Source organism: Chaetodon trifascialis, chromosome 19, assembly GCF_039877785.1.
Source record: "Chaetodon trifascialis isolate fChaTrf1 chromosome 19, fChaTrf1.hap1, whole genome shotgun sequence".
Classification (NCBI taxonomy): Eukaryota; Metazoa; Chordata; class Actinopteri; order Chaetodontiformes; family Chaetodontidae; genus Chaetodon; species Chaetodon trifascialis.
The window spans coordinates 9227811-9485000 of NC_092074.1; the positions used below are offsets into that span (position 1 = coordinate 9227811).

Sequence of the window (257190 nt, forward strand, 5' to 3'; positions counted from 1 at the left end):
ATCTTATTAGACCCTGGGAACAGAATCTGCAATCTCCTCATAACCTTTACACCAAATTCTACTTTGGCAAATGATGTGGAAGTAAAATTGAATAAACACAAACATCATTAAGAGTTCATGTGTTTCAGTTAAACAACCCTTTGGTTAGACTCTCATTTCCTTAATGGCTTTGCAGCTGTATTTCACCCCTGTGTTCAGTCACAAATCACTGGCAACCAACATGGCTTCTTTTGACTTTTTTTTTTTTCCAGAGATAAGTGAGAATATGACTTTGCCTTGATAGGATTTATTTGCCTTATACGGCAAGGCTGCACCCCTTCAAGCCCAACTCATTAGGGAGTATGTTTTGGGGAAGGGGGGAGAAGTGAAGGTCACTGGAGGTTAATTCCAATCGCAGTGCCTCCTTGAAGGAGCATGACAGCATGTCTCCTCTGCTCACAGATTGGATGAGTTCTTAGTGATCAGGCTGGCCTGATTACAACGTGTGGAGGACTGAGTCTCTCAATCACACACACACATTTTCCACCTCCTCCTACATATGTATTGTGTTCGTTATTTAGGGGATTAGCACTGTGTGTGCACATTTGTTTATTCTATGTTAAGTTTATTCAGGATAATAATGGTCATAACTGCTAAAGCATTTGCGGTATTATGTCTGCCACAGCAAAGGCATCTCCAATAAACCAAATTCTAAACCTAATTTGGATGTTTTGACAGTTTCACTGTTTTATATAATTTATTGTTAGATGTCTGGCAGGGTTGATGTGATTGTGCTGCCCTTGTTCTTGCTATTGTTTTTATTGTTTTCATCAGCTCAAGCTGCCGTTTTATGACTTATCAAAGTGCTACACCTTGATCTTGAGGGAAGCAAGGAGAGCAAAGGGGAAGAATGAAAGAAAATCATAAGAGATGTGGGAGACAAAAGAATGACCACAGAGTGGTGAAGACATAACAGCAAAGAAAGAAATAAAGTATGTGAAAAGGAGAGAAAGACTGTAAGACAGAGTGAAAAATAAGAATGAAAGGAAGAAAAAAGAAAACAAAGGCAGGCGAGAAAGAGTGAGATGTGGGCCATTCATAAGCAGACTTCTCCAAGCGATCTTGGGCCAGCACACCTGCTACTATTCACTTCAGAGGAAATAGACACTCTGTGGAAGAGAGGCTCTTGGCCTCGGGACAAAACCGCTGCAGCGCCAAATTAGAAACAGGAAGGACTGTGGGTAAGGCTCAGATTAAAAACGCACTCCCCACATGGACTCAATATACTGCAGCCCTGATCCCGCTCTGGAAACCCAAAACCCAACAGCACTATTTTATGTCCCAGTCAACAGAACGCCCGCAGTTTGCACAGTGACAGTACAGAGATTCAGTCCAATGTCAACCCCTGAATGTTGGTAAACTGAGGCCCTCTAAATGCTGCCCATTATAATGAGTACAAGACATTTCTAAGTATACTTTATCAATTTCCGCAGTTAAAACTGTGGATACTTAATAATAGTGCATCACAACTGCATTTTCACCAAGACTGCTTTGTTCTGAACACTTGATGGTATACTTCATGTGATTCCAGTCATGATGAAACTATTTGGATGTGGCAGCACGCAGAATGATGCTCACAGGCTCAAACAGGGGCTGCACATTTATTGAAAAGCTGTGAAATATTGAAATATCACTTCAGATTCACAATCGCTATTTCGCTAATGTCTGTGTCCATCTTACATGGGAATTCAGTGTCCTCGCACATCAAGCTGAACAGGGTAATAAACCAGTCGAATGGATCTGGATGTTGTTCCTGCCGGACATTTAAGATCGTATGAATTGTGAACTTGATAAGCGACGAATCAGCTGGATCTCCAGGATCAGGTTCCAAAATGAGTGCATGTACAGCAGGTTCAGTCATATTCTGTACAGTTTAAACTGTGTTCCCCAGAATTGGGAAAAGATGGTTAAGTATACCTACAAGGAAGGGAAGTCTCTTGCAGCAGTCCGACATCATCGTCATCTCACACCTTCCCTCAACAGCACCAGTTATCGTAAGCACCTGATCGAGGCTTAGAGAAATGAGTGTCCATTGATGCTGATTGTAGGAGCCTAAATGCACGTCTTTGATTTTTGGTTAAAAAAAGGGTTAATAAATAATTGAAGTTAAGTTAAGAACAACTAAAATACGTGGTAATATAAGTTAATTGGTTTAGAAGGGATTAAAAGGCCTATTTACAGGTAGTTTCAGTTCAGTTGTATGATAATGTAATTAGTTTATGATTAAAAATGCATTTTGATGGTTTAAAATGGATGAAAATGTCATTTATGTAATATTTGTATTGGATGGGAGCATATAGGAATTTGGTTTTTTGAGGTGCTGTACACCTTTAATTACTTTGAATGAGGCTCCCGTGAGGTCAGTCAGTCATTGAATCGGGCGAGGTGAGAGTGGAGCCATACGGTTTTTTGACCTCTCTAAGTCTAACTCTTAACTCTTCCTCACTTTACCTCGTTGTCAATGTTTTTGGATGTGATGGATGCTTAATGCACGGTTTTTATATTTTTCTGTATCACCCTTTCTTTGTTTTGCAAAAGTAAATTGTTTAAACTTTTACGAGCGGTCCTGTGGATTTTATTTCGTTGGTGTGGATGATAACGAGGGGATTGACGAGAGTGTCAGACCAGGCTCCATTGTGTGGAAACCTACACTGATTAAGACTTAAACAAGCGTCATGAGCGTGCCGTGGATGGTATACCTGGTCAGCCTTTGGCATAGTGCATCCTTGTGGTGTGTTGTCACGGGGGCAGTGCTCTTTGCAGTCTTGTTCTTGGGCTTCTAAAAAACTCCTGTGACTGAGCAGATGCTTTCGACTAAATCATGGAATGATTCGCTATTTTTCTGGGCTCATCACAGCTGCTGCCTTGCATCTTTCCAAAAAAGAAAAGGTCATTGATGTTCACTCTGTCTCTCAGACTTCAGCGCATACACAACTGTCGGGCAATTCATTTGCTCTCGACATTCTGGAATAACCAACTCGAAGATTCCCGCAAGCCCTGTGCCAAATTCTAACTGAATTGCTTCAGCTGATTGTCTGTCTGACTGTCTCTCGCCGTCCTGCAGGGATGTTAATCAGATGTGTGGCTTGGAAGAGACTGTCCATGCAATGGTAACTTTTGCTGCTTCTGCCAACAGGCGCATCAGCCTTGACGAGGCTTCTGAGTCGTCTTTCAACCCAGTTACTTTAACAGCACCATCCAGAGTTCAGCTGCTAGGTAGTCCAACAAGAGCATGAATGTATTCACGTTGGTAAAGGGAAATAAGATAGCTGTGGTGACGCTGCACATTTATTGATAGCTGTAGATTCAGATTCACAATCACCATTTTGCTGTCTTCGTCCATCTGACACGGAAATTCACGTTTATCTGGTGAAATCATGCGAGATTCCCGTTTTCCCCAATGCAGACATGATGTTCACTTTGCAATACACTGCTGGTGATTTACTGGTACAACCGTTACAAAATGAGCAATAAAAAAATAAAACATTCTCCTAAAAATTTCAAATAATTAAAACAATAGAAACACATAGAAAACTATAGAGTCTTATAGTAAATACAGTCAATGAATTTAGTCAATAGATAGAAACTGACATTGTGCCACATGGATGTCAGAGAAAACCACATTGGGCCTGAGTCTACCTTTTCTCTCACACTGGCCTCTTTCTGGTCTACACCATCTATCAGCACCAGAACCAGATGAATGTGACGCACACTCACACACCAGAAGGGAGGACACAGCGCTGAGTTTCCCACAGATGACCATTAGAGCAACTAATGTTGTCAACAGGCAGCTAGGAAGAACTAATGATCCATAACACGCTATAAAGGGGTGAAACTAGCAAGAGGTCTGTGACTGTACCAGAAAAGGAAATGAATATTGATATATGTCTGCTGCCTTCCTCTCGTGACCCTTGACCTCTACCGGGTTTCTCCTCTGCTGACGGGAGCTGTAAGGCATTTCCTGCCCATTCACGTACGTACACATCTGAGGGAGAAAAGAGAGGAAAAAAAGAGAAAAGGTTGGTTAGTAAAAAAAAAAGCACATCACTTCTTACGGCCCAGGATAAGGGAAAAAAGTATGCACTCATTCTCATACAATATTTCCATTTACTCATGGGCCTGTCCAAGTAGTGTGTTCCCCTCAATCTATCATTTTCACTGCGGTCACTGATGGTAAAAAGGCCTACTGTAATTATTCCTACAGATATTGAGGACATCTAGAGGTTGTTTCTCCTCACTGGAAAACAGAAGTACTCCTTTCTCATAAAGGTCAAGTTTTCATTACGTGTAGCTCAGTCAGGACTCACAGAGGGATTCTTGTGAGTAATTGAATGCACAGAAACAAGGAGGAAACAAATGCACGCATTTGTATCTTAGAGAAGAAGGAAGCAAAGGAGAAAGACATCACAATAATCCAGTTTTGGGACTGAGTCCATGTTCCATCTACCGCTGTCCTCTTCCTCCCCTGTCTGTTTGATGTGCCTCTCTACTCGAAGTTGCCTCACGGAAGAGGTCATCACTAAAGCAAGCAATGAAGGGCCGCATTCACCACAGGTCCAGTGATTGATGTCTGAGCCAGGCATGCTGATGGATGTACACGCGTAAACACACACGCATGCATACGCGCATTATGCCAGACGGGGAGTGTGCTCAGAAGTGCGACTCCAAGAGGAAAACCTGCCATGACATCACCCAGGGGAGTGCAGGTGCAGGGCCGGGACAGGAAGTGAGTCACAGGAAGCTTGGTGAGGCAGACTTTGCCATGCCACTGACAGGCTGTGGGAGAGAGGGGTGAAGGAGTGTGAGTTACACCTCGTAGCTGAGCTGGCTGGGGCCCTCAGGTTGTGGACCTGCTCTTTACATAAACAGGCTTCTCTCATCTCCCTGTGCAATCAGGTTGATGAAGCCTCCTTTCAGAATAACAGGTTTTGACGGGTATGGAAAATTATTTTCACCATGTGCCACCATACAAGTAGCGTTACAAAAACAATACATGGTATTTTCCCTTTTAACAGCTACATGATTTTCTGCATTTCATCAATCACTTCGTTGGACAGTGTTGGCATTTGCACATATGTCATGTGATCAGCTGGTTCTAATGGTGCGTAGAGAATATTGTTGTGTATTATTATAACTTTTGTGTTTATTTTATACAATTCTAACTAACAGGGCATATTATATGAAGCAGAAATATGAATACAACACAGCACATGCTCGGGGGCTAGAGATTGTATGAACCAGTTGGACAATTTTCAAAATAAGTATTTCATCTGAATATTTTCCAGCCTGCATTGCTCCAGCACAGAGATGTGTGACAGATGTACTGTATGGATGGATGGATGGATTGAGGAGATGGTGTGTGTGTCCTTGACAATGGCAGTCCAGTGGTTGATACACAGCTTATTACGCTAATGAAAAAAGTGTGGGGAATGGATTTGTCCCATACCACCCAGGCAAGGAGAGCCTGTTTCCCCCTAGTGCACTGCATCTGGAAGCAGCCTCCTGGTAATCTGCTCTAAGCACAAAAGGTTCAACACCAGCTTGTTCTCATAGACCACCAAGTGAGGCCCCGAACTCCACAACAGGTCTCCTTTCATAGCTGGGTCTCAACTGATGCTTGGTGGACTGGGTTCCAGGCCTGGAGCTCCTCAAGGTGCCAAATTGACACTCTGCAGCTCATGACAGTGATATTAGTGTTAGCATTCTGTAATCTTAAACGGTGGAGACGTGTATGGTGGTCATAAAGAAGTCAGACTTTCCTCCTATCTCCCCCTGCAACAGGGGGAGATAGGAGGCTTTGTAGTATCACTCAGACATTGTTGCAGATAGGTTATTGCCATCTACTGGTTAAGGACAAACACAAGGTCATGTAAACTCATTAGATTCTAACTTTATCTGGCCTACAACGAAACACGTATGGAGACTACAGACATTTTTTTTATTAACTTATTGTAAAGAAAAATATATTTATTAAGGTAAATTATGGAGACCGTGGTCATCGATTTAAAGAGAAATATGCAGTGTGTTGATGACCACTGGTGATATGAAGAGAGAGAGACAGATTGTTTGATATAAGTGTATATGAGAGTGTGTGTTCTGTTTTACAGTGTAGCTGTTTTGGCATTATTCACTGTTAGCTTTCACCAGCTATCTGTCATCAGACAGATGAGTTTGGAGCTTTCTTTTTATTGCCAGCTCCGAATGAGAACATCGCTGATTTGAAGTTGTATGCGTGGTAATGCACGAGATTTACTGTGCCTGAGATTGACATTTATTTAACAGGCATGCTGGGGGATGTCATGTAGCTCCCTTTGATTGATCTCTTCACTTCCTGCTACAAAGATGGAGGCCGCTCCCGTAACCACACAGCCCCTTTCAAGCTCGGGGTGTAGGAGACGCCCTTCGGCAAGGTTCCAGGATCAGTCGGGTTCACCCTTCCCCCCAAACCTAACTGTAACCATCAGAGGAGTAAACACGACACTGACCTTAGATCAGTGTCTAGAGGCAAATCCATCCTCAAGCCCATATGTGGTCCATATGGAACTTCTTCCTGTATCCTCTGTGGAAAGTGTAAGGTACGCATCCTGAGGTCTGTGCCTATTTTATCACAGAATAGCAGTTATAAATAAATAAAAGGAAAATGAATTATGTTATCAATTTACTCAAATCCTACAGTATTTTCCCTCCCCCTATTCCATCATATTTACTGTCATCAAAACAGTGACAGAGAGCAGGACAGGGAGGGGATCGCACACTGTGTCCAGGTATCACAAGAAATGTGTGAGTTGTTCACAGTCCTTGGATGAGAGATGAACAGCTCTGATGTTGCAAGGTCATTTCTCCTGCTGCGGCCCCCCGTTGGCTATCGATAAAAACTGTCTGGTTTAAGGTCTTGTCCATCCTCTAAGGTTTCATTGCCTTGTTCTCGAGAGTATCATAATGGCAGACAGGCTTTTAACTCTGTACTATAGCTTAACTGCAAGACTATTCTGCTGTGAGTATAAAGCTATATAATGGTCTCTTCCACTGAGTCCCAGCCAGAGGTAATGATTTCCGCATGTCACTCCAGGCCAACTCCACTGTGATTGCATGGATGATTAGCTCTTACAGTAATGGTAGTAGCAGAACATATTTCAGGAGCAAGTTAGCATTAGTTTTTTAGCAACGTTGCTGTCATTTCCTGCTTGCCTTTTGCAAAGTGAATGTACAAACACGTTCGATAAGTCCCAGCTAGCGCATTTGTGGCACGTGCTCACTGATACGCTTTAATCCATATGTGCTCGGACGTGCCAGTATGTGCATGTGAGGGAATGAAAGGCTAAGATTGTATATATGTAAAGGCACTATCATCCGTGCAGTCACTCTGGAAAAGTAATTTCCATATTTGCTCTGCTCCTGAATCTGTGGACGCCCGTCTGTTTGATGTGTTCAGAGCTGCAGCACAGATGCCACAGTCTTAGCTATGCTGGACGTCATCTCACTGGCTGTTCTCAGAATACAGAAAAAAAAAACACCATGTGCACCACCTCTAAAATTAGTGTGTGCAGCACATGAAGGAGAAAAGATCCGAAGTTAGAAAAGACTCTCAGTGGCCACTGTCCCTCTTCGCTCCTCTACATTTTCATGTCTGACCTTGGTACAAAGCCAGTCAAGATCTCCCATAGTGACTGAGCCCTCTGTTTCATCAAAGATACACGGCACGCCACATACTTTCCAATTCTGGGCCGGCCAGAAATCTGGAAATCTGATTTTATAACCCTTATGATTTGGGTTGTTTAGAGCTGCAGATAGTTTTGGTGTGGTTTGCTGTGCACCAAACAAAACGAATGAGCCCTGCCACGCTAGTAGGTCCCAGCATCCAGTGTTATGCTCATCAGTTGTGCGGCTGCTCAGTTGTGTGTTTGTGCGTAAACAAAGACAGCGAAGGACACCTTTAACAGATTTACCAGATGTTCATGGAGAAGGAAGGGGAAAATCTGTTTTCAGAGAGTGACTTTGCAGAGGTCTGTGTAGCAGGTGAAGAGAATCTTGCCAAGAACACATATCTCACAGTTGTGCTTTTATAACTAAATCATGCAATACACAGTCAGACGCAGACTAAATTTTTAGCTCATCATCAATTCTTTCATGCCATAGATGGTTTTAGCAGGATAAAAAAAAATGGATTCTGAAATGCAAACATGGTCCCAGTCCAAGCCAGCGACTGACCACACTTGAAGTTGTGAGTCTGTGATGAGTCGGTAATGGCAGAGATAATAGGTCCTTATTACTTTGACCCGTGACCCCTGTTCTTAGTGAGAAGTTTAGCAGTGGTCCCCAAGGAGCTGTGTGATACTAAAATAAGAAGCCCCAGAAGTTGGCGAAACAGTGGCCAACTCACAGTTCAACTGGAACCCAACTCAGCTGGGATGAGGTGCAGGAGGGGAGTTTCAGCAGCGTTACCCATGTGTCACCCACTCTGGGAGCAGTATTTCCACCCAACCCAATGAAAGCTTTATGGACTTGAACTATAAAGGCAAACCACTAAATCTAACACTTTTTTAACACAAAATTTCCCCAAAACTTTTTTTTGGGGGGAGGCGGGGGGGTTGAGGCTTTTAGTGTTGATTTTTATCAAATGGTCATTAAGCGTGCCAGCAAAGTGACTTCCTCCTGAAGTCCATTAAAATTGCGCTGCTACTGGCAGAGGTATGCGCAGCCCATGTGCAGGGTTGCGGTATGGTGCGTTCCACGGAGGAGAAATGGACACCAGATGGGACCGAGGGGGGTGGAGATGCAAGGTAGAATAAAATAACACATGCAGAAGATTGAAACAGATATGTGGAAGGAAGGGGAGGAGGTGTGTGTGTGTGTGTGTGTGTGTGTGTGTGTGTGTGTGTGTGTGTGTGTGTGTGTGTGTGTGTGTGTGTGCCTTTAGGGAGGGTATAAAATAATTGAATAGTTGCATCATCTAGAGTAGACGGGTGCTATACACCCTTGGAGGATAAGAATAGGTAAACAGATATGATCTGAGGCACATGAAAAAACTGTGACATTTCAGTGTTTTTACTACCCGTGAATGAAGTCTCACGGCTCCTTCTAAATGTTTTGATTTACATCTCCTATATAAGTAACAAGCGTATCTTTGTTCAATGCACATTTGTTTTTGAAGAGAAAAAGCCCACCAGGAAACCCTTGAATAGATGATTGAAAAAACAACCACGTTGGTTTTCCATGCAAGCGTATGCATGTGTCTGAGATTGAAAACCAACATTCCACGGTCCCAATGTGCACTCACATAAAAAACATTCTATTTAGAGCATTTTGAGCTGCCTTGTGATCCCTCCAAACCCTTTCTAATGCAAACACAGCAGAAAACGCAGTCAGTCAAACTCCGCAAAAACTCTCCCTCTCTGTTTCTCTTCTCCCTCTCATTATCTGATCTGCTATTGTGGCTACACTATAAATTTTCATCTGTGTCTTTCTGCAGCAGTTTTAGCCTCTTCAGTTTGCTCTAGATATTACGTTGTTTCCATCAAAAACATTGCATTATGGAGATATTGACTCAGGTGTTCAGGCTTCAAACTGTCTTACAGCAACATACGATCTGTTTGGTTTTCACCAGCCAGCCGTCCCCACTGTCTAAGTGAATAAAACATGACTCTTAAGCTGTTTTTGGTGTCAGTGTTCAGGTATTGTTTATGTTGCAGTTCATTATCTGCTGCAGCTGAGTAGTTTTCTGAAACATTCCTGTGCCGAAACACATCACAGCCTTATGACTCAGAGACGACAAAGAAAGGCAGCCAAACTCTGAAGTGGGGAAGAATCTGTCTGAGCATGTGCAGTATGTGGACAGGTGCAGGTGTGTGTTTGTTTGTCTTTATTAATTAAAGTGCCAGTGGGCTGTTTTTTGCTGATAGCTCGCTGGTGTGTATAGTTTGCAATCTTTCAGTCTCACTTGGAAGACCTTGCACCCTGTGAGACCTTCCTCCAAAGTCCTGCAGGTCCACACCCCCCCCCCCCCCCCCCCCCCACACACACACACATTAATGTTCAGAAAAAACATAGGAGCTAGCTTCTAAACGAGCCTTCCCAGAGATCTTTGCAGTGACATGTAATGCATGAAAACATGCTCTGCTGTTTTTCTAATCCTCCCGTGGGAGTCTATCACATTTGTAGGCTTGTAACTTGTCACTCCCGTCCTGTGACCCTGCACCCTACTGCAGTTCATTACACCAGCAGCACCCTGACCCGGCTCTGTCACTTTCCCCTCACTGCTTCTGTTGTTGTTGGTTTCCAATTACATTTACCAAGAGTTCAATGCTTGGTTTGCAATCAGTGTAGTATGAGCTTTTTGTCATATGTTATATTTTCATAGCTAATTTCTGTCAGATTTGAAGCTCTGTTATTCATCCCAGCCACACACGTTGGCCCCTGACATGGATACATCAACAATGGCTGGTTCACTGTAATTGATCCTTGAAAAGTGGAGCGACCACATTTTTTCACGATAAATACACATTATTTATTTACAAATAAAGTGGTTATAATAGAAATAAATACAAAATAAAAATCTGAGCATTATACTTCATGTGGTATTGCACCCATTTCGAAATGTACATCAGAAATACATTTTCAAAACCAGTAAAGGAATATTCCTCTGATTAAAATATTTATTTTTCCCAACTTTACGTAGACATAAATATATTCATATATAGTTTTTTTTCTTCTTCCACAATAGCTCTGTTTTGTCTTTCTCTCATATAAATAAACGTCTTCATTGGGAAACCGGGTGTCCATAATAACCTCTAATGTCTCTTTCAGTCTCTCTTGCCCATTCTCTCTTTCTATCCATACCGCTGTCAGTTTCTCACCGGCAGCCGCATCCCTCCACCACCATATCCTGGTAGTTTTTCAGGATGACCTTCTCGTATTCATCCAGGTAGAGCAGGGAGATGGGGCTGAGGTCAGTGGGCACACAACAGGCTCTGGGGATGTTCGAGTTGACTGAGTTGACCAGCGTCTGCACAATGGCATGATTGGTAGAATTGAGGTGGTCTGCTAGGGGGAACGGACATTCCCCATGGCAGTAAAATGCGTGGTAGCCAGGGGGTGCCACTATCCACTCGTTCCACCCCACGTCACTGAAGTCCACATACAGGGCATGCCTCTTGCAGCTGGCCTTGTGCTGGTGCTTCCTGCGTTGTTTGCGGAGTGCCGCCTGACGTTTTTCCCGTGTGTGCAGCACTGAGTCCCCACGGCCGTCATGGCCATACGTCACCAGCAGAGGCCGAGCCTGGGGCCACGAGTCCTGGTCCTGGTGCAGGGACCGGCTCATTCTGACATGCCTACTACGTCTCTTGGCATGCTCGCCATCCATCTCCCCTTCCTCTGGATGAAGCACCTCCACCATGAACCCATGGTTGTGGCCATTCCCAGAGGTCCACTGAGATACAGCGGGGCTGACGTCAAAGCTCTCCCAGCGGCTCAAAGAGTCCTGCACTAGCCGAGTGTCCAGCAGACGTGCCAGAGGTTCCCTACCTTGATCGGCAGGAACTCCAAATATCTCATAAATGTTGATGCGATGGAAGCCACCAGCAGGAGCACCGTCAATGGCGCTGCTGTTTCTGGAGCTGTTGTTGGGGGTTGCAGCTCCCATGACCTGATCCCTGTAGATACGAAGCTCTGCAGAGGTGATGAGTTCCTCATCAGGGATGGAAGTGAGGTTGAAGTAGAACTCTTGGGTAGTTTTGCCTTTCAGCCTGGCCAGGGCCTCCATAGACTCTACAAGGAATAGCACAGTGACAAACATAGCGTAAGAGGACTGGGGTTGGGAGAGTTTATCCATCGTACAAAAATGAGAAATTACTTTCTGATCAAAACCTAGCTGGCTTCATGGGTCCAGTGGGAGCATGGAAACACTGGCCAAGTATGCTTTCTCACATTCTCTCTCTTGCACACACACACATGCCCAACTTGCAGCCTTCTTTCTGTGCAGCCAGCCAAACTGCCACGTGGTTACATTCAGTGGGTGTTGGCCATTGTCACACAGGCATAACACACACACACACAACACATCAACACTCTGCAAGACTGTATGAGTCAGTGTAATAGGCAAATTATCATGGTGATGTAATACCGTAATTAGTGTCATGCTCATAAATTTACCTGGTTAAATGTCAGAGGATGAAAGCATTGCGCTTCCATCTATTGATAAGATCAAACATGCTAGTCAGGCTGCCTTTGAAGGCACATTTGCCCTATGAGGATTTCCCCATAGTGCACATGAAAACGTCGCACCATATATTTAAATATGATCAAAGATGAGTATGAACAAAAGAGCAATATGGAAATCAATATGAAACTGAAGACATAAAAGCTAACATAAATGCCAACTGCTGCATTAACCTTTACAGAGCTCACTAACTCTGAAATATCACTTGTAAAAGTTGCAATGTGAAAGATAATAATTCTTTCTAAAAGTCATTACCAACAGAAGACATAGGATACTATTAGTATCCAAACTGTGGAGAGAATCTGTTGACCACAAATGGAAAGCTGAGTATACAATGTTTGATATTTTATTATTAATTTGTGCCCAGAGTTCTCCGCCTGGAGATGCTATCCTCTCTGAAAGTGCATTCAAAACATCTATGATTATTGTTCTGAATGCATATGAAAGTCATATGTGTGTATACATCCCCCTCTATAATATACAGTAAATGACAGAAATCTTAGTAAAAGGTGCAATTTTCTTGAAGGCAGGCCCACTTTGAACTCTTACTTTATGAACTTCATAGCTGATGTATAGACGTGTGTTTTAATCTGTTTGGTGTGGTAAAATCAACACAAACTTTGAACTCTGTGCTGTTTCAAAGGAGGCATTTAGGAAATTCCACCATCTCATCCTAAACCTCCCTCCAGAAGCACAAAGACCTCAATTAGGCCTATCACTCCTCATTTGATGTGGGAAAGCCCCCTGTCTCCCATTCCCTCTCCTCTGTCCCCAATCCCTGTCTTTCTTTCTTTCCTCAGCTCCCAAATCCTCTGCTCCCTCTGTTCTCTTAGCCCCAAATCCTCTCTCCTCTCTTTTTTCCTTCTCTGTCACTCCTTTTCTGTTTCTTTCCGCAGCAGCGTTCTCACTCTCTCCGTCTGTCTCTCCTCCAGGAACGGCTGTGTGAACAAGTTGGGGCTTGTCAAAAACGTGTGAACCACAGATATGAGTGTATCAACATTCCTAATTTCTTTTTGCGCTGCATGCCAAAACAAAAGATAAAGGCTAATGTTGGGCCATTCATCACCGTCCTGTCTGTGGCAGCCACTTCCTGTGTAACAGTGGAAATGTTCTATTTGGCATGGAAAATTATTATTTTTGAAAACTGATAGCAGTGAAACCAATTATCTTAGAGAAATTAATATCAGCGGGCAGATGTGATGAATGATTAGAGCTGTTTGCTTTGATGTGCTGCACTTACATCTGTAGATACATGCTTATTATATGGACGAGCCATCAATTGCACGTCCGCTGACATGGGAAGACTAACAACCCTGCAGCTCCATTTGTACGGGATGAAAGAACCAGGGGAGCATATGTAAACACAGTCTGAACACATTCGTAATGGCCAGTGGTGTCAAGGTGTGTGCTGGCCGGGTGCAGAGGTTTCCAGTAGTGGGCAGGGAGCAGTCACTCAGCCCGGCTGCCCGGGCCAGGCTTGTTTGTAGTGTGTCAGTGTAGCCACTGGGTGTCATTGCACTAGGCCTCTGGAGAGCACCCAAGCAACCACTCAACCACCCCTCTGACTCACCCCTGATGGAAACTTCCCCACTCAAACACTCAGGACTCTGTATAAGGACTCTGTAGAGCCCCTATGGACTCAGTAACTTGTATGTTGTATTAACTGGAACATGGGCCGTAGGAAATTGAATGCTAGATACAGAGTTGCTATAAGTTTGAAATGAAAAGCTATGTTTTTAACCAGACATAAATCATTTTAATATCACGACCAAGTGCACCACTTTGCTGCTGGGCAGTTAAACTTGATATATAAATAAAGCATCAGTTATGTTTGAATTCCACCTGTTAGACTGTTTAAGACCTTTTAAAATAACCGTCAGTGTTTGACTGAACGAATGCACTCTATCTACGACCCATGGACCTTAGTCATCTGAGCAGCACATGTTGCCTTGGAAGTAAAATGAAATGAAATTGAAACGCTGAATTCAATAATCAGCGCGTAGCCATCATATAAAATAAGTCAGCAATTATGGTGTTATTGGAACGTGCGTAATGGCGCACAGCGCGGAGAGAGGGGTGATTTGGAAAGAATAAGGCGCGCAGCCCCTCCTCCCCCCTCTACCAAAGACTAATTTCAGTCCTGTTAAAAATGACTCAGAATTCAGTCTGACACGGTGACTTTGTCATAATGCGTGTTAGCATAATGTCATGTCGTGTGTTATTGAAGTAACAGGCTGATGACTATCACCTGCGCACAGGCACACCGCCCTTATCCTGCTCCTGTGGTGCGTGTCTGGAAAAACTGTTTTCAGAGCCCACGCAAACACCATCAATTATTAAGAAACAAATTACCCCAGGGATACCACCGCCCCTTGATGTTTTTGAAGCATGTGACAGCTGCGCCGGGGGAATGTTTGGTTAAAGGTTGCATCACTACATGTACGAGAGTTCATTTAATTGTGCATGAGATGCTGGTTTGTAATCGTGTCAGTGAGTTTGAAGCAATCCCAAACGCATTAAAGAGTTACAAATAACTTGGACGCGTGTCACCTGTAAATGACTAACGCTCCATAAAGCAGTGAAGACTCTGAAGTTCAGTCTTGACGATGTGAGTCATGTTTAAATATAGGTTTGGATTGTCTGAGAGAGCCGAGGAGCTCTCCGGCTGACAGGTAAAGGTATGTCACTAATACATACCTTCATGGTGAAAGCTTCTAATCGTGTTGGCCTTGCTGGCGGCTCTCTCTGCGTGTTTCCCCATGCTCTTGGGTCGTTTAGTGCTGTGGTCTCCGTTTGCTGAGTGCATGCGGTAAAGGTCCACCATGTACTGCGGCACCACGGCTTCCTTGCTCGGGGTCGGCCTGCGCCTCAGTCCAAACATATTGAGAAGCCGAAGCTCAAACTCTTTGAGGAAGCTCTCCGACTGCTGTGGGGTTTGCTTCCCGGATTCGCTGTATTTCCTCCGGCCGACCTCGGGGATAAGTCCCGTAGCACCTTCCAGCAACACCTGAGCGAGCAGCAGTACCATGAGAGAGCGGACCACGGCGACCATGATCAGTCAGTCCCTGTGGAGAAAGTTGGTTTCTGTCAATACACTGGCGCTGAGGTATTGACATGAGGTAGACGCAGCAGGGGCTTCACTGCAGCATTCCCCAAACTGTGTGTGATCCCCCCATACAGTAGGAATGATTGAAGGAGAGCAGGTTAAAAAGGGAAGACACCTCTTCACTTTGAAGTAGAACAAAAAAAGGGGGGGTGGCGGTGAACGACCCCGCAGGCAATATAGCGCGTCTAACTGAAAAAGATTGATCTTAACATGAACAAAAACATGAAAATATCAAGGTGAGGAAGTTAAGAGAAGAAAAAAAAAAAGAGGGAACGGCGCGGCAGACAAATCAAAGAAAGCTGCAGACATAAAGTCTCCAATTAGAAGAGATAAGAATGTTTAGTGAAGTGATATGAAAAGAGATGCGAGTCTGCATTGCCCGAAAGATCACAAGAGGCATGAAAGACTGTCAGCAGAGAAGAGTTCGAGTGCACAGCAGCAGGAGAGGCAGTCAGCCGCTGCTACAAGCGTCTATTTGCACAGGCTTTGACGGTCATGTATAATCATAAGGGATAGAGTTACTTCAAGAGGCTCGCAGGTGTTAGATCTGACGTGCGTACCACAGCCAGATGTAGCTCCAGACAAGACATCAAAACATCAAAAACTAAATATCATGTGAGCAGCACAACCTCGGAAGAAACAACTTTTAACTGCATTTGTCTTTTCGCAGCGTTTTCCCCGAGGTTCAAAATGGGAACGCTTTAACTTTTACGCACACACCCTGTAAGCCTATACAGTGGGAGAGCTGTCGATTTCCAGTTGGAAAGTAAACGTTCCCTCATGAATAAAGTTAATTTATGCCTGTTGACCGTAGTAAGATCGGGTCTTTGTAAATACAGTTAAATAAATACAGTTTAACAAAGTCCATCAGTCTTACTTTACCTGACGAGGAAGCGCTGTGTCCGGTCGTCGTTCCACCTTTGGGCTCCGATAAATTCCACATTAATTCGTGATTATTCCACGCTGCTTTTCCTCGGGGGACCAAAGATAGCCCATGCCCTTCGCCGATCGCCTCTCGCACATATTCTCCCCAGCTGCAGTTCGGGTTAGGTCTTGGTCAGCACGGGGAGAGGAAAAAAAAAAAGTTAAGTCTATGAGGAAGCGGGATCGCGTAGGCAGGACCGATCTAAGTATAAAGCATCTTGGTTGAACATCTTCAAAAGAGAACAGAGTTCGCCGAGACACAAGTTGAGCGGAGCTGGCTGGAGGGGAGATAAGCGCACGCAAGTGTCGCTCCTTGGACCTTGTTGCTTCGGGCTGGGGAGCGCTTCGCCTCTGCTCTGTGCGCCGCAGCGTAGTGGTTGAATTGATTGGTGCCTTCTCTTCCCCCAGCGACTCTTTTTGTCGTACAGTGATGTCACCAAGGGGCTGTCAATCATTTGTCCGCTAAAAAGCGCCTCCTGCGGACCTCTAACCCGCAGGCTCCAAACTTTTTCATGTCTAAGGATGTCAAATTAACACACATTAGAGCCACGGACCCCCGTTTGATAAGATTTGGTTACAGGGACCCCCCCGCAGGAAGATTTGGTGTTGTGATGTGTCAGTAGAGTGAAAAGTATTAGTATAGTCGCCTTTACACAATCACCCATTTGAAGAAATTATTGCTAATTTACATCAGAAAAAACATTATGGTGACCTCCTTTGCCCCCAGTGCCCCCTTCCCTTCCAGAATATTTGAGAACCATCAACATGTAAATTAAATTAAAAAAAAAAAAAAAATCTTTCCTTATTACAAACAACTCTTTCTGTTGCATCTTTACATATCCTGGAAATTCACACTGTAAAAATAGCTTTAAAGTCAACAGTTCAAACCATACTGTTGCTTAGTTGTTTGTTTTTCGGGTGCATTTTCCATACATAGGAATAGCAATCGACTGTTTGCTTAATGTTTCTGAATAACATAAAAATGGCTTGTTGCACTCCCTGCGTGGTGTAACATTTCCGTGAATGCGACCGCACGGAGCAGACAACGTGTCACCTGCCGCTGTGTCATAAATAGATAATTGATCAAGGTGTTAATAGCTGGATCACACAGGTTTAGCATTTGGATTAAGGTTAATAGATAATGGCACGGCAGTATGTTGCTTTTGTGGTTTTAAAGGATTAGACCCTGCAGAGGGACTATCACATTCTCCTACTGAACTTCACTGTGTGTGTGTGTGTGTGTGTGTGTGTGTGTGTGTGTGTGTGTGTGTGTGTGTGTGTGTGTGTGTGTGTGTGTGTGGTGTTCAGAGGGGGCTTGTACGTGTGTGTCTGACACCAGATGTTATTTCGACATGCTTCTTCCTGGATTAATCTTTTATTTTCATTCCAATTCACGCCTGTTTATCGATATATCAGAGGCATGCATTGCTTCCTCATATCTACCATACCACGTGAGAGCCAAGCCAGAGAGGCGTCCCATTAATTAACCAAACTTTACAGCAAATCATGTCTTAAAAGAGGCTGCTTTGGTCTGATATAACATATGCATATCTTCTTTTTCTTACTGTATGCCAAACATTATTGATTTATTTTGAAAGGCTTTGGAGATTACAAGCTATATTTGTACAGTACGTGCTCTCAGCAGCACACTGAGTGAAACTTTGCTGCATTGTTTCCAGCCTGTGGGGTGTAGTCAACAGCAGTAATGCTTGGGTCATCTCCATAAGAAAAGCCCCCATTGATTCCCTCTAGTGACTTCCATTTGGTGATGATGGTGGGGCTGGCGGCTGTGTTTTGGCCAAAGCACCGGCCCTGTTTTCTTTGGAGAGATGGCAATAGATTAAATCCCACAGAGATCACAAGATATCTTTGTCTCCTTCCAGGACAATAACATTTTATGAGGGATAATCCCAGATCATCCACTTAGCAATTAAAATGTAGTGAGGCCCGTGGGTGCATGCCGTTACCTGAGTGGCAGCGTGCACAGTTTCTTGGCCTTCCCCTCACTGGATCCAAGCATTTTTTGATTTTAGATTTTTTTTTGCTGGTGAATATCTTACTGTTATTTTGCCTTCCAGGTTGTTTTTGCCTATTTAATTACCAGAATCACACGACTTGCAATGACATGTTTTTTTCAGTCCAGTACTTCCCAATGAAGTAATCCCAGCCCAGTTCATTCATTCATTCATTTTTTCCTCCATTCATTCATAAAGTCAGGGTATGGGAGAACATGTTAATTCATTCATACTGCTTAGATTTGCTCTATTGTCTTGTTAATCTGTTGGCAGTGATAGTTGGGTCGCTGCTGTTGCCAAAACGCCACTTGGTGAAGCGAGCGCTCTAAAACCCAAACCCAGGTAAAAGCTGCTCGGCATTTAGATGCTTTAGATTGGGGGATAAGGCCTCACACAGTAAGCCTTGAGTATCTTTAATTACCCGAGTGAGAGGATTAAAAAGAGAGGGCTTTATCTGATGTTTTCTCCCTCTTTTTCCTTCTGTAAGTGTGTGTGGTTTGTACGAGTGGCCATGTGAAGGTGTGTGTTTTGAGTGCATGTACATGCGCAGATTGTATTTGCTTTGGCGCAGCTTGTGTCAGGCCAGCGCTGAGGAATGTGTCTAGCCAGGGCCGCTGAGGGACTTGATCAGTGATGTCCAGAGTGGTTTGAGAAGATCACGCGGCTCTGATATTGTATATATCATTGTTTTGAGCCAGAGAGATCATGCTTATCTAATCGCTGCTTCTGATCCAATTACATGCTGATTGAAAGCGAAGCATCACAGAGAGAAACTCTGGCAGTTGGAGAGGGCAGGTAGAGATAATGTATCTGAAACACAAATGAACGACCGGCTGAGGAGGGCCCTGAGAGGTTAAACTGTGACTCAGCCAGACAGTGTTAACCCAGCACGACCACCACCATCACTGGCGTCATTATTTCCTTCCAGCAGGCATTTGTTTGTTCGTGATAGCGGTAAATAGCACAAAACTCAAGGTCAGGACAGATGCACTCACATGGATCTTCCCTGTTCTTTAACACCGCACAGCCATCCGGCCCATTAGGACGGTGGTTTACAAACTTTTTGCTGGCAGTATTTCTAGATCTTCTACTCTCTGGACCAACAGCTTATAGGAAGGGGAAACATTATTCAAGCCAAAATGCAGTTTTGTCAAAACAAGCGCATATGCTGTGCAGGGGTTCCCACACTTAAACTTGAGCTCAATTCCGTAATATTTCTTGAAGTATATACTCAGTTTTTATGGCAGAACAGCAGTTTTTTACAGATCCTGTCACTATGAAAATGTCTTTACCATAGAGGACCTTAAAGAAGTAAGCTTCCTTTAAAAGTAACATTTAACTTTTTGAAGTTTTCGAAAATATAAATCACTGTTAATGTTTTGTTTTTGTGAGGTAAAATGCTCTTTAAATACGTAGGATCCCTAATTCTTAATTATTTTTCACAATCTGAGCACAGCGAAGAAATCAGGCAGTTAGGAACTAGTAGCATTTTGAATCTTAACAATACAATACAGTAGGTGTTTGTCTTTGGCCCGGAGCCCATCATTAAGTTTCAGTTTTGGTCCTCCAAGGGAAAAAGTTCGGGCACCCCTGCATTAGAGTATCTGTGCATCCTATCGTTTAGCTATAGACTGTTGTTATCGGCTTAAACTGGAGTTCGTGGAAATCCTTTTGTCCCAGTGTAAGGACCAATACGACCAGTCTGATCCGACCCCTGAGGCCTTCAGTCTGCGCTTAGGAGCAACACATCTCTCCATCTCTGCTTGCTGTTGGACTCTCTGTTTTTCTTTATTTCATGTTCTGACCTTTGTCATCATAACTTATTACCCCTCTTTGACAAGCAGAAGAAAATTTACGTCTAAAATTCAGCCTAGGTTTTGTGTTATGAAACACAACAATCCTCACCTGCGTATTATATATTTGTCTTATCATTTGAAAGTCAGATGCCTTCGCTGGTATGTTCCATTCATCCTTCACCTTTGGGGAAATCATCTTCACTAACCAAAAGAATAATACACAGTAAACCGCCATCATGTACTTTGCTTCAGCTAATAGATGTATCTTTTTCTTGTAAGGAAACCCCCTTAAGGGAGAACAATGTGTAATACATAACACTTATAACAAAAATATAATGAATCTATTCAAGGGGAAATATTTGAGGTTATTCAAGGGAGATTAGGATAGAATGTGTTCTGTTGTTTTAAATCCTGAGGAAGAGAAGAAGACATGGTTTATTGTCCTCCTGTACATGCTCATTTCTTTGCATGCCACAGTATGTGTGGTGCGTGTGTGTGTCTGTGTATGCATGTTGTGCTGGACGTGGATGCCGCGGCCTTCTCTTGTCATCACGTACATTCCAGGAGTCAGGGGGCAGACGAAGCCCTGAGATGACACTGCAGATCCAACTATTAGCCTTTCACCTGCTGTTAACAGCAACTTGGCTAGACACAGGGCCTGCATTCCTCCGCTTTGAGCCAGATGTAGCCTTAACACACGGTAACACACCTACAAGAAGATTATCTTCAGAGATGTAGCTTGAAACCAGGGAACAGTTTGTTGCTGCGATTCACCTCTAATTCATGCTTGAGCAAAGCTGTCTTTTTAATTTGGAAACCAGTAAAAACTTCATCAATCCACATGTGTTTGACAGCAGAAGCACGACTGCTGGGCTATGCCGAGCATGTGCACATGGTGCATGAAAGAGATTGTGGGGAAACGGGACACATTTCTTATAGGATGGTCCCGAAATGGAAACCCACCAAGGTCAGAGATGGCCAACTAGAAAGCCAGAGTCAATATTTATGGATACTGAACATGTGGCACACTTCTCTATCCACTAATTTGTGCAACAAGTCCTCCTCCAGATTATATGGCATCTCAGAGATCACAAAAAGGGCTCCAAACCTTGCTTACATGTTTCAGATATTGAGAAGCGAGTTGAGGTTGGTCACCGACTCGAAGCTGTGCGTAATTTGGCAAATTGGCTCACTGTTTATTTGTTTGTGTTTTAATTTCCTGCGTAAATAGGGGACACTTTGATCAGGCAGTGAGGGCTGCTCCTTTATCCAGATCTGCACTTTGTAATTATCAGCATCATTGGTGTAGATATCGCTGTAATTAGCATATTGTGACTAAAATGACTTTTGGTCGGCTTTTATTAAAACCAAACAGGCAGAATTCCACATTTGGATCTGAAATCCTCTTTGACTTGTCTCATATCTGAAAAAAATGCACGCAATGGCTTTTATTTCTGAGACGTGTCTTTTGAAGTCAAAACCATCTCGTTGTTGCTTGTTCTTACACATACTGAACAAAGGGAAGTCTGACGCCTGGTGCGCTGACTATATAACAGTGATAACACCGCACAGCTATAAAATCAGCACACCAGTGTACGGACCTCACACTTTAACAACTTACAATAGGAATCATATAAACACATGCTTCATTTAGTGAACTAGTTGGGATGAGAGGCAGCTACTTCCATTTTAGAGAGAAGGGAGACATAAATACAGGGATCTGCCCTTTGAATGCAGCTCCACTCATAAAGACACCATGCGTCACTCAATTATACGTCTGCATGATTAGAAGCCTGGGCTACATAAACAGCCAGCGTCAAGATTTACATTTTACCGCTTAAGCACAAGCAGCTGTTTACAGGCCAAGGAAGGAAGGCAAACACTTAGCAAGTATCTATACATGAGAGGGGATCGGGAGCTCACACATCTCCAGCAAAGATGGTTTCAATTAACAGTTGTTTATGTAGATCTAATGCAATACTTGCGGGAATAGTTGATTTTCTTTCTGTGCTCTCAATGCTACCGCTTCTGAGCTTTAAACATGTTAATATGTGTATGCATCTGTGTTAAACAGTGTCGCGGGCGAAAATGAAGCTTTTTTCCATGCAATTGCAGGTCCTTTAAAACCTCCAGGAAGCCAAAAAGACAAATAGAAACATCCTGATAGAAGTGCTGTGACCTTCACAAGCAAACACACACTGACAGCGTTTTCAATCACTCGCCGGATAAGATGAAAGCGCGACGCTCCTCGTGCGCTCCGTCTGCAGTGTCAAGCCATAAGAAATAACATGATAATGTTCTTCAACCTTTTCAACGACACACGATGAGATTAGACCATCGCGTGACGTAAGAAATTCCTTGAATCTGGAGGATTTATCACGCGCGAGATACTGAGAAGGTTAGACAGATCATACCATATCAGCCAGAGCAAGGTCAGTATATAGGACTGTTCAGAAGGGTATTAAACACCAAAATCTCCTGTCTGTGTTCACGTTATGACTGCTCAGACGTGTGTTCAATGCAAGAATCATGAATATTGGGTTCCCATTTCACTGCCCAGCTACCATCAGTCACTATACGTATGACACACGTCTTTCCAAGGTGCCATTTGTACCAAACAAATGTGCAATTTCACATGTATGGCTAAAATAAACTGACTAAACCGTGACATAATGTTGTGCGCTGCTGACAATGCCAACCACACTCACCACACTCTGCAGCTTTCCTCAGCTTCAGGGAGCGTTTTAGCATCTTTCAGCTAGTTGTTTTGAGTTTACAACCAACAACGACTTCTATGAAAAAGCTCTGACAAACCCAGTGTACCCATCACTGCTAAATAACAGAAAAGAGGTGGTGGAGAACAAAACGGAGCTAAAAGAGAGTGCCTGTTGGATTTATGTTTGTCAGCACGACTCCAAAACTATGCTAATGCTGTTCCAAAACTGCTGCTGGATGTGTAAATGAGCTACTGTTTGCTAACCATGCTCCGCCATTATTTCAGTGTGTTCCTTATCACACACAGTACCAAAATGCAGCTGGCACAAAGAAATGTAACAACCACCAAACGCTCACAAAAATGATGTTGAACAGAAACCACCGTGTTCTGAACAGACGCATTATGAACACTAACAAAAAGTCACATTCAGAACTAAAACACTTATCAAACTGCTCAGTCCAGCACGAGGCATGATGGGAGCTGTTGCGCCATTTGGACGATGTTGTGTGTCCCTCCACACAGCACGGCGGGAGGCAGGAAATTTGCATGAAGGCAACACAAACAAACATGGACGATAAAGCATTATTCACTGAATTTTCTCCGCGATACGTGTTGTTATCTGCTCATATCACACAGCCCTGCTTAAAAGCTGATACGATGTCAGAGTTGTTTTTGTTACGCGTTTAAGCTGCCCCCAAGTGGCCAAAAAAAATCAGTTCTGCGGATCTGACGGTGAGATGACAGAAACGGGCTGTTGTTCGAAGCTAAGCTACACTAGTGGTGCTAGCAACCTTATAATAGCAGAAAATTACGTGTAATCACATGTTTGCTGTGCTGCTGCTAATGTCTTAGCCCTTAGCTAAATGGGTCACCTCTGAGATAGAACACAGAGTAATTGTAATCCATATTTGCGGTTGGCAAATAAAACTTTTTCCTCTTTAAATCAATTATAATTTTTTTCTTTCCCTTCATTTAAACACGTACACGCTGCGCATTGCCGCTGTGGTGAAAAAAAAAAAAGTCTGCAGCATCTTTATACAGCTGGAGCAGAATGCAGATACTGGCTTTCACATGGTTGAAGTTAGTCCGGAACAAAGCCATTTCATTGTCACATCTCATTATCACGGTGTCGTTGCTGAGCCTGATCCCAGCCATACAGCCTGGAGGGAGCAGAGCAGGAGGCTAGTAGGCTATAGGGAGGACCTGATTGTACTCTGGCATCCACAGAATGACATTATAGCTGTGTGGTTTCATGATAATAATAATCTTCAGAGCAGCTGTATAAACATTTAACTGACATCCACTCCCTGGGCATGCAGTATGTATCTTTAACTTCTACTAGGGCCAGTCTGATGCAACTATTCATATCTCCGCCCATCTCCTCCCCCCCATCCCCCCCACCTCTGTCTGCTTGAGATACATGATCCATGTTAGTATTTGCTGTAAATGTCAATGGAAAATGAATGTTCACATCACATTAAGCTTTCAGCGTTTGAAAGGAAAGCACATCGTGTTACAAGAACATACTCGGCGGGATGATTTACTGTGCGGACCCGCGCAGAGCTGCGACAGTTGTCTTGTTTCATTCACTTTGAAAAACTGGGAAACCGTTTTCAAAAATTTGGGACTCAACAGAGGCCAATAAATTTAGACAAACCCTTGCTCTGGCCCCTCACAATGTAGCCTATTTCCTGGTAACATTTGTCTTAATTCGTGGCAGTTTGTGTAAATATTTATGTCACTAAACTAACTGTTCTGTATACAGTAAGCCCCCCAATCTTCCCTGGAATGTGATTTAATTGGCGGTTTCCTCTGTTTATCCTGTTTCATACGGTTATGGGCGAGCTTACTGTAATGAATAATCAGGTAGATAAAATGTGGCCTTAAATTAAATGTCCTCCTTAAAGGAAATCAAATGAAGGTTAATACCCGTTTCATGCCCCCTGTCTGTAATTCACATTCTCTCATCACATGCCAGATTACCATTATGTGTCATTTGTAATACAATAAACAGACTCCAGATGGCTTGGATTCTCTTGAATATACACAGAGCAACAGAAGCTATGGGGAGAGCTGCTGTATTTTACTGTGTAGTCACTTTGCCTCAGACAGCTGAACATGCTGAAAAGCAAGACAAGGAAATGAGGACAACGATTAAAAAAGGTTCAAGGATTGAAGATTATTATGTGCTTTGTCAGTCACAGTGAGACCAGATGACTAAGCTTGAGTTTTTTTTCTGCACTGTTCTTCCTTGATGTTTAAAATTGCCAGGCCTGCAGTGTCGTGAGCTTTATCAAAGTAGTTTCCTTGTTCCTCACACACCTTCGGCATTGTGCAATGGAGCAGGCAACGTAAACGAAAGGCAAGATGAGAGTTTCTGATCTCCCAATTCATCTTGGCTCCCGCCTTGTCATTGCACGCTGCGCTTTTTATATCCATAGCTTGGAGTTTTGCCACAGCACCACAAACAGACGTGTGTGAAGGCTGGTTCCTTTCCAAAACACACTCAAAACATATGCATGACATATGAGATGTCAGCTGCAGACTTACCTAAACACCTCTGTTATGGTGGCCATCTCACATCCGACAGTGATTTATCTGTGATTATTTGGCCTCTCTGCATTTGGGGCAGGGGACGAGGAAAAGACCACTCGTTTGGTTTATGCACGGATCATCGAGGAACACTGGGCCTCTTGTTAGTACGTCGAATTTTACCCCAGAATGAAACATTCTGTTTTCCTAACCTGGTTAAGTAATCACATTACCTAAGACTCCATAAAGTGGAACAAACAGTAGCATATAACCCTGACTTCTTTTTATGTGCCATGAGTGACAGATTGGCTTTCATCAAAGAGCCAACCAAAGAAGTTATATAGTCATTTTGCTATGCTAAGAGTACTAAATTGATCCTCATATGTAGAACATCTGGTGAAAAGCAATTTCCACCCAAGTGTTTTAGTATTTCCTCCTAATTAATTTCACATGTACATGACAAGAGCGAACGGCCTCCCAGAACCAAGGCACAAAAGCCAGCTTTGTTTCCCCGTTAGAAAAGTCATCTGTGGTTCCTTCTTAAAAACTCACCGATGCTTTCACGCTCAAAATCAGCATTTTGGGGAGTAAAGTCTCATCTCATGCCTCAGTGGCACGGGGGGCTAAGGGTTTACGTTTACATTTGGTCAATTGGTGACTCGTGGAGCAACCGGAGCGTGTCAGGCAGAGTTGCACGAAACAGTCGAGGGCGAGAGGGATCAGGCACAGAGCCTGTGCAGGAATGAGTGAAAAGTAAGTGCTAAGCCACCAATCCAAGCCATAATGAAGGAGTGTGTGTTAAAATGCAGAGTATTAGAGGCAGTTCTTGGATCTGTGCATGAAATTCTTGAAATTGCCTGTCTTGACTCACAGCACCTTTAAGTAACAGTTACATGTCGAAGCAGTGGACGAAGAAATCCCCCTTAAAATCACTTTTCAATTGATCTCCCGGATAGGCATCAGCTTTCCACGCAGAATTGTCAAATACAACAGCATTTCTTGCAGATGATCTTGAAGTAGATTAGCCACTAATGTCTCGCCGTGCTGTATATAACAACTGTCTGAGAGACAGGCGTCTCAGCTTGTGAAGGTGATGCTGTGAGACACAACACTTCTTGTTATTACTTGTCCAGATGACAAGTCAAAAGAGCTCCTAGGGCACTGGTGTCGACAGATGAAAAGTTGGCTCGATCAGATTAATCATTAAAGTGAGAGATATGAGCATACCGCGGTATTGTTTTTAACACGATCTCGATGCCGCTCAATCTGAGACGTCTGTTTGGATAGGGCGTCTGGGACCACCTGGATGAATCTAACTTTTGTTTGTCAAAACCGCACATTTCTCACCTGAAAGGTGAGAGAGTCAGAGAGTCTGCTTTTCATCTCCCCAAGCTCTTCATCTTGAGAGGAGATGTGATGCATGGCTACAGAAGAAACAACTGTCCAGCGGTAGCTAGCGGAGGTCTTGTCTCTACATAGGTGAACATGCATGGGCGGTATTTACCCACACAGATGCAGAGGTGAGATACAAGCAGGTGTTTACAGGAATGTTTGAAGTTAAAGGGAGATGGTGCGTTCTGATTAGAGCCCAGAGTAAGTCGGACACTGTAGGTGTTTCTGCTTACACAGAATCAAGAATCCTCATCCCTCCTTATCTTTTCATTTCTTCTTCCCATCTGCTGTGTGTTTTGATGGCTAAGCTTGACTTTCAACTCAATTTGGCACCGGGGAAGCATGACATATTGCCATTCCAAACATATTCTTACTTTTTTTATATAGTATCAGTGACAGCGAAATAGCTGCTGTTTGCCTCCTGGGAAAGAATCCATCACGCTAATCTCCCGGTTCATAGCTGTATTTCTGTATCTGTGTAGGATAACACACTTTCAAGGATTTGTATTATTCCGAAAGATCGCCATTACCTCGTCTTTTTCGTGAAGTTCAGCTGCTGCGCCGAGCGCTGCGCTGGCCGCAGTGAAGAAGCCCTCCTTTCTACTGCAGCTTCAAAGCATTTTTCCCTGGGCGGCAGAGTTACAGGTTCTTTGTGGCATGGGTTATTTGTCAGAGGGTTTTGGAGAGTGACTTGTTTCACTCTGTTCTCTGAAAAAGGCCCGTGCGTGAGTGCTCGAGCAGTCTAAAGTTACAGCTATGAGCCCCAGTATTACAACCCGATGACTGACAGGAAAAATGGGGTGAGCTTTTCTGCTGGGCTCTAACAAAAACACCAATAAGAAGGAGAGGGAAACAACAGATTAGACTACTGATCTCAATCTGCTCTCCTTTGGTTATTGGGAAATAATAGCTCTGAAAAGGAAGTCATTTAAAAGGGCCTTTAATCAATTCTCCTTTGACGAGCAAGCAGCATGAAAGGCTGGAGTGAGAGGGAGAGCGTGCTCCTATAGCCTGAGCGTTTCGGTGTGGGGGAAGTACGGCAGAGACGGGCTCTAATTTGTGTTCTCATGGTGTCCAGGCATCTCCAAAGCACTTGATCACCACCACAGCAGGCCTTGATGCCATGTGTGAGTGTAAATGCTTCCAAGGCTCCCTGGTGGTAAAATCGCATTGCCAAAATGACCACCAACTCTAAATGAAACACTACCCCCTCTTTAAAAGGTCCCATTCAAAACCCAGTGGTTTTTTTAAAAGGCGCATAAGGTAGCAATTTCCCTCAAATATGGCGTAGCCCAATAACTGCTGAAGTAACTGACACCATGTCAGGGCGAATGAAAGAATTTTTTTCACAATATGTACGAATCGTTGGCTAAATCTAACAACGTAGAAATGGTGGTAAGGAAGGCTTTAATCGAATGCGACTTCAGGAGTTGCGCTGTTCTACATTCTTGCCATCACTGTAATTCTTTACCTCCTTTTTGTTTTACAGTCACAGCCAGAGCAGAAAGGACTGAGGACTGACTGAGTACTTTGTTCATTCCAAAGCATGCACAAATCTGTTTCAAGTTCAAGAGAGGAGGAACCCTTTAATTTAAACCCTAAAAATGAAGTCATTCATTCCCTGCTAAACTGCACTGTGACCCATGAGGTTAGGTAAACAAGTGTCCCTTGCATTACTGTCAAAAAGACCCAGCCCCTCGCTCTGCCGTGATGTGAACTCCCACTCTCCTGTAACAGTTGCAGGAGGGGAAACTGGAGGGATTGGGATTTTATTTTTATTATTATTTTTTTTTTTATGACGGAGGGAAAGTCGGTACCTGAGGCTGTTCTCAGGAAGGTGCCCTACAAGGAAAAACGCTGTCTTCTTCCAAAGCAGAAAACTGAGGGAGGGAGGACAGGCCACAATGCGCTGAGCCCAGCAGGCCTGCTCAGATCTATTACCAGCTCCAGCTCCAGCATGGGCTGGAATGTGAGGAATCCTACTGGGCTGGGGTTCTAGTGCAGGGGTCCAAACCTCACATCGCTGCTCACACTGATTTTCCCTTGACTTTTACTATTGTACTTGGATAGGTGGTTGTAATACAGCACAAACTGTTACTGTGCAGTAATTGTTCTGGAGTATCGGCACAAAACTGCACTGATACTTCCTGAACATCGGAAAAAGGCACGTGGATTTTGAAGATTTCAATACAAGAGATTGAGATTAAGTACAAATCAAACAAAGCATCTGTTTATTTAAAAGCATGAATGAACAACAGCAGCTTTGGCATGAGCAGGAATTATACCCTGGATATCGCTAATGTGACACTAATTGCTTCTTAGTCTGTCAAGTTGCAACAGAGAGAAGAGACAGAAAGACAGCGGATGAGAGAAAAGGGGGAGAGAGAGAGTACCGGGTGCTGACTGAGGGCAGTAATGACTGCCAATGGAATGCCTACACCCATAATCCTCTCTGTCACCGCTGACAGATCCTCTTGACCTCTGAACTCCTGATGTAAGGAAGGAAAAAAAGGAAGTCACAACTTAATAAAATTACCTGGTGGTTAGCGCTTGTTTCGGTCCGCCAGTTGTCTTTGCATGATGGACTGTTTGCATAAGTGAAACATGTTAGTGGCAATCTCTCGGTGTTCAATTCGAGAAGCTCTGAGGTAGAGTTTAACCTCCTGCTGTTTTGGATACGCCCTTTGATTGTTGCTCTGCGCACTCCAACGCGTGAGGTCAAAGGGCGAGGATTTTGTAACAATAGCAGTGAGTGTGTACGCTGAGATACAGTACATGGAGGTGCTATTTCACATATTCTATCAGTCTGAATCCAGAGAGTCATTTCTTCTCTCACATGGGCACTGCAGCGGTTTCCTGTGGTTCGCCTGGCTAATCACTCACACATTACACAAGTATCTGACAGTGAATGTATGTGTGTGTGTGTGTGTGTGTGTGTGTGTTGGAGGCACACTGCGATCTATATTTCAGCAGGCGGGCTTGGTCTGAAGACACGGGCCAAAGCTGTCAAAAGTTTGTCATCGATTCTCTCTGCCTTGTCATCAGTCTTATCTGATCGCACTGTGTTGCTCGCTCCATGTTTTCCTCCCTCATGGCTAATGCAAACCCAGAATCTTTGTGCTCGGGAAGTTCAGGGGAGGGCCTCCAGAGGGCCTCTTGAACAATTTGTGGGTTTCTGTGTAGTGGATGTATATATACATATATTTCCCCCTGAGCTCTGTGCAACTTGTAGTCATTTAATATGATATAATGCTTTGTCTGTCATATTTGCCACTTCAAATTTGTCCTTTTTTGCTATCTTGATCATTTTGAAATATATTTTACAATAGAAAAAAGTCAAAGTACACTACAGGATAGATGTTGTCCTTTACATAGACTATCATCCTTTTACTGATCGATGTCAGGTGAAACTATTTTCAACTTTTAGACTAGCAGCATTTAGAAGGATTACCTTCCCAACACCCTCACTTGAAGTGGGATACAACTTATTTTCTTCTTCATTGTGCAAACCAGCAGCAACTCCCATCTGCTGCCATGTTACATGCTCGCACACTGCAGCGTGTGCGTTGATTGTTCAGGAAGGCCGTGTCTTTATCCGTCCTTTATGGTCATTCTACAGATCACATACAACTATAGGATGATACTGTTGTGCACAGTGCTGTGTGTAAGCGTGTCATCATCATGTTTCTGGCTCCGCTCTCTTCTTCTTCCTGAGGCTGCTGCACTGACAATTCGTTTGACAAACATGCAATCACCGTAGTTACAGACAGCCCCTTTAGTTAGGGTAGAGCGCAGTGTGAATTATGGTCGAGATGGAAACCTTTGAATTATGGGTAAGCTCTGAAGTGCCTCTCGTCCAGGGAAAGAAGAAGAGGAGGAGGAGGAGGAGGGATCTTTACAGACTTATGCCACAGAAGAGTGCTGACAGAGGCCTGGCTCGGCAAACTGCAGCAGAACCAGAACAACAAGAGGCTAACCCAAACACGGACCAGCAGAACCGGAGAAACCCAGCTCGGGCAGGGTCAGACGGTGCATCTCACCACGGAACAGTGAGGGAGGTTGACGGCGCGTAACCTCTCACCAGCCGGTCCGCCATTTGCTCAAGCCAGCTCTGCGAACACACGCTTGGAAAACAGCATTGCAGGCATTCCTGCCTAATTGTACATTTGTCCTCTTTCAAAGGGAAGAAGTGTTAGGCCAGATACAAAGAATCTTGGGATAGGGCGATAGGGCCAGCATCCGTCCCTTGCCTCCTGAGGGCTATTTAAAGGTACAGTAGGCTGTATTTTCCGCCGCACAGTGAGGCACCCACCCTTCCGCCTGGCTCCATATTGGAACCAGATGCTGCTGGATGCGAGGCCCCACTAATTTAAGTGGACAGGGCAGATGGAAGCGACTCGCCCTGCATGCATACCACCCCCTGTTGGCTTTCATGTGATGAAAAATCTCTGCAGTATGGCGGGGGAGGTCCACTCAGTGATACACACATGCACCACGCACACACACGTTCATACGGCGTGAACACACACTGACATACACACATACTTTTGTACTTTCAGTAACTGTTGTACACAACCACAGAGAAACATAGCAACACAACAAACACACACATGCACTCTGGAGGATATGCTGGGACTTATTCAGTTAGAGAAAAATGGATTATTCACCATGTAATAGCAGTGTAATCCCAAAAATAATGTTGACGAGACCGAGCTGCACTCCTTCCAAATGTCTATATTGACGGAATCACGGTCTGCGGCGTTGTTGAAAGCACACAAAAAAAGATACATTTTAGCGCAAAATCAGTTTTCTCAACCCGAAAAAATGTTAAGGTAATGTAAAAACAACATCGACTCACTGAGAGCAAAGTTTTGACAGTCTCAGAAAGTATGTGATATTGTTGGCACGCATGATACAAGTTGTTTGGCAGCTTTCTCCATAAAATTTATATTAAATTCCATTCAAAATCTGAATGTATCCAGAAAATTTGATGCAAGCCTCAATAGAAAAACACCACCCACTAACTTACTTACAAAAATGTCTCTTTCTTGTTTGTATTCCAAACATTCAGCAAGTGCTGAAGTCTCTCCTCTCAGCCGTGTATTACGCCGAATATCCCCACTAGTTAGAGGAGACGGACTAAAGCCCTGTCAGCAAACGCTCATCACCTGGTAGGAAGACACTGATGCGGCGCTAAGCCTGCAACCCTATCCCGCCATAAATTACAACAGCACCTAGCAACCGCAAGAACTATTGTATCATTCCACGCTGTGTGTAAGTGTCTGTGTTTGTGTGTGCGAGTGCGCGTGTGGTGTGAGTGCATGCGTATACGTACGTGTATGTCTGCATAAGAAATAGCCCTCCATAGTGTGTCCTTTGTCTGCTGAGGTGACAGGTAATTGAGTCAAAGAGGATGGAGGAATTATGGCTGGGAAGCAATTTGAAACGTTGCAAGGCTTTAGAGCCAAACCCTCACTGGTGGTTAATTGCTGTGTGACACACATTCAGTCCTTTTTGCTGCGTGAAAGGAAAATGTAGTGCTTATATATGTATATGAATGCAGTTTTCAAATATGCTCTTTTTATAATACACAAGCATATTTTTTCTTTATAAATATGAGATTATTCTCATATAAAATGACCAAACTGGGATTGAAACATTTGAAGAGACTTAACAGTTGAACCTTTGGATTCTCTCTGCTCTTCACTGTTGTATATGATGCAGAGCTAACTATGCATTAAGTGCCTTCGCCCTGAGAGTCGCTTGCACTCCGTTGTCTCATCCCTTGGGATCATCTGGTGAATGTACACTAACTGTGAGGAGAAAATGTGCAGATTGGACAGGAAATTTCCTCTTTGATAGCGTTTGTTTGTTTAGCTGGACTCGGTTGACCTGTGTTGACCTGTCTCCTCACGCTCAGCAGTCTGCAGCCAGAGCGCTGCCTTGCACCCGCAGCCATCCGCCGACAAAACAAAATTTACTACAGTGCTTTATTACACACAAATGAAAGCATTGTCCAAACTGTTCCTCCTCCGTGTCGCTGACTGTGCTGCGTGCATGCATCGCATAGACTGATATTCAGAGGGAGTGGAAATCTGCTGCATACTCCAATCTCAGGAAATTCATTGATATTGATTATATATCGCTGATCCCTCAAGTGCCCTCAAACCAGTGCTATACTTGAATTTAGCCTCTTCATATTTGACTTATTTCCAGGATTTGGACATACATCATATCAACATTGCACACTGTTAGAACTGCCATTCACCCACAGTGATCTGTTGGTCTTGGTGATCCTCGCTCGCTCTTCGGGGCATTATGGTTTTTGACAGCTCCGCTCAGCACGTATTTGATAAACATGTGTTAGGAATCCCCCCTCCAGATGCACGGTAAACATGCCTGATCTTTGCGGAATTATGTGTGATTATCTGAACAGAATTCCTGCCCGAGCCCAACGCTGAAAAAATCAAGTCGGTGACTCATTCAGAATTTACGCGCTGTGGCCCCTGAACCCCTGCGCTAAGGATAAGGCCACCTTTCGACCAAGAAATCCGAGCACAGCGACGACACACACACACATATATGCATACATGCATTAAGGAACACACACAAACACAGAGGGGTTAAGGGGCTGCTTTGTTATCATGGAGGTGCCCTGTGGCTGTGATTAAGCGTTGTTTTCACTATCCCCCTGGTGTCCTAAAGCTTAGCTAGATGTCACAGCTATGGCAGGAATGCTCGAGCACAGAGGCCAAGAAGGGGTCACAGCTAGGATGTAAACATCAACATTTTCTTTCTTGAAAGGATTTAGGCCCACTTGAAGGGAAAAAGCCCGACCACAGCACAAAGCCTGATCCCTAGCTCCGCACCTGGCCTTAGGCACAGACCTATGACCAGCTTACCTCCACTTAATCCTCCATTTAAAACCATTTGCGGGGCACAAAACTGACCTTAGATCAGCATCTTAGTGCAGCCTGGGCTTAGTCAGCACTGGGTTGTTGCTGCGTGTAGGGATTGGGAGAAGGGCTTTAGCTTCAGATTGCTATCAGAGCAGACAGTTTAACGCCCTCTCTGGAACTGTGCCATAGTGGGCCACGGACAATAGACCCTTTGTGCATTGCTGATTGGCAGATCTACTCATAACAAACACACTAAATGGTAAAGTCACAGGGGGAGGTATAGGGGTCTTATAAATCCTGCTTTTCATTTAGGCACAATGATGCCTTATGCTTTGTCTAAAGATGTCAGTATTGAAATGACAGTTGGGCATTGTGTAACTTACGGATGATTAGGGGAATGCCATACAGGCAAGCTATGACTCTGAAAACAATAAATGGCTGAGGAGACATAAAACATGTTTCTCTCTATTTTATTTCCATCCAGAAGAGAGCCCACTTCTCTCTTCCAGCTGTGCGTAGATGGTTTGAATTAGCCCCACCGTCTCCCAAGAGTATGAGCTGTAATGATGCAAATTTAGGGCCTTTCTGACAAGACCTTGACACTTGATATGTTGGTCAACTCCCCGTTCCATGTTGGTTTTACCAATCCATAAATATTGAGTCCGCAGGGACTGACGGAAAGAAAAGAAAAAAGGAAGACTGAAAAAAAAGACAAGAAAGAAGGATTGGGTTAAATTGCCAGACTCTGTTCCGCTGTGGTGTTACAGACCTGCAGCCCCATCTACTGTTGCACCAGACAATAGAGGCGAAAGATGCCTAGAGGCAGACAAATATCTGGGGTGAGCATGTCTCTTAACCAAAGCAATGCCCAGCTGGGAGGGAAGTGGTCAAAGGGAATGGCAATTGATTTTGGCCAGACATTTCTGTCTTGTTTGTCATGTGTTGTTACTGGTCATAACTGCTCTATAAAAACTAGATTTCAGTAGCTACATCTCTCTTTCTCTTTCTCTCCCTCATTTTCTTAGTCTCTCCCTCAAACATGTGACCGTGGTTATGCTAACACAGCATGGGATGTGAACCATTTTTAGGTTGCGGCCACAACCGTGGCATCTGCAACCCTTCCACTGGCCTCATCTGGAAGTTGCAAAATCCAGATTTGTGTGGCAGAGGATGGACATATTTGAGCAAATATTAAGAGAAGCAGAAGTTTTCTTTGCACACCTAACGTCTGATATTTCGTGACAACTGCAGCGAGTGTGTACTTAGTTTCTCTGCTTGCAAGCACAATTATGTAATTAAAACAACGACATGACAACTGCTGCCAAAAAGACTAGCCTGGAGGCTAACAGTGTGGGCACCCTGCATTACTCCATATCTGCATAGGCGTGAACTGAACAATTACTAGTATTTGTCAGCGGTTTCAAGTGCCAGTGTTTTCCTTCTCTGATCATTCTGACATGAGGGTAATGAGTTCTTTCTGACAGAGTGAAACTGGCCCAGCTGCAGCTCTGCAGGTGAATGATGTCTTCTGCTTCCTGGCTGTGAAAGGGCTCTGTGTGGTCCAGGTTTCTTTACATCATACCAAAAGGTGCGCGGATTGGGAACCTGTCATCCATGTTGCCATTTGATATTCAAGAGTACTTGATTGTTGACATTACCAACTGACCTTTTTTTGTTTTTGGTACTGTGCGTGTGTGTTCATGTATAGAAGTATGTGTGTGTAAAGCTTCTGTAGAGGTGTATAGTATCCACAGCTGTGAGGTAACTGCGCCTATAATCTGTCTCACCAGAACTGTGTAACCTGAGTTAGAGTGAGGTTAAGGGTCAGTTATTGAACTTGAATTACACTGGGAGAGGCCTCCCTCGGCCCCTCACCACCCCTCTCAGCCACCCTGTGGGGTTTGTTTGTTTTCTCTCCCAGTCTCTCCCAGAGCTTACCCAGTCCTCTGTAATGAGTATTTAATACACACCCTCAGACATGTTTACACTGCATGTAACAGCACTGGCTGTGTGATCTTGCGACACACTCAGACATGTGCGTCAAAGTATACGCTTGTGCATGTGTGTGCGCGTCGCTGTGTGTGCGTGTGTATGTATACATGCATGCATGCGTGTTCCCTTTCATTCCAACTCCCACCTTCTATTTTCCTCATTTCTGGAGTCTGTAGCCCGAGGGGAAGAACACCTGCCAGTTTTTTTCCCTCTTCAATCTCAGATAAGACAATAGAAGTAGTAGAGGTGTTCGGTTACACACAGAAACAGAGCAAGGAATGAGACATATTAAAGCCTCCCGTGTCTCGCCCACAAGGTCGCTGCAACTCTCCAGGTGTGAATAATGTCAAAAAAACACATTTTTGTGTCAGTAGAGTCGGGCTGGGGAGCAAAAGAGCTTCATCGTTTTGCTTTAAACTCATAATTTGACCTGAACCACAGGCCCTGGGCCCCCTCTGCAAGCTGTTAAGTTTTTAACATATCGTTTTTCACTGCACATGTTCCGTGTTATGTTAGTTACCAGGAATTTGGATTGAATGGACAATGAAGTTCCTGAACCTTGAGAGAAGGATTATTTGTAATCGTAAGCAGAGGAGAGCCACCAGGGAAACGTAAAGTTATGCCACAGCACTCTCTGTTGGTGAACCTGAAGCATTGTCCCATTAGAAAGCTTGAAAGTCCCAATATGGCTTTGGTCTTTTTATAGGCAAGAAACCACATCCCTGGTGTCTTTGAAGAGCTCGTATTCACTAAGTAGTAGTTAGGCCTGCCAGTACTTACTCACTATTTTATAAGTATGAGTGGTGGAGGAACTCTTTGAACTGAACCCATTTAGAATCCCAAGGCTGATGGTTTCATAATACAGAAGTAAATAGACTATAGTCACATAATTAGCAGGGATGTCCATGAATTACTGTTGAGGGTTTTCCCTTGCACAGGTGGTTAATGGTCGTAGGACTTAATTCCTGTTCCTGTAGTTGGTACCCTATGTACAGTATGTTGACTGTGCACGCATTCACACACAGCTATACACACACATCAGAATCTTCATCGTGACACACACTGACTGTGCGCAGCAGAGGCTGCACTGTCCAGTTAATGTCAGGACTCTCAAACCACACCAGAGGAAACAATTCATTTTGACCAATAAAACTTTTCAATTATAGTTCAATTATAACCACTTAACTGAATTTAGCAGTGTCCAGGATTATAAAACATATGGCTGACACGCAAGACATTTTACGAGGTTTCTGGTATGTTGTTCCAGTTTTCATGTGAGTGTGGGAGATGTTTTTTATGGCTATACTGTTTGATCAGCACTGTGTCTTTCATCATAATTATGAATAGGGGATGGTTAGTCATGACAATCCATTTTTAAATAAGGCTCTGGCATGGTCAGTGACATCTGTGAGTGTATTTGGCCATCGTGGGCAGGTTTGTATATCACTGTGCAGGAATGCTTTATGCTGCACGGTGGCGCAGCAGGTAGTGCGTGTGCCTCACAGCAAGAAGGTCGCAGGTTCGATTCCCGGGTTGGGCCTTTCTGTGTGAAGTTTGCATGTTCTTCCCGTGCATGCGTGGGTTCTCTCCGGGCACTCCAGCTTCCTCCCACAGACCAAAAACATTCTCATTAGGTTGATTGGTGACTCTAAATTGCCCCTAGGTGTGAGTGTGAGTGTGAATGGTTGTGTGTATGTGCCCTGCGATCGGCTGGTGACCGGTCCAGGGTGTACCCCGCCTTCCGCCCGTTGACAGCCGAGATAGGCTCCAGCCCCCCCGCGACCCTGAAAGGGATAAGCGGCATGGAAAATGGATGGATGGATGGATGGAATGCTTTATGGCAATACATAGTAATTTAAATTTGGATCAATGTGATAAAGTAACCTGATTTTTATTTAATGGATTAGATAAAAGTAGACATTTCTGTCAGGTTATTTTGCTTACAAAGAGTTTTGTTACTGATTTTCCATAAGATTTTGTGTATTGCAAAATATCCAAATATGGCTATATATCTAATCCTTTTCTAGTTTCAATTTAGTGTCTGTTATACAGTTTTGTCTGTGATGGAGGCTTTCCTGCTTCAAATTTCAAATATGTTTGTGCTCTTTGTATAAATTAAGAAGGAATATAAGTTATTACTACGATAATAGAGTATTGGAGCAATGAAATATATTGAAAGAAATTACATCAACATATATGTTAACATTCTGTTTTTGTAATCTTGATAAGCTACATACTTATTCATTGGACTGAAACACAGAAGACCACAGCTCTCTATTGTGTCCTGTGGTCAGCCATCCTTCTGATCTGGTCTAGAGTAAGCGCTCTTTTTTCTTGTTAACCCTGGATGTACTGCAGGAACATTGAGGCTGGGTCTTCCTCATTGTTGCTTCCTGTGTGGAGGTTGCAGCAGTGCACATAATCCTGCAGCAGACAGAGAAAGGCCAGTTCCCTGTGTTCCAGCTCAGGACCTGTCACATATCACTGTTATTACAGTGTGAAGCAGTACTTATCAGGATCAGGCATGTCTGGTGTATTTTATCCTCTTGGGGGGGCTCAGTAATCATGTGGAGGACAAAACACAAAACATTCTGCTCCCTATTTTCACCATTTCACCACTTACCAACAATAGTTAGTAAGACAATTAAATTATTGAATGAGTAACAAGCACACAAGTAACAACAAGCTAGTAGAAGATGTCCACTGTTAAATCAGGTTGTTCTCCCAGCTGCGAGAACTGCTCCTGTGGAAAAGCTGTTTGGCAGCTTTCTTGGTGGTAAGAGTGAAGTACTTTCTTTGTTTTATAGCTGTTCTTTGCAGCTTTTTGTTGTCTTCCTCTCTCTTTCCACACAACCAAGCTGAAAGTTCCTGTCCTTCCACAAGCGCGAGGTGTCGACAGGCCTGCCAGATGCAAAGGACGGACCTCTGGATGAAAGAAAGGTCAATCCAGCCGCCGCACCAAAATGAGGAGGACGGACAAAAAAGCCCAGTGCAAGATGCTGCCTGTGATGTCGACAACCCAGCCAGACGCAAAGGTCAGGCCTCGTGGTTCAAAAGGGTCGATCCGTCGTCCCCACCGACATGAGGAACGGGTCCAAGTGCAAGATGCTACCTGGGCTGTCACCAGCTGGCGACCTTGGGAATCACTGGTCCTGCCAGATGTGAGGTGAACTTGTGAACCCATCAGTGGAGAAAAGGGTCGCTGCAGTCATTCTGCCAGAAGTTCTTGATAGCTGTGTTGTGGAAGCGATGAAGGGCAAATACGGACTCTATTATTGCTTTGTTTCCAGGAGGGTTGTCAGCCTATCCATTGAACAGTCAACCTGAGTCGCTCTCATCAGACCACCTCAGCCTCTTAGAAGTAGCCTCCTCTCTTTCTTCCCTGCGTCTCCTTGTGGCAGAGCTGAGGTTTAGACGTTGAGGGAGATTCAGGTCATCTAAAACTGACCTCCTCGAAAGAATGCTCTGGGGAGAGTGGGCCAATGATCTCAACAGAACCAATGCCATCAGTTTTCTCAATCTCATCCTTGTCCTCCTCAGGTAGGCAGTGCAGGTACATGACAATGAGCTCCTTCAAGATCAGTGTGAGGGTCCATGATCAGGGTCAGGAAAAGCAGGAGCAGCATAAGGATAAGTGTAAGGAACAGGATGTGGAGCAGCAAAAGGAACAGCCCTGGGAGCAGGATAGTAAACGGGAAAAGACCTCGTTGATGCTCTATCTCATGGTGTGGTGGTGGGAACTGCTGGAGCGACGGAGAGGGAGGCGTTTTCCTCAACATTAGTATTCAAGTCTTTCTCTCTCTCATTGCCTGAATCATTTCTGTTTGGTCAGTCATCCCTAGTAAGACCATATTCCCTCTCTACTTCTTTATTACCTGAGGGTCAACCTGAGCCCCCTGAAGCTCATCAAGCATCATCCAACCCACATCAATCAACCTCTTCCTCCTCTATCTGGTCATCAGGGGTCACCGGGAGGCCTTTCAGCATCAGGTTGTTTATTATTCACAGGCCAAAAGGAGCCACCTGAGGAAGAAAAAAATGTCACATTCTGCACTAAAGTAGAATTAAAGCCTAATTGATCATTTTCGGCCATGTACATTTCAAGTCAACACAGTTTTTCTGCATCAAGTTCAATTTTTTAAATAGAAAATAATGAACAGAAATGTCTGCAGACAGTAAATGCGAACCAGTGCATGTTTCAATCAACAGTGCCAACATATGATCCCAGAGAACATGACACCTGCTTCAAGGTGCATTTCTGCTTTTTATTGAGTCAGCTTGTCTTGTCTGATCCTCGTGTTCCCCGTGGGGCTTTTATTTGCCTCTGGGAGGATACAGAGGAGCCCAGGGGCCCCCAGAGGCTTCACTGTGGGGCAATTGTTGTGTGCCAGTTTGACTCACTTGTAAAGTTGTTAGTATGGGAATGTATGCTACTAAAGTACAATATTAGCTGACATGATTCTACATGCTTTCAACTGGGTGCTGCTTTATAACCTGTCATAAAGAGGGATCATGTGTAAAAATGAAGTTTTAAGACTTTTATTACTTGAGTTGAGAGAGCATGATGCATATTTTTAAATGAATGCTTAGAGTTTGAGAGTTCCTTTGTTTTGTTTGTGCCCGAAGGTGTCCCAGCTGGTTAATCTTCCTGGTAGAGTGGAGGCATGAAACACTGAGTGGCTTTGTCTACAGTAGAAGACACAGATACCGCAGTGTCAACATGTGCAAAGTATATGTCTCCACCAGCTTTCAGCTGTCTCTTTTTCCTTATTTGCCACCCTCTCCACTGCAGCCGAGGGGATTTTACAAAATTTTGGCTTTTTAATTAAATTTCTGACATTTCCACTCAGGTTTTTATGCTGGAATTGAAAACATGCACAAAAATAATTGGATGGAAAAGATTTAGGCAGTGCATAGAAAAAATGGTCATGTTGGCCTCGGGTGGCTGTGACACAAGCTCAGTGACAGGAAGCTTGAACTTATACAGTGAACCACTGCAAACTGAGACTAAACGGATGAACACTGAGAGCCGTCTGTGCAGACCTGAGCTTGAGATGAGGTCAAACCTACAGAGGATAAACCTTTTTGGTTGTTGTAGCAACATGGTCGTACCTCTGGTGCCTCCATCAGGCCAAACTTTACTCTTTTTTTTTCTTGTTTTTCCACCGACTGCTATCGATGGAAGTAATGTTTTTTTCTACATTTTTCATCCTTAAAATATTTAATGTGGGTAACGATCATTACGTCCTCACATGGCTGCCGGCATGACTATAGACTTTAGTTTTATTACATGTGTGGAGGAAGAATCATCTTTGATAGTAGTAATATAATAGTATATAGTAGTTTTATTAAACAAAACTGTCAATTGGGATTTACAAAACAAACAAGAGCAGAATCAATATTTGAAATGAATCATAAATCACTTATAGGTATATATAAATTTCTAAATTTCCTCCTCGATCAGTGGTGGAAAGTAACTAAGTACATTTATTCAAGTACTATACTCAAGTACAGTTTTGGGATACTTGTACCTTACTTCAGTATTTCCATTTTCTGCTATTTTTGTACCACTCCAGTGCAAATATTGTACTTTTTACTCAACTATATTTATTTAATAACTTACCAGTTACTTTGAAAATTTACTTTTGGTGCTTTATGTATGTTTTCATGCTAATACTTTTGTTCTTTTAGTAAAAACTGAAATGCATGCTGTTTTTTCAACACTGTGGTTTTGCTACTTTTACCAAATCATAAGATCTGAGTACTTCCTCCACCTCTGGAGTCAACCTGTGAGAAAAAAAACAAAAAAAAAACAAAACATTTCCCCATAAACTGCAGTGGCAGCAGGGATCCAGGAGATGCTGCTCATGTGTTGCTTTTATAGTTTGTGGGTCTGTTTGAGTTCATGGAGAGGACAATGCTGGCATCAACTTAAACAGACCCTTTGCCTTTCCCAGAGGCCTTGTTTATACATACGTATACTGTGGTCCTCAATGTCACATCTGAAAGGCTAACTGATTCCAAAACAAGTATTCATGTCCTAAAATCATCTCAAACTGATTTGACGATGTGGTTGATAGAGATTTTTTTTATTTTTTTTTAATTTTGCAACCATTCAGACCCAGCAGGCTCGCTGGCAGAACAACACTGTATTGTTGTCACGTAGAGCTCTGCTGGCTTTGAAGTCTGAAGTTAGAAAGAAATCAACTTAGATCTACTCACGTTAGTAACGGTCAGTTATTTCGAACTTTGACAGCTCAGGTTATTTCATCACACATTTAGTTAAAACGGGTTTTACATACCCTGTAAACACCGAGCTGCTCTTGGTGTCTAAAGGTGAATGATACAAGAAAAATTCAAAGCTTGCTCTTGAAGGTGAAAGATCAGAAAGGCACGCCGGTTAGATGAGAACGCTGAATGTGCAGCTCAGAAGAGGTCTTGAGTTAATGTTGATATTGAAAGCTCCAGCAGGCAGTCGTTTGAGAACACCTGTCCCTCATCACGTGCACGCAGAAACACTGACACACTGCTGTTCACTCTTTCTTGTCATGGCGTATGAAGACAAGCACACATCTCACCTCCTCACCAGCGCCAGTGTAAGGGCCTGTCGAGGGGTAGTCTGTATGTGTATACGCTGTACATACGGCAGGTTCTGCCACCTTAATTGGCTGAAGGTGAAGGGCAAAGTCAGTGCAGCACGTTGGATATTCAGTGTGCCATCAAACAGATCTTTAACGCTACAGAGCCCCGGGTCTGGTCTTGAATACCAAAAAGTTGCAGGTCCTTCATCAGAAAGAAGCCAGCCAACCATCCTCTCTTCAGTAAAAGTGGACGTGATTAACCTTGAACCTGAAATTCACACTTTTCGCTCAGGAAATATTCTCCCCTCAAATGTAGAAGTCAGCTCAGAGATCTACCATCGTCTGACAGATGTGCAGTTTCCACCAGAAACATCTCAGCCATGACAACGCAGCACCAGCTGGACAGGCCACCACATCTGTCTGATAATCTCGGAGGAAAACCTCTGCCCTCGGACGGATGAAGGTCCCTCATTTTCTGAATGATTTTTTTTTTTTTTTGCAACATATGCTGAAGACATATGTTGCACTCAACACCTGAGCAGCGCAGGACGACCGGCTGGACAAAGAGGACATCTGCCCCGGGCATTTCTTTGTCATAATTTGATGAATGACAAATTCTGTCTGCAGCTCCTGGGCTCGGCTGGTGTTCCAGCGGAGGAATGCTTGTTGATTTCTGGGACCATGTGTTGGAGGAACATGTGTCTCAGCGAGGGACCACAGCTCATTGCCCTCTTACACGTTAATCCGGCCCTGCAATAGAGGAAGTCAGTTTACGAAGCAGCTTCTTTTGGAAATGAAATAAATCTCTACCACTGTCTACTTGTCCTCTTCCAGGTGACAAGTACTGCTTCCAAAAGATGAGATTGATCCCCTCCACCAACTAGGCTGCTGCTGTCACTTGTCCAAGAACACAGTAATACACAAACTGTGATGTGTGTGTAGTTTTGCGTCTTCTGACAGAGGCGCACTGTGCTCATTTAATAAAAGCCTTCTTAATTCTAATCTCTCCCTCAAATCTTCCTGACACGTCACTGATTGGATTTTCATTGGCAAATTCCACATTTTATTTGTTCCAGCGAGGACGGGAGAGGAAGACACACTCCACCGACGACTTGGATGAATTCGTTTTAAAGGCTCGGTGTGTCTCTGAATGAAGGTGAGGGGAAAGCGCTTTCATATACTGACAATCCAATTATATCTCCTTACTGTAGGCCTTTGTCTTTCATGTGGGAGTGCTGTGGCTGATTTTAGAGCTAGTTGGAACCTCCAGGCTGATAGGAAGACGGATGACGGATACCAAAGTCTGAGGCATGCAGGATAACAATGACTCATTCGTGGTATAAAAACATTTGAGTCTCCGCATCGGTATGAGGGTATTTTGTACATTTGTTGTTCTTGCTTAAATAAGTGCTTCTGCTTTGGAATTCTTTGAATTTGAAGGATAATTTTTTTCTCTCTTGCCTTTGTGTCTACCCTCTTTCTCTCGCTCTCTCTCACACACACACACACACACACACACACTTGTACCCTTCTCTCGCTTTCCTGAGCTGTCACCCAACTATGACTCTACTCAGGGCCTGGTCCCCAAACTGTCACTGTTAATCAATCATTAATGACAGGAGGCAAACTCAAACAAACTGCTGTTACGACTGACATGAAAAGTGCCAGTCAGGTTTGACTAGTTTGACGTGTCTGACGGTCAGGGCCGGCCAGTGACTGACCACAGAGAGACACAGAGGGAACGCTGCTCGGAGGACTCCAACAGCCTGTGGTCCCTTTTTGGAAATGGCAGAAAATAAACAGTGTGGGTGGTACAAAGCCCAGAGGGGGTCTATGTTTTATTTAATAAGAAAGTCAATTTTGAAAAAAGTCCTAAAGGCGGTGATGCACTCTTGGCTCCCAGAACTTTGAGGAAGTTTAGTCATGAAGAAGTAACAAGGCCCACAGCCACATATGAGCACGGAAATAGAAATCAGTGTCCGCTCCCGCTGATGGACCGATTTCTTAAATTAAAGTAGCACCTATTAGCCTCCACGCAGATATGAATATACTTCTGATGAGGATGGATAGATTAGATTAACATGATGCAGGAACAGAGCCAGGATTTGAGAAATGCTGAGGCTTTTTCCATGTCTTTTTTTTTCTTTTTACCATTCGACTGTTCTTATTCCAAAGCTTTCACAGAAATGCCGACAAAAGGGTGACGAGGTCAGAGTCAAGGCACCAATATGACCTCTGTACATCACCTCTACACTCACACAACAATGCGAGCTGGCTGAAGGAAATCTGTATGTATTATTTCAATCATGAGGCCCCCCAAACTGTCTAATTTCAAAATGTGGAGTCTAAGAAGAAGAAATAATATCTTGCAGTGTACGTCACAGCTTACATGTGAGGGTGTAGCAAACACAAAATTCTATTGTTCATCTGCCAAGGACAAAAATAATAGCTTGCAAACAGAATGCATAAATAATAATTTACCAAACCAGCTTTAGTCAAACACCACTGTTGCGTGCACCTGCTGTGGGGAAATCGCCACTCCTCTCAGCTTCTTATCTGCTCAAACCTTGGGGCCACTTACTGCCATCCTTTTTTTTGTCTCGGACGCACGGCGGCGCTAGATCACTTCAAGCATATCGATCCTGTCCCCGCACTGACTTGGACAGCAACTCATTTAGACCCCCTCCTCCCCCCTCTCTCTCTTCCTCCTCCTCCTCCTCCTCGTCTTCGCTTTAGCTGCATGTCGCTCAGTCAGCCAGTCAGTCAGTTAGTGGCCCTGGTCCGCTGCGTCTGCGTCCGCCTCCACAGCTCTCCAAAGCCGAGACGCGCCACCGCCGCCGTCAATGCGGGCATGACATACTGGCAGCAGTAGTGGGCTTCCGACAGCCTGCTTTTAAGCAGATTACAAACGGAGAGAGGAAGAGAAATAAGAGTAGAAGCGAGTGAAGTGACTCATTTCTAGCCCTGTCGTGCGTCGAGAAGAGTAGATGAGTCAATGGCAGGGGCACAGCCTGGAGTTCATGCGCTGCAGCTCAAGCCGGTGTCCGTTCCCGAGAGCCTAAGAAAGGGCAACAAATTTATGAAATGGGATGATGTAAGTAAATGCGAGATTTCTGCACGCTTTGTTTGCATGCACATACGTACCACCGGGCAGCACTGCGCGATCTATGGGCTACTCATGCAACAGTAGTAGCCAATGGATTGAATTGTCAGAGACCGCACTGCCTGCCTGTGCCTTGTCTATAGTGTCTACTGACATGCGCTTTGTTTACATTTCACAGTTTACAGTGTGTGTGTGGGGTGCTCGCGTGTCTGCCCGTGCTCGTGTGTGAGAACGCGTGCGCTGCCCCTTAAATCACATTAAAGATTTGAATTAAGGTCGCCCCTCCTCCCGCTTCACTGGAAACGTTTATCAATTAACTTCAGATGAATAAGAGTATCGTGGTTCAGCACGCGGCTCGCAGCGTCACCACCGGGCGGGGGTTGAATAACGATTGGCTTTTATTTGTTCTGTTGTTGTCATTCGTGCATAGGAGTGCAGCTATAGTGAAATGACCTTGATTGAAATTGATTGCACGCTGCTGTTGAGTAGTCGGCGATAACATAACAGTAGTAGCCTTTAAAACAGAGCGCTATGGCGCACTGCACCTACCCCAAACAACTCACCATCACATCCTCCTGATGATGGAGAGGATGAACATACAGCTGCTGCGCTTCACATTCAGTTTCAACTCACTGACCTTATTGCACTTAATTGGTTATTCCGGCTCCTACGCTGTCACCGTAATAGCTCTGTGTATCGTGAAAGGGGCTTTCTCTGATATTCATTTGACACTTTTCCGCAGCCTGTCTCATTTGTATGATGGCACGCATTCCTCTTGCTTCTCCAAACCTCTTTATTGTGTGAGCATTTGAATATGAGCATTGTGGTGATTCTGGGAAATGGAAAATGTGGCCACCTGGAACTGTTGTTCGCCGAGTTAACTGTGCACTTAGTGTCCTGTGCGAAAGCATTGACGAAAGAAGAATCAGTAATCATCAAAGCTCACATTGTATGCACATCATGTGTGTGGATAAGCACAGGCATTCAGGTGTCGGTACTGTATTGTGCTGTTATTTTGGTTTTAATATGAGTGTTATTGTGGAACTGAATGACATCGTTGTAACAGATACACTGTGAAATAATCATATTCACTGAGTTCAGGTGATTCAAGCACAGCGCAGATGGCATCGGTGGAGTGTCACCAGAGTGTGAATGTGGTCAGTACAGATGGCACAGAGGACATTATGCACGCTTGCAAACCTACCATTCTGTCAATCATCAGTCTTGTTTTTAAATAAGGGTGCTCGAGCATTTCTTTAACTTGTAATTACTAATGAGCGCTCACCCTTTCAGCTGTCTGCTTGGTATGTTGTGGGAGGGGGGTGTGCGAGGTGTGCGTCTGTTTCCCCGAACAGCCGTGTTTGTGTACTGTAGTTAGTTCATGTGGGCCTATCTCCAGAACCAAATGCCCGCCAGGCCTTTCCTGTGAAAACACACACCCGCGAAGGCTGATGTGCTCAGATACTTTCTCTGTTTCCTTTCCCGTGCACTCCTTCCTTCCTCTTTCCTCTCTGTATCATTCATGGAAAGAATCACAGAGGAACACAGTCGCCGCCTGAGAGAGAGAAAAGCTATAATAGATTGTCATTGAGGAAGGATTTCATTAAATCATTTTCTTCTTATCATGGCCTCGGATGTTGGGCTCCACTCTTAACAAGAAACTGTCCAAGCTATTTCAATTTGTATGTGTATGAGCAGAAGGGATTTTTTTATTTCTTGTCGTTTCAGTGAAAATTGCAGATTTTGTCTCACTGTAAAAAGGTGTAAAGACTTGTTCAGTGTTTAAGGAGGGCCATGAGGTTTCAGGAGCAGACTTCCGCACAGCAGTCCTTGGTGGTTGGCTGTTGAAAAAGAACAGGAGAGCAACGGAAACCTCCAGAAATGTTTGTGAATCCTCGAAAGTCTCAGACCTCCCCAACCTCCCACGCACACGCACCTTGTATTTTTGTTGCCGCCGCTTGCAGACAACCGCCTGCTGCAGCGGCTCGTGAAACGCCTCGTCGTCGTTTAAAACACTGCCTGGATTGTGTTATTGTGTGCCGGTCAGCACCAAGGGCTGTCATAATGCTGCTTTCTGTTAATAGAGAGTGGAGGACAGGCAGGCATCCAAAGCCTCTAGGAAAGTGACCCTCCGTCTTAAAGATCACTGACAGCGGCTGGCAAATATATGAAAGATTATGCGGGGTGCTTGTAAACAGAGGTTTTTAAAGCTTACGTTGGTATCAGGCCCTTTTGGCCTCGTGCGTGTGTTGACTAAGATATGATCAGGCTCCACGGGGGAGCCTAAAATCCCTTAAAAGTAGTAGAATATGTCCTTAGCATGCAGGACGGAAATATGCTGAGCTCATATCTCCTCTCTAACACTCGCAGGTGATGGTACAAACTCTTCACTGAAAGAAATGGCCACATCCCGCCTGGGATTGGTTCCCTCAGTGCGTTTGTACTTTTGGAAGTCAGCCAGTAATCTCATCTTCATTCAGCAAAAAAGCAAGCTTCTAATGTCTTCCCATTAATGACAAATCCTTGAAATAGTGAAATGACAATAAAAAGCTACAGCTGCAGCACTCCGGAGGTTGTAATCTCAGCAAATCGCTCTCAGCTCTAATCCGCCATGTTGTAACTTCTGTTTTTCCATAAATGCGCAGACCCATGAGGAAAATCTTTGCAAAGAGTCCGTAATGGCTTAATGTGTTTGTAGCGGTGGCCGTGGAGAGTTGGGACATTAAGAAAGAAGCTGGTGAAAATGACTGCTCTCACATCTGGAGCCACCTTCTTCCTTTGTCTCTGACATCACAGACGATCCATCAGCAGCCTCATCTCGCCCGCTGAGTGGATTCTTGTCTCACTTTGTTTGCAGCATAACCAACTTGCTGTAAAATTATTGATCCAACTCATTAGCTTCTTGTGAAGTTTTCCGGGAGTAACACAGGCCTCGGTGGAGGACGGGAAAGGGATATTAATCTGCGTAAAAGCTAAACTGGAGAGATTGGATTATGGATTGTAACCCAAGTCGAGATCAGAGATACAGGGCTGCAGTTGGTGTGAGATGTCTAAGAACTACGAACATGAGGCTTTTATCCTGCCCTCAGGCAGTAAGTACTGTGTGTGTGTGTGTGTGTGTGTGTGTGTGTGTGTGTGTGTGTGTGTGTGTGTGTGTGTGTGCGTGTGTGCTACAGTGGTATGAGCTGCATCCTTTGTCATCCAGCCAAGCCCTCAGAGATTGTGCAATCATGTGAACAGAACCAAAACGATTCCTTTTGAGCCCCTAATAGATTTCACGGGAATGGTGGGTTGCCATAGCAAACGTCACCACTGCAAATGCTTCTGATGCGGCGTCGAGCGAGTCTGTCATTTGCTTTCCGCTCGCTTACCCTCTTTCTTCCTTTCTTTCTCTCTCGCTCGCTCTGTCTGTTTTTTTTTTCAATTTCTCCATCATAAAGGGGTGGATTTCAGTATTGGCCCATAATGGAGCAGGTGGGCCAGGTTCCATAGACTGTGATTGTCTTATTTAGACAGTATGAAATGATTTCAGAGTACTAATAGTCATCTGCACCTCCACACAGACTCTGTCTACCAGCACCCAGCTCAACCCTTTCATGACATCCTACACTGCAGGCCGCATAGGGTCGCGCCCAAGTATGACAAGCATCTAGCAGATGCAGACCATTAGCTCTGTCTCCGAGTGCTGTGATAGGGACATCATTAGAAGCCTCATGAAGACACTTTGAAGATTTCCTTGCTCTGTGCAGCGAATGCTGTTCCCATCTCTCTGATCTCAAAGCCATGGCTGATTGAGAAGGACAATATGCTACTGTTCGGCTGAACCATGGCCACTGTGGACACAAAGCAAAGGCTCTTTCTTTTTATAGACGCATCCAATAATATCTGGCGTTGCCATGTATGCCTCAGGGTCAAACTATGTGTGTGTGTGTGTGTGTGTGTGTGAGGCTTGGAGCCGTCTGTTTGTAGGAACTGTGGGAAAGCATTTGTCTGTTACAAGGGGGGGAAAATGGAAACATCAGTGGTGAAACAACACGCAGGTAGCGATTGCAGCCGCGTCAAGTCAACAAAACCGCACTCCGGGCTTGCCGGTCATTCGTGGTGATGCCAGGTCACGGTGGGGAAAGTACCCTAGAAGGAAAGGATTGTGCTCATGCTTACTACACAAACAGCACTTTTAATGTCATTGCAGCTTCTGGTATGCGTGTGGTTTAACAAAAACTAGGCTTTGATCCAGAGACATAAATGAATTGGTTTACCAGGAGTGTATTCTGCCATACGCACAAAAGCACGCGCTCATGTAAAAACGCAAACACACACATTGACTCCAGATGTCTTTTTCTTTGTTTTCCTCCAGGACTCTACCACTGTGACACCGGTGACTCTCACAGTCGACCCTAAAGGTTACTTCCTGTATTGGACTGACCAGAACAAGGTGAGACACTCAAGTGCTTTGGTCATGCGGAGCTTTGAATCTCATAAAGTGCTCTTGAAACTCTTTTTGCTTTTACATTTTTAGGATGTAGTCGGATCGAAGATGAAATTCAAATGAGGGAGCCCAAATTTAAAGCTTATTAAGCAGCGCTGCACACAGATTTATACTCCTTTGAGCCCACATTCATTTAAAGTTTTCACATTAGCAGTAATCCCTCTTTGAAGCAAACGTTAGCATCAAGTTATCACAATGCTATGAAGCACATGATACAAGCTGTTCCACTTGCACTGGGTGGCCAATGAAGCGCCAGGACTAACATTTTTGCTGTTCACCCCGTGCGTTATTCCCAGAGCCCTCTGCGCCTGGAGCCCTTCATGTGCCAACGCAGTCATCTCATTGAAACGAGTGAAGAAGGTTGCGGTTTTTCCACAGTGCCAGTGCTGCTCTGAATGCTCTTAGTGAGCAGGGAAGAAAATAGAGCCCAGACTAAATATAAGTACAAGAAGCTTCGGTGTCCACTGGCTTGTTCACACTCTGGTGCTTAGCGAGGGGAAAGCGCCAAAGCACTTTCTGTTCTGTCGTTGCCGTATAGTGAATGTGAAACTTTCCTACCTTTCTGGTTTTGTTTGGCATGAATCAGAACAGCAGAAGACTCAACTGAGCGTGCATCTGCGGACGCTGCGGAAAAATTAGAATAGGCCTTTGTGTTTACAGACTTCATACAGTATAATCTTACCTCTCAATGTGGGCCAGCTGCTGGAGAATAGGTTTTTATGATATTTGAACTGTGTGGCTGTGGAATGGTACAGCGCTTCAGGCTTGAGAAGCTGATATATGACCACAGCATTGGTCCACGCATTTCACAGACAGCTGCTCGGAGCTATCCATCTTGTCGTGCACTGCTGTCATTGCACGAGCCGGCGCTCACTTACGGCCATTAGAATTCAGCGGTGGGTCCTGTTTGGCGTTCCGGTTGTAATGATTATCAAGGTACGACTACAATTGTTAAATGAGGATCAGACGCTCTCGGAGAAGTTGCAAATTGCCTGAATTGAACTAATACAACCCTGATTAAAAGTGCATTTTCCAACGGTGCGATGCCTTAGCAGTCAGTCAGGGACCGACTGAAGCCAGTTAAAGAGCGATGACAGAAATCTGAACTGCTGCACCTGCAGTGCTTAACTTGACACCTGTGAGAATATTCCATAGTGCATTGTGTTTTTTTTTTCTCCTCCCCAGTTATGGCAAAGACTTTCATAATAACCAGGAACAAGGTTGTGAAATGTTAGATACGAGACGCTATCAGAGTCAATAACCTTGTGGAGCATGTGACTTCCTCTCCATTTGACCTTGAAAGCGTGTACATAATTCACAGAGGCTGATCCAGTTTAGTCAAGTTGTTGTTTGCTCTGTTTTTTTTTTATTACTTAGTGCCTCAGTAGAAGTCTGCCTATCAGCACCTCTACAAGTCCAATCCACCACCAGACGACTCAACAGGCATAATGCGTTCCTGTTCTATTTGTGTGTACAACTGTATCAGCAAAGGCCGTCGGAGGTAGACTAATTAATAGCTACCATTGATTTTATGTTTGCCTAGATGAGGGTATTTCACTGCAGCCACACCAGAGCAGAGGCAGGAGTGCTGGCCAGGGTTTTACCTCTGTGCACACACCTTGATACACAAACATGCACATATATGTGTCATTTATGAGTGTCCCACTTCCCCCGTGTGTTAGCGGAGAAAGGATCCTCTGATGCTGGTACCCGGCTGTAAATTAATGCACTGTAAAAGAGGGGGTGTCTTCAGGCCACAAGTACAGTTCTACTAAACAAACAATGAGGAAATACTTCCCTTTCTGCAAAGAGAGAAGAGACAGAAGAACAGAGGACTGCTTTTAATATCTGGCTGGCTTGTGCGTGTGGAAAGGTGTGTTTTCTTGGTCAGTGATTACAAGCACTGATTCTCCAATAAGAGAATTGAGAGAGGCTCCTTGGCATCAATTTTTCATTGTTTCCTGTGTCTTTGTCATGAGGCGAGGATTTTGAATGATGAGGCTTTTGTGTGGGTGCGTTTACTTGTATGGGTGCCTGTTCTGTCTCTCAGTATTGAGAGCAGTCCTGCTGCACGCGTAATAACTCAAATTGATACCGAGCACAGCCCGGACAAAACTCTATTAGGGCATAAAGAAAGGCAGCCGCTGTATTCCCGAGCGCCACCGCCGTGTGTTTGTATGTGTTTATAAAGACGTCTCGTCTCATGTTTTTGCTCATTCACGATGGCATCGCACATCTGTTCACCAGACCGATTTAAACAAGCCGCGATGCTGTGTCCAGTTGTTATGTGTGTGTTTGTGAGAGACCCGGCCTGATGGCCCGCAGAGTAAAAGCATTCCTCAGATTCTTCAGAAGCACAGCAGAACTGTACTCAGTGTGCCCGCTGCGCTCACTTTCAAACACACATTGTCACTGATGGACACACTTTCTACTATTTACTCTCCCTATTTATGCTGTTTTCAGTTTTTAGTCCAGGCCTTGAACCAATTTAACACCACAAAAGTTTCATTTTATACCTAAGATGTTTTTCCTCTTTTGAAAGGAAAACATTTTAGATTCAATTAAAAGGCTTAGATTTTTCTTAAAATGATTCATCAACTCATGCTGTGCGAAATACCATTTTGAGGTTATTATAGCGTGTGTCTGAGGTGTATGCTCGAGTCACAGGAATCTGATTATTTAAGGCTTGACTTTACAAAATCAGAAATGACTCGCAGCCCCACCTTGACTTGAACACCAATGACTTCTGACTCCACTTGGATTTCAGTTGTTTGACTTGGACATCTTTGCCAAGGTTCCAAATTATGATGCATGCAAGCAAATCAACTCTTCATTTTCCTGTCACCAAAGGCTGTTTGAATCAATCTGACAGTAGTCAGTTACAGGCAGGGAGAGGCGTCTCTGGCAGTGCACAGCAGCAGACATACAAAACACAATACCTTGGATGATGACATTGAAATATAAAGACTGCTGTGGCAGCAGCATTCAAATTTTGAAATTTGAGGCCAAACAAACAGCGGTAACGTTAGTATTCTATGGCCAGAACAGCTGAAGCTCCACTGTTGGCAGAAATCGAATTTCATATGCATGATTATGTTTTCATTAGTTTCTAATCACCTGAAAATAAGAATAGTTGTGTTTTGTCACGAAACCCGAGTTCTCAACAAGATCAGCATGGTGATGTGATTTTTCCATCCAAGATTTGGTAAATATTCTATTTTTTTATCCTTAAACAATCGTCAATGTCCAGCATGAGCAATCTGTCATTGCTGGATGGCCAGCAGTAGAATTAGCTTAACATTGCTAATTTCATCATGACTTGTTTCGAGCTTGAAAAACAAACTTTAGGACGTGGGACTTGAAACTTAAGTGCAGTGACTGTGTACAGTTCGTTGTGTGTGTGTATGTGTGTGTGAGACAGGCATAGGGGAAGGGTGATAGAAGGACATTGCTGTTAAGCCGAGGTTTGGCTTTTCCATCTAGTCATGAGATCTTAACGCCAGAGTCTGATCCAGCAGTGGATTTCAGCCGTGCTTTAAGGTCAGAAAGGCAAAGTTTCGTTTTGACAGCAGCAAAAGCTCAACGTCAAATCTGTTTAGGTGTGATGCTCTTTGCCTTTTCTTTGGCTTGCCTTCTAGTTGATGACTCAAGACTCGAGGACTCCTCTGGATTCATCTCAACGCCTTTGTTCTAGTCACAGTAACCCGTGCTGACAATACAGCCTCAACTTCAAAACCATAGCATTCTGGTGAAGACCTGCCAGAACTTTAAAAACACTTTTATTGATCCTCGATTGACTCCGTCAGATTAATCGAGGTGACTTAACGATGACAGCGGCTCACAGGATGAGCTCAGACGCCGCGGATCCAGAGATCAGCTTAATTTGATTTTTCGCTTCTCCTCCCTCCTCAGCTGGCGGATGCTTGCCAAAACAGGAGTTTGAACAATGGGACTCTTGTTGAAGATAGTTAATACGGCCTGATATAGTTGAAAGGTATTACGCAATCTCTCCTTTTCCCCTGTGCAGAGAAACAGGTGCGGGCTGTGTGGATTCGGCTGTGACGTGCGCTCTGTCTCCGTTTCTGCTCGCCGCTGTATTTTTAAACGGGGCACTGCAATGTAAACTGTGCAGCCATAACTCTCCCGTGTTTGTATGTGTTTGGTTCGGAGTCCATTTGGCTGGCTTTTTATGTTTCTGCACGCTGTCTCCTTCACCTTTAAAGAGCCGCTCGCTCACACACGCACGCACAATGTACAAACACTTTCACAGATGGGGAAAGAATGAGCTGATAACAACAGCGGCGATGATGGTGACGCCGCCGACGGTGACGAGGCTTTTTAGAATAATGACCGTGTGGCCACGACAACATCAGTAACAATAACATCAGTATTAAAGCGGACCTCCATGTAAATTCATACCACGCAGTGACCTTATGTCAACATATTCGCAGCCTACAATGGAAATACATGAACAGAAGTGTCATAAATAACTACAGCGTCCAAGAGTATCACTGGAAATCAGCAAAGGTTAGTCACACATTTATCTGAGCTATTAGATAATGACTCTCTTCAGAAGGCAGGCCGGTGACGTGCTTTCTCTTCCCTTGCAGGAGAAGTGGAGCAGGAAACTTGAATATACTTGTAGCTTCCTTGTTCATAGTTTTGTTCACACTTCCTTTTGTATCTTCTATTCACAAAGAATTTGCTTAGCAATGAGGTGGAAATAACCAAAATAATCATCAGCAGTGTGCCTCCCATTTATTTACCACAATCCATTATTGTAATGGCATTAGTCACCGTTTTCCACCCTGTACCCTCCACCCAGCCTCCATCCTTCCATTGGTTGACTGCTTTACATATAGGAGTTACTGTGCCCTGGTAACCACAGATCCGCCTGAGGTATTTAGACCCAGCTCATTTGACCACAGTTACATGCACGCACCTCTGTGTCACGCTTCATGGCACGAACTCACATGCATCAACATACCTACCTTAACACGCCCCCGTACAGTCACACATGTAGGCAGCGACACACGCGCACACACGCCAACATTCCTGTGATGTCCAACCAGGAACAGGTGCGTCGTTAGTGGGTTAAAAATAATTTTTTGCTCCCGTTGGTTGAGCCTGCTTTCAATGGGAGGGGCTGTTCAGCACTGAGAGGTGGACTGACTCAGTCAAATTAACAGCCTTTTGGTTTAGTTGCTATGGTTGCCATGCGACAGCACACACCTTGGAAATGTCACATTCTCTTTCAGCCCCCGCTCATATTCTGGAGAATGTTGCCGCTTTGATGCTCAGATCATTGTTTCTGTGCATGCATTGGTTTGCTCGTGCGTGTGTGTGTGTGTGCATGTGTGTGTTCTGAGCAGGCTGTGTTATAACAAAAGGTTAAACGCTTTCTCTCAGGAGATTCATGTTTCAGCAGCGTGCCGGTTTCAGGACATCCACTGGACAAGCACTCAGCATATGGCACTGAATGATGCGCAGAGGTGAAAGACAGTTCACTCCAGGCCAAAACCAGACTCTCACACTGGGCAGCTGGTGTGTGTGGGACATTTCTGAATGAGCCTCAAACTGACCTGATCTAGAGCATGAGGAAATCTGTTTTTGTGCTCATGTTAAAGCTAGTGCACACACTTGATGCACAGACACACACTTCTCTCCGCTCTGTCATAGCACAGTTCACACATCTGTTTCCCCCAATGCAGCAATTTTCAGTGATTACCGAAGCGGCTGCTCCTCCACCTCCGTCAGCGCTATGTGGTGGTGAGAGATGAGGCATAAATCTGCAGCCAATCTACTGAAAGTGAATTGTGACCCCTGCCAAGTTCTAACCTGGCACACAGAGGTCCTTTTTCACCTGTACCTGTAGTGAGAGAAACAGCGATAGAGGGAGACGGATGGAAAAACAGAAGAAGAAGAGGATGATGATCATCACGGTGAAGAAAATGACTTATGTCCCTTTGTTGGCTGTTGTATGGTATCAGTTCATTTACATAATGAGTCACTTCCATGCCACATTAGCATTTTGGTGACTTTTAGGAGAATGGACCTCAGCTGATGTAAAATTGCCACACCAGTGTTAAAAATAGCCGGCTCAGCCCCCCCCCCCACGCACTGTATGTGACTTAGCAGTAATGATGAAGTCTGTCATTGATAAACCATGCAGAGATATTTTTTAAAAGTCCAGAAAATTGCAGAATTTGTGACTTTTTCCTGCTTTTAGTGCAACGATATTATTACCGTGGATGTTAATTATGTTTCACTTTGTGTGCAGTTCATTAATCTTCTGCGGCTCTCTTTTCTTCCACATGGCCCAGCCCTTCAATCGACTGCTTTCATAATTATACCTTTCCATTCCCGACTATCAATTAGACATAACTGTTAAGCTATGATTTAGCTGCTGGCCAGTGAGACCCACCCTTGTCTAAGTATGCTATTAATGATAGCCAACGCATGAAGGTGAAAATGGCAGCACGGTATTGAATCATGCTCTGTATCAGATTGCGGGAGTTTGGTCATGGGTCATCAGAAAAATGATGAGACTGCAGGTATTGGTTCTTTTTAGAGAAACACAATCTTATAGCACATAACAGCTGACTCAGTCGAGATCTGTGCTGAAGTCACATAAAATGGCAAAGTCTTGTGGCTGCAAAGGCAGCTGTCTGGCTGCATCCAAATCAAAACGCAAAGTCAGCAGTCACAGCGAGTTGAAAGACTTCTGGTGATCTCTGGTTCAGATATAATTTCTAAATATTGGTGTGGTTTCCATTTTGCAAGCATTCTGACCTGAGGAAGATCCAAGTGGGAGCAAAATGTATCATGTAAAGTAACCGTAGTTAGCTAGCTTAGCTCTTTTTAGCACATTGCTCAACTTGCTGAAAGACTGGACTCACTGAGTGACTGACAGGTGCAGCACAGCTGATTGTCATTTTGATGGATTAATTATCTGTGCTAAAAATCTACTTGTCATACCACATGAGATTTCTATTGTGTTCAAGTCTTCAAACTAGATTTCAATAACTAAACAGGAAAAATGATAATTACAGCCCTGAATAACGCTGATGGTCGCTGCCACACGTTACTGCTTCCTAAAATACTGACATCTAGGTTCTCTGTCGGTCAACACTGAGCTCACAGCAAAAGGGCAGGACAGGGTTGTTGGTTTCAGCCTTAGATGTCGCTGTACGGAATCTTTATAGATGTTTTTTATTGGTTCTCAATAGGCGAACAGACATTGCTGTCACCGTTGTCACTGCAGCACTTAAATATTACGACAGTCAAGCCTGCCACTCGGTGCCATGTTATTTGGGAACAGCAAATGGTCCCTGCAATGAAAATATAAAACTTTCGGTTTTTATTAGGTGACTTGAACAACAGCCTGGCTCAGATCACCCACCCTAAAACAAGAGAATGTAAACTGTCGACCTCTCTGCTAAGCAGGGCACGACTGTAAGGTAGAGAAAAACCCTGGGGTGTGTATGTGTGGATCTGGCGCTGCAGAGTGAATCAACCTTTATCAGAGCTGAGCGTCAAAAGCAGAAAAGAAGTGTTAAAAGAAGAAAAGCGCTGCCAAACTCTTTTGGATTAGCAGTTCCTCTGTGACTTCAGAAGGCTTTGTTTGCGCTTGAGTTAGCCCTGTTTTTCTCTTTGAATTCCGATTAGGACCTCTTTTCCACTGCGCTGTGCTGGTTTACAGGCAGACAAATACATGCTCAGGCAGCCCAGCGCGTGCACACACACACACACACACACAGAGCAACACTGAGGAGGAGGAGGGACATGGTTCTGTTCATTTCCTCTCCTGAATGACTTGAGTCCCTTCACAAAACTTGGAGCCGCGTATCCGGAAAGAGAGCTTTTTGTCCGTTTAGAGCCTTTTGGCTGATTACAGGCTCCGTTGGTGCCAACACTGTTCAGTGTGAATCTCAGTGCCTCTGCTGAGTTTGCCAGGATAACAGAGGTGACTTAGGGATGGCAGCAGCTCTGACTGGGCGGCTTAGACACCCTGGATTCAGGATATAAGCTTGATCAATCGCATTGCTTCTGGATGATGTTGATGATGCAGCAGCAACTGAAGGATAACAGTTACAGCCGGCAGTCAGTGATAATAGTGGTTGGACAAAGCAACAAAAATGCCTAAGAATGTAGTGCAATCTTATACATATATACGCTACAATAAGCACTTCCTTTGTGAGACTGTGTTAAGAGAGTGTTGGTTTACACTGTTTTGCATTGGAGCTTATTATATGATGTTTCTTTTATTTCGTCCACCCGCTGTACTCCTTCAGCGTCGCAGCCAACGCCTCTAAACAAAATGTTGACTTTGATTACTCAGACTGATGTTTAAAGGATAACTCTGGCGTAATTGTACTGTTATCCTATCACTGTTATTACTGCCCATGACGAGTAACGCTGTTCTATAATCAGAAGCTAAAGCCGTCTGCTCCACAGCACGCACGCCTTACCGCCACAAGTCATAGACTAAGAGCGTGTTTTTAAAAATTCATTATAAACAGCTCGCGCTAAGGCTGAATAATTAATCAAAACGTTATTGAAATCACAATGTGGTCAAGTGCAATATCCAAATCGTAGGAGCTGCAGTTTTTTTTTTTTTTTTGATCAAGGAAAAATGTGTCGCAGCGGATGGTTATAGAAGACGCATTGTGGTGCATCATTTCAGTGAAAATGAAAAAGCTAAATTGACCATGCTGACTTAAATTGTACCTCATATCGCCATCATAACATCTGTCAAAATAATCGCATTGTGGTTTTTTTTGCCATGTCCTTCAGGTCTAGCTCACACATACATTCTGCTTCATAATGTGTATGATATATTTTTCTGCCATGACTTTTGTGTGTCTTCCCCTCTCACAGATTTTAAAGAAGAGTAAAAAAATCATTTTTAAAACAAACATTTCAAGGCAGTAATGTCCTGCTCAAATGCACAAAATCGATATTCATCTCAATATTGGCACATATCGGCCCGATCAAGGGCGCTCTGTCTGTCTGACTGACTGGCTGTTTCAAGTATGACAGCAGAGTGAAGAGGATGATTAAGCTTCTCATTGTCTCGCGGGTCCAGGTATTTATAACATTTATGCTGGCCTATTTCTGGGCTGCTTATTCAAAAACGATGTCTACTGATCGCTTTCATCTGACACAGTTCACACAGAATGCGGCTTGACATTGAGCGCTCTGTGTTTGTGTGACGGAGGCGTTACACACAGTCGCGGAAGCAGAAAGCGGAGTGGGAAAGGAAGAGTGAATGAAGGAAGAGCGGGACTTACCTTGGCTGAGCATGACTCAAATAATTACACCGCGTTTCCCTTCAGCTGCCTTGTTCCATTCACTTGAACAACAACAAGAAAAAGCTGTCTTATTCCGAGCGTAAGAAATGTCAGGATGTCTTTCCGGTGTCAAAGAAAGGGCTTAATGAAATTTTGATGTGGATCACTGAGATGTATGGTTAACAGTGATGCCGGTAAATTGACTTTATCTCGACTCAGTAGACTGCAATCAGCTGAAAGGCCCGCTGCTCTCTCACTCTCCCTGTTTCTGTCAGTCCCTGTCTCGCTGCACTCTGTCATTACTGTCTTTGGACATGCTGATTACCTCTTCATTATTACCTCCCTGGTTCTCATATTTGTTTTGGAGCAATAATAAGCTGCAGTGCTTATTATTAATGGTATGAAATAGGCAACCCCTTTTTCGGAACGAAATTGCTGTGCATTAAAGTGGCGTTCTCAAAGGTTTTTGATTGGTAACAGCAAACGTGGTTTAATACCACAAAATTCTGAGGACAGCATAGAAACTATTGTTGTTTTGACAAAGAAATCAGGCAATTATCGGTCATTTTCCATCATTCAACCATAATGTGATTTCATGCTGCACACGGCACGAGTCTGTGGACAGCAGGGCACAGAGAAAGGAGCTGGTTACCTCGCTGAGTCGCCTGGCAGCTCTTCATCCAATAGCTCGGTGTGGCTGCTCCTTCTCGTTCCATTACACCCTGCAATATTTCAGAGTGATCCGCTTTCAAAACATGACTGTTGTCTTGTTTTGGAGACACACTTTGGTGCAGTGGTCAGTGCTGACCTCATCGCAAATGCACTGTTGCATTTCCTGTGACGACTTCATAATAAGTCAACTCATGTTTTGCCAGTTAAATGCTTTCATGTGAAGTTTTAGCAGCAGGAAATGCAGCATCCTGTCATGTCAGTTGGCCATAGATAGAGACTTAACATACATTTATTTAAATGAAAATCTTCGAGATCAGTACTTTAATATTAACTGCATCAGCCAGATTCCTTGCTCTGATGCCTCCATATAGTCCAAACACTAAGTTACATTTTCCTCCTACACATGTGGGAGTAATTTGATCACAGCAGGTAAATAAGCTGAGTCAAACGTGAACCTTGAACATTTAAACCTTTCTCCTGAAATGTCAGCGGTGAGGCTCTGTAGCTTATCGGACCCCAGGCAGCAGCAGCTTTTGCTGAAGTGTGGACTTGTCAGTCTGACACAGCCATGATTTGAATAGATTTAAATGTGCAGCGGAGGCCAGGCTGCTGTTGTAGCTGTCAGTTAGATATTTGCATGGCTGCGACAGAACGGAGCTGTTGGTTGAGCTCTGCATCACAACACAGCTGAATCAGTCAGTGTCAGCTTGTTTATGCTTGTCCCCCACCCCCACCCCCCACCCGCTCTGCACCAGTCGGGCAGTGCCACCAGGCTGAAGCAGTAAAGACTGCATGTCGTGAACAAGAGTCAGAAAAAATCAGTCCGATTATGACGAATCACCATGACCATTCACTTCTTCTTTGCCTTTAATGTCTTATATTGGGTGAACTTCCCAGTGATTCCAGTGTTTTTGTTGCTGGTCGTTGTATGCGTCAAACAAACTAGGTCATATGATGTGTCTTCTGAACACGTGTGAAGGCAAAAGTGTTTAGACTTGTTTTAAAATAAAAAGCCTGATGTCACAGAGAGGAGCAAGACGCTATGAATTATACAAATGGTACCAAAGCGCAGACTCTGAACTTCATGATGTTACATTCATTCTAGACTTGCGTCTTTCATATCTCTGCACACAATCACTGTGAGGGGTGGGTATCAGTGTTGAAAGTCCAGACTCATGTAACATATGTAGTGAAGGAATTAAATAAAAGGTTTTAAGTCACATGTCACTTGACATGTATGTAGGGCTGGGCGATATGGCTGAAAACTCTATTGCGATATAAGTGTTTTATATTGGTCGATATCGATAATTATTGATATTTTTTATGACCTATTTAAAATAAGGACCAGGAGAACAATACATTCAATTTAAACATTTTTATTTTAAATTGAACCTTCCTCTGATTATAATCCCCTCAGCTATCAAGGCAGAAAGGAAAGGAAATGTCAACACAACCATGGAAAACACTCAAATAATAAATGTAAAAAAAAGTGTAAAAATGTAAACAGAGAGAAACCTGAGAACTTTTTTTCTGCAGGTTTAGTGCAGAAAGTTCACAAGCTGATTCACCTTCTGCTGAATAAAATATTTTCAGATATGTGCAGTGTTTTGGAAACATAGCAGAAACTGAGGTAGACTTGACATCTGTAACATACAAACATACAGACAAACTAACATGATAGACAGCACAGTAAGATTGACTGAACTATAAAACCAGCCTTGACATATGAATAACTTTAGTCACTCTTCTTACTCTAAACATACATGAACTATTCAATTATATTTTTATTGCAAGTGTTTTTGGGTTTTTTTTAAAGTATGTGTAAGAGATGTTTGTAACCTGGCTTCTCCTCAGTGCTCAGTGAAGCATGTCTTTAGCTATATGATATGCTGCTGCCTCCGTTATGTCTTCGTGCCTTTTAGATGATTTGTCATCAGGCACTGAAGCAGATACCTCTGCATGGTGGTCAGCTGCTTGTGCGGTGGTGTTACCGGTCTTGGTGGGGACGACAGTCTTGCATAAGTTACAGACCACGTTGGTCTGACTATGGTCCGACTTATAAAATCCCCAAAAAAATGCCATACTGGTGAGCTGACTTTCCCTGTTTTATCGACAATTTCTTCGCTCGCTGCAGCACTCACTTTCTATTTCTCATCTCACTCCTCGCGGAGCATCAACCACGAGACAACGAGATGGCGCAACCGAACTTGATAATGTTACATGATTGGCGTGTCAGCATGTCTCTCACACTGATAAGCGATTACTCCCTACGTTGCTCGGTTACCTGAGAGCGAGGGCCTTTGTTCATGCAACCAACCTCGCTTCGCAACTTCAGGTTTAATTCCGACGAAGGAAAAAAAAAATTATCGAATGTTTTATTGAACGCATTTTTTATTGATATTGATGATGCGTCTATCGCGAGACATATCGCTATCGTTTTATCGCCCAGCCCTGCATGTATGAATATTTTCCAGTGAGAAACATGCTTTTTGTGCCACATAGGTTATTGTTTTGTGAGCTCACAGTGACCTTGATCTTTGACCTCTGACCACCAAATTATAATCAGTTCACCAATGAGCACAAGTGAAAGTTTGTGCTAAATTTGAAGAAGTTCCCTCATGGGGTTCCAGAGATAATGCGTTCACGAGAATAGGACGGACGGCCCGACGGACAGCCTGATTGCATTCCTCTTCCAGCCGCTGCTGCTGCAGCATGAGGCCATAAAAATTGCCAGACAAGGCAATTAAAAACACTGCAGGCTTTTTATTTAATCGGGAAAGGTACGGCTTGTGTTTAATTATCCTTCGTGTTTTTATTTTGCTTTTTTTGCCAGATGATTTGACCCTTGTGGCTTAAAAAAAAAAAGGCAATTTGTGAATGAATGATTTTTTCTCTTACCCCTGATTAACAACACTGTGAACGATTTTGCTTGACTCACCAGAGCATTTCTTAATGACATGATGACTAGGCATTGAGTGCTATGGTGGCTGTCAATAGAATGTGTCGATCAGTGGTGAGCTGTGGTTCCTATATCGCCGTAGGATGACCTCACATTTTATTTGTAGGGGTCAGAAATCAGAGGTTACAGTCGGACACAGCAGTTTATGGATCTCTGGTAACTGTTCCTCTGAGTAAGACAGAGTGCTGTTATCACAGGTCAGAAGGGATTAATGAAATTTCTCAGCCATTGATTTGCTCTATTAGTTTTAATTATGCGAAATCGATTAGAGAGGAAAATTTATAGCTGAGACATTTTAAACGCCGACACTTCCAGTAAACTGACATTTAAAATTTGCGAGGACTGTTTTATGAGTCAACAGATAGACAGACAGACTCTCTTTCTTTTTTCATCCTCCATCCCCTTCCTTCCACTTCAAACGCTCCAAACCCAGCCCAGTTGCCATGACAATCCAATCCATGCAGCTTGTTTTCTGATGCTGCAAAGTACTCAAAAACCCCCCTGCTGCTGTGATTTGACTGCCATCGCTGTACCAGGCCAGGTGGCTGCTTTCCTCAGGGAGCCCTTTCAAATAAAGGCATTCAGCCAAAAGACTTTGAAGTCCCACTGTAGACAAGCTCTCAATGAGAGAACACACTTCCTTCCTGTTTCAGCCCAGGCTTTGGCGGGGAAGCTTAGAGGGAGCACAGCCTCATGTTGCTCATCACTTTTGTTGCAGTGTTAACGCTGCGAAAAATAACGATAATTCACAAGCCAGTCAGTCCGACTCATTTAAGTTTTAAATTTGAGGGACTGGAATGAAATGTTCAAATTGTGGGACCAAATTGGCGTCACTGAAAGCTCGTCAGCCGGTGGCAAAGGACCGGCCTGGACCGATCGTGCTCGACCATTGGTTTAAACATTCACGCTCAAAATCACACCGACTAGTAATTTAGAGTTTCCAGTTCAGATGACTTTTCACTGGGAGAAAATCAGGCGAATGAGCTATCAGAGAATAATCCAAACCTCATATAGAGTGGCTGAGAGCTGAACCCTGGAACTTCTTGCTGTAGTGTGCAAAAGTGCTCAATGCTCAACAACACTGCTGCCCTAGATTAGATAATTAATAATTCTCAGTGAACAGTAGACCTTTCTATGTTATGTACATACAGCATGCTGTGCCTCATTCTTAACTTTTATCTGAGGTTTTCATGTCGAGTTTTGATTCAAAGGCTTGAATACGCTTCTCTGTTGTGGAGCAGTTTAGGTTCCCTTAAATTCGAAGTCTTTGACTGTGCAGCGCAGGTTAAAAGTTCACCCGGTAATGAAGTTCCCCCATTCTGTTTCTCTTCTCTTTCATCTACGCTGTCACTGCGAACTCAAAGATGAGAACTGAAATTAAAAGAATAGTGAAGTCAGAATGGCACGTCTTCAATTATTCCTTTCTCCTCTGGAGAGTGGTGTAAAATCAGCAAAAGGCAAAGTTAGCTTTGATTGCAAACTAACAATCATTCTTTGTTATTTAAGAGAGCCAAGGCGACGTGTTTCTGCTCTTGCACGCCAACATTAGTGAAATGGCTCTTTGTCAACTGCCGACAGTGGGAAGGTTGATGTGCACGATTCAAGAAGTCATTAACAAATAAGACAAAGGAGCAGAATATCCCATTAAGAACAACGATGCTTCAGATAGAACTGATGAGTGGCTGAAGGCGCTTTTCTTTTTGGCATTAATGCTTCAGTCATGAACAGAAGATGTTAGAAATGAGAGAAATGAAATGTTAAGATGAACACAAACGCAGCATGTTGGGCAGACCTCCAGGGAATCAGCGTTATCGAGACGCCTTGCTTTCGTCATGCTACTTTCTTGCCAAGTCCAGAAACTGGAAGGCCTGCATGTTATCAGCGTGTAGATTGTTGAGCGCTCAACAGGATTATCAGTTTCCTGTTCAGGAATGCAGAAAGAGACTTCAAGCGGCCCGCGAGTTTCAGCGCACTCATAAAAAAAAATCACATGATGCAACAGGAAACATGACAGGTTTCACGGCACATTTCATAACTGTCTGTCATGTGTATTCATTACATACACAGATCATTTATTAACCCTGTGAATATATAAAGAGCTGTCATTTGCCCCTCTTCCGCCCTCCTCTGCCTCCCTCTTCCCCTGCCTCTCTAATGTTTCCAGCCGGTTTTTCCATATTCACTGAAAGGCCTCGGTAAATTTTATTTAATTCATTTTGCTGGAGGAATCAGGGCAGTAGATGGCTTACACTCAAGTCCCATTTGCTAATAAGGCAATTACAGACATTTTAGCTTTCGAACAATTTCCAGTCCTTCCTGCACATAAACGAACGGCCAATTGCTCAAATGGGCGACTGGTAAGACGAGGTTTTTAAAACTCCATTTCCAAGGGAAGGATGAAGAACGGTCAGTGGGATAGTAAGTACAGATAATCACTGAGAGCAAAGAGTATGTTTTTTTCCATCAACCGGTCTTGTTAATCATTAACAAGCATGTTAGGAAGGGCTGCATATCTGGTGTTCACTCTCAGGAGCCCTGAATGCCACTTGTCTTGTATTTAGACAGCTCTCTGACACATTTTGCTTTGTGTTATTGCTTTTATGCACACTAATCGTAATAATTACATTAGATTTGATGTTTCAGGGGGTCATAGTTCCCACCAGCCAGGGGTTTCTTGGTTTTTAATGCCACCCTGCTGCTTTTCATTGCAAGATGAATTCCTTTGTACTCTCTTGCGATTGTCCAGCTGCTGTCTCTCCGTCTATGAAAGCTTCTGAACATGTCTTCGACACACACACATACAAACTGAATAAGAGCTTAAAATGAAATCTGTTGTTAAAACCAAACAAAGTGCAAGAAAAGACACTCTCACAACATGCTTTACTGGGGCATTTTGTCCTTTATCACAGTGTTATATGTGTCTTACTTTGCAGACAGGACCTGTCACCTCAATGTTTTTTGACCTGTTAAAAAGATGGTTTTCCACCATGCCATCACTTTGTTGTCCATCCCCGAATTTCCCTCAGACTCCCCCTCTTCCTCTCGCTGTTCCATTTCCACTTGAGCAACTAAGTGTGTCACAAATGTGGGTCACTCGCCTTTCTTTCCCCACTAAACTCAATTCAATTTGGTGGAATGATAAGAAGGTATCAAATTTAAACTGCTTGCAGGTGCTCTGGGGCAAGACAAGAAGTGCAGCAGTCTTCCATACTTAAAATACCAGCTCCTCTCCGAGAGCCTTCCTCGAGAGAGTTACATGACAGGATGGAGAGGAACAACACCACCGTCCATTAGAGGAGAGGAAGAGAGCGACATGGAGAATTAGTTTTCATCAGTACATTAGCGGACGAGCTGAAGCCAGAGTGGCAGTGAAAAGCTTTACGCTGATTTTCCCCACCGTCCCATTGTGCTCTGCTGACGCTCATATTGTCTTTGCATCTGTAGCAGATGCTTTTAAGACCTGTGGAGGAACGCACATAATTCCCTGTGGTTGCTTTGACTTTTGGTTATCCATACTCTGGTGTGATGAGACCAAAGTCAATCTCTTTGGATCTGATGGCATCCAAAACGTGTGGTGTCGCTAGGGGGAGGATGAGAAGTTCATGTCCCTATAGTGAAGTATGGCAGTGGTTATCATGAATTTGGAGATGTGCTTTCAAATTGGGAGAGAAGATGCTTCCCTCTGTGCACACACAGGGTCACCCGACGCTCTTTGACCCTAAACGTTCTTCCAGGGCCACTGCTTCCTTTTTAAGGAAGAACAAGGTGCAGTGACCTAGCATGCATGGGCAATTTTGACAAGCTCAGGTCATCCTCCAAGAGTGGAGCATTTTAGACGGCACAATATTTCATGAACTTGTACGCTCAGTGTACAGAAGGATCAGTGCAGAACTTGATCCTCTTCAAGCCTCTTCCACTGAGACATGTTAGCTGCGTGCTTTTCCTGAATCCGTTAATATTCTGATGACGGTCTGGAGGCTTTGGAGGGCCAGATGCGGCCTGTGGACCACCAGTTGCCATTCCCTGGCTGATTTGTGTGTTGTGTTCTGGATGCAGTGCCGTGCGGTGACGCGGCTTAACTGACCACAGTTTGACTGACAGTGGAAGCAGAGATGTTTGGGTCAGTCAGTTGGCAGTCATCTCCTCTGGGAGATGAAGGCAGCCTGTGCTACTGTGGATCACATTAACAGAGACACTTGCATGAAAAAAGCTGTGTCCCAGCACTGGTAGTTCTTGTTAAATGTTTTGTTCTTATGTCTGGTGGATTTAATTACCTTATTTCACTCTGAATGCCTTCTGTTGCCAACATAAGAAGAGACTCAGGCCTTACCTGAATTCCAATGAACTCAGCCTGCTCCACTCGTTGGGTAGTCAGGGCCAGTCTGCTCCGATCCTCTTCTCTTTCCTCCAGTCGTGCACTGAGCACATTGGTTGCAGTTCATTTAGGTCAGAAAATAGACACAGACAGGAACTAAACAAAATTACTGGGGGGGTGAGCGTTGTTAGTAATTGTCCATTACAGCAGCACGTCACTTTCATGTGTCTGTCTCTCCTCTCCGCACTAGGTAAGCCCTGTTGAGGCTTGGCAACCAATAAAAAAAACTAAAAACAACTGACAACCAATGCAATTCATTTTCTTGCATCGCTTCATTTTTGATAACAATCAGAAACATGAAATTTTGAAAGTTAAAGTATGTATGTGTCAGCCTCTATGTAAGCTGGCCGTCTGGATTTTTAATGGTGGAGCAGCTGCTAACAGCACAGTGTCGTGTAACTTAAGTTTTTTAAATTATAACTTTCACAATGACTGTATTTCCAGTATGTAACAGATTTTACAGGAGATTTGTGACACATTTCTCCGTAAGAGCTGGTTAAAAATAGAATCCTTTACATACATTATAGTGTCATTTTGAAGGCGTACAAGTCGGATAACTGCTGCAGCAGCAATGGCCCCATGTTTTCTTGTGCCTACAACCCAGATTAGTTTGTCATGATATGTTAGTATGAGCATAGTTGCGATACAGAAATGCTAAAGTTCGTTCGATTTTTTTTTTTTTTTTTTGGCACTCACACCAATTGCCTGCTCTCTGTTCTCCCTCATCCTCCTCCCACTGTATTTAGTGTTTATCTGATTTGATCACACTGCTGTACTTGGAGAGAGAGAAGTGTGGAGGGAGGAGGAAGTATAACCAGAGAGTGTTTAAAGAAGGATCGTTGGGAAGAGGCGACCCAGACACAGAAAGGGAGAGCTTTGCCTGCAGAAAGAAGAGAAAAATGCATTTCTGTTCACCGTCCGCTTTGTCCTGACTTCAAAGGGCCCGTGGATTGCACTTCGGAGGTGTCTAAATGAGGTGATGTGAAAGATGAGAGCCAGGGCTGCACTGTATCTGCCACTGGCAGTGATTCTCAAAGGACTTCAGTGGAGAGCCCCGGCTCAAACACACACAGGTGATCACTTTCAGCCCAGTGACTTCGATGCAGAGATGTGGTGTGGGTGAATGTACCTTTCAGCCATGGCTTGAATGCCAAGAATTTAATTTGTAACATCACCTGCAAAGACACAATGAGTACATTTCCAGAAAGAAGATCTTGCAGAGATACCCAGAGGAAACAGTGTTTTTCTAATTGGATATAGCTTGTTAGCTTATAGGTGTATGTACTTCAGTGTTTGTGTCTTGTCTGGCCTTTAATGACCTTATTTCATCCTTTCTGGGGATTTTGCGCGTGTCTTTACGTGTTCTCATGCATTCCTGCATGTGTGCAAGTCTGTGTGTGTCACCAGGCCTCAGAAAGGATGTCAGATGTTCCACAGCAGCAGGTAAGAGCCGTCCACAGTGTGCCTGAAGGAAGCCACACAGATAGAGGAGCAGACTTAAACGGTGTGACGGAGCGAGGAAAGAAGACAGAGGAAGGGATGGGAGGTGGTATGTTAGCATATGTGTGTGTGTGTGTGTGTGTGTGTTGGTGGGGGATCAGACAAGATGTGACCTGTCATCCATCGACACGAGAACTGCTGTCAAGATGCAAGAAGACGGGAGGGAAGCATGGAGGGAGCGGGGACGAGGAGGGACGGAGGAGGCAGATATCCAGGGAGAGGAGAGGTGAGACAGAGAGGCACATGTCCAAGACAGCAGAGACAGAGATGGACAAGAGAGGACAGAGTAAGCAAACCGGGGGGGGGGGGGCAAGTAAATCCACCCAGAAGCATAACAAAGGCAGAGTGAGAGAGAACAGCAGAGGATGATGGACAGATGAGGAAAGCGGCTCTGCTTTTTCTGTCATCCCACTCGGTTCTGCTATCTATCAGAGAGGAGCACACTCCCTCCAGTATCACTCACTGCACTCCATCCGTCACTGTGCGGGCGAGTGTGTGTCTGCGCGCGTGACCAAGATTTGATTGGTCTAGCACCCCCCCCAAGGAATATGGTGACCAGCGCGAGCTAAAGAGCCCGTCACATCATCGCTCTCAGCCGTCGAGTGTTGACTGAGCACAGAAGACGCTGCGGATTGATGATAGAGAGGAGCTGGAGTTTGCGTGTGTGTATGCACAAGTGTGTGTGTTTCTGCTTATAGAGTTGGGTTTGTGTGTATCACCTGACGTGTGTGCAAGCACAAATGCGCGCGCTGATGTATAGAACAAAGCTTCCTGCAGCCTTTATCTCAGCATTGGTTGTTTTGCGGAGCGTGTCGGCTGCTGATAGCCGCTATCAGCCACAGCCATGCTGCTCCGTCGCCCAGCCTCAGTGTTTTTCTTCCCACCTAGCCATTCCCCCCTCACTCCCTCCTTGCCACCTTTCCTTCTTTCTTCCCTCATTCCCTCTGACCCCTAATCCCTGTGTCTGCTCCCCATTTGTCTGACTACGCTCCCAATTCAACCCGATCGCCAAGGTCACATATTCACAACTTAACTCATATTTATGTGACTCAGCTCTGCATCTTGCCTGCTCCTTGACAATGGTGATATAGTGGTATTGTAGTAGCTGCAAATCCAGCAAGATAAATCCTCATTGTACTTCTAGACCTGCGTGGTGAATAAACTTCTTTGGAGTGTAATCCTGATTCTGACGTGACAGATAAATTAAAGATCCCTTGAGATGTGAGTAAATCCTACACCCTGAAAGAGAATCTGTCCACAATCTCTCCAGCGTACTACTCAGTACATTAGCTACTATGGCGTTGGAGGAAGTCTGTACCTGCACTTTAAATTCCCGCATTAAGTCCGTCAAAACTTGGCTCAGCAATCCATGTTGTAATTGGTGTTTAAGAGGATAGACATGGCAACCAGCAACCAGTGCAATTTTACAGTAAAGTCATGAGACATGACTTCAAGGTTGCAACAGGGGAAGGTATATATTTAGTGATTAAGGGACCAATATAAGGAGTATTTACAGTATTCACTATGCAGGGTGACAGGCTGCACATGGACGATGCCTTTAGCTTGACAGCATTGGTTCAAAACACAAAAGAGCTAAATAATCGCTCTGGATATCCAAAAAGGGTTGCACCAAAACTAAGGAATGAATTCCATAATTCTGCAGAATCTACTATAGTAATAGGAGTGGATACATGAACAGCCCACTCAGCTGCACATAGAAATTACTTTTATGACTTACACTCGAAGGCTTATGCGAGTTTAGAGTCGATATTACAGATCTAGATTCCTTTTGTAAAAGCCATTCAGTTGGAGGGAGAATACGCAGCTGCAGTGGAGTAAATGCTCTTTCAGTTCATTTCATTCACACCGTAAAGGGAATTGTCCTTTGTTGGTCGCTTGTGATCGAGCGTTGATTTGTTTGAAGATTTTATTTCAGTTTTTTGATGATACAGAGGGAGAAAACTGGGGGGGGGGGGGCTAGAGACATGGAGCAGTGTGGATGGATGAAAAACAGAGTGAATTAGTGGCTCAGTTTAAATAGGCCCTCAGGCTGCCTTGCGGCAATGCCAGACTCTTCAATTTGGCTCAAGGCCTTTGTCGCATGCCGTACCTCATTTCTCTCGCACTTTTGCTGTCACTCTCTATTTCATACTGCCTAATAAAACATTTAATCCACAGAAAGTATTTAAAACGGAATATGGCCTCCTGTGCTCTGGACACATGCATACGTGCTGAAATGAGTATGCATTTTCCTCCTACACAGATGCTCTCTCCTCTTTAGTCTGACTGTTCACAGCTCTCTCTCCATGTCTGTCTCTGTCTCTCTCTCTCTCAATCTCTCTTTAGTCAGCCACTTCAGGTGAGGAGGTTTTTTGACTGTGGAGCTGTTAGAGTCGCTCTATAGGAACCCCAGAGTGGAACAGCAGAGTGGATGTGACTCTCCACCAAGTTCAAGCACAGCTCTCCATGCACCATTTTCCCTTGTAACAGTACATGTTTCCTGGCATCCGAGTGTCGCTGGAGGGCCACTTTCAGGGAGAGGCACAACACCTGTGTGGTTTTAGTGTGTTTTGTTCCACATAAGTATTAGCTCTGGTTGTGATTAGGGAATCACATCCGTGCCCCGAATCCTATGACCCTAAGTTAGTGGGCTCTTGAATGCTCTTATGCATAGAGAATGCAGCAGTGTCATTTGTTGTGCAATAGTCTCATGTAGCTTTGCACGACATAAAATCCCAAATTTTTCATCTACTTCATCTTTTTGTCAAGTTTTACATTGAGTATCCTGCCCCATAATGTCAGTGAATTAACCACTGTATGACTCATTCTTAAGAGGCAGACAAAGGGGAGGATTTGGCATCTCAGCGCCGTTTATTTGGCAGGAAACCCAAAGTACGTCAGTGACTGCAACAGCCAGTGTACCACAGAGCCTGCCTATTAAGTACATTTACATACGGCGGCAACAGACACACATACCGACATGGCACGCAGCAGAGGGGATTTTCCTGTAACAACAAAACCAGCTGAGCAGGTGTTGCAGTGTGAAGTGTGGAGAAAATGTTAAGTCTGGCTTTGTGAGATGGCACAAAAAGCAACATGAAAAAACTGTTTCCCGCATCCAACCTACTACTACAGTTATTTAACACTTAAACAAGGCTTAATGTTGATACATATATTAAATATGCCAGCAGTGGTCCACCGGGTGGGGCTATGATAGATGCTACTAGCTTAATTAGCCACAGAACGTGCTAAATTCAACAGGCTAACCGGCCAAATAAACAGTAAGTAATGCAACATAAAAATGACGGTATTGCTAAATCCATGTTTGCAGTTGTATCAATTCATTTTTGAGCTTTACTCTAAAGTACAAAACAGCAAACCTCTATTGTGCATGAGCTGAGGCCCTCCCAAAGCTCCCAAAGAGTCCTGGGATGCATAATGAGCTAATTTGGTCTATGAGGTGGCATGAAGGAGAAGGGGCCTCCCTGACATGTTATACCAGTATAGTCTGTCTTTGTGTAGCCTGTCAGCAGTCATGTAAGCAAACCACATCTGACTGGCCAGCAACCTGATATGGACATGCAGGGTTGTTGATGAAAAATGACACAATGGAACTAACCATTAAATGGTTGTTAGTAGATTAATGATCTGTTTAATCTCTTTTGTTTTGCTTTCTCGCTATTCAAATAAATAAAACTATTGTACTGTTGAACATTACTATTACTGCTATTACAGAGCACTCCTTGAAATCCTGTCCTTCCCGAATGAAAGCATGAATGTGCTGGCCCCGGTACTATAGACAGAACAGCCTTGTCTCAAACATCTCACCCTTCATTGGCTCTGTGTGTATTCACCTCTCCCTCCTTCCTGTCCTCACTTTCTTCGCTCCTTGTCTCCGTTGCTCAGCAGAGGCCCCCGAGCCCTGTGGAGTGCACATCCATTTTGAACCCCAGGGCTGTCAAGCCCGCTGTTGGTAAATGAGCAAGCTAACCTGTGGCTTTCAGTCTCCCCACTTGCATTTATCCTTTTCTCCATCTCCACCACCCATTCCACATTTCCGTAACACTCTCCCCCTTTTTTTCTCACACCGGCAACAGAACTCTCAGAAAAACCAACCAACCTGGCCAGAAACTGCAAGCCCTGTTGTAGATACTCTGTAAAGACTGTTTTATTCAAAGCACCTTGTAACGGATTTTTCCCAGATAGCCTCAAGTCAAATTTTGTGTATCACATTTCATACACTGGTGAACTCAGTGTTCTCTTTGAATTAAAGGGTAACAAAGAGCGCTCTAATACGAGAGCAGTGCATATACATTAGATGTAATTAGTGCATGAAGCAGATGCACTTTTGACTCCCAGATAAATGATAGATTTCCTGCAAAGTTTCACGCAAACACCCCGCTCCTTTCTTGCCACTTGGAAAGGGAATGGGTTTAATTTCAAGAGGAAGGCAGCATGTTGCAGATGTTGCCTGAACAGGGGCTCGACATTAGAGATAGACACAGAAAACAAAGCCCAGGGCCAGCGCATGTTAAACATGTTCATTAATTTCTGTAGTTTCTCTCCTGCTGGCCCCGCTTGCTTCCCGGACGTGCCGTGGATCTCAATAGGCTTTGGATCCCTGCTTGCTGTTTTGATGCCCTGAGAGAGGGAGAGGAAATGAAGAGATAAAGAACATATGTCATAGGAAATAAAGGAGAGAAGTTATGGCTGGCCTGCTAGACAGAAGGAAAGTATGTTAATGAGCTAACTCTGCAGTGTCTGCAATTATAAGTCCAAGTCAACATTAATAAAATGTCATTGGCATTAACTTTTATTTACATCTGCACAATGAGTAAGCCTCTGCACACTGTAGAAAGTGCTGACACGGCTCTTTGGGTGTTGCGGTAATGCCTGCACATCTCAGTTGCCAACTGCGGGAGCAGCTTATCACCCATACAGACAGTTTGCTTTACCTTGAATCCGTCTACAGGTTAACACTTAACCAATGACGCTAGACCAGTTTGAACTGTGTTAACTGTGCGTGGCTAGAGGGCACAAAAAAGGACCCCATCACCGAGCAGCTTCCTGAAGCCCCGCTGTTCCACGAGGCCCTCATGCAGAGCTCCAGCTCTCTAAAGAGACTTCAAAGGAAGGCATTTGCAGACCTGATGTAGGCGTTAACCTTTGACTCAGAGGCTCTCTCTGTGCAAACAGAGACAGTCTAATTGATGCTACGCACTGCAGAAAAGGAATAACTTGTCCTTGTGGATCACAGCCATAGAATAGAGTGCTTTAATTTCCGCTTCTGATTTGGAGACAGACACTAGCTGCACATCTGCTGTAGCAAAGTGGCCCCAATTTTTTAAGACCTACAGTTAAAAAATAGTTTGCATCTACTAACACTTCTGTATATGGCTTCAAAAAGTGCTGATTTGAATGAAATAATGAATAAAGTAAGTACATTATAGGTGACAAAAACAGCATTAAAACAAGTAGCATACGTTAAATTGTTTTTTATAAATTTAAAAAAAAGTATTTGGGGACCACTCAGGTAGGTATGGATTTGTAGATAAGGAGGAGGAGGAGGAATGGCTGGGTGCAATTTTCTACAAACCTCATGGCCTTGAGATGGTCAGATACCGGCATCTCGGCTCCAGATTGAGTCAAGCCCCTGTCGCTCCTTGTCTCCCCAGATAATGCTGAGTGGACACACAGTTCACTCTGGTTAATTTTCCACCTCATGTCCTGGCTCCCTCTCAGAGAGATGGAGAGAGCGATAATCCAGACCGATAAAGGCATGCAGCGACTGAAGGGAGGTAGCAGGGGCCCTCTGTATGAATGTGTATTTACTGCTAACCACATTACCGGCCGTTTAAAGGACAATAGGCTCGCTAATAAGCATGAAATATTTGATTGACGGATTGGTGGACACAGGAATAGCAGACAGATGAGTTGACATATCTGTGACCTGTGTCCACTTACAGGTGGACACTGAAATTGTAATCTACATCGTAAGAAGGTTTCCCCATGCATATTTCTTCATGATGTCTATGCTTAAGCGCTCTTATTAGCAGCCATGACAGCATGTCTGGCATTGTTTTCACCTTGTGAGTCTGTGTGTGTGCATCACAATGGTATGATGTGAAATATTGGAGCTGTAAGATGGAACTAGAAGCCCTGATGTAGCTTCCCACGCCGCCGTATCAATAATGAATCAACAGTGGAGCCGAGGTTTCCGTTCACTTGAAATACCGTTCGAGGGAGCTGTGCTTCATTTTTTTGGTTCAGTCATAATGTTGATATTCATGCTGATTTCAAGGCTGTCTTCATAACGGTGCCATGTTGCGTCTCTTTGCCAGTTGACTGCCACTCACAGAGCTGACTCCAGCCAAGCTGTGGCAAGCAGAACAGTGCGAATGTGTGCAGTCTTTTGCATCCAGCCAGTTGATTTTTCCTTGCCAGCCAGTGGTGTTTTGCAACTGAGGATACTGTCTGTCATGAAACACAGCCTGCGCCGTGTTTTTTTTTTTTTTGTCTGTTTGTTTGTTTCTGGCATGGCACACCATGATTTTATGAGGAAATTCTCCACAACCTATTTTTTGTGCCAGTGAGGTGCTTCATTTGTCCTAATTTTGTGCACAACACTACAAGGACGCTTTAGCGGGGCAATGTGTCGTTAAGGTTGCATCTATCTGCACTGAATGACTCCCACATGGCATCGAGTATTGAGGCTAATGTGTGCCCCTAAACGCTCACAGTTGTTCACGCACAAACACACAAGCCGTTGAGCCACAGGTGGAAGCTTCGGAAATTGAACTGTTTCCCTTCGCCTTGGATCCCAAACAGCACCCATGGGCATAGAATGTATTTGTGTCCTAAACTGTGTTTGAAGCCTTTGAATTTTCACTGGGTTGGCATTGATACTGATTAAGCCGTGCTTTTTCTCTACAGGATACAGACCTGCTGGACATAGCGTACATAAAAGATGCCAGAAATGGAAAGTGCACCAAAACACCAAAGGTAAGCCAAACTAATCTGACTTTGCTTGCCCAGCCCAGATGGTTGGATATATATAGGAGCATTTCCATTTTTACAACATGCTTCCAGGGCCATACTAAATTAATGAACACTTCTATCATGCTAACCTCTGCAATGGTTGGAACTGTCCCTCCTTGGTGTGGCGATGTCACATTGCAGTGATGATGATGCTACTCGCAGCTGGTTTTCCAAACTTGGGTCCGTCGGTCTTCCAAGTGCAGTTGTCCTTGTAGGTCATCTAATTCAGCATTTTTCAAGCTAATGGTTCTTGAGATTTGCCTTTTTCCTCACTGTGAGCGCCACAAACTAACTTAGGCACACTGGCTTTCCTTTCACTTCAACAAAGAAATAATCATTTGTCCGTTTCTCTTGGAAAGCGCAACATTCCACATCTGCTTTTCTTTTCTCGACAGTCTCCGCGATGCATGTCATCATGACACATAACCGCTTCGTGTGTGTTGTGCTCAGGGACCACCCGGAAGCCTGGTCTGGTCTACTGTTTTATGTTATTTTCTTTTATGGCAGAAAAAAATTGCTTTCTAGAGAATTTTTTTATTTTAGTATTCATGAATTGGCTGACAGGCTGAATCAAACGGTCTCATGGGCCGCCTACGGCCTAGAGGCCGGATGCTCCACACCCCCGGTCTATGCAATATCACCTATTGAATAAGGAACAATAGTTTTGGTATTGTTCCTGTTTTTGTCGGTTGAGGCTCTGGGAACACGATGAGCAATGCACTGAAAGGACAGAGGAGGGCATTTTTTGGGCGGTGATATGCTTTGTAAATGTTTGTGTTTATTTTTTGCACAGACATGAAAGTCGTGAGTGGGTGTGAGCCTAACCATGACTCAGACACCGTCTGCATCCATCCAGCCAAGAACTTTTCTGTGGATAGGACTGAAAATGGTTCAGGTGGTTGTACTGATTGACAGCTTACCAACAGTACATGCAGACATGGGTGTAGCTGTTTGCATGGGAGATGTAATTGTCTCCTTATATGATCTTTAGAACTTCATATTTTGCACTGAAGTGACTTTTGATTGATATTTGTGTGCAGCTGTCACTTTATGGACGCTGTTGCACAATTCATCTGCACATATTTAGTCTAGTGTTAGGCAGTGACGTGAAGTTAAAAGCGAGGAAGCGAGATCAAATAAGGCTCAGCGTTGACAAACATGATTTGAATTCCAGCCTCACAGGAACAGTGCATGCATGGTTTCCCAGCAAAGCGTGCAAGTCCAGGGTATTCAAATTGTAATTTCACAGCTAATTTAAATGCTGTTGATTGTGAGTGACGAGAGAAGAATTTGTAGACACATTTTTGAAAATCTGGCGCACAGTAACTGTCAAGGAATTTGGCTCACTCTGGCGTGATTATAAAGCCAAATTCAGTTCTCGCTGTTAATTTCCCACTTACCAGCCGATATGTAGAACAATAACCTGCATTATCATCCACTTTCTTAATATATATCCCTTACATTGTGACTCAGTTTCATGTATCTTTTGGGTCTAGTCAGTCTTGTGATGAGCTGTTGTTTCATAGCAGTGGAAGTCTTCATCGTTTTGACTCAGTGCAGCAGGAGAAGCGAGTGGGGGTCGTGCACTGCTGCTCTGTCTGGGGAGTGAGTAATGACGGAATGAGTACAATAACACAGAGAGGATTCATGCATTTCTAAACAGCTTACAGAGTGATGCTACCCAGGGAGGAAACATGACCACGTGACAGGTAAGATGGTCGAAGCATTGGAAATCCATTACTGCGAGATGGAGCGGTGATGCACCCTGGGCACTGTAATGGGAGCACCAGTGAGACATGGTGTCTGAAGAGTTGATGAGATGGGGGGGGGGGGGGGGGGGAAGGAAAGCAGAGAGGGGAGAGGGAAAAAGCATGGGGATTTTATTTTATATAAGGTCTTCTGGAGGCGAGAGGAAAGATGAGAGCAAAGGCGGAAGGACATAGAGATGATGTGAGGTCAAAGGAAGATGTCAGGCAAGAAGCACAGATAATACCAGACAGCGGTTGCTGTGAGTGAACGGCGCTTTTCATGGCTTGCTTCTCAAGCATTTCTTCTTCACGCCTCTTAAGGATCTTGTCAGAATTGTTGGAGATATTGCAAGGATGTCTGCGCTGAACTTCTACTTGAAAGAAATGCATAAACGCTGCAAGATTTTTTTTTTTCCAGTCAGACACAAAGCTAGCTGAAAATGATGGTGTTGGTTGAAAGTCACAATAAATTCATTTATGTTATGGTGGGACTGAGTACCATCCAGCATATGTGGTTAAAAATACACTGTAATGCCTGTCAAAGGACTTGAATCATCCTTGAAATTCATGAAAGTGGTCAATACATTACTGGTCCGTCTGCTCTCACTCAAGAGCTCCCTTAGCAGCATACATCCATTCATGCAAATTGCAGGAAACCATAACACTTACCGAGATGAGACGAGATGTTGTACTCGTGGTGACATGTCTGCAGAAAGCTTCAGAAGTGCCTTCATTGTGCTACTTGAGAGTCCTGCGTCGAATATTGTCAAACTCAGATACAATCACTCTCAACAGACTGGCTCGAAATGGGCTCCAGATGGAGAGGCTGGTCTGGCTCACCTCCTCTCTGCTCTCGTTTTCTACTAGAGCTGAGCTCAAGTTTCTTCATATTGTCTTTGAGCAGCGTTGGAATTTCTGTCTGAACGTCACCACGATTTGGAACATGCTGCTGTGTTTGTCAGCCTGTCGCTCTGTGCGGGCGGCTTGTCTGGCCTCTGATGAACTTCTGCCCTCCTGCCCACGGACTCCAGCTACTCAGCTGTGATTCATACGTTTTCATTATGAAGACACACACACACACACACACACACACACACACACACACACACACACACACACACACACACACACACACACACACACATACACACAAAGAAAAATATATCTGATAGAGAGGAGCGCTCACTATCATTTGTACCTTGCATACACTTACAACTATAGAGACAAATCCCACACGGGAGCCCAGGCGGACTTGTGCTGACTAGAATAACAAAGCAGGACAGTGGCGGTGTCCTTTGTTCCACCATGCTCAGGATGATGATGCTAATTAGCATGTGTCTACCACATCATCATTCAGACTGATTAGATTGGCTGCTCGTCAGAATGACAAGAGGTAACCTTTCGTTTGATGGGTGGCTCCAGAAATAAAGCGCACACCCTTAGGTCTGGTGAGCAAAGCTCAGCTCTAATAATTATCCACTCCATGTACCCACAAATAGCTGGAGGACACGGAGAGCCGAACATGAAGCTAACAAAGCATCTCTAAATCTGCATGCTTTTTTTTTTCTAGCTATCATGGTGTATTGCAACTGTCATGGCAAGGAGGAAGTGGGTGTCTGATGTTTCATGGATGTGGGACTTCCATTGATATTTGGTTGCCACCTCAATACCATCTTTTATTTATTTATTCAAGCCTATTTCTAACTGAATAAAACCTCGATGGACCTTATCCAAACTCACTTCCCTGGATGCAGAAAAAAGGCATTATTTACCTGCCTTTTCATATGTTTGTTTGAAAAACATATGTGCTTTGCAGTTGGGGAAAATGAGAATTGTAGATAAAATCAGAGGACTTGGCCCAGGCTGGTATAGGTTCATGCTTTTAAATAAGTTTCTTGTTTTACACATGTTAAAGCCCCTGGTCAGGCCCCGCTGTTCCAAACCATCCATTCATATTGTCTCTTTATTGAATCAGCAGATTAGCTTGTTCCTGCACAGCATGTTCCCTCTCCTCTGCACCAGCCGAACGGCTAAAGCCAATCACATCTGTGACCTCTTGTGTGCACTTTGCCATATAACCAACATCTACAATACTGTGTTCATATACTGCTTCGCTCTGCCCCCTCGTACACTTTGAGGGCATATTGTGCAGCCGTCCCTCTGCTTTCTGGAAGTGTCCTTCTGACTGAATTGTTCTTTCTTAGCAGAACTGGCAAGAAGAAAATGTAATCAGCATCTCACCATGCTTCTTACAGTAGGTGTCTGACAGACAAAATTACATGCTTTCTCTCCATCACTTCGACGACTGAACAGATACTGCATCTGTCTGTGAAGTGTCCTACTTGGGCTCCTGTGTAATTCAGGTTTGTAATACACATTTTGAAACCTTGATGATTTAGCTATACCTGTATGGAGGTAAGACATCAAGGACAGGGGGTGTTACGCTATGGGAGGGCAGAATGTGCGGACAGAATGTGGTCTGATCATTCAGATATCCTTATCGTACCCCAGCTGAAGTCTGCCATGTGCTGGGCTTATTTCGCTGCGTGTGTTAAACAAGCCGCAGGGATCATGTAACATCCCATGATACACACATGATCAGACTGAGGCACTGCTCACTGAGTGTCTGTATCGACTCTCACACGCAGGCAGAGGAGTGGAGGTTTGTGCTAAAATAAAAGGATCACCATGAAATAATCACAATCACCTGAGAAGGAAGGATAGTTTACAAAGGTGGTCCGTCTGGACCGATGCAGCCACTGTTATCAGCAGAGAAACACATGGAAATCACTTAAAAGCCCAAAATAAAGCTGAAAACAACCATAATCATGCTGTTAAAGCATGCAGTTAAAATACCAAAGGGATGATGTGGCTAATTTTAAAAGATGGGCATTTAAAAAAAACAAAACAAGGTTTCTCTTTTGGCTCTCTTTGCTCCATGTCTTGATAGTGAATAGACACAGGGATGAATGGACTGAGATCGGCAGCAGAATCAAGGCTCCGATGCTCATTTCCTCCAGAGCTATTTGTTCCTTCAGACTTTTATTGTGAGATGAGAGGAAGTGGCCGCCAGCTCTGTTACAGTCTGAGCTCGCAGCAGAGCGGACTGCTGCTAAATGCAGAGCAGCTTGTGTGTCCCCAGCAGTGTAACAGGATCTGGGAGAGGCCAGCAGACCATTATCACCACCGCTCAGTCTGGCCAACAAAGTCGGCTAAAGCTCCATCTCCCACAGCAGTTAGCGCTAAACAGCTCCTCCGAGTACACAGCAAGCGACTGCAGGGTTCAGATCTGCCCTTATCCTGCATATTCAAAGCAGCTGTGTTATGAGAGTTTTTTAAGGCAGTGATTACACACTGTAGTTTAATATTCTTGCAGGGAATATGAAACAGGGAACACAAGTCCTGGCATTTGTTCTTGGAGATGTGGAGCGATGCCTTACCAAATCCTTTTTCTTTCTTTCTCATTTTCTCTACCAAAACTCACTACACAACAGACGCTTAATATTATAACACTAAAGCTTGAACAAATATGGAAAGGAATGAATATTAAGATGTTCTTTTCTGTAAATACAAAGTGACACTTTTGTGAACCTCCCCTCCACACTGTGTTTTCTGATGCTCTGGCTCTTGCAGCAGCAGTGTTTATTTCCATCAGCTGTGCAGCCTGGTGCGTATCGATGAAGGACGGGGTCACAGTATGTGCTCCACCTGCAGCAATCACAACCCTTCAAAGCTATTGATGTGAGAGTGGACAAGGCCTCGTGTCTGACCCCGGACACGGCTACACATGATAAATTGAACAGCTGAGAAAGCATGCAAACATTAGTTCAGTGACACTGTATAGTGTGCTCGGTAAACTGTGAGCTGTAACCTGCACTGTATACTGTCAATAGAAGTGCCTCCAGCAAGATATACGACCCCTGATGACATGTGAAGCTGGACAGAACAGTCGCTTTCTTTCTGGTTTGCATTTCAGCCGCAGGGGAGATTCCCTAGACGCAGCAATAGTTTGAACTTAAGTTTAAAATCACCAAATAAGAGCTGTGATCAGTATTCAAGTGCATCCGACTACGTCTGCTGGTGGTGGCATATTGTACATTGTGATGCCCAACATTTATAGCAAGTTCACTTGAGCCGTGCGTATGTGGAGTGTGATGATATCCGTGCTGTGTAGAGGTGTTATTTTCAACATGTTTCAATGATGCAATGATGCGTGCATGAGCCTGGGCTGCAGACAGTGACATATATCCAAACAATCATCTCACCCACATCCCAGAGAGACCAATCACAATTCAAACCCTGGTCTCACCTGCTGCACAGCAACGCGCTCTCCTGTAGTCAAAGAGAAATAATAGTTGATCCCCGCTTACAGGCTGATATGCAGGGATCAGTGCTAACCTATGAGATTTAGTCAGATGGATGTTGGCAGTACACCCTGCTCTCACTGATAGACTGTAGATTAGTGTCACATGACAGTGTGTTGAAATAGCGGACTTGAAACCATTAGTGTTTTGCAGCGTATTCATGATCAAATTCATAAGAATGACAATTTTGCAAAGGAGCTCTGATGGTTGGAGTAATGAGCAGCTGAATGTAAAGGGAAACTTTAAGAGGACAATCAATGATAATGAGTCTCTAAGAAGGCTTTTGTTAGATAGACTGACAGAGAGAGAGTGTGTGTGCTCAAGAGACAGAGTAAGAAATAGAGAGATTGGAAGTATAAAGTGTAACTGGTTTTGGTGATAACACAGAGATGAAACTTGCTTAATGGTTGATTGATTGGAAGTGTTGGTCAGACATTTTATAGACCAAATGATAAATAATCATAAATTAATTGCCCATTCACCTCGAACGCTTATCTTGGTATTATTACTCAGAATCTAGAGAAATGGAACTCAAAGCTGTGAGGGGCCAGCGTTTTTTTTTTTTGTTTTTTTTTTTAACACTTTGTCTGTACGTCATGCTAATGAATAGAAGAAGAAGAAGAAATGCCTTTATTAGTCACAATCACACACACGACATGTGGAGTTAGGGGGGGAAACTGCACACGCCATGCATTTGTGAGGGCTGCCAGCCGACCGGCGCCCGGGGACCAGTTCCTTGTGGTCAGCATTGGTCAGGTGGTGATCTTCTTGCGTGTTTTTAGTGGGGGTATTTTTATGGAGGACACCCCAGGTGAGCACGGGGAGAACATGCAAACTCCACACATAAAGGCCCCTTTCCTCAAGCAGCAGACACTGAAGGCATGGTGGAGGACACGCCACCAGCGCCCACAGCGGGGTTCGAACCGGGACCTTCTAGCTGTGAGGCGACAGTGTTACCACCTGTGCCACCGTGCCACCAATAAGGGTGGGTATCCTCTGAGAGCTTGCCTAAAATGTCTGAAATTAAACATAAATTTGTAAAACTTTGAATTAAAGTAAAGCTGATTACAGATCTGACCTGACATCGGTGCCAGCTTTCAGTAATTTGCAGTCGGACTGGAGCTAATAATTGTTTTCATTACTGAGTAATCTGCCCATATTTATCTCAATTAGTTGCTGGTTGTGTATTAATTATTAAAAATATAATTATCACAGAGTTCAAAGAGCTTTCGAAAAGGTTTTTCATTTTTTTGCTATGTTGCTACAAGAAATGACTTTGATGAATGACCGTGGAAGAGAAAGGAGCTCTGTCAGAATGCTCATACAGCACAATTATTGAATGGGGGGGGGCAGGGTTTGTTTGTGTTGAGTGTGAATGAAAGTGTGGTGTGTCCTTCCTCCCCAGCAGGCTCTGCTCAGACATTTTAAGTGCACAGAGGCATGAACCTGTCTGTCAGTGACACAGTCTGGAGAGAGAACTCCTCTTAAGTCCAATTTTAGACATGATCCACACACGCGTACACACAAGCACAAGCACACACCCACCATGGCAGTTTGTGGTATGGTGGTCCCCTAACTAAACATGCCATCACTCTGTCCGAGCATACACCATCCCCTCCCATGTTGGACTCCCTCTTCTACGCCAGTCCGACCCTCTCAATAAGACAGTCAATTCAGTCAATATGTCAATGCCAATATGTGAAAAAGAGATTGGATACCAACAGCGTTGCTCCTCACTGCTGTTTTCATCAAGGGGCTTTGACTCAGGGCAAATGGCAGCTGGGAGTAAGAGGTGATTAAAGTAAATGGGAATATGGACTCATCGATTTTTATAATATAAAGTGCAGCCCCATTTGTCATCAGTCGAAGACAAGCAATTGATCACCGTCACGCATCGATGTAGCAGCAGCAGCAGGGAATGAGAAAGGGTCAGGGTAAAGAAAACGTAGCAAAGAAAAGGTTAGCATAATGGACCCTGATGGGTTTGGGCTTGATTCCTCAGTCAATTACTTAGGTGATCCACGCACACAGATGAATTCCCCCGGTGTGAAGCAGGCCATCTCATTACCGCTCTCAGAGAAATCGAATGTGATGCTCTCCCTCTCTCTCTCTTTGGACTACCTCAGAAGCTGTCTCCTGTTCCCAGCTAACATGAGACCGAGCTGCGGGGCCAGAATAAATGGGGAAAAAGAATGACTGAACAGATGAAACAGAGACCGCAATGATGAACAGAGTGGCCTGTGTCAGCGCTGAGGGAGAGTTACCCAAGTGGGTCCAGAGATGACTATCTTGGTGAAAAAGCCAGAAGGAGCACAATGGTGCACCTGTGCAGGTAAAGCCTCAGCTGGAATGTCTCAAACAAGAGATTTCTATTCTCAATTTGTCTATATTCTTAGTTTCTTTGCGTTATTTTAGCTCGACTGTGCAAAGAACGACAGAGAGAACAAGGGATGTGAGTTTGGTTGTCTGCTTTATGGATCGGCTTAAACAGATAAGACTCATTTTTCAGCCTAAGCTTCGCAAACAAGCCATAACATCCAATAATATAAGACATTCACAGTGTTGTATTTGTGTCTCAGTTTTCCCTGTTATTGAATTTAGCGAAGTCATCTCTGCGAGCTGCAGTTTGTATCAGAGAAATTCAAACAAACAAGACTATTGGTTAGATGCAATCAAAAGTCTCATCAATATACGAAAGCAAGTCACGCACACAGTAACAGCAGGAGGAGACAAAAAAAAAAGCAGCAGATGCATGACAAATCGGTTCCATAATGTGATGTAAAATAACCCAGAGCCATCTAAAAAGTGACAACAAAAAAAAAGCTAATGAAATAAAAATGACATCACGACGGAGCAACCGGCTGCTTCAGTGTCCTGGATTTCTAAAATGACTGAAAATGATCAATGTGGAAACAGAGAAATAGCTGAAATGTGGGCTTGTGATGACCCCTTTCCTTTAGTCACTGTGCTGGTGTCAGTCTATTCCAGTGGAACTTGGCACACGCCTCCAAGTCACTTGATGCCCGCAGTGAAATCAGATGTGACATTTTGTTAACCCTGCAAAGGTCGTCCCAGTGGAAGTGGAGCTGATCAAATAAAAACCAGTCGAGCCGAGAGCGGAGCTGCTGCCAGCAGAAAGTCAGCATTTTAGTTGTTGAGGAAAAATTGATGTTAACACAGACACCCATTTATCTTTCATTTTAGTTGCTGCACACAGGGGAAAGTCAGTCCACACTTACTGTCCGGGTAGATAGATGTAGCCTACCCCCACATCCCTGTCAGATGACCTCAAGTACCCTTTCATCAACACCACGCGTCATACTCCATGTGTTCATTTTAAATTATTTCTAAGATGAAACACTACAAAAGTGGGTGTTGTTATTGTAGAAAATAATAAATAAAATTCGTACATTTGGATTTCAGTTTTTCATATTACTTGAGCTACTCCACCGTCCTTCCATGCTTGGCGACTACTAAAGTCACTTGATTGGGAATCACTGTTGCAGAGTGTAGCAGCCACAAATCCCAACAGTAACTCGTTAAGCCTGCTGCTGACAGGTGACTAACTGTACAATCAGTGGCTCATAGCTGTCCCACTATCGATTGATCTCGGTCTCCATTTAGCTGTTCTTCCATGTGGGATAATTAGGGGGCCAGTGTCAATATATTAAACCAGCAGCTCTTTTCCAACCATCAGGTGCAGATCTCAATCATTACTCTGCATGCTGATGTTTGGCTATATTGGGGAGACTGACCTTGCACCTTACTGTGTTCACAGCCATTCGTAACGTTAGACTCTGAAGAGTGGTTTGTTGATTTAAATGGAATCTCAATTGAGAAAGCAAACTGGAATTAATATAGTGATATCAGTGTGTATATATATATATATATATATATATAGTGTAGCAAACCTGCAGTGACACAGTTAGTCATGTTTTATTGTGTTATGCATTATCGAGTTCTGTGCTGTCCGACTGTCTGTGAACGTGTTCAATAGGGTTGGTTGAGAGAGCGAGGGGGTGGGTGTGTGCCCTGTGTACAGGTTGATGGATGCGGAGATACGAGGCGGAAGGAGAGTGCGGAGTTAATTACAGACTGTTGTTGCAGATGTTGTTCTTTTGGCGTAGTTGTGGCCGACAACAACTGTTTCCTATTAAAGAAAAGCTTTGTATCCAACGCTCTTGTTTTTGCATAGTGCTGTCAATCGATTAAAATATTTAATCGCGATTAATCGCATAAATGTCATAGTTAACTCGCGATTAATCGCAAATTAATCGTACATTTTTATTTATTCTAAATGTTCCATTAATTATCATTTTAATACTGTTATCAACATGGAAAAGTGGATAGGCTTGCTTTGTGCAAAGGTTTTTTTATTGAAAACAATGTGTAGTGTTATATTTCACACTAACATTCTCACTTTGAGCAGTCATTCACATTTGAATGAATCAAATCTCACACAATTTACAGATGAATAAATTGTGTGAGAATAAACAGATGACAAAAAAAATAAATGCTTGGTTACAAAAAAGCCACTTCGACAAGCCTTTCTAAGAGATCAAAACAGGGTGATACAAGATAAAGTTACAAAGTGCACATCATTGTAATCTAGGACTCTGGCTATAGTGCAGTTAAACCATGGCTTAAACTTTCCTTTCTTAAGTTTCCTCTGAGCATACTAGCAGTCAGACTATAATGCTCTTCTGTTTATTCATCAGAGGCTTATCAACGCAGCCTCTTATTTCTCTCCAGAAAGAATGAACATTACTTGGCTATGACTGCAGTAAGCTTGTTTTTAGTTGCGGTATCACATGCCTCTGTCCAAACTTTGGTCTTGTCAGTCGACCCATCTGGCAACTTTTTGAAACTAAACTTTCTATTCAGAATCTTGTTCGCATCCATTTCGCGCTTGACATCCTCTTACAGTTTCACAGCTAGCGAGCAGGCAAGACCAAAACATGCGTGGGGCGTGCCTATTGTTTTGTTTACGGTTTTACAATTGGATCGTGTAGTTTTTGTAACGTTACTAGCAGTGGCCATAGCTTATAAAAAAACTACTAGGTCACAAAGAACGTTAATCGCGTGATAAAAAAAATGACGCCATTAAAATTGATTCGCGTTAACGCCTTAATAACGCAATATTTTTGACAGCATTAATATATATACAAATAACCTCTGTAGATCAAAATAGAAGTAACTTGAGACTTTCATCAGCCCCCACAAGTCCTGTGCATACGTTCATAAACACACACATACCACACACACACTGCCCACCTTACAGGTGCATACGAAACATGAGGGGTTATGACCAGTGTGATGAGACTGTTCCCATGGAAACTATAAGGCGGAGAGGACGAACATAGAGCTAACAAGGACTGGAAAGGCTCCCTGACACATGGCAGCTTTCAGTTTGACAGGAGAGCATAGGAGCGATCACATCAACCACTAATTAAGTCTCCTCTCATCTGGAAACATTCACACCTCTTCTCTTCGCTTCTTTATCACTCTGTTTTGGCTGAAAAGCATATGTCTCTGTCAGGCTGGGGAGTTTGTTTAACGGCAGTAATTGGAGCAACATTTGCTGATGTCTGTCAGCTGTTCCAGACGTGTGATTCTCGAAGTGACTGAGGGACAAGAGTTAGCAAACTTACGAGTTTTTCTCTGCTTGATTGATCAAACTTTGCCAAAACACAAGCTATTACAGCAGCTGCTCTTCAATCAAACCCAGCAAATGTGACACTTAAGGCTTCTTATTCTACGGTCCTTCACATGTTCACAAAACCCGCAGTGAGCTGTTAGATGAACTGGAGGATATTAATTTTCTCTTGCGCAGCTTCAGAACCATTTTCATGTTAATTTCTTTGAAAGATTTTTGTAGAAATGAATCTACCTTTAAAAAGCTGATGGTTCTGGAAGCAAACGTCTCAAATGACTCATAACTTTAATTGAAAACCATAATCTGCCTTGCTTTGCTAATGATCATGAATGCTAATGAAGCAGTGCTAACGAAGCACTGTTAATGATCATTGATCATTTCAAACTGGAGACAGCTCACTGTGGCAGCAGACTTCACACTTGCTCAGTTAAACAAACATCCAGACGAGCCTGAAGGCAGAAGAGAGTTTCTCCCCTTTCCTCTCTAATTTGTTCCAATTTAATTGGGGTGATCAATATCTCCACCAACTTTCCTATTAAGCTGTTATCATTCGTCTATTCATAACAGATATGTGGTGAACAGATCGAGGAGGATGGATGAGATGAGAGAGCAATCCTTGGGAATTCTGTTGATTGCCGCCTTGGTCGCACTCGTCAGCTCCTAACACCATTAATCACATAGTGGAGGTGAGATGGTAGTGCACATAGTGTGAGTTTGTGTGAGCGAGTGTATTTAAGAGACCTTTCCGATGCTGAGACATACAGTAAAGAGGCGCATAACCTTTATCACTCCCTCCAACGACCTCTCGCAAGCGCACAAGCACGCCAAAGACTTAATTGGTTTTCGATTGTAAATCTCAGGAGGTTCGTAACGAAAACGTCCGATTCTCAATGCCGCCGCTCCAGAGACCACTGAGCTCTCTCAAACTATTTCCTGTCCAAAAGACCAGAGCAAACAGAGGTGGAAGACACATTCCCCTTTTTTTCTGGCTTGCTTTTCTCTATTGAATGATGTTCGGTCTTTGGATCCGAGGACTTGAATACTTTCTGTACATTTGTTTCCACAGGAACCTGTGTTACATTTGTTGCAGCCATTTCTTTGGCCAGAAAACGTCCCCCCCACTTCCATTCTGGGCTACACATGGTTTGGTAGCTGACAGACTGCAGGTTCTGTTTCACAAGTGTAACACTTACCAGAGAGGCTGACAACACTCTGTGGGAAAACACGTCCATTTAACAAGTGTTGGAGCCTCGTGTGCAGATTTAAAATCCTGTTTTCATAAAAGCAAGTGAAACTTCTGTCTGTAGAATAAGCCATTTCCTTTTTATATTCTTCTAAACTTCTTTATACCAGCCTTTTCTACATTTTATCACAATTTGACTTTCACTCATTTACTAAGGCCAACCTGCCATTAGCATCAGGAAAACCACACTTGAATCACATCACCTCTTCTGTTGTGGTGCGAACTGCACATGGAGCGCATAGGAAGCACTTTAACACACACTCAAAATGCCCGTGTTTTGTTTCATTTACGGTTGATTAGATCGATCAAACCAAGAAACCACGAGCAGCTCTCATTGACTACCAAACTTGCTGTTCACAAGGGTGAAAAATGTAGGAAATTGACCGGATAATGGTGGAAATGGTGTAGCATTAGCTATTGTTTCTATGGTGATAGATTTAAAGTAATTGCTACAAGCAACCCAGCTAACACTTGTTAAGCCGTGTTAACGGTTTCACAGAAGACAGATGAATGTAAATAAGGTACCCTGTGTTTTTTCGCAACAATGCACATCTTTAGTGGTGTTTCACCAGACCTTTGTAAGTGGTTAAACCAGCAAACAACCGTAATGTAAACATCATTCAGCGCTGCAACGCTAAAGGTTTGCTGTTCGGTTAATCCACAGGGAAATAAGGCACACACCCCAGCAGAAACAAAGTCATTCCAGAGCACTTTGGTGTCAAGGTCATGGACCCAACCGCTAACAAGAAAGTTGTTTTCTAGAGTAGAACAATGTCTGAATGAGCAGGTGTTTGGTTACATCTACTGCCTCGTTAGCAGCAAAACTTTCAGTTCAGCTGAAAAATCGCTCCTTTTCATAACGTAAGGGTCACATCTAACATACGACCTGACTTTTTGTTTAGACCTTTCTCTCACTTCCTGTCCTCCATCTAAATTTAACATCTCGTGTCTGCAAACAGCTGATTATTTTAACCCACTGTGTAATATAATGCGCTGCAATTATTGAAACATTTCTCCAAGCCAAGCTGCTCTGCTCAAATGCCTATTGTTACGTGGGTAAGGTTTACTATCTAAAGCAACTGGCAGTGGGATATTGAGTGTGATATAACGGTCTTTGCCAGGACGGTCTCCCTCTGCCGTTTGGTCCTGTGTATATTGTGTGTGTATTTTGGTTAGAGCTCTAGAACTGATCCACATTTGATAAGCATTGCTAGTTTTTTCATTTTACTGTCACATCATGTTGTTAAGACAGTGCTTCTTAAGGGTTGATATGGATGCCAGCTGATGTTTCTTGGCTGAATAAGAGGATCGACAAACACAGTGTGTATACCCATCCAGCCTGTCTCCGTAATTTCTTTTGTTTCTACTCCTGATGGCTAGCCAAGAAGCAAAAGCAGCTGACTGACAGTGACTCAAGTGAAAGCTGAGGATTGTGATGTTTCTCGCTCTTTTTGTGTCATACAGAAAACAATCTCAACATTTCTAAGCACTGTTGCAAGTCAAAGTATTCTCTGTTAATCAGCTGTTTTGGATTGCCTTGTTAGCAGGTGGCAGGCATTTTGTCTAGACTCCTCTCCTGGTCTGCCATTAGAAACTGAGACACGCTAATTAAAGTTGGAGGTGCCATAGGTGTCTGTTGTCTGGTACAGAACAACCGTGGACTGATAATCATCTTTTATCAGAGATCGGTCACACAGAATCAAAGCCAATCAGATATGGAGGCTAGTTCCGCATCGGAGTGTCGATTTCTCCTATCGCGTGTGTCATTAACACCGTGGCATCTTGAAATGGGGTGTCCCCAGATCACTGTCAGCTCAAACATAGCCCATAGGATTAAATGGCCATTTGAATATTGTTAAATATCCAAGGGCTTGTTTTAACATTCAGTAATCCTTTGTTGGCAGATCCGTTGGTCACACAGATGCCATACCAAATGGGGCGTTATGCGAGGGTGGTAGGTGGCTGGTTGGTTGGTGGCTGGCATGGCCTGGCCCGGCAGATGGTCTGGGGATGTCGGGACAGCAGGCTCTCTGTGTGATGGCAAAGCTAATGATGGCAAAAGGCTAAATGATGACTACAGACAGAGGATAAATCACAATTATCACTGCACGATCCAATGTTTGCAGAGGGATTTGGAGGCCCAATTAGGGTTGTTTATGCACAGAATTATGTCACCTAGTAACTTTTGCTCCCCGTGTGCAGAACAGTAGTGTGCGAACTGGCTTGCCAGTGTGGTGCTAAACAACTGTTTCCTCAGACTTTTTTTTTGTGTGTGGAGGCCTGACCGACCCAGCATACCGTGCTGTCTGAGGCACACAAGATAATGAGCTTTGATGAGAGGAACTTTCTGTTCCACTCAAGATCTGCTGTGTCAGCACAGTGCTGTAGATTGTAACAGTGGATTTTTCCCATGAGACTTACCGTAACGCTGGAGTTCGGGACCTTTATATAGAAATGTTTCATTGTGTTACCACCAGGTTAATCCATCAGTATTTCACAGTATACTGGAGTTTTTAAATCTGGTGTCAGTGGTGACATTCCAGCGCCGTAGTGATGTGTTTTACATCAACCACTAACAATGGGATTGCCAGAGATGAGGGGGGAAGCAACCCTATGGACAGCAATGTGTGGGTGGAGGCCAACAGCCTCTACAGCCCTGTGTTCACTAAGCAGCCCCACTTTTGACTGATCCAATCAAATCTGACTTAAATCCCTCTCATATCGTCACCTTATGGACAACAAAAATGATGAAACCTTGATTTTGTGAAGAAACATGGTGTAAAATTTCTCCCTATGTGAGTTTTTATTGTATTTTTTCCCTTCAGTTTGCTGTTGCTGGATTATGTTGTGTAGGGACCCAATCATCACCCTAATTGTAACTAAACCTAATTATCAGACAATGTAAAAACAAAAATTGCTCATGATGCTTGGGGGAAGCTTCCTGCAGGACATCTTGTGTGTCTGTACAGTGTAGCTTTATTTTAGAGGCCAGTACACTTACAAATTGTAGGCCATGCACTGTATTATTGCACAACTCCTGTGCATCATTCATATTAGCCTAACAAATCAGGACAAAGCCGTGTCTCTGGGATGAATAAAGCCAGGTCCATCAGCAGAAAGACAAAGCACAGGCCCTTCTCCTCAGCTTCACTATTACTTTCTACAGCATGTCGACTAGTTCTGATGCTACACAGCCCCCTCCCCCCACTTTTAGTCCTGCAGGAATGTCCTCCAATAAACCCAATTGGTTCTGGTCAGAATTATTAAAGATGTCATTGGGGCTGGAATCTGCTTAGTGTCCTCTACGCAGCAAGGAGCCCAGAATACTGGAGTGTTTCTATCAAGAAGGGAGGAAGGGGTGGAAGTAAAAGATGGCAAAAATGGAAACAGCTAGAGGGAAAGGACATATGCTGCCTTCTTACAACAGCAGCAGTGGCAGAGCATCTACAGCCTGAAGGCAACACTGTGCCAACAGGGACTCATATAAATTATTTACTCTTGGACCCCATTGTGGACATTTCACCTGCAGGGCCCTCTCTCCATGGGGCTCCCGGCTCTTGGAGGGCCTGCGCTGGGTGCCTCGGGGAGGACTGAAGGCTGGAAATGGCCCTCGTTCCTTCCAGAAACACATGCTGACGTACTGTGAGTCTTTGCAGGCCGCTTTGAGGCAAAGGGGGTTTGATTGAAGAGCACAAAGTGAAATCAGATGAGGTTCACGTCAGCAACAGTGGGGAAGAAAAAAACAGCGTTCTCATGAAAAAAAGGCTTGTCAGCCCCAAGTTTTTTTCAAAGTCTGGTCATGGGGGGGTTTGGCATGTTGTGTGCTCTGTTGTCACGTTGCATTGGAGAGTCCTTGATTGTGTTTTGCTGCTAGCTGGCGACATGATCCACTGTTGTAGCATTTGTAATTGCAAAATCAAAAGTTACACCTCTGGGGATTTATCTATGGTGTGTTTGTCTATCTTCTGCATGAGTTTACACAATTACTAATCCTACTGATAATGGAATACTGTATTGATCCCCTCTTGGTACAGTGTCCCCCTCCACAGTTAAGCAATAGTCCAGGGTCACTCAGAGAATACAGCAGAATACAGAAAAATGTGATATTTCTCTGCATGTGCTCCGTGTATTTTTGCACTAACCACGTTTATTAGTCTTCGTGTGGGTGTGCGTGCATCTGTGCCTTAGATGCCAGTGTTCATGCATGCGTTGTTCCCGTGTATGCATGTACTGTACATGTTGATTTCTTTTAGCAGCTTTTAGCATTTTCTGTCCGCACTTCCAGCCTGCCCAAGTCTGCCCACACTAAATTAGAGCTTCTGTACGACTGCAGGATAATTACTGTCGTTATGTACCTGCCAGTTTCTGCTGCCCGGGAGCTGCTTTTAGTGCCACCCCTGAAAGACTGCCACTTGATGGACAGCTTGAACAGAATGGGGTTCATCCACCTCAAACTGATGAGAATGACTCACAGAGAGTGGGTGGGAGTAATGACCAGAATACCTGGAGCACGCTGAGATGGAGGGACTAAGTGGCACAAGAGAAAAAAATAGCAAGCGGTATTACAAACTTTGTCAAAGTTTTTGGTCACATACCAGTTATTTTGAAACAGTAACTGGCACGATGCCTTAACTTTAGCGAGGTTACATGTTTCTTCCACACCACTGGATAACCTCACACTCACAACCTCTCAAAAATCTGCGCCAATTATTTTCTTTTTGACATTTTTCTGTTTATTAAATTACCAGCTTTGTTTGGCATCACAGCGTTTTCTTACACGGCGTTACTAAATTCTCCACCAAGCGTGCCGCACGTTTGATTTGACTGCCAGCTCAGCTATTTGACTCCTTCACTGATGTAGTTCCCGGTTATGTTCGGCGCTCGTTCTAATGAGAAGTGCTGAGCTGGTGAGTCACAGTGGTTGATTATTTTCCTCCTGCTGGAGTTCATGAGGTGTATCCGAGGTCAGCTCCTTCCTGTCTGTGCCTCTGCCTTCCTGTCTGCCCAATGTGAGCTCAGCCAGCGAGAGGACGAGTGCATGCCAGGTAGACTCCTTCCACCTCATCAAACCTACCCCTTGCCTCTTCTGTCTCTCCATCTTGCCTTCACAATGATTCACCCACAGCGTGAAACGTCCTCTTGCCTCTTTTTCTCTCTTTATTCTCTCGCTGTCTGTCTAACTGTCTCTCCCCCCAGACACCAACTTACTCTTGGATGCTCATAATCACCCGAGTGTGTGCGCACGCGAGTGTATGAACACATGTAAAATTTACAACCTCATTTGGCTATGGCATACAGAGTGTGCGCCCTTGTAGCATATTATTATGCAGGTTACATTCACAGGAACTCTCTGTGACAGAGATGTGGCTAGTCTCCTCTGTATAATTATCCTTATGTCCTGCCCTCGGAGCTTTTATGTTCCCTCTTAATCCATGCTGGCAGTCTGCTTCCCCACAGGTCTCTTATTCCCCCTGTTACTCAGGCATCTGCTACAAAAGTCTGTTTTTGCCATTAATGGCGGTATAATCTTGTAATCTCTGGTGTCTTGTCCAGGTGTTGGAGTGAGTTATGATTTGGTTTCTATGAACACGCACGTAAAGACTCAAACAGCTGTTTAGAAACCTTTTTTTTTCCTTACAATGATTTCTTTCTAACATTCACCTTGAACTTAAGTGCAAAAATCAACTTATTTATGGTGGACTTTTTTTTTTTTTGCATCTGTTCCCTCCATATGGCTTCCAAACTTACACCTTACAGTTCAATGTCAAATAGAAATATGAGAGTGCCAACCACCAAAATGTAAACACAGGACTGAAACCTGCTTCAGTTAAGAAACACAACTTGATTCTCATATTTATACTTCAGCTTTGTGATATTTATAGTCAAAAATAAATGCACAGATAATACATTTAATCTCTGCTATTCTGCTCCTCTTCACGCGTCTTTAAAGACCAGCACATGAATGAATTCATGTGCAAAATAACCTTATTTATCCAGCTGAAAAAGTTTAAGACGTCCTTCAACAGTCCTTGTGTCTTTAAACAAACAAATACAAAATAGAGCTCGGAGGCAAGGAGATACTCTCTGTGCGTGGTTCACCCATTCAAAATGTGAGAGTGGCTGTCCTCCACCAACGGTTTGTTTTCTTTGCCATGAAAATATTGCTTTGAGATTTTAATAAGGCTGTGGAGGGTTTTGTAAAATAGATTCACCCCCCTTCTCCCCAACCCAGTAATTTTTGTACAGCCCCCATGTGTCACTCCTCGCATGCTTTTCATGTTACCTTCATGCCAGAATAAAGTCGATTTCTCAGCAATTTCCTCCCCATTTCTGGATCATTATTCTCCTCAGAAGGGGACATATCAGAGGTTATTTGAAGAATGAATGAAATGACATCCCAGCAATTATGAAGCAATACTATCTTTCATGTGATTGATGTGATATTTGCTTGTAGAGGATGCACGCACAAACACAAAAGCAGACAGACACACACTTATTCCAGCTCAGGAGATGAGTTACTGAAAAACGTAGTGGAGAAAACGTCAGAAGCATTGAGGACTCCTCCGTGGCCGATTCTTTGTGACAGTGTCTGTCGTGTGACAGTCAAATCAGATGATTTAGTTATCGAGGGGGCCGTGGTTTGCAGTCAAGTGCTGTCAAGGATTCCTTATGTTCCCATTGAAGAATGTGTTTCTCCTCAATGACACCAGCAGCCTGAATGAGATGTCGCGAGTTTTTATATGCGAGGTGGCAGACTGAATTAGGAGGTTCTGTCATTGTCTGTCCTGGGCTGTCAACAGCTGTCAGACATCTGCGGTTTTATTCCACTCAAACACTGTGATCCTGGTCAGCTGGCTTTTTTCTTCTTTCAAACTTCAAAATCTGGTCTTATGTAGTGTTTTAAGGCCATTTCTTAAATTTATGATTCAATCAGCTGTTTAGAAATCAAACTCATCATCAGGGAAACAGTTTATTGTCATCTGAATCTTTGCACTGGGCAGAAATGTGACAAAAAAAAACATCACGTTTATGCAAAACATTAACACAAAACAGGAAGCTGCAGACCGGAGTCTAAATTTAATTGTCCAATCGGTCAAAACGGTTACTGCTCCAGGCGTGAAAATTCAATAAATTGTTTTAGTTAGCACGCTGAGTGGAATTAGGAGAAGTTCTATGAAATTATTAAAGTTTCTGGAATGATACATCAAACACTCCTCATTTCATGAATTTCTTTCCAATACGTTTTTGCCTGCAGTGTGGAGTCCAGCTGCCCTGCTGGCATAATGAAAGTCTGACAGAGGTCTGGCTGTGCAGCAGAATGAAGTCTGATCCGTAAGAGGAATTGCCGTAATAAGTTTGTCAAGTCCATGATTAGATTATTCATGATAGAATGAGAAATGCAACTGCTCTTTAAAAAAAATGCACTTTTCACTCCCCTTTAAGTGTGCGATGCTCAGCTCCTCTGTGTGTCATGGGATGATTAGCACTGGGTGTGAAGAGTAGGCCTCTTATCAAAGATGAGGAAATGGGCGCCTGTCAGCACAAGTTATTGCTGATGCGTTGGCATTTTGGAAATGGCGTGATATGTGCTCCCTGTCTCCCCTCTGTCCACCCTTCCATCTCTCGTTTCATGTCTCGCTGCTCCGGGGGTTAATGAAATGCCCTTATTGAAGAGCCGGAATGAGGGATTGTTAGGTTCATACGGTCTTTCAGCCTCCTCCCACACATTTTCTCGACCTGTGCTTCGATGCATGAGAGCCAACAACACATCACCACTGACAAATGCGATGTGGCAGAGAGCTAATGATGATCCAAAGCTTTACTTTAATCAGGTTGTCTAATCCACTTCTTAGCCATTAAACCTCTCAGTCAACCACAGGTAATATAAAGGGAAATTGTTTTGTTTGGCTGTGTTAATGTCTTCCTCGGTGTAAATGCCGTGTTTTCCCTCGTATACACAGCCTTGTACAGGCTGCACTGCATCCTTGAACTCACAAACTGTGCTGACTGATGCTTCGTTTATGGACAGTCGCCAATACAGCTGCATTACAGGCGAGAGAGCCAGATGGCTTAAAGGAAAATAAGTATCATTTTAAGAAATTAGCATCATTCTGGCACACTCAACCCACAGCAAACCCTTTTCCACTTTTTGAGAAGGCCTTTTTATGTCTTAAGATTGCAGGGGCGCACACACACACACACACACACACACACACATCGATGCGCGCACACAAAGCCAAATGTGTGCACACTTGGTTCCATCCTGTGGTCAGTGAAGCATCACCTGACAGCTGACTGATGAAGCGCTGACCTTTTACTCCCGGCCTTGTGGGCAATTCTCCGCCTTGTGAAACTGTGGTGGTCTGCATCCACTGACACTTGAGTGCTCCAATGAATTATGACCATGTGGGAGCATAATGAAAAGAAGCAGAGACAGTGAGCCTCACAGATGAGGGGATGAGAGCAGGATGCAGATAGAGGGATAGAGGGGAAGATGGATGCCCCAGAATCAAAGACTCCCTCATGATCCCTCTCCGCGATTCCGTCGCACCTTCCATCTCATCCTCTCCTGTTCTCAATCACATTCTCAGATCGCTTTTGCAATGCAGTTGTTTGTGAGGGCTTTATCTGTGGCTTATCCTCCGTCTGTACACACTGCGCTGTATAGTGACTGTGTTTCACCCCAAGCTAGAAAAATTAGTAGGCAGTTTCCAAGCCGAGGAAGTTTAAAATATGAAACTGCAGAGCTGTAATGGGAGCAGACAGCTCTCCCGTCCGTATATGAAAGGCTGCTGCTATTGAGGCTGAATCAAACAGGCCGTTTGATCAGCAGAAAAGCTTTAAAGCTGAACTACATAGTGTCCCCCTGTAGCAGAAAGGCTCCATACTGTAATTCCCCACTGCGAGGGTGTGAAGTGTACATTTTTGTTCTAGAACTTGCTCACTGTTTGTGTGTTTACATGCGCGTACATGCGTGCATGCATTTATATGCAGCTTGTACGATCCATTTAGCTGCAGGGCTGTTCAACTTGAGAAACATTTTTACACTGAAATCCTCTCATTTCTGCAGTGCACATTGTTATTGTCTTCATTTTTTTTTATTCTGATGACATAAAAATATTTAAAAAATGAATTTGATGAAATGTATATGTCCACTCTGTGCTGGGCAGAATATCACTTGCATGAAAATGAGTATGAGAAAAGAGAATAAACAGCCCATACCTGCACAGTGTGATTGCCTGTGTCTACTTGTGAATGCAGAGTTCAACTCGAGGTACCTGTATACTTGAAGAGTGTGATGTCTACAGTCTCGTGACTGACTGCATGTGTGTGTGTGCGCAGGCATGCACGCGTGCAAATGATTAGTATGGTCATTTTGCAGGAAACAGCTTTAGCTTGGCGAGAAAGACGGCGCTCTTTCTTTTAATGGGATCAATGTTTCAGTGCTTTCTGTCTGTGTAAGTTATGATGTGGCTAATGTTTAAAACATGCTCTGCAGATGCAGCGTGACCCTCTTAAATAAATGACTGCATCGCCAGGAGAGGGAGTCGTCTCAGGATTAGCTTTTGCTGTGAGTGAAATGCTCTGTAGGCTCTGTGACTCATACTGGCTGATAAACAAGAAAGCACGTGTGGCAGCGAATGGTCACACACACACACACACACACACACACACACACACACGCTTCATGAAACCCTTCAAACAACAATAAAATGACGGGAAGGTAATTGACTTAAGGCCGATCATAATCCAGCCGTGACGACACATCTATTCACACACATGGGCGCGTGCGAATTTGCACAGTACTTGTGTGGCAGAATGAGCACATCACCCCCAGCTTGATTTCCTATAATTTCCCTCCAAATGCCTGCAGCGCTTTTAGAGCCCCACCAGAAGCATCTTCCCGCTCTGTTAGTTAACAAGGCTAGCCAGCAGCAGGAGAAGCGGTGCCCTGCTCATAACCTGCAGTGCCGCTCTGCAGTGTCACAGCTCCACACGTTATACAGTATGATGAAAGTTACAGACTTGTAGCTTTAAAGCCCTCCGTGTGAGGTTATGTTTGTCTCTATCCGTGGTTCTCTGGGGTTTTGAGGGCCATAATTGGGTGTTTTGTAAAATGAGGGGATGGGGAATTCATGAGGACTGTGTGAAAGTGTGAGGTCAGATGAGGCGCTACGCAGCAGATGATGATAACATCTGACTGCTTACACCAGGTGTCAAATGCCACATTATATAAATCACGCAACATTTAAGATTTGCATTCAGTAAAATCTCAAAACCCTATTATCATCTCTTAAACAATCTTTCGTTTTTAAGTGCAGATGCTTTAAAAAAAAAAATGTGGCGTGAGCTGCATCAAACTGCACAGTCTGGTGGGGTCAACTAAAGTGCAGCCATCCTCAAGACACCAAAGCCAAAATGTTTTTTTTTTTTAAATGCACTGTGCTGTGAACTGTGTGTATTGTGAGAGTTGCTACATTAAGGGGAAAAATAAATACCTCTGAAGAAACTGTAACATCAATTTGTACACCAGCAGCACCTTTCTTGAAAGAGGTACTGTTCACCTATTAAAGCTGCTATACCTGACACCTAATCAATTATTTCAACCGCCCCAGCATATTTTTTTAAGGGAAACATTTCATGAAAACATTGAAATATTGCCACTACTGCTTGAGGACTACAGTGTGATGAAGCATCCTTATTTAAGTGGATCTTTTAGCATCTGCCATCACACTACCAGCACGTAGGAACCTATGATGTCATGCATTAAAGGCAAATGTTGAGTGGCATGTGTGTAGGCAGTTGGGTCGTCATCAATCATTCATATTGACATTTCCTTTGATCTGGTGCCTCTGTGTGTTTGTGTGTGTACATGTGACCGTGCGTGCATTCGTATGTGCGTCCTCACTTGTTCCCACTTGAGCCCTGTTTAATGCATGTGCGCTCCCATGCGGATGTGTGTGCATTTGCGATTGTGTGCGCGTCCAAGCTGGCGTGCGTGAGCCTCGACAGGTGCCGTGCTGCAGCTTTAATAACCTGAGGTGTGGCGGACTTCCCTTTGCCAATCTGAATCCTTTCCCGTGTGCCCGACAGAGTGTGACACAGTTTGAGTGCATGGCTGGTGACAAGTGGGGCCTTGTGACAAAGTAATGCAGGAAGAGGAAGTCTGTTTATTTCCTCAGGCTGCAGCTCCCCCTGAATGTTAAGTGACTGAGCAGAGTTCCTGTGCTGTGACACACTGCAGCTAGCGACATGCAACCATGTATGCCTGAATAAACACACGCGCTCACAAGCGTGGATACACAGCTCGCGTTCACACACATACACTACAAATGGACGTTCATATTGGTGGACTCTGAGTATGTTGTACATAGGCTAAGCTCGGGTTCACATGGGACAGCTGTCTCCAGAGTCAAAGCCCTGTCTCTGTTTGACCCACTCATCCCCCCACCTTTCTCCAACTGTGGACTCTCTTGCTCTTCACCCGACTTCCTCCCTCGTTATCGTCATAATTACAATCGCCACTAGAGTAAATGCAAACATGGGTCGTAATAATGTGCTTGGGAAGATGACCTGTCCGGCTGTTTTTCTGTTGAGGACAGGCTCAGTCCCAACCATCCCCCACCCATAGCTTGTTTGGCTCTAAATCTCCCTTCGTGGCAACTGGGACCCTGGGCGTGCCTCCAAAGGCTCCCACAATGCACCATCACAAATTACACTTCACTCACATGGCTGAGCCCACTCCTCTCCTATTATCTTTCCATGGCTTTACTTGTTTTTTTCTTCCCTTTTCCTCCTCCCCCTCCCTCTGTCCAGCAGGGTCTGCCTCCCCCCCCGACATCAGCTCATTTCTCTCTGACTAAGTCCTTTCCCAACGTAACTGCTGATGCCTCTCCAGTTGATGTGCTGTGAGTGCCTGCAGCTCCCTCCCTGATCGCGGCTTACAAGGAGATGAGCTGTATGTTCAGCTAATGGCTAGAAGTAGCATCAAACCAGTATCAAAACGTATTGACGTCCGAGCACTGTAATATATGAAATATGCATCTTACTGTCGTCTCGTCTGCTCTGAGAAGCCTTTCATCTTCGGCACTCTGCCAAAGCATCCCTCATAGGTACTTGGCCATAGTGTGTTTTAGCAAATTGAAAGTGGCTTTTTATGCTCTGATTGATGGAGCGGGTGGCATTCAGAAGACATAAGTGAGCAGTGATGGATTCCCGTTCAAATCAGCACTTTTTGTTCAGTTGATTGGTGGTCAAGCCCAGGATCCTGTAAGTCTAACCTGCTGACTTAGCAGATCACAAACCACTGGAAACCTGTGACTTTTACAGTGTGTGATGTGCGCGCTTAGTTATATATCCTTCCTCTCCTCAGGAATTTTTTTCAAGAAAGCAGCTCTTTACACAGCCACATAAAACCTCAGACTCTGGTATGAGAGGCAGGCAGACAGGCTGTCAGAGCGAGGTGATTCTTCGATAGCGAAAATGTACCGCCTCAGAAAAGTTCAGCTTGATAATAACACTAAGCCGCGCAATTTGATGGGTGGGTGTGAGGGACGTGTAGAGGACATTTATCAGTGTGACACAGGACACAATGCTCTTTGTTTGATTGGTTAAATTAGTGGGAGCTCATTTGCTTTCACAGCAAAATCCTTTACAGGGCTTTTTTTGTTGTGTTAATTAAGCCGGAGCTGCTGTTTTGTATGCCGCCTGCGTACTGGCCTGCAATGGAGAGAAGATCGTTGTTATTCCCGCCTTCCACCTCAGAGGCATTGTAGTTCGTTTTCTTATATGATTTGCACACAAAGATGAGCTGCTCGGATGTATATTTGTGAAAATTATTTTGGATCAGCTTTCCTCCGAGAGTTACCTCTGCTGAATACAAATCCGTCCGAGTTTTTCTCTGTGTGAACTGAACTGTAGCCAGCACCCAATGTTTTGTTCCAACAGACAACAGACTTCTTACAACAGGCCCATTTAACCAGCTGAATTTGTTGGATGATGACGGTTTGCGGAGAATTAAATCTTGAAAATTGCGTTGCTCAAAGTGGAGATAATTTCCTCTTATGAATTTGCAGCGTTCGTGGAGGGATTTATTAAAAACCTCTCTGAACCGTATCCTTGTGGGATCTCCTCGGCTAAATGAATCACAAAATATTTTATCCTGTGCATCTGCTGTGCATTGGCTGCTCCTCTGTCATGGTTAAGCTGGAGATGTGATTGGACGGGAGGTAAAACGAGGTTTGAAAAGCATTCAGCTTCCAGGAGTTGGGAGCTGTTGTGGGGTCATTGTAGTAAATAACCATGAATCCCCTGCAGATGTTTTGTGTTTTATTATGCTTTGCAAGTCTACATAATGTAACAGTGAATCCACCAGTGTCGTCCTTTTAATATCAGTTCAATAGCTCTTTAATTTGTTTACGCTTGAAAATGTCTCCCATCCTAGTGTTGCTTAACTCACCTTTTTTTGCTGCTTTTATAGCCTGTAATATAGAACCTGCAAGTCACACTGGGATCCACTGGGGCTGTAGCAGCTCACCTCGCTCCTCACACTGTGCCTCAGACAGCTGACCTCTCATTAATCACACAAATCAGCCTTCCGACGAGAACACAATGCTGGCAGGTCTTGTTTCAGTTCAGTGCATTCACAGGGCAAAACAGGGCTGTAACACAACATCAACCCCCCCCCCAAAAAACATGACACAGAGCAGTACTGTCTCTCACTTCCTCAAAAAAAAAAACACACCTTGCCTTTTTCCATGGCCTGTTTTATGTCTTTTGCTTTTCCACTGATGGAAGTTTTATTTGAGTTGCAGGGTTTTGCATGCAGGTTTGGCTGCACTGTAGGCGGTGGTTGTAGAGGTGGGGTGATGTCTGTCGCCGGGGAAGCTGGCATGACATAACTGGGACTGATGTTGATAGGAAAACACTCCTTAGTCTTAGCCAGTCTTTCATTGTTTGTTTTTTTCAGTTTGGTAGTAGTGATGACACTTTTTTTCTGTCTTTGTCTCGTTTGCGTTTGTTCATTCAGGAAGCAAAGCTGCGAGAGCTACTGGATGTCAGCACTCTGGCGGGGAAGATGGAGAACAGGATGCTGACAGTGGTGAGCGGCCCTGACATGGTCAACATCACCTATCTGAACTTCATGGCCTTCCAGGAGGAGACGGCTAAGGTGCGTATTCTGCACAATACCAATAACAAGACAATCGTAACTGTTAGTAATTATAACTACTATGCGTGGTGCTCCTAGCAGCAGTTCCATCTGAGCATTGTTTAAATGTGAATTTTCCATCTGCTGGGCCAGGCCACATTTTGTCATCTGCCTCCATCATGTTTACAAAGCTACTGTGGTCCGTTGCATATTCAGCAATATATGGGGGCAAAGGGCATCATGGAGTGTGATTAATCTGCCTCATTTTTTGACATCTTGTTTTTTCTAGAATGATTTCATCTAAATCAACTATTTATATATTTATATATACGCTCACACACACTGTGGAAAGGCAAGAAAAAACAGAAAACATTAATTTGTTAATATTGCAGAAATGATCTAAAGGTTAATTAAAATGATAAAAAGGTCATGTAACAATAATGTACATGTAATGTAATAATAATGTGATCAGTATCTCAACTGTCTTATAATTCAGATGGCAATAAAAATGTGGGCCTACAAAACGCATTCTATTATTTCTTCAGTTTGGAGGTTTTTGAGGAAGGCGCAGTTTCTCTCTTGGGTTAACTACATGGTGTGCGGGATCAGGCAACAGCCTGTTCTCTGAATTCAAATGGATGTTATCAGCATGCCCGCATGTATGCACTAATGACTTCATTTATTTCAAACACAGGGCAGTAGTAACAGTCCACCACATTTCAACCTTCAGCAGTTATCACGTGAAATTGCTCAAGCTTTTGCATCTGACCCTGTGTATGTGTGGTGGGTGTGTATGTGTGCATATGTGTGTGTATGTGTTTTGTGTGTGTGTGTGTGTGTGTGTGTGTGTGTGTGTGTGTGTGTGTGTGTGTGTGCACGTGTGTGCCTGTGTTTTATTTACTGCAGGAATGGGCGGAAGAGCTGTTCAACCTGGCATCTAACCTCTTGGTGCAGAACATGTCCAGAGAGGCCTGCCTTGAGAAAGCGTATGTCTCACACACACACACACACACACACACACACACACACACACACACACACACACAAATATGACTGACTTTAATGCTAAACAAGTGCTTCAGTTCTCCTCAACGCAGCACAGCTATACACAGGGAGTGTTTACTTGCAAATGCATGCAAAACATATTTGTAACGTGCACATAACTGCCAAAAGTATGGCATAAAACTTACACCTTTACAAATACACCAAGGTGCATATGGGCTGTACCACACACACACAAACAGAAGGTAAGAAGTTACTTTTCACAGCTCCACAAGGCGGCCTGAGGATTTGAGTTGCAAAGGTCACTTCACCTCACATCGATGCAGAAGAGTAAGGAGAGAAAAAACACGCAGGAAGGAAGTAGGAGGAAGAATAAAACAGCTGGGAACATGTATTGGTTCATGAATCCGACTGTGTGCATCTCAGCTGGTTTATTTGGTGCGAGAGTGCGTACGTGACAGCATGTGCGTGTGTGAGTGTGCATTCATGTGGCACTGTAGCCTGTGTTTTTGTTGCATTGATGGCATAATGACAGAACCGTGTCAGTAGGTCCTTAAACAGGTTCAGGGTTGCTGACCGGTGGTGTCAAAGTGATAAGGAGGAGTCATCATTTTGTTCCTGCCCTAATCAATGATTCAGGCTCTTTGTCCGTTAAATCGGGTTTTATATCAATCGGCCTCACAGCACCTCTGATCCTGTTTAGTGACTGCGTCTAACAGCTTATAGCACCACATACCTATTGATCTGAATGGAGCTCACACACTGATCTATGTTTCACAGCTGCTTTATGTGTGCAGGGAGTGACTGAGTGAAGCTCATGCAGAGTGAACCTAAATATGAATCTGGCGTATTGTATTGAATATGCTGGGTGACAACTCCCAGCTGTCTGATGTTTATCAGCGAACAGAAGCCATTAACTCGCACCCCTGAGGAGGCTAATTGACTTATGAGACAATAAAAGTGGCCATCGACCACTCGGTACACAGAAAGTTGAATAGAATTGAATAGAGCAGGTTTCGCGGTCACGCCGGCTGCTTGCAGCAGCAGTTGTTGTGCACCGCTTGCTGACAAATAAGGCGATTATTTGTCATGCCACTACTGCTACAGCATGAAGAGGCTCCATCCCCGTTCATAGTCTGTATGGAATATTCTCATTGTTAGCTCTTAAGGCGGTGATACTTTTTTGGGGGCAGGGGAAGCGTAGACAGGCAATGTTCCCACAAACAGGAAACAAAACAGAACCCAGCATGTGATCAAATGGCTTCTTGCTACAAGATGTTCTTTTCAGATCAATGCAACAGGGCTGCGGCCACTCCCCGGATCGTGTTGCTTGTGCACCAGTGATTCGGCATGCATGTTTTACATGGATGACCTGTGACTGTGCTAGAAAGCTGGGAATTCACCTGTTATAATTGGTTGGTTTGTTTTTTTGCGCTTAGTCCCACGCCTAAAAACACAAGTGCATGTGCAGAAATAAGTATTTATGCGACTGTAGGTGAAATGAAAACTGGCCTTCTTGATTTGGCATTAACTAGAGAGGGAGAGTAGAGGCAGGCAGAGAAAGAGAAAGTATTGTGTAGCAGAAAAGGAGTCAGATGCAAGTAATCTGTTTTCCCCTGCTCGTCTTAATGAATTATACAGGCGGTTGTAAGGCAGATGAAGGTGTCAAGAAACACCTAGGTGTTCCCTCCTCCTTCCCCGACTCCTGAGCCCTGCATCCTTCTCTTCTTTTCCCGTTCTTTTTCAAAAAACCACCCAGACATCGCTTTACAGACATCAACTGTCGTCAATTAGCTCTTTCTCTGCCAACGCTCAGCGTTCTTCACTTCACATTTCCCTCTTTTTAAGAGAAAAAAAAAAACACCTCAGACAAATCCCCGTCTGGCCCCGGAAACATTGCAGTCATGGTTGACTTTGCCTGTGGTAGCTGGCCTGCCCTATGAAGTGGACACTGTAATGGATATTAATTATTAGCCAGCAGCCACTTAAAGCCCAGCCTGTAATGATGGCTCCTGTTGCAGCTGAGCTATTTATAGCCCAGGCTGCGCTGCCTGTGCTGCTGCTGCATGGCTCTACTCTGCCAATGCAAGACTTCCAGGGATTAGCCACAATTCCAACCTACCATGTAAACACAGCCAATATTTGTGGCGTGCACAGAGAGCTCTGCGCTTGCAGTCGGCCTTTTGGGTGTTGCAGCGTAGAGACAACGTGTGTTTCACCACAGTGACGCGTGTGTCACCGGTATGAATTTGCCCACTCGCTCAAAGACAGACATGACAAATGGTTAGGGACATGTACAGAGCATCAGTCATGCAAAGACACACACACACACAGAAATGAAATTTGAGTCCATTACTCACACAGACAAACTGCTGATTACATGTTGTGTAAGGTGTGTCGTCTGTCCACTATAGATACACTCGGCTGAAGCTGCAGCTCAACCCTGAGGGGCGAATCCCCGTCAAGAAGTAAGTCTCTCTGACTCATCCCTCTCTCCCCTGCCACCTCTCCGCTCTTTTGATCAATGTGTTGCTTCCTCTGCCTTCTCTCGGTGCTATGAGCATGCATACGCTTCAGCATACACGCATCCTCTGTGTGTATGCATGCATTTATTAGAATATGTTACCCCTCCCTCCTGTCGTCACAACACTCCCTTTTATTCTTTCCACGACTCTTCAGCTCTGCGGTAAAATGTGCTCCATTAATTCTACCACTGTCCTTTCCTCTATCTTTAAAAAGCCCACCCTTACTGGTGTGTTTGTGTGTGTGTGTGTGTGTGTGTGCATGTGTGAGAGAGGAAGTGAAATAAATAGCATGCCCTGGGCAGGCCCTCTTTATATCTGTCACTAACTCCAGAACAGAGTGTGCCAGCGTGTGATGTGTGTGCGAATTCCCTTTTGTGTGTTTCATTTTTTGTGAATTTCACTTCCAGTTTTCGGTTATCTGGGAGTTTCATCATCAGCTCACTGAGAATCCAGCTCTCTCCATCGCCATTAGTCAAGTTAAGCTTTCAGGCAGGCAACAGTGAACTTCTACGATAACCTCCCTCAGAGCCGCAGAGGAAAACAGTGGGTGTCAACACAGTGAGGCAGAGAGACACTCCTTGTCGTTTAGGGAATTAACCTCATAGCTGGTAGGACATGTCAGCTTGACTAATGTCAGCTTGACTCTGCTCCCCCACTGAGCATACAGTATGTGCACATGGATGTGCACAGACATACCTCTGCATGTAATTAAAACAGGCTGCTGTCAATGGAAACGGAGCCAGCGGTAGCTGTAAGGACACTGCAGTTCACTGCAGTAAATTTCTTTTATTGTCTATGTACACAAGAATAAAACAGAGGACAGTAGTGCCAACCACACATCGACACTGTGTCTCTCTCTTTCTCTCTACACTTGAAATGATGAGTCGGGACAGCGTGTTGTCAGAGAAAACCGTGTATCTCTAAGGCTGAAAAAAAAATCCAAAACACATTGGAATATCTGAAAAATGGAGTGTCACAAAGCTGAAAACAGGCTTGTTTTTCTTAGCTCATGAAAACTTGATGCGTTGGAGATGAATGGAATTCATAAGAAAGCAGCAATATGATGCTTAGGTTTCTGCTGTGAAGTTGTTTTGAGCTTTTTATCTACAGGCCTTTTAATTATTTACACAAGACAAACGGCTCATTTTGTGACTGGTGAGATGGGATGTGTGGAGTAACAAGTAGTGTCTAAGAAACTATGGTAATGATAATGATTATGATAATGATAATGGTAATGATAATGGTAATGTAATGATAGTGTTAAGAAGAAATGAGTACAACTTTATGCGCTCATCTTTTAAAACATATCTGTGTTTATTCCAGCTTTGTGAAAGTATATATATATATATATATATATATATATATTTGTGATGATCCCATCTGGAGTTCAGACAGTGTGAACAGTCAGTATTCTTATCACTGTGTTTTGTATGGTATGATCCATTTACAGTGGAATAGGAAATGAACGTTAACTGAATACTCCTGTACTTTTAACAGCGTGTTCACATGTTGCACCTTCATAGATCTACAATAATGTATGACAGTAAGGGCGGACAAAATAATACAAGCACCTCCCTGTGGAATGAAATATGTAGAGCCCCCAAAACGCAGAGAAAGATGAATTAACAGTTCTCCAAGCAGTATCATCAAAAATGAAACATTCTAACCTTCATGAATATTGAATTTATAGCAGGGTTGTTATATTAGACGGGATTAGTTTTAGTTAGATCTACCTTTTATTTTTTCCCACACATTGTCTCTCTACTCCTCTACTCTACTTTATGCATATTGTTTTTTTTATTCTGCATATATCACATTGTCATTGTCTCTTTTAATCTGTAATTGTCCCTGCAGTCTGTGGTTGTATTCTCTCCTAACAAACACACACTGCGCTCGTTTTAGTTTCTTTCCCCCCTCTGTCCCTTTTCCCGTTTGCTGCTGCTGCTGCAGCAGAACTTTCTCACAGGATATCCTCAATAAGTATCAAAAGCTGTGATGAAGTTTTGACTCAGAGGAAAACTCCTCTGTTTGTTTGGCATTTTATGTGATTACTCATAAGGGTGCATTTTGTGTCCCCGCAGTATCTTCAGGATATTCTCAGCCGACAGGAAGCGAGTAGAGACAGCCCTGGAAAACTGTAACCTCCCTTCTGGCAGAGTGAGACACCAAAATACCGAAGCTCCCTCCTTTTTCTGTGCTACTGTCTCCTCATATTTCCTCTTTCTCTGAACCAGATCCTGTCTGCGTCCCCTCTTCTCTGCCTCTCTTTCTTATCTTAGTCTCCGAGCTCTTTCATCTTCTCCATCCATCCATCAGCCTGTCCCCTCGCCATTCAGCTCTTTCTTTATTCTCCTGAAACAGCAGCTGATTGCTGCTTTGCTCATTTGTTTGGAGTCTTATTTTCTGGATGTCTGCATGACTTCCCACTCAGAACTGATTTAGCCTTGGTTGTAATGAAACAAATAGACCCAGTGGGAGCAATAGAGATGACAAAAGCTGTTTTATCTTCACCTCTCTCAGATATCACCAGAGAGAAGGTGCCCCCTCATGCATTGAGTTGTAAACACTCCCCCAACACCGCAAACAAGCTCTGTATTCCAGCAGCAGCAAGTGATTAGCATGTTTGCAAATGGGAAAATGCTGTTTAATGCAGTTTTGAACACATGCTGAAACATATGCGCATACAGTGGGGCAGACACTTTGTAGCTGAATGCAATCAGAGTGAACACACACAAACAGACACAGACACACAGAACAAACTATACATAATTAGCAGAGGGAGAGAGAGCAGGGGGTAAAAACGTGTTGCTGTATAAAGGTCTTGTGGGATTTGCTGTTGTTCCAACACGCAAGTAATTACAGCTAAACGATAGTGCTGTTAATCCCTCAAACACACACACACTCACAGGCAAAAGCGCGTTCTCACCAAGGTCTTTAGATGAGTCAGTGAGTATCGGCGGGGTTTGACCTGCGTCCCCCTCCCTCGGTGCGTCTTTCCTCATCTTCTTTGCTCTCACTTCTTTCTGGGAGTATTTGGTTCTGCTCTGTTTCTTGCTGGCACAATGCCTTCGCCTGCTGCCCGGCGCGCTGTGTCTTTATCAGACCTGCTTGGCTCTGATAGGTCTATAAGGCGCCCTTGTGGCTTTTTTGTTTAAGTCTAAGTACAAATCGCAGGCAGTCAGCTTTTGTGAATTATTGGCATTTGAAATATGTTCGGGTGTAATCACTTCCAGAGGGGGACCCGAGGTTGAGGTCAGCTATAGAACACCCCATAGACACATCAGTACAAGTTGTTCCATTCACAGATTTTCTTTTTTTGTGTAGTCTGTCTGTGCACACTGTGAAGCGCTTTGAGTCAAGGGTGTGACTTCGGGCTATATAAATAATATCCACTTGACTTGTGCAGATAGGTAGATAACAAAGATAACAGGTGCATCTTGTGCCATCATGAGGATTTGCTGAATCCAACTTGGAATGCACACCTTAAAAAACTAAGAGAGATTCAGGGTAAGATAATATGAAAATGTTCTTGCGTAAGGCTCCTTGTGTGTGCAAACTTTTTAGTTACCTGCACGTATAAGTTGTGAAGTTCTAGCACCCGCACACACACTGAAAATTGATTGTTTCCATTATATTCCCTTTAAATGGCAAAAATCACAAAAAATCTAGGTGCCAATACAGAAAAAAACTTATAGTATTCCATCCTTTTTTCATGCAAGGCCGCCTGCTGCCCCATAATTTGTACATACAGTATGTATGTATGTGACCGTGTTGCTGCTGTCCTCTGCAGAATGATTCCATCCCCCAGGAAGATTTCACTCCAGAGGTCTACAACATGTTCCTGAGCAACATCTGCCCCCGATCTGAGCTGGACCACATCTTCTCTGACGTGTAAGTGCAGTAATTCCTACTGATTAGGGTCGTTCATTTAATGGCCTTTTTTTTCTCAGCCATCTGTTGCACTCCTTAGACAGGCGGCAAATTAATGGCCACCATCCTTGTTAGGGCTTTGCAGGTTGAAGACACCTGCTTTTACACATTAGAGTCATCATAAGCAGTTAATTAGTACAGAAAAGAGTGTTGTAGCGGTCCTGGTTGTGACTCCTCAAGTCTGGCTGTGTGGCCCCTCGTGCTGCAGGGGCAGAGCTGCCCCTTGGCCCAGAGGGACTCAGACAGTGAGCGGTGGTAGCGTGCCAGCACGACCGAGGCCGCTCCAAGTCATAGATTTTAATCAGACTTAAGTGAGATGGCATGAGAGCCAAGAGGATATGGAGATGATAATTTAGTGGAACAGGCTTAGATATGAAAGGCGTTTTAATCAGATCTCATAATTTACTCAACACAACATTTAATCCTCTGCTCCTTTGCGCCTCTGTTTCTCTGCCTCCCTGTGTCTCTTTGCAGGCACCTTAATTACCGCTCCTCCCCTCCATCATCTCCTCCTCGTTTTATTTTCTCATATCTCCGTTTTTGAATTCTCTTCTTGCATCATAAACCCCCATGTTTTTTCCCCTCCTCTCTTCTCAGGGGGGCTAAGAGTCGTCCGTACCTCACGGTGGAGCAGATGACAGAGTTTATTAACAGTAAACAGAGAGACCCTCGTCTGAACGAGATACTCTACCCTCCTCTCAAACCAGAGCAGGTCCAGGTGCTGGTGGACAAATACGAACCCAATGCTTCGCTTGCACAGAAAGGTCAGTGGCTCAGATGTCTGTCGGTATAAACATAGCCACACTTCTATGCTAATATGTACACATAAACACATGAGAAGCTGTCAGCAGCAACTTCTCATGCATACAATTTGAGTGTCATGATTAATACTCGTGATGTAACCAAAGGTGCACACGTCTTCTGCGCCGAAACATTCTGGAAAGCACAAACACTTTTGCACAGTTGACCCAACCTCTTCCAACCCTCTACTCCAGCCACCAATGAATTTGGCTGGGTTGTTGTCATGGCAATGCTCAGAAAGTGAGGGGACGTCGTGGGGTGCCAGGGAACGGAATGTTAGAAGTCTGCAAATACCACGCACGCAAGCACAAGCACACGCACGCACGCACCAAGCACACCACCACCACCACCAAAATGCTCCGGCCACTGCCGGGCTGTGCCGTGGATGCTCCCTGGCATTTTATTTACAGGAACGGACTCACATGAGTGGAATCCTTGACTGCAGAGAGAGAAGGAGAGTGTATGAAGGGGAGTGAGAGTGAAAGGACAGGGAGAGGGAGGGTTGCTGGTGTGTGTTCGCACCTCAGGAGAGCTTGAACAAATACCAAGTGGCATGTGGAGTGCAGCAGAGTACTTATGTGGCACTGTACAACACAAGTGTACGTGCACTTTCATCACAGTGTTTTAGTGCTCGTTTGCTTTCCTGCTTAGTATAACTCATAAATCTTGCTTTTGTCTGTTATCTAGAAAAACATATGATCCTTAATAGGAGCACAGGTCAGTGATTTGAAGGGTACTGTAGGTATGGAGGCTTAGGGAGCTCAGTGCGTTGCAGCTTGAGGCTATAGTTAGACATTTTGGGAAATATGATCATTTGCTTTCTGTCGGAGAGTTAGAGGAGAAGTTTAGTATCTCATTTCTGTTTGTCTAATTTAAGGCTACAGCTAGCAGTCAGTTAGCTTAGCTTGGCACAAAGACTGGAAACAGAGGGAAACAGCTAGCCTGGTTCTGTCAAATATAACAAAACCTGCCAGCAGGACCTCTAAAGCTCTTTAATTGACATGTTACATGTCGTTTGTGTGTCTAAGTGTGAAAAAGACAATTGGCCGTTTCATGGGGGGTTGTGTGCTTGACTAATTCTTGGCGGGAACAGTTGCCAGGCAACCAGTAGTAACTTGGCAACTTGTAGTGTGTCTTGCATTGCAGTGCGTTTCTGTATTCTGCATATGTTCTTTGTCAAATTGTTGAATGTGCGTCTCAACTTGCTCCTTGCGGCTTTGCGTGTGTGTTTTGCACATTTCCATGTGTCACAGCCACTGTGCAGTGCTGTAGACAGTGGCATCAGTTTACCTTTAATATCCAAACAAACAGCATGAATTCAACTAATAACTATCATGTACATCACAAAACTGCACATGTGTAAGAGCACATAAACAAGCTGTTTTAGGTGCAGCGTTTGAGCAGGAGGAGTGGCACAGAATAATTCATGAACAACCAGGACGGATGAGCATAGGGGATCCAACACTCCTGGACATGCTGTGCTTTCATGTCGTCTGAAGCGTCAGTGGACAGAGAGCTGCCAAAACTGGAGAACATCCCACCTCAGATATCAGGCATCAGGTCGGGTTTGTGCCAATTCAAATTTTATCTCTGCTGGAAAGCACGCTGCACAAGGGTGCCAAAATGGGTGACTTACTTTACACCGTGTTCTGTTTATTCTCAAGCAAATCACTGGGTTTGTTTTTTTTCTCCATCATGTTAAAGCAAGCCATTTTGAAAACACAATAGAAAATAGAGGAAAGAAGAAAAGAAGTCCTTGTGTATTTGAGTAGTTTATACTTGATGTATTAACCCAGAGTCAGTTTATTTTCTCCTTCTTGGCCTAGAAAGCACCAAAACTAATATAGATTTCTAGTCAGGACCTCCCGCACTGTAAATTGTGTTCTTATCTACGAACTTGAGTTAAAGATTAGATCTATGTGCACATCCATTTAAACAAATGTGGCTTATTGATTACATAGAATATGTCTTCACCTTCCAAATTAATACCACATTTGGCTTTTGTATTGCCACGTGATTCACTAAATGTCCATATGTTGGGTATAATGGAGTGTATACCTACACACGGCTGTTGATGAAAAACTTTTGGCGCTCTGCTGCACATGTGACGTTTAGTACATGGTTGATTATATTTCTGTTATTAGAAAGAGCTCCTGTTTCAAAATGTAAAAATTCTACTCTTTGGTGCCAGAAGAGGCTGTTTATCCACAAACCTCCTCCGTATATCATTATTATGCTAATCACACTTTGTTTACTGATTGCATTGAACTAAATTGATCTCAGCTGACTCAAGCAGAGCACGAGTGCCGCTTTCCTAAACTCTCCTGAGTAAAGTACCTACTTGACTTTTTTTTTTCCAAGCGCAAATTAGATCAGATCATTCTTTAAACTGCATTCAAACGTCCTGTTTGACCACCCTGTGTGTGACTCTGATCACAGCGATGTGCTCGTACTGTGATGTTGTGGTTTCAGCCTGTCCCAGGCGCTCTGGAAGCGCGCCCTTCTCTGTCCCCGTGACAGATTTCCCCATGTGAAGTATTTATCTAGCCGGAGGAAGTGCTGCCATCTGCTCTGCAGAGGGGTCCAGAGCTCCACATGCTACCTTCACATACACACATACACACACACACACACGCACACACACACACACACACACACACACACACACACACACACACACACACACACACACACTCATGCACACACGTTTTCTTCTCTCAAGGACACTCATACATACATGTAGAAGTGTACATGGCCGAGGTTGTACAAAACATGCATGTGCTCTTAGATTGCACTGAAAAAGCATCATGTGGATGCATGAACACGGCAAGTCTGCACGAATGCCTTAGGTCTGCCTCAGAATAGCCCGTGTAACTTCGCCTCTTCCATTTTCTTTTCTGCTCGCTGTCTTTGTTGCACGCTCTCCGTTTCCATCTTGGATTTTGTGGATGTTACATCTCTCATTCATTTCTCTCAACTCTCTCACTGCTCCATCGTTGACTACTTTAGTCTGCGCTTGCTCAAACCTTCCAACATTGTTTGAATGCAGATGAATAAGATGCTAAATGAAACAAATATTGTTCTTGTGGAGAGGACGCTCTTTGTCAGATTTTGTCAGTTTGTGTCTGCTATTGCCCCCACAGACCACATTTACACTGCAGTTTCCTCTCAACTCAACAGAGTCCTAATTTTGTCCAAAAGCCTTAGTTATGTTTTTTTTATTAACTTGAATGGAGCCTTTCAGACTCAGGAGGCAGGCTAACATCCCCTTCAAGCATCACCTTTAGAATAACACCTGTAGGTTCTCACTCAAGTTCACCTCTAATCCCAGCCCTGTTAACACCATTTTTCCCAGATTGACCTACAAATATCTTGGGAACTGGGTAAGCTCTGTGTCTATGGTTGTGTGCCCGTGAATGGCACAGAGGTTAGGCCTGAGCCTGGCAAAGGGAGGTCCTGGCAGTCAGCAGGGAGTAAGACGCTGAGTGCGACGGAGCTCACATGTCACAGACAGCAGCCAGCCTTAATTAGTCCAGCAACTCTGCAGAGGGCGGCACCGCATTAATTAGCATAAAGTGGCCAGAGGGACCTGCTGCACCCGTCGAGCTTGCATCATTTAGCATATTTAGCATAACGTCAAGTGAGTGTGTATGTGGGTGGAAGAGGTTGCATGCTTCCACCTCGGGCGCCTTGTTATACGTTGTACAAAATTTAATCCACGCAGGTGTGGCGTGTATGGTAATGTGTATGGAAATTTTAATCTTGTGTCGGGATGATTGGAGATGTGAGCTTTTCTTTCCTCTGCTTATTACTTATTTATTCAGAGTTATTCAGTTTCTCGGGCACATTCAGCGAAGTCGTGAGCGCAGCTATGACAGTAAGAAGGCGAGGCTTAACATGAGCGACCTTGACAAACAATCAAAACAACGAAAGAACAACATCAGGGGAGCGTGTGCTTTTTCAGATCCCCGTGTGACTTATTATGGACAGTAGCAACACGAGAGGAAGCTAGTGGAGTCTGAAATGTAGAAAGTCCCATTTTTATTGTGAACTGGACGCCTTTAATATTGTTATGGAAGACTAATAACCAACAGTATACACCCACAGTTAAATGTAAGAAACCGAAACACTGAGAGATTAACTACAAAGGCTTTCAGCAAACAGTGAATTAGGATTCTGGCTCCATTAAACTCGTAAATATGAACATTTTGTCTACTGCTTAATTGAATACACGCGCGGGATGTGCACGCAGTGCACAAACACTCAAACACACTTACAAGGCTGTCAACCATATTACATATTTCATACACAAAATTTGCAAAAGGAAGAAAGTCTTTTTGTGGCGCCTCGTCGTGCACCACCATGTGTCATACACCATGTTTTAATTGATGTCGTTTAAAGGATAAGGCTGGATACATACTATATGTTGGTTGTTGTCAGCAAATCCCATGAGAAGATCAACGATTTGTTGGTCGGTCTGCCGGCACTTTACAACTCCTCTACCCAGTCTGTGGCACTCAGCCTGAAGCCCATTTATTCCTACTGAAGATGTAAATCTTTTAAGAAGGGTATACAGTGTGCAGAAGCAGCAGCACTGTAGTTCCTCGCAAACATTACTCAACATTGTGCATTTGTTGCAACTATTTCCAGCCACAGATTAACGCACATTTGGTGTATAGTGAGCAGCTGCAGCAGCAGGATGTAAGCGGGATCAGTTCAAAATAAACTACCATGTTCATGGTAGTGAAAGAAGATTTCCACCCTGTGCAGCAGCATGTCTCACTGCTGTCTTTTCAATAGATTTTAGACAACAGTAGAGGTCTGTGGCACAGAGGAATCAGCTATATCAGGCTTTGGCTGTAGAGCCTGTACTTGTTTTTGGATAAATTCATCGTGGGTTTTCATCTTTTCATGGGATTTGTCCTCCTTAGGCGCAGGATTTGGAGCTCGGGTTCCTGTGTGGACCGAAAAAAGGACGTTTTCGAAGTTTTGACTGACCTGTCAAAATGTTGCTGAGATGCTGCGCTGTGTTCCTGCAGGTCAGATCTCTTTGGAAGGCTTTGCCAGGTATCTGAACGGGGAGGAGAACAGCATCATCCCACCTGAGAAGCTGGACCAGAGTGAAGACATGACCCTTCCCCTTTCACACTATTTCATCAACTCCTCGCACAACACATACCTCACAGGTACACACACACATACACACATCAAGGGAAAACTCTGTTGTGTATGGAAATACTCTCTCTGTCTGGTTTGCACTCACATACTTCCACTCAACTCCATTTTCCTCCTGACTGATTGCATCCTTTATTCTTCTACACGTGAACAGTTGTTCGTTTAGAAATACAATTATGGATGCACAGGTGAATACGCCCAACTTTATACGGCGCAGATCAGTCAATCAAATGGGCCTGTGTATACCAGGCCCCCTTTCCCATGTTACCCCTCAAGAGGTTATCCAATCAAGTCTTGCCATGAGACTCAATTCATTGACATTCATGAGTTAAATATTTCTTTAGACTGGTAGTCACAGTAACTGGCTCCTGGCAGTGCACAAGCATGGCAGGCACAATACAGAGGCCATTTTCTCTTCAATGGTTATTAGAATTCATCTATTCAAATCTATTCTGGGGGGAACTGGAGAGCATCGAATCTTTCAAGTGGATCAAATTTTCTCCAGCGATGGAAAAAATGGAATTTCTGTAATAGGCCAGCCTCATAGCCTGCGAAATGAAGAAATGAGAAAAACAAACAGCAGGTCCTTGATTCTCTCCTCATGGACGCGGTTTTTCTTTATGTGTTTTCAAAGTGACACATTGGGATATTATCACAGGCAACAGGGAGGCGTGGTAATGCAGAATGCATTTCTGTCCGTGCTGTAACAACTTTTTAAGAAAAATCCACACAAGATGATCAGATGGACAGCAGCTTGTGCGATTCACAATTGATGTATGTGCATCGTATTGATCCGTGTTAAATTAAAGCAGTGTGCAATACATGAATTCAGGTCGTCTGTCTAAAGCAGAGCGAGAATGACTGAGAGGAAAAGTGAGAAAAGGAAGGAAAAAACGGGAAGAAATAATATTACCTAAAGTGAGAACGCTCTCGCTTTGTCACAGTTCCCACCATGTTGCAGGGAAGCATGCTGCTAATGTGACGAGATAATTGCTTCGCTAATAGTGACAGGTTGATGAGATTTGGCTGCTTCAGATAACGGCAATTGTATTGTTTTTACTGCGCGCCAGCAACTAATGCGGTTAATGAGCTCTTGAAACGTGGGAGGACATGCTTTCATAGGTATCCTGGTACTTTTGGGATCAATGTTACAGTTACCTTAAGTGATGTTTGCGTGTGTTTGCTGTTTGCTTATGCGTGGATTGCAGCCGGCCAGCTCGCGGGGAACTCTTCAGTGGAGATGTACAAGCAGGTTCTCCTGTCGGGGTGCCGATGCATTGAACTGGACTGCTGGAAGGGTCGCACCACAGAAGAAGAACCTGTCATCACTCACGGCTTCACCATGACAACTGAAATCTCCTTCAAGGTAACACAAGGGGAGAGATGATGCCGATATAGACCAGGGGATTAGGTTGGGGGTTGGTGAGTACAGACTGAAAGGTCTTTGTGTGAGGATGAGTTTTAATGTCTTTGTCTGGAGACATAGAGAGGGGGGTTCTGGGTAAACAGACAGTCCACATGTGCGCACTGCATCAAATCCTGGTATTTGGGTTGGGCCAACACCCACGACCCTCTAGTTACTATGTGTTTTTAGATATTTAAAAAAAATGGTTCCTTTCTCTGAGTTTCATCTTTAGATCCAGCTGATTCTATTTATTAAACATGATTTTGAAATAGTGGCTTTAGGGTCACGTGCTCTGGTGCCAAAATGCAAAAGCTTGTTTCAGGCTAAAAAAGAACAAGGAAATTCAAGGAGAAAGGTCTAGCAGCTTAGATTCATATGTCTACATTGTCATGTTCATACTTTAGATGGTTAATATTGTGTATTGTGTTTGGCTTTAAAGTTGTCCGTAAGATTTTCGTCCCAGTTTGAGCTGCTACTTTGTCAGAAATGCAATAGAAGAAGTGACAGATCTGTTTACAGTGGACCCAAAAAACTTTTTAATTCTTCTTCTTCTTCTTAATAAAGAAGTCAGTCAGTAATAATTGCAATTTCATGCAGCACATGGCGCCAGTAGTTTTCCACAGAACAGCAGCGCACAGCAAAGTTGCGTTTTGTTTGACTAATTCCCCCAAAAAGCCACCCCATTTTCGCTTGTTAAAGGCTTTTAATGTAAAGCAGTGTGAGTTCCCACTTAATGCGGCACCAACATGATGTAATGAGAGCCAATTTGCACTTGATTACATGCATGCATCGTTTTCCTGTGAATCCCTCCAGCCTGAATCCAGCGCGGGAACGGCAAACTCTGCCAGTACCAATAAATCTACTATATAGAGAAGTAATAACTGGATGTGAATACAGTGGGCTGCTGCAGAAAAGATGCTGACCATAAATAGAAATGGGGTTTGATTTCATTAAGATTTTAAGGCTTATAACTTTGTATACAGCAGGGAGTAAAACACAGACGGAAACACAGACAGACACAGAAGATAAAAGTAAGTATGAAGGAAAGCAGAGTTAGATAAGGAGAGAAAATGGGAAAAACAGAAAGTGGGGCATGCATGCAGCAGAGGGCGAACCGTAAGGGACACAGACACACTGAATGGCCCTAAACTGAAGCTGAGGGGTGCTTAATTGAGATGACAAAGAGAAAAGATGCTTTTATAGCAGGAGGAGGGTGTGAAAATCTAAGGGCAGAGTAGGTGTCAGGAGAAAAAGGAAGAGAGAGGAGGACGGACTGATTGATAGAGGAAATTTACATCTAATGAGGGTAACAAAAGAAGCAGAGGGAGTCTAATGGAATTAGCTTGAGAAAACAAAAAGAGAAGAGATGTGAGCGGCAGAGGATGGAGGAGAGCTACAGATGGAGAGGGTTGAGTTACAGGCAAGGATTGAGATGGCGCAAAAGGAAATGACAGCATTAACTGAACTGACGCTGCTGTTAACCATGGCGTAATTGGCTTAGACAATCAGTGGCTCAGAAATCCGATATCAGATGTTCACTGGAGTCGAGCAGTGGCACCACTTCATGGCTCGGCTCCCATTTCCGTAAACGCACCCACGATTTGCGGGACATGAACTGGCTGAGCACGTGGTTTGCAGGATTTGTGTTCACATTATTAAGCAGAGAATGTGGCGTCTCGTTCATCCTGCACACATACGCTTCTTCCACACCGACAGAAGCATTTGATACGCGCAGCTAAACAAATCTTCCAGCATCAGCAGCCTCAATACACCGCGATGCTCTGGAGCTAGACACCGCCTTGCATTTGGAGTAAGGCGGAGTGTAATTTATTTTATTTTTTTTGTACTACTGAGAAATCTTCCTGTCTTATCACTCCTGCTCTCTCCCACAGTTATTGATTTCAACAGGTTCGAGCATGGTCTCTCGGGGAGGCTCTCAGGCTTTCTTGAAATGTGGGGAATCATGTGATTGAAAATGGATATCAATCTGGATGCGATGTGAGCTGGGGAGGGTTTGAAAATGCTTTATTTTCCCTGTGAAGCTGCAGCATAGCATCACATAAACCAGCGGCGACGTTCGTTGTTTTTAATGTGCGATACATTACGCATGCACGCATAATAATAGCAACATTCTGCCACAGGTGTACGTCCTCTGCGTTTAGCGTTATGTTGACAATTGTTTTTCCTTTTCCGTTGGTGCTTTCAGGAGGTGATCGAGGCGATAGCAGAGTGCGCCTTCAAGACCTCTCCCTTCCCCATCATCCTGTCTTTTGAGAACCACGTGGACTCGTAAGTCCACAGCATGATTGTCGACCTTCATTGATCATTGATTGGATCATCAATAGGTCCAATCAGCTATTTTGTTTTTATCAGCTGTGTAAACATCTACTTAGTGGTAATTCTCAGTGGTTGTTTTGTCTTCTAATGGCTCCAAGGGACCTCTTAGGAATAGCATGCTTGTTCAGTGTATATTGATAATTTGTGGAGAAACCATGATGGTGTGTGTGTGTGTGTGTGTGTGTGTGTGTGTGTGTGTGTGTGTGTGTGTGTGTGTGTCTGTGTATTGTTTTTGTGTGGGATGACTCCCAGACCGAAGCAGCAGGCTAAGATGGCAGAGTACTGCCGGTCAATATTTGGAGACGCATTACTGACAGAACCTCTGGAGAAATATCCTGTGAGTACATAAGATCCTCAAACACACAACACACTCACACACACACGCACACATTCACACTTTCTAACACGCACACACAGATACGTACGACATGGCCAGCAGCGAGGGATTCAGCAGATATTATCGCACAGATGAGCGCACCGAAGAAGTGTCCTTGAACACTGCTGCCCAGCACGCCGCCCATACAGATATACATTCGGGAGGCAAAAAGCCATGACTTATTGCACGCACGCACGCACACATACGCATGCATTTGTGCACGCACTCCCCATCTCTCTGCATTTCTGTCACTTTTTCCTCTCTCGCTCTCCATCTTTCTCACAAACAGCAACATATCGACATGCCCTCCAGCGCCTGGCAGAACGTGTTGTCACAGCTTTTCCTTTTTCTGTCACTCCAGGCACGCTCTGAAATGGCCTCCCAGACTTTGTCTCTCTTTCGCTCTCCGGTTTCCCTTCTCCTTTTCAATCGCAGACATGCGCATACCTGTGGCTCTTTATGTGCCATGGAAGCCAACTTTTAATGATTCACCCCACAGTCATTTTTATTCCCCTGCATCACCTCTCTGTTATCATGGGAGAGACTGCAAACGACAGCCGTGTAAGATTAAACGGAAGTGTTTTACGCTGTAATCTAAACGCGGCTTTTCTTGGCAGCCCTTTATCTGTCTCTCCTCTGTTGCCATGGCTACCAGTCAAAAGCTTGCTTTGTCTCTTTGTGGCCAAACTCTTTTTTCTTTCCCCCTAAGGCGTCTTTGTGTGTAATGACGCAGGCACTTACGTGAGACAAATGTCGACACTTGCCACACAAAGTCTGACACACTCAAGAACCTCTCTTAGTGTCTGGTGCACTCGTGAAAACATGCCCCATATACAGTCCTGCACACATATGTGCTTTAGCGCAGCGCTTGCTCCTTGCATGCTATTCACGGGGGATGTCTTGTCCCTGTTGGTTTAACACTACAGAGCAGCTCAAGTTCCCAGTAGCCCTCTGCTGAGTTTGACATTGAAGTATTATCATGGAGAAGCCTTTCGAATGGAGTGGCAGAGGGAAGGAGAAGGAGAGATATGAGGAGAAAGACACCAAGGAGGGAAAAGTTAGAGAGAGAGAGAGAGAGAGAGAGAGAGAGAGAGAGAGAGAGAGAATCAGATTTCTACCACTGAGCATGTAATAACTGGGAAAGGTGAGTGCAATGACAACCACTCCCCTCTGGCATGGAGACAGCCGTGTATACAGCATATCAAATGGGATATCAGCTCCATTAGTCCATAGGGACAAGGCCAGATAGGGTAGTATGGCTTGACTGGTTCCAGTTGAGCCGAAGGTGAGAATAAAGAGGATTACAGCTTTTTTAGAAATTTAAGCTCCTCTTTTATCTCCACTACACAAAACTGACATTTGTGGTGAATGAGACTGCTGAAGTTCATTTTTGTTTTTGTTTTTTTTTTACAATTGAACTGAAAATAGTCTGCTTTCCCCCCAAAAAACTAGTTGATATTCCTTCAAACTTTGATTCACCAGAAACATATTTTCTTCTTATACGGCTCTCATCATTGCCCTCATTATGCTGATGAGGGCCGTATTGCAGAAACGTGTGAATAAATACGAAAACCTATTTTTCTTGCTGTTTGTTTAATCTCGTTGAAGCTTACTTTTAAGCTTCGGACAGAGTAGAGTTGGCAAGGCGAGACGTACTCACGCACAAAGCAGGCAGGATTGAGAATAATGTGGGCAGGAGAGCAAACATAAGCTGTCGGAGTCAGCATAGCTAGCAGGCTAACAGCAACATCCCACTAATTTAAGATGATCCAGCCTTAATCGAAGACTTCATTGTGCTATTACAGTCCCTGCAGTTAATGTTGGTCATGCAAGCATCCCTCCTCATCTTCTACTTGTATTGTTTGAGGAGATAATGATACAAACAAGAATATAAACAGGCAATCCTTCTTGAAGGAAAGGTTTGTTCCTCCTTTTCTAAAGTGGACTCGACATTGAAGAGTCTTGCAAAGGGTGCTTGCAGAGGTTCAAAGTTCAGAAAAGGTGAACCTTGATCTGATAATCTGCCTGAGGCGTGCAGAAACAGAGGTTAGTCTAAGCCTAAGTAGAGTAAAAATTCAATATTTCCCTCTGAAAGGTAGTGGAGTAGAAGTATGAAGAAGCATAAATGAACGTAGTTACATTCCACCGCTGGTCAGATGCCGAGGCTTGAACGTGATGAGAAGCAGAGCGGTCTTAGAGCAGAATCTCTTTTCAGAGCGTTTTCTTCCTCTGCTTGTTCTGCTGGTGCCTACTTTTCACTCTCCTCATTTCACCAGAAGGATTGGGGATTTGGGATAAAAGATTAATTGAATCCATCCACCTAAACTGTGGTTTAATCAATCAGGTTTAGCACTGTGCATTTCAGTGCAGTCAAGATTACGTGACCCATCCAATGTGGAACTGGTTCCATTTATAAGTGAAGCTGTTTGAGTGAAGCCTAGGCGAGCGGGACATCTAATCTTTATTTTGTCACTTTCCAACAACAGCAGAAAGGTGTAGATGGATGTGTGTGGCAGCTGGGAGAGTCAGTTATTGGACGTAGAAAACCTTGACTTAAGTTTGGTGTATGAATCACTGTTTCTGTGCTTTGAAAGAAGTCAAGTAAAAGTAAGATGTTTAAAGTTTGGTTATAAGTCATAAACTCGGCGGTTGTGAGTGTGTATTCAGCCTCACTGCTGACTTGCTCAATAATGCATAATTAATATCCCTAAACACTGTGATCCAAAAGCAGTGTACCCCATAAATAAATCAGAGATCTGCCTACTTCTCGCCAGCTCCCTCGAGAAGCTGAATGTTTGTGTTTAACGCTCAGTTTCCCCCAGGAGGCTGATTTTAATGTTGAAAGTGTAAACTTTTGAGTCGTTACATCAACAGAGTTTGTCATGCTCGGCGCTGATCCTCAGGTCACTAACAAGCTCCACTCAGCAGAATTTTGAGCAGAATAACAGTGAATTTACATTTTGAATGACTCTGTAATGAGTAAACAACTTCAGTGTTTTCTGTAAATTATGACTATAATTGAGCTGCACAGAAACATTTTGGAACTTGAAGCAAGCAACCTTCAGCCTTCCTTCATCAGATCATACAATCATACAACAGAGTGTTGCTTTATTCTGAAGAAATCTTTCTCATGAACTTCCTCTGTGTCTGTGCCTTTCTCCATTATTCATGACCTTATTGTATATTGTTTCCTCCTCTCTGTCCTCCAGCTGGAGTCTGGCGTGCCACTCCCCAGCCCAATGGAGCTGATGGGGAAGATCCTGGTGAAGAACAAGAAGAAACACCACAAGACGGACGGAAGCACCAAGAAGAAGCTGTCGGAGCAGGTTTCCAACACCTACAGCGATTCTTCCAGCGTGTGTGAGCCCTCCTCCCCGAGCGCAGGTACAGCGCTCCTGTCCTGCAGACAGAGCCATCAAGTCACGCCGGGGCCGTTGAGTTACGATGTTTCAGATGTAAAATGTAGCCAAACTGTCTGAGTCCGTCTGCAGTGTGGACCCCACACCTCTGTGCCGTCCAGAAACTGAACCGCTGGAGCAAAACAGTGCTATTGTTTATCATTCATCATTTTCATGGCCCTCTCCATCAGCTGGAGGTATTATTGGCTGTTGCATATACTCGCTGTCAGGCGCACACACTGGTAGTCACTGGGGCGTCTTAAACACAGGCCAGTAGTGGCCTTCATTGTGTCAGTGTCTCAGTTTATGGATTCTTATATTTTCACAGCTGCTCTCTGGTTTTAGTTTTCCCTCATCAGTCATATCTGCGTTGGGGTTTCCTACACTTCATGCATGGCCTTTATACATGTGCACGTACATGCATGCCTCAGTGTTTTCTTTTTTACTTTATATGTCCCAGTATTTATTCATGTTCATACAAACAGTTTATCTCTCTGTAAATTATAATAGAGCTTGCAATCAATTACCTAGAATTTCCTTCTAGTAGCCGCACTGTAAGCTCAGTCTTACCCTAACACACACTGCCCTCTGGTGGAAGAAATGACTTGCAGCACAAGTGTTGGACAAACGCAGATCAATGCAGGTGTATAGGTTTGATTTTTGAAGTGGCACACAATGACTTTGTGGCTGTGTGAACAGACTGTTTTTCCCAAAATGCAGTAGTTCATGGAGTCTGTCAGGCATGTTCAACAGGCTGCAGTTATCAGAGCTTTCAGTCAAATAGTCTTTTTTGCTAAGGAAGTTTCCTTACTGAGTGGGCAGCTCTGTCCAATTCTCTAACGCTAAAGAAAGGTGCTTCAGTGCTTCCTGTCTTATCTCCTTTAGCATAGGGTGCACTGGCCCTTCCTTTATGAAACGTAAGAAGATAACGCTATCCCACGATTCCTTGCAGCAGCAGCATTTAAAGCAACCACGGCAGGCCCACGTCAATAACATCCGCTGTGGCATAATTATGTAGTCAAAGTGCAGTCGGATTCTCTCAGCGCCGCCGTTGTCTTTTTTTTTCGTATTTCTGAATTCTCCTTCATATCTTCATTTGACTTCATGATGTTTTCCATTGAAGTCAAGGAAAAGCGTTTCGGAAAAGACATAGGACATACTTTTTTTGACTGTTCAACCACACCCAGAGGTTTAGGGGCAGCCTCTATGTGGCCTGAAAGCCAGTTCTCAGGGCAGAAAAAGTCCCACTCATCTTGGTGCTCCACATCTCTGTGCTGTGAGCGCTCAGTAAGGCAGAGGCAGCCAGATCTCTTCTTTCATCTGAAATGTAAATGAAGACATTTACACCACTGGTTCAGCGTGGCTGTTACCTGTTCTTTGAAGCAGCTGTCAGTTTATCATGCTATGCTATGGATCGTATCGTATTGCAGTCATGTAGTAGTTTGGCCTGCTCATATTGCAGGATGCAGTTCTGGTGTTGATGATTCTGTTTTTTCCACACAGGTTCAACCAAAGAGGAGATGGCAGATCCCTCGCAGCCTTCTGAGGGTGCTGAGCTCAGCCTGAGGCCGCAGGGCAGAAAGTCTATTGGTGAGTCATACATAGCACATGACCTCAGACTCAGAGGGAAATCATTAGTAGCACTCTCATCAGGCCGGCTGCAGAAGCTGTAGGTCAGTTCAACCATTACGCTGCTAAAATTAATTTCAGTGTGACCTCAGATTCAGTGGCAAATCTTTAGTAGATCTTTCATTATGCGGGTGCAGAGGCTGGGTCGGCTTGACCAAAACAACATTGAAATTCATTTCCTCAGTCGTTGAGCTGTGTGGGTCGGGACCTGTCAGTGTAAACCTTGTTTATGTCCCTGCATTAAAAGAGGCAACAGATCCCAGATAAAGACTTGTTTAAAGGCTTTCAAACCCACCTGCCTAACATTTTGCATCAACTATGTGGAAATGTCAGTTAAATTTACACGCGTTTGGTTGATTCAGCATTATTTATCTGTGACCATTTTTGTGACTCGGGTTTCAGGTGAGGTGGAGGCAGAAAGCGAGGATGAGGATGATGATGATGACGACTGTAAAAAGGGCTCAATGGATGAGGTGAGTATCTTTAAAGTGACAATTGAAATGTTAGAAATAATAGACTTACAGATCAGTGTGCTGTTTACATGCCATGTGCTTATGCTGCCCTCTAGTGTACAGTGCCCCTCTAGTGTGTTTTATATATATTTTATTTCCTCTGCGTCGCCAAAGATCTCATCAACAGGACATTTTTTTAAGACATTGTGCTGTGTTACATTTAGATATTTTGCTTGTGTGCGTGTGTGTGTGTTCATGTACAGGGTACAGCAGGCAGTGAGGCATTTGCCACAGAGGAAATGTCCAACCTGGTCATCTACATCCAGCCGGTCAAGTTCAACAGCTTTGAGGGCTCTAAAAGTATGTAAGAACGCTGAATTAGACCACATGAACATTTTATTTGTCTCTGAAATGCTGAGCTCAGCCACGTCTCAAGTGAGAAAAGAGTTGAGCTTTGGATTGAAATCCTTTAAATATTAATGGAAACTCAGTACATCGGCTCTGTAGAGGGGCTATAAACATACAGCACTGAGACGTGTGATGACTTCAATCTGTCCCGCCAACACTGGAACACTGTGATCAGCGTATCACCAACATATCACGTATCTCTGCCCGCAGAGATCAATCGCAGCTACCAGATGTCGTCCTTCGTGGAGACCAAAGCTTTGGAGCAACTGACCAAATCTCCTGTAGAGTTTGTGGAGTATCCTTCACAGTTTTACTGAAACATGTTTGTACTTAATGTAAGTCACAGTGCTTGAATCTAATTTTATGGTTATTTTTCATCTCACTCATGACTTCAGTCATATAGCTCATCTTCTTACATGAAAGTAAGAATGATAAACATGCTGTGTGTCATTTGCAGTCTGTAATCCATGCAGAGTTTGTTGCACGTCGCGTTGAGTAGTTGAAAAAGTAGTCAGTGGTAGCAGCGACAGCACCAGTTGTACCTTAACCTTCTCTGCTCAGATACAACAAACTGCAGCTGAGCAGGATCTACCCTAAAGGCACCCGGGTGGATTCATCCAACTACAACCCTCAGCTCTTCTGGAACGCCGGCTGTCAGCTGGTGGCCCTCAACTTCCAAACCATTGGTGAGGGAAGACAGTGAAAGACTATTACACGTGTTTTTTGGTAGAGACGCTACAGTGGTACATTGCGCTGATCAATTTTTTTTTAAGATTTTGGGCTATTTTGCTTCCATAACATGTCATCTTTCAGACTAGTGGAAAGAAAATATCCAGAATACACATTTAGTACAGAGTTCTTTGCAAATGAGCACATATGTAAAAGAGTGTGTAAGATTTGCATATTTGAATGTAACATCTTGATATAAATAATCAGGTGGGGAAGTTTTGCAGTGATATCTCTTTTTACCCTGTTCACCTGCCTTAATGATATAGAGGATTTGTTTCTTCACAATTATGGATAATGTATGAACCACTCCACTTTGGAGCGGGAGCAGCATCACAACAGCTGACAGGAAGAGGCTGGACAAACTCATCAGGAAGGCCAGCTCTGTCCTGGGATGCCCTCTGGAACTGTTGGAGGAGGTGGGCGAGAGGAGGATGACAGCCAAGCTGTCCTCCATGACAGTCAATGACTCCCACCCCCTCCAACACACAGTCACTGCACTGAGGAGCTCCATCAGTGACAGGATGCTACATCCAGAGTGTGTGAAGGAGCGGTATCGCCCTTCCTGCAGCTGTCAGACTGTACAACAAAAACTGCTCCATGTAATCAGTGCAATAATCTGTGCAATACAACCTGTTACTGTACAGTAATAGTATTTACAATTTTAGGACGATATTTCTTCTTATCTCACTCTTCTGTATATAATTGTTGTTTTTAATTTGCATGCACATGCTGCTGTAAATTGGAATTTCCCTTCGCGGGACTAATAAAGGACTATTGAATTGAATTGAATTGACTTTGAAAAGTAACAGGTACTAATCATTAAGTACTCCAAGGTCAATAAAACGAAGATGAAACTTACTCCTTTATTTTTAATGCCCAATAAATGGAAATCTAAAATATACAGTATGTATTTTAAAGTATGTTTGTCTGTTTTATCTCAGTGGAGTTGACTCACCCAAATAAACCTTTGTTTCTCTGTCCTCACGCCACAGATTTGTCCATGCAGTTGAACCTGGGCATGTATGAGTATAATGGGAAATGCGGCTTCAGACTCAAACCGGAGTTTATGAGGCGGCCGGACAAACACTTTGACCCTTTCACCGAGAGCACAGTGGATGGGATAGTAGCCAACACGCTGTCTGTAAAGGTTTGTGTCTGTCTTTTTTGTGTCTGTGAAGCTCTCTCGCTGTCTCTATGATGTGTTTGAGCTTTCTTTGCCGCTCTGTGGCTCTCTTTCCTCCTTCACAGATCATCTCAGGCCAGTTCCTGTCAGATAAGAAAGTAGGCACGTACGTGGAGATCGACATGTTCGGCTTACCAGTGGACACCAAGAGGAAAGCGTTCAAGACCAAGACATCTCAGGGCAATGCCATCAACCCTGTCTGGGAAGAGGAGGCCATTGTCTTCAAGAAGGTGGCTGTGGCTTTGTGCACACGAACACAGTGGAAACATTTTCATTTGAAAATCTTAACATGGAGCAGAGAGTTTAATTTGATTTTGACCCAGCTTACTGCAGGTTCACTCAGGGTATTAATACAAAAACAGCTTCTGGTAATGCACAGCCACATAACAGCTGAAAAGCCTGAGCAATACACGGAATATAAATGTGAATTATATCCTTAAGAAAATGCAACAAAACAGCAACTGTGTGGTGTCATTTTTATGTGATGATGAGAGCTTCTTGTACATTTTTCTCAGGTTGTGCTGCCCACACTGGCTTCATTAAGGATAGCTGTGTTTGAGGAGGGAGGAAAGTTCATCGGCCACCGCATCATTCCTGTGTCAGCCATCCGTCCAGGTGACTAATTCTGTTTCAGCACCGCTCTCATCATCCACCATGAAGCGTCATTTGAATGTGATTGTTAATTCCACTTTTATGGACAGGTTGAGAATAGAGGGAATATTAAAAAGTGAGCATTTGAAATACACAGAAACGATGAAAACATGACAAACGAGAGAAGAGACGGTACTAAATAAGATTTGTTTAAATGTCTGCATAAGCTGTGGTTCTTCCCTGAAGTGTCTTCAATTATCTGGATGCTCTGCTGCACTTGATGTGATGAACCCTTAATCTGACTCACACCCTGCAGGCTATCACTACATCAGTCTGAGGAATGAGAAGAACCAGTCCCTGACTCTGCCCGCTCTCTTCGTGTATGTCGAAGTAAAGGACTACGTCCCAGACACATTTGCAGGTAAGCTGCGGTTGAACAATGTTTTCGGTCAAGAGCTTCAGAATCACGCTCGGCTTTTACAAAAATGCTCCTTTGTTTTCTTCCTCAGACGTCATTGAGGCTTTGTCCAATCCCATTCGCTATGTCAACCTGATGGAGCAGAGGGCCAATCAGCTGGCTGCTCTCACGTTGGAGGAGGGAGGAGAGGACGAGGGAGACAAAGAGGTGTGTGTGTGTGTATGCTTCTAGCTCCCACATGCTGGATGTGTGCTCATTGTTGCTTGTGTCTATGTGTGGAAAGCTTTGTGCATTTGATTAGTCGCTGATTGAGACGAGCAGTCCCTCAGCCAGCTGGCCACTCTCGTCATTGTCAGGAACTAACCGGTTCAGAAATTCAAAAGATAAGGTAGGCACAATGATAAGCTGCAGAGAGAGTTCCCTTTCCTCTCTATTAATATGCAATTTAGAAAGAAGCAGCATGAGGAGGTTTTTAATATCACCACAGAGTACTTTAAAGCCCACAGCCATCCACCAGCACCATTATGGAGAAAGGAGGGATTATGAAGCACAGCCTGTGTCCAGCACAGATATTATCAACAGACTTTGTTTTGGCCATTTTTCATTCGCAGTTGCTCCGTGATAAAGTGCTCTGCAACCACAGCTGTAGCAGTATTGTTGCTGCATTTCATCAAGCCTCTTCCAGCAGCTACCTGCAGGCTCTGATTATAGGTTTCCTCTGGGGGGAGGTCTGTCATTGTGTCTCAGTGTACTTTCATTGTGCCATGCTTCAAAGGTGCAATGTGTAAGATATGGCCAGGATTTTAGCTTAAAACATTAAGAAAATTACCTAACATAATTGTCACAATGTGACGAAGTAGCAGTTCTGACAGTGTGTCGAAGGCGCCCTGTTGAAAGTCTCGTTCACCACTCACAAAAAGAGCGAGGTTGACAACCCAAATCAAATGAATGTTGCATGACTGACAATCAGATGGATCTTACTGATCCTCTTAAGGTCTGTAATGGTCTGTAATGTTGTAGTTCTACACCTGACCTTAGCTTGAGGTCAGTCTTAAAGGTAAGTACATGGAGACTTTGACCACTAAAAACATTTGTATGGGGCTCACACCAAGGACCCGCATGTTTGGTTTCATGCTATTCGACCGATCGACAGTTGGTGGCGGTAATGTGCCAAGAAATGCTGTAGTATGCCAATAAAGGCAAGGAATTATTAAGAGTGCCACCTCTGAAGATGTATTATGAGGAAAGTTGTGCATTCAGCATGTTTGTTAGGCCTCAAGAACATACAAAATGCAATTTGGTGATAGGCAGTGAATGTAAATACTGACTAACCACTGACTAACATGAAACACAGGAAATAAGCAAACTGAGTTTAAACCGCTGTTGGCAGTGACCTTCAACTTTAGTAGAGGCTTCAGTTGGATTCTAACCTAAACGCCAAGCAGCTCCAAGAGTTAACAAGCGGTCGCTGCATGAGAGGAAGTGACCGTCTGCTTTGTTGCTAGTGACATATCAGAGGAAAGATTGCACTGCGAACATCTCACACTAATGGGCCATCAACATTACAACAACAGCAGGAGGATGGTCACTGCATAAGTTGTGCATTAAGGGTACAGTCGCATCACTCTTTTTGATAGCGTTAGTCATTTTAAATGCGCTTAACAGAGTGTACGTGTAGCCGAGGATTAATGTGGACTGAATGCAACAGGGAGCAGACAAAGAGACGATACCTGAGGAGAAACTTAAGGTGACAGGCAAGGCAAGGTTATCTGGGGTTATGAGAAGAGGGGACTGGAAATAAGGGTTGTTCCCAAGGGGCTTCTTTTATCTGATTTGCCAGCTGATACGATTAGCCAGGGGATGGCCGACAGAGAGCTGCTTCACATTGTGACCATGGCAACAAAAGCGGCAGAGCAGGGAAAGGCAGAGCACGGTGTGAGGAGATGAGTGTGGAAGGAGGAGAAGATCTGGCTAGCGGGACTAGAGCAGAGATTATTTAAAAGTGCGTTACTGTTTCAGAGATAAGAGCGTATAGTGCGAGACTCAGTGGAGCTGGGGGGGAAATTAAGATCTGCTCAGCCTCAGCGCGGGAAGCAATGTTGAGAGTGGGTTACCAAAGCTATGTCTACAAACTACCCTGCAGGACACAGGTACAGCAAGAGAAAACGGATGCCGCCGCTCAAGACTCAAAAACAGCCTTTGTGAATGTGATTAAACATTATAATAAGCTTTGGCGTTAAAGTTTAAGGAATAGAAGTTCCGTTCATCGTGATAGCAGCAGAGGAATGTGCTGTGAGAACGTGCAATGTTTGATTGTGTCTTTGTAACTGTCCACTTTACTGCACATTTTAGAAGTTGTCATGTATGTTAACAATTTAAAATGCTCTACATAAAAATCTCATTGGTTGGTGCTGTATTTACACCCGTTGACTGGATGCATCCACATGTCGACTCTTTCATGTGATGGACAGGTGGAGGCAGGAAGTGATGCCCCCTCAGAATCGAAGGTGGACCAGCGGGTAACACTGCCTGCAGAGAACGGACTGAGCCATACGCCCATTATCGCCCCTAAACCCCCCTCGCTGGTCGGCCACCAGCCCCAGTCTGCAGGTACTGTACAGATAACCAGCAGCATGTTTTCAATAGCTGGAAAAGCTCATTACAAATGTACATTGCAGAACCATTTCAGAAAAGTTCAGAGGTTTTTCTGTCACTTAATTGCGCAACTAACTTGCTTTTGTTGACCAGGCTCATTGAAACCATCAGTGAAGACTGAAGACATCATTCAGAGCGTCCTCACTGGTAACATTATGTTTTCAAACTTCATCATTCCACATGATTCACTCATTAGAATGAGTTTCATTGATTTAACAGTCTGTTACACTTTGTCTCGCTCACTATTGTCTATCTTTTTCTGTTGGTCCTGTCTTTAGAATTGGAGGCTCAGACATTGGAGGAGTTGAAGCAACAGAAGGGCTTTGTTCGCGAGCAGAGGAAGCAGTACAAGGAGATGAAGGAGCTGGTTCGGAAACACCACCGCAAGACCAGCGAGCTGATCAAGGAGCACACAGCTCGTGCGTCCGAGCTACAGAGTCAGCACCAGCGCCGGCGCTCTGCCCTGCAGAAGAGCCACAAACGAGACGGTAAGAAAAGGTAGGTAGCCCTCCTCTTCTCCGCTTCAACGTGTCTTACTGTTCTGCTCCCCCTCCTCACCTCTTGCCTTTGAAATCCTTGTGCTCCATCTATCATCAAAGAAACCAGAAACACGTCAACACGACTCAGAAAAAAGGGGCACAAAATGACGTGTAGTTCATGACAAAACATAGTAAACATGATGGTGTACAATGTTTCCTCCCTGTCCCTCTTTATTCCTTACTTTCTGTCTTCCATCTACAGAAATACTCAATACATCATGTACCTTTAAAAGTCATCAAAATGCACTGTTGCATATCGTATTGCTCCAAGACAAACACTTTAAGGCAGACATCGCCCTCTTCAGAAAGAGCCTTGTCTGGAATAAGAATGAGTGGATAAGGCTTCCTCCAGGCCTCAGGGACTCATTCAGGGCCCTCAGGAGTCCATCACACGCTGAAGAATCAGTACTCAGCATGCAGCAAAGATAACAGTTCTCTCAGCCAGTGTGGAGCACAGAGGAGCACTGCATAAGACAGATAATTTCATTTCAACCAAATCACTTCAGGGTACAAGATAAGTCCTAATGTTTGAAATGGCTTCAAACATTAGCATTAATGTTCTGTTGCGCCATTTCCAGAAAAAGTTTATTTAATGACCAGTTGGCAGGCTGCCATGAAGGCAGACATGTCAGTATCTGTGTTAGTAATGCTGTCATTCTAGTTTTATTTGATATAAAGACGCATATCACATGTATTCATGCACAGTGTCCAGTTACAGAATGAGTTAGGACCACTGTACTGAAACAGAAGAAGGTATCTTAATTTGCTGGCGTGTGTATGTGTGTGTGTTTGCGTCTCCAGTCGGTCCGAGCACTCTCTGTCGACCCTGGACCAGGAGCTGTGTGAGCTGGATCAGGAGTGCGGTCAGAGGCTCGCAGAGCTGAAGGAGCAGCAGCAGCAACAGCTCCTCACACTTCGCCAAGAGCAGTACTACAGCGAGAAGTACCAGAAACGAGAACACATCAAGCAGGTATCCGCAAACACACACGCACTGGATATAGATGTGAGGCCTGCTGGGTTGGCTAGTTGTTAAATGAATAGCAAGAAACAGGATTGTTTGTTGTTTTCAGAATCCTTTTGAAATTCCATTTGCATGCACTTAAACAGCCTTGAACGTCTTTGCCACTATGTAGAGAAATGGCCGAACAATTATTCTCACAGATTTGCAGTCTGTGAGAACAGACATTTCCAGCCAAAAACATGCTGCTCCCCAAAGGTCTGTTAAGTATTAAACAATTATCATTCGGTACATACTGCACATATATGGATGAAAGACTTAAAGCTCCAGTCCACATGACAGATTTCCCATCGTAAGCTGCCTAGTTATGGCCACTACACTTGAAGCTAATTTGAACTTTCCCAGAGTTTATAGTACCGGTCACTGTTCCCACACAAACAGCACATATAAACATACATAATATAAACAAGCACATACTGCATGTGGCAGCGGAGTGAGCAAACACACATATATGAGCTTGCCCTGACTTGATAAAGCGCTGACTCTCTCCATCTGTCCCAAAGCTCAGATAGGCTAACGCAGGCTAATCACTTCAGACAAGTGAATGAGTGAACGCTGCTGTAAGCTCACCATGTACAATATTACAGCCGTCATTCCGCTGCCTGCGCACATGTTCTGTTGTGTGGTGTGGAAAAAGAAATGACTTCTGCTCCAGTAGTCCTGCACAGTGAGCACAGCTGAGGTGTCACAAAGGTTTGCTCAAGCAAAAGATAACAGGCGTGGTGGAGATTGTTCCTTAATTGTGATCAAACAAACGTAGCTGGAATAAAAGTGACTTAAATGATCGAGAATTAAAGCGGATGTTTTCTGTCTCGCTCTGCTCTGGTTTGTTGCCAGTGTCCAATCATGACTCTCCTTGTGTGTCTCTCTCCAGCTGGTTGAGAAGCTGACCACCATCGCGGAGGAGTGCCAGAATGCTCAGCTCAAAAAGCTCCGAGACATCTGTGAGAAGTAAGACTGTGTTCAGCTCACGCACACGTTCACGCGAACACGAAGGAGTCCTACAGTTTCATCCTCTTTGTCTTCCTCTTTCTCTGTCTCACCATCTATAGAGAAAAGAAGGATCTGAAGAAGAAAATGGACAAGAAACGGCAAGAGAAGATCAATGAAGCCAAATCTAAAGACAAGAATGTGACAGAAGAGTAAGTATCTGTATTTGAACCTTAACAGCAAATGGTAAATGGAACTTTAATATATTTGTGCGACCACTAGATGTCACTAAAGATTTAGCTCTGGTGCAGCTGGTTGCTCGATTTGAATGCTGTGAAAATTCTCCCCACAGAGAGAAGCTGGAGATCAACAGATCGTTTGTCAATGAGGTGGTGCAGTACATCAAACGGGTAAGAGAAGATAAGGCCATGGTCTGATGGAGTCCCTCATAAAGATGTAGAAATAATGAGAATAATAATGATAATAATAAACTGTATTTGTGTAGCACCTCTCGTACAAGGACAGCAGCACAAAGTGCTTTACAACAAATAAACTGTGTGAAAAAAGACTGAATGAACATAAAAGCGGGGTGTGTGTGTGTGTGTGTGTGTGTGTGTGTGTGTGTGTGTGTGTGTGTGTGTGTGTGTGTGTGTGTGTGTGTGTGTGTGTGTGTGTGTGTGTGTGCGCAGTTGGAAGACGCACAGAGTAAAAGACAGGAGAGACTACTGGAGAAGCACAAGGACATCCGCCAGCAAATCTTGGATGAAAGGCCAAAGGTAAGACATTAAGAAAGTTAAGAAAATGTTAAATGAAACTCAAATGTGCCAAACTCTTGATTTGTGATGTGTTTGTTAATACTGTACACGCTCATTTTTTTTCCCATTAATTCCATCACATGCTCTTCTTAGCGCTTCTTTTAAGTTACTGGTCTGCTGCATGACAGAATCCGCCCTCAGCGTGTTCCGGGGTGCACGGCCAGGGGCCCAGCATGCCTTTGGATCCTTGCATGTGCAAACAGAAAGAAAAAGACATTTTTCCCGTACTGACTGGCGCGGCTGCAAATGGCAATCCAGTAAATTTACACAGATCTTGGCTCGGCATTTTGCTCTTTGCATCGTGGATCAACAACATAGAAGTTTTATGAGATGTGAATCGAAACATAACTTTGGCTAAATGTGAGTAAATTGTCCTTGAACCAAACAATATCTCTAACTGAACACTGGCTGTTCATGTGCATCTGGGGGGCTAACGTGGTCATGGTTTAGAGAGATATGGCTTTGGCATATTTGTTTTTTTTCCACTTGTTGACATGAGAATATGTCACCATAGCTTTGAATACCAGTGCCTGCTGTGCTTCATGTGGTTGCATACAGTAACACCATGTGTTGGGTTCTTTGGTTTTGTAGTAGTGAACAATGGTTAGCTGCCTCTTAACACAGAGGTCCCCACTGTGGTGGCTGCATCTGTCCTGGGCTGTCTTTGTTAATGCGCTTCCTGGTGTCAGGATCTAATCCCATCATGCCATGCTGCTATATGCTACGTACACATGGACTTTTAGCATGACTGCTTTTCCTCTATGAGTTGCGCAGTTCGCAAACTTGTCATTGTGACTGTCATTGTAGGACGATTGTGCAGCTGAAGAGCATGGTAAGACTATCGCTGCATCCCAGTGTTCAGTATTAATACAGCATCAGTGTGGCACAAATAATATGCAACCCTTGTGCACCCGGGTTGTTGACTGGCAGCAAGTGAATGCAGATTGCATCTCTGTAATGTCTCGGACCTGCCAGGCATCGCTCCAATGCTGAAAACTGTATGAACAGAATGTCAAATATGGCGTGACTGTATATTTAAGTGCGGCCTGCGTAGCATGGCAGCATAACAGCGTAACAGGGGCAGCAGATTGGCCCGTGTGTAGTGAGATCACAGCCCAGTTGGAAGGCTCGAATGCAATCCCACCTGTCAGTGCGTCCTTGAGCAAATTCCTCGGTGCCAGCCAGGGAGTAAAAGGCAAACTTCACCATTTTGGGTTATCAATCAGGTATATTAAATCAACTATATCTGTATTTATCTGTATATTCTATTTAAAGTATAAAAACCTCATACTATTATTCTAATTATGGACATGTTCATAGCACAAATATGATATCATGTGATGCTAGTACATCTAAACACAAAGACACTGATGTGATCATGAGAAGCGTAGTGTACTTTTACCATATCCACTCATGTTTTTTTTGTTTTTTTTATTAAAAGACAGGCTTAAATCAGAAGTGTTCTGTTGGAGACAGCTGCATAAACACCCACTCTCAAAGTGACAGCTCCTTTTTGCTTTAAAACCACTTGAGTTGAGTGTGGGAGGTGCAGCATAGACATCCAGCCCTACCCCTCACATACAGTAGGTCTTTCCCATTTGCCCAAAAACCAGCAGTATGAAGACACTGAAATACTGCTGATGATCGTATTTGCCTTTTAACCATCTGCTTGGTGTGTAAACTAGACAGGTTATTGACCTGCGCTCCTTTTAATGTGGTCCTGTAGTGACCCTCATTATCATTTTTAAATAGTTGCGAGAGCAGTCTTGTCAATAACAGCAGAATTATAATGATTTCATGAATCAACAGTGATTCAGTATGAGCCTTCTGAAAGAGCCTCATCACAGTCTAATTAACATTGAATTAAGCCAGTTTCCTCAGATGACAAAGACATGCTGCTGTTTTCTTTTGCTGATCACTCCAGTGTTCCAATCAGATTTCATTCTGTTAGCCGTCGTCATTTCCCGCAAAATTGTAACTGATTATCCATCACCTAACCCCGCTGTCACAATCACTTCTCCAAATCAACATCCGGGCCATGGCAAATTTAATTCGCCCGAAGAAGCCTGCGATGTGGTAATCAGCCATCTCTGCAATATCTGTTCTCATGCAGCAGCGGCCATTTGTATGCAAAATATGCGAGAGATGTCAGAGGACGCGGCTCTGGAGACAGACATCAGAGAATGCCCACAGTTACGTTGGTTAAAACATGCAGGACGCTACCCACGCTGCCAGAATAACAACCAGAGTTAAGGATGCATTTCTGTCTGAGATTATGTGGTTAAATGGTACTAATGTGAAATCCTGTGAAGGAAAAAAAAAGGGAAGCAGGCTGGATAATCTCTGAGATTGTGTGTTTTTGTCAAAGTCTTCACGCTGTAAAAAAGCTATGAGTACCCCTGCCAGCCTCTGTCATAGTTTGTTCATTGTAGCAGGTTTTGGCTGCCCTGATTTCACGTTTCACTTCTTTTGCACTCTCTTTAACACTGTTAGGTACTCTACCCTCAATGCTCCTTTCTTTTAAAAGCACCTGAAAAGACTTAGATAGTCAAGGTGTACTGTACAACTACTGAGCTGCTACCAACACTGTTAAGTTCATCAGTATCATAACCAGTAGTATTTGATCATCAGTACAGTATGAGTCGTAACACGTCCCAGCCAGTTCAGTCAATATAGCCTCATCTATATTGAGTCAGTACATGCTTTGCACAGTGGCCCCCAACAGCATTTAAATGTTGATCACATACAGCTGTGCTACATCTATTTTCCAGCTCTGCCTAACAGCATGTGGAAATGTCCTAGAGCAAAACACTGAACCCAAAGCGGGTCCCTATGAGCACATTGTGGGCCTTGCATTGCAGCTCTGATACCATCTGTGTGAGTGTGATGAATATGAAGCATTGTAAAGCACTTGGCTCTCCCAATTAATGCTCTTTGTGAATGGTGTCCATTCAGCATGGTTCAGACTCGCCTAAACTATATTTGAGGCAAAGGGAGGCATTGTTGATTAGCTCACAGGAAGACCCTTTACTGGTTAGCTTTTGGGTGGATGCAAACAACAACGGAAACAGAAACATAGAAAGCAGAAGGGCGGTAAGACAGGGGCTCCAATGGGGGATAATGGATGAGGGCATAGATAACCAGGGCAGGGCTCATGTAAAAATACTTTTGTTGTGTGTGTCTCTATGTTTGGTGTGTGTGTGTGTGTGTGTGTGTGTGTGTGTGTGTGTGTGTGTGTGTGTGTGTGTGTGTGTGTGTGTGTGTGTGTGTGTGTGTGTGTGTGTGTGTGTGTGATAGCCTTTATGAATTACAGGGAGGGAGATACAACACACTTTCTCTCTCATGCAGTTCTGACCCAGTTTCTCCTATGGGCTCAGAGCAGCCACTAATGGACAGCTATAACTATCCCTGGTGAAGACCCCGAGAGCTGAGCAGCCCGCTGCAACGGTAGCTGTGTGTGTATGTGTGTGTGTACACACATGCATGTGATACATAAACCTAAAAACTAACTGCAGTATTTCTGCTATGTGAACTAACAGCTGCTTCGTACAAGCTTTAATAGGTATCATCCAAGCTGTTTGAAGCTGAATGTGAGAGATGTGTCGCTTCAAGCTCTGACTTCAGCATCATGAATAATAAGATCCTGAGGTCCCAGCCTGTGATAGTCTAAGGATCACGTACTGAATTGAATAAAACGGGTGAGGGAAAGAGAGAGACACGGCGAGGTTTGTCGTCACTCCCAGCATGTGCGCTCAGGTGTCACTGTCCTGTTAATGATCCAATCAAAACGCCCTCCAGGAGTCAGCAGTGCACCAGCACCACGGCGAATGCACACCTCAAGACCCTATATCCTGGCATGCCTCTTCTCTTTACCTGCCACCTGCCCAAGTTCACCTCGCCATATGTCCACCTTTAATTATTCACACCTCGCATTGATAGTGACGATCTTTTTATCAATTGTCAAAGCCAGTTAAAGACCCACTTGTGCTGCTCTTTTGAAATGTGTGTTAGAACTAGTATTTGCTTTTTCACCTCACATTTTAGAGTTGGAGCTGTTGAAACCAGTCTTACAAAGACATTTTCTTTGTCTGCTAGGACCTGCTATGGTGCGGCTTTAAGCTTTTTCTATCCAACCTGTTTGAATGTGGTCAGATGTCCGAAAAGGACAGATCATATGGACGTTCTATCAGACCATATGGACTCCATTGCAGCCTCTTTGAAGATTGGATGGACTGAAGGCTTACCAGGCCGTCTTGTAATTCCTCTGTACTAGTCATCCCTTCACACACACCTTTTTTGGCTGTGAAAGAGAGTATGAAAGAGTGATAAGGCAATATGTTTCACAACAGTGTGCGTTGGCGTGTGTGTGAGTGGTGTGAATGCGCGTACTTTCGTAGGAGACATGCTGATTCTTTCTTGCTTAAATGGAAAAAGAAAAAAATGTGATGGTGTCTCCCCACTGTGCAAGCCTTGAACCAACACACTGAACCACACATCTACGAGCACACACACTCTTGTTCGTTCCACAGGCAGGAGTCCTGTGCGGTCGTCATGGAAACTTGGGTCCCCCACTCTCCCCCTCCCCATCTCTCATATCCTCTTCTACCCTTCATGACTCTCTGCAATCTGTTAATTTGGAACTGAGTCCTCATGACGCAATCATAGGGACGGTTGCTGGAGGTGGAGGAAAGCGGCAGGGAGGGAGGGATGAAGAGGAGGGGAAGCGAACAGGTTGGAGGAGGCACGGAGGTGTGGAGTTGAAGAGGAAGATTGTGGCCGCCCTCTCTCTTCCTCTCTTTTTGTGTCTCCCCCCTCTCTGCGCGTGATGTAGAGGTGGCCACTATGTTCCTGTTCACCACAGGCTTTGATCTGCATCATCCCTGCCTGCATGTTTGCATCAATAATGCACTTATGCGCTCACACACACACACACACACACACACACACACACACACATGCACACACACACAATACCCACAGGGAACACTGAGTGCAAACCAGAGACAGTGAAGTAAAATCCATTGTGTGTGTGTGAGTGCGCGTGCACGTCGCACGCTTGGTTACTCTTCTGCTCTGTTATGCTAGCTGCTATTTTAGATCAGTGCACGAGTGTTCATTATGTATGCCCACGTGTGCTAATGAAGCTCTCCAGGGTTATGCTCTGTCTAAGGAACGTTCGCTGCTGAGCTCCTGCTGGAAAGTGTCTTCTCTGCAGTGTGGTTTGGAGTTTTCAGGCTTCAGCGTGAGCCACCTTTCATAAGAGGTGGGAATAGCGAAGGTGTAGATGTGCAAACGAATGCACGAAAGTGAGGTGTGGTAGCTCGGTAAGCACAGTTTGACCTGCATTGTGAAGTTAGTTGGAGATACTGGAGTCAGCTTGTATGTAGCGTTTTACAAAAAAATTTTAACAGTGGATCCAAAGCAACCATTCATGGTGACAAACGGAGAATTATCACCCAACTCCACAGTTCCCCTCAGCTCTACGGAGCATCTTTCAGCTCATCCTTTTTTTTTTTTTTACTGTTTGGGTTAACTCTCACAGCTCTCATCGACCTTGCTTCCAGCAGCAGCGGGCAGCTCTTTTTAGTGCAAAAGTGCTTTTAAACCCGCTGTACACTACGTGCCCAGCACCATGCAGCAGACAAACAAGGTTAGCAACCAGCTGCTGAACATAGCGGAGCATTTAGCAGCTAAAGAGCCAGATATTTTGTCCTGGAAGTGGTGGAAACCAAAACAGAGCTAAAAGGAGAGTGAATATCAATATGCTTGCCACAAACATGTCTCCAAATGAATGCTAATGTCATTCTGTGTATGCTGGATGTATACAGTAAATAGGCAGCTGTTTGCCAGTCTGACTGATGACCTTGCACCAGACCACCGTTCAGAAATGGTTTTGGTTTATGAACCAGGAAGTCCTGTACATCCTCCGGTTCTTCTCTTTTTGCTGTTCCACAAAGCAGAACTGAAAATATTACCTTTACACGTGAACTACAAGCTCATCGATTTAATCTGACTTTTATGTAGTGTTTTATGATTTTATGGTTTTATTGTTTTAGCTTGTTTTATTATCAACCTTTTTCATCCTACATTTTGTCAGAGTCTTGTGAAGATTTATTTATAAGGTGCTTTATAAATAAAGTTTGATTGATTGATAAGGTCATGATACTGTAAATTTTGTTTATGCTTGTTGTGCTGCCCCCGGTGGCCAAAAAATCAATTTATGCAGGATTTAACAAAAATGGTAAAACTGACTCTAAAAGCAGCCAACCAGTCTTGTTTGTCACAATGACTTACAACATCTTTTAGTTAGCTTCCACATCTGAATTAAAAACATCAAGACACCACCGAGCACATTTCACAGCTAACCTTCCCGTTTGAACCAATCCTTTTAGGGGAATCACTCGCTACTCTACATGCATGGTGCAAATATGCAGGAGTGTTTTTTCTTCAATTCCTGGACCTGAGGAGAAGAATTTAAGAAAAACTCCCGCAAAGCAACGGGTGAATTATTTCAGAAGAGTCAGGAAAGGGCACTGACACACACATACATGTACTCACGCATACACACACAGGGCAGAAGATGGAAAAGGAGCATGCAGCCTGTTCAGAGTAATGGCTGTTTCTGTCTCCCTTTCATTACTGTGTTGTTCATTCTCCTGCATTGGGCTGCCGCAGTTCATTTTCATACTTATGACCGATGCAGTGGAAAGAATGTAAATGAAGGAATGGCACTCTCTGTCCTTGCTGCTCTCTTTCTCTCTTTCCCACAGACACACACACACATACAATTTCCATGCATTGTGCAGCTAGGCTCGCTTTTCTTCAGAAAGCCTGTATTGCTGGCAGGGTGGTGACCCTGTCACATCTCTTGGACATGTGATTCTTTGGTTTAGCCTAATTGGGCCGTGTTTAGATATGCAGCATGTCTCAAGGTCATGACACACGCACCCATACACATCACACAGTCTTTGGCTCTGCTTTGCTGGTTTTGATCCATTTCTCGGAAAGTGTTCGTTTTCATTGAAAGTGGTTTGAATAGGAGCGGCAGCTAGCTTGCAGAAAAGCACATCTTTCCCTTTGACCCCCTTATTTTGACTGTATGACGAGGCACAGTTCACATAGCCACATACTGTAGATGCGGAGCGTCGTGTTGCCGATTGAAGGCTTTTTTGTGGTGCTGCAGTGGGCGTTATGTCACAGCTCAAAGCAAAGAATTAATTTGGCTCTTCGGAGGCCTTCTCTGCTTCCCTTGATAGCTTCTCAAAACGAGGACAGCTGGTGAAGAAGGTCACTGAGTGCTGTATTTTAAGAAAGACAGAAATGTGTGAGTATGCACGCACGCACGCATGTGTGTGTGTGCAACTGTGCGTGCGCGTGTCTGTGGGCGTGTGTGGTTTGTTGACAGGTCTTCAGAGATGAGAGACAGATTTAAAAGACGGCTGGATAGCTGCTGCCGGTTGGTGTTCACACAGGAACTGGACCGTACACACACACACACACACACACACACACACACACACACACACGCACACATACATACACATGTATATATACTGTAAGCATGCAGCATAGTACTCAAAGCATAAGCGCAGACAGAATAAACAGGCAAATGTACATTTTCTAACTTTGTTTTTGTTGTGTGTGTCTTGTGTTCTCAGCCAGAGCTGGTTTAGTTTTAAAGCATCACAGCTGACCTCATTACAGCTCAGTTTTGATGCTTTTCATGTCCCGAATCAGAATTCAGTACAGTGGATTGCGAAAGTTGACCCAAACTTAGCCCCACCAGGTCCAGGAAGCCCGAGCAGCAACTTTCACTGATGCCTTCACTCTATTTCCTGTACTCTAATCTCCTCAGTGCCAATCTTATCAGTTTGGCAGTGAAGAGATTAGAGCAGAAGATCCATCATTCCATCATCCCTTGGTTTTTTTTTCTAAATCAACCTGTCCTCGCATTGAAAACAAAGTGCTGTCGTCATTGCTCAGCTCTCACAGACAGCCGTTGGTGTTCACTCCTGAGCTGTTGATTGCATGCAGAGGACACACACATGCTGTACATGCATGCAGACACACACATGCACAAGACTTTCTGAGAAACTGCATGGTGCCCCTCACCCCCCCCCCCCCCCCCCCCCCCCCCCCCCACCTCCTTCACATGTGTCAGCGTGTTATCAGATGGGAGAAGGATGGCAGCTTTAATCAGGGGTAAGGGCAGGCACATACACACACATGGCGTGCAGACGGTCCCACCCCTAAGTAGGTCATGCGCAGTGCAGAGCGGGGAGAGGGAGGCTGAGAGCCTTGGTGCATCTTTTGCCATCTGGTTATGATGTGCTGGATGTCCGCTCTGTGAGACCCACAGAGAGAGTGAAAAAGAAAGAAAGCAGGAAAGAGAGAGAGAGAGGCGTGTTGCAGAGAAGGTGACCTTACGATGCTGTGCTCAGCGGGGGCTCTGCTGTACCACGCAAAGCATTATGACAAGTCAAGAGCTCCTTCATTCTGCACAAAGACAGACAGCATCAATTAAAGTAGCTATTACTGTTATCTGGCTGATTGAGTCAGCACTTCACTCCAGTTTTGCATTTTCAGCTGTTAGTGCACACACTTTCACTTTCAAAATATACTTAATTTTATGATTTATACAGAAATTAAACAACACAGAGAAAATGTAATAGTACAGTAAAGTAAACTATGTAATTCAACAGTGTGCTACAGTAAAATATAGTCTTACAAAAAGTATGTGGTCAAATAATAAGTAAGCAAGCCTCAGAGTCTCAGCAAATGGCAAATTTTGATACTGGACAGTTTTTGGTATTTTGTAACCAGACACATTTGACACATTTCGGTCAGTGCTCATAAGCTCCTGAGGTTTGATACTCAGTCTATGCTCATACATGATCTAACATCAGTCAAATTTGCTATATATAATTGCATTAAACGGCAATGAACTCAAGTATTTTTAACATTCTGCTTTCCTCGTGTTGCTATGCAGTGCTCTCAAATGAAATGGATGTGCCATCTTATAAACTGAAGTGGCGAGGGCAGAATGTTGGAAAGTCAAAGAGAACAGGATGGCTGTCCTTGACCTTCATTCTATCTCTGCTCCTCTCCTCTCACTCTTGCTTGAATGTGCTTGTGAATATTTCTCCTCTCTGCCAGCTATGATGTTCGCGGCCGCTGTGTTAATTGGAGGCTAGATGTACGTTCATTCTTCCAGGTGAATTCAGCTTTGTGTAAAGTAGCTCATTCATCTCAAACTTTTTGCTGATGTGTCGCACAAATACTGCCGACCTTCGCTTTTGCCCTGAGGGAGTCCATAATTATGATTTTTCTTTTGGTCACTTTTGAGTTAGAAGCTGGGTGTGTGTCTGAAGCGGGCCCTCATTTGATTAGCAAAGGCCTCCCAGACAAAGTATCGATCCCGGGTAAAGCCTCTCAGAACTCTCAGGTATTTTCGACCTCTCATAATGCTGACGTGTCTGTGTTGAGCTGTGAGACTCTGACACCATTCATCTTAGCTGCTTTTCTTTTAATTACTGCTCTCCCGTGGGAGCCAGTCGGGTAGTTAAACAGAGAAATCAGCATTACAGCAATTATTGGCTCACAATGAAATGAATACAATCTTGTCATCTGTAATCATTGGGGGCATCAATGCCTGGGAGAAAACAGCTTCTCCTTTCTGTATCACAGTGAGGGGAGGGAGTGTGAAGCACCTCAGCAGGCAGAGGTAGACCAGTCTGTGTAAGTCATGGAATAAAGCAGAATTCCTATGAACATAATCTTCAAATAACAGTTGTGGGGGGGGCACGCATGCAAATCAGAGTGCGCAGTGTTTGGTGGAAATCTTTAAAGCTGCTGTAATCAATATTTTTATATTAACAATGGCTCATGTGAGTGTGTGTAACGTGAAAAGGGTTGCTCATAATGACAAGCACAGTTTACCTCAGCCTTCTGGAGCATTTTAGCATCTTTCAGCTTTGTTCTTTTGGTTTTATACAATAACCACACGAGCTGTCACCCTCACAGCTCTAAGCATCTCCAGACTGAGATGTCAGTATTGGACTAACATTGGTTTGGTGGCGAGGGCTGCACGGTGGGGCAGCAGGAAGTGTGCGTGCCGGTTGCCGGTTTGATTCCCGGGTCAGGCATGTTCCTCCCGTGCATGCATGGGTTCTCTCTGGGTACTCCGGCTTCTGGACAAAAACATGCTCATTAGGTTAATTGGTGACTCTAAAATCGTCCTTAGGTGTGAGTGTGAGCGTGAATGGTGGTCTGTCTTGTGTGTTGCCCTGCGATCGACTGGCGACCGGTCCAGGGTGTACCCTGCCTCTCGCCCATTGACAGCTGGGATAGGCTCCAGCTGTCAATGGAATATAGAAAATGGATGGATGGATAGTTTGGTGACCAGAAAGGACTCAAAATGAATGCAAAATGAATGTTGTCTCTGTGGATTCACAATTCCTGCATTGTCACGCTGAAGGGGGAGCGTAGGTTTTGTTTCAAACCTTGGGTACAGTATACAGTATATACAATACAGTACTGAAGCAGCACGGTGCTGCTGGTTAGCACTGTTGCCTCACAGCAAGAAGGTTCTGGGTTTGAACCAGCCGGCTGACCTGGACCTTTCTGTGTGGCGTTTACGTGTCCTCCCCGTGTCTGTGTGGGTTTCCTCTGGGTGCTCCCACAGTCCAAAGAAATGCAGGTTAATAGCTGACTCTAAATTTCCCACATGAATGGTTGTTTGCCCGATGGTAAACTGGCGACTGCAACCTGCCTCTCACCCCTCAGATGGGATTGGCTCCATTCATGTTATGACTGAATGTAAACACAAACAATTCATTTTAAACTGGTTGCACTGCTTTTTTGAATTCCATGCAGCTATTTTCCTTCATGCCAGCACAGCACGATGCGATGAAAATACCTACTGTCGCTGATGTTCCTGGACTCAACAGGTCCTTTACATGTAGCTGCCACTGAGTGTTTTCCATGGCTGGTTGTTACATCTGTCAAACCGTCCACTTTGTTAAATTGGCAGACCCTGTTTACTTTATTCTGACAATGTGTGTACTTCCTCCACAGCTACAGAGCGATCTTGACCAGGAGTACCAGGACAAGTTTCGGCGGCTACCCGTGGAGATCCAAGAGTTTGTTCAGGACAGCAGCAAGGCCAAGCTTAGCGACGACGGGGTCCATGGAAACCTTGTTGCCTCCTCAACAGCAGAGAAGCTCAACCACAAGGCGTCGCAGTCAGAGGACGACATGGAGGAGGGCTCGTCGGAACGAGTCTACGACACGCCCCTTTAGAGTTCCCCTGCGGCGCGTTGCTTCACACTGGGACACTGATTGGTGGATGTGTTTGTGACCACAGATCTAGGATGAGACTGCCCCAACTTTGGTCCTAATTTTAACCAATGGGAGGATTAGATCAAATCTGAGCCTGAAGTGGTGAGTAGAGGTCCTCTCTGCGTAGAGTGCCATCTTGTCTGGAAAACCGTTTCATGTAAATAGTAACTTTTTGTGTATTTATATGTTCCCTTTATGTTGTTGTCTCTTTCGGTACGGCCACAGGATGCGTTATGAAGCACTAACTATTAGCAGGAAATAACTTACTTGAACTATTGCACACAGAGAGTAGTTCCTTTTTATTATTTTTTATTGTCATGATATTGACAGTTGTGGTGGTCAGTGAGGTGTGTGGTGCCAAGGTTTTAAATTCACTTATGGTGGACGTTGTCATTTAAGTGGCGTCAGCTTGTACTGTAAAGAAACCACTGCATATTCAGCCTTTAAAGCTTCCATCTTTATAAGATTTAGATTCACTCTTACATATTTGCACTGAAGGCTCACTGCGTAACAATGTAACTCTTTTACTTTAACCCAGAGGCACTGGTGGCTTGCTGGTTCTCGATTTTGTTCTCAAAGAACTAAGCCTATGTGTTGCTGCTACTTTGTTTTAAAACCCATCTTTTTTTTTAACCATAACTTGGTTTGTATGATATTTGGCATGGTCATATTAGGCAGTGCTCTGTCATTCTTTTTTGTTTGTTTGGCTAGTTTTTAACAAGTTTGCGCTGTTTGTGGAGAGAGAGCAAGTGAAGGGAGGGTATGTTGTACAGTACCTGCATGTATTTGAACAATTGTAAATGTTACAGTAGCTCTGTAGCAGAGATGTTTATTAAATGTAAATCTATTTTCTCGGAAACAGTTGAACTTAACCTGCAAAACCAGTGCGGACGCAGTGTGGCTTGATACATCAATGAGATGAACAGGACTGAAATAAGTGACAGCACACCCTTTTCTTAGATCCAACCGTAGCTGGCTCAGGTTAACAGGTTGGACACTGTTTTCTTGACCTTTATCCCGTGAAACTAAAACAGTCAAACCACAGTCGAAGAGGATCCTGCTGTAGTTTTACAGAATGACCTACCTTAAGTGGTTCATTGTGGATCTACAGGGAGTGTGTGTGCAGTACCTCAGTACACACAGCAGATGCCCAGGACCACAGGAAATATGTCACCCACTGGCTTTATTCTCAATATTCACCCACATTTAGTAGCTGTAGTTTGAGGTGAGGGAATAGTTCAGTTATGTGTAATCAGACCCTGAACGCTCATTTTATCTCTGTCAAACACCAGCGTTAACACGTTCTAATGAGTAACTGGGCTATTTCCTCCTTAACTAAGAAGCTGCGCCCATTCAGTAACCGTAGGGAAGTGTTTTTGACTTCCTCTCTGTTCAGTGCCAGTGTCATTATATCAAATCATGCTTCAGCTGAAAAAAAAAGTTGAAAGTGAAGGATTACGTGACATGTAAGTACAAACTACTTTTTAAAACAGCCGATATTGATGTGAGAGTCCTGTGCCTTTGAATAGGTTTGCCTTGTTTGATGTTGAATGTGTGAAATGCATCATTGTTTAAATTGCCATTATATTATATTGTATGAAGCTGTCTGATATTGAATAGACCGTGTGCACTTTTAAGTACAGTACCACTACTGAGTAATGCTTGTGATGAGCAGTATTTGACATGTGTCTCATAAGAAATGCGAGGCATCCTTCTTTTTTGTCTTGAACCACTTTATTTAACAAACCCCCCCTCCTTCTCATCAACTTACGTGTATGCACTCTGGAAATGTAAATGTATGTATGACATAAAGGATAAAACATGAAGTTGATTCAAAAAATTTAGTGTAAAGGGAAATTTGCCTGTAATTAAAATAAATGTGGCTATTATTGTACTCTGCTGGAGTGGAGTTGTGTGTCTTTTGATTTGTCATTGGTCGACCTGCAATTGTGTTTGTGGTGTTTTTGTGTTTATTTTTATTTTTACGTCATAAACTTTTGTATCTGCGTATGTGATCAATTTGATAATTACTGTTGTTCATGCATCACGTTATGGTCTTTATTTTCTTAACTTTTCCATCACCCTCTTGTGTTCAGTTATTAAACAGTTCCTCAGTAGATATTTTGTCTTTTTTTTTTTTTTATCCAGTCCTTAATTGCAGGTTGTGTTTGCATTTTGTTAGCCTTTAAATGTGTCACCCGTCATTGTCTTGTCATGTTTTATTATTTTACTTGAAATAGAGATTTCAGTGTTGGCCCACAGTCTTTGTAACATAGCAAAGGCTGGATAATGATGGTGGAGAAACAGAAAAGGAGAACAATAGAGAAGATGTGAAATGAAAGCGATCCAAACCCGAGCAGTCGGGAGTGTAGTTGGCAACATCTGTGGGGCGACTGGGCGTGTATGTACTGTATGCATGTAGGTGAGTGTATACTGTATGTATGTCACAATCAGGGGAAGGGGGAAGCGGAGCAAAGCCTTGATGACCTACTTCCTGTCATCTCCTAGGTAACAGTATCTGTGAAATAACCCTAAGAGGAACATCGATTTGAGCATTTCTGTGACTGAATCATTGGTCACCACTTGACTGAAAGGCGCTGAAATCATACCGAGTTGTTTGAATTTATGCCGAAGGACAACACTTTTGTTTCATGTGAATTTGCTTTGATGTTGGTCACTGTGCACCGGCATGGTGTGGACTTTTGTCTGGCAGTGCAAGACCACTCATGCTTGTGGGCATGTTATACATCCTGTGTTTAAAAAGGCAAATGAATCACCTAATTACAGATACACAAGATATTACGGTGTTCACTGAGTGTGCCTGCTGTAACTGTTTTGCTTTGAGCATGACCAGTGATAACAAGTTTTTAATCTTCAACACATTTTCAAACAAAGCCTGTTACTCATTGTGTGAGTGTTGCTGGCATGAACCTGTTGTTTTCCGTGTTAAAGCATACTATGTCCTTGCAGGCATGCGTGCGTGTGTCCTCGCAGCTTGCGTCCATGTGCTTTAGAGTGTGATTTTTCAGCTGTGTGTAGTGAGTGCTGCTGGTGTCTGTGCGTGTGTGTGTGTGTGTTTTCCAGACTACATAAACACTGTGTCCTTCTCAGTCTCAGCTCTTCAGCAGAATCCCAACAGGCAACAGGAGATAAGACAAGCCTGGCCGCCCATAACAACCACTGTGACCATTCAGAGGCCTCCATGCATACTGGCAACTAGGAAGTGAGCTAATTAACCCCGAGTTCAGGACGGAAGGAGGGCGGCTTTTTAATAAGATTCTCTGGGTTATATAAACAGTGACGCCCTTCCAAACTCCCAGGAATATTATCACCCTGCGTCTGTCCATCTGCTGCGGGTATGAGGAGGAGGAGGAGGTGTCCTGTAACTGGGCTTTAATGAGGCACACCAGGACAGCAGAAGAGGAGAGGACCACAGGGTGCTGCTTGGAAGGTACAGTCAGCAGACACACACACACACACACACACACACACACACACACACACACACACACACACACACACACACACACACACACACACACACACACACACACACACACACACAGATAGACACATAAATGCATGAGCAGACATGCTGGAGTACTACTTTAAAGGATCCTCACTCACCACATTCAGTCCTTGGCCTTAAATCTAATCCTTGCCCTTTCCACTTTGCCTTAAATATCCCAATCTAAACCTAATGTAAACCTAATCCAGTCTTAATCCTAAACCCAAGACTTAACACTAAAGGAATGCCAACAATCAACCTTACCTTCATAATCTATTCTGAATCCCATTCTGATTTTAATTCTGACATTAAGACCATGACCTAAAATGTCCCCTTTCGAGGGATGAGGAAAGGCACCACATCTGTTTTAGACAATTCAGTCGTCATTGTCACAAAAATGCAAGAGCATGCACAGTATGAGGGGGATTTTCCTTCTGATGTTAGGTTAAGTCTACTTTCACATTCTGTGGCACAGGAATTGGGTACAATAAATTCATCATGCAGTGATTGACATTTAAAGAGACCCTCTGCTGCTGAGGACGTCATCTTATTTTGCCCTGATGATGTCATTAGGGCTATTTTACTCAAAGCCTGTGTTGCAAATCAGGAGCATTGAGTTTGAAATGCCTGGGCTTTGACCTAACAAGGAGGGTCTAATGACGCATACATACTATTGATTTGCATTGTGGGAATTGTAGGATCCAGTGTTTTGGAGCTTGGTCCATTCTGATGATCTTGGCTTATATAATCTTGGCTTGTATAATTGTGGCTTCTGCTGCATCTATTTCATTTAAATCTGTCTTTTGCTTGTCTATTAAGTCCCCTGACTTTATTGAGCAGTGACACTAAATTGCTGGAAAAGCCCTTTAAAGAAAAATGCGTCAACATTTTCCACAGAAGATGATGCATTTCATGTACCTATATTGCCTCAAAGACCACCTGTTGGTGATTTACAGCAAAATCCATCAGAGGGCAAGTTACATGGCAAAGGAAAATGTTCATGTGTGCATAAAAAGATAAATAATTATTATTGACTGACTAATACTACATGAAGTGATTCCATTGATAGAAATAAAATAAAGTGCAATGAACTCACTACTGCCTGTCTGTGAGTCAGACACACTCACAGAAGCCTCTGTAGGAAAAACAAAGCAGCCTTACAATAACTTTACCGAGGGAGGGGGGCAGTGTTTGTCTTCATCAACGCATGGCGGCTACAGCAGTCAGCTGTTAGCAAAGCAGGGAGGAGCTGGATCTGGTTCTGCTGGATGACTCACTCTGTCAACCCAAGGCGCACTCATTCACTCGTTTGCGCACACTCTTGTACACACACAAACGCGCTCGCGCACACTCAGGCACGCGCAGGCACGTTTGGTGGGCGGGCGCGCGCTGCCTAGCCGAAGAGGGGTTCCTAATCAAAGCGCATCAGGGCCGCTCATTCTCCACTGGAGGGCGAGTGGTACAAGAGCACCGGGACACTCCGGCAGCGGTGAGACAGAGCAGACAGGCGGAGGGAGACGGGGCAGAGCGGCAGCAGCTGGAAGACACAGACAGGCAGAGACACAGAGAGAAAACCCCGACCCCGACTCCGCAAAGCATCATTTCTTTCCGCCGTTGGATTTAACCCGTCCCGAGCCGTCTCCGATACCGATATCACGTAAGAAACAAACATAAAGCTTTCCGAAATGTCTCTCATAGCTGCTGATGGAATAATGAGAGTTGCTGTGCCGACTGCTCCCTTTAAATGTGTGCCAGCATTCAGTGTGTTAGTCAGCTGTCGGACGGATGCTGTTGAGACAGGACCTTTCGTTTAAACTCCATCACGCTAGCTTTCAGCGGCTCACTCCAAATCCTGCTCGCATCATTCAGACATCACACATCCTCCCACTGCTTCACTCTGTCTGTCTGTCACACACACTCTCTCACACACACACACACAGCTGGAGACAGTAGCCTTTGCTAGCTAGCTAGCCAGACGCATTAAAATGGACCTTTAGCAATTTAATACCGTATTTGCTGTCGCTTTGCTCGGCGCGGTGGCTTCACCTCCAGGTAAATGCGACACGACAGAGAGCCGCCTCTGCTTGAAAACTTGGTGAAATGCAGGGCTTATTTGTGTTTTCAAAGGCTGGGAGGCTAGCCAGTGCAGCTAGCTGTAGCGGGACAGATAAGCCAGCCGGCCGATGACAGACACACTGCACAACTGCACAGTGGCCATAAAAGTCATCGGACAAACCGGCATAGCCTGGCGTTTTATGTCCTCTATTTACACAGATTTGTGTACATGGCGGTTTGCTCCGCTGTAATATTTGCATCGTACTGACCTGTCAAATCATTTTCATATAATTTCAATTTAATCTGTTGAGGTGGTGCATCCAAAGACTGGTGCTGCTAGTCGGGCAGGCAGCTAAGTGAAAGTGCAGCTGCCATGCATTCATCCCAGACGGCAAGGTGTCATTGATTCACAGCCAGGGCGACCACAAAGTACGAGTTTCTCTCGAAAACTGTGTGTTTATTTTATGTCTGTTTAAGTCTGTCTTCAATGTCATATCAATGTTTAACCAATGAGCAGTAATATGATAGAATAGTATCAGACTTTGGTGTTAAATTGAACAAAATTTGCGTAAATATTTTCCCGGGTTTCAGTGCAATCAGTCCAGCTGCGTCAAGTGAACGAGTGAAAAAGATTATTAATATTAGATTTCAGTGTTGATATTGTACCTTGACATTGACTCTAGGTTAAATCAATGTCATTTTACTGCCTGGAACTTCTCATTCATTTTTACTGAGGGGAAGATACATACATATATATACTATATGCTATATATGTGTGTGTGTGTGTGTGTGTGTGTGTGTGTGTGTGTGTGTGTGTGTGTGTGTGTGGGAAGGAAGTGGCATTCTTTGATGCCATTAAAAAGATAGCGTAGCTGGCTTTGACATAGTCAGACAGCAGGTTTCTATTATCAAAACCTGTTTCGTCACGCACACCCACAAGGAAGAGACTGTTATTTGTTCAGGAGCGACCTGTGGATCACTCTGTAGGCTTATTTGCGGGGCAGATAGTCCATAATGCATTATTTTGTTCGAGGTTTTTGCTCGGCTCGGCATCCTTCAGAATTAATTGATGAATGGGTGGAGATTTTAGCAAACTTGTTGCAGCAGCCTTTCCACCTGCTCACACCACTGCTACATTATGAGCCATATTTGCAGAGGATCCCTGTTTTCTTCTTGTGCAGTGCAGCGCAGGTGTATTACAGTGTATGCTAAATGCTGTTCGGACACTGTATCTAATCTAGACATGCATTTTGGTCGGGGACTGCAGAGTGTGCCATCGTGTATTGGCGAAGGTTGTCCCCCTCACATCTCCTTCCAAAAGTGTGTCCTCTGCTGCCCCTGAAAGATGGCAGCTATTATGTAAAGAAAAACAAATTCTGCAGTGGCTTATTGACATTGCCGCGTAAACGTTTCAGTGGTGATTACAGAGGCAAACATTACCCTCCCTCACACAATGACAATCTCTTACCTGTGGCTTAAGCCTGCACTGTGGAGCATTTTGATGAATAGAGGTGGACTAAGAAGCTTAAAGGCTAACTCAGGGTGTGCAGGTGTTTTATGGTTTTCTTTTTTGGACCAGGTGACATTGTATGTGTTCTGTCTTTGGTGCACTCAGTGGTCACTGCCTTTGAGAGAATTATTTGATTATTTATGTTTATTTGGTAACAGGATGATTAAGGCTTAAATGGTAATCCCTATTATTTTTTGCAAACACCGCACTGTGATCGTGATTATCATCTGCTATTATTAGTTTTAACGATTTGAGGGACATCATAAGCAGACAGAAAGCGAGCATTATTGCATCCCAAATTGAATTTCATTTTGGTCTTGTTGGACTTGTTCTATAATTGTAGATTTTGTGGGCAGTGACTGGCCCACCTTTGAGAATTTGCCTGACTAATTTTGCTTTAAGAAAGAAATTTTCTTCAAACTTGTCAGTCTGACTGGTGTTATCCACATACACAGCAGACCTGGTTGCTTTTTGCTCTCAGCTGAGTGAAATCTCCCGAGCGTGTCCACATTGAAATGTATAGCATCTAAGTGTACTTTGTGCAATGCAGACAGTGGGGCTGGGATTTAATTTACTGTTCAGAATGGGATGGATTGAAGGTACATTGCAGTATTTTTTTTTTCAATATCTCTGCGCATTTGGCCAGACAGAATAACAATACCTTCGCTTTGACTCACAGAGAGGCTAACAACAAAACCAGCTTTCAATTCCTGGATGAAAAGACAGCACATAATGGAGAAGGAGGAGAGTAAATCTCAAAGTCCTGCCACACACATGCTGGGCCCGGCATTTGTTTCCGTCTCAGGGTTTTATGAATGTGATTGTCGATGAAGCTATGAACTGCTCGTCTTTCTGTGGTGAGCTCGAATGTAGCTGTAGGGTTTGGTCCAAACGACAATGAAGTGAGAAAATCTCTTTTCTCTCTGTTTGTATATTTTCACAGTGGCGTACTTGCCAGCATCATATTGAATTGCTTGAAGGTTAGAGGTTTACTCTCGTGGGACTGAAGTTGGAATCCGTCCCTCCGCCTGCCAGTTTACTGTACATCTCGATTGCTTGTTTTTCTTTTTTGAAGGCTGGCGTGCTCCCTCGCTCGTTTCCTCTCTGTATTTATTTTGCACCGCTTCTTCTTATAATTAGGAGGGTCTGGTCTTGATTAGCTTGGCTGTCTCTAGCTCCGTCCCCTTGTTTTCACGGGGCTATCAGGTTTTTATCACAGCACTGTTTCCTCTCGCAGCAGCCTTGACAAAGCTGTCAGTCAACCTCCCGAATGTTTTAAGGCCTCGTCGACAGATCTATGAATGTGGAAGTGCAGATAGACAGCCAGATGGATTGATAGGCCAACAGACAAGCAGCCTGGCACGCCAACTGACAGGCCCAGTGTTGTGATAGTGTGTCCAAAACATGTTGAATCACAGCCCTCGTCATGTCTGCCTATATTGTTAAAATCTGACAAGCTAAGGCTGTTGTGAAGCTGTCGATACTGTGATTTACTTTATGTTTTCCTTGGCAGCGTGGTAGCGAGATGTGGTATTTGCTCGCCTCTCTAGTGTGGTTCGTCTCATCTCCTGCCCTTCCTACTGTATAGCAGGGTTTTAGACCTCAGCCAAATAAGTCCAGATTCAGGCCTCTGTGATTTATGAAATTCTCTCCCCTTCTTACTGTATGTCCTTTTTTGTCTCTGCAGGCCAAGACATGAGCTTCTCCTGCTGAACATTATTGATGCTGAACTGGTGAGTTTGGGGTTTGTTCACTGCCAGTGGTCACCGCTGCATTACACATGACTTTTTTTCTTGTGTTATTTTTATTCAGTCCCAGGTTTTCTCTGAAAGCACTGCTGGCTAACACAGTCCCGTAGCAATAGATGAAAAGGTTCTGTTCCCAGAATGCTGTATAACCTCTTTAATATTAGTTTCTTCTTTCCAGAGCACCCGGTTCATGATTGCATATTGATAGCGCACTCTGCATTAAGTCAGTTGATTTAAGTGTATGCATAATGTGTATGAAACATATGGCCTCATCCTGCCTGTAGGCCTACCTGACAAGTTATGTAATCTGACAGTGTGTAATCTGTTTCTGGATGCACAAAAAACAACAGGGAAACCAAAAAACAACAGCCATCAAGATGATGAGGAATGCTAAGGATTTTCCCGCCATCTGACATTTAGCACAGATCTCCATCCGACTCTTATTTTGCCTTCTTGCTGCTCTGTCGTAGGGGGCTCATTAGAGAATACAGATGCTTTTCCCTTTGAAGTGTTCAACATTGCAAACGTGTTGCACTGAAAGCTTGAAACGACTGACGTTTTATTGAATTTGTGCTGAATGATGAAAGCAAGAGGCCTAATTTTTCACCGTATCTTTCACCCAAGACTGATGTGCGGCGTTTGCCGATCCACAGTCAGACATCACTCATTGATAAGCAGGTTGCGTGGCTGCTGCTGCTGCTGCTGCTGCTGCTGCTGCTGCTGCTGCTGCTGCTGCTGCTGCTGCTGCTTTGTGCTCCCTCATGCCAAGCTAGAAACTGTAATGGGGCTGAGAGGTAATTGCTCTCTATAATATGTTCTATATTAATGATGTAATCTGTATTAATGATGTGATGTGTAGCATGACGGCTGTCTGTTGGCTGGGCCTGATTAATTTTCAGAGGCTTTAAGCTTTATTTTTATAAACGAGGTTTACATTTTCATTATCCCTCGCATATTTTCGCTCCATTGTAAGTACCCTGCAAGCGCTTAAGCATGCGGTGTTTTTCACACACTGCTTCATCTCCAAATACATGAAGATGCTGTACTGTATGTAAGATTATCCCACTGTTTGAAATGTCAGAGCCCTGTTATTTCCTGACTTCTTCCTTGATATAACTGGAGCAGGGTTAGGTTATATTTTGTATCTATGACTATTTAAATTCCCTGCACGGTGCAGTGATCTATGCTGAAGGAAGAAATGGATAATTCAGCAGCTCTTTTAGGAAAATCCAGTGGTAGTTATGCTTGTAACTTCAGTTTGTTGTAGGACATATCATAAGTTATTCCCCCTTAACATATTTTTAGTACAATGTTTTTCTCTCCTCACAGCAGGCCTATTTATTTTTAGTTCGGGGCGTCACAGCGATCACATCAGTTAGTGAATATCAGATGTGTTTGTGACTTTTCACATTGCCAGACCACTCATCTGTCTGAGCCTTTGATCAGCTGGCCTTAGATCCCCTCTTGTTAGGATTTGTAAAAGACAATATTATTTGTCCCAGTACTAGAAATATTAAATGACGTTCATACAAAACATCACACAGCTAAGGTCACCCATATCAGTTGGATTACGTTTGATAAAAATTTGTTTAAGCAAGAACAATGCTTAACAGTGTTTTTTTTATATAATAGAGCATTCTTGTAATAAATTTTCGGACATCAGACTCATGCAATGTTAAATTCAATGATGCTTCTGATGAAGCATCTCATCTCATCCATTAGCAGCAGCAGCAGCAGCAGTCATGCACCAGCAACGCTTGTACTGGCAACCATGTCAGCAGCAGAGTCAACATGCCTAAATCAATTCCTGTTGCAAGTGTTTGCGTGGATCCAGCACCCTGAAACGCCGTCCTACCCTCAGCTGCTTTCTCAGACCTTGACATTCATTGAAAATATGGATGTGACAGTCTCTGGAGGCTGCGTCCAGACAGAGGAGGTGTTGCTTTTGAAAGAGCTGCGTCTTTAAATGTAACGCAGAGGTAGAAAGAAAATGCCCCCTCTAAAATCTTTAAAAAATAAACGGCATCATATTTGTCTGAATGAACAGCTTGTTTTGAAATTTAAAAATGCAGTGGGTGGCTGTGGCTCAGGAGGTAGAGTGTTCCTCTGCCAATCAGGAGGTCGGTGGTTCGATCCCTGGCCTCAACAGTCCACGTGCCAAAGTATCCTTGGGCAGGATACTGAACCCCAAAACTGCCCCCGATGCTGTGCCATCAGTGTGTGAATTCATATGTACGTCGCTTTGGTCCAAAGCGTCTGCCAAAATGACTAATTGTGACTGTAAAAAGTTGAAGGGAGGGAGATGTTTTGAATTTAATTTGTGCAATTCAGACTGAATTATTCAGCTATCAAGAACATGTCTTCAAGGACTGTAGTTAAGTTTAGTTTAGTCCAAGAACATAATCTCTGTAGGATCACTTATGACTAACGAGGTCATTCAGGGTTGAGCACTTGCATAGAAAACCTTTTAAGATACTAGATGAAACACTTCAGCATCATGGATGCTCGGCTCTGCTGGCATGTGACACTGTGAAAAGGCTCAGCATCCCCCTCTGCTCCCTGCGCTCAACACCATCAGTCTCAGCTCCACATACAGACAACACAGCTGATCAAAACCTGGCCTCCACCCTACCTATGCTGTAGATTAACATGCGAGCGCAGTGTTGGCCGCTTAAAGAAAGCGAGAGATCAATGATGAGAGCGTGTGTCTTCACTACAAGGGTAAGTGTGGCCGCGGGGTGAATATAATGACGGGGGTATTCTCCTCAGACTCTCAGCCAACAGCAGAGAGAGGGCGAGCGGAAACTGGTGGGAGCTGCCGTCATCAAGTCAATATTTACTCTTTCTCTTTCTTCCAAAAAATTGGCAGCGTTAGCTTAGCTGATTCAGTGGCAGGCAGCGGCAGCATCCTGGTTTGTGTGAAAGAGGCTTCAAAGAGTAAAAACAGCACTTCAGTGATAATAATTGTAGCTCGGCAACACGCGTGGCTCTAAAAATACATTGGAACTGAAAAGGAGAGCTATTAACCACCCCCCCACTCTTTGTTTCTTCCACCCCCCCTTCTCTTTTTAAATGCACACACGCTCGCGGTGTGCACATTCACTTTACCCATGGCTCAATCCACTGTGGGGATATATGTGAACGCAATTTGCACTTCCAATTAAACTGTCGACCTTCGCTCCAGAATGCAAAACTTGATTTTGCACCATCCTCTCCTGGATAGCTATTATTACACAGCCAGCCCAATAATAGAGAGAATAGGGCCTTACAACACACTGACGAAGATCATTGAAGTCAGCAAAAATAATTAGTGCATTCGTCACACTGACAGGATTTGAGGGTGGGGGATTAGGAAACCTTTAGAAACGCTTATCTATTGATTGAGTGTCTATTGTCTGTATGCGTATTGATTTACTTCTTTGTGTGTCATAAAGAGAGCAAATCAAACCTGGTCATCAGGTCATACGACATTTTGTGGTTTACCAGGACAACGGTTTTAATTTTAGTCAGAACGGGACTTTTCCACATTTGAGTAAAGAGCAGTTTCACAGAGCAAGAATAAGACAGTGAAAGCACAGCAGAATACATTAGGCTACATCAGCCTAAGGCATGATGCCGAGCCTCTAACACGGCTCCAACACATGACTCGCTTGCCAGATCAGATGACTAGATAAACAGCAGGAATGTTGCTTCTTCCTCTTTTTTTACAGCGCTGCTCTTGTCTGTCTGGGAAAGGACAGAGAGCGAGATTGTGTGTGTGTGCACAAATGCATGTGTGTGTGCGCAGCATGTGCCAGTAGAGTGTCTTTAATCAGCCCACTACTGTACGAGATAACAAGTCCAAGCAATTATGTAACATTTAGCAGCTGAGCTTATCACTTATCCTGCTCAGCTAAGTTGAAATGCAGAATACAGAGCACGGCACAGTTGTCTCGATTTTATTATTGACTTGCATAATCTAATGGCTGTGGGGGAATGCCTGGTTTTATGCAGATATCCCGAAGTGGAACAGCATTAAGTATTTAATATTGGCCTAATTTATGTCTTTGTTTGTTTTATGTATTTAAAAGACGAATGGGATTTTAATGGTGTTTGTGTGGGGAGTTTTATGAAGTTTACAACAACAAAAAAAAACAGTTCTGTGATCTCTAGAACTGAGGTAAACAAACAAATCAGAGTACAAACACAGAGCATAACTTACAAACAGTTCCCTCCCACTGATTTCTGACCAGTGCCAGACATTTGTCAAAGGTCTCCGGCCATTTTTCATCAAACACTTCTCACATGTCATTTAGACAAAACTCCCGGCTTAGTACGTGAATCCATTAGATGGCTATCATAACAAACTGTAGCAGTAATGTAAAGTTTAGAAAAGTGTCACAATCAAAGCACATCATGAGAGGAGTGCTGTAAATCTTACTTTGGCAAACGCTGGGGGACGTTTTGTTTCTCTAAATGACACAATGACGCCGCATGAGGAAGAATAGCATTTTTTTCAGGCTGCACTTCCTTAATCCAGCAGATTCAACACGCAGCCTCTGCATGCCCCACGAGGGACTCAGGTCTCACAACAGAGAACATCAGATAAACAACATATGACAAAACAACCAGAATACCTGTTGTGTCTCTCAGAAAGAGCTTGATCTTACTTGGCTAAAAATTGACTCCATTGTTTTGTTTACCCCGCTGAAGGATCAGTTATACAAGTTATACAAGAGTTTGAATCAACAATGAGAGGGAAAAACTGTATGACTGGTCTCATTGTAGTGCAACACAGTGAAAGAAATTGCTGCAGTGGTTTTCACCAAAGGCCTTTTATTCAAAATTCCTTAAATCGTCCACTTCATTATGTAAATGTACGGGTTATTTCATATGTCAGTTTTGAATAAGAAGGCACTTCTCTGCCAAGGCAGTCTTACAAGGTCAAACCGCAGATCAGAGCAGTCTGACAAAATGTATTTTTTAATCTTTAATTCTTGGAAGGCCACAATAAACATCACACCCGTATCTAAACTGTCCTCAATGCCACCTGCTTCAAGACTGAATATCTCGCTAAATACAAAACACAAGTTGTAATTAGGTATGAACAGTTCAACAAAGTAATACGGGCAAGTACAAAATATCCATATGGCAAAAGCTGTCATGCTTTTGACACTTTTTTGACACAGACCCCAGTAAAAATCACATAATCATCAATCAAAACGTCCATCCCCACTGAAATTGTGACTCATGCCGCAGTTGTAGTCCTTTGAATTTCAGTGCTGGTTGATTCCTGTGGTCATAGCGGTAACAGCAAGCGGTCTAATGCCACAGGTCCCAGAATTTTGGGGGCAGCAAACGCTAATTAAGCAGCCACTTTGTCAGAAATACCACCAAAGAGCAGCTGGTGTGTCTATTTACCGTGCAAACTCATTTGATAAAAATGACTACACACACACAGCAGCAGATCTCAGTACTGTGAAGAGTTGGAGGTATGCAGCTCGCCTGCTCACTGTGATTGTTCTTCTTCAATTACTCCTTCAAAAAAACTAAAAAGTGATCCGTTGATGGAAAAAATACGGAAAACGACACTTGTCTTGTGTTGTAGAAGCATTTTTGATGAACTATCGCCGTCGGCACTAATTGCAGTCACAAACACATCTCATTTCCTGTGATTCTTCAGTAGACAATAAAAGCTGCCCCATATTTCACCAGTTGAACGCTTTTGATGTTCAGCAGCGGCAGTAGGAAATGTTCAGTTTGCATTAGCAGTAACTCAATATGGCCATGATACGGCGATGGAACAGTCAACAGGGAGGCTGATATCGATGAAATAGATTGCGTGCACGCCTCGTTTCCTGCGAATCCCTTGTGTGTAGGTCGCCAGTTTGAATCCATCAGGGGAATGGCAGACTCTGCCACTAACAATTAAAGCTAGTATGCTGTATAGGGAGGTAATTGCCAGATGTAATGCTGACCGTAAATTGTAACCAACGCTGGGTTTGATTGATAAAAATCTTAGGTATTAGAATGAGAGCTGATGTGAATTAGACGGGAGTCACAAACAAACATCAGCCTGCGAGAGAACAGGCTCTCTGTCTCTGTGTGTCCTTGTTTTCCACCACACCGCTGTTCTCTCGCAGGGCCGCGCTCCCTCTCGTGTACCAGATGCCAAATATCATTTGCGAAAGCTGGAATGGCTTTCAAACAACAGAGATATCACACGTGACGTGTCTGAAAAGGGCTAAAGGAGCACTGAAGTGCTGCAAGTTTGCAGCTTTCTGCAGAGACACAGTGCTCCATGTCACACCAGCACAAATTATGCTGTATAATAGCTGTGAGTATTAGCTCAGGTTGAATGGTTTCCTATCATTGGTGGTAAAGAACATGCCCCTGTCACTGTGGCCCTGGACCCTTGACTCCATCACTGCTAATGTAATCTGCTAATTAGCCAGCACATTGCTTGAAGGGGAGAAGTGCTCTCCCACCCGGTGTGTGTGTGTGTGTGTGTGTGTGTGTGTGTGTGTGTGTGTGTGTGTGTGTGTGTGTGTGTGTGTGTGTGTGTGTGTGTGTGTGTGTGTGTGTGTGTGTGTGTGTGTGTGTGTGTGTGTGTGTGTGTGTGTGTGTGTGTGTGTGTGTGTGTGCAGAGAGACCCAGACCTAATTTTGTCCTTGTTAAAGACGGTCGTCCATCATTCCCAAAGGGAAGAGGAGTGATGTTCTCTCTGTGCTCCCTCTATGAGTCACTAAGTAGAAAAACTCTCCCTCTCACCTTTTCTCCCTGCCTGGATTTCGCTCTCTCTGGCTGCCTCTCTCTCGTTGGCCCTCGGGGAGCTGGCTCCTGACAGCATCACGGAGAAAAGAGAAAATTGAAGAGTCAAAGTGTATGTGAAATGTTTTGGTGCGTGTGCATCTCTCTTTGTCTGACTGCCTCTCTCTCCTCCACCGTCGCTCTCTGCTTCTCTCAGGGCGCCTCTCCTTTTGTCTTTACCTCCCATTTCAATTTCGCCCACGTTCCACTAAGACGTGCATTTTCGAGTTATTCATCCTGCTGAAGCCAGTGCTGGTCCTTTGGTTGGTTTCTAATTTTTTTAATGTGTCTTCACATGAAAAAAAGAAATCACATACTTAGTGGAGCCACTTGCTTATAGTGTATTTAGGCTATAAATACTAGGCATTTAAAAGCATATTCTAATATTTCTGACACATTTCACAGTACAAATGACACAGAAAATGAAATATCATCATGAAAATAACAGCTATAAAACGTCCAGTCAGTGTTTTCGTGAACTTTGGCAGAAACCAAATCGCTAAATGGTTCATAGTTTTAAGACCTTTCATAAATGTTAGGAGTGCACTGCAGATAATATGACCAGCTGCAGCAGCAGATTATGCAATGTGTTCAAAAGTAGTGGCCCGCAGTATTTATTTATTTATTTATTTATTTCACCAAAGCAAACAAACAACAAAACTGGTGTGGAAACCCAGCTGATAACCCTAACCACCACAGAAGGGTTTCTGAGGACAGAATCTCACAGAAATACAGCAGGCAGTGAAAACGCTGACACTCTTATGAAGAAGTTGAACATTTTAAAAGAATAGTTTGACATTTTGGGCAATCAGCGTCATCGCTTTCTTGCCGAGAGTGGCCAGTTAGCACAAAGACATCATAGAAGTGATGACAACCCACCATAAGACCACTACGTGACATTTCTTGACTTAAGTTTGTGTGCAGATCAAACAGAAGAGTTGTCATGTCGATTAGGATCTTTGGTTGTGCTGGTAGCTGAGTTTTGGACAGTCAGGCTTGCTGATGCCCTGTTTCCAGTCTTTGTGCGAAGTTATGCTAACTGGCTGCTGACGTTAGCTTCGTATTTAGCGTACAGACACGGGAGAGGTATCAATCTTCTCGTCTAACTCAAACTCCCTCCACAGCGATGACATCCTAAGCTGTGCTATTCTACGACACATCCAGTTTTGTCCACGCAGTCATTCTTTAGTGCTCCTGTTCGCCCACATTTCCATCTGATACAATCATGCTTTCAAATGAAGATACGCTGTTAGAATAAGCCTCCCTATTTTTAGTCACTGCTTCAGCACTTTTCAATCTGGTGACCCCACTTCAACCCTCTCAGAGACCCCGCCGCCCTATGGGACACAGCTGCATGATAAACAGGGGGCGGGGTTTTCTCAGAGTGCTCCTCCAGTCACAGGGTTGGTGAGAGCTGTCTGATGTCCCCGTCACTCTCAGAAGAGCAGCATAGAGAAGCAAGATAGCTGTCATGAGCGGCGATATGAGAGTTATCATCTCCGTATGCTGGCAGGTGCTTCTCATGGTAGCAAAGCAGCCAGCAGAGAGCTGTGTGTCGCGCTGGGGCTCGGGTGGCTTTACTTCGTCGGGGACATACGCTTTTAACCCACCCCCACTCTGAACTAGTTTATAACAGTCATTATGGTGGCTGTCAACACTCCAGTCATTAGTTATTTACTTTCAGATAGCACATATAGAGATAGTCTGCGTGTTATTTTTAGATTAGGCTATTCCAGGTTACATGGATAATGTCACTTCCCCTGCCATATCCCATCTTGTGATGCCTGTGGGAGTGTGTGTGTTTGGCTGTGTTAACAGTGCTGTCCTTTTAATCAGCACCCCTGCGTGGGTCTCCTGTAGAGCTGTCTCTGGTTGAGTGATGATGGTAGAGCTGCCACTGTTTACACCGTTTTAAATGCTCTGGCAGGTAGGGGTGACATTACCAGCCTCTTACCTGTTGTCCTAATCAAAGGAATTATTACCGCGCCGCTGGATGTTACCTGGAATAGCACCTTCTAAAAATACACACATACTCTTAACAGCACACAGAGAAAGGGTAGAGGGAGAGAGCCTGTCAGCAAGCAAAGCACATCCATCCTTTGTGTATCCATCACTGGATTGGAAGTGGTGCTGGTGGTCACACTTTCACTGTCTCTTGTCGTTCTGTGTTGAAAAGTCGACAAATAGAAAAAGAAAATAATGGCGCAGTATAGCTCATACCCAGATTTCCAGTCAGCAAGAACCAACAGCGGTCTCCATTTTGAAAACTGCTGATTAATATTTTCTCTGGTTCAGTCTTGATGGACGGAGGATGCATGGTGAAAGTGTGACTGAAATGTTGTTGCTTTCAATATTAGCTCTGACAGTGAGGAATGCTTTCTTTCACATCATAAAGCTTCTGACAGGCTCTGCACTGTCCAAAATGAAGCCACTGGGCTTTTAACTGACAAAACCTCATTGTAGCGCTTTATACACTGCAGGCTGTTACATGTTGAAGAATTGATTTCATATTTTTTACTGTGAACATTTGAGGCCTTTCAGGATCAGACCTTTGCTGCTTTGCACTGCATTTAAGACCTTGTGAACCCACACAGGGACGTCTTCACTGTTCTGTAGGGACTCAGGATATGGCGTGAAAGAGCTTTTAAATTATTCTTCTACTGGAAAAGTCTCTTCATTTATTTGATTTTAATTGCTTTATTGAGAAGCCCTTTTGACATTGTTTTTAAATACTTTCGGTGTGTTTTCTGTTTAGTTTAATACAACAGAAAGGATCTGTCCGTCCGCCTGTCTGTCTGTTTACAGTAGCTGTCCATCTGTCTCTGGATCCAACTGCTGTGTTCTCATCAAAATGCTCAGCACAATATAAATACTGGTCTCTGCGTACATGACATGGCTTCCCTTTTTTGGTGCAGAGCGTACCCACTGATCCTCTCCCCTGGCTCAAGAGGCCTGTGAGCAGCTCTCGGCCAGCGAGGCCACTTGACATGTAGAATATTTGATCCACATAAGCTGCCGCTGTGGGAGAGGCCCATCCACGTGGAGAGGAGGGGAGAAGGGAGAAAGAGAGATAGATGGACATACAGGAGGCCGATGACTCCGGAGACAGATCACCTGTCAAACAAATATTGACTCCAGAAGTCATTTCCTGATTACGAATTGATTTTTTGGTGTTTGTTTAGCTCCCTCATGTAGATGACAGAATTAAATACATTAGACGATATATAGTATTACAAAGCAAACCCTTGTGGTCCTTTAGCTGTGCTTGCATTCATTGAAGTAATATTCTCATATAGAAGCTGATTGTGTATGTTCTTTACTTTTAAAAAAAGATAGAATGGTGTTCAAGGAAACCAAAGCATTGTGGGTAGTGGCCATTAAATAGTGCTGACTGTAATCTAAATAAAATGGTATTTTAACCAAGCTGTTGATACACTGAGAGCTTAATTCATAAACCTGCTGGTATTACTTTATGCATTGCCAATTAATAATTAAGAATGCCTCTGTTGTATTAGAGTAGAGTGTCAGCCTTTCCTCTCAGCACTTATCCTCAGTAATATGTTTTGATGTGTAACAAGGTTTTCCCTTGGCACTGCTTTGGTCCACGTGTTGCAAAGAGACAACGCGTTGAACCATTTTCTTATGGGTGTGCCCGAGATTCAGATGAGCATCGCTAAAGATTGTCTCACTGGGAAAGACACGTCCTTCAGGAAATGGCCATACAGGAAGTAATGGGCAATGAGCTTGTCTAAATCACTGTGGCGTACAATGGAAATGACAGTGGTAAATGTGTGCAGCATAACATCTTTAGCATTAAGTAGCTAGTTTTTGTTTTTGTTTCATCTTCTTCAAAGTGTACCCAAAAGATATACCATGTGATAACTTCTGCAAAACATGACAGATGGGCCAGTTACAGAGTACATTTTTTACTGATCGTACAAAATTTAACATTAATTGACTAAAATGATCCCACCACAACTTTTCCTCTCTTATTTCTGTCCTGCCTCGTCTACGCTGTGCTGAGTTTATCTTACAAAATGATCGTATAAAGAAACCATTACTGCCACAGTTCCTGTCCTGCACCGGGCAAAAATAAATGGAGCTGCGATGATGAGGTGAGGGGAGACACAAGCCGAGTCACCGTCACTGTTAAGTACAGGAAGCGTCGAGGAATTTGTCTTGTCTTCGCTGTGGACATACGGATACGAGACGGCTTGCCAAGTGAAGGATTATCCTCCTTTCCATCTATAGTTCTGTTCCTGTTTCACTCCGTCTCTCTGTCAGTCCCTCTGACCCAATGTGAAGTTTACATTTTTTATTTTAAGCTTTTAGTAGACTCATCCTCAGCGGTATATACCGACCACTCAAAAGCTACAGCCGAGCAGATGCAGAGGTGGTGCCCTTTGTCTAATTTGCCAGCTCATTTCCACCACTCTCTCTGACGAAGGCAGCCTTTCTTAAGGGAAGCAGCTTCCTATTAAAAGTTTATTAAGCAGAAGCTGGAGGAATGATTAAAATTCTGCACAAGCCAAATAAGATGAAGAGCGTGAGGGGGGGCGCGAGTGATTACATCCCAGTGTGTGTTTGTGCTTGTGTAGGGACGTGCTTGTTTGTGTGTCAGTATCTCCCCTGAAGGCACCACAAGTATCTGTAATATTACTGTAAGTATACAAGATAAAGCTGAATAATGTCAGCGGCACGTGGGCCATGTGCAAATTACACCTCACTGCTTTAGTTTTGCCTTTTTTTAATCCTCTCTCTCCCCTTTTTCTCTGTTCATCTCTTTGTAGAGTGGTCCAGTGCTGTCCTCCAGTGTTTCCCCTCCCCTCAGTTTTCTGTCCCTCTGTCTGTCATCTGGTAAGTACGCTCAGATTCACCTCCCACATGCTACGCAGCAGACGAGCTTTCGGTGTTGTTCAGTCCTTTACATAATCATGACTTTGCCTGAAGCGCAAATTGATGTCACCTTTATGAAAAAGAACATAATTACTTGTTAATGTACATGAAAAGACATGGGGTGAAGTCGGCAGTGTTTATAGCAAATGAGAGGCACACTGTCCCTCTTGAGTTTAATGAGTATTAGTGTGGTTTTGTTTTTTTACTTCTGACAGATGAATGGTGGACGCTGTAATAAGTTCAACTGTAATGATACAGAAGATTAGGGCCTAGAACAGTTGTGTTCTCTTGAATGGACAAAAGTGTCTCTGTCCCAGGTATTAATCCATGTCACTAGTCTAACCTTACCTTGAAAAATCTGGATAGGTTCGGATATCCCTTTGAATGATCACAGAGCAGCTTGACGGATCAAATTGTGGTACAAATAGCCATTTTCAGATCTCTGTGACGCACCTTGTAATATTGCCAAAAAAGAGACAACAGTTGCTGTCTCACTGCATTGCCAGCTGGCCTTACAGCAGCCGCACACCTGTTGCATGTCGACTCAGTTCACTTAAAATGATTCTTTTTTTGCATCTCATGAAATCTAACAAAAACAAACCAGGATCATTCTGTGGGAAACCCTCTGTTTATGCTAGAGAGGGATGGATTTGAGCTTGTTGTACAGTGGGTACATAGTACAAGTGTAGGATATAGTAGATAAGGGCAAGAAAGTTAAGACAAGAAATGATCAAACTTTGATCCATCTCATTTTTGGGGAAATAATCAGCTCAGCATTCATGTATAATGAAGTCTAATATAGTGTGTCCTTGTGACAAGGACACCTGTCGACAACAGGCTTCAGCCCTGAATGAAAACCAGGTTTCATTTGCTAGAGGAGACTGTCTTCTCTATTCATGTTAGGGCCTTGCAAAATGTAGAGAAAAGCTCAATTTCTCCATCATAACATGAGTGTTTTAATATTAAGGAGATGATTCAGACGGTGCTTTTTGCCCGTACCAGAGAAAGCAACAACCCAAGACAGCTCTAATGTATAATTCCCAGCTATCTGTTATTGCCAATTACAGGGGTTGTTTACTAGAATCGAGGGACTTGGAGGATCTTTTTTTTTGTGGCTGGCTGTGTGTGTGTGTGTGTGTGTGTGTGTGTGTGTGTGTGTGTGTGTGTGTGTGTGCGTGTGTGCGTGTGTGCGTGTGTGCGCCCAGGGCTTTTAATGATGGGGTAGATTTTCTCTGCACAGATATGTGTGTTCTCTGGTAAAGCCTGAGGGGACAGTTGGGCTGGGTGGGCTAGTGAGTTCCTCTGTCTCTATAAATACAGACTGGGATCCCATTCAGAGGCTGAAATGTGCCTGTTTGTGTGTACATGATGTGTGTGCGTGCGCGTCTTCATGACGCCACTGCAGCCAAACGAGCTAGAGGCTATTACTGGCCAGCAGGGTTGCTAGGGAGACCAGTGGTGTCAGAGAAGAGCAACATCTGTGGGGTGTTTGTCAAGACAGGTTTTCCTCTTTCTGTCTTTGTCCTCTTGCTTTCTCTGTCGTAGTCAAAAACTCAGTGCCCGGGTAATATGCATGCTGACTGATGAAGAAGACCCGATGAAAAATCTCCAGTCTCTCGTCATTAGTATTGGTAAACATGCCACTTGAACATGGAGCTGGTTTCAATGCGGTAATTTCTTCAGCGATAGCTCAGCTGCCCGTGCTCTATCAGGCTCACAGTCGGCCCTCGTGCTCCATCAATCAGCAGGGGCTCGGGGACTCTTTTCACTGGGTTTACGCCAGTGGAAAGCGCACATTCTGGGGAAGCATTTAACCCCTGCCCCCTCCTGCTCCTCTCTCCACGGCTCCCCTCTCTATATGGACATGTTCTATTTCCACAGCTCCTTTCTCCTGGCTGCCTTATCGGCAGCTCAGCAGGGCACAAATTCTCTTTTAATAGGTACTTATTTGGGCAACGGGAGAAATCCCATATTTTTGAGCAACCTCTGCTCCCTCCCCCTGTCCTCCTCCTCCTGCCCAGCTCTCCTTGTCTCAAACTCTCAAACTTCTATTTCTTACTCATCCTTGTCTATGCTCTGCTGGGTTATCCCTCACCCCCCTGTGCCACCCTCTGAGATGGACAGCAGGAAGAAGAACAGGTGGAAGGCTGCATTTTAGCGAGCATTTCAGATGTGACAATGCTCTTGCAAAATGCAGTTTATGTTATTAAGTATCTGTTACTTTGGGACATTTTAATCCCCTTCAGGCACTGCCACAGATACCCTATAGTGCTGTTTTGCAGTAGCCTGCACAGTGAACTCTTAAGTAGATTGAGTTCATTTGAGGAAAACTGAATCCTTTTCAAGTGAAATAGAGAGGTTTCTTAAACACTTCACATCGGTCATCTCGAATATGTTGTGTGCGTGTACGTGTGTCATGTATTTTTGACCATGTTTGGGCAAACCTGGCACCCGATGAGCCCTCGGCAGGGTATGTGTAGCTGGGCAAACCAAACCTTCGACCTCCTAATCTGGTCTAAATGAGACCATCACACACACAGCACAGTGCCGCACAGCGCAGGGCAGCACAGATTCTGTGATGTAACATAGTAATTTTGGGATAATTTGGTATTTTTACTCTGCAGGCATCCCTCTGCAAAGGCCAGTTACCTAACTTCCATACTCAAATTAACAGGATTTTGCAGGTTACTCTGCACCTACCTTCAGCACCTCTATGTGAAATATCTATCCATTTATGCCAAGATTAGACTAAACCTTGAGTCAGGCTGCGTCCTCACGTCTCTGGAAATGTTATAACATGGATGTCAATAGCCAAAAGTGTAAAACTAATTGTGTTACGGGCCAACACAGCAGGAAAATGCGGCTCTGTATTAAACAGGAGAAAACGTTTCTTAATTTTCTTCCTCAGCTTTGACCAAAATAGAAGTGAAACAAAAGAAAGTTGAGCGAAGGAGATTCATTTTGTAGTAATCACTCTTTTAGAACAGTTTACTCAGGCTGCTCGCGGGCTCACTCTTCAATCACATCCACATCACTCCTCTGTGCTGTGCTTTTAAAAATATTCCCAACCAATGCTCTGTCCACACACTGTTTAAAATCAACCGCATGGACCCTTTAATCTTAATACCAGTCTTCCGGTGTGGTGCTTCTATTATTAACCAGACACGGATACCATCTCCTCACCATCACCTCATGAAAAATGGTCTTTTCCATATCCCATTTGGTGGCTCCAGTTACTCATATTCATCTCTGTGCAAAGACTGAGGATTTCTAGTTGTATTTTGGACTCATGTTCCTCATGCAAAACTGCTTCATTGTAAGAGGGAATCCCCAAGTGCTATAAAAGTCTTTTTTTTGCATTGCTGGTACAGTTTGTGCTCTGCCCAAAGCTTTGGTCCGGTATTGTTCCACTCTCTTGTAATTTGTCTGTTCCATTTAACGTCATATTCCTTGTGCGCCCGTTATACTTGCAAATAAAACCAGTTGCACCATCTGTTTACAGATGGCAGGGGAGGTTCGACCAGAGAGCTGTGTCCCAGTCGCAGGGTTGGCTTAAGTGTGCTAATGCGTCAGCCTGGCCCCTCTACTTCATTACATTTAGGGAACTCCCTGACTAAGTGCCTTTTCAAGCAGTCACACAAACACACATGCATGCACACACAGTCAGACATGCAGTGCTCTAAATACCTCTGATTAAGACTGCTGATAACCCGGGGACAGCCCTTACCCCCTCTCTCACCTCCTCCCCTCCCTTGCAGTCGTTCCCTCTGAGCGGCCTCCGTGTTTCCTCAGTGAGGGTAGTCATTGGCCCTCAGGTCAGCAGACTGCCTCTGACACACACACACACACACACACACACACACACACACACACACACACACACACACACACACACACACACACACACACACTAATGTCGTCCATTTGGCAAAGGCTTCAGGCCATAATTTATTAGGTGAATGCTCCATCCATTAGGCCATTTGTTAAATTCTTTGTGTAACTCAATTTGGCATAATAGATGTGGGTGACTATAAAAAGAACTATGTGGATGTGTGTGTCCCAGTATGGTTGTGTGTTTTATGAGCTAATTTACATCCTCATCTGCTTTTCAGTAGGGATGAACCCTGGAAAGTGACCCAACAAAGGCCTTGTGTTTGGAAGTGAAGGAGATCCCACTGCTGCATTTGAATGTCGGAAAGTCTCATTCTTATTGACGTCCATGCGTGTGTGTGCACACATGTTCTGTCCGACCAGAGTTGGGCACTGCAGTCAGTGTGTGTGAGTGAAAGACAGCCAGTTTCCATCCCAGGCTCAAGTCAATTATGTAACCCGGGACCCGGGAGCATGAGTGAGCAGGGTGATCCTCAACTATAAAAGGCAAAGAAGAGGGTAGCAGAGGGTCATTTGGCTTGGAAAAAGACATTCTTCCTTTCAACAGCATAATACTTCCTCGTCCACAAGAAACAAACAGTGATTACAGATTTTTGCTCGCACAACCCAAGAAAAGCATTTATCAGCCAACTGACATTAGATTCTTATTTGTATTAACTAGCATTTACTTTATATCTCTCCTCAACAGCTCTGCAAAGGGGAGCAACTTTTACATCGATACGTGATCAGAAACTTGTTTAAAGGCTGATCAACCTTGAAGAGTGAAGTGACGTTTCAAAATAAAACTCAGCCTCGAAAGAGAAGAGGACTTTTTCGAACTTTGAAAGGGTCATTCATTGGTGAAAATTGGTAAAGCAACATTAAAATGTTCTCAATTAGTAGTTGTCACTGGTGAAACTAGCATAATGTTGCCGAATTTGTAGTTTAGGAGCAAGAATATGGAGAGTGGTACTAACCTGAAATCTATTTTTAGACACTGAACAATCTTTAATCCTTGATTTTCCCATAATCCATTGCAGATTGTATGTGATGCACTGTAGTGCTCACCTGGAGCAGTTGTTTACCTCAGTGTCTTTATGATGAGCCATGAGACCAAAACAGACCTCTTCACTGTGAGGACGTCTCTCTGAGGTTGATTTACAATAAACACAAGAAGTTCCTTCAGGAGTTGAGTGGTTGTAATGTGATGGTTAGTGACTCTGGGATAAGAGGGCTAAGTGCGCTAAAGAAGACAAACTTAAACACACGTGGGCTAACAGACACATGGACACGCACAGGCGTGGACGTTGGCAAACATGGAGACACAGACATAGACACAGGATACACACAAAGTCACGCACTGCTGGAGGGGCCACAGAAACCTCAGCTGACACTCAACAGTCAGTGAGCAAAGTGGAGCCCAAATGTGGATCAATTGAAATGAGTGAAATGGGAATTTCAGTAATGATTAGTGGTTGGTCTTGCCATTCAGCTTTTCCACTCACTCCTCCACTCACTGTTTTCTCAGTCCCACGGCTCTCCTCACTCAAATTGTTCAGAAATTGTTCCCTGCACGCCAGGTTTTGAGTAGAGTAACGTGTAGCCCACGAGCTGGCATGCTGCAGTAGGCTTCGGTTGAATTGAGCAGGTGTGAAAAAGCCCAGTGAAATCAGAGATCTTACACAGGTCACACACGCACACAGGACCTCCATCCTTGTTAAGTACATGTTTACTTAGCGATCACTGTCTCCTCTTCCACCGCCCTGCTGTTTAGTGACCAAATGCGATGTAAAAACAGAGGCAGGCGGTTGTAACATTGATTTCACTGCCATATGTGCTGTTTGCTCAGAGAACAGAGGTCTTATTGGTGTTATAAAAACACTATTCCTCGCTGAGGGCTCTCATTTAATTAAAGACTACTTTCATGCAGTGTAAACAGTGGCATTTTCACAGTATTACTCTGTGTCTCAGGCATGAGCGGCTTGTGACTGATGTGTGCAGCAAAGTATGAGCAAACATGACCCCCATGCTAACCGGATTCTATCTGAAAGTTTAATCTAATTCAATCATTGGTAATGCAATTGAACAAACCTGCCGCCACCAGTGTTGTAGTCTGTTTACGGTCTTGAATCACTGTCACCTGAGAAGGGCAGCCTGTTGAAGTTTGCTTCCAGGATATTGTGCACATGTGTGTGTGTCCTTTTTTTCTCTGCGTATCCTGGTTGGTGGCTGTCTTGCCGGAGGTCATAAGACTGTTTAACTAAACCAGTTGACCTGAGTTTTTTTGTTTTTTCTTTTCTCATCTTGCTTCACTTCTTAGCATGAATACTGGAAACATGCCACAGTATCATGGCGGCAGCACACATCCATTCACAGGGCAGTACAACATGGCGACTGAAGTGTCACCGAAACATGAACCTTTCATGGTAGTGTGCTGTCTTCAGGAGTTGACTCCCTCTGGCCTCTGGGTTTCTGCTCATTTCCTCCCCTTTGCTCTCATGCTAGCCCCCTCCCTCCCCGATCCTGCTCAGTGCTGTAACCCTGCAGGTGTGTGCACACTCCGGGGCCTCTGTTTTCTTGGCAGGGACTCGTGCGAGCACAGTAGCGATACGACTTGTTGGTATTCTTCAAATGAATTTTGTCTCTGGCATGGGTGTGCCGTGCTGCAGACGTGGTGCAAATGTATCGAGGTGTGATGAGAAGGGTATTACATGCAGGTGAGGCTGTTCTGTGGAAAGTGGATCTGATCAGTGCCTCTGTGGTTTCTCTTTTTAAATAATGTGCACCATGTACAACAGGCTGCTGTCAATAACCACACAGACTCCTTTGTTTCTTGCACACATCAGACTGCTCCGGTGTAACTTAGTCTCCTGCTTTGTCTGTGATTTCCACTGACAAACTGGTTATGCAGTTAATTGAAAAATTAAACCTAAAAATGAAAGGTTCACGCTTTATCTCATGCTCTCTCCAAACCTCGCTCAGCTGACTTCTTTCTCTCCTCATCCGCAAACAACGGCCGTAAGGAGCAGCCACGTGCGTCATAGCTTTCTTTCCAAATTGTCTGCCAAAGGGCCGTTTCATTTTTGATTCCTAAGATGCAATTTTAATTGCAACAAGATGTGATGCAGCAGCATTATGAGTATAATTGTTTCAGTAATGAGTCATGAGTAATATTTTAGAAAAAATGCTGATTCTAGATAGTCCTACAGAGAATAATTTTGTCAGTTGATGCAGTCGTAAAAATGAACTGTTGGTTCAGTCAGTTTTGGTAGCAATTATTATTCTGTGTAAACTTGAATGTTACATTATTAATTACTTAAATAAATGAAACTAAGTGCAACCAGTAAAATGTTCTAAAATGATAATTTACAGCCCACAGTAGTCTGCATAATGAGTTATGCAGATTATTCTGGTAAAAAATGGCCTCAAACATTAGACACAGAAATCCATGACATGCTAACATTTTGAATGTTCAACTTCAATGAGCCTTTGCCAGCGAATTTATGCCACTTGTGCAGTTTTTTGGTGATGCATCAAGTGCTACAGAAGCACTATTAGAATAAGTGACCCCAGTGGGGTCTGACCTCTAACCCTTACAGTGTTGGTAGAGGTAAACAAACTTGTTTTGTTCAATGACAAGCCTGGCAGGGAGAAGTAATATGTGGGAACTGCTCAGCGTTCTCTGTCAGGGATCCTCCAGGAATGTGATGCGTCGTGAAGCTAGCAGCAGAATGAACAACGCCGTCATGCTGTGATGATGGATTTGGATTCTTAAACTCAACTGCTTTTTTTGTGTTAACTGTCTAAAAAAGGTGATTGCCAGAGATAGAAAGATAGAAACATATGGAGGTTCACTTCTTTGGCTTTTTGGCAATTCTGATGTGCATGAAGAAAACTGCTCTCATTGGCAGTGGATTTGTTTTGGGCAGCAGAGAGTCGCTGTAGGTGAGTTGGTAGATGTGCGTGTCCTAAGATGGCTTCAGCCTCAAGGGCTGCTCTGACCCTAATAGTGAGAGCAAGATTCATGGTATTGTTGAAGGAGAGGCATATTAAGAAACAGTGTGGATGTCCACATAGGACACATTGTATGTCTTTCCATGCCTTTCAGCAGACATGCATACAGGGATAAAGCGTGTACTGAAGAAGCAAAATACATTTAGTATTTTCAGTTGCATGTCTATATTGTTCCACTGACAAAAGCACTCCTGTCGAGACTCATATGGAGCCCTCTGTATGTGGAAAGATGGGAGCGGTGTGTTACGTGCCTCCTCTTCCACTCTCTTGTAGCTGCAAGACAAAGCAAATATCCAAGACAAACAGAAACATGATGACGCCTCAGAATATGTACGATGTAGATTAGAGATCTGGATCTTCTTGCTCTATATACTTTAGAAAGGGCAAGTGAAAAAGAGAAAAATAAGGACCATGCAGTTATCATGCCAAATGTTGGCGTTTTTGCATGTTTGACTTGTGCACATATACTTTGTTGTTGTTGTTGTTGTTGTTGTTGTTGTTGTTTTTTAATCCAAAAACTAACCTAGCCTTGGGGGTGTGCAGCAGTAGCAATGAAAAATATGATGCTACCTTTATGTGTGTGCTGAATATGTTGACAAAGCATATACCTTTATGTTTAAAGGTGTTTAAACAAAGCTAATCCTCTTTAGGCAAGTAAAAATGACATAATCATGCAGTATGCACATGTGTCATTGATTCCCTATATTGTGTTTAACAAGCAAATTAAAAAGAAAAGAAAGAAAGTCTTGTTTGAAGTGTGCAGGCTGCTTATCAGATGAGGAGAGGCAAAGTCATTCAGTATACAGCAGGTTATAGTACACTGAAGCCAAACATGGAAAAGAAGTTATCACATCATGTTCTTTACTGTTGTCGTTCGTCTGGTTTACATTTCACCGTGTGCCACTTGAACATGGACATATTTTGTTTCCATCTTGACTGTGAAAAGGCTCCTACAGTCACAGTTTTTTGTGTCAAGTCATTCATTTCAGTGCAGGGTTTCAGTTGATCTGTGAATTTACCATTGACACACAAGGTTGTCTGGTTTTTATTTGTCTTTCACAAGTTTATGATCTGTTAATAGTGGTCCACCCTTCTGTGGTGTTGGTAAATCCTTGGGGTATTATACAACACACCTCTTCTAAACTCACCCTCATGTTTTAGATCATTGGTTGGTTTACATATTTGCTTTTTCTTCTTGGTACACGCAGTACTGTCATTTTTGACAGTATTATGAATTTTTACTGTGACACACAGTTTATCAGCTGTGCGTTAATTCAGATTTTAAGCAAATGATGCACACATAGTTGAAACACACACATTAACACAAGAAGAATGACTATACCCTAGTACAGTAGTATACGGGTATAATCAAGTGACTATGCCTTGAGTCCAAGTCCAGGTTCAAGTCTCCAGTGTCCAAGTCCAAGTCAAGTCCAAGTCATTAAAAAAAAATTCCAAGTCAAGTCCAAGTTGAGTCCACTACTCAACCGAGTCAAGTCACGAGTCTCTAAATTTAGCTCACGAGTCCCGGACTCGAGTACCACAACACTGCCACTAGCCAGCCATTAGCAGCATTAAACGTAGCATGTCACTTACTTTTCTGGGTGCAGTCTTGCTAGATGTCGGTTAAAATTTGATGTAGTCCTGGCCGTCTCCTCAATCCTCAAACAGAGGAAACATTTTGCATTCCATTTTTTGCCATGGCACATGAAGTCTTTGGGACATTGTCTCCTGGGATTTTTTCGCCGTTAAAGTTAAGTTAACGCAGGGCTCTCAAGTCTCACGCATTGAGCGTGACAGTTACGCCTTTCGGTCTTTTGTCACGCACTCCCGCCACACATTGTATTTCTCACGCAGAGAAATGACAAGGATAATACCCACCAAGTTGCGCCGCTATTTTTTCTAACAGTGGAACAGGTAGAGGAATTAGTGATGTGTCGGTCACAAATTAATGTGTCATTTACCAGATCAAAGCCGCCACCTGCCAACCCCTTTGCCAAAATGTCACTGAACTCAGTTCAAAACTTGAGAGCCCTGAGTTAACGTTAGTTTGTTTGTATGAGAACATGACGTGACGTCATGTGCGATATATGACATGGAAACAAAAAACATTCCTTGCACTAAAATTAGCGTTACAACTAATTTAGATATTAAATGATAACTGAGTAATAATAATATCGAGTACTGCAAGGACTGATGTTTTTTATTATTATGCTCAAAGCGGTGAATGGGCACGGTCAAGTTGTGAGAGGAAGGTCCTGCATTAAATTCTGTTCTGTTTAAGTCTGGGCAACCCAGGTGTGCAAAGGTAAATTGTGTCTTCATTCGTCACTGAGAATTATCATATTCATGTGCGGTTGTTGTTGTTGTTGTTGTTGTTGTTGTTGTTGTTGTGTATCCTTTGAATGTTTTGTATTTATCTAGCTCGTCCTGTTCTTACCAGAGCAGGTGGTCGGTTTCCTATTTGGTGAGACTGAGAAGGTAAAACGCCTTGCGTAGTAGCAGCAGAGAGTAAGTAGGTGGCTGCTTGCTGTGAAGCAGCAGGGTTTTTTCTTCAGCTTCAGGTTGTTTTTGTTAAAATTCCCAGGGTTTGTTTTTTCTTGTGTTTGATCGTGAGTGTTGTCTGTCCACAGTTAATCTCGCTTACTACTGAACTCGTGGGCCTAATATTTTTTGTGCACATACATAACTGTGTGCTCACGGACCTCTCGTGGTTGCAGTGATTCACAGTCTTTGAGAAACGCTGAGAATTATTACATTTTGACAAAGCGGACATGTTTAGTGGCCTAGAAAGCTCACAGACTGACTGCATGCGTTGCAAATCATCTCGTGACGATCCAATCAAATCTGTGCATTCCGATAAGCGTTGCGAATCAAGCTGGCAAGTGAGATACACACACACACACACACACACACACGCACACACACCCAGAGTAGACAACAGTAGGAGTAATAAGCAAGTCAGAGAAAAGTAATTTCACACGCTGTGGACTGCAAAGACAAAAGTAGACAGTGATAACAGCTTTTAATGAAGAATGGACAGACCGTACATGTTCATTCTTCCCACAGGCAGCTCAAAACCAGTACGTCTCGTTTGTTCTGAGACGATTATTAAAAGCAGCAGTGTGAAGTGTCACTGTGAGACATGTGAGAGGGATATAAGAGGAGACGTGCAAGAGGGAAAGACAAAGAAAAGGAGGTGTTAAAGCTGTTCAGTTATTAACATGTGTTAAGATCGTGTAATTGGTTGAGACTGTTAAGACGTGAAAAAAAAGGGAAACTCAAGCTGCACTTATATTTAATTTTTCTGATATTAAGCACTTTAAGATTTTTCTAAAGCTCTCTTTTTATTTTTTATTTTTGCAGCCCATATTTTACTTGAAATGAGAGAAGAACATTAGGGTGCTTATTATTTCTAATCACTCCAGTTCAATGTGAAACTGACAAGAAATATTGTTGAAATATTATTGAATTGTACTGTATTTATTCGACTTGACATTCGCACTCTTCTAGTTGCCTCTGTGCCATGAATACGCTTGATTATACACACTGCAGGCTGTTGCTCTGTCATTAGCTTAGCTGTGGTTTAAGGTTCAAGACGGGTTTAAACCTGTGCTGTCATGGTCAAAGTTACACGATCAATTAAACCCCATTACCATGTCCTCAGAGGCTGCGGTTTAAGCTGCACCTGTATAGTCTGACCCTGGTTGCTGTGCCCTGTAGAAATCACCTGCAGCAGTCGTGGTCGAAGGGATTTTATGGTATTGATAATCAGCTATTGCATCTAAACGTGTTCAGTCAAGACAAGATTGTCAGAGTGAAAACAATCAGCAGCTGTCTCACCTCATGTGATTCATTGGTGGAAATAAATTTACAGTTAATGTTGCATCAAGTTGTCAGATCACAGACAAGACTGACAAAAGTGACAATCTCAGTAGTCGTTCGTGGTGTGAACACGTTCAATCACTTATCTAGACTTGACTAATTGTACATTGAACAATGTGGAAATGTGAACAACGGTGGAAACTGCAGAACTCAACGCGGTTCACAACAACACCAGTACCAGCGCTCCAAAATGAAGAGGACAATGATACCTCCATTGCCCCAGTGCATGCTGTGGTGGGCGGCTCAGAGACACCGTTTAGCTGCAGTTTAGCTGCGATTCAGTTGAACTTGTGTTTGTTTGGACAGAGCAGTCAGGTCCAGTGTATCATGTAGCTGCATTTTAACCCCTCCAAGTTTCACCTTAGCTGGATCGGTTCTAACCTGTGGATAAAATAATCAGCTGCTCAATAACAGAGCAACATCCCCCAACTTTTTTGTATAGATCCAACATCCCCAAGCTTTTTCAGCACAATTTTCTCTTATTGTGGCTGATTGGATCTTTTCTCAGAACTGTGTGGTTCTGTTTATGCTGCTCTTGAACATAACTCAGTGTGTGCGTCTGTGTATGTGCATGCAGCCATGTATTCCTCACATTGTGGGGACATAAATCTGTTTACACACACATTGTGGAGACTCTTCTTCCTTCTGGGGACAAAATGGAAGCCCCTGTAATGTAAATCATTAATGTGTGTGTGTGTGTGTGTGTGTGTGTGTGTGTGTGTGTGTGTGTGTGTGTGTGTGTGTGTGTGTGTGCGTGCGTGTGCGTGTGTGTGTGTGTGTGTGTTTTTACAGGGCCTTTAAAGCCATCTCCTTTGTTCTAATCCACACATCCTCCTCATTGCTGAAGCAGGTTTGATAGCAATTAGTGATGATACTTTTCACCTGGCTTCACCTGCTCATTGCTGTCATGGAAACAGCAAGTGGGACAGCATTTTGTGAACCAGGAGCTATTATCCCGAGAGAGGACAAAAACATTTCAAGTCCCAGGAAGTGATAGAGATGCAGATTCCTGAAACCTGAGGTGAAATTCTTTCTGAATTAGGAAATGTGCTTATGAGTCACTGTTTTGATTTGCAAACTGACAGATGCTACTGTAACTACGGGCTGGAATAATGAGTGGCAAAATGGAAAGAGGTTTATCTGAAGATGTCCCAAAGCAAAGCGCTTAAAAGTGAATTTGGCATTTTGGGAAAACTACTTTTTTCAAACAGATGGACAAATTAAAACTTACCTTAACACAAAGACAAAGTAGGAAGAGACAGCTAGCCAACTTTGTCAATGCACCGAACAACGTGTGTTCAGCGCTTGCACTGTGAAATAGTTTGCTTTAATTGTCTTTCTCCTGCTATGTTGTATAATATTTTAATGGTCTGTTGGTGGTCTGCCAGGTTATACAGCTTTGGTCATGAAAGATAACAAAGACACAATAAAGCAAATAATTCTTGGTCCAGCCTAAATCCAACGCTGAGACTGCAACTATAGGATTATTTTGAGTCAGGCCATAAATGGTCAAACCTCGAGCACCTGCGCAATCATTGTCAAGTTGCATGATGAAGACCATCATATATGTAACATTTATTTTATGCTCTAACTCTGACCAGCTGTTCCAGATAAAGTCTGACACTGAGCACAGAAACAATGTTTTTCCTGCCTCTGAGGCTACAAAAGGAGAAGAAACTGAAGGAAAATTATGGTTAACTGGAATTTGCTGTTAATACTTTCAGTGAGGAATTGATGCAGTAATTATTTTTTCACAGTGTAGCTGTTGGATTGGCCAATCCTGTTCTAGCTGTTATGAATCAGGGTTAAGTCGAAACCTTTGCCCATAGACTATAGTGACACTGCATCTGCACTATTGCACGTACGTACCACAGTATTATGGCTGTTACCGTTGCCAGGCACATTCAAGGACCCATGTTAAGTTTTGTTGTGATGATAATGTTTGTGCTGTATTTGCTAGCTCATAAATCTTAATTTAAGTTTATTTGAAATTCAGAGCTTCTGAATCAGGATCATTTCGAGACATTGCAGAGATGTAGTACTTGTATAAATCTGTGGAGATCCTCATTTTCCACGACTGAACATCGTCTTAGCAGCAGTAAAACGTTGGCTCAGATGGGTTGGATGAGGTCAAATTTTAAATGACTGCATCACGATTGTAACGTCAAAAACATCAGGTGATGATTTGTGCTGCGAGATCAAATGAGGCGTGAAACAAGCCTGACTGAAAAGGCCTTTTTCCTCCCTCAGTTTTCTGTGCTTTCACTTGGTTAGACAGGGCTGCAAAATGTGTTATTTTTAATGTCGGAGACCTTTTATGCATAATCCACAACAGGTATTGAGCGAAGGAGAGCTTTGGTTATTGTGCCAGCCGCGTCAGATGTGCCTCACTCTGTGTGTTGTTCACTTGTGTCCATTTGAGTGTGTCCCCAGTCAACCCTTCCACCACTGGCTGACTGATGTAGCTGTAGCCTAATTTTAGTTTATGAGGTGTGGGACCGCTGGGTGTTACCCTAGCTGCCATTTTAGATGAGGAGGCTGGGAACAGTGTGCCTCACGGGGCTCCTATCTATTGTAATTATCTTATTGTCAGGGGTTGGACAGGGGGCTCGGACCTCACTCGTTTCCTTCAGCTTTCCTCGGCTCCTCACGTGCGCACTCACACATCCAGGAGCTCAGAGGCCCGATGTGGGCGCTGCCATGGCCTTACAGCACCTCAGTGTGCCGCGCTGCTATTGGACAGATTTCATCCCGCTGAGGAAAATGTTATCTAATGCATACTGTTGAGAGTGGCAAGATCTAGGCTAACATCAGACAGGACAGCACAGCCCAATTAGTCCAAATTAGATATGTAATTTGTCCTATCTGAATCATTTTGAATCCGATTTAGGAATATACAACATTTTCTTTCAAATTTGGTTTAGTGTTATTAACTAATCTAGGCAGGGTGCAGTCTATTTACACTCGCCTTCTGTCTGTGGTTCGTGTTATTGGCACCCTGCCCGGCCTCGTTTCTTAATCTCCACAGGAAGTGTGCATCTGTGTTTTCAGTCCCCTGACAGGATGTGTGTGTCTGTGTTATGGTCCCCTGGTAGGACACCACAGATGGTGGAGGGCTGGGTTTGATTCGTACATCACTTTGTGTATTGACCCAGCCTGGCTGCTACATCTCCTGTAGCGCTGTGACGTATAGCAGACTGCGCTTGCGGGTCAGGACCCAAAATGAGCTGAGCACATAAAAGGAGTTGTAGTATCTGTTCTCATTTTCTGGTTGGTCCATCCTCTGTATCAAGATTAATGGTATCTTTTAATGAACCTGCACATGGAGGTGAGATTAGCTCTGCTGTATAATTGGCCAGCCTTTTTGGATCACTGTACTTTCACAATGACAGCCTGCAATCATCTTAAAAGCCTTTCTTCATCTGCATTTGTCATGCCGGGGGTGGACTGAAGCCCACCCAGCTTGTAGTTTTCTGTAGCTTCTGTTGATGTTTTCTCTGTTCTGTGTTCCCCACATCAAAAGCAGACCCCGGCCCCCGCTGTACTCGCCACCCTGTCCCCCGGCCTCTCCAGGCAGCTTCTGTCACACACAGCTGTTTCACTCGTTCATCTCTCCCTGCCCACCGCTGCTCTGTTTTATCTCCATGCACCTCACGTCACCCTCTCCTCATCTCTCTATTCCATCTCTGCGTCTCTCACCTCTGCGCACTTCTCACTGCTTTTATTTTCTCTAGCCTCTCTCTGATCTGTCTTTTTATGCGTTCATTTTCCCTGTGCCTTTATCTCTTTTCTCTCCTCCCATCTCTCTCCAACACTTGTACCCTCTGTTTGGTCCCGATGTCTTTCTCTTTCTGTACCACCCCTCCTCTGTCTCCCTCTTTGTCACCTTACCCATCAACACCCAGTTTCCCTCTGTTTATTCCTGGGAGGAAAATGGGTGGCTTCTGCGTGAAATGAGCCTCTTCGGTTACTACTGACACACACACACACACACACTCACGCAGGAGGACATTTTCACCAATAAAACTTGGGGTGAAGATTATCATAAAGGAATCAGGTCCGATAGGCTGAAGCAAGGTTAAGTCACACCTCAGAGTGCTCCTGTAATGACTTAATACCGGCTGAGCTCTTAGACTATACATAGTTTGTCACGTTCTCAAGTGCACTTCTCTCCCTCCGTTTTGCCTGACACATTTGTGGCTGACGTAAGGGGAGCCTATTTTTGGGTGGTGCCATCAACAATATTGCAGTTTCCTGTCCGGACCCCCCCTCCCCTCCCTGAGCTGGATATCTTGTGTGATGCTGCACGTGCAGGTGTGTCACATGAATCAAGTCTGACGAGCTTCTTGTGTTTGAAGAGGAGTACAGTGCACATCCAGACTGTTTGAGGCCAAGTGCGAGATAAAAGTAGACTTAATGGAAAATTCCACCCCCAGACTCTATTTAACTGTCAGATAAACTCACCCTGTGCTGTTCAGTCCCACCCGGGGGTTGCCCTGTACTGATGTGGTGCACCCATGTTTCCTCAACCTGCTTTGCCTGCTTATACTGTACTGTACATATTACAGCTCCTGCTGCTGTTTGAAATTCTGGTATCTCTGCATATTTCATAGCAAATTGCTTCCATTGTAACTATGTAGGAGAGGTCTTACAGTGCGTCACATTGACAAAATTTTTGTTCATAATAAGCAAAGGCAAGAAAACAATTTGAAACTTTGTGAAATAATCCTACAGTAGGCTCTGTTTTTTGACAGATTTTCTTGGGTTTGTATGCCTTCAACTCGATTGCAACTCTGCAACCCATCAAGGCCGGTATTGTTGGTTAAAACATTGCACTGAAATACTGTGAGGCTGAATAAGGTATTTGTTGTGAGAGGCTGTGGAGGAGGCTTGTGCTGAGATGCATGATATCTGCTCAACCGTCTGCTGTTGGGCTGCCAGTAACCGTGTAATGAAGTGATTTTGGAACCAAGAAGAAGTAGATTAATGACTGCAGTGACTGATTTGTTTCTACTGTCCAGTAATGTTATTGTGCACTAGTACAAGGCTAGTCGCTTTATCTTGTCACTTAATAGGTCATTGCTTTGTTTACCACCTAATCTAAAAGCCCACATCCCTGTGCTGAGAGAACGCCTGCGAAGGTTAATGTTTCAGGACTGGAGCGGCTAGAAATAGTAATAAATTCATAAAAGTTGATACAGTATGTCTGGGGAAGAAGCTTTGTTCATTGTATTGATGCAAGTTTGTGCATCAACAGCCAAAGGCCTAGCTCAGAGTTTGCAGCTGTGTTTCATCAGGACTTAAGCGTGAACTGCTGTGTGGAAGGATTGAATGGACTAAGCACAGTATGCTGTACTTGTTATATCTGACATTTAGGTAATCTCGTGTACTATGTTACTTTCTAAAATGGAACACCTTGGTGTATGTGTAAAATATAAAATACATTCACAATGATAAATCAGATGCATTTTTATCTAAGCTGCTCCTTTTCTGTTCATCATGTAACTGCAAAGCTCTATTTTGTGTATTGTTTCCAGTAGTGTTTTTTTAAGTGCAACTAATGCATTACATAATAACATAAAGGTTATGGCTACATTTCCTTCAGTAATGCCGGAAGAAGAGACCTGCATTCATTTAGTTGTCCTTTTTTTCCTTAAAAACATGAGGTAATTACATGGCTGTGCATGCAGACATCAGTTGTTACACAATACACTCTGCTGGGGTCTTCCATGCCCATCTTGAGTGCAGCTGCAGAACATATTTGCCGTCTTCCCTGCTCTGTCGTTGTCTCTCAAACATTAATACAGTGGATCTCATTGAACGCCCACATGCTTGTTTTGTAATGCTGTGACCCTGTGTTTATTAGTACTCATTCTCCTCTTTGACAAGGCCAGTTGTTTATTATTTGTGCTCTGTGGACTGTCCATGTTTTGGGCTGGGATATGCACACTGGATAACCTCACTGACGCGTCTGCTCTCGCCTTGTCACTCATAGTTCTACTCATATGTTGTAAAATAACCCTCAAATCCTATGTTTGCTCCTGTTTATTGGTAAATGGTGTTACATGTAGTTATTCTTCTCAGGAGAGGATATTTTAGGACAAGCCCCGGGAGGGCCAGGTACAGTAGCTCTGCTCAGTGAGTCTCTTTGCAACTGCAGGAAAGAAGAGGACAGAAAGAGGAAGAAGTGTGTTCGTGTGTGTTCATGTGGCATTCATTCTGTCCTTGAATCCTCCATGGGCCTTTGCACCTGGTTGTCACAGATTTTTTAACAAATTCTTTTTCTCCGTCTGTCTCTCTCTCCTCTGTTCATGTCTCAGGTTTGTGAGCAGCCATGACAAAGTCCTACGAGTTCAACTGGCAGAAGCATCTGCCTGAGTTCATGCAGGAAGGCACCTCCTTCGACAGGTTTGATGAGGTAAAAATGATGCATTGCTTGGATGCTTATTAGGTCTGTACAAAGCATAATAAATAAATAAAAATAGAACGGCTCAGAATGTAAAAATAAACATCCTTTGAACCTGTTAATGCCAGATTCATGATACATTATAGCAGATCACGACATTTCCTGATGAGGTGAAGATTTAAGCGTAATATCCTCGATGAGAGGGCTTAGTCTGTGATGCAAGCTGTATGAGTTTGTCAAGAACCTTGCTGACACTGACATAGGTTATTTGCTCTGTCCTATTATCATCTTTCACTCTTAATGACCATCCCCGGGTCAGTCATTAGCGTGCACACGCAAGCACACACGCACACATAACATAGCACAGGCGTCTCCATTGTAACCTGATACGTCATTGTTTTAGTCAGAGCTGTAGGCGTGGGCAGGCCACATTGATCAGCCTCATTAAGAAGCTTCTGCATGGCGACTGTTTGTCTGCAACATGTCCACTGAGAGTCTTAACCAGCACTCTAAAAAGATTATCTGTGTGTGATCTCAGTGAGCGAACGTGTACAAGGTCGATTCAGATTTTATTTGTATAGCTTTGTATCACGATTCACCGTTTACCTCCAGGGGCTACTTTGTTTTTACGCGGACCATAAATACTTTTCTTCATTGGTATATTGATTTATTATAGGAGCAAGTAGAGTTGAGTGGTATGATTGAATGATAGGTAATGTGGAAAAATACGGCTCTGGAGAGCAAGAAGTGTTTAGATCCGATGATGTGAGATCCTGAAGTGCTTGCAGTGCTAATCAGTATGACAAGATTGAGATTGATTCTGTACACATCAGGATGTAAAATGCAGTTAAAAACACTAAAACGTGATAAAGACCAACAGATAAAAACTGAGCTAAAGGTGTAAATAAGTCAATATGAAGAAAATCTGATTTTTAAAACAATTATATTAAATTATTGGTCAGTTACAGCCACAAGAAAGTGAATTGTCTCCTGAAATATCCATCTTGCTCTGTGCACATCTGTAAGTATGTGTATGTGTGTGACCCTGCGTATATCGTCCTTTTTGCCCATGTTTCCTCTGACTAACTTAATCAGGACACTTAGCTAGGACATTTGCAGAGCAAAGGCAAAGTGTGTCACACACACGTGCATACACACACCCACCCACCCACCCACATGCACACATACACGCAGCCTTTGCACACATCAGGAAATCCCCTCAGTCCTCTCCGTTTATGTGGGCATCAGTGGGGGGAGGAGGATCCCTCTTAGGCAGAGAAGAAAACTTGAAAGAGCGTAGGGAAAAGCATCATCAAATCCACAGCCATGTCAAAGTGAGCCATGAAACTGGGCCGGCATGCTTCTGAAGAAAGTCCTCAGTGTGTTGCTGCTGTGAATATGAGCCAGGCTTAGGCAGGACAGGGTTAGGACTGGCCTGAATGGTAATAAGGTCAGCTCGTGCCAGTCACTTTAAAGGTCAGAGTTAAGAATGTCAGCTGGGATGTACCACTTCTCTTTTACCACTGCGTTTGGTCATCAATGAGCCTTAACAATAGTAGTTAATGTTATCGTTCTGTCTTTTATCTGAGAGAGAATGTCTTAATGATTTTCAGCTATATAAAATAAACAGAGGTGTTTTTCTTCATTCAGTAACAAAGTGGGTTTGTGGTTCTTAACCACTGACCTGTCCTTATAAACATGGAGTGGAATAGTCTATAAATAAATGTCTTTCATTGTGTGTGTGTGTGTGTGTGTGTGTGTGTGTGTGTGTGTGTGTGTGTGTGTGTGTGTGTGTGTGTGTGTGTGTGTGTGTGTGTGTGTGTGTGTGTGTGTGTGTGTGTGTGTGTGTGTTGCCTGGCAAATACAAAGCCTGCAGGGGGCATCTGCTTTGATTGAAATGACGTACATCATGTCCACCCACAGACATGGACATGCTCTTTGTCAGTCCCTCTCATAGGGACACACACACGGGCACACAAATAACATAAACAGCATGTTTTTTTTCCACAAAACACTCTCCACTCGGCGAAACCCCACAGAGTGACAGATGGTAGAGACAGGTAATGGGCGTGTGTGTGTGTGTATATGTGTGTGCGTTCCTTTTCAGTGCAGCTTTATAGGGGACCTCTATCATTACACGACGTGTCTCAATGCTACAAGTAGTTGTTATTGTCCTGTCCAAACTATCCAGCATGGAGTATTTAGAAGAGCATTTTCACATCCAGAATGACGCAGTGGTTATCGTGCCTGTGTCTTTTTCTTGCCTCCATTTCGTTCTTGCATTGACAGTTTTTCTTTACCTCTTCTATTTAGCTTTACATCTGCACAGTACAGTGGAGGAGGCTTTAAATGTGCCATAGATTTCCAATAATTCATCAGTGTTTGTCTTGGGAGTGAAATGTTTCAGATGAGTTTCCCCTCTTTGACAAGCCCAGAGGCAGGAAGGTCAGCAGTCAATGAGGTCCTCAGTGATCAGTCATGCCAGCAGCCAGAGAGCTATGTGTTTGTGTGTGAGTGAGTTTGCGTGAGATCTCGTTCTTGTCACCTATTGGGGACCTTTTGCAGTACAAACACCGACCTTATTGGGATTGGCAGTCCTCATGAGGACCAAAGCCTGGTCCTAACGAGGCAAAACATTTCTGAGGTCCTGGTTAAGTTTAGAGGCTAGGTGTGAATTGGAGTTCGGTTAGGGTTAGGCTGTCCAGTAGGGCTGAACAATTATCAAAATACTATCAAAAAAATTGCAGGAGCTGCAATTTTTGACAAAGGTAAAAAGTGTCACAACATACCATAATAAATGAAGCACTGTGGTCCTACAGAGATGCCCCGCCCTACGGATTCCATTAACATACCATTAATTACTGATCGCTGTGTCTGTCAAAATAATTTTTTTTTTTTTTTAATCAGCCATACTGTCCACAGTGAGTGGAAGTCATTGCAATGTCCTAACAAGGATAGCTGTGCAAGTGTGTGTGTGTGTGTTTCATTCATTGCCTCACTGTTTGGAAATCAATCACTTAAGATCTGGCTGATGTTTGGTTTCCATGGGGACTGAATGGCCTCATATTGACAGGCAGTTGATGAAGACAGAGGAAAAAAGGTCAACACTTACTTTTGTTGTTTATTTCTGTTGTTCCCTCCTAATCAGGTTGGATCAATTATCAGTTAATAATATCAGTTTGGTGAATTAGACTGAGGGTATGTGAGCATGCAAACACACATTTAGATGCTTATTGTTTCAAAGGTCTTGGCGATTGAGGGGACAAAAAAAGAAGGCTCAACAAAGACATGTGGACACACAAACACACACTGGGCTGCACTTGCCCAGGCACATGAGAGAATGTACACCTGTTGATTCAGGGCTGGATGACCATAACTGGTGTCTGTTCATCTAAATCCACGCAGAGATGGTTGGACCTTCAGCTAAGTGTTGCTTTGCATGTGGAAGGATTGAGTGTTCCCATAAACCTTTAGCGTTACAAGCACAAGCCATCTGATAGTGTAACACTAGCCTGCCGTATGCTCTCAACAGTCAGGGCTCATTTGGGACCATCTCTTTCATAGAGTCAGCTTCAGTATGTGCGACTGACACTTCTGGCAGTCCTAATTCAGATGAAGGGGAGTCGAGCTTTTAACTGCACTTACAGCAGTCTTATTATTTCCTAAAGGGAAAAAGGATTGTTCAGTTAGTTTTTATGGTGGTTTTAGATTGCATGATGCAGCCACATAAGAGGCCAGCTCAGTCCTATTTTGGAGCATGGCAGCAACATCCTGAAATAATAAAATAAGTGTGTGTGTGTGTGTGTGTGCGTGTGTGTGTGTGTGTGTGTGTGTGTGTGTGTCACGCTGTTCCCCATTGTTAATATTGGAGTTGGAGTGACCCAGCAGCCGTCTCCGATTCTATTTTTTCTCACTTCTGTTTTATCCTTCTCAGATGTGTATTTCATTGTGATAAAACACACACACACTTTGACGTGTTTCTTCAAAGCAATCACAGCTTGCAGCAGCTGATTGAACTGAGTGAAAAATGTTTTGGTAAGCTGACCAATGTTAGGAGATGTAGGAGCAGCGCACTTTTATATCCTGTACAGACGCACACACATACGCATCTCATCGTCCCTGTCACCTCATGCTCAGCACTGTGCTCCAGCCAGATGATGTTTGCATTTACCAGTTCAAGGCAGTCACATTTTCTCACTTTGTGTTTGCCTTGGCAAGAGGTTTCTCCTCACATGCGATGTGTGTATGTGTGTACATTACTAAATGTATTTGTGCATACTTTGCGTGTGTGTCCTGAGGCAGGCAGGTACGTCTTAGAAAATGAATTAGAGCTACATCTGTTTGCCTGATCACATAAGCCCTGTGTGTGTTAAACAGGTTGTCTGTTCAATGTCTTCCATGTCAGATAAAACCTTGTGATTGATGAAGACCCCTGTTTCATAAAAAATATGTCTTCCCCTCTGCAGGACCCATACATCTTTGAGCCCAACTGTCAGATGAAGGTGGATGAGTACGGCTTTTTCATCACCTGGAAGAGTGAAGGAAAGGTACAACCTCCACCTCTTCACCTTTATGTATTGTTTATACTGTTCTTATTTAAAGCAGCAGGCTGAGGTTATCCGTAGGAACAGGTGGTGTTTCTGCAACTCAAATACTGCAGCAAACAGTTCAGCACTGTTTTGTCACCATGACAGAGGAATGCGTGAGATATTGGGGGTTAAAAGCACCTGACAATCAACCCCCCCACAATTTAGATTTAAAGCCTTTAAAAATCTCTTCAAATGCAATTGAAGGCCCATACTGGTGATTTTTAGAGGTTAGATTTTGAATAAATATGGATATTTATAGATTACACTTGGCCAGGTGGCCAGTTGTTTTCAGTCAGTGTGGTATTAAAATCACACAGGACAGAATATAAGTAATCCTTCGCAGCCAAAGCCTGCCTGGAGGACAGACAAACGAATGTCTCTGCATCCATTCGTCATACCTGGTTATCCTGTGTGGTGTTGCAGGGGGCTGGAGACAGACTGAACCAATATGTGTTGAAAAAGCTAATCTGACATCAATATACAAAGGAGGAAAGGTTACAGGAAACTTGTTTATGAGAACAACGTGATCTTACTCATAATGATCTACGCTGGTGCTGAGAGGTTGTGGTGTTGCAGCTGTTTACTGAGAAGAAATGATTGCAAAAATCACAAATAAAATGTTGTTTTCTCAATCCGTCCCTGTCTCCCTCTTCACCTGCTGTCACATTCTTTCCTCTCCCCCTCTCTCTCCATCTTTCTGTGGATTGCTCGTGCAGGAAGGCCAGGTCCTGGAGTGTTCCCTCATCAACAGTATCCGTGTTGGTGCAGTCCCAAAGGTGAGACATCAGCAAAACAATTTCCTCACTTTCTGTCTCACATTCTCTGCCCACACCCCACCAACACTCGGTCTCCTGCTCCCACAGTGACACTCCTGGTAAAATCTGGGGAGACCACCACGTCAGGCACGTTACTCATGCTTTAATTAGCCGAGGCTGTAACAGTGTATTCTATCAATCGACTCACTGATCTGGGACTCTCAGTTGAGCTTCCACTGCTCAGTTTCTCTCTCAGCTACCTGATTCATCGGCGGTACTAGCAGAATCTAAACATGAATTATTAAACTCATCAATATTTATACAGCCCTGGCTGGGTTTAGCTGCAGGTTACATCTGAAACTTTTTTTTGCAGCCCTGGCCGTGGCTTTTGACCCACAGAGGAATAATGACAAACTGTGCCTTCAGCCCTGCAATGATGGGCTGTCAGAGAACTGCTGGGTTACTGACTGCACACTATGGGATCAAAGGCTCACAGATATAAGATGTTCTGTCTCTGTCAGAAGGGCTTTTTTTTCCCCAAATCCTGTAATGGAAAATTGATTGTGAAATATCCAACACGTACTGATCAGCTGCATTATTCTGTATTTTCAGTGCAACTGGCAACCAATCAGTTTTGTATTTAGCTGATGTGGAGCCAGATACGCACACAAAAACACAAGCCTCTGTGATTTTTCTGTATATTAAATATTGATTCATGCAGTTTAGTCTTGACAGTGACACACTGCGTTGTAGTATTTGGCATCATGCAGACCGGATGACTTATGAAAGCTGTTATGGGAATACCCATGTGGATGCGTGCCTTTGATTAGGATGCAAACCTGTCAAGCTGCGAAAAGTCGAAAGCCTGACACCGTCGTGCACTGTGTGCATAACAATTACTGGGTTGTGTATGTATTGTTGACAGCAGGCGGTGGTCTGTTTGCTTCCTCTTCCTACGTACATGTGTACCGGCACGTATATAGATACTACAGCCTGATAGCAACTCCTCCTGTTTGTTCAAAGGCTCCATACTGCTCTGTAAATAGCAGACTAAGGATAACTGATAGCAGGGCTTCTCCTCAGAGGCTAACATGGTTACACAAGCCCTGAGAGCTGTTTCAGATAATCCAATGAGCGAGAAAAGATGAATTGCATTCAGGGTCACTGGCTGGGCCTTTAAAATGGCCAAGCCTGTTGCCTGTTGCTGTTAATTCAATCATACGTTACTGTCTTCCTTGGCAACGATGGTGGCACACTGAAATCTGAAAGGATGGGAGGGAGAGGTCGTGCTGTGTTTTTGATAGTGAGAGAATGTTTTCATCACATTTTTTTCTTTCACACATTGATCAGGAGCTTGCAGCCCCGTCAGACTGAACTGTGGTGAGGACTGTAGATTATTCTGAGCAGAATAACTGCAGGTCTGTGAACATCAGAAATGTCCTGCATATAATGTCTTATAAAGCGTATGCTAGTGTGATTATGGGTATTCCTTTTTTCAGTGTTTGATATAGATTGTTGTGACAATCTGCCTTAAATTTCCTGCTTTTTGTGCTATTTTGGTTGTTAATTGCTGCTAATTGTCTTACTGACAAGGTTGAAAAGCACTGAAAAGATGTGGTAGAAGCATGTACAGGTCCTGTGTGCAGGGGACGTTTGCATTAAAACACCACAGAAATTGAAGACAACACATCATGTTGGAGTGTCTGAGGATTTGTTTTCTCAGCAAAAATCCTCACCAGTATGTCCCATATATAGAAACTGAAAAAAAAAGCAATTGTAAAAACAACATAAAAGACAGCATCTGTGTCTTGTGTGTCAATTTGTTTTTTGGCTTTGGATGAAGTTAAACCAAATTACACATGCTGACTGGATGACATCCTATTAGCCAATCCTCTTAACGTTTGAGTTTATGGAAGTTACATAATGTTTAGTCAGCACTCGACAGAGGTGTGGACCTCATTCACAGTCATCCCTGCTAACCTTCTCCAACCTTCTCCACTAAAGTGGTGTCTGAAGTGTTGCCTTAAGTGCTGTTGAACACATCCAACCCTGGATTCAGTGCAGCTCTTCAAGCTACAAAAACTTGAAATTAATATTGTAGTTCCTCCATGATAGATAGCCATTGTATCCCTCTTCAGCTGTCATGGAGCTTGAAGACGCAGAGCATACAGTATATCTTACTTTTCAGCATCTTGAGGCTTTTCCACAACAGCAATAAACATGTCAACATCTTTCTTCTGTCTAAGCTCTTGTGTTCTCTTGTCAGTGACTATTTATTGCAACAACACCAGAATAGGAGATTAAAACCTCCTCTTCAATGTTTTTTCTATTCCTTGACTATCTTTCTTTATATCATGGATTATTTTTGCTTTTTCTGAGAATACTTCCCCGCCTCTTTCTGTCGCCATCTCTTATTGTCTGTCTGACAGCGCACCTGCTTAAACTGCGTCCTCTTGTTCTCAGGACCCCAAGATCCTGTCGTCGTTCGAGGCCATTGGAAAGACAGAGGCAGACTTGGAGGGCTGCATCATCTGCATCTGCAGCGGCACGGACCTGGTCAACCTCAACTTCATGTTCATGGTGGCGGAGAATCCAGACACAGCCAGGGTAGATGCTCAGATGCACTGTATTTCCACAGCTCCATGCTTTGGCACTTATGACTGAGGGTGTGAGAAGTCACAATGATACCGATGATGTGCAGACCTTGAGAATACGAAGTCTAACTTGGTGTTGTCTATCTTAATGTGATTTTTGGTGTCCTAAAAAAAATACCACAAGGGACTCACTTATGAGTCATAATAGACTGATGTACTTTTATCTGTTTTATCTGTCTTTCTGATCAAATATAATATCAGTTAAATTAAGTTAAATAAGTGGAGTTGGTCTTTCTGCATGTCCGTCTAACACACTCAAAACTAAACAGAGCCATTTTCAGTTTTGCTCATACCCTTTTCAGTGACAGAGAAGAAGCAAATTGCCAGGTGAATGGTTCATATGCCAACTCCTACACAAGGCAAATCTGGCCTTGGTTCACTCTGATAAATAGACACATTTGGAGTGACTCATTTTTCTCTGTCTCACCCCATCCCTATCCCCCTCTGTCCCTCCTGCACGCCTGCCTTTGCTGTTATTGTCTTCTCTCTCTCTCTATCTCTCTCTCCCTCTCTCTTTCTCTCTCTCTCTCTCTCTCTCTCTCTCTCTCTCTCTCTCTCTCTCTCTCTCTCTGTTCTTCCCACTCATCGAGGAAAAGCTCCATGAGAAATCTGACTGCCTTACTGAGTAGAGAAACACCTCTGCGCCTTTCTCTGCCTTTTTCACTCATTGCTTCATCTTAGTTTTGGGCTGAGACAGATACCCCCCCTCTGCCATTTAACCTGCAGACATTATTATTGCTGACCCCTGCTGGCAAACCTCCAAACATTGTACACACCATGTATAGCCCACAATACACAAGTGTATGGGCAGATTACATTTCAGTTTCCTGGAGCTCAGTTGATCCAGATTTGAAGAATTACATCAGGCGTGAACCAAAAAAATGCAGTGTTGGTGGCATAATGGAGATGCTTTACAGATCCAGTGTTCTTCAAAGGTGAAGGTTGGCGTTATTCTAGATGTTTCTTATTATCAATAAATCCTATAAAAAGACCAAAATAGTGTCTCAAGTCTTTCAGACTTCCCCACCCTGACTGCCCCAAGCCCATTTGTTCTGTTCTGCTGTAGATCTTTTAAAATTAGTCACAAAAGTATATTTTCATTTCTCACCTGATAGAGAACATAGACACCATCTATCACTGTGACGAGAATCCTTACCACAGCGGCTCGGGTTCAGCCCCCACCCCCACCCCCAGCTGTCACTATCACAATAATAATGCAAAAAAAACCCCCCCAAAAAATTAACAAAAAAAGACAGTCATTTCCTAAAACAGCTGGGCACTACAGTTTTTAGAAAACAAAACTCATTTGTTGAGGACTGTTTTTAGCCAGAGATTAATTTGGTAGTTTCATCAGTGTTTACAGCAGCAGGATGGTGTGTTAGGGCTTGACTCAAAATAAGCTGCAGGACTGTTTAATACAATGAAGGAGCTTGCCACCAAGTGCAGAAGCATTTGTCACTGATCTGTTTTTAATAGTTTTTGGACAACAGAGGGATAACATACAGTACATCAGGCTCTGGCTGCACTTATTAATATTTATTAGTGCTTATTAATAGGACACATTCACCGCTGCCTTTGGTCTTTTCATAGGGTTTGTTCAGTATAAAAAGTACCTTATTCTCTGACCTTTTGGCAGAGGTTTGGGTGACTTTAAGATTACAGACAGGTTCAAGACAAAGAAAACCTGTTGAAGAAAAGAAAACAGTTGAAGTCAGCTGTCTTCTCTTTAGCGACAAATCCAGTGTGGCCCAACAGCTCAGCAGTAATTGAAAGACACTCGGAGAGAAAAAGCACTTCCAACAACTTAAAGTGAGTGCTGGTTCTCTCAGCCTCAGGGTTGTCAGTCCAGAAATAATGACATAGAAATAGTTATTTTTCTGAATTTACAGAAGCTTGCACAGGATGTGCCATGAAAAGTAAAATGAGTCGACGTGCCACAACTAGTGTGATCCCATCACAGCACACTGCCAGCCCTGCTGAAAGTACTTTCATGTGTGTCAGTTTGTCCTCAGAATTCAAAATCCCAACCCGGTTCAAACCGAACTGAAAATGCATGTTTTGGGCCGGCACAGATCTGTTGTTTGGCACCACAGTGTTGGTGTTTATGCATTTCCCATAAGGGGTTGTTTTCGTGCTCGACGGGTGTTATAAATGATGTTTGCACTCCAGAGAGCGCACTGCCACGGGGCTGCCAATGATATTCATGCGACAGCCTTCAGCAGGGAGACCTGATGGTCGAAGAGCACACGCACACACACACACACAAAACAAGCACACATAGATCCAGGTACACGGCTTCCTCCCCCACACTTTAAAACACATTTATTCCTGCTCTTTCTGTCCCCCTCCCTCTCTCTCTCTCTCACACACACCATGACAACATCACCACCTCCCAGCATGCAAGTGGCCCTAAGTAGCAGACTTCAGGAGATGAGTTATTTACATCTGCAGTCACACACACACACACACACACATACACGCACGCACACACGCACCACATGCCCAAACAGACAACCCCTGCTGCACCCGTTACCTTGTTTAACGTTATTCTAATGATGCCATGATGTCATAATTTGTTGTGGAAGTGGAGGAGAGACGGAGCACGAAGAGGGAGAGTTGGAATCAAAGACAGAGACAGAGAAACAGAGGGGTCAAATGTCCTCAGGTTAGGGTCCTCAGTGACGTCTGTTGATGCAGTCAGCAGAGGAGGCCTTCTCTCACTCTTTGTTTACATGAGCACTCGCAGCCTTGCAGGAGCTCAGTGTTTATCTATGTGTGCATGTTTCCCCGTCCCTGTTCCTGATTGACCTGTCAAGTGGCTCGCCCGTGTGCGTGAATTAAGAGGCAGTTAATTTGCTTGTGTTTATTTCCCCAAAGACACTCACTTCTAAACTCGGTGCACACTCTGGAGGTACCCTCTTGGCTGCTGTGTCCTGAATGTGTGGGCTTTGGTCGGTCAGTGTGTTGAGAGCGCGTGTCCTGAATACTTGTGCCTGTTTGTTTGCAGAAGTGGATCGAGGGTTTGAGGTCAGTGATTCACAACTTTAAGGCCAATAACGTCTGTCCAATGACCTGCCTCAAGAAACAGTGAGTGCATTTTGCAGCGTGTCTTCATTATTGAAATTCTGTGTTTGTTTGTTTGTTTGTTTTCCTCTAAAATGTATTTTTGATCATTCTGATTAGAAATCTGCTCTTTCGTTACCTTCTCTTGTGCAGCTGGATGAGAATGTGCTTCCTGACCAATGTGAATGGGAAGATTCCTGTGAGAGGGTAAGTTGATGGATATGTAAGGTCGACCATTATTCAATCCCATACAGTAGTGCTCCAGTTTGTCTCACGCAGCTTTGCTCCTCTGTCTGCCTCTTGCCCCCTTTTCGTAGCATCACTCGAACATTTGCATCAGGAAAGACGGAGAAGGGGATCTTCCAGGCTCTAAAGGATCTTGGCCTTCCCAGTGGAAAGGTCAGATGACACAGACTGATCATATGTGGCACTTCAGTCTGAAGGTTTATAGCTCCCATGTTATCAAATGATGGCCTTGTTTATCTTCCACAGAATGATGAGATTGAACATTCAGATTTCACCTTTGACATTTTCTACGCGCTCACACAGAAGATCTGCCCTCGAACAGACATAGAGGAACTCTTCAAAAAGATGTGAGTCTCCTTCTTCTTCTTTTTTTGTTTTTAAACCTGCCTGCCTCCCTCTTTGTAATTGTACTGACTCTGTTCCTCTTAATGGAACATGCTGAATCCTCAAAATCAACGACTTAACAGCAGTCCCCTTTACGTTGTATCACACCCGTTGCCCTGTGCCTCAATGGATGATATCTCTGTTAAAATATTCCTCAAATGTGAGCTACTGCATCTTGTTGGAAGTAATCAGGACAAATATTTCTGCGCCTGCTGCACTAACTATGTCTGGACAGCCTAACCTGCTTCCACAGTTCAACTTTAATTATGAGCGATGATTAACATATTGTTACTACAGGTGTAACATTTAAGTATGATCCCTTTTTTTCAAAGACTGCTTTTTAATTTTAACTGACTGACTGACTGTGTGGATGACTGTGCGGGTGTCTATTTTAAGAAGCATAACATTTTGTTTTTGTTTTTCTAATTAATTCCTTTGCAGCAATGGGAACAAAACTGATTATTTAACTGTAGACCAGTTAGTCAGCTTTCTGAATGAAGTAAGCTCTTTATCATTCATTAACTTCTCTGTGTATTTTGCTTGCCCATGCCCCTCTCTGCAACTCCCCCCTGCATTTTCCCCTTGTCCTGCTCTGAGTAGAAGTTGCCCAGCAGCCCGGACTGGACATCAGGCCGCCCTCGTTAAAACTCCATTAACGAGACGGACAAAACATTTAACTTGCAGCCAGCCTGCAAGGGCAACTTCAACCATTTCCCCTATTCTGCATTCCCTCCCTCATCCCATTCCCCCGTGTTGTCCCGACCTCGGCTTGCCTCCTCATGTCTGATTTGTGTTGCCATGGCAACGGGACGGTGGAGGTTTCCATCCTGTTGCTTCCTGCTCGGTTCACCTTGCTTCCTGCTGTCCGTGTTCTGTGGCCGTGCTCTTTTGGGCTGAATACCTGCGTAGTCCCTCCGCTGTGCAGTCGCATGTGTGCTGCTTCATCACGCTCTAGAGCCACCAGCGGAGCCAAAACTTTGGTTAAATGAATTCCTGCCTGGCTTTGTGAGTCGGCAGTGGCATTGCAATGGTGTTTTGATGCTTTTGTTTTGTTAAAGTCGAGCTGCCTTGAGCCTCTCCTACACATACGACTTCCTTGCTTTTAAGCAAACACTTACCCACTGCACCTGTTAGTGTGGCTCGCAGTTTCTTAGAATTAAATCTTGTTTGTTACATCCTCTTCATACCTGAGTGCTCCCCATTTCAGGCCACAATAATTAAGAACAACTGTACTGATTTATGTTATTAGTCCAAATAACAAAATGTTTTTGATATGAGCACTGTTGGTACTTGTCCCATGTTGCATTTCATTGGCCCCTGTCCTGTGTGTCCGTACAAGACGTTTGTTGTACTTCATCCAGTTTGTTTGGAATTGAGTAACTGTGCAGACGGTACCTGTGTGGATCAATCTGTGTATGCGTGTTGCTCCTCAGAACCAGCGTGACCCCAGGTTAAATGAGATCCTGTTCCCGTTCTATGACCCCAAGAGAGCCATGCAGATCATCGAGAAATACGAGAGAGATGAAGAGCTGAAGAAAAAAGGTAAAGGGGAGGTGTGGAGGAAAACAGGAGGCACACATGTTTTAGGCTGTGCTGCCATCTGCCTGTGGACCTTTGGAACTACAGTATATTACGTCAGGCTATTGGTGCGGCTCTCTGTCAGTAGATAGTTGATTCTTTTCAGTCTGTCTTAATTCACCTGTTCTTATCATCATGATGAATTGACAAATGAGAAGTTAATTGGTAATGCTACTCCTTAATAAATACACATTAACAGGGCCAAAGTATTATCAAATGGTTAAACCCCAACAAGCTATTAAACATCCTTTTGACACAGTGGTGCCCTCACTGCAACACGATCTGCCAACATCTGATTTTCAGTAATCTATAGGCTGGTGCTTACTCATTTTGCAGTTTTAGATTAATATACAATATTAGATTATATCACTATTTCCAATCAGTGTTTTGTTGTTTTTTTGTTTTTTTTTCATGAACTGCCGAGCAAGAATACCCAACATTTAATCTCATCTGTATTTCTTTAATAAGTGATTAAAAACCATTCATGGTAGCTTTCTGGGTTATTGTCTCCGGTCTCAAAATACAAATTGTGGAAGTGTATAAAGTAAAGTAAAATGTACAACAGTGAATCCATCATGTGTAGGCAGTCTAAATTAAAGCCCAGCATTTATTAGGAAAAGTAATAAATGTCTGTTTCTCTAAACTTGATTTAATTTATGGATAAAAATTATTTTGACTTGATTGGTTCTGCCGGAGTTATACTGCTTTCAGTCTGACACAATCACTCACTTCAGTCAGTTATTCTAATAAAGAAAGATGGCTATTTACCCTCAATCCTTTTAACTTCTACACCGCTCAGGTCACATGTCCAGTGATGGGTTCTGCCGGTACCTGATGTCAGACGAAAACGCTCCAGTTTTCTTGGACCGGCTGGAGCTGTACCAGGAAATGGAGCAGCCGCTGGCCCACTACTTCATCAGCTCCTCCCACAACACTTACCTGACAGGGCGACAGTTTGGAGGGAAGTCTTCAGTAGAGATGTACCGCCAGGTCCTGCTGTCTGGATGCAGGTATGGATGTGTGTCACGGTCTGTTAGGATGGCGTTTACATGTGAAGGTGTAGACACACATACACCCCGTGGCATTCATGCAAACGGACACCCAGACTAAACAGAGAATTCTGATGTGACTAAGGCAAAGCTGTTCTCCATTACATATGTACATTATATTACATGTATGTTCTGTGTGGTTTCCATCCTGTCAGATGTGTGGAGCTGGACTGCTGGGATGGAAAAGGAGAAGACCAGGAGCCCATTATCACCCATGGCAAGGCCATGTGCACAGACATCTTATTCAAGGTGAAGAAACAAACAAACAAACAAACACACACACACACACAGCTGGGTAGTTCTGCTGTTCACTGCAACAGTTGCTTTAATATTCAATTCAATTCAATTCAATTCAATTTTATTTGTATAGCGCCAAATCACAACAGAAGTTGTCTCAGGACACTTTCCATATAGAGCTGGTACAGACCAAGCTCTTTTATCTACAAAGAATCCAACAATTCCCCCATGAGCAAGCACTTGGCGACAGTGGCGAGGAAAAACTTCCTTTTAACAGGCAGAAACCTCGAGCAGAACCAGACTCTGGGTGGGCGGCCATCTGCCTCGACCGGTTGGGTGAGAGAGGAAGAGCAAGAGAGAGAGAGTGAGACAGACAGACAGACAGACAGACAGACAGACAGACAGACAGAAAGAAAAGCAGTCAGAGAGAGAGAGAGAGAGAGAGACAGAGACAGAGACAGAGAGACAGACATGCAGTCACAGTAACAGTGACAGTGGATGTAATAACAGCATATTATTGTGTAAGGTATGCCCCCTTGTGTTGACAGTGTGATATTGCACAAATCACAGCTTCTTTCTCCTCTCGTCCACTTTTCCATGCTGAACTTGTTTTTCTTCTTCCTTCTCTTCCAACAGGATGTTGTCCAAGCCATCAAGGAGACGGCATTTGTCACTTCAGAGTATCCTGTTATTTTGTCCTTTGAAAACCATTGCAGGTATGTGTACATCTAACATTTAGGAAGGGGTTTAGTGCATAATAATTTTGCCGTTATTAGTTTTTAATTAGAGAGACAGTACATGTACCCAGTGCATTGTGTGTGTGTGTGTGTGTGTGTGTGTGTGTGTGTGTGTGTGTGTGTGTGTGTGTGTGTCACCAGTAAACCACAGCAGTACAAGATGGCCAAGTATTGTGAGGAGATCTTTGGTGAATACCTCCTCAAACTGCCTCTGGAAAACTACCCAGTAAGTCCTCTCTTTCCGATTCACAGTGTCAGAGTTTATTGCATTTGGATGACAGTCATGTATATTTTAATGTATTCTGTTCTCTTTGGCAGATTGAATCTGGGCGTCCTTTACCCTCTCCAAATGACCTCAAACGTAAAATCCTCATCAAAAACAAACGCTTGAAACCTGAAGTTGAACAGAGTATGTTCACAACTCAGCCTGTTGACCTGTTCAATCTCTGTTCATTACATGTTTTATGTGTTTAATACATGTGTGTGTGTCATACAGAACAGCTAGAGGCCTTTAAGAAACACATGGAGGCAGGGGAGACCAACACCCCTGCAATCATTATGGGAGAGGAGAACGAAGACGACACAGAGAACGGTCAGCTAAATGACTGCGTGTGTGCATGTGCGCGCATGCGTGCATGGAGGAGTTTTATGCTGACGTGCACAAGATGATATAGATCATAGATCTTTTAAACAAACATGTTTGAAGGGAAAATGATTGGCAAGCACTCATTTTAGTAGCTTTTAATTTGATTTCATAAAAACCACAATGTTTACAGGACAAACAAGCCTTGAAAACCTAAGCAAAAGTAAGACTTTTGTGTCAGTTTGTCCAAATAAAGACTGAATGCATCAAGTAATAAAAAAAAGTTTGCAGAAAATCTGTTTCCCACAAAAAATGACTGTGGTTTGTGTATGTGCCTGCAGGGGAAAAGGAGGCTGAGGAGAAGGACCTGAATTCGGAGGCCCCCAGCAGCCTGTCAGAGGCAACCAGTGAGAAAGAGGCCAACAGTGTTTCACAGAGTAATGCTGTCAGCTCGAGGAAAGAGGACGAACGCAGCAACAGTGTCAAGAAGGTGGATTGTCACTGAGTATTGTTTGTCATCTGAAATGCTAAATTTAACAATTTACACTGTCATGAACCGGTGATGCCTTCAGTTTACAGTAGATCTCACTGAGCAGTAAGATTCAGAAACACCTTCAGAACTATAACTGATTGCTTCCCTCAGTAACTTTAGCTAAATATAGAACAGGGTGGTCTAAATCATGGTGTCCCATCTTGAAAAGGTTATAGATTCGATTAAAGCAGGGTTATTTTAAGGTCAAAAACCTGAACATTTAAAAGAATCCAAAACATACAACATGAAGCTCTGTAGCTATGCAGTCTAAGGACAACGTAACAGAAACTGATTTGATCCATCATGTGGTAAAGAATGTACACACTTAATTTGCCTTTCGAACAAATAAATGCTGGTCCTCTGGTCCTACCTTACATGACGCTTAAAGCCTTCAGCTCTGCTTCCAGGACTGAAACAAAAATAACAAAGAAAAAACAAATTTAGAACAAGATTCATCTGGAAAGTCTGTTATAAAATTGTATCGTCAAATTACAATACTGTAACTTGTCACTTTTAAGATCCTCTTATTGTGTTCATCCATGATCATTTCAGAACTGAAGTGCTGACATGGATATTGAGACAGAACGTTTGATCTGTCTGTTTCCAGGTGCCTGAAGATGAAGTGACAGAGATATCCGAAGCCACAGAAGCAACAGACGCCACAGATATCTCAGAAGCATCTGACCAAGACAATAACAAGAAGGCACGCAAACCTCTGCCTACACTTTCTCTCTCACATTTAATCACTTCCTAGTAAAAGCCAACGTCTTGTGTGCAAAGTGTGCATGAAAGAGACTTTTGTGTGTTTGTTCCTGTACTGTGCAGGGTGGGGAAGAGGCAGAAGACTCTGAGGAGGCTCTCATAGCTCAATACACCTATGTGGGAGCCACCACTAACATCCACCCGTATCTCTCAGCCATGGTCAATTACGCACAGCCCGTCAAGTTCCAGAGTTTTGACGTTGCAGAGGGTGAGTTTTCACTCCACTGTGACTCTGCAAGCTTATTGTTCAGAAATACATAAACTTTGTTAAATGAATAGTCAGTCAGTCCAAAAAACGATCTATGGGTTGTCAAAGCAAAATGCCATGAATACATCTCATTCCCTTTTCTGTGTTTCAGAGCGGAACATCCACCATAACATGTCATCTTTTAACGAGTCTGTCGGTCTGGGCTATCTGAAGACCAACGCCATCGAGTTTGTCAAGTATCCTTTGGCTCATAACTGTGCTGCATTTAGCTGAATAACAGAATAGCTTTAAGACAACATGGAGGGAAAAATACATATATTAGAAGCAGTCAAATTGTTACAGTACAGTATCTGTATTACAAAACTTTATTATGATAAAAAAATCCAAGGTGAATGAAGCTGAAGGCATCCATGCTGCTACGTGCTACTGCACCGTAATCTTAACAGCATGCTTCAGGCCTGAAATACCTGACTTTCTTGGCCACTTTGGGGCAGCTGAAACTAATTGTTGACATATCATGAAGTTGATATGGCAAACAGCAGTCCACCAATGTTAACCCTCTTTTAGCTCTGTTTTGTTCTTCACCAACTCTTGGGGAAAAACCTGGCTCTATAGCAGTTAAATGCTCCACTATGTTCTCCAGCCAGTCACTGTGTTTATCTGCTGCTTGATGCTGAGCAGGTAGTGTACGGTGGGTTTTTAAGGCCTTTTCACTGGAAGTTAGAGTTTAAAGTTACTAGATTGAGGTCACCTAAATGAAAACTGAGTGGCAGGTCAGAGCTGATGTTTTTCAGCCATATTTGTTTCCATGCTGCAGCCAGAAAAGAACCGGAGGCCTCCAGAGGCCAGCGTGCCTTTGGACTGTATGACTTGGCCTGACACACACACATACACTTTTGCCTCTCTCACTATCTCCAATGGGACTGCTTGACCCAAGCTGTTCACACTAAAAATAGTCCTGCAGTCTGTTTGACACGCACTCAAATGCATACCCGCACATGTGCTGGAACGCACATGCTCTCCCTCTTTTTGTTTTTTGAAAGTTTCCTCAGCGTCAGTGCAGCTACAACAAGCGTCAGATGAGCCGTATCTACCCCAAAGGGGGTCGGGTAGACTCCAGTAATTACATGCCTCAGATCTTCTGGAACGCAGGCTGCCAGATGGTCTCGCTCAACTTCCAGACCCCAGGTACCACAGCACACACGATGGGACCTCTGACCTCACACACACCCATATCAAGTACTGCACATACATCATATACATTACAAGCTCTCAGTCTTCTGATCTGAGTGCACTGAACTTCTGACCTCACATATTCATCCATCATACTGAATTCATCTTCTACATGTGTTGAACATGGACTCACTAATCAACAACCCTTACTCTCCCAGCCAGTATACACATGCCAAGAGTAACAAGAGCAAGAGGGATATTTTGACTAAATGAAAATCCAGTTTGGACTGAGATGTTAGTTTTAAGAGTTCAACTAAATGTCCCCCCAAAAACCCAACATGTTAGCTCAGATTAGTGGTATTCCAACAATGCTGATAGCTTTGATTTTATGGGCCAAGGTTTTCTGATGTCTGTGCCTGGAACGTCTGCCACCACTCCAATATAATGGAGTGAATTTCATTTGTGTTGCTCCAAGCCTTTTAAAAATTACTCTGGAAACACTCAGCAGTGATATGTCAAGTCCCATCTATCTGAAATAATCCACAGATTTTACTGGGAGTGTTTCTTAAGTATGAAGAGTGTACACAGTGAGATCTGGTCTGATTTGGGTGAGTTTTTAGAGAAAAAAGTTGATTTGAGTCAGTGCATAAGCAGATAAGAAGAATGCTGAATTTTGTTTGTAAATAAAAACAATGTCTATACTAGATTAGGGGCTGAAAAGACTTTTCACCACATTTGTGGAATAAATCCTATACCTCACTGGACCAAGCATATACACAGTATAAAGACTCAGCCTGAGATGACAAGTCAGCTCTTTGTTTCTGAAAGTGGTTTGCTTCTCATTTTTCGGCACTGGGTTCTCCCACTTCATCTGTTTTTCACTCAGACTATCTCTGTTACACACACACACACACACACACACACACACACACACACACACACACACACACACACACACACACACACACACACACACACACACACACACACCTATGCAATAAGTGATGCCTGTTGTAAAACAGCTGCTGCCCCATGGCCGGAGGCAAACAGGGTTGGACCATATGGCCTGCTGGGAGCGGAGCATGTGAGAGGCTGGAGGGGGGTCACACAAGGGGTGGAGCTTCAGTGATGGAGGGATAAATGGTTAGAGGGGAGAAAGAGAGATGTCAGGAGAAATGTCTCTCTTTCACAATCCAGAGAACCGCATGCAATGAACAACTGAATTAACTGTTTTAGCGAAGATTTGATGTTTGTGAGTAATGTAAGAACCTAACGTGTGTGTGCGCGTCAGTCTCTAAACACTGCTCTCATTGTCTCTCTCAGATCTGGCCATGCAGTTGAACCAGGGGAAGTTTGAGTACAACGGCTCCTGCGGGTGAGAAGAGCTCCTCACTCCTGTCTTTAGCTTGTTCCCATCCGTCCCAGCCCTCCCTTCCCCGCCCCTCTCTGAAGCTCATCAATTAAAGCATGTCACATCTCATTAGTGGTTGCCATCGGCGACCGTAGCTACTGTCTGCCCTGAGAGCCGATGAGTGCTTTGGGGAAGCGAGCTCATCTTCTCCCGCCTCTGAGGTTCTCTGCAGTCATCTATCTCTTCCTCTCTCCATCGCTGTCTCCGTCCCTCGGCTCTAATACTGTCCCCGAGGGCACAGATTTTACTGCTAATGCTGGAAATCTCATATGTGGGAAGATCAGGGCTTTTGCAAGACACCCATCATTACTAATGCCATTCAGCCGGGCCCCCGGTTAACACACTCCCACACACAAACCCTTCGTATCTCTTTAGTCCCTAAAGATTATTAGAGAGCTTCACTGAATCTAAAAATGTCTTAGAAACACTGTAGTATTTTATTTTTTGGATTACGTATTTCATATTTTCAGTGGTATCACATTTAATCTAAAATGCAGTTTGATTTTACTGTGTGTGTCTTTTCTTCATCGTCTGTGTGTGTGTGTGTGTGTGTGTGTGTGTCTCTATCAGGTACCTGCTGAAGCCCGACTTCATGCGGCGGTCCGACAGGATGTTTGACCCGTTCTCAGAGACGCCGGTGGATGGTGTCATTGCTGCAACCTGCAGCGTACAGGTCAGGTCATCGGACACTTCAGTCAATCTATAAAAAAAAAAAACAACAACAACAATAGTTTAGCATGAAACTATATCCATAAGAAAGGTAAATATTCTCTTTTGGTCACTTCGGTCATGGAGATAATTGTACTTCATACCCACTGCATCAAGATCCAATCACAATGAATACTTTTTAAATATTATTCCTGTGACATCATATAAAAGTATTCATAATTATGTCCTCCTTTTTACTTTAGGTGTTCTCTGGGCAGTTCCTGTCAGACAAGAAAATCGGCACGTATGTTGAGGTCGACATGTACGGGCTGCCGACAGACACCATCCGCAAGGAGTTCCGTACTCGTATGGTGATGAACAATGGACTGAACCCAGCCTACAACGAGGAGCCCTTCGTCTTCCGAAAGGTAGTGACACGGAGAAGAGAAAGGGGTTGTTGGGTGAGGTGAGGTGAGATAATGAATACAGAGAGGGAAAACAAATGTGCTGCGCATATTGGAATGCTGTCTGCATTGTGATGGAAGCAGTGATATTTGAACAGCTGGAAGAGGAGGAAAAGGAGAGGGTAGCCATGATTTGGGTTGGAAGAATGGTGTTAGTCATGATGGGAGGTATTTACAGCAGGGAAAGAGAGAGGGAAGAATGAAGGGAAAGCAAAGGGGAAAAGGACGAATACTCTGTGGCATAAAGGTAAGAGAGGAGGGAAGATTGAGAAAGAAAAAGTAATGATGAAAATAACAGTGGAGCAAAATCTAGAAGTCTGTTCAACAAAGGAGGAAGACTAGAAAAATGGAGTGACTTTGGAGAGGGGGAAGAATGATTGCAGTCATTTGCTAAAGTATCACAAACCAAAACAGAGAGTGGGACAGGAGGAAGAAGAACAAGGTATCTAGTTTGTCAGTGCTTTGGCTCTCAGAGAAGAAAGGGGGGAGCAAAGGGCAGCTAGAAGGAAGAAATAACATGAGCAAACAGAGGAACAAACAATTAGTGATGAAGAAAAAAAAAAGAGAGAGATTAAAGATAAAGAAACGTGTGTGTACGTGTGTGTGTAATAGTGCTGCTCTCAGCAGAATGAGGAGTCTCTCAGCCATGACTGTGACTCCAGCTTCCTAACACACATCATCAATCACAGCCTGCCGCAGTGCTGCTCTGCTCACACACACGCGCACGCACACACACACACACACACACACACACACACAAACTTACACAGTGCTATCAAAGAGGGGCATCACAACCAGAGCTGCTGGCAAGACTTGTTTCTCACATCTGCGCACACACACACTCAAATGCTGCCACACCTCTTGTATGCCTGCATACACAGAGCTGTCAAGATGAGCCAGAGCGAACAATACACACAAGCAGCGCACGCATACAGTACATCAGCAAGGCTACGTTTGCGCAAGCACACGCACGCACAAGCAGGCGCTTCCACTCATTCATCTCTAGTGAGTATTCTTCGGCCTTATCTCTTACCCTCTCCTTCGCTAGGTATTAATCATCCTCCTCTCTCCGTTCACTTATCTCCACACACAAGGCCAGTTAAGACTCCCACTTACTTTTTTTCCCCAAGGGTGTGCACACATAAGCTCATCCATAGACACAAGTTATACACACACACATAAATGTATACACTACAAGATATGCATCTCTCCCTGTGTGCGTACTAGCTGTGGAGATGGTCTTGTTGGTAGTAAGATAGGCTGTGTGTTTCTGCACTATCATGCCCTTTTCCTGTATCACACGGTAACGGTCCTCTGATAGTGTCCCCTGCAGTTTCATCCTTGACCTTCCCTCCTTAATGATGCTGAGTCTGGTTTAGCTTAACAGCATCTTTTTACTGCAATGGCTGTGAAATAGTTCGTTGTTTCCCGACTTTCACACCAGAATGAGTACACACAGTACCACAGAGTTAACTGACCAACTCCTAACTTTCCGTCTCACTTTTTGTCCTCCCGCCCCCTTTCCCTCCCCTGTTCCTCTACCCGACTTTTTCTCCCTTTATTCTGGCTCCTTCTCCCTCCCGCCCTCCATTTCCCTCCGTCCCTCCCTCCTAGGTGATCTTACCGGATCTGGCAGTACTGCGCATCGCCGTCTACGACGACAACAACAAGCTGATTGGCCAGCGCATCCTGCCTCTGGACGGCCTGCAGGCTGGCTACCGTCACATCTCGCTGAGGAACGAGGGCAACAAGCCCCTGTCGTTGCCCACCATCTTCTGCCAAATCATCCTCAAGACCTACGTGCCCGACGGCTTTGGAGGTGAGGGGAAAAGGAACACACACACACACACACACACACACACACACACACACACACACACACACACACACACACACACACACACACACACACACACACACACACACACACACACTACAAAACTGTATGTATACTTTAAGTGCTCACTTTACTCTTGGCTCATGATAAAGTTGTTTCTGTAGCCTGTAGGGAGGAGAAGGGGAGAAAGAAGGCAACTGTGTCTCTCGCTCACTGACTCTCTGTCTTGGGTTGGTCTGAACATTCAGAGTAATGGCATGGTGCAAACGATGATGACAGTGAAGTGCAGTAATAGACAGTTTAAAACAGGCAGAAGCATACAAATGAGCAGGACAAATGGAGTTGTCATTAAATAAAGCCAAGGGGCTTGTGCAGAGGGACCATTACTGTAAGCATTAGCTTTGTTCTAGAAGATCTGCTGCCAGAATCACTTCCTGACCAGACACTCAGCGCTGCACCAGGAGCTCAAAATACAACCCTTTCCTTGAGAATTTGTCTTATTTAAACAAAAAGTAAGATCCTAGTCCAGTCAGTGGTGTCAGAATAATGAGACAGCAGTTAATCATGCAAGGAGGATAGCTTTTGTGACAGTCCTGTAGATCTGTGTGAGTGGAAATAGATTACATCTAGCTCACTCTGTTTACTGCATTTCTTACTGAAAAATATCATTTTGGTTACTATAGTGAAGAGAAATGTTTTAAGCTCTTCAGAGATGATTCTAAAACGAGAATTTTCCAGTTTCCTTTTTTTCTTGAAATTATTTTTTTTTAATTTCTTGGTAAATTTGGAGTCTGTCATTAGGGATTATTCAGACATTTGCTCATTTTACACTTGGCAAAATACAATTCAGTCCTCTTTATTAAAGAATCTTCTCTTTCCCTGTGTTTTAGCAATTGTGGACGCCCTATCGGACCCAAAGAAGTTCTTGACCATTGCAGAGAAGAGAGCTGACCAGATGAAGGCACTGGGGATTGACACGGTACACATGAGAACCAACACACACACCTGAAGCTTCAGTTTGAGTTCATAGAAATGCTGGCTGGTTTGAAGGATTGTACCTGATTGGCTGGGTACAGCCAGTGTTATCTCACTCTGTACTCAGATGTTACTGCATCCAGACAATAGAAATGGTGTCCCTTTTGTAGAACGACATAGCAGACGTCCCCAGTGGAAGCTCCAAGAACGACAAGAAGGGAAAGGGTAAAGGAGACACCGTGAAGGCCAGTGTGACACCGCAAGCCAGCTCAGACATGGCCCAGACCTCCAATGCTGCCCAAAATAACACAGCAGAAACCAAGAAGGGTATATACTGATATTCAAATGCACACACAGACATATTTACACTCTGTGGGCACAGAGTTTAACTTCTCTTCACTTCTCTCTGCTGTTTCAGATACCGCACTCGTGCCTAATGTCAGCATTGATGACTTAAAACAAATGAAGGTTGGTAATTCCTCTGTTAGCACACGGACAGGCCTTCTACAGCTCAGTCTGTGACACACGTTCAATGTGGAAGAGTTAGTTAGTACCTTGAAAAGTATGTTTTTAAATCAGATTTTTCTCATGTACTTACAGCTAAGTTAACAAGTAAACTACGAGATATTTACAAAGGATGTGAGGTGATTTAGTATTTATTATAATTGTTGCTAAATGATGCAACATGCTCATGAAATTGTAAAACAAAAAGGTATGATCACATTACATTTCTGTTCAATGAAATTTCCCCACACTCTGCTCCAAAAATGACGACATGTCACATTTCTGATGCAGGTAATAAATATTGATCAGCGCGATCACAGGCTGTAAACCGTATGTGAGTGTGACACTGCAGTTTATAGACTAGTAGTCTGATATTATACTAATTATGGTAATAAAACACACTAGAATAATAGAAAATTCTCCATTTCCAAACTCAATGCATCAGTGTAATGTGACCATACCTTCATACTTTAAAACTATTAGAATTATTGAACATAGCACCCAACATAGCTTTACATAGCTACTGCAGATAAACAGCTAATCTTATTATTATTTTGGAAATACTTTGCTTTTTCTTGGTAAAAGCAGGCAGCTATAATCACCCTTTTATACCAATAATAATCTCTGAATTACCTTGTAAAACACCTTATAGATGCAGCTACTGTACCATCTCTAATGCTTGTCCGGGCTGGTATTTTCAAAAGCTGTTCTTAACATGACCTGCACAAGATAAAGAAATACACTTGTCTCCCACTGCAGACGTACCTTAAACTGATAAAAAAGCAGCAGAAGGAGCTCAACGCTTTAAAGAAGAAACACTCAAAGGTGGGTGATTGTTTTAGTGCCGACCTGTCCTTTGCTGATGCAAAGAGGCTGCTGCTTATTGTGGACAGTCATTGATGCTCAGAGGGACAGAAACACAGCCTCCACCTTTCATCTTCCACTGACCACATCACTGTGTTCATCTGCACACACACCGAACCACACAGTCCGTCCATTACAAACACACATTGATGCAGCCACATAATTAATGTTTTGTAAGAAATTAGACTTGCTAAAGTTGCTTTTCCTTTGACCAGCTTAGCATGGTGATCATGGAGGCTGCTGGCTCATTCATAGAGGCTGATTAATTATCACAGTATTCAGTGTTATTGCATAACACATGTATAATCGTACCATCCAGACCCATCTGTTGACTGAATAAAGAGGACTGCTGGCTCATTACTCATCATAGACAACAACATATGAATGTTTTTGAAATAATAATGACAGTTGCCTGTTTTGGTATGATTTCAAAATCTGTTTTAGGCTTAATACTGGCTAATGGAGGAGATTGATACATTAAAAACTGCGTTTCCACATTATAAATAAATAGTTAAGTGGCACACACTCTTTTTTCAATAGGATCAAAACACAATGCAGAAAGCACACTGCACCCAGGTGGACAAGATGGTGTCTCAGCACGATAAGGAGAAGACAACTCTGGAGAAGCTACTGGAGAAAGCCATCAAGAAACGAGGGTAAGAGGGGAAAAAGAAAAGTACAGTGTACTGACGTCATTGCATTGTCTGGGTTTGTTGTGTGTGCTAGTTCAGGTTCGGTTATGCCAGTCTAATGAAGTCAGTTACCATCCTCACTAATAAAGCCAAAGTCTTCACTTTCTTTCCTTGTGGATGAAAGCACTTAATTAAATTTGACTTGCGTGGTCTTAAATCATCACTTACATGTGAGTGGTTTCCTCACAGGGAAAACAACTGCCAGGAACTGAAGAAGGAGACAGAGGATAAGATCCAAACACTGATCGCTGATCACAAAGTCAAGGTACGCAGCGCAAAACTTCCTACCCCAAAACCAGCAACCTTTCCACAGAGCTATTAGCTGCGAGGATGACAAGTACCTCAGCTGTGGATAACTAACTGAGGTGTGTACATGTGACGTGTGTGTGCGCGTGCAGGTAAAGGACATCACAGCACAGCACACTAAAGAGTGGTCAGAGCTGATCAGTAGTCACAGCAGCGAGGAGCAGGAGATGAAGGACAGCCACGTCACACAGCAGTGTGAACACCTCAAGAAACTCCTGGCCACAGTCCAGGAACAGCAGACCATGCAGCTCAAACTCATCCATGAACGGTGAGAGGCTCACACACACGCGCACACACACACAGATGCATGCATAGACACTAGAGGGGCAGCAGTCCCGTGAATCACAAACTGACGCCAAACTGTCTCTTGAAGGTATAAGTGTGACTTGTCATCAGGTTTCCTTACAGCACATGTGGCTTCTTGTTCCACAATTTTAGGCAGAGCAAAGAGATGCGTGCCAACCAGGCCAAGATGTCCATGGAAAACAGCAAAGCTATCAGTCAGGACAAGACCATAAAAAACAAGGCAGAGAGAGAGAGGTGGGCCACACACGCACACACACTGTCTACTATCACGTCACGTCTTTATGTTGTGATTGTTTTGTCCCACTTTTAACATCTGGCCCTGCTCTCTTTCTGCTGTTCAGGAGAGTGCGAGAGTTAAACAGCAGCAACACCAAGAAGTTCCTGGATGAGAGGAAGAGAGTAGGCTGTTTTCTTTTTAAAATATTTAGCTGACAAACACACCAGCTACTCTCCCTTTTTATTGCATAATGCTGATGTGTTGATAGAATACAACAAACACACTCTAAAGAGGAATATATGTGTATGTATATTCACTATGACAAAAACGATCTCTAAATATGAATGATCTGTAATGGATAGTCTTTGTCCCTGGTGTGTCTGCAGCTGGCCATGAAGCACCAGAAGGAGATGGAGCAGCTAGAGAAAAACCAGAGAGAACAGGTGGAGAAACTGGAGAAGTTCAATGAGCAGGTACAACACTAAGTTGACGAAAATGAACCTTGATGTCAGAATTTCACTGTTAATACACTGTTCAGAGCAAATCACTAAAGACAATTGGTACGCCTGCCGTCAGCTGACTGCTGTTCTCCATCTGAACTGCAGAAATGTGTAACCACAATATTAATTAGACTCACGTTCTTCAGAAACCGGATATCTCACAGTTTATGGTCCTCTGTGCTCCACCAGCCTTTCAAGTGGAATTGAAACTTGAGAATGGAGACTGAAGCACTTCTCTGACTGATTTCTTCATTTAGATAATGTCTGCATTTTGGATGCTGTCTGTGCTGTAAACTGAATCAGTTTTGCAAGGAACGTTCCAAAAAAGCTGGCATTAGATTTGCTTCAAGACACTTAAGACAAACAAAGCTGGTCCCAAGGAATAAACACAGAGTCCATATTAAAGAGTCAAAGTGTTGTGCATCGTTTCTTCACACAGTAACATCATAGCTCTGTACTGAACTGTTACCTCAGTATAAACACTTTACCAGACTGTATCTCTCTGCCCTACATGTATTAAGTGTACATATCTCCATCTCTCCATTTTATTTTGCCATCTGCCACATTCCATCACCTGTGCATGTCTTACATGTATGCACAGATTCATTTGGTTTTAATATGATTTGCTTCTTCCGGCACAGCTTTTGAAATCACACCATGCAAACAAACAGGTTCAAGGTAGGCATCTCCATCTCACTCAGCTCTACCTCTCATACCACCTCTCTGTCAGTGATCATGTCTTCCTCCATGTCTTTCCCTTCTACTTCTCAGTCATGTTACTCATCCATTCATTGCTGCAGTTTTCTGCTGAGCCTGTTAAAATCTGCATTTGCCTGCCATTTAAATGATTACTATAACGAGCACTCATGAGGTGAATCACCACGGAGTAAAGCGGGGGAATAGTACACATCCGGCCCGTCTGAGGAGATCGCAAGATTGAAAAGAAAGAAAGTGATTCATTTTTCTTTGTAATGTGAAATCCCATTCCCACATTTGTAGTCTGCAGCTCTCGGGGTGTCAGCAGTGCCAACTAGCAGCTTGAGTCATTTATCACCATGACTCACCAGCTATTACTAAGCAAAAAACAGCCAGCTCCCAACCTGCTCCACTGTGCTTTCACCTCAGCTCATAATCGTTCCTTTCATGGTATGTGACAGTGTCCCACTGCAGACGTGTTGTAGTAACCATTACACGTCACTGCTAAGAATATGTTCATGTTACCTGCAAGGAAATGACCCAGACAGAAGGGATTATTGCTGAGGGAGAAACAGATTTGTCTCTTATAATGTAAGATCAAAGTGGCATATGTCAAAATTGGAAGTGAGAGCTTTAGTTTCTGTGTCTGTTTGTCTAACTGTTGTCTGTCTCCTCCCAGGCCAAGGACATGCAGCAGATGGTGAAGTTGGAGGAGGAGATGGACCGCAGACCTGCCACGGTGGTGTGAGCGACTGAGACAGAGACACACGCATGCACACACACACACACACACACACACACACACGCGTAAACACACACACACTCGCAGGTGCAGAAACACTCCGCCGTGGATAGCCCTCTACAGCCCAGAGACGTTTACCCTGCCTACATCACTGTCTCTGTAATTTTATGTCATTTTCATACACAAACACACCGTAGCCCTCCCCACCACTGAGTTTCTGCACCCTCACCCCGCCCACTAACTTTATGCCACTGAGCCATTCTCACTGTTTGACAGGGGGTTCAACCACTTAGCAAGAGAGGACATGTTACCTCAAGACGAAGCAGCAGAGTCAGACGCATCCCCTCCTCCACCGTATGTAGATCTAACACTTCAGTCGCCTTCTTTGCATCCTACAGGCAGCACAAGGGTGGACACACACACGCGCACGCACACACACACACACACACACACACACACACACACACACACACACACACACACACACACACACACACACACACACACACACACACACACACACACACACACACACACACACCTGCACTGCAGCACTCATGGGAAGTGGATATCGGTTCCCCTTTTAACTTGTTTTTGTTTTTTTTAAATCGGTACCTGATTGACTGCTCCAGAAACAGCGTGGAAGAGGGGAGAAGAATATGTATAAGATTTAATGTCGATTCAGCACAAATGAATAAACTTTGTGAAATACACTGTATGCTACACACCAGTCCTGTCCTGAGCACTTTGTATGTGATAGGCCATCATAACAATGTGGAAAATGTAGCAGTGCACTACTGTAGATTTCCTGTATTTCAGTAAGAATGTATTTAAAGAAAACAATGTATGACGGAGTGGCAACCCCCCCCCCCGTGTCATCTGTATTACTGACTTTTTTGTTGTTCAGCAATGAAAAGGCTTACTATCTCACTGAGTCAGAAGACTATAAAGGGATCACATGGGCTGATGTTCACTTAGATTATTGTGGCCAACTGAATTTTTTTTTTTTAACTTCTAGGAAATACATAAGATGATGTAACTGCTGTGCTTCACTTTTACATGAAAATAACATTTATTCCCAAATGAAAGTGAAGCACACTCATTTCATCTTCTTTTCTCCCCCCAATCACTTGTGCTCAGTCACAAGTTTACGTCTACAAAACTTAATTCTACTAACGCTTGGCTCAAAATCATGTATACTATGCAAAAAACAAAACAAATATATGATTCCCTCAAAGCTTAAGGTGTACAAAATACAGAAAATCAATCAGGACTAAATATATCACAGTAGTAACCAAAACGTGGTTGCTTTTTGTAAAACCTTTAATGTACTGATAAAACTGCTGCATCCCTACAAACCCAGGCAGCACCATGACTCCAAACACACCAAACAGAAATTACGATGACATGCTAAAGCGGGCATGTACCAGTAAATATAAGGTTAAGTAGAACTCAAATCGGCCTCTGCATTGAGAAGTCTTGCACTTGAAACTATTGTGAAAATTGTGCCAAATCTGAAGTAGAGTGGCAACAAAATGAATCGGCTCTTGGAAGCGTATTAATTCTGCTGTAATACTTGGTTTTAATTGACCGGGCCGTCACCATCAGACAAGAACTCTGGCAGACAGAATTCAAAGCCACCTTGTCGCATCAGTTTCCCACTCATCAAAGCATTGTTGAAGTGATGTGCTCCCTTAATAGCTTCTTGACTGCACGTTAGCCTCCTCGGCTTGTAATCCTCATCATTTCCCTGCTGGCGTTTGGTCAGGGGAGATCAGACTGAATAATTATAACAGGTTTGTAACAAAACCTGTGACACGGCTGCCACACACACACTATCCACACCAGGGATTTCAGAGCAGGCCTGTGTCCCGAACAGCTTCCCTCTAAATGTTACCGTGTGGGGGACTGCAGCTGGCTTGAGGAGGCACAGCCCAGGTGACACGCTGGACAAAAAGGGCACTGCAGAGAAACATGTGACTTGAAAGTACTATTGTGAAGTAATCCTGTGGGTACTGTAATATTTGTGCACATATGATCATGCCAGGCATTCACACTGCATGGCACAACTCTAAAAAAAAAAGATTGACCAAAATGACAAAAGTCATAATTATGATGACGTGAAAACACACAGAAACATGGGAATAAAAGCACCTCTAGGTGTTTTGGCCTTTTTTGAAGATGTTTTTTCCCTGTGGTTTTATTCTGCTGTAACACACGTAAAGGGTAGATGGGATGTTTTTGTATATACTGGAATGTACGTAGTTGAATTTACTTTTTGACCAGCTGTCCTCTGTCATACAAGGGCTCAGGGGACACTTGGTCTGTTGGATGGTGGGGAAAGACATTTATCAGCCACCGGGTTTTCTTGTTTGTTTTCTTGGTTTCTGTTCTCCAGTCTGCCCTTACTGCACCACACAACACAGTATAAAGCTCTCACCACATATCTAGTGCAGAGATAAACGAGTAAAAGTGCTTTTAAATTTTATTCCATCGCTTTCAAATGTGCCACTCAGTGTCTGTTAGGAAGTTAAAATTATTTTATGAATGATAAAATGCCAAATTAAGGGGTTATTTATATGAAGATATATATAAATAAATGAATATATATATTATATATATTAGATATAATGTGTAGTTTAAGATTATTATGTTTGTTAGAGGCTTTTTTGCACTAGTTGAATGTTTCTGTTGTGTGACTACATGTAACCTTTGGCTCTCTAGTTTGTCAAAACAACAAACAAAAAAACAAGGCAGATTATTTTTGCAGAGCGTCACCAATTTGATTTCCTCAGTTTCTACTGTATCTCCTCTTTGTTTTCTATTTGAACTGTAGCTTGTCAACAAACCATTCTGTGCGTGTTTTTGTATTTATATTGTATTGTTGAACTTCAAGCAATGAAAATACTGTTGTTATCCAGCTCCTTTAATACTGTTTTATAGTATGTGTACCAATAAATCCAGGTGTAAAATGGGACATGACCACGTGGCTCATTTGTGTTTTTGAACATAATCTTGTTTTGACTGGTTCATTTACACCATTTGGGGCGTGTTTTGGGGGAGTATGTATCTTGAAATAAAGCGTTTCAGTGGCTCTGTGTGATTTAACAGCGCCGCACGTGATTTTTCTATGAAAATTCATCTTTTCTTTGACTCATAAAACCGTTATTCTAACGCCAACAATAGAGAGTATTCATCCTCTCAGCCTGCTCCTGCTGAGATCTGATCATTGCGTACTGAAACTGTCTCAAGTGGGGTTACAGTGAGTCTGCAGACCACATTTATTGTTATTAGCGGGAGTGCGCAGCGCGCGTGCACTCAGCACCCCCGCACTTCTTTCCCAAACAATGGCCACAGCAGTCTAATCCCAATCAACAAGTGCAGGATGAATTCATATCACAGATCCACTCTTGAGCACTGGCGGCTCCGGCAGTGAAGCCCTTAATTGTTATTATAAGCGAAGTATTTCCATTAGAAAGACGAACAAAGCGCGCTAATTATGTTTGTGTTGCCCAGCAACTCCGCGGCTTCCCCCTTCACTATATAACAGAGGGGATTCATCTGTGTTGTCAGCTTTCGTCTGGGGAGAGGCTTCCAACCCGGCTCCACATCACACAGCGATGACACTTCTCCGATAAGTTTCTGAGCCGTTTCACAATCATGTTCAAGGCTCAGGGGAAGTCCGATGAGCGAACGGGCACTAAGATCCTCCTGGAGGCGATGTCCAAGGATAAAGTCCACCTGGCCAGGTTCGTTCTGGACGCGCTGGATGGGGAAATCGTGGACTCCAAAACAGAAGGCACGAGGACCCCCCTCATCTCCTCCATCCTGCTGCCCGATAGTCCGACTCGGTGTAAGTTTGTGGAGCTTCTGCTGCAGAGAGGAGCCAACGTCAACTGTCAGGACGGCAACGGGCGCACGGCGCTCAGCTACGCCTGTGAGAAAGGCTACCTGGATGCTGTGAAGATCCTGGTCCGAAACAATGCGGACCCGGAGGTTTTGGACGCCTGGGGGAACACTGCGCTGATGTACGCCGCAGTAGCAGGTCACTCGCCTGTGGTTGAGTTTTTGGTGAGAGCTTTCAAGAGGCTGGGTCTTCAGATAGACAGGCAGAATAAAGTTGGCAACTCTGCTGTTGAAGTGGCGAAGTTTCTGGGCCACACAGAGTGCATCTGTGCGCTCACGAACAGCTCCAAGAAGGGCCGCGAGGCTGACAGAGGCGCTCAGGCAAACGCGCGGCCGCGACTTAGTATTGGATGTGGTGATTTAAATGACAGGTTTGCGAGGAAAGTTGAACATCTTGTGAACAAACTTGAGGTCCTCCAAACGTGTAATCATGCAGATTGCCAGTCGGGTCAAAACTGCTCTTGGCAACCGAGGCCTCGGATGAAGCAGAGTCAGTTGCTGTCGATGGACTCCATCGAGGAGTCTGAAAGCGAAAATGACGAATCCTCCTCGCCCCCACAGGAGCTGGTCTTCTCCGGAGTCCTAACCCCTAAACCCCCTCCACGGACTTCCGACCATAAGCATCTGAAACCCGGGGAAAGGCTTCCCACCTCTGATGATCACCTCCCCCCTCTTAAACAGAGCTTTGAGGCTCAAAAATCTATTTTCTTCTCACCCCGGCCCAGCAGAAACACCCCCAAACCCAGCGCGCCCTCTGTCCTGGGCATCTTACTGACTCCCATTGGTGCCAACAAAAGTGAGAATGAACCATGGACAGAAAATTCTAAACTGTCAGACTTTGGTGGGCGCAGATTTCATGACAGCTACTACAAGAAAAGATGTAGTCTGCCAACCAGCATCCTCAGCCCCACACCTCCGGAGCGCACACTGGTGCCTTTGCGTAAATCCAGAACCGTCAGGATGCGCCAAGCGTCTCCCTGCAAGACTGAACCTCCTCAGTTGACCGCAGCAGCTGCCGCTACTTCAACCACGGCTTTCTCGGTGTTGAGCAACAAACTCTTACGCCGATTTACCTCCCCGGAGTTCAAACAGAACGTGAAAGAGCTGGAGGAGGATCCGCTGTTGACTTCGGGGCGGATGCCGCGATCACAAACTTTTCCTCAGGTCATAAAACATCCCCAGGTGGACAGCAAACCCAGCATCGATAGCATCAGCTCCGTCAAGTGCGAGTTTGACTTTCATTTCAGAATGCCAAACTCTTAAAAAAAAAACAAAAAACCGCGCGGCATTTGTTAAAGATGTTAGCACTTACTCTTATCGTAAGACTGTCGCGTTACTTTTAGACCTAGCTACATCAGACATAATCTGCTACTTTCTAAGTTCACCTCCAAAATGTGTCCTGTGATCCTCACCGACCTTCAAAACTTCAACTAGATCAGACAGCGTCCACGTCTACACTTCAACAATCCATAAACCCTGCAAAAGTTTCTGCAATCTGACATCCGGACGTTATCAACCGACGAATAGAGGGAATAAAAACGAACCGAAATGTTTTTAACTTCGACTGAAGAATCGAAAAATCAACAGCAATTCGAAGCACTTTGCGTAAACTCTGTGCGTAAATGCCATGACCTGCCAGGTGGATCCAGCAGCTCCACAGTGACACGAACTTGCAGTTTCAGTGTGGCTCTGGCTCCTGTGCTCAGCAGCATTTGCCACTCCTTTTTGAGTGGGTGGGGGTTGCATGGAAGGTGGAGGGGTGATGTGCAATAAATCCTAATCTTTTCAGCACGCAGCATTTCCTTGTGTTGTGCTTCGGTCTTTCACGTGTCTCTGCCATCTTCGATTACTGATTTGAATGGTTGCCAACAGTGAATAAAATCTCACTATCTGAAATGAACACGGTGTCCTGCGTTAGATGAGAGTGAGTGTGAGAGAGAAAGAAAATATCTTATCAAAATATAATAATCCAGGCTTTGGTGTAATTCTACCTAACATATTAATAAGGGCCACATGTATCTATGTCATTCATGTGTGGACAATTAGTCTCAAAATTAATTGGTAAAACAGGAGCTAAATGATGCCCTGTAGTGGTTCTAGTCAGAATCACTTGTGCCATGACGTTTCTCATTAAATCTCTCAACATTTCCAAACAACATTTATTCATAGAAGTAAACGCTAAATGCTACACCTGAAGGAGGGTTTAAATATCCACGTAAGATGGGCTGATTTTTGCGGCGCGTACTCTCTCAAACTCTCAGCTGCAACCTTGGAGAGTTGAGTTTGACAGACGGTGGGAGGGGGTGTTGTCGGCGTTTCCCTCCAGACATACATCATTTCAGCCCAACCTACAGCTGCCGCCACAGCGATGGAGACTACAGCATTGCGGGAATAACTCAGACTGCATGCTGGGTCCTTTCTTACAAAAGAGACAAATACAGTTGACGGAGTTTTTTTTTCTTTCAAGGACCATTATTCCTGGCGTTAACAATGCACGGACGGGGCTCAGTCCTGCAGCTGTGACTGGGTAGAAACCAGTCAACCTTGGAGAGGGAGGTCGGGTTGGACAGCTCGAACTCCTCGGACTCGGCTGCTTCTGCACCGCAAACCGGATCTCACGTCCAACCTGGAAACATTTTTTTTGCTGCATTCACGATGATCTGAGCATGACTTCTGGGCGCTGAGTAGAGGCATCCCTCCTCTCCCTCCCTCCCTCCCTCCCTCCCTCTCTCTCTCTCTCTTGCTCTCTGTCTCTCGCTCTCTGTCTCTCTCCTTCCTTCTCTCCCGCCTCCCCTCTCCGTCTCTTTTTCTCTCCTTTCTTTCCGTGGGTTCAGCACAGGCTGCCCAGTCAGTCAGTCCCCTGTTTTCCAGCGCTGGGGAAGCTGATCGCGATGGGACGACTCGGTTTCAGCACCACGGAGAGCGCCCGACTGCTGCTGCTCGGCGTGTTTGGTAAGAGAGTGTGTGTCTGTGTGCTTGCTGCTGTCGTGACTCCTCACTGCAGTGTGTGTGCGGGAGTGTGCGCGTGTGCGCGCGGGGGTGCGTGCGTGCGCACTTTCTATGCGTGTTTCACCATCACACAGTGTATGTGTGTTACCTCTCACCTGTTATTTCCCCCTGATGTGACCGTAAGAGTCGTGCTCAGAGGCTCAGAGTCACTTGGTCACTTCCTGACGCCGTCTAGGCTGCGGCCGGTAGGCGCTGTTGCTCCCCTGATATTGCAGATTTCAGTCTCCACTGTCCAGCCTGATGTTGACTTTGCCGTGAGGAAACAGAGGTGATCTGCTGGTGATCTAAAGATGTGGGGGGGGGGCTTCCGCTAAACTCTGAGTAGCCAATTACGCCGCTGTTTCTGCTGATTCTGCATGTTTTTAGTACCTGTGTGCCAGTGTGTGTGTGTGTGTGTGTGTGTGTGTGTGTGTGTGTGTGTGTGTGTGTGTGTGTGCGCGCGCGCGCGCGCGCCCCCCCTCCTTCCCTCATCTGTTACCCCGCTGACAAAAGTGCCCCCATCAATAGTCCATTGTGCTGTGCGGTCAGGTGTGCTGGCGCTGTCCGTGGTGCTGGCGGAGCAGGAAGGGGAGAACCTGTCCGGTCTGTCCAACAACCCAGACAAAGCCATCTTCGCGGTCCGGGAGAACGGCACAACATGCCTGATGGTGGAGTTCGCCGTGAAATTCCTCGTGCCATATGACGTGCTCGCTCTCAACGGGATAGACGTAAGGAATCCCCCGTGCATTTTAATACATGTGGAGACTTAAAAAAAAAAAAAAAAAAAAAACAAGAAAGAAAGAAAGAAGCATAAACTGCATAAAATATGGCTCTGTGTTGAAGACATTTCTAAGGTTTATCCGTTGTGCGTAAAGATGGATGCAGCGCTGGGGAAATGTTTCAAATGCGTAATATTTTGCCACTTATTTAAAATGATTGCTTTGCTCTTGATAAGGAATTAAAAAATATTTGAACTGTATTTGGAAACTGTTTTGCACTCGTGCGTAAAACTCTTCTTCCTGGATATTTGTGAAATTTATGCCATAAATTCGTGCGTAAAAATTGGATTCTTCTACTAAAAACTGTGACAATACAGTTCGTAATCTGTCCCCATGGCTCAACTTGTCTTCACGTTCTTGCTGTATCTTTTTGCAGCTGATCACAGAGCAGGCGTCGTTCACTCTGCCCCGTGGTGCAGAAATCGAGGGGAAATGTGGGAGCACGGAGTCAGAGATCCACATAACCTGGAAGAACAACGCCTACACGCTCCGCATCTACTTCTCTAAGGTGGGCGAGAAAGCGTCAGAGGAAACGACGATGATGTTTATACTGTATCATTACATGCAATAAAGGCAAGTCTGGCTCATCTATTGGGGATATCAAGGCGCCAACACTTGGCCATACATCACCTGAAGACACGCTTTCACAAATTTACATCAAATTCCGGCTTTTCCCTCTTGTATTCAGTGCCATCAGCACTCATATGGCGGAATCATGTCGTCATTGTACCGATGTCCTGAATTAAGAGAGCACACTTTAGGTAAAATAAATAAATCAGCAATGGTGAGAAAATATTCGTGTTCTTCAGATCTCAACAGTGGACAGGGGCCTACAGGGACATGTTTTGCTGAGTGTAGGCCAACCTGCCCTTTGACGCCCGTGTGTGTGTCTCTCTGGGTGTTGCAGGAGCTCCGTGACAAGGGCAGTGAGGTGTGGAAGATCAGCAAGGTCCAGTTCGTCTACGACACCTCGGAGCCATCGCATTTCATCAACGCGTACAACCGTGAGTCTCCCGCCGAGCCTGTGTACAGTAGCTACTCAGCACATTTCCATCCCGCCTGCTTTGATCGCGACTTGCTCTCATTCATCTCGCATTTACGCATTCAGCTGGAATTAGAGGGGTGATTCATGCATGGATTTATGATTTTCGCCCCCTCGCACGGATAGAGCTTTTACTGAAGTTATTACAGATTTTAGACAGTGGCCGGTCAGTTACAGTAGGCCCTTTGGCTCAATACAGGCGTATTACCATATAAACTGTACTATTATCCTCAGCATCATTGTAGCTGTTATTACGATGTGAAAAGCAAAACGGATGCTTTAATGCGTTTAGTGTGGTACCTCTTCAAATTAACTTAGTTATAATAATATAATGTTAACTTGAAATAGTTTAAAACTTTTGGTTTTATTTTATTATTTATATATTTTATTAATTTGTTTATTTTATGTTATTTAGTGATTTTCTTACTTGTCTATGAATTCATTTATTTTGTCATTCTGTTGCTTTTGTCCATCCAAATTACATATTGAAAATCATCAAGTATTTAGGAATTTGCATGAATCTCATTTTCACATAGGCCTTCATGAGGGACACACACACACACACACACACACACACACACACACACACACACACACACACACACACACACACACACACACACACACACACACACACACACACACACACACACACACACACACACACACACACACACACACACACACACACACACACACACACACACTTTCGTGACTCATCCTCTCCCTCTCCAGCTGGGAAGCACACAGCCAGCACCCACCGCCTGTCGGCCCTCGTGACCCCCGCCGGGCGCTCCTTTGTGTGCCAAGCGCAGCAGACCCTCACTCTCATCTCGAGCGACCACCAGAAGGGCGTCACCATGTCCATGTACGACATCCAGATCCAGCCCTTCGACATCACCTCTGACTTCATGTTCAGCGAACGTAAGAACAACCAACAGCACCTTTCTGAGAAGCACTGCCACGAAAAAGCAAGTCTGCCTTTGCCCCACACTGCCACTGTGTTCTGCTCACATATTGTGAAAAAACAGATGATGAACATGATGAGAACTCCTGGGGGTGAGGGTGTTATAACTTTACATCTACCTCTCTCTCTGACTCACACACACATACACACACCTCTCTAGGGGGTTACTGCTGCAGTATGAGGAGAACATAGGGCTGCAGAGAGGGAGGGACGGGGTAACAAGGGAACAAAGGGGGGGGATGAAAGAGAGAGGAAAGAAATGCAAAGAGAGGCAGAGAGAGAGAGAGAGAGAGAAGGGGTGGGGGTCATTAGGACTTTATGAGTGCAGTTATATCCTTGCCCTCAATGCAGCTTTTACAGACATACTCAGTGTACCTGGCCGTCCTCTGAAGCCAATCACCTTGGAAGAATCATTTGCTCTGAGCTGCTGTAAACTAGGCTGTGCTATGCTTCACTGCCTCCCTCCTAGTGTGCATTACTGCTGTCCACAAGGAGAAACACCTTCAACTTCAGAACCACATGCACATGCAATACTGTGCAGCCAATAGTGGTTTAGGTGTCCTCCTTCCTCCCTTACTGAGCCTCATGTGTGAAAAGATGTGTGTGCATGCTAACATGCCTTAAACTGAGCACAAAAGAGGGCTAAAACCGTGCGCGACCAACTGTAGAACTGGAAGAGAGACGAAGCATCTGAGTGAAATGTTTCATTTAGTGAATAAAAAAACAAGAGCAGCTGCTTCTGTGCAAACACAGATGCAGATGCTACCTCCTGTTTTCACACACATACTACTGTTCAGATATGCATGCACACACCACACACGCACACGCACACACACACACGCGCGCGCGCACACACACACACACACACACAGTAAGGTATGTACATCAGCCTATTGACGCCTGACTAACTGCATGGTGATGAAGATGACCAAGAAAATCACATACAAAATGATCAAATTATGAAATGAACTGTGTTCCACTGTACGCACTGCACCAAACAACAATGACAACAACAATAATAATAAATAAATACTGGAGTCAATACATTAAATGAAAGGTGAAATGATTACTGATTAATTGATAGCCAACTGCCCGAAAATCAATCTGCAACTATTTTGATAACTGATTAATAATTTCAGTCATTTTTTTAAGCAGAAATGCCCAAAATTCACTGGTTCCAGCTTGTCAAACGTGAATATTTGCAGGTTTCTTAATCCTTCAGAAAAGTGAACTGAATATATTTGGGTATTGGACCACTGATCAGACAAAGACATCACTTTGGGATTTAGAAAACTATTATTATCATTATTAATATTTTTACCATTTTTGGACAAAAAGGAACAATAGTCAGTGAGTCAAGAAAACAATCAGCAGATAAAACAATAATGAAAATGATTGTTAGTTGCAGCCCTAATTTAGAGGCATTTTTGTAAAGTGATATCTTGATAGGATCATATCATCATGATGCTATTCCAGTGAAAAAGAGCCAAAAGAGCCGTGAATTATCACCCAGCCGAAAAGACAACGCACATGAATTCTGAATAAATCCACACCATCTTAGGCATTTTAGGACCCTTGTCAGTCACGTTCATTCATCTCACCATGCTAACTCTGCTCATTATTCCACTTCTTGTAGCCTACAAGTGCATCACCGACCAGCGGGAGCGCCTGGAGGAGACCCTCCCCCTCATTCTGGGCTTCATTTTGGCCCTTATCATCGTCATCACGCTCACCATCTACCACTTCCATCTGAAGCTGACGGCGAGCCAGCCCCAGCTCCCCAGAGATCGCTCCATGTACAAGAACATGTAGTCAGCAACACCGCGGCGGCTCCCCTCAGCTCTCTCCAAAGCTAACCTGATGAAAGACTTGTCCTCCATGTCCCAGGCGTAACACCACAGAGGAGGAGTGCCATGCGGCGGACTGAGTCCTGACAGAGAAATGTGTGTAGCCTGTACTGTTGGCCCACTGGGAGTTCATGGGACAGCTTGGGGCCTAGCATGGATGTAGTTGGAGGGTAAACCCACCAAAATCTAATTTATCCAGCTGCTGAATTGAATCTTAAATGCCATAAATTCATAGTCTGCATTACAGTGATTAGAATTTGAAAGAAAATACAAACATAAATTCATATTTTTATGAAAATATAATTCATTTTTGTTCAGCTTGGTGGGTGGTTGTCATCTGAAAGTCACCAACACTGGGTTATACTTTACTTATTTTTTCCCCACATCACCACTGACATCTGGTTTCAGCCATTTTTATCCGACTTCTCTTTGTAACAAATTTCAGAATTTGCCAGAGCTTCTGCTGTCATTTGCCAACAGTCTGCTGTCTCCTCTGTTTCTCTCTGAAACTGCTGCTAAATTATTTCAATACCTGTTGTCCATTCTGTATTTGCAAATCTTGATATCTTTGTTCAAGAATCCTCTTTATTCATTTTTGAATGCGGCCATAGTGTTTCCAGTGGACAAGTCTTGTGTGTGCAGTGCAGTGGCATTCAGAGTTGCGATGTTTTTTGCTTTGACTTCGACAAATCTTTTCTCCACACTGATGTACAGAACATATCAAAAAAAAGAAAGGAAGGAACTCATTTCTGTACTAGGCAGTGAAGATCATCAGATATCAGAATGCCATAAGAGCGTGTTTGTGAAAATGCAGAGAGGTTATTAAATAAAAAAGAATATGTGTATAATATTTTCAGAATCAAAGTCTATGCATAAACCTCTGCTGATGCAATTTTGTGCAGTATTCTTCTGTTCATTGAAATAAATTGCTGGAATCATCTCTACACAGCTGTCCACTTATTACCATTATCTATCATATCACTAGAGTGGATTGTCTTCAATATCTCCAACCTAATAAAAATCACAATTTCTTTCCCATGCACTGTTCAAATAAAATCAAACAAGACGACAGCGTTCAAATGAAATGGAGCAACTGTAAAAAAAGGTGACTGCTGCTCCTGTCAGAGGAGACGCTGCAGGGATGAGGTATTGATTTTGCCCTGTGAATCTGGGCCTCTGAAGGAAACGCAATATGAACAAGTCTAATTGAAAATAAATAGAGCAGTTGTGTCAGCTACACCCATTCGTTTCAGCGGTGAGGACATCATACATCATCCTCAGTCACATCAAAGTCAAAGCCCTAATCCAGTTTTTACACCCCGACCAGCTACGCCTTCACTGGAAATGATCTTGAATGAATGCTCTTTTTGTCACCAACGGTCAACTCAAGACCTGTGACGCCCATTCTTCATATTTGACGACAATCATCACGGCAAAACCAGACCAAGCACAGATTAATCCCACTACATCTGCAACAACTACAGCAGGTGAGACTGGAGATGGTTGCATCACTGTCACCATGAAATTTCTTTTCATAAGGATAATATTTTGGACTGTAGATTGTTAGACAGCATCAGTCACTTATCTTCTCTGCTTAAACTGCATTTACCATTAAGTTACATACTAAACATGCTGAGTGCTTTCCACACAGTAACATCAAAATGCTAAATATTTCTGCAGGCATTTAAAAAAATAAATCACTTTTAATTAGAGTAAAAAAAAAAGTAGTTTATTCAAGTATCATTCACTAAAAGTGTGAGGATAAATTCCAGTACAAATCTGCCCCCAGCTAGCATGACAGCTCACCCCAATGTAATTTATATTGTAATGTTTCATTTAGAGTGACAGAGGCGTCTGCAACACACGACATCACTGCCAGCAGCCAATGGTTATTTTATAATACAGCATTTTAATGTTACAGCTGGTGGAGGTGGAGCACATTTTATTTACTGTTGGATAGTTGAATCTGTAGCACAGTATCAGTTTTTATGAATTGGTCCTGTTTTATTTCTAAAATATTAATATGCAGCTGTCACAATAATGTAGCATAAAATCCAAATACTCAGAGCAAAAAAAAAAAGTGCTAAGTACAGCACTTGAGTAATTGTTCTTTAGTTACTTTCTACCACTGACTCCTACACATTTGCCATCAGTAATGACACGTGGTCAGGAAACAGTGGCGTAACAAATATTGCCAAAACCAGAGAGGCCGTAAATACGTTTGAGAAATTAGAGATGCACCTGAACTACCCACGAAACGACACATTCACGTGCCTCAAGTCGCCATGACAATACATGAACGTTCAATATCAGAGGGGAACAGCCCGTACGTTTCAGCCAGAGCTAAACTTTCAGCAACGTGAACCATTCAGCCATTCACCGAATGTAAGCCTGACAAATACCACAGCTGAAACTCAAACCCCAGGACGGGAGAGAGAAGATGTCAACAAGGCGTCATTCTCTGAGCGTTTCTGTAAATAAATAAAGAAATACAGCGTCACTGCAAACTTGTAATTCATTTGGGAAAAACTCACCTGTTGCCGAGCTTCACAAACTTCCAACAATGGAGCAGCTGCCAGTCCACTTTGCTTCCGGGTGTGGCCTAAATAGCCGCCAGGTACAAATATCCGTTTTCCTCTTTTGGAAACAAGTTTCTGGGACTTTTAATCGGGAAATATTCTGCCGCGTGGACAGCTTTCTCCCACAACACTCCTCTCACTGTTTAAACGAACAGCTAGCTAATTGGGCAAATAGGTTCACCTGTGCAGTAGTTACGTAAATATCTGTTCAGCCAATCACGAGGCCGCAACGCAACACATTCCGGCATCAAGACATGTCGACTATGAACGCAGCACGGTTGTTTGTGCCAGACAGGCTGGTTGGAGTTTTTCGGAGAGTTCTGATCTACTGAGAATTTTGTGCGCCATCTTTTGGTTTTACAGAGGTTTTATGAAAAATATCCAATGAGCAGCTGGCGTGCGTTGAAGGCAGTGACCGGATAAGAATGGCCAGAATGAGCTGATAGACAGTCAACAGTACAGCTGAGGCAAGCAGAGGAGCATCTCTGAGCGCACAGCAGGTTGAACCTTGAAGCAGAGGGGCCACAGCTCCTGTCTGTTCAGAAAACTGAGGCTACAGCTGGCAAGGGCTCACCAAGTTTAACCAGATCTCAGTCCAATCGATCACCTTTGGGATGTGATGTGGATCCAAACACAACTGTGTGATGCTATCATGCCAATATGGACCAAAATCTGTGAGGAATCAACGCTGTTATGAAGGCAAAAGGGGTGCCTAATAATGTGGCCAGTGAGTGTACGTACGTATTTGGATACATCACCGTCATGAAACTCGTTGTTGAAAGTGTTTAAAATCCAGCGTCTGCTACTTTTTCACAGTAGACATTCAGACTTAAAAGGACCCTCGACTTGACACGTCTAAACTTAATGCTCTTAACCTTTTATTTCTTACATGACATTTAGTAATTTAACTATTGTGGTCCTACAGAGTGGCTGGAACCCTGACTCAAGAAATACTGCCAAAAATAAAAGAAATAATTTTGCTTGAATTCAACTTAAATTTTTTGCCTTTACATTTAAAGACACTGACGCTCACACACACACCTCTTCGGGCTGTTAAAACTACAGGACCTGAGCTCACTGTCCACAAAGGTAGCTGCTGTATGGCCCTGAATGAAGCTATTAATTCATGATATGAATATGTGTGTAACGCTTGTGTCAAATGGTCTGCTGATGCATAACAACATGAGAGCAGTTCATAGTCATTGATGTTATTTGAAGCTAATGCAACTCCACCAACACATCAATTTGGGTACAAATTCACAACTCAGAGTGACCTGAACCTTAAATGTGATGCTGAGTGTTTGGAGCAGTTGACTGTATTTTTATGAGGATATATGGATGAGTTACATTTTTCACCTTAATGGTAACTCTGCAGCCTTGAGCCTCTTTGATCCTCATTGATGCCCTGCGGTCTGACTGGCCTCAGTACTTGTGCTTCTGTTTACTGGGCCGTCGGCACAGGTATCTTTCTCTGAGAGAAAAGCTCCATTCTCTGTCCAAGCTAAATCAATATCCCATTATAGTGTTTCAGAGGAAAATGGCTTAGAGGAAAGAAAGAGAAATAACCTCATATATTATGGCAACGCCGATCCATGGATGTGTCTCTGCCTTTCTGTTCGGAGGTGAAGTTAGGGTGAAATAGTTGGAAATGAGAACTGTTGAATTTCGAGAATATGGAAGACCCAAACAACGAAGAGAAAATAAACTGTTGATGACTGAAAGGAACTCCCTCCAATAATCTGACAGTGTGCTGCTCAAAAAAAAAAATCTCTGCTTGATATGAGACACGGAGAGAGAAGAGGAGGAGGAGCAGACTGTAGAGGGTGATGAAGGAAAAATCCATGCAACACATCTCAATGTTTTTATGGGCGTTTTTTAATTGAAACCAGCTTCACTGATAACAAACATGCAATATCACTGTACAAGCCAACACCACAGATAAGTGTTACTCATTCAAGTCTTGACACACTGTCAAGGATTAGCCAGCAGCACACACACACACACACACACTCGCACACACTTTCAGATGTTGTACAGAGATAAACACGCTCTAACCTCTTTTGCTCTTTGACACACACACAGACACTCATATCCACGTACACACAGTCATATTTACAAATCACAGTGAATGATGGGTAAAAACGATGCGGGGAGGAGGATTACACTGTTCTCCCGGTCCGACCAGAGATGAGAATGGCAGCACAGTTCCAGTGATAGCGAGTGTGTGTCTGACTGAGGTGGGATAAGGAGTGAGATGATGACAGTGAGGATGTGAGTAGAAAACGAGACCTTTTATCAGCATCCTAAACTCTGCGCGGCAGGCGGGCGTCTTGGATGGGCGCCTCTCAGCGTTTAGAGAAACAGGATGAGACTCGTAATATAAAAGCAAACAGGTCTGCGCAGAAGAAATCTTCTTTTTTCATCAAATCCACTCAATCTGTGCTACATTTAAATGCATGGTGTAATTACAGTATCATAAATACAGGGCTTCACGGCTTCATAAATAGGTTCGGGGTATTGCTTGGATGATATAACAACTGAGATCACTGTCTGCCGATGCGCTTATAGAAATGTAAATCGAAACCCAACAAAAAACCAAAACAAAATAAAACAAAGAAAAAAAAAAAGGCCACACTACCAAAAAAATAAACCTTCAATTCCAATAAATAAATAAATACTTTAAAACGTCATACAAAATTCTGACATTACCCTTTTTTTCCAACATTTAATGGAAGTTCTGTCTACAAATGTAAGATAATAAATATATTTAGTATTTTTAGTAACAGTTAGGTTTAGGTGGGTTTATTTGGGGTATCTCATATATCTTTAAGCAAAAACTGGATTATAAACAGTAGGAAAGATCTCTGCAGAAACTCTATTTAATACTGCTCATATCACAATGGTTACGACACGATAAAATACTGCAAATTATCAAAACTGTACAGAAAAACTTACAAGTTTCTCTAAAATACATTTTCACTGTTAGTGTGTGAGAAGAGAGATACAAGAGAGCTCGTCTCTGCTCGACCAGCCGGCTGACGCAGCAGCCGTACAACAGTGGTTTCCAGTCAAAGGCCCCTCTCTGCACGCAGCTGATTGTCCTGCCCTCTGCTGCTCTGGTCCACAGCAGAGCGCCGGGCCCCAGGGTCCCTCCACCTCGTCAGCAGCTCGCAACACCCCTCTGAAGCTCTTGCTGATGGCTACTACAACTCTACGCGGAGCTGAAGACTCACAGTTTAGGAGGAGAGAAGACTGCGGTGGGGCGGGCCAGCCCACGTTTCTACTGGACGTCTAGTTCCTCCGGCACAGTCCACTCTTCTACTCCAGTTCATAGTTTCAAAATGGATTTTTTCTTCTTTTCTCTGTCGTGTATTTTTTTTAATGTATTTCTTAGATATTCCCCTAGCTAATCTACTTCACGGTTACAGGTGTGAGTGTTAGTGGCGCGCCACCAAGCGGTGGGGTGTTTTGGCTGGGTGAGGGCAATGCCACCCTGGTGGCGTGTGTATGTGTGTGTTTTTAGTGTAGAGGAGTGCTTGTTTTGTGGCCAGCAGGTCAGCGGTGGCGATAGTGTCTCATGAGGGGGACGATGCAGGACGGGGGTCCAGACAGCTTGAGGAAGGGGTGCTGGAGGAGTTCCTGGGCGGTGGCTCTCTGGGAGGGCTCCCTCACCAGCATCAGGTCCAGGAATGAGCGCAGCACAGAGGACACCTGAGGACGCAAAGAAAAGCATTAATTCAGGTCTTTTGTTTGTCTGTGTTCATAGGCTGCAAAGGGAAGTTTACTGTGTAACACACATGAAACCAAACAAAAGAAAGCCTCAGCTGTACTGTGTGTTAGCATGATGACATGCTAAACTAAGGGTGAAGATCATCCTTGCTAATCATCAACATGTTAGCATTGACATTGTGAGTGTATTAGCATTCTGACAACAGCGTTTAGAAGAAAACTACAAGTCCCAAGTAGTGCTACAGTATGAAACGTGACCTCTGTTTAGTGCTGTGTGAAGGGAAGGCTGACATTCCAATTTGTAAAATACATTCAGCAAATTGAATCTTTCCAGATTCTGGATCAATAGATCCGCTTTGATGTAGTGTTTTGTTGCCAATTTCAGCAATGATACATTTTGAATATGGCAGAAAGCTGATTTTCACCTCACAGGAAAAACAGGATTACTCACAACAAAGCTGAAATATTGACGTAAACCAATGGCCATGACATAACAGTATTACTGTTAAATATGAAGAGGAAAGCTGCCATTCTCTGTTGTTGTATTGAAAAGTTACCATTGAAAGTTTACTGTTAAAGGCAAAGATACAGTAAGTAATGCACATTCGTCTCCACTCTCTTCCCTCCTCTACGATTCTTTTATTATTTTTTTCATTCCAGAGAGGGTTAGTGCATGCAGCAGAAATGACCAGATATACAGCCATTAGTTAGTGTCTGACATATTGACAAAGATTGAAAAAATGTATAGATTAATTTTTTCCAAGTTCCCTTCCTCTATGCGTTCCATCCAAAAGCCCTGCATGAAGCCGTTTTTACCTTGTGCGACTCTTTTAGCCTCGGGGGCAGGTTGTCTCGTATCCTCCTCATGGCCTGCAGAGGGGGTTCGTTGAAGTATGGGGGTTCTCCGTCCACCATCTCGATCACCATGATGCCTAAAGACCAGATATCCACCTGGACACATGGGAAAATGATTATTACTTATTGTGATTACTGTCTACTGGAGCTGAAGTCGACACAGTAAAACACAGACTATACACGTGGTGTCCAGCAGCGTCAATCACACGTGTGTCATCCTCACCTCTGTCCCATACGGTAGTCTAGAGATGACCTCCGGTGCCATCCAGTAGGGTGTGCCCACGAGGGACTTCCTCTTGGGCACCTCTTTGGAAACTTGGGCACAAAAGCCGAAGTCTGAAAGCTTGATCTGCAAACACACACAAACACCGTGCTGCCTTCAGGTTCCACTCTCCATCACATCGGACATACAGAAGAGATCGTATTAGTTCAGAACCTTTGTGTTTGATGTCAAGAAGCGCACTGACCCGTTGTGATGAAGAGCTTTCATATAAGACACTAATCTCTTGTATCAGTGGTTAATTATCCTTCAATTAATCACGTCTTATCAGCTCGTTAGGAGGCATTAGGCGGGATTTAATTACTGGGGCACTAGTGGTAATTGATGATGATGATGAGTTTCTGGCACTGGCTGTTGACAAGTGGCAGGAGTGGCAGCCATGGAGAAGGTCAGTGAGTGTGTGGGAGTGTGTGTGTGTTACACTGAAATCACCAGTGACAGGAACAAGGGTATAAAATTGGGTATTAATACCTGAGCTATAAGTACAATCCCTGTTTAAATGGGAATCTCCCAGTTTAATAACATCCAATAGGGAATAGTGTGTGAATAATATATGAAAAATGACTAATGCATCTAAACACAAACGCATCCAAACATCCAAACGCATGAATGGAGACATGCAAACACTCATCACACACACACACACACACACACACACACACACACACACACACACACACACACACACACACACACACACACACACACACACTTACCCTGCCATCGCTGGTCAGGAGAATGGAGTCACTCTTGATGTCGCGGTGGATGACGCCCTGCATGTGCAGGTAGGACAGAGCCCTCAGCACCGACAAACACACTGTAGCGATCTGCTCCTCATTCATCCTGTGAGGAGACACACACATGCACACGCGCACACACACACACACACACACACACACACACACACACACACACACAAACAAAATATGTGTCATGTCAGCAACACCTGACAGCACATCAAAAATATTTGACATGTTGAATTTACTTATGTGTCATATTGATCTGATTTTTTTCTCTCTGCACACAGTTTGTAGTTAATCTTTATAATCAATATGTTTTCTGCATTTCTTTCTGTACTTTCTTTCTCTGTGGTGCACTGGGGGACAGACAAAGGTAAGACAGGTGGCTGTGACGGAGGAAGACCAGAGTTTTCTTTTTCAAAGTAAAGGAAAATGTAATTGCTTTAAATAAATTGTTCTGCTGTTCTCTAGGCTACAGCACAGACAAGTCTGGCTTCCGACTGTCGTTCTAAAGAGATTACTGTTGGACACAACTAAGACGGAGCAGAAATATCCCCCTGTAGCCTGCAGCGGCTGTAGCTGTGATGTGCAGTGTGGGCAGGAGGGTCCCATATGGAGGGATGGGGCAATGCAGTGCGTCTGACTGAGCTCACACAGAAACTCACAGCTCCACTGAACATTAACATCTAGACCCAGCTGGCCAGGCTATGCTGTGTGTTTATGAGTGTGTGTGATTACATACGGTAAATGTGCAGCAATAGAGGCAAGCTCATTTTCACGCATAGAACCAAGGAAACGTAATATCCATGTATGTTGTACATGGACACGTAAATTAAGTACACACACACAGCCATGCATGCTCTTTAACTCTCTCAACTTTCACACACCTACGCACGTACACACACACACACACACACACACCTCTCGTCATCTTATGGCTCTAAAAACAACCTCCAGGCCGCGCGCGCGCACACACACACACACACACACACACACACACACACACACACACACACACACACACACACACACACCTCTCGTCATCTTATGGCTCTAAAAACAACCTCCAGGCCGCGCGCGCGCACACACACACACACACACACACACACACACACACACACACACACACACACACACACACACACACACAACACACGCACACACACTCTGCAGCAGATTTTATTGTCACACATGTATGCATTTACCATCACAAGAGATAAATGAGCCTTCTGCTTATGGCAAAACAACTGGCTAACTCCAAGTGAATGGGATGGAGATGTGTATGCAAAAACAATTCACCTCTTACTGCCCCCCCCCCACCCCCCAACCCCCCCCCCCCCACACACACACACACATGAACACACACAACTGAACAGAAAACAGGGTCACTGAAATAGAAAATTGTTTCAAACACAAAGTGAAAAACAATTTTAATGAGCCTGTAAAGGTTGCCAAGGGGAGGAGAATTACACATGCACTTACGCATACACAAACATGCAGGCATTCATAAACACACACACACACACACACACACACACACACACACACACCAGTGAGCATATAAACATATGTTTTTGCACTTACATAGGATAAAATCTGTGTGAAGTGCAGCACATTAACAAACTCTAAAGTGTAATTGAAATTTGAACGTGACTGAAATAGTTTCAGAAACACATTCTGCCACTGCTGCTGACAGATGTGTGTGTGTGTGTGTGTGTGTGTGTGTGCTGATGTATCTCAGTGTGTGTTTTTGCTGCCAAAGTGACCTGATGAAGGCTGCGCAACTCAATGCAGGCAGCAGTATTTTCTGCTAAACAAAAGGTTTAACAGAAAAGCTTTCACCTGAACATGTATGACCGAAATTACCGAAGCAAAACTCTCACACATGTCATGTTTCTAATATTATCACCTTGGATGATGACAAATTAAACTGAGAGGTCAAATTGCACAGTTAATAACCAAGCAAAATTTTATGGAAAAAAATACCATCACTTCATCATTTCATCCAGTGAGACATTTTGCTGGAATTATCTCATGCATTCTTCAGTTGTGTGTATTGTGAGAAGACCAAATTCAAATCAGTTCATCCTTGAGTCCAAGTGAACATTTGTGCCAGATGTATTGAAATTCCCTAAAGGTGTTACTAAGATAATGTGTTCGCCATAACAGCGAGGACAGATGGACGGACAGCCGGATGGACGGACGGACAACCCAAACACACAACGCCTCCGGCCACGGCTGTCACCAGTGTGAAGGCATAAAAACACACACATTTACCTAAAATTCAACAAACTTATGAAAGGCAGATGAAAATGGGAGAAGGGGCGAGTTAAAAGAGACAACACGTGAGCCCAATAATATCCTCTTTACTGAGATTTCCATACGTACTTCTAAAAGCATTCATGTGCACACTGAAACTCTCTCTCTCACTCACACACACACACACTGAACACACAAACAGGCAAACATCTGTGTGGGAGACTGTTCAAAATACTTCACGGGAGCAGCGGTGCTCAGCCTCACCAAAGCGTGTTATTAGCATCCGACACTGTGCAGTGCTAATGCTGACACTCCACGCAAATGACTGTAATTAAACACCAAGCACAAAGTAAGCTTAAAACAATGAGGCGGCAGCTTAGAAACACGACTCAACAACAGAGAAGCAATTAGGAAAAGTTGGAGAACAATAATCCTCAAACTATCAAACACGGGGCTGGATTACAGCCCATCTGCTGGTGTCTCCTGGCTGTCTTGTGAAATCATCCATCTTTGTGAAGTTTCTGATGTGTGGAGCAAATTAAACGACCTGATGATTTTTAACAACACGTCTTTGCTTGCCTGCTAACAGTGAAACCCATCCGACATCACCACCATCACAACATCACATGCATTCAGCCATTTGTCTTCATGCTAAGCTAAGTTAACCACCTCCTGACCATAGCTTCATACATGATGGACAGATGTGAGAGTGGTATCGATCCTCCCATCTGCTAGCCGTCTTGTAGCTCCCCTGTTATTATTACTCTTTGACTGTTTCTACATCCACTTCAGGGCTTCAGTGAGCATGTACACTGCTGTTTTAGTACACTGTAGTAGTCTCATTTTGCCTTTCTGTATTCGAGAGAGGTTACCTGGTGTGAGTCACGATGTCGGTGAGTGCCCCGCCCTCGAGAAACTCCATGACAACCCACAGCTCGTCTCCCACCAGGTAGCTGTTGTACATGTCGACCACGTTCTCGTGATGGTAGTCCCTCATGATCACCACCTAGAACACACAGAAAGAGAAGGAAATGACTTTGATTATGTATTACTTGTAAAATTTCAATGGTTTTATTGGAATGTCACATGATACGACACAATCACAAACCTCGGCTGTAAATTCTGTATTCTGACATGAAAAACACTGTATAAATAAACACGTGTATTCTTGTTCTCACCAATTTCTAAATTCAATACTTTACTTGTATCATAAAGAAAATCAAATGTATAGAGGGTTCTTAAATATGGTAAAAGAAATACAATACCACAAGTATCGAAATAATTTATTAAATGTGTTCCTGGAATTTAAATTATTTTTAATTTAACTTTCCTTTGTCTAATGTGAACATGTTCTGGAGGCTTAACTATAAAAGGGTTACATGCAGAAATTAATAGGATTACACAAAGCAAATTAGTTCCCAACTGAACACCCACATCTGTGTACACACGTGCTAACATACATGGATACATGTGTTCTCTCTCTTTCTTTCTCTCCCACTCACACACACACATACACACTCAATATCAGCAAAACCAGTGCTTCAAATCTGGATGTTGCTGCACAGAGGCTACAAACTGTAAGGTGGACACCCGAGATTAGTGTCGCCAAGCGAGCTACTGGTTTGCTTTATGATGGTGAGATTTATTTTTCTCTATCAAGCACAAAACCAGCCTTTTTAATGATGCCATTTAAACCAGTTTCATCTCTGCTGCTGCTTGTCTGAGCCATTAACAGTCGTCAACAAATGTTACTGATCTCTCATGTACTTCACTTGTCTGGAGTGCAGCATCCAGCCTCCAAATGAGTAAATACTCACATGCGAAACATATAAAACCGGGATTATAGAAAATGTGTTGTTGTTTAAACATGCTAGTCAGTGTTAAAATGCTTTAGCTGTGAGTGTTTGAGATAAGCATACTGCAGTTACACCTCATCTCTGTCAGTCTTTCACACCTCATTAAAGAGCAGCTCTCTCCTCTGCTGTTTCCTGAGGTCCATCTTTTTCACAGCCACCTGCTTGCCGCTGTGTTTCTCGCTTGCGATGCACACGATACCCGTGGAGCCCTCGCCAATTTTGATAAAGCTGTCCAGGTATTCCCGAGGGTCGCCTGTGGGCAAACACATTTTCAAGCAAATTTTGATGCAGCACAAGAAACACAAACAGCCGTGTTTATATTCAGTGTCACTTTTTATTGCCCATTCCTCACCTGGGTTGACAACCAATTGAAGCGCGGCTCTGAATTGCTCATGAGAGACTCTGGAGGGTTGAGTGTCGGAGCTGGACCCCCAGGAAGGGGGCGGGTAGGCCCCCGGGGGGATGTAAGGTGATGAAGGCTGTGAGTAGGCCCCCTTTATTTAAAACACATACAAACATAGAGAGTGACAGAGAAACAGAGAGAGGCGATATTTAAGTAAGAAAGTGACAATATTTAAACTGTCTGCCAGTTTAATATGGAATTATCCCATTTAAATGACACTGAATTGATTAAATCTGCATTTCTCAAATGTTTGGCATCACTTGTATGAGGGAACGCAGTGAGTATACTGTACCTGAGGGGTGTACGGTGGGCTGGGCTGGGAGGGGGGGTGGTGGTAGGGTGAAGGTTTGTAATGGTGAAAGACGGGAGGGTAGGGCAGGTGTGCTGGGGGGTAGCCAGGCGGCTTGGTGTGGCTCTGTGGCTGCTTGAGAGGCCCTCGGGGGTAGGTGTCACCACCCATAACCTGGGGACTGCCGTCACGTAATGGACGCTCATAGTCACCCTGGAGGAGAGAGCACAAGGACACGGTTATTTGACTGATGGATGGAAATATAAAGCCACAGCACTGAGACGTGTGTATACTGCATGCACTGGCACAGCGTTCTAAAGTTAATGCATGGCCACGCACTGTCCACAGTCAAATGCCAGTTCCTCTTCCAGGTACGTCTGCAAGTACATTAGCCCTCGACATACCTAACAGAGGACACTTAGTCCACAGGACAGGGACCATATTTTATCATTACCACCTCACAATGCTTCTCAACTACTCCATTCATCAACCAGGAGCCGAGGGAGCATCGGATCTGGGACACACCTCTTCCTTAAGATCCTAGAAACACCTCAGCCTCCTTTAAAACACAGCTTGAATACTGGTACAGTTAGAGCGTAGAGCTTAATTCACAGAGGCCTATTAAAAGCTCCGTTAAGTGACTCAGTTGAAGTGGTCTGACTCATAATAGACCTGGTGTACACACACACATACGCACACACTTTGAGGGGAATCTCAAACCATAAATGACTGCACTACTAACTTTATAGTGGACATCTATGTGCTCTCATCAGTCACATTGTCACGAGCAGAGGAATGACAGTGCTGCAGCATGCATGTAAAGAAAGTCATGTTAATGGCTACATATCAATAGTCCAGTGTGGACTACACAGAACATACAAAAAGCTGTAGTGGATCAAGCTGCCTCCACCCTGAGGGAATTAAATTAAATTACCTTTGCCACACCTCCCAAACCTGCAGGATTTTTTTTCTCATAAATTCTCAAGAGACTGAGAGGATAATAAAAAAGCCTCTCTTTCTCTTTCCTTTTATTTGTTTCTCTCTGTGTGCATTTACACAAAGAGACACACACATGAATAGACAAGGCAGGAGGAGGAGGAGCCCTGATGTGTTGGGATGGTGTATAATTACATGGTGTGAACTCTTTTAATCAATCACTCTCAGGCAGGTGTAGGGGTGGGGGTGGGGGGGGGGGGGCGCTGCTGGGACGGCCCGGTCTCTTGCCCCCTCTATCGCTGGCCGGCACCGCTGGCTGGCTGTCAGCCAAGGGTCTCCTGATCCATGTTGGTTAAACGCGCATTAATCTGAGTTTGGCAGGGTAATCAACAACCTAACTCAACTGTGAAATTGAATTCCGCGGTGGAACATCGTTCGGCCAGTTTTATGCTAAGGCTGCAGAAAGGGAAAGTGCCGCAACATCAATTTGTCACCGAGAGCTGCGGCACTGAGCTCGCACTCGCCACAAAACACAGAGGGAGAGAGAGGAAGGAGGGAAGGAAGGCGGAGAGGGAGTGTGTGTGCGTTCGTGTATGTGTGTGTCTGTGTGTGGCCAAGTCCCCGTGCTGTCTACTGTTACATCCCCACCGGCTCCCAACAACAGCAGGGAAAAAGGAGGATTTACTTCAGTGGTGTGAGTGGACTGAATGAGGGAAAGAGAAGAAAAGAGGGAGAATGAGAGAGGAGAGAGAGGGGCGGGTTTGTTACAAGGTCTGTGAGCTGAGAAGAATAGTGATTCTTAAGCTGCTAGATGACTCCCTGTTTTTTTTTTTTTTTCTTCTTACCACTGCTGCAAAATCTACAAACAAGGAAAATTGGCGTGCGCTGATGCCTCAGCCAGCTGTGGCCTCAATTTAATTTCATTTGAGATTCCACAAAACAACACATGAAACTTTACATCAGATTTTACCAACACATCACATACAGTATAGTCTGTAGTAGTATTTTTAGGCTTTTTGGATAAATGTCCAGGCTCTGTTAAGTCATTCCTGACACATACTGTTCATTTTCAGGAAAGCAAATGTGCCTCCTCAAGCACAATGACTCAGAGAGCAGAAATAATAAACAATATGTAAGAAAAATGACCTTCTCCTGCATCACTTCCAATCCTGCTGCTTTTGCATTCTCCGTGGCTGTTTTTTCTATGAGCGGCTACTTACCGAAGCATGCAGGTTAAATGGTTTTTCATCAAGGCACCCTGGGATCTACATCAGCAAACCCAGTTTTCCTCTCAGCAACTGGACTCAGTGTGTGTGTGTGAAGGAGGGATGGTGCAGAGCTGCGATAGCGGTACACACACCTGTATAATGGGCCTAATGGGGCACTGAAAGCTTTGGAGAATGATATAAAGAACACCTTCTGAAACGACCACTCTTTGTTACCCCTGCTGTTGCATTGTCTTCCATCTTTTGCCCCCTAACCTTCTCTAATATCTTCTACTGTAGAATATTCAGTGTAACAGTACTGGTACAAACGATCACCACTGGTAACTCAAACTGGAAACATATGGTTGCATTACACAGCCTCTAATGCACGGAGGGTTTGTTTGCTTTTCTCTGTATGGAGGAATCTCCTGGGTATCTCAGTCTCTCCCACTGCTCCAGCGGAGCACATCAGAGGCTGCATCATGCTCTCCAAATGCCAACATACTTACAGTGCAGATGTTTCATACACCATGGGAAGCTATGAGCCATGAAATGTAACATCAATATCAAATGTGTAATACAGTATTTAAAGCGCATTTTGTTCTCATGTCAGTAATTATTGGTCATCAGCAGATCATAATTCCACCCTGAAATCTGTGCATTATTTTCATCATCTTTAGGTACTAATCTACAAAAAACCTTTTTGGATATCGCTTTGGTGAGGAGCCTCCCGTGATACAATGATGTATGCCGCTGGTTCCCAACCCGGGGGGTCCAGACATGCACTAGGGGCCACCAAAGCTTCACAAGGGGCCTTCTGTATTTTAAGAGGTGTAAGAAGGCCTCAGCTTTATTTCACTTTTTTGTTAATTGTGCAGGTTATCATTTGTTATGCATTCATATAATATGAAATATCCATAACATCTGTCAGTTAGTTATGGCTTGCAAGTTAAAGGGGTCCCTTAAGGAAAGACACTGTGAATCATTGCTGTAGGCTATTTACATATATATTTATTTATATGTATTTAACATTCATTCTGTACCATTGTCTGTTTTTTTCTCTGCACACACAACACTGCAAGTAGCTTCACTGCAAACACATCATTTGCAAACATACCACTTCTATGCAGATGACACAGCTGTTTAAAACTATATTCTTTTCTTTTTCTTTTCTTTTTTTTTTTTTTTGAAAGTGCAGCTTAAGACATGAAACATGGGGAGGGGGGGGGTATGACCTGCTCCTGGGGTGCCCCATTCATAGTATGATTGTAATAATACTTGTGCAATCTTATTTGTGTTATCATTTTAATATTTCACTGTGATTGTAGTTTAAACTAAAGGTATTTTCAGCACCATAATTTTTTTCAAGCCATGATGAGATTATCAACGACTTTATCTCATATTATCACGACTATTGTAAATCCTTCTACTGTAGTCAGAAGTCATTCTGTTGTGTACAGGTAGCGCATCAGTTCTGTTCAGGTTTATCTGACGATACTCTACTATGATTTTATCTGGTTTTGTTCATTTATTTTCTTTATTACTTTCTTCTTGCCATGTCGCTGCCTCTCATTTCTTTCTTTATTCTCTACATTCCTTTGTGCCTCTGTTTGTCTAGTCTTTGTAACGATTCCTATAATTCAGAGCTGTCTGGTCGATGGTTAGAATGAGCATTAATTGATCTGTGTGCAGACAGTGGCTACAGGAGAGCGGTAAATCTGTATGTGGCGGCTCGCACCTCCTTCAGGAAAGAATAGATTAACAGCTGGCACCACCTAACTGGCAGGAAGGTGTTGTCAGCGTGGGAATGAGAGACTTAGAAACATGGGAAGAGAGATAGAATGGAAGAAGGACTGCAGGTGGATGGAAGGTGGGACTACATGTTGGGATTTGTCTAATTTTCTCTGAAATTTTTCTACAGGCTTGTCAGTGGTGTGTGGAGTGCTGTGTGGAGACATGTTTCCTGGACAGTCAATGTGTTATGCAGTTTAGAGTAAACACTGTCAATGTCTCTGCCACAGCTGAACAGATTTTTCATTAGAAATTCTGACTTAAATGCATAGTTTTTGTGTTTGGTGTGGTTACCTTGCCAAGGGTCTGTGAGTTAGCAAGACTCTCCGAGAGGCGAGGGTAGGTGTAGGAACTGTATGGATGGGCCTGTGGAGGGTTCTTGAAAGCCCCACTGGCCGCATAGGGGACATTTGGCTCCTGCAACCCAGAGCCTGACCGAGATCGCTGCCTTATGGCCGGTGTGGGGCTGGTCTGCGTCACGTATGAACTCTTGGGTCGCTTTTCATATTCGTCCCGCAGGCCGCCATAGCTCCACTCACTGTCTGGGTAGTTGATCTGCTCGCTGTGTAGCGAGGCACGAGATGGCGTGCCTACTGAAGTGTCCCTGTAGTCCTGACTGGAAGAGCCACCCACAGACGCCCGATAGTAGCCGCTGGAGCCCACCCCACTTCCCACTGTGGAGGCCACCTCATCTGCTGAGCGCCCTTTGCTCTCCAGGTATGTGTGATAGTCTGGGGGAAGCTTGCCATAGTCTGATTTTTGGGGCATGGCATCCGGGTAGAAGGGGCTGCGTATGGGGTGTGAGTGACCATTCTGCTTGGTGAATCGATAGTGCCTCCCAACTGCCCAGTCCCCGTCTAGGGAGAAGCCTGGCCTGCTGGGATCAAGAGAGAAGTCCCTGCTGGAGGTGTCTAGGTCACAGGAGTAGCGGGAGTAGTAATGATTGAATCCATTCTCCTCTGGGGCAATGAGATGACCACTGCTGGAGGGTTTGGAGCTACCTCCAGCCTGGTGGGGGCCTGGTGGGCTCTCTTTACGCAAGGAGTTGGAGCGCGTAACTGAGATGTTGTCAAACTCCTCCAGCAGGCCGTTGATGGACGCATCTTTGGGTGGCCGGTTCCCTCGAACAATGGTCTATGAGAAGAACAAACATATTTACAATTAACAGACAAGAGAGCCTGCTGCCTGAGAGTTGGATGGAGACAGCCCTGATACTTTGGGTTTGAGTACATTCAATTTCAGTTGTATCATTCCGGGCTGAAAACAGAATGAGATGAATTGAAATTCCTGTTTAATCAACTTCGGTTCACTAAAAACATGTCAATTTCCAGGCAGGAATTTCAATTCATGTGTATCAGGGCTTTGTGACAAGTATGAAATTAATCATCACTTGCAATAAATGAATTTCAGTGTTTGTCAGTTGGAAGAACGGCAGGCATCAATCTACACAACCACGAGTTGTTGTGAGTTGGGATGCAGCTAGAAAATGCATGGAGATAAATGGCGGGATACCACAGATGCTAAAAGGAAACCACTGGTGGATTGAAGATGCTGATTCCTGCCCCATTTCCCTCGCAACAGATTAGCTTCATTTTCAGTGGGCTGATCAGGAGACATTAATAGTCGTGACGTTTGGTTTGGCGTTCGTGAGGTGCATGAGCACACTAGCATGCGCTTGCAATCACAAGTGAGGAGAGAGTGAGGAGGGGGAGAGAGAGAGAGAGAGAGAGAGAGAGAGAGAGAGAGAGAGAGAGAGAGAGAGAGAGAGAGAGACTGAACACACATGCTCACATCTGCTTCAAAGCAAAGGCAGCTTAAACATCAGGGGTGCTGCTTATCCCCTCCTACCTTGTGTTAAGCCCTTTACACGGATGTGTCGTGAGTCATGGGGAACTGGTGCTACAACAGGACTCACTGAACTACACTCTGTGCACAATGTGTGCGCACGTATGCTGTTTTTGTGGGGAGGACCGGATCGCCACGCAGTTTCAGTGAAAATCATGAGAGTGATGGCAGGAGCCAGACACACAGCTTTTATCTACCTGTCACTCTTCCACTTAGACGATGCAGGAAACGCTGCATTAGAACAATGGAAACATGTTGCGTGACTGCTGAGTGCTGAGAAGAGGCCGAGCCGGGATTATTATTTGAATCTCAAACTCTTGCGTAATCTTCTGAGAGCTTTTTGTGATGATCAAACAAAACTGCAACATTTTATTTTTGTACATTTTACTGTTTCATTGGTTTTGAATTACGGCCTCTTAGGTACCTCGAGTATCCAATCCATCCAGCCGACGTATTTTCATTTGTCAGATTTTGCACGATCTCGGTTGTTTTAAAAATGTGTGCTTTTACCTCACTACTTTCCATTCCTCTCTTTGCTTTTACCTGGATTAACATGCTCGCTGTACTTCATGAAAGTGCCCATCATACTTTAGGCATTTAGTGTTTTTGCACCTCGATGTTTTTACAGTCTCAGTTCTCAGCTCCCTATCCACAAAAATTACCTGCCCACCTGTCAATGCAAACTCATGTGGCTTTCACCAGCCTGCAAAAATACCTCCAAAGTTCTAAAAAATTATATTCCTTTGAATATCATAAAATGAATGGGCTTGTTAAAGCTGCAGCAATCATCGGATAGAATAAAGCTGAGCTGAATACAAGCAGCTAAATTAGCTAACTATAACCCAGCATGCCTGTTCCACCAGATCAGCACTTAAATTCCCACTGCGGCCGCCATTGTTAGAAATGTACAGCACGCATTTATCATAATGTGAGGCACTTTGGATTTAGTTGGAAAGCGTATGTGGTCTGTAATGCTGTAGTATTACTTCAGAGGTGTGTGTGTGCTGATTGTTTCAAAGTGAGTCAGATCAGAGGGTTGAAACTGTCACTAAAATGAATAAAACCTGATAAACTATCCACAATTCCTCTTTTCTGTTTTCACTTGAGAGATAAAAGTGTTCATTTCGAGAGGGCTTACAACAGTAAACCCATGTATTCTCACATGTATACTTTGTCTTTTCCACCTCTGAAGGCGTCTGCTGAACCTTCCTCTTAAAGCCGACAATGTCACATCAGCAACTTCTTTGACACCTTTTGACAGCGCTCATGCCTCGCTGTCTGTCACATAACTGTCATACTTGTCTCCACTGTAGTTTGTCCATGTCACATGTGCTGAGGCAGACTCTCAGAAAAGCTGGGATAATCATCAACTCTCAGCAACATTGTGCTGACACAGGGAGACATGTGGACTCCCTCACTTAGCTACCTGCAAACCTTCACTGCACCAAGAAAAACACACGCACTTCTTCTCATCTAATTCATCTGTGAGATAAGTTGTGGCTCAACCAGGCTACTGAAGTTATTAAAAGTAGTATTATCATTTATCACTGAGGACACTTTCTTTTCCTTGTCACCCATCCAAGAGGAGTTTTGCCCAAAAGTAAATTCCTGACAGAGGTGTTGAGTGAGAGCTCTTCAGTTAAATCAAATCTCCCTTGCTGCCTTGCTGCATTGTTTCACATTTGTAGACATGCTAGCGACCACCACTCACTGTTTACACTCCAATTAGCTACGTGAGACGCTTTCCTACAACATTTCACCTAATCTCTATAACCAGATATCTGGATATGAACACGTATGAACTAAAAAAATCGAACAAAATGCTAAATTGTCGTCAGATGATAGCCGATGGACCGTAAGATTGCATTTCAGCCAATGCCTCTTTCCACATGGAGTGTTTACCTGCATGCGACCATGTGCTTGCTCAAACGCGATTAGCCAGTACTACGTGGACTACAGATAGAAACCAGAATGTCTACAGAGTCTGCATTCATATGGAGATATACTGTATGTTTATAGGAAAAATAAACAAATCGAACCTTTAAATACTAATATTCCATCAAGACCACCTTATTCTATATGTTTCCTCTAAAAGCTTGGCAAAAATAAGCTGTTTGCACGAACCAGATCCCGTAAAAAACATGAAATTTTGCACTCTTCAGCACAACTAGGAAGCCCTGAATGACTATGCTTAGACCTACAATCAGGTGAAAACACTTCGGTGAAAAGTCGACAACAGTCAGGAGGAGATGACAAGAGAAATCATTTGTTCAAGCAGTAAAAACGTACATATTTCAAAATGTGTAGCATGTGGAGCCCCCAGGTTTTTTGGCCATTTTTATTTTTTAAACAATTTTGGTAACACTGAAAACTAGCCATACAAGTGACACGCTCATGATAGCAATTCAAAAAAATCATAGCGGTTGCTATGGTAATTAACCCTTTTCAACTCACAATTTCTTAAATAACGTTTTTATTTCTGACTTGTACCAAATAGTTTTTTTTTCTTTTCTTTGTTTCCTTTTCTAAAGAGCTGAATGCAGCTGTTACAGACTAAAATAAAGCCTCTGCACAAGCCTCTCTTATTACTTTCTTCACACATCATCTCTCCCTTGTAGTTTGTTACTTGGTACACCTCCCCTCTCCCTCTTAACACTCCAGTTGTTCTCCTCTGCTTGAGAGCTATAGGCTGTTTGGTGCCATGACCTGGAACCCAAGGTGAAATGGCCTATAAAAACAGTGAGTAAAGTCTAGCTGAGAGACGGAAGGTGCAGGACGGATGGTCTTTTAAACAGGTCGTTGAGTGAAAATCCATCATGCCTTGGACAGATGTTGCGGTACACAGAGCAGGCTTGGACTGACATAAAAAAATCACAAGTCACACAGAAATCACAAAGGTCTGCTTTTCATGTTGTTGAGCTGCATCTCCCTTATAATCAAAGCTCATGTCCACATACTGTAAATGTTGTTAGCTGATGCAAATACAACTGCTACAAATAGCTCATGCTGCTCGAATGAGAATTCTTCTCACACTTGCTATGAATTTGTGAATGGTGTGCGTGGTGTGAAATCTAAAATGAGGCCAAGTCACATCGTGTTACGCTACGTGGATGTTGGTGATTCAGAGCTAATTCAATTGGCATACAACAGTAGGGAGTGTCAGTTATCTAATGAAACATCGTCATCCCCATTTGGTTCATAATCAATAAGACTGTGTCAAGCAGTGTGACAGGTACAGGGGATAGAGAGAGTCGGAGAAAACAAGGCGGCGAATGAAAGCGAGGAGGTGATGAGAGTGCAGAAGGGAGAAGGAGACAAGGTTAATTGTGTGCCAAATCACTGTCAAACGGCCAGCATCAAGCTTGAAAATCTTTCCATTAATTTGAATTAGGGGGCTGATACTCGCTTCTGTAGCCCCCTCAACCCTTCTCCTACCCCCTCTTCCCCCTGTCCTTACAGCTCTGCCAGCTCTGTGCACAGGTCGTGTTCAGCACCGGCTGTGACAGCAGCCATATTTCACCGGCGTGCGGCGTTGGCCTGTCCTTTAGTGATAAGCTGTAATAGATCTACTCTCTCCACTCACTACAGCCTGTTCAAGGTAAGCACAGGAAAGAGGAAAGGAAAGGAAAGGAAAGGAAAGGAAAGGAAAGGAAAGGAAAGGAAAGGAAAGAAGAGGAGAAGAGAGGAAAGGAAAGAAATGAAGAGGAGAGCAAAGAAAAGTAAAAGAGAGGAGATGATCTACTCTCTCCACTCACTATGGCCTGTTCAAGGTAAGCACAGGAGAGGGGAGTGGCGAGGAAAGGAGAGGTGACAGACGGGAGAGGGGTGGGAGGAGTGATGAAAACAAACTACATGAGATGATGCAAAAGAAGAAGAAGAAACTCTTGAGGAGCAGCTGTGAAGGAAGAGAAAGAGAAAGCATTGATAGAAAAGGATGGAGAAGGGGTGACGAGGGAAGGGAGGGAGGAGGTGTCGAAGACAGAGAGCCATGAAAAATGAGGCTCATTGGGAGATAAGGGGGGATTAACCTTGCTGGTAATGAAGGGAGGGTGTGATGGGAGGATGGAGGGAGGAATAGAGGCAGAGATAATTAATGAGCTTGCCCTTCCCGTGACTCCTCGCTAGAACCCTGGTTTGGAGGCTGCGCTTCACTGGCCAGCAGGGTCCCGGGACAACTGAGGGGCCAGAGGAGTGGGAGGAGGAGCAGCTCTGCTGCACGGCTCCACTGCACTGCTGTTGGATTTGATTTTGGTTCTAATACTGCTTTTTAGTCGTGAATCTGCTATGAATCAGACCACTTCTCCACACTTTAAAGCAGACATACTTAAATTTGACAGGTGGATTTTGCTGATTTACGTGTTTTAAGTGAAACCCTCCGTTATGGCATTGAGACAGTTTGATGACTCTTGATCAGAACTAGTTTGCAAGACGTGTTGTCCGCCCTCGGCCACGCTCCAAAGAGGAGTGAAAAGCCAACCATCAAAAAAGGTGGGACAAGGTATTGTTCAAACACAGGGAATACAACAAAGACCAAAGTGTAGCACTTTGGTGTTGAGGTGAAAAATGAAATGTTAGTGTCAAGAATGAAAAGTCAAAACTAACACATATTTCATCATTCGCTAAATTGTTGATTTTTTTCTATAATCAGCATGTTTTTCCTTATGTCCAAACAACAGTCCAAAAGCCCACATATACTCAATTTATAATGCATATTAGTTTTTTTTGTTTGGTAAATTGTTTAAACAATTAACTGATTATCAAAATAGCTACTGATACCTTTTTTGCTGATCCACCAATTGAGTAAACAACCAATCATTTCAGGCTTGACTGCCTATTTCCAGTAACGCTTCCTTCACAGAATCTGCTAACCTGCACCTGCATGGTCTAAACATACGAAGGGAACTACCACTCTATACACTAACACACACGCGCATACACACACATACATGCAAACATCGCCTACTCAACACACCCACTCTTAGTAAAACAGAAATATTCCTCTTCCTCCATCCACATTGCACGATTCTCTCTCTCTCTCTCTCTCTTGCTCTCTCCCTCTCTGTATTAAATCCCAGGCAGCATCTCCACTCTGTGAATCTCTGTCACGACTCACACTGCACAGCACGCGTGCGTATTCATGCGTGCACACACACAAACACAGTCACCACACACTTCTACTACGACTGCTGCTCCTCAAGTGCAGTATCCTTCTGCATCAGAGAGAAGGATAATATCAGAGAGCCCTTGAGACCGCAGATAAAGAAACTACTCACGACTTTCCTTTGAGAGTCTCTTTAGGTACAAATGTGACCTACAGTGCTGATTAACGAATTATCAAATAAGCAACGACCACAGCTGATGCAGACAAAAAGAGTGAGGAGATGTATGAAATGACACATCCATCACTCACAGAGTGACAAAGCACAGCTGGGCGTGTTGCCACTGTTCTGTATCAGCCTCCTCTTTGATGTAGGCGACACTGAACAAGACAAGGGCTCCTACCTTCAACAACAATGCATGAATTCGCAGCAAACATGACATGGATTTAAATAGATAATCTCACACGATTCAGGTAAGTGGCAAGCTTAAGTTATGCATTCTTATCCTCTAGCTCTCTCTGCTGGATGGAGGTGGTAAAAACAACAAGCTGCTTCAACTTAAATGTGATTTATGCTCCATTATCAACTACTACTGTCTACTTACTGAGATATTTTAGGGTTTTTAAGTCTATTTCTCAAATGAATTATTATATTAATTAGAAAATATTCATAGTTTTTCAACATATCACTTTTATTAGAGAGGTGGTATACAATAATTTTAATGAAATAATGTGTTAATATGTAAATATCAGCAGAGCACTGCACCTAAATCTCATCAGGTTATAGGAAGAGATTGTGTGGGACAACATTGGTGGAAATATGAAACTCTTGCTATTCTATATAAAAAAAAACCCACACACAAATACCTTAGTGAAATCTCTAACAACAAACCAGTGGAGGGAAATCAAATGAAATAAACATAATAAAGGATAACGCTGGTGTTGTTCTACATTTTTCCTCTTGACAACAAATCAATCATGCGTTGCTCCACCTCTCAATATTTTCTGAAGCCCCTTGCTTCCTTCTGAAAATGACATCTTTTAGAGAGAGATTTACAACAGCTGGGTGCTGTAGTTCTTAACAACCACTCATCAAACACGAGCAAATGGCACATTTGCTGGGGACTATTTTCAGCTGTGGATTAATACACTTCAGCAGCCAGGGAAATAAGATACATGTGGCTTTATTTACACAGGAAATGCTTGTCAGGAGGATCAATTCATGGGATTTTGACAGTACAGAAAATATTGAATATTGCCAGCCTTATCCTTTAAAATAATAAATCTGAGATTGATTCAAAGGAGAGGGACTGAAGTTAAAAAATAATTTCAAAGGTCATTTCAGTTTTCTCATATTAATGTCTAGAAAGTCAACTGAAACCAAACTGTCTGATCAGAACAGTAGTTATTTCAGTTTGGACATAAATGTAGTTGTAATAAAATGTCTGTAAATGAGTCAGGAAGTTTTTCCCACAGCAGCACTGTTTTGTGTGCTGTAATGTGGGAGAAGCAGGCTGTGTCTTGAGCTCTGCTGCTCTCTGCTGGTCTGACTCAGTACTTCATCTCTGTACCATCACATTCATTGTGAATTAAATAACCATGAATTAAAATGATGTGCATGTTAATTTCACTGATTAAGGGACAAAGTACAGCGAGGCTTCTGGTAATAAGATTCCCTGAGGCACATATCTTGCATCTCAGTTATTAATAAGAACGACTAATCCTGACCTCAAAACCCAGCTGAATATGACCTCAGATCAGTATGCAGGCTGACAGGTTGACCCACCTGTGCTACTTAGTGGAGGATTTCACGCAACAGTTTCACTGATTTCTTGACATGTTATTAGCGGAACTACAGATGAGGTCTTGGCAAACATGAACAGGATTATTGAAGGAGCGGATTTTGGAGCGTTTCCATGATTAATAGGCTGTGAGTTGACCTGTTTCCTCAGGCCATCCTGCTGCCTGTTAGTTACAGTAATAACCATCATCTCAACATGCTGAGGAGAGGCTATACACTGAGGGTTTCAATGAATAAGAGGATACCATCAGAAAACTTGAAAAGAATTCTGCTAAAGCCGATTACAATGTCTTTAAGCAAATGTTTTCCTGTCTTTATACACATATACATACAGGCATAACTGTGTGCGTACAGGAATAAGGGGAAGGGAAGCAAGAAAAGCTTCTAAAGAAACATTCAAAAAAGGAATAAAGAGGGAGGTCTGTGTTTATGTGTATCATGCTGCTGAAGGCAGACTGTGGAGCCCCTTACATTTGCTGGTCACTATTTGTGGCTATGTGTTCCTTCGCTGACGTGATGCCTCCGACCCCCACAGCTCCCCAGCCAGCAGCTCAGACCAGTGTGACCCAGTCACCTTTGACCTCAGCTGGGTAGAGCCTCAACTACAGGCTCCAGGATCCATGAGTCACGACGCATGGAAGCAGGGATGATTTCCAGCAAAATGGATTAGTGGTGGAAGCATAATGAAATACAAACATACAGTCGGACAAAATCCCAGACCTTAAGCATATTAGTGCAGTAAAGCCTGGACACCCTTCTTTTCCTCCATCCCTCTGAGCACTGGAAGACTGAGACTGATTCAGAAACAAAGCCTGCAGAAATGTCTGGAAAATAGAATTATAAAGGGATGATAAGCAGAATAAATAAACTGCATTACTGCCTTTGTCAGCACAATCACTTCAGTGATCTAAATGACTTTTGGAGTGGTGTTCGTTTTCGAGGGGCTTCCACGATGGTCTGTCACTGTCAAGGAAACTTTCTGACGTAAAGGAGGAGAGAGGAGAGGAGACAGTGTGCAAGAAGAAGAGGAGATCAATTAGAGGTCCCTCAGTTATCTTCTTGTCAACTCTGAGACAGATAAACAGACAGCTGCCCGCTATAGATTAATTACACAGGAGCGCTCATTAATCTGAGCCCTGTCAGTCAGTCCTACATCACATCACTGCCCTACAGTCCTTGTTCAACAGTTTCTACTCCTTTCTTCTCTCATTAGACTGCTCTCCTCTTGTCTTTTCTCCTCTCATTTCTATTCACACGGTCTCTTCCTGTATCTTAAATTTGCAACTGTCAAGGTCACAATCAAAAGCTAGATTGAAGGCATATTATATTATGAATGAGAATGAATTTGCTCCTGCGCAACATCACTGTGCACCACACCGTGTGCTCTGACGGTGAACACAGTGAACATTACACCTGTTAAACATTAGTATGTTAGCAGTGTCATTGTGAGCATGTTAGCAAGCTGGCATTAGCATTCAGCTCAAAGCACCGCTGTGACTCAGTGCAGCCTCACAGAGCTGTTAGCATGGCTACAGTCTCCTATTTTGTCACTGACTAAGATTACAGCTTGATACTGAGCATGGAAAAAAGAGAAGGGAAAGAGTGAAGGTCATCAGAATCTATGTGGCTAGCTCAGAGTTAGCCAGTATTTTCATTTCAACCACACGGATATCCTTGTCTTCTGGCATTTTACAATGTACAGCAAAAAATAATACAGATGAGGCTTATTTTATAATAAAGATGGTGCTCACTCTAATGTGCTGATAGATGGATCAAAAAGTGATATTCTTCCACGATGACAAAGGAAGTGTGGGATTTGAAGAACACTGAACTGGGAGTTGTAGTTTACTATCCGGCCACAAGAGGATACTGTAGGTCCAGTCATTAATACTGAGAGACACTAGCTTGTCACAGTGATGCAGCTGATTTTCAAACGCTGAGGCTCGCTTCACTGAGAGTTATGAAGAGACAAAAAAAGGCACAATTATACTCAAAGAATTCATGTGTTCAATTTAAGAAGTCACCTGCAGTTTCCATTACAAACTTGCAGCTTTTTTTAAGCATGACACACCAGTCATCTCAAATCAGTTTTTCCTACAACAATCCGTTCCCTATTTAAAATTCACAGCCTAAATGTCCTTCCAAAAAACCCACATTCAGACACTGAAGGATGGTTGTTAGCCAGGACATTTTGAGCTGCCCTGGCAAAGTACGGCGCACGTTGTTGAAAGCCAAAAATTCCCCCGCTGACTGTGGCTCCGAAGCCTCCGTGAGAGGTGATTTGCAGAGTGTGACTGTGAATGGCAGCCGCGAGAGAAGACAAAGTAAGAAAGCAAAGGAGGAGGAGCGGAGTGGAGGAAGGAATGAGAGGGGTCTAAATCAATGCCATCCACTTCAGCTCAGTGCCAAGAAAGACAGATGCTCCCTCTGTCTGTTTGTGTGTGCGTGAGGGTGCGTGCCTGCGCAGTCTCACATCAATCAGGAGTTGTTTTCCTTCAAGTCTATTTCTGCTTTGACCAATTTAAGCCTCGATCAATGCGAGATGGAATGTAATACATACCGAGTCAAATTCAAATTAAACGCATATCGATCGCAGCGTCCAACTTTCTTTTCTGTCCATTAAGAAGTTAAATGAACGCCACGGTCACTGAGTGTGACAGGCTGGAGTTTGTCAGATCTGGAGCAAAGAAATGCTGTATGTGTGTATGTGTACGATGATGGAGGAGGCCCCGGTTGCAAAATCGGCATCAGACCATAACTGTCTCGTTTTTTTCAAAACATCGATCCAAAAATTAACAAAAGCAGGCTTTCAGGTTACAATAACTTATAACAAGGGGAAAAGTTAGAGATTCTGGACATGCTCCAAATCTAAGCACTTGCCTGGACCTCATTCATTCTCAGTCTGGACAGTCCACTCTCTTGGAACTCAACCAATGTCATTAATACACACTGCAATAAAACGCCTCCTCAACTTAGCAACCCTCCGCATGCACATGTCAGAACTATAATAGCCAGCTTCCCAATTCAATAAAGACACAGGTTTGCATTTCTGCCCCTGAAGCAAGGACTGGGTGACCCTGTTAAATCAGAAACACTATCTCTCTGAGCTCCATTTCCATATGTACACATACAGCAAACCCAGCAAAGCTACAAAAATAACTCTGCCATGCGGCGCTTTGAGCACAAACCTGCCCTCTCTCCAGAAACATGAGAAAACAACCTGCACGCTTTACTGCTATAATTCAAAGGCGTGTCACCGTTCAGTGTTAAAAATGCAACAAAAATAGAACCAGATTTTAAAACGCAGTCAAATATGTGACCCTTTGAACACCTGATCTCTGCAAAGTCAGCAGAAAACGACACTGAATGGAACAGCTACTATCTTACCTGCACCATGGCTGTTTGGTCTAATATGTTTTCACTAATTGCTGGGAACTGCTACCAGTGAGCGCTGAGACTTGTTGCACAGATGAATCTGCATAGCCAGCATACCAGCATGCAGTCTTGGCTCAACAGAAGTAGAAACAGTCAAACACCTGTAACTGTTTATGAATCGTCTGTGCCTGGGGTTTCAACACCACCGTCTCCTCTGTCTTCACCGCCCCCACCGCCTGCCTCGGCTCTGGCCTCAGCTGCCTCAGCTTCCTTGCATCTCGCGGCCCCTCAGTCCTGCTCGCTCCGGCCCCGATCTCCGCCGCTCCTCGCCCCCCCGCCATTACAGGTCGCACTGCCCGGCTTTAGCTGCATCCAGCCCTTATCGACTGGAGGTTTGGCCCTCTGCACCCGCCGCAACTACCCTCTGAGAGACCCAATGATCGAGTTTCCTCCCCTGTCACCTGCCAAAGAGCTGGTGGGGGAGGGTGGGGGGGTTGTGCTCTGCTATTGCTGACCCACTGACATTTACAGCAGTGCTGTACCACTTATCAGCCTGCCAGTCATGCCCATTGTCACGTGCCTTTTGCTCTCACTGTGCCAGTCCATTCCTTTGTCTCACTGGGACACACACTGTGACAGGCTCGCTCCTGTCTGACCTGGACTAAGTCCAGTATCCAAATATGAAAATTCAGTGTTATTTAAGCCACTGAAATATGATTTGTCTGGTCGAATCACAGTAAAGAAGAGGACACTTCATGTTATCTGAGACCCAAATTGTCACAATTTGATTTTCACCAAAGCCACAATACTAAAAAGTGAATATTTACATAATACTGGCGGTACCAAAATGAACAAATCAACCTAACACTTAACATTTTTAATAACAGCTCCTGGCAACAAACTGTACAATTCTGAGTGCATTATTCCTTCTACCAATGTGATGTAAGGATAGGATATTTTCGGTGTAGCTATAATAGCTTTGACAGCGTGGAGATGTTCAGCTACCTAAAATATCAGCGAGCTCTCTCCACCTACACTACCTACAGCACATGTAATCCACGGCTGAATGCAGGAAGTTTAGGCATGCACTCTGGAGGCAGTCAGCAGTCATTTAGGGAAACTCAAGAAAACACAAACAGCAGAAGAGAAAGACGAGGCAGGCGGAGGGGAAGGAGGCACATCAGAAAGCACATCTTCATTGCATAATGAGTCCTGGAATGCACTGCTCATCAGGGATCGATATGACTGAGAATGTGTCCATCCAAGGGTGGATTTTACATCTTTAGTACAATCTTTATGACAGAAAATATCAGTATCCACATATCTGATGCACACTGGGCCTCCACTAGCTTTGTAAATGTTAGTCCTAATGCAAGCAAGCAACGTTCACACCCTGCATGTTGTACTCTCACTCACCACATGGTTCCCTTCCTGCAGCCCCTGCAGCAGAACCACAGATATACATCCTGACTGAAGCACCAATTTCTCCATCCTCCTTAATGTCATCTTTGAATATAGTTAATCACAGCTGCCTTCAAATGTCTCCAACCCTCACTGTCTTTTCTGCTTTGTGTAAAACCTGCGGGTAAACTCAAGCTATTAAACTTTCATATTAACTTTACACCCACATGGCGTGAGACAGGAATTGATATTAGCATGAAGCAATACTGTTAGTGTCACACTACACATAATTCAAGCTGAAAATGGACTACCTTAGGTGGCAATACAAAGCACTTTAATGTCTATTTCATTTTCAGAATATAAGCAGTCAGTGCCCTGCAGTGTGCTCTGTCATCCAGGAGAGGAGCATGTTATTTGAAGAAGAAATGGGCTATTAAAGAGAAATATCCACCTTAAAACATGGTGCACATATATTATTCCTGTGATCTCTCCAGGCTCTTATTAACTGTGAACGTGAACATCTCTCTTCTACGTAGTGTAGAATTAAGAGGAATCAGCTGTAAGTTGGTCTCAGGGATCATGATGGGTCTCATCCATGAAATCCTTCTTTCTTCTCTGTGTCCATGTCTGGAGGGCTGTTTGATAACCTCAGGATCAAGACAAAATTGCTTTCAAATAGAACATGCACTGAGGTTTTTAAGTGGGAATGGACTAGCATTTCTCATGCAGCTTTCTTTTTTGAAACTCTTTCTGCAGCTTGTGTTCAGCCGGCATGCTGTTGGCTACTTACTGTATCTTTACTCAGTATATCACTGTCTTTCTGTTTGAGCTGGCTAAGTCTGGCACTGGCTGCCATTGTCCTGACCTTGTGTAAAGTATATAAACTTTACTGCTGCTGTTTAAAGAATCCCATCATAACAATGCTGTTGTTAATTCACTCCACCTTTTTATGGCTTTGACCTATTCTCTTAACACTTTTATAGTATTTATTAATACTACTACTATGTATAAAATTACCATCAGGGCAAAATGTAATGTGGTTGAAGCCACTGAGTGAGAATCAGAGCAAATACGCTAGTTTAAAAGGGTGTGTTTTGAAAGTGGAGAGACAGAGTCAATATTGCAAATGTCTTGTGGGAGACAGTTCCAATGGGGGGGGCAAATGAAGGATCTAAACCTCACGGTAGTCAGGCGAGCAGAGGGTGGAGTGAGTTGAATAGCAGAAGAGGATCTGAGAGAACGGGAGAGTGTGTAGACGGAGTTCAGAAAGACACAAAGGGCCTTAAAGGTGAGAGGCAGAATCTTAAAATCGATCCGGTGCTTAACAGGGAGCCAGTGAAGTTGATGAAGAACAGGAGTGATATAGTCTATGGGG

The 257190-nt window shown here is 43.7% G+C and overlaps 5 protein-coding genes across 10 annotated transcripts in view; 3 read left to right on the plus strand and 2 right to left on the minus strand.

Annotated features, from left to right (window-relative positions):
• Nucleotides 1-10524: 10524 nt before the first annotated feature.
• On the minus strand, nucleotides 10525-16674 carry bmp2b (bone morphogenetic protein 2b). Its single transcript, XM_070987170.1, has 3 exons — nucleotides 16242-16674; nucleotides 14951-15318; nucleotides 10525-11802 (listed from the first exon to the last, which is right to left on the minus strand). Exons 2-3 carry the CDS (start codon nucleotides 15303-15305, stop codon nucleotides 10889-10891), a joined length of 1269 nt encoding a protein of 422 aa, XP_070843271.1. The 5' UTR covers nucleotides 15306-15318; nucleotides 16242-16674; the 3' UTR covers nucleotides 10525-10888.
• Nucleotides 16675-44850: 28176 nt separating this feature from the next.
• Nucleotides 44851-148345, plus strand: plcb1l (phospholipase C beta 1-like). 2 transcript variants are annotated; one of them, XM_070987296.1, is made up of 33 exons: nucleotides 44851-45300; nucleotides 49667-49744; nucleotides 75531-75599; nucleotides 102676-102816; nucleotides 103702-103781; nucleotides 106212-106265; nucleotides 108404-108479; nucleotides 110113-110213; nucleotides 110850-111016; nucleotides 116093-116239; nucleotides 117437-117594; nucleotides 119840-119922; nucleotides 120223-120307; nucleotides 123556-123730; nucleotides 125248-125334; nucleotides 125776-125846; nucleotides 126089-126185; nucleotides 126444-126528; nucleotides 126795-126919; nucleotides 127955-128109; nucleotides 128211-128375; nucleotides 128661-128760; nucleotides 129053-129157; nucleotides 129246-129361; nucleotides 131626-131764; nucleotides 131903-131956; nucleotides 132088-132307; nucleotides 133150-133318; nucleotides 134241-134317; nucleotides 134419-134508; nucleotides 134649-134706; nucleotides 134986-135072; nucleotides 146188-148345. In XM_070987296.1, the coding sequence occupies exons 1-33, from the start codon at nucleotides 45202-45204 to the stop codon at nucleotides 146410-146412; spliced, it is 3738 nt and encodes a 1245-aa protein (XP_070843397.1). In that variant the 5' UTR covers nucleotides 44851-45201; the 3' UTR covers nucleotides 146413-148345. The 2 variants fall into 2 exon arrangements, 1 of the variants encoding a protein (XP_070843397.1); XR_011603344.1 differs by having other exon boundaries at nucleotides 45065-45300; nucleotides 132088-132297.
• A 2807-nt stretch (nucleotides 148346-151152) lies between these two features.
• LOC139347467 (1-phosphatidylinositol 4,5-bisphosphate phosphodiesterase beta-4-like) lies at nucleotides 151153-215917 on the plus strand. 2 transcript variants are annotated; one of them, XM_070987108.1, is made up of 39 exons: nucleotides 151259-151616; nucleotides 155212-155257; nucleotides 166852-166918; nucleotides 185047-185144; nucleotides 189599-189679; nucleotides 190438-190497; nucleotides 192940-193083; nucleotides 196138-196217; nucleotides 196347-196400; nucleotides 196511-196592; nucleotides 196686-196786; nucleotides 197265-197322; nucleotides 198257-198365; nucleotides 199201-199411; nucleotides 199606-199699; nucleotides 200324-200403; nucleotides 200566-200650; nucleotides 200743-200833; nucleotides 200921-201016; nucleotides 201349-201497; nucleotides 202147-202242; nucleotides 202365-202509; nucleotides 202661-202745; nucleotides 203573-203697; nucleotides 205006-205057; nucleotides 205664-205766; nucleotides 206005-206169; nucleotides 207820-208024; nucleotides 208933-209021; nucleotides 209188-209344; nucleotides 209436-209485; nucleotides 210281-210346; nucleotides 210926-211041; nucleotides 211267-211342; nucleotides 211476-211651; nucleotides 211822-211923; nucleotides 212031-212088; nucleotides 212293-212379; nucleotides 213782-215917. In XM_070987108.1, exons 4-39 carry the CDS (start codon nucleotides 185061-185063, stop codon nucleotides 213848-213850), a joined length of 3681 nt encoding a protein of 1226 aa, XP_070843209.1. In that variant the 5' UTR covers nucleotides 151259-151616; nucleotides 155212-155257; nucleotides 166852-166918; nucleotides 185047-185060; the 3' UTR covers nucleotides 213851-215917. The 2 variants fall into 2 exon arrangements, with proteins under 2 accessions (XP_070843210.1, XP_070843209.1); XM_070987109.1 differs by lacking the exon at nucleotides 166852-166918 and having other exon boundaries at nucleotides 151153-151616.
• Nucleotides 215918-220061: 4144 nt separating this feature from the next.
• On the plus strand, nucleotides 220062-226317 carry lamp5 (lysosomal associated membrane protein family member 5). Its single transcript, XM_070987939.1, has 6 exons — nucleotides 220062-220702; nucleotides 221288-221466; nucleotides 221894-222025; nucleotides 222425-222521; nucleotides 223295-223483; nucleotides 225163-226317. Exons 1-6 carry the CDS (start codon nucleotides 220642-220644, stop codon nucleotides 225336-225338), a joined length of 834 nt encoding a protein of 277 aa, XP_070844040.1. The 5' UTR covers nucleotides 220062-220641; the 3' UTR covers nucleotides 225339-226317.
• Nucleotides 226318-229805: 3488 nt separating this feature from the next.
• pak5 (p21 protein (Cdc42/Rac)-activated kinase 5) overlaps nucleotides 229806-257190 on the minus strand; it is a 63582-nt gene continuing 36197 nt past the window's right edge. For all 4 annotated transcript variants that reach the window (XM_070986922.1, XM_070986921.1, XM_070986920.1 and 1 more), the window contains 9 exons: nucleotides 242590-243429; nucleotides 238367-238576; nucleotides 238024-238165; nucleotides 237770-237924; nucleotides 236688-236821; nucleotides 233533-233659; nucleotides 232760-232885; nucleotides 232498-232632; nucleotides 229806-231663 (listed from right to left, as the gene is read on the minus strand). In XM_070986922.1, coding sequence (XP_070843023.1) covers nucleotides 231508-231663; nucleotides 232498-232632; nucleotides 232760-232885; nucleotides 233533-233659; nucleotides 236688-236821; nucleotides 237770-237924; nucleotides 238024-238165; nucleotides 238367-238576; nucleotides 242590-243429 — 2025 coding nt within the window. In that variant the 3' untranslated portion in view covers nucleotides 229806-231507. The remainder of the gene's footprint in view (nucleotides 231664-232497; nucleotides 232633-232759; nucleotides 232886-233532; nucleotides 233660-236687; nucleotides 236822-237769; nucleotides 237925-238023; nucleotides 238166-238366; nucleotides 238577-242589; nucleotides 243430-257190) is intronic.

Bases quoted from the DNA above. Each gene is read 5' to 3' on its own strand.
- bmp2b (XM_070987170.1), bottom strand. From the start codon at position 15,305: ATGGTCGCCGTGGTCCGCTCTCTCATGGTACTGCTGCTCGCTCAGGTG. The intron at 11,803-14,950 runs GTATGTATTAGT...TATTCCTTGTAG, and splicing joins TAGAAGCTTTCACCATGAAG to AGTCTATGGAGGCCCTGGCC.
- lamp5 (XM_070987939.1), top strand. From the start codon at position 220,642: ATGGGACGACTCGGTTTCAGCACCACGGAGAGCGCCCGACTGCTGCTG. The intron at 221,467-221,893 runs GTAAGGAATCCC...ATCTTTTTGCAG, and splicing joins TCGCTCTCAACGGGATAGAC to CTGATCACAGAGCAGGCGTC. The intron at 222,522-223,294 runs GTGAGTCTCCCG...CTCCCTCTCCAG, and splicing joins TTTCATCAACGCGTACAACC to CTGGGAAGCACACAGCCAGC.
- plcb1l (XM_070987296.1), top strand. From the start codon at position 45,202: ATGGCAGGGGCACAGCCTGGAGTTCATGCGCTGCAGCTCAAGCCGGTG. The intron at 123,731-125,247 runs GTACAGCGCTCC...TTTTCCACACAG, and splicing joins GCCCTCCTCCCCGAGCGCAG to GTTCAACCAAAGAGGAGATG. The intron at 128,376-128,660 runs GTGGCTGTGGCT...CATTTTTCTCAG, and splicing joins AGGCCATTGTCTTCAAGAAG to GTTGTGCTGCCCACACTGGC.
- LOC139347467 (XM_070987109.1), top strand. From the start codon at position 185,061: ATGACAAAGTCCTACGAGTTCAACTGGCAGAAGCATCTGCCTGAGTTC. The intron at 197,323-198,256 runs GTAAGCTCTTTA...GTTGCTCCTCAG, and splicing joins TAGTCAGCTTTCTGAATGAA to AACCAGCGTGACCCCAGGTT. The intron at 210,347-210,925 runs GTGGGTGATTGT...TTTTTTCAATAG, and splicing joins TAAAGAAGAAACACTCAAAG to GATCAAAACACAATGCAGAA.